General features: G+C 40.4%; 2 protein-coding genes and 1 pseudogene across 2 annotated transcripts; 2 read left to right on the forward strand and 1 right to left on the reverse strand.

Annotated features, from left to right (window-relative positions):
- Nucleotides 1–294: 294 nt before the first annotated feature.
- Nucleotides 295–138,273, forward strand: SPTBN5 (spectrin beta, non-erythrocytic 5). Its single transcript, XM_078387395.1, has 68 exons — nt 295–525; nt 1,031–1,198; nt 1,496–1,612; nt 3,225–3,382; nt 8,043–8,271; nt 12,732–13,366; nt 14,902–15,040; nt 15,993–16,225; nt 18,312–18,465; nt 19,651–19,851; nt 20,020–20,226; nt 20,914–21,108; nt 25,411–25,541; nt 26,623–26,874; nt 28,604–28,891; nt 30,919–31,162; nt 32,884–33,023; nt 37,266–37,365; nt 39,791–39,961; nt 41,419–41,583; nt 43,495–43,721; nt 45,669–45,855; nt 48,451–48,651; nt 49,110–49,226; nt 50,647–50,810; nt 51,350–51,482; nt 51,783–51,928; nt 54,472–54,586; nt 55,186–55,296; nt 56,842–57,021; nt 58,432–58,635; nt 59,178–59,327; nt 69,862–69,966; nt 71,789–71,974; nt 75,853–76,008; nt 76,820–77,011; nt 79,564–79,656; nt 86,345–86,463; nt 87,284–87,398; nt 88,304–88,417; nt 91,184–91,308; nt 93,110–93,276; nt 94,940–95,124; nt 96,626–96,703; nt 97,525–97,697; nt 98,934–99,024; nt 100,047–100,193; nt 101,416–101,553; nt 102,861–103,117; nt 103,294–103,480; nt 104,881–105,093; nt 107,258–107,454; nt 108,949–109,153; nt 109,606–109,800; nt 111,621–111,776; nt 112,516–112,733; nt 113,158–113,347; nt 116,739–116,915; nt 119,535–119,639; nt 120,340–120,915; nt 123,288–123,359; nt 124,098–124,184; nt 126,777–126,868; nt 127,910–127,995; nt 128,287–128,371; nt 130,649–130,764; nt 133,429–133,566; nt 137,512–138,273. Exons 1-68 carry the CDS (start codon nt 412–414, stop codon nt 137,649–137,651), a joined length of 11,652 nt encoding a protein of 3,883 aa, XP_078243521.1. The 5' UTR covers nt 295–411; the 3' UTR covers nt 137,652–138,273.
- Nucleotides 138,274–142,059: 3,786 nt separating this feature from the next.
- On the reverse strand, nt 142,060–178,840 carry LOC110079013 (cytosolic phospholipase A2 beta). The gene is made up of 18 exons (XM_078387407.1): nt 178,832–178,840; nt 178,600–178,731; nt 176,421–176,479; nt 174,519–174,561; nt 174,230–174,293; nt 171,945–172,072; nt 170,641–170,721; nt 167,961–168,131; nt 166,582–166,718; nt 163,129–163,351; nt 159,997–160,114; nt 158,998–159,135; nt 152,045–152,149; nt 150,169–150,270; nt 148,944–149,135; nt 147,096–147,262; nt 145,143–145,329; nt 142,060–142,797 (listed from the first exon to the last, which is right to left on the reverse strand). Exons 1-18 carry the CDS (start codon nt 178,838–178,840, stop codon nt 142,565–142,567), a joined length of 2,289 nt encoding a protein of 762 aa, XP_078243533.1. The 3' UTR covers nt 142,060–142,564.
- Nucleotides 164,999–165,421, forward strand: LOC110079001 (protein cornichon homolog 1 pseudogene; annotated as a pseudogene).
- Nucleotides 178,841–239,075: the final 60,235 nt, after the last annotated feature.

The raw sequence follows: 239,075 nt of genomic DNA on the forward strand, positions 1-239,075 counted from the left end.
TGAGTGTGCAACAAAGCGTGTGACCTGGGTGGGTCTAAGCATGCAACAGACAACTGGAACAATCATGTACACCAGTTATGTAATGTGAGGCCCAATGCTGCACAAATCTTGTAGGGGTCTGGTTAGTACATGTAAAATATCTTGAACTGAAATTTGGTATCAGCTTAACATTTGGTAGACAGCAGCAGGATTTTTGTTTTGGCAAAGGAAAACATGGCCAAATATGTGAAATTTATTTTGCTTAGAAAGTGACAGGAAACAGTCTGGACTATTAGATTTCCCCATATTTAACTACTAGCTGGACCTTCCATGATTTCAATAATTCGGGAGAACTGAAAGCAAGTTGAGATGGATGATATATAGTTACTTCTGAAGGAGTCATGCTGACATGACCTTTTTTTTTTTAAGATCATGATGGACGAAGAATATATAGAAGGTCAATTCAAGAAGCTGCAAGAGCAACATATGGCCATGCAGGAGAAAACATTCACCAATTGGATTAACAACATTTTCTACAAATACAATGTGAGTTGTGACCTACTTTAGTAGGGGATAGGTGTATCTGTCCAATTTCTTGTCATGGACTTCCTCCTTTTCTCACTTTTAAGTCTATATCACTCCAGTTTGTGCAGATTTTATTTTTAAAACAGGAAAATGTCATATTTTTGTGCACATTTTCCAAATGAACATATGAATAGATTTCTATCCCCATAGACTGTGAAGTTGTTTGTACACATTTTAGAAATTCCCCCAGTGTTTTCTGCACGTTTTCTAACTGTGCACCTGTTGCCATAAAGAGTTATTTGTTTCATAAAACATAGCATGAGGCAAATGTACATTTTCTGACTGCAAACGGCATCTATGTCCTTTATTCTTTAATTCATTTTGTTTTAATCTTCCCTATCATGCTGTTAGCAATTTAATGGCAATTGCAGATTTATTTGCCGCTGATTATCAACATGTGGCAATCTTGTTAATTTCAAGAATAACTATACTATATCAGATTTATTAGGAGCACTTAATTTTACAGGTGAACATTAGGATTCAAGATCTCTACACAGACCTGAAAGATGGCATATACCTCCTACATCTGCTAGAGCTGCTGTCTGGTGAACAGTTGCCCAGACCAAATAAGAGCAAGATGAGGGTTCATTTTCTGGAGAACAACAGCAAAGCCATCCAGTATCTCAGATCCAAGGTGGGAAAATGAAGGACTTGATAAACTTTAAACAAATACAAAAAAAATCTTGTAGGTATATAGGACTTCAGATATGGCAGGAGGAAAGGAGGGAAGATGATGGGAGTGTCTAGAGATTTTGAGAAACAGTTCATTCAGTCACTCACTCATTCATTCAAAGTCCAGGATGGCATTTTTAATTCTATAATTCCAAAATGTTTCTCCTCATGCATCTTTCTCAATAGTTATTCTTATATTATATAGATGGGTTATTATATAAATGAGCCAGTAATGAAAAGATTCTTGTGACTTCAGCAGGTACATGTGGAGCTGATTGGCCCTGAGAACATTGTTGATGGAGACCGAAATCTAATTTTGGGATTAATATGGATTATTATCCTGAGATTCCAAATTGCTTCCATCAGTCTTGATAAGGTAAAACTGTCCTTTAAAAGCTTTTGCCTCTTTTGTTTCCGAATTCATCTTCTGTGAAATCAAATTTCTGCATACATAGCAGATGCTCAGTAGTACAGCATCTGCTATGTATGCAGAAGGTCCTAGGTTGAATCCCTGGCACCTCCAGGAAGGCCTTGGGAAGAATCCCACTTGATAGTCAGTCACTGCCAGCAGCACCAGGCTTGGATGATGCCATAATTTGATCAGACTACAAGGTTCATGCTTCACACAATGTGACAATCTTGTGAGAAATTCCAAATTGAAATATACATCCAGTTAGATGTGACTAGTTTGATTTTAAGGACAAGACTCTTCCACCCAAAAGACTAGACACCAAAACACAACAGGTGCAATATAGTATATGCAGTCCAGTGCAAAGAGGACTATTTGGAGCTCTCAGATGGAGAAACCAAGCAGTCACTAAACAGGAGAATGGCCCAGCACAGGAGGGGCAACGGCTCAGGACCACAATCAGCAGTGTCCTTTCATTTGAAGGACAAAGAACACTCATTTGATGATCAAGATCTACTCATTTTGGATTGAGAAGATGGGTGGTTTGAGAGAGGGGTCAAGGAAGCCATACATGTGCAAATCCTTCACTCAACAGGTGTGGAGGCCTTAGATCAGACCTGGGCAAAGTGCGGCCCTCCAGATGTTCCTGAACTGCAAATCCCAACATTCCTCACTGTGTGGGCTAGGCCCAACTCTCCTCACACTATTGGCTGTGTGGGCTAGAAATTATGGGAGTTGCAGTTCAGCAACATCTGGATGGCTGTGTTTTGCCCACCCCTGCCTTAGATACAATCTGTCTCCTATTTATCATGATGCCCTTTCATCAGTCCCAAGAAAGATTAGGACCATACATACCCGAAAGACCACTGTTAACTACTCTTAATGACCCATGGCAGTGGGTGGAGAAGGACTGCAGAAGTAGGATTTTCACTCATCCCCAGTCCTTTGTCCACTTAACAAGCCTATTCAGACTACGGGGGAGTGAAACCAACCTGGAGGAGGGTATATTAGGGATCTCCTACCAACTCTCCTCAGACTGAAAAAGCTACTTGGATGAGTAATTAAATGTTTCAACCTAACAAGAAGGAAGTCCAATTGCCAATACTCAGCTTTCAGACTAGTTTTGATACTGAGCAATTAAAATATCATAGATGTGAGTTATCCAGTTAAAAGAAGAATGCAGGGGGGAAATAATCTGAGAAGGGAAGGAAGACCAGGGGAGGGAATGAGTGTTGCTGACAGTCATTGCCAGCTTGAGAATGTAGGAGTCATCCCACGCCAGATCAAAAGTCCATCTAGCCTAGAGTCTTGTTTCCAATACTGCCTCCAGAATGTCTCCCAGCACAGCATGAATGCAATCTCTTTCTCTCTCTCACTGACAAGAGACTAACAGTCAATCTTCCACAATACTGTTTTGCAATTAATACTGTTATTTCCGTTATTTCTATCAGTACAATACTGTTTTTAGCATTCATCTTTTATTGGCTTTTTAATAGATGAAAATTAATGTTATAATACATTTTCTGTTGCACATACTACTATCCTTTGAGAATTTCTTCCTGTTCTGTTTTAATTCTAGGAGGGGTTTGGATCTAGAGCTGATATTCTCTCTGCCAATGATGCCCTACTACTCTGGTGTCAGAATAAGACGGCCAGTTACTCCAATGTCCATGTGAAAGATTTCTCTAAAAGCTGGACTGATGGGCTAGCCTTCAATGCACTCATTCACGCTCACAGGTAAAGAGGCCTTAGGACATCTGCAGGAATAACTCAGATATTTCAAAGTGGTTTGGCATGAGGATGTTGCAGGGCTAAGAAAGGTATAGGAAAGGCAATGTAGCATCTCACCTGTCACAATAAGTTGCAACATGTGAGGTTTTAAAGTTTGGGGCGGATGAATAACAAAAACGGAGGGATACTACTGAGGTTTCAAAAAACGTGCATGGTGTGCAGAAAATGGACAGACGGATGTCTTCCTTCTTGTCTCATAATACTAGAACCTAGGGTATTAATTATGCAATATAGTAGGAGATTAAGGAGAAACCAAAGGCATACTTCTTCTGACACTGCAGTCTAAATTATGATATTTACTTCAATAAGACATAGCAATGGGCAGCAATTCCTTATGAATACAAGCTTCTGAGGAACAATAACTGCAGATGGTATTGCCCTCACAACCTTCTGGTGAGCTTCCTGGGGTATCTGTTTGGCCCCTGTGGGTAAAAAGAGAAGGTGCACCATGCCTGCCAAAGCTGCTACCAGTTCATTATATACCACATCACTTCAAAGTTAGATCCAGTTAAAGAAAATCATGTTGTTCCGAGGCAAACCACTAGAGGGCATCTGTGTCAGTTATTATAAGTGAAAGCAAAACAAAATAAAAAATAAAAATAAAAGAACAGATAAAAAAGACAACAATGTAGTGGCACCTTAAGACTGTTATATTTTAATGTGAGCTTTTGTGAACAAGTCCACTTCCTCAGACATAATAAGAGCGAGAGATAATATGGCAAATATTTATACATGTGATCAAAATACAGAGATTCTGTTTGGCTGGCTAGCTGGCTGGCTGGTTGGTTGGTTGGTAAGAAAATCAATGGACATTTAACAGTGGGGTAATATCCTCTTTGATATACATGTATATTCCTTTGAAGCTTAGGCTGTAAAGGATGTAAGAACCTCTGTCACGAATAGCAATGGTAGAATAACTTGAATGTTAATTATGATGATGAGACTGGCCTTTTACAGTTGCTAATAACCTTTTTGTTAGCGGAGATTGTCTGGGATAATTTGCACATCACAATGCCAGTTATGTATCCTTTTGAGGGCTTCTTTGTTACATGCAGTTACTAGATTCAGTAAGGGAAGCATATTAAGTGGAAATGTGCACTAGCAACAAAATTCAGATTCGGATGCAGAATTTGCAATTTTAAAGATTCAACATTTATTTTATTTTATTTTATTTATTTTATTTATACCCCGCCTATCTGGACCGATGGACCACTCTAGGCAGCTTCCAATATAAAATTAAACAATAAAACACAACAAATACATGGCTAATACAAAACAACTACAATAAACTAAAAAATAGGAAAAATAATAATAAGAAGAATATCAAGAATTGGCTGGAGGGAAGGCTTGAATGAACAACCATGTTTTTAATTGGGTTTTGAAGATGCCCAGCGTAGGGGCTGCGCGAATCCCCGGAGGGAGATTGTTCCAAAGGCGAGGAGCCACCGCCGAGAAGGCCTGGTTTCGTGTCTTCTCCTTCCGGGCCTCTCTCGGCGTCAGGCTCCTCAGCCTCACCTCCTGACTCACGCGGGTGATCTGGGTAGACTTTGGGGGAAGTAGGCGTTCCGCCAAGTAGCGAGGTCCTAAACCGTTTAGGGCCTTATAAGTAAGCATTAAAACTTTGAAGTTGACGCGGAAACAGATGGGCAGCCAATGCAATGTGGCCAGCGTTGGAGAAATATGATGGTGTTTTCTCACTCCAGTAAGGAGTCTGGCCGCAGCATTCTGCACCACCTGAAGTTTCCGCATCAGCCTCAAAGGAAGCCCCAGGTAGAGTGGGTTACAGTGGTCTAATCTTGAGATTACGAGCGCATGTACCAAGGTGGTGAGCGCCCCCAAGTCAAGGTAGGGTTGCAGCTGGGCAATCCGCCAAAGATGGAAAAAGGCAGTGCGGACTACCGACGCCACTTAGGATTCCATGGTGAGCATCGGGTCCAAGTGTATGCCCAAGCTACGAACCCCACTCTTCGTGGCTAAGGTGACCCCCCCAAACGTGAGAGAGTCACCCAAGCCACCTACCGTGGGGGCACCCACCCTCAGAACCTCTGTCTTATCTGGGTTCAGCCTCAGCCCATTCTCCTGCATCCATTTCAGTACAGCCTCCAGGCAGCACTGAAGGGACAGGACAGCATCACCTGCAGTTGGTGAAAAGGAGATGTAGAGCTGGTGTCATCAGCATATTGATGACATGAAGCCCCACACCCCCTAATGACCCCACCCAGCGGCCTCATATAGATGTTAAACAGCATTGGGGAGATGATCAACCCCTGTGGGACCCCGCAATTGAGGCTCCATGGGGCCGACACATTCTCCCCAAGCTGCACTCTCTGGGGGCGGTCCTCTGAGAAGAAACGGAGCCAGGCCAGTGCCAGGCCACCAATTCCCAGCTCGGAGAGCCTCCCCAGGAGGATACTGTGGTCAACGGTATCAAAGGCCGCTGTGATGTCGAGGAGATTTTTGAAAGCAAATAAAAGACTAAATGAAAAAATTCTTTAAAATTAATATGATACCAGAAACACCTATAACCACAGTATGAGAGGCTGAAAAATGTTTCTTCAGAGGATTAGCAATAAGATTTGCCACAAGATTAAAGAGAAAAGAAACAAAAATATAGAGAATTGGAGGGAAAAAAATGAAACTAAGTGAAAATCAATTAAAACAACATTGATAACACATCTGAAAATGAAAATTAAGTTAATACAACATCAATTAAACACTTTTTTGATTGAAGAAATGGCAAACAAGATTAAATATGCAAACAAAACTTTTTTGAAAATGTAAAGAAATCTGGCATATAAATTAAGAAAAGAAAGAAATAAAACACAAATTCAAGCTTTGAAAAATGGAAAAGGTGAGCTAACTATAAAACAGGAGGAACTAAAAATAACAACAGAATAATTCTATCAAAATCTGTATTCTGAAAAAGAAACATTAAAGGAAAAACAAAAACATTATTTGGGAAAACATTAAGATAAAATTTTCTGAACAACAGAGAAAGATATTGAATGCACCTATATCAACAAGAGAAATGGTAGATGCCATAAAGAAACAAAAGAATAGAAAATCATCAAGATCAGATGGAATAGCAGCAGAATATTATACAACTTTTGAAGATGTTTTAGTGAATCCATATAAAAAACTAATGGAGTATATTGAATGGAAAAGAGAAATTCCACTTACATGGAGAGAAGCTATAATACCAGTCATTCATAAAGAAGGAACTGAACTGGAAGAAATTAAAAACTACAGACCAATCTCACTATTGAATGTGGACTATAAGATATACACCTCAATATTAGCAGACAGACTGAAAAAAAGTTCTTGTACATATAATTCATGAAGATCAGTCAGGCTTCCTACCAAAGAGAAAGATGAGAAACAATATTAGGACAATATTAAATGTATTGAAATATTATGAGACACAACCAGGAAGAGTGATGGTTATGATTTCTCTTGATGCAGAGAAGGCCTTTGACAACGTCAATTGGAATTTCATATTAAAACAATTAAAAATTAAGGAAGCAGGAAAAGACTTCGTTGAGGCAATAAGGACTATCTATAGACAACAGAAAGTGAAGATCAGAATAAATGGACAACTTACACAGGATATAAAAACACAAACTTCCATGTGAACTTGACTTGTTTTTGTTGAATATAATACTAGACTCAATAGAAAAAGAACAAAGATCTTGATCATACATGTAAGTACAGCAGCAAGAATTTTATATGCCAAACACTGGAAAAAAGAGGAGACTCCAACAACCCAGGAGTTAATAGGAAAAAAAAATCTTGAAGGAGCAGAGATGGATACTTTAACTGAAGTATTAAAAGACATGAGGCTAGAAAAAAGTGGGAACCTTTGTATAATTGGATGAGAGATGGCAAGATGGTTTAAAATTATGAGAAATAAAATATAAGATATAATTTTAGAATTTAAAGCATTAGAAAAAAGATAAGTGTGAAGTAAGCTTAGTAAGAAACATATCGACAAATGTAATAATGATATATATTGTTCTCTGTCACATTCTGTATTTTTTATTTACCACAATACCTGATCCAAATCCCCTTCTCTATGATGTTTCCTTACCCAATGGAAAATGATTTTTTTTTAAAAAAGGAAGGCTTTTGGGGGCAAAAACACCCAAAATGAATGGTAGTGAAGCAAATACTGTATTAAATGCCCCTTAAGGCAGAGGTCCCCAACCCCCGATCCATGGCCCACTGCCAGGCCGCGAAGACAGGCCTCCCGTCCCACCCACCCCCACGCAGTCAGCCCTGCAAAGTCTGTTTTCGCCTACGTGCACATTCATGCGGAATGGTGGCGCAGCGCTTGTTCAGGCACATGGGGCGCATGCACCAATGGCAGTGGCACCATTTGCGCATGAGCACCCACACACCCACACAAGCACCATGCTGTCGTTTGCGTATGTACGTGAGCATGGGGGGGGTGTCCCACCTTCCCCAGCCGGTCTGCAGACCGAAAAAGGTTGGGGACCATTGCCTTAAGGAAAGCTTACTGGGAAGGCTAGACTGTAACATCTGTGAAGCTTGTTGTCCACTTCACAAGGTTTTCTAAAATGGTTTCTCTTCTCTTTTGTCTCTCCAGACCTGAACTCATCCAGTACAGCTCCTTGAGGCGTGACCAGCCCATCAGGAACCTAAATAATGCCTTCACTGTGGCAGAGAAGCAGCTGGGAATCATAAAGCTGTTGGACCCCGAGGATGTGGCGGGGCCATTTCCAGATGAGAAATCTATCATGACTTACGTTTCCTTCTACTACCATTACTTTTCCAAGCTGAAGCAAGGCCAGACTGTCCAGAAAAGGCTTGCTAAAGTCAGTGCATTCCTATTTCAAAAATTAATATGAAATATGAAAACTTGAATGTACCTCATTATATTCTGCCTAAGGAACGGCACTATGTGGGCCATTTAAGGATGTATGTTGAGCGAGAGATTAGCCGAAAACATTCACACAATTTTGTGAAGCTAACATTAAGCCATGTTTGCTAATTTTGGTGCCACATTGGAATGCTTTTTAAAAATGTAAGGAGTTTTGGCCTAGTCAAGCAATCCTAACAAGAATAATCTTTGGTGTCAAAAATAATACCTTCTCAGTGTTTTCTCCCAGATCCTTGTACTTGAGAAATGATACTTAAGACACTGTTGTTAAATATCTTCATCTGCAGTATTCATATGCTCTTTGCAGGAATACTATTTATTATTTTATTTACTGAATTATTATTTATTGCATTTCCTTTTCAATACATTTACATTCTGCCTTTCTCCCAGTTCAGGGATCCAAAGTAGCAAAAACTTTTTACATACTAAATATATTTACTTTGGTGTGGATGAATCTATCAATTTGTGTTTCTCATTTTTTTTCTTTCTTAAGGTTGCTTCATCCTGGTTCCATATCAATTCATGGGCATTCACATGTTTTCCCCACACAGTTTAGCGTATGGACCATCCAAGCTATTTCTCCTACTACAATACATTTAATACATGGTTTCATAAGTGCAACTGCGTGTACAAACTTCCTTTACATTTACCTTTATGAGTACACCTTTTAAAGCTGGAGAACTGCACTGCAAAATTCAGAGAAGGAACAGTGTCATGGTTCAGAAGCAAGATTTAAAAATGTGAAACCAGGACATTTCCCCCCATGGAGAAGGGTGCAAGGTCTAAAATGTTCTATTCCTTTCATTTTCTTCTAATGACAGGGTTTCTGTCTTTTCCACTTTCCTTTCAAATTCTGTTTCTTCCCACCTTGGTTCTCTTCCAGCGGTGTTTCCTTTTCCTCATGTCTTCCTTCCTACCTTCTTTGAAAGACATAAACAAACCTCAAGGAGACATGATAATCTCCTCCTGACCTCAGCCACCCTCCATAGGCAGCTCTGAGTTCCCTAATAGGATTGCCCCAGGGAAGCCTCCCTTTTGTCAAAGCAGCCCGGGTGTCAAGACTAGTAGGCGAGCAGGAATGCAGAGGGAACCCAAGCAGAGAGGCGAATCTCCCTTCCCCCACCCACACCAATGACTGTGCATTTAATAGGATCCTTCAGCGAGAACTGGGTGCGATGGCAGAATGCACAGAAAGGGGTCTTAATGCCCCGTGCTGCTTTTCCTGCACTAAAGGTTGGTGCTGTTCTTTCACTCCTCTTCCTCCACTGTGTCCTGCTTCCTTCATTCTGTGTGCACTCTGAAACAAATGCAAGTAGATTAGCACGTGTTGTTCACTGTCCTTTACTCAGCATCAGCACCATTTTCATTAACCTAACCATCTGCCTGCTCAGAGAAACAGTGGAGAACTGGGATGGGGGAGAGACTGTGATTATGTACTCTTTGCTTCTACTGTACAGGACGGTTTGTAGCCTCGGACGTTTCAGTGTTAGCACTTTGAAAGCTTGGATTATGAAGAAGTGGGTTGGAAACTAAAAATAGCAAACAAGTAGTATAAGTGAAAGGTCACCAAAGATATTTTTAAATGCCTTTGTTTTGAGGGTGGTCCCACAGGATTCCACTTGGATCCTGACTTGGGTCTGACACCTGCTATCTGCATAGGGGCTCTGCAGATCTTCACACTTCCTGCTGACAACTCACCTGGCCTTGCTATTGTAGCAGCAAATGCTTTGCTGGATTGTGTCTCCTCACAGAGTCACTGGCTCCAGTTTCTGGTTAGGCTTGCTGTTATTAGTTAGGGGAGACAGCTACTTGAAAAGTACAGATGATAGGCACAAATTTTGTTTCAGGTTGCTTTGGATCAGAATTTATCAAAATGCATACAATTGGAATGTAGGAGAAAGTGAAACAGACAGATCTACCCATCCCAAAAAAGCACACTAAAATTCATCCTAAGATATAGAGTTCAAAGTTGTGGCACTAAACACCCAAATGAAATGAATTAGCTTGGGTCCTTTAGGGAAGTTGAGGATTGTTGACCTCCAGGTCTTGCTGATCAAGGAAAAAAGGTGTCGAAGAGTTGGATTGCAAAGGACAATTATCAGGGCTTGGTCACTTGAGGGCAAAACAGAACAGAGAGCCTTGTGCTTGACAAAACCTAAGGTTAGCAATATTTCTGTTCTGACACCAAACTTGGAAGCAGCTAGTTACAAATGATGGCAGAAATCCTAGTCATGCGACTGTGCCTGCAGAAGACTGATGATGTCATCAGCAGGGGCATTTTTTGAAAAAAAAATTAAATACTTCCTACTTCTATCCCATGATGTGCATGGATCCCATGTAATCTCTTTCATCATTTAGAAGTTGTGGGAGCTGCAAAATGGGAGGAAGAAGTTTTTAATTGCTGAAAACTGCTGCTGGCAGAAATGTCATTGTGGTGGCAGCAATTTTACATAAAGGCAGTTATTGTGGCTTCCAAATGATGACAGAGATTACAAGGTAGCCATGGGACAGAATTAGGAACTGTTTGATTTTTAAAAAATTACTCCTGATGATATCAGTCTTCTTGCAGACAAAGTTGAACTTATTTATTTATTTTATTTTATTTTATTTTATTTATATCCCGCCTATCTGGTTGGTTATTATTATTATTTCCTAAGGAGAAATAACATCACTGTTTTTGAGTGTAATTTTTTGTTTAATTTATAGAGGATGCAACCTTACTACTTGGGTGCATTTTATAACCATGGACCAGCTGTTTGTACTATGATGCTTTAAAAAAAAAAAAGAGTAATTTGGGCATTTTAGTTAGTTTTGAAAAATTAAAAAGTTCATTAAAACATAACTATAGTGGAAACAAATCCTAATTATTTTTCTAAGCTATGTGAATCTCTTGCTGTTCTGTATTTTAAAATATCTATCTTTAAAATGACATCAATTAAAAATCTATGTTTTAAATTAGTTAAATTAGATACCAGCTGCAGATGGCAGGGCTGGGTGTTCTGTTTTATTTATCCTTCTCTTTTCCCCCAGCTTCCTGGAGAAGGTTCCAATCAACTTCTGAAGTCCCTTATTCAATCCAGTAGGGAAGGGGTGTACTTTAAAACGTATTTGTTTGGGGTTTTTTAAAATTTACTTTATTTAAAAAATGTAATGAGCACTTTGATACATTCTTAAAAGAGCAGTGCAGGGAACCTACTGTTCTATACTTTCTGCCCATTCTCTCTGCTCCCATCCTTTCTTTTTTCTGGATATGAAATTTGTGGTGTTGCGACCACAAGGCTTTATTGATTTAATGAAGGACTCTGCGGGCAAGGAAGATTCATTTCTAAGGCTTTTTAAAAATCTTACTGTCCTTTATTTTCCTTAGTTTTTCTTTCTGTGCTGACCAGCACTCCTTGCTCTGCCCTGAAGTTGCCCTAGAAATACATGAATGACCCTGATTCAGTCTCTTTACACATTTGTTCTGAAAGCAGTGCATGTGCCTAATTTAAATCATGCTACGAAATTCAAGGCTGATGTACGCAAACTTTTTTTTGGAAGATTTAAGGTTAAAATATTTAAACAAATTTGCAGATGGTTTGCCAAATGCTTACATTCCCAGCAAGCTTTTAGTCTCGTGAGTGGATGAAAAACTGAATGTAAAATATTGTCCATTGAGATAACTGGTTTATCATGTACTTAAATCCAGTTTTAAGTACATCTTAAAACCATCAGAAAGAGTGGATGAGGCAACTGTTTAGTAGGTCCATCTGGCCACTTCACAGACAGTGTTATTCTGACAAGCAGTGACCAAAGGGGAATTTTATCATGCATCCACTGCAAATATATGATAAAAAGTAGACAAAAATGACCCACTGTGTTCAGCCAAAGTGATTAAAGCACTTGATCCTTAGTCCTCTTGCTGAATTGGCATGAATATGATCACTCGCCTGCTTTCTTGAATAAAGAGTATTTTAGTTCTAAGCACAATGGCATCACACTGAAACCATGTTCACCTGGAACTACATTAGCCCGTGTGCCAAAAAAATATTTTTTCTGATACTGTTAGTGCCAAAGGTAAAACATATTGTCACTGGTGTAGTGCCTGTACATTTTCTTCTCCATGGCTAGTAACAATTCTGGAAAGGTTGGTGTCACAGAGATAAGAGTTCTCCTCTTTCTCTGCCAAAAGTAGCACCAGAGCTACTTTTAGAATAAAATTATGTTGTGAGATCTAGTTATGAATCTCTCATATAATATATTGCTTTATCTTAAAATATTTTAGATGAATCCCTGGTTTAACTGAAGTTTGTAATTAGAATTTTGCTATGTTGTGTACAAAAATAATTTATTCATTCATTCATTCATTCATTCATTCATTCATTCATTCATTCATTGTGCTTTACATTTCTGCAGATTGTTTTCTTCCTGAAGGAGACAGATGACTTGAAGTCCCAATATGAACAAATGGTCTCTGAGCTTTTGGAATGGATAAAAGTCAAAGTGGCAGAACTGGATAATCGCTCCTTTCCCAATTCGCTGGAGGAGATGCGCCTTCTCATCAACAACTTCAAGATCTTCCGCACAGTGGAGAAACCTCCCAAGTATCGGGAGAAAGGAATAATCGAAGCCCACTTCTTCCACATCAGAACCAAGCAACGAGCCCAGAATCAGCGGGCTTATCTACCCCCTGAAGGAAGGACGCTGAGAGGTTTGGAAAAGGAATGGCTTATACTGGAGAAGGCAGAGAGCAACCGAGGGAAAGCACTACAGCAGGCGCTGTTGAGATTGGAAAGAGTGGAGCAACTGGTCCAGAGGTTCATGAAGAAAGCTGCTGTTCGTGTGGCCTACCTAAAGGACACGAGGGAGATCCTGAAGCAGCATGACGGCTGGCAACCTGATAGTGTGGAACAACTTGAGGCAGCCAAGAGGAAGCTGGAGGCCATTGAGGCACATATGCTGCCCCAGGAACAACGCTTCAAAGCCCTCTCTGAGATGGCGTCAGAAATCAAAAGGGAGAACCACCAGGACAATATCCAGATCACAAAGAAGTGAGTTGAAAAGTGATGCAGATGGTTCTTCTTTTCTCTCAAACAGGAATGTCATGGATAATATCAGATGGCAGTACCTGGAAAGAAGTCTTTTGGAATATACAAATTAACTACCCTTATAGGTTTTTTTAATTCCATGAAATGATTGATTAGGTGAGGTCAGGTAAAAAGCCAAGGACACCAACCCCAAAGAGAAGCCTTTTAAAACCTTGTTATTTAGGCAGGTGTTTCAAAATATCACACCTGTGGGACCTGCTGAACCTTTTTAGCCTAACTCAGTCTAATTCCACCATTTTAATTGTCTGTCCATGTAAATTGTATTTTAATTGTATTGTTTATTTTCACTTTACTATTATTATTTTTAGTTGGCTGTATTCTCCATTTTAGCCATGTTTAATGTGTGTTTTCTGTGGAAAACCGCCCAGAGTACCCTTTGGACAGATGGCCAGTATAAAAATGAAACAAGGAAATAAAATAAAAATTTTAGAACAAAAAGGAAACAGAAGCCCAAACATGTTTTAAGGAAACATTGTATCAAGAAAAATGCCTAGTGCTTCTCAATAAAATCCATCTAGGAATGACTTATGCAGCAACTCCAGTAGTTTTTAATTAGGTATTTTCCTTGACAGATGAATTGAACAATGCCCAGGGTCAATGATTTACATTCAGACGTGTTCTGTAATATTGCAGCATTATCAGGCTCCTCACATTCAGTCAGAAGGCAGAAATACAGGAAATGTTGGAATGCATTCAGCAATCCAGCAAAATGGAGACTGCAGCCACAAAACCAGAAGAAAAATAAGATTTGGAAGGTCAGCTAGGGTGGAACCAGAAAATATCCTTATGTATAGGAATGTGTTATTGGAAAGGAAGGACAAGATCATCCATACTATGGTATTCCTGTTTGAGGTGTAGAGATCTGAAGTCTGATAAGAAAATAAAAACCAATGCATTCAAAATGTGGGGTAGAGGAAAAGTTTATGGGAAACATTTGGACTGACAGAATGACAAGTGGAGTTTAGATCAAATTAAGCCTCAACTCTCACTAGAAGCTGAAACGACTAAACTTGAAGCTAACTTTAGCTAAATCAAAAGAAGATTAATTGTTCTTTAAAAAGGCAATAGTACTTGGAAAAGTGGAAAGCAGGAGGAAAAGTAGAACCCCTAACATGAGATGGATTGGCTCAATAAAGGAAGCCATGGTTTTTAGTTTTCAGGATCTGAGCAGGGCTAAAAAATTCGCAGAATCCTGGATTCTGGTTTCCCAATCCATGACATCTTGTTCAATGTACACATTGAACTACAGTGATGTAAATTTCTGCATCTTTGTCAATGGCAGCCAATGATGTGGAAAAGGACTTATGAAAATATGGGTAATAAGAACATCAGAACATGGGGTAAATTGAATCCCATGGGAGGATGCAGAAACAAAGAAGAAACTACCTTTTTATGGCTGTTCTATGTGTCTCTTTAAGTAAATAATGTTTAGAGTCTTATGATGTGCAACATCTCTTTTTTGTTCCCTCCATGCACAGGCAAAAGGAGATTGCACAACAATGGCAAGATCTTTCGAATCAGCTCAAAAGACAAAAATGTTTTTTGGGAGAGATAGAGGAATCCCTGGTCCTCTTGAGAGACATCAATTCCATTACAGAGGAACTTAAGGGATTGCAGGTATTTTGTATTATAAATTCTATTAATGAACCTTAGCGGGCAGATCAGTTTGGAAACAACTAAAGATGGCACCCTGTGGTAAAAGCACTGATAATATTATCTTTGGATTCCAAAAAGTAAACTTGCATATGTGTACCTGCTCATATGTCCATCTGAATATACATACACTCAGGAGTGGCAGCTATGTGAAAAATATTCAGGTTCTCAAAAGGTATGGTCATAGGTGTCTATAGATCTCAGAGTCCTTAAAAATATGCCAATGTGTGTGTCTATATTAGGTTAGAAGGCTGATTTCCTGGTATGAAAACCACCCATGTTTAGAAAGAAAAGTAACACAATTTTACATGCAGGTAGTATATTCCACTGTGCATGTGTCTCATTTTCATAAGAACTGCTGTGAGCCAAAGTTTAGTATGAGTTCTGATCCCACTAACAGGAGTAGCTATGGCTCTATTATTGCTTTCCCTTATTATAATCCTTTCGGTCTCACAGTTCTAGGATTAGGCAGGAGAATTCAGGTCAAAGGACATGACTTCCCAGCAGTCTGGAGCCTGGGAAAATAATACCTGAGAAATTACTCACTCCACTCAGAACTGTATCTCTGCAAATTAATAGGAGTCTCACGTTTCCATTGATACTATTGGGCTTTGGAGACATACTATGGACATCTGACTCTGACTGATAATCTATCATTATAGGCATGATACTAAACCACTGCTTGATAAACTGGATATCTGCTATATTCTGCTAGGTAGTCTAGAACACATGATCCTTCTTTCCTTAGATTTCTGATGAAGTATGGATTTATTATTTTAAAGAGGGACTGGTTTAACCAGTGGCAGTATGCAACCTGCAGAAAGCTGCAACTTGATAAATGGTCATCTCTAAACCATTGTCTGCAAACAAACAGCTGGAGAAGAAAACCATTATTTCTCTTGCCTTCAATTTTCAGATTCAAATGAGTTCACAGGACTGTGGGAAACAACTACTGGAAGTGGTGGATTTGTTGCAAAAGCACAAGTTGATTGCCTCTCAGATCTCTTCCCTTGGGGAGAGGATTAGGCATATTGATGAAAGAGTGGGAAATGTCACAAAAGGAAAAAGGATAAGATCGGATGTGCTTCAAGCAAAACTTTGGATGCTCCATCATCTGTATCAAAATCTTGTAGACCTCTGCAAAACACGGTAAATTTCTCCCCCTCATTAGTCAGCCAAAAATTCTTATTAACTGTATCTTTACATGATATGTTCATATAAATTGATCAGAAAGGGTGATAAAATACACCTTTGTCTAACATCTTTGCCAACTGGCCTGCAGAGCAGGGCAATGAAATGCCAGAAGGTTGCTTCTGATCAAGTGAGATATTGTACGATTACTTCTGGTTTGAAGCACCTGGTATTTCTTTTGTTACAATCCCAGTGGATTATTTGAAGCATACCCTTTATGATGGGATGCCTCCTTCCCTCCAAAAACATACGGACTTGTATTTGTCAGGCGAGACAATGATGCCTACACTCATAATGCATATGCTCTTGATGCTCTTTGATGCCCCCAAGGCATCAAATTTAGAAGTTGTATCCAAAATGAGGATGACAGCCTCATCTACTACCATAGGCAAAAGGCTCAAAAAGATATGCCTTCCTTTACTGCATAGTCCCATTCTGGCACTGGGTCCTCCTCCTCTATAGACGTTACCTATTTCTTCTTGGGTGTCACCCCAGGCTCCTTCGTCCTTCCCCTTCGAGGTTGCTTCCTCTGTCCTATGCTTCTCCTCCAGTCTCCCCTCCTCCCCTCTAAAGGGCCTCCTTTATACCTCCCCTGTCCGGATTAACCCCTTTTCTTCCTTCTCCACGGGGCTCCCATCTCCTACAACCATCAACAGTTCCTCTACCTGTGTTTCACTGTTCCAGGCCTTTCTACCCTCAAGCTCAGTATCCTCTACATTCTCTGTGCCATTCTGCTCCTTAAGGCCTGGGCTGGGGTTAGACCCCCTGCGGAGGATGCTACCCCCTCACACTTGGCTTAAAGGGGAAAAAGAAAATATGAAAGAGAGAATGAAAGGAAGAGAAAATGGCTTGGGCTTCTTTTAAATTCTGACCCATTGACCTGTGACTTCAGCTCTTGCCACCACAGGATCATGGCCCTTAAGAGAAACTCACAAACATCTGCTCAAAAGTTTACTCAAAAGCCTACTTTGATTGGAACTGCCCTTTAAAATCATGAATTTATTCTCTGGTTCTCCCATGATATCCTATGAATCAAAGTGAACCACAAAAGAACTGGAAAATATTTTTGCTTTGCTGAAAAACTGATTGCTTTAAAATATTTTTGTCCTATGTACATTATACATTGACATTATACAGTGATGCCTCGCTTAACGATGTTAATTGGTTCCCAAAAAAGCATTGCTATGGGAAAACATCGCTAAGCAAAACACCATTTCCCATAAGAATGCATTAAAAACCGGTTAATCCGTTCCAATGGGAACGGATTACCGTCCTTAAGCGAAAATCCCCATAAGAAACATCGCTAAGCGATACAATGTTTCCCCTATTGGAATGCATTGAAGCCTATTCAATGCATTCCAATGGTTTTGCAATGTCCGTTTTTGCAATTTTAAGTGTGTCTTAAAAGGTTCAAAATGGTTTTAAATGCTTGGGATCGTTAATGCACCTTCTAAAACCTTTGCAAACTTAATTTGGCTTTGTTCTGAGTCTTCGTTAATGTTTGGTGAATTCCCCCCCCCTTGGAAAGCATTGAACTGCAGGTTTGACAGCTGAACATTTTAAGTCACTTTAAAAATAGCGAAAACGGAACATTGCTAAGCGAAACTGGGGACCTAAAACTGTCATCGCTAAGCGAGGCAAGGTCCCGAACATCGCTATGCGAAATTTCCCCATAGGGAACATCGCTAAACGGAGCGCAAAATTGTTCCAAAAACCTCATCGCTAAGCGAATACATCGTTAAACGAGGCAATCGCTAAGCGAGGCACCACTATACACTAAATTAACAGAAAAGCACAAGATTCTACAGGAATTAAGAAAAAAGGTAGATAAGTGATCACAGCAAAGATCTTAGCAACTTCAATATGAACAAATATTTAGAAGGCAATTCCCAAATCTTTCATGGCCACTAAAGTCACACAGATGCCCTTGAGTCCAACTTGGATTGGAATTTTCCCAGATTCTGAAATATTTTAACTGTTAGAAAAAAATGGTGTGGAGATCTTATAAGCATTATAAACATTGTCATTTATTTCTTTGCATTAGTCAGCATCAGCTGGAAGAAACGCTAAAGCTTTTTGAGTTTTTCCATGAATGCAATGAAGAGGAGCTCTGGTTGTTTAACAAATGGAAGCTGGTGAAGACAGCAAGCTTAGGGCGTGATCTTAACCACATTGCAGCCGCTCTCCAGGGCCACAAGGTTAGAGATCTATGTAATCTTAATCACTTGTGCAGCTTTTAAAAATACTAGATGATTAATGTTAATGAAATGAGTACAAAATGAAATGGTAAGAACCAAAGATGTCCTAGTGTCAAAGTAAAGAGTTGTACTGGCACTTGAGAGAGCCATATTCTAGTTCCCACTCAGCTGGGAAAATGTTATTTATTTATTACATTTATACCCCGCCCATCTAGTGTCCCAGCAGTACTCTTGGCTAACATTAACTATCCAGCCCAGCCCACAAAGACACAAATAATGAGATTCAAACCAAAACAGTAATAACCCAAAATACAAAATGAACCAAGAGTGAAAAACTAATGAGGATCAATATCCAATTCATGGATCCACGAGGATGTCAAAGTGGTGAGATGTTTCTGAAGTCCTCTTCAAACAATGTAGCTTTTATCTGTTTCTTAAAGGTCAGAAGGAAGGAAGCCTGGCTTATATCTTCAGGGAATGCATTCCGTAGCATTACGGCCACCACTCAGAAGGCCCAGTTCCTGGGGGTAATTTCCCAGGCTCCTCTAGGGAGGGACACCCGCAAAATTACTGTGTGACATCGGACACGTCTCTCTTTCTCCCTCAGTCTCACCTACCTAAACGGTTGGGATGAGAATAAAGAGGAGAGCCACACATGTTGCCTTGAAGAGGCATTATATTTCCTTATAGCAGGAAATATGCAACTAATCAATAGATTTTGGTTGTTATAGGCCTTCAAATTGGAACTGACAAATAGTGACCCTAATGGGAAGTTCAGGGTAAGTGGGACATTTAAGGAGTTGTTTTAGCCACACAGACACCAGCATGTGTCACAACACCTGTGGTGTCATCAGACCTGGCTTACCTCCTTAGGGATGGGCCACAACATGCTCCCATGGCCTCATCGCAAAGACAAAGGCATCATAGTGTTAAGATGGCAAAAAGGCCAGCAGCTTTTAGTATGGAGAGATTTTTTTTCCTTAAGGAAACTCCTAAAATAACTGTTTTTGTTACTTTAGGGAGATGGCAAAATACTTTTCTTTTTTGAAGAACAACTGTAACTAAGTACTTGGAATTATAACCATAACAAATTACTTTTTAAAAGAAATCTCCCAAGCCATGAATGCTGTTAGATCCAGCTTCAGGATAGCATCTAGTAATAATCTACTCACTTCTTCTTGATAGGCCTTACAAACTGATTGCAATTCCCACCAACTAATCTGTTCCAAGATTATCTGCAAGAGTCAGGAACTAAGTCAAAAGAACCCTTCAAACCGGAAGGATATCCAGATGAAGATTGACAAGATCCAGCAGTTGTGGCAACAACTCCAAGATGAGGTGGCCACTCACAAAATCCGTTTGGAGGCAGCTGCTCTCATCAAACAGGTAAACTGGTTTGTAGCTTGGGCCAAATGAGACAAGAAGGTATATTTAAGCAGGAATAGATTGAGTTCTTATGAGGTCTGTCAAGTTCTTGAAAGGTTTGTCATGTTAAGAGGTCCTCAACAGTGTAAAGATGTTAACATTTCAATTGTTTTGTTTTTATTTCATCAGTACTTTGCTGATGTTGATGAGGTGGAATCCTGGATGCAGGAACAGGAAACCCTCTTAACTACCATGAATTATGGGAAAGACGAATTTAGCGCCGAAGCCTTGTTACATCGCCACATTTGTTTGGAGAAGGAACTTGCTGCTTATTCTTCAGAAATCAGCCATTTGGAAGAGCAAGCTCATTCTGTGACCCAGCAGGCCGCTTCTATGGTAAGTACTGAAAAGTTGCTGATCAGTTAGCAAACTCTGCGATGCAAGTCTCAAGAACTCAGAATTCAACGTGGTGGCTCTTTCTCTTGTCAGATGATATCAGTGCCAGCAACAAACGTGGCGAACTCCAATAACAGAAACTTGGGAGTAACCAGAAGACTAGCAGCAAGTCATTCTGCATCACACATTTCTCCCCAAACTACATTCTCTGGCCCATTTGGCTCTGATCCCCACTTTGTTACTTTCCCAAAAAATATCTGGAAAACCCAGAATAAGATCAACTTGTTGTATGAAAAACTGCAAACCATGGTTGAGGTATGTTTAGAATGTAATTATTGCTACTGAAATTAATTTCCTATTGACTTCACTGTTTACAGCTCTACTGTGTTTACATCTGTCCTGTACATATTCTTTAAATTCTGGATAACACTGTGCATCTTGTGAAATAGGCTGTGCTCCTCAAAGGACCATGTCATAATAAATCCATGAGTCTTTCACATGTATCAGGGGTTGTAGCTTCTTCCTCAAACCATCTTTGTTGACTTTATAAAGTCTATAGATAGACAGGCAGACAGATACATAGACAGCAGGACAGATAAAGATGTATACATCCCCTGTAGATTTTGCTTGATTTGCTCAATATGTTTCACTATTTTTAACAGTTGCATATCTATGTTACCTTCAAAGTTTTGGTGCTTATTCCAGCTGTGCCTAATTTTCTCCAAACAGCACAGGAAAAGAGAATTAGAAGAAATGATCAGACTTTACCAGTTTTACAGCTCCTGTGGAGAATTTCAGTCCTGGATAGATGACAAAGAGAAAATTTTCCAGACTATTCGGCCAACAGCAGACAATGTGGAGACTATGCAGCAAAAATACCAGGTGCTAAATTTTCTCCAGCATTCTTCCTGAGAGTCATCATTTATTTCTGCTTGCTTTGTTTACCTTTGTCAAAGATGAATTCAGGTTTCAGTAAATGGTGATGGGGCTGGGTGGGAAGAGACTTCACTGTGGAAAATACTCATAGCAAGGGTAAAAATTGTCCTCTCAGATATATAAGATGGAGACAATGAAGTAATGCATTTTAGTATAAGTTGCAATTCTTATTAATACCACTCAGAAAATAGAGAATGAAAGTTTTAAGAAGCTAAAAATATTATGAATCTATGATGGAAAGGGACTTGCGTCTTTCTGCAGGTCAGCCTTTACAGGCCCACTTTATTACTGATAATGAAAGTCATTCACTGTGTAGTTAGCATAAATAGGGGTTATTCAAATTAAAAATGATGTGAGCTGAAACCCCACCTAGTGTAGGTTATGCCTCTTAGGGTCATAAGTTGAGTGGGCTAACTGGGCTTTGACTAAGCATTTAGAAGAAGTTCATAAACAACAAATGTTTGGAAGGGCATGCACCTGCAGCTAAATAAACTCCATGAAGGAATTGCACGTTCAGCTGAGTTAAATGAAAATCAGCCACAACAGCTCTTGAATCAACACACTTTCCAACTAGGCTCATGTTAATATAGAGAGGATTTCTGAAGTGTAGGGCTATTAGCAACATAGAAATTTCAGAGAACAGGCCCAGATACCCAATAGCAACTGTAGGGCTCTGCCAGTTTAAAGTTCCTTGTTGTTGTGAAAACAGGGGTTGTCGAAGGCTGACTTGATCTCGTTTTTTTATCAGGTAACCTCCCTGATAGAGGGAATGATGTAGACATAGTACATCTTGACTTCAGCAAAACATTTGACAAAGTGCCCCATGATATTCTGATTAGCAGACTAACTAGATGTGGGGTGGAGAGAACAACTTTCAGGTGGATACACAGTTGACTACAGAATTGTAGTCAGAGGATAATGATTAATGGCTCCTTCTCAACCTGGAGAAGGTCACAAGTGGGGTACCCCACGGCTCAGTCCTGGGCCCTGTGCTCTTCAACATTTTTATTAATGACCTGGATCAGGTGGGTGCAGGAAATGCTAATCAAATTTGTGAATGACAAAAAATTGGTTAGAACAGCTAATACCCTGGATGACAGAAACAAAATTCAAAATTATCTGGATAGGCTTGAGTACTGGGTTGAAAACAACAGAATGAAATTTAATAGGGACAAGTGCAGAGTACTGCACCTCAGAAAAATAAACCAAACACATGGTTACAAGATGGGGAATACCTGGCTCAGCAATACTATAAGCAAGAAAGATATTGGAGTTGTTGTAGATCACAATCTGAATATGAGCCAACAGTGTGATGTGACTCCAAAAAAGGCAAATGCTATTTTAGGCTGCATTGACAGAATTATAGTTCCCAAATCCCATGAGGTACTACAGTGGGGTCTTGACTTAAGAACGGCTCGAGTTAAGAACATTTTGACTTAAGAACCACTCTCATAGGAAAATATTGACTTGACTTAAGTACTTAGATTTGAGTTAAGAACTGAAAGAAACCACGTGGGAGGCAGGGAAAGTGCAAAATTTGAACTTTCAGTTAACTGTTGGCCAGTGAAAAGGGTGCCTGTCTGCTTCTTCACTCCTCCCAGCGTTTAAAGAGTGGATTGGGAGTCTTCAGACTGCCTGGTACTGCCTGGACTGTATTTTCCCTGCCTTCCCTGAACCTTTCTTGACCTAAGAAAAAAAGAAACAAAATATCCCCCCTCTAGTGGTCGAAGGCGGAATAGCAGCTTCCCATTAGTTTCTATGGACGGAAAAGAGCAGATACGGATCAAATGGTTTTCAATGCATTCCTATGGGAAATGCAGATTTGACCTGAGAACTTTTTGACTTGAGAACCGCCTTCCAATACGGATTAAGTTCTCAAGTCAAGACCCCACTGTATTCTATTCAGCACTAGTAAGGCCTCATCTTGAGTATTGTGTCCAGTTCTGGACACCACACTTCAAGAAGGATGCTGACAAATTGAAACAAGTTCAGAGGAGGGCGACAAGGATGATCAGGGGGCTGGAAACCAAGCCCCATGACAAAAGGCTGAAGGAATTTGGCATGTTTAGCTTTGAGAAAAGAAGACTGAGGGGAGTTATGATAACACTTTTCAAACACTTAAAAGGCTGTCATTCAAAGGAAGGGCAGGATCTGTTCTCAATCATCCCAGAGTGCAGGACACACAACAATAGGCTCAAATTACAGGAAGCCAGATTTCAGTTGAATATTAGGAAAAACGTCCTAACTGTTAGAACAGTACTGCAGTAGAATGAATTACCTCAAGAGGTGGTGAGTGCTCCAACACTGGAGGCATTCAAGAGAAATTTAGACAACCACGTAGCAGATATTCTTTGATCTGTATTCCTGCATCGAGCAGGGGGTTGGACTCGATGGTCTTATAGGCCCCTTCCAACTCCATGATTCTATGACTTTACAGTGGAAACATTCTTTCATATTCTCCTAATCCAGTGGTTCCCAATCTTGGATAATCCATGTGTTGTGGGTTTTTTGGGCTCTTTGGTCGTGTTCTGAAGATTGTTCTTCCTAACGTTTCACCAGTCTCTGTGGCCGGCATCTTCAGCTGATCCCAATGCATTAAAACAACATAATTACACAATTGAAAGCACAATAGGATATATTGAAACACAAATAACAATATTAAAAACCATTACTTTAAAAACACTATAAAAATGCCCACTCAATTTAACATATGTACTATCCCATAATGGCCTCTACTTATCCAAGTCAATTAAAAGTGTTCCTTAAAAGAAGGATATTTGTGGGGGAGGACAAGTGACAACAGCAGTAATTTGTGATCTAATGCAGTCATCCTAGTCTTAGTAAATTAGTGAACAGCTATAAAAGGAGAAAAAAACATGATCTCAGTTCCAATATATATGGATATAATAATACATCTTGCTAAGAGCTAGGGCCAGACAAAGATGTTAGAGATAGCCTGTGACTAGAAAATCCTTAACTAATCAAAACATTTGAGTGCCACAGTACAGACTTCTGTCACCTACTAGATTCTGAAAAAACATGCTTTGTTTAGCAATTGGTCTTCAAAACTAAGTCACAGGATTGCTATGAACTTCTTTCCCATAAGCATGGAAAGAAAGTCACCCTTACCTCTGATACATTAAAGTGCTTGCAGCTGTTTTTCTGGCTTTACCATATTTTTCTGTGTATTAGACACTACTTTTTCCTAAAATCATTACACTAAAAGTTAAGGGTTGTCTTATAGACAGAAGTAAGCTGAGGAGAGAACAAAACAGTCCATAACTTGCCTCTGCAAACAGGCTTCCTTAAATCAGCCCATACCTTGCCTTCCTTAAACAGGCTTAGCTTCCTCCAATCACGAGCCTGATGGAACTGATGTCAGCTGATGCTGAAAAACCAATTGGGACACACCTTGTAGGAGGTGGAGCCTGTAGGCTCAGATGCAACAGGGACTGGTAATGTCCAAGCATTCTGAGCTCAGAGGCTGACTACTAAAGCTAAGATTTCTTAATGGGGGGGGGGGTTTAGAAAAGTAGGGGGATGGTCTTATAAAAGGGGATGTCTTATAAATGGAAAAATACGGTGTATAGCAATTTCAGGCTGAAGTTTCCCTGAGTGAAATACTACTATGTGAAAGCTTTCAAAGTAAAACTGCTAATGTTTATTTTTTGTGAGAAGGGGGAAAGTAAGTCACTGTACCTACCACTGAATTTAGCAGAAGTAAATTCATCCTGCTGTAGAAGATAATTGAAAGGTAATAATCCTGACAAAAACTTACAGAGAGGTAGCCATAATAGTGACCCAGGGGCCAAGCAGGGAAAGGTATGTAAGGGCATTATCTCAATCTGTAATAACAGAAACAGCAAAGTGATTTAAGACAGATTTGATGTTTCTTTTTGTTAAATTTTGCAGCAGGGGTGGTGAACATGTGACAGTCCAGATGGTTTGAACCACAACTCCCAAAATCCCCAGCCTGTATTGTCCTTGATAAAGCACTATGGGAGCCAGGAGTGCTGAAAGTTCATCATCCTGTTCTAGATCCTCAAAGGCTAAAATAAAAAGTGAAAGGGAAAGCCAGCTTAGTGTAATAGGAATATTGGATACAATAAAGAAATAAACACATGGCTTGAGAAGAAAAATGCTGCATAAGGCAGGATCTGCATAACTGTTTAATATGTGGTAGAGTTTGGAATTAAACTTTTATTCTTCAATTAACCACCATCCACCTTATATTTTTATTTTTTAAAGCATTTCCTAATAGAACTGGCTGCTGGGAAGAGCCAACTGGATGAGATTGTTTGCTTGGCAGAGGTCTTTTCTAAGAGCAATCCTGGAAAAGGGAATGAGATTCAAACTCGTATGAAAGAGATAAATATGAGGTAAAAGATGGTGTGGCCAGAATAAGGAACCAGCTCCATACTACCTAAGAGCTGGTGTTGGCTTTATCCAGCCCTCCTCACTTCTTAATGTATTCAGCCTTAAGTCTGCTCCCTCTAGATTCCTGCCTTGTTCTGTAATTAACTGCATTAGCATTACATTTATTTTCATATTCAGTTTCCCTCATATGTGCATATGCATCTTTTCCTAGCACACAAATGTTAGTATACTACTTTTCTTTTGAGTCAAGAATGGCATCACAAAATGTTTGGAAGAGCACAACCCAAAGGATAACTGTGTTGTGATGTTCTCATGCCAAAAATTGGGCCAGGAAGTAGGAATTATGGCAGCTAACTTACAAACAGACCCAATGAAACTCTCCTTTATTCCTGTATACAGCAGCAGGCTGGTAATGGTAATGATGTGCCATCAAGACAATTTTGGATCATGGCAACTTATGAAGTGTTTTCTAGGTATAAGGTACTCAGAAGTGAACTCCCTATTTCCACTGGTACTCTGAGACTGTGCAGCTTGCCCAAGATTGTGCAAGTGGCAGGACATGTCACCGCATCAGCCATCCATGGTCTGAATGATCTCAGCTGTCCTCTGTCCCAGGAGGTGTACTGGGGATTCAGACTTTGAGCCCATGGCTCCCAATCTGGTGCTCCATTTCTCCTAGCTGTAACAGCTCACTGATAATATTGACTCATCTATTAGTTGAGATCTCCTATACCTACCGGATAATGGTTGTTGTGGCTTTTTTGGGCTCTTTGGCCATGTTCTGAAGGTTGTTCTTCCCGATGTTTCACCAGTCTCTGTGGCTGGCATCTTTGTACTCCAGTCCTCTGAAGATGCCGGCCACAGAGACTGGTGAAACGTTAGGAAGAACAACCTTCAGAACACGGCCAAAGAGCCCGAAAAAACCCACAACAACCATTAGATCACAGCCGTGAAAGCCTTCGCGAATACAGTACCTACCAGATAATGTCAGAGTAAATAACTCAGAACGTAGAGTTCCTTTTCCCTCTTAGGGAACCAACCACAGCCAGCCCACTGCAGCTATCTTTACTTGTCTACGTTTAGGTGGCAGTGCCTGGAAGCATTAAAAGAAGAAAAGGGTTCAGAACTGATCGGTGTGGCTGATGTGAAGACATTCCTTCAGGACTGCCAGGATACTTATGGGTTGCTCCAGGACAAGATGATCCATCTTGAAGATTTAGGACATAGGAACAAGCCTACTGTTCTGGAAGCTGAAGCACGCAGGCTCACAGCCTTTGAAAGAGAGATCTTAGCACTGGAGAGAAGAAATGAATACCTTAAGAGTGTTGCCAAATCGTAAGAAATTAGCCCTTTGCTACATCATAATGAATGTCATGGTTTAAATCATAGTGCCTTTTATCTTCATGGGTCAACCACATTGTGGAAATGTCTCCATTTCCAGACAGAAAAATATATATATTTTTGTTTTCACTGAAAAAAACTAAGGGCGTGACCACTCAGTGAGGCAAATGAGAAATAACTCTCATTCCATCACTGAGAAGTTGCACTGGGGCATTCAGTTCTCTCCAATGTATGTAGCCACACAAACAGAGGAGAAAAAAAGCATTTTATTTGCAGTTCCACCTGGAGCATCCGTAGGCGGCGCACTTCAAAGGAGCCGCCATAAAAAGACTTCACTTCCATATCTTATCTTGCTGGCTAAGCTGTTAATGAACAAATAAACAGGGCTGCCCAGTGAGGAAAACTTTAAAAAGAAGTGGCTTAGGAGAGGAGAGGCTTCGTAGAGAGAGCTGAGTGCTGGTGCTGTATGTGCATGCATGCATGCATCCATGCTCAAGCTCATCCTCCCTTGAGAGGCAAGGGGCCAGGTCCTTTGCCAAAGCACTGCATTGCATATGTGCATGCATGCTTGGTTGGCCTTTCTATAGAATTTATATTGTTTCCAGAAATGTCGTCGTCTTCCAGCAAACCAGAATCATGGTGGTTTGCTTTTGCATGTCTGTCCCCAGGCCTGAACATCACCCTCTCCCAACTGCCCACATCGCCTGAAATACCACCTACAGAAATGCCTTCACTCTTTACAAGAACATATCAGCAAGCCCCATAGGGAAAAAATTCATTGGAATCATTCCAGATAGAAAAACTTAGTAGTCCTCCAGCAGCAGGGAAAAACAGCTGCTTTGGAAGGAGAAAGGGCTGGACCATTTTGATTCAGCCTTTGTGTCATGTGGTCAGTAAAAAGTACTTTAAATTCACCTATTTTATCAGCGGAGCAAATCCTGCAGTATTTGATCATGTGGTTGCACTCTAACTTGGCTTTCTGTCTAAACACAGCTTGAAACACATTGAATTAATTGACAGACCACTGAGTTAACAATACCGTTTACCTGAAAATAAGACTTAACCTGAAAATAAGCACTAGTATGATTTTTCAGGTTGCTCATAATATAAGGCCTAACCCCCACAATAAGCCCCAGTTAAGTGAAACCCCACCCTCTACCAATGTGCCGCATTGTGCAGCAACCAGAAGAAGTTGACATGACTGTGAAATAAAACATCTCCTGAAAATAAGCCCTAACATGTTTTTGGAGCAAAATTTAATATGAGACCCTGTCTTATTTTCAGGGAAACACTGTATCAATGTGAGACACTGTGTACATTCAGCTAGTTAGTTATGTACTGTCCAGCCATAACTGGCATAGCATCTCTAATATAGCTTTCAAGGGAAGTGGAATATTTAAGGAGTGTTTTTACCAGTTCCTCTTGCTCAGTGAGTTTGCATGGATTTGAACCCTTGTCAAGCCCTAGTCCATCACTCTATCCACTATTGCAGTGGTTCTTAACCTTCGGTTACTCAGGTGTTTTTGAACTGCAACTCCCAGAAACCCTAGCCAGCACAGCTGGTGGTGAAGGTTTCTGGAAGTTGCAGTCCAAAAACACCTGAATAACCCAAGGTTAAGAACCACTGCACTACACCACACTATGTACCTGTTCACCTTGCCTTGTAATGATTTTGATTCCGGTCTAATACTAATTCCAGAATGCATCTGGATTCCTAATGTAGGATCAAGGATACCAATCCTGCTGAAAGCAGGGCCATAAAGGATCAGGTAGAAGACATGGAAGAGCTGCTGTCGGCTCTCAAGTCAAAGGCGGAAGAGAAGGGAAAGACTTTGCAAATGGCGTTGGACCAAGAGGCCTTTCTGCAGGATAGCCGTAGACTTTTGCTGTGGGCAGATGGCATGAAGGAGAAACTGCACAACGAGGAGATGGGTGTAGATGTGGTCTCAGCAGAGCAGTTGCTGAAGGAGCATCAAGACTTGCTGAAGGAGATACGCAGAGAGAACCACAGGTAAAGTCTACTTAGAAACAGATGCTCTGCCAGTAACAAGAACCATAGTGATAGCCACCCAGCTGGAAAGCTTTGAAAAGGAATCTAAAAATATTTATTGAGAATGGCTACTAGTCATATGACTGTGTATTACCTCCAGATAAAGTACACCTCTGATTGCTAGCTTCTGGTGGAAAGGAACATACTGGTGTGCTGTTGTTTGTTACCTTGCTGGCTTTCTCAAGACATTTAGTTAACCAAACTGTGAACAGAATAGTGGACTAGATAGATGTTTGATCTAGTAGGGTTTATCTTATGATCTCATGCCATGTCTATGTCTGGAAATCCTAAGAAGGTATGAAAGTGCGAACATCTTCCTTCTTTCCTTCCTTTGGCCAACTAGGGGTCTTTTAAAAAAGAAATATAGTAAGGGCAGTTTGGTTTCTAATACTCTTAGTGGTAAATTAGATCACTGCAACGCACTCTACGTGGGGCTGCCTTTCAGGTTGATACGGAAACTTCAGATGGTGCAGAATGCAGCAGCCAGACTCCTCACTGGAGGGAGAAAATACCATCACATTTCTCCTATCCTGGCTAGACTGCATTGGCTGCCCATTCGTTTCCGTATCGACTTCAAAGTTTTAATGCTCACATATAAGGCCCTAAACGGTTTGGGACCTCGATATTTGGCGGAACGCCTTCACCCACCAAGTTCTACCCGGACCACCTGCGCGAGCCAGGAGGTGAGGCTGAGGAGCCTGACGCCGAGGGAGGCCCGGAGGGAGAAGACGCGAAACCGGGCCTTCTTGGCGGTGGCTCCTCGCCTTTGGAACAATCTCCCTCCTGAGATTCGTGCAGCCCCTACCCTGGGTACATTTAAAACTCAACTAAAGACATGGCTCTATGTTAAGGCCTTCCCTCCTGCCAGCATTTAATCTAATTTAATTTATCTGACTTTCCTTATCTGTCTATTATTTATGATTTATGTTATGCTTTGTTAATTGATATTTTGGATTTATGTTATTATAATTGTATATATGTTGCTGTTAGCCGCTCAGAGTGGTATAGACTTATCAGATGGGCAGGATATAAGTCAAATAAATAAATAAATAAATAAATCCATATATGTTCTCAAGTGCTATTCTAACAGAGAAGAATTAGCATAAGATAACACATTACAGTATCTATTTTGATTAACCGGCTAGGTATACACATGTGTATAATTAGATAGCAGTGTTCACTACACAACTGAGGGCAAACTCATTTGTCCTGAGTGTCATAGCCAAGGCAGCAGTTCACTTCCTCAGTGCATAAACTGTATTTTAATTCAAACTCTAGATGCTTTATAAGAATATCTTTTTTGCTTGTACCGTATTATGAAACTCCTCCATATAGCTATATTTTTATTTATTTAGACTTATACTCTGTGTGTTTAGAGGACAAGCCACTACTCTGGGTAGCTTCAAAAAAGTAGCATGGATATGCAAACAGAAATGCAACAGACATTGTATTTGTCATAATACAACTATAGAAAATGGAGAACTAAGAGAGTGACAGGTCTGCAAGAACAAAATAAGCTATTAGTTTTTAAAATAGCTCTTAGGTAAAGGTAAAGGTTCCCCTTGACAATTTTTGTCCAGTCGTGTTCGACTCTAGGGGGTGGTACTCATCCCCGTTTCCAAGCCATAGAGTCAGCGTTTTGTCCGAAGACAATCTTCCGTGGTCACATGGCCAGTGCGACTTAGACACGGAACGCTGTTACCTTCCCACCGAGGTGGTCCCTATTGATCTGCTCGCATTTGCATGCTTTCGAACTGCTAGGTTGGCAGAAGCTGGGACAAGCAACGGGAGCTCACTCCGTCGCGTGGATTCGATCTTACGACTGCTTGGTCTTCTGACCCTGCAGCACAGGCTTCTGCAGTTTAGCCCACAGCGTCACCACGTCCCCTTAAAATAGCTCTTATGCATGTGTAATTTTCTTAATGGAAGTGTGCCATTACTCTCTGGTGAGAATAATACATACCTTCTCTTCCCTGGCCTGCTGGAAGATTTAAGGAGCTGCAAGAAATGGGGAAGAAGATCATGGATAACCCATCCCATAGCAGAGCTTTGGATGTCTGTGAGTCTGTGCACACACTTGCTCAGGAGAGAAATGAGCTGGATGAGTTGTGGGCCAAACGACGGAAGAAGCTCCAGGAGAATGTAGCAATGCTCAAATTCAGCAAAGAAGTGGATGGCATCCAGGCTGCCCTCTCCAGCCATGAAGCCTTTCTCCGGACTGACTATCTTGGGGTAAATATGGCAATGATGATTATAATGATGGTGATGATGATGTGTCATCGGATTTATTCTGATTTAAGGCAATGCTTCCCAAGGTTTTCTAAGTATGAAGTACTCAAAAGTGAAAAGCAACCAAATTAATAATTTGGAAATTCAGAGTGGAAATTTTAAAATCTGAGATACTAAATTCTGGACATTGAAACACAAAGCCTCCTTCAGGTTAATCTTGTCCTCCAGAGATCAACTACTGGAAATAATTCAAGATGGTTTCTCTGGATTATCCGTTGTCTTTGACCACCAGCCAAAATTCTGCCTGCACAACAGTAATGACATCATTCTCCACAACAGATAGCCAATCACTGAAGACTCTCTTTCTCAACTCCAGGGTGCATGTGATACTGTCTCATTGTGTGTGAGCTGTGTGCACCCCAAAATTAAAAACAAAAATCTTCAATCAGCAACAATCTGCTGCTAACACTGATGTCATTCTCATTGTGGAGGCAGAGCTGCACAAATGAACTGGAGCCAAAAAACCAATTAAGTGAACTAGCAAAAGCACATACTTTTTTCCTTAGGAAAATAATTGACCACAGTCATCATATTCTACAGTTATTATACAGTGTGAAAAGGAAGCACAATAGATACTAAACACACTCTTTGCTAGTTGTTTCCACGTGTTATCTTCAAAATCTGCTAATCTGTATTAATCTTTAAACTACATCTGGTTTAACCTTGTAAAGATGGCTCTTTAAACTACATGAAGCGCTTCCTTCTACCAAGGAAGGCTCCTTGATGTCCTCTCTGAAAATCTGGAACAACATTCCTGACAAATGTGACGTAGAGGCTACTTGGTTTCAGAGAGAAGAAGGCAGATGTCAGAAAAGATGTCAGAGAGAATGTGGTTTCCCAAAGTGCTGCACAGCGGTAATGCATTTATGTCACAATTCAAAGACATAAAAATATTTACAATTTTTCTCAACCTTGACAAGAAAGGGTGTCTTGACTCAAATATACGTATCTATGAGATTTTTCACAAGAGCAAAAAGTCTTGCACTTTTCCAGTTGGAAGCAGTGTTACCAACACACACACACACACACACACACACACACACACACACACACACACACACACACACACACACACACACACACACACAGAGAGAGAGAGAGAGAGAGAGAGAGAGAGAGAGAACTAGCTTTTTGTCCAGAAATCTGTACCTGTACGGACGTGCACACACATGCATGTGCAAACACATTTTTTCAAAAAAATGCAGAAAATGTGTACAAAACCTATGCAGGCTTTTCCACAAAATGCAAAGGTCTCCCACAAAACATAAGGTTTAATGCAGAAAATAAAGTCTTCAAAAGCCAATGTGGTGTAGTAAGTAAGAGTTTCAGACTAGGAATCTGAAGACCTGAGTTCAAATTCCTGTGGCATGGAAACTCACTGGGAGGTCACAATAGTAAACCACTCCTTGACCATCTCACATACTTTGGAAACCCTATTAGGATCACTGTAAGTTAGAGCAATTTGATGGCAAATGGCAACAACCACCACACTTTGTTGCAGAAAATATACAAGTCTGCCAAAAAAAGCACAAAATTATTGTAATACCACCCACTGGAGAATTTTTTTGAAGTGTTTCATTTTCACCTGCTAGAACAAAATGAGTGAGAAGTTACATCCCAATCATAGTATGGTTTGTTTTCATACTTGATTTCTGTCTCTTTAGGACCACGTGGATTCTGTCCGAAGTGTCCTGAAGCGACATGAGGATTTTGAAAGTGTTATGATGGTGTTGAAACATCGGGCAGATGCAGTCAATGAACATGGAGAACAGTTGGTAGAAAATGGGCATTTTGCTTCTGATGCGTATGTGTCCAAGTGTTTTCTAAATACAGAAAATACTAAGACTTTTGAGTTATGAATGATATTATGGAATGCATTAAAATCCTGCTTTTTTGTGTCACATCTGAAAGCTGTTAATTACAAGACTAAATTTTTTGTTAGGAAAAAAAATCAGATTTTCACATTAAAGTTTAAATTTTGCTTTTGAAAATTACTTAAATATAGACTAGACAAACTATTTTTAAGAAATTGTTCAACTGTGATAACCACAAGATTTTTTTAAAAAAAGGAATGTGTTCATACCAGTGTTCCCAAGCCGTACACTATGTGGGATAAGGAGAGATGATTATGTAAGAACCTACTTATTTTACCACCTCTAATCTGAGTGATTGGCAGAAATATTTCAAAATGGATTTGCAGTTCAGAAAGTGCACAGTAAGGGTGTCCCTACCATTATACCAGCATCTGCCTGAGGCAGTAGATGTTGGAGGGTGGCTGGGGTGGCAGCCTCTGCGGGTGTTCCCTTTTATTGGAAGATGAATTTATACGTCTGTAACGATCAGCTCCCCTAGGGGATGCTTGACCATTCGGACAGAGAGTAATTAGAAGCTTGTGCTCCCTCATTAGGCTGAGTCGAGTCCTGGTAACTTCAACCAAGGGCCGCCCCAACACTTCTGCTTACCAGTCTGCCCTAAAAAGATACTTCAGCAACCTTAGAAAATTCCAAAAAAGTAAAACACATGAGCTATGGAGTCAGTAGACTCACTTTGCTCAATCTGGATAGGACTCAGTAGCAAAATGTGGCCCTAAAATTTCCATTCAGGGTAATACTAAGACAGCTCCAGTGTTCAAGAGATCAATTGATTTTTATAATTATTATTTTATTAAGAAAAATATAGAAATTCACAAAATAAAGTCAGTTTAATGCATAAGCAAGCATGTTATCATTTTCAAGGAGTGATACAAAATATAAATGAAGCAACAATTCTCTTTAAATACAAAAGCACTAAAAATCCTAGAAAAATCTATAAAAAGCTCTATTAGGGTGGGCAAAAGGCTTAAAACCCCCCTTTCCACCCAATCACCTACATCTCTATCAGTCTGTTACCTGCACTGCACAGCAGGCAATAAGACCTAGCAAACTGTAGTCCAAAAAGATCAAAAAATGAGTAATCAGGAAAAGGCTAAAGAAAAGGAAGAATATTGTCCATGGTAAGAGTTCCTTTTTCAAGCTTAGCTGAAAACCCCCCTTCTTCTCTGTTTCTCACGCTGTAATCCAATCATGGCATGAATTCAGGTAAACAGTCCCTCTTTATCTTCTCTCTTCTCTTCTCATGGGAAACAGGTGTTGTCTTCCTCAGTATGTCTACAATTCCGCCAAAACAAATGACCAGTCTTCTTATCTAGGAATGTCCTCCTCAGGCCTACAGAAAAACATTCCCACATCCTTCTAGAAACACACTGTCAGCATGCAGAAATCATTTACACAGAGAACCAATATGGAATCCATTTTATATTGTTCACTACTACATATCCCATCTTTAGTACAAGATTTAAACCACACAAATCATTCCATGACAACGTCTGCCACATTGAGTTCAGAGCAGCCTAATCTAACTATCTATGACTCAAAGCAGCTCACAGCATTAAGAAAATAGCTGTGAAGATTCTCAGTCATCCAGATGAAGTTATCTGGAAGCTGAAAGGGTAGCATGATAAATAGTAAACAGATTGTATCTAAGGCCTCCACCCCTGTTGAGTAAGGGATTTTCTATGTGCACATGTATGGACGCCCTGACCCCTCTCTCAAACCACCTATCTTCTAGGTTCAAAATGAGTAGATCTTGGTCATCAAATGAGTGTCCTTTGTCCTTCAAGTGAAGGAACACTGCTGATTGTGGTCCTGAGCTGTTGCCCCTCCTGTGCTGGGCCATTTTCCTGTTTAGTGGTTGCTTGGTTTCTCCAGGTTAGAGCTCCAAACAGTTCTCTTTGCATTGGACTGCATATGCTATATTGCACCTGTTGTGTTTTGGTGTCTAGTTTTTTGGGTGGACGAGTCTCTGCCTTAGTGTGTTTGTGGGTTTGAAGTGCACAGGTATGTGGTGTTTACCAAAAATCCTTTTGAGCTTTTCGACATACCTGGCATTTAAGGAATGACCAGGTTCTTCTTCTATTGACTCAGGGCCTCAGACTGTTCCATTGTCCTACTGGGTCAGGACATTGTCTTGTTGAAGGTCCAGAAATAGGTGGTTTGAGAGAGGGGTCTGGGAGGCCATACATGAGCATATAGAAAATCCCTCACTCAAAAGGGATGGTAGCCTTAGATACAATCTGTTTCCTATTTATCATGCTGCCCTTCCATCAGTCCCCAGAAAGATAATGACTGTTACTGACCCACAACAATGGGTGAAGAAGGACCGCAGAAGTGGGATTTTCACTCACCCCCACCCTTTGTCTGTCTAACAATCCTATTCAGATGGGGGTGTGTGAAACCAGCCTGGAGGATATATCAGGGATCTCCTATGAACTCTCCTCAGACTGAAGAAGCTACTTGGATGAGTAGTGAAACATTTCAACTAAATAAAAAAGGAGTCCAGTCATCATGACTCAACTTCCAGATAATATTAGGAAAGAGGAAACCTACTCCATCACTAGTGTTAAAATAACTATCAAGTGCTAATCCAGTTAACTGATGTATATAGAATAGGGAGTAAAATATAGTCCTTCGCCTTTAGTAACAAAATGTATTAGGGCAGCCTCAATATACACTGTATGTTCCCTGTAAAGAGAGTTACTAGACCAGAAGGGAACAGCCCAAGAAATCTTGTCTAGATTGTAGACCTATTATGCATTTAAACTATCATACTGACTGTTTGCTGTTTTTCATTTTGAATAAAAAGAAAGAGAAGCAGAGAGTCTCCAGAAACAGAAACAAAGGAGGCAGTAGAAATAGCTATTAAACAGAAGGACAAATGGCAGCAGATCAGGAACCATGGTTTGACCTGTGTTTGCAAACCATAGTTATTGCAGCTCTGCCGATCCCCACTATCATCATAGAAGTGGGTCCAGGGTCTTCGCTACCTGTTTCTTGCTGTTCCCATGTGGGAATGGCAGTTCCAACCTGCATCCAGTGAATTTAAACCAAAACAATTCACACATTGGTTATGATTGCTGCCATGACCTGCTCCTCTTCTGCCCATGGCTCGTTGTTGCTCAGGTAAATGAGATCAACAAAAATGATTAAAAGCAGGGTTGAGAAGTGGGTAAATGGTGAAATAATTAGGACTAAATAAATGGGTATGGCTTACTTAGATACACTGTCCAACTGAGATGGTTGGACAGTGTCATCGAAGCAACCAACATGAATTTGACCCAACTCCGGGAGGCAGTGGAAGACAGGAGGGCCTGGCCTGCTCTGGTTCATGGGGTCACGAAGAGTCGGACACGACTAAATGACTAAACAGAAACAAATGGGTATTTAGCTAGCTCATGCATTGGAGAACCTGGCTGTGAAGCCGACATCAGGAATTCAATTCCCTACTGTGCTTTCCAGGAGCAAAGCCAGCCTGTGTGTCATTGGGCAAACTGCACCGTCCCAGGGCACCCCCAGAAAAAAGTGGACTGGGAAACCACTGGAGTGGACAATGAATTTGCTCCAGGTTCTGCCTAAATCCATTCCTATGTTAGTATCAACCCTTAGTGTGACAGTTTTCTTCCCCTCCCCCACCAAGTCTCCAGACCACCCAAATGTTCCACATTTTGCAGCAGATCATGAGGGGGCTGCAGTTGAAGGAGCATCATCCCTCCCCTGCTGCTGCAGAACAATACTGTCCCCCCCCCCTCCAAGGACACAGTTTAGTCAACAGAACATCTTTATGGAAACTTGGCACCACTTTGTATAGCTTGTATAGCTTACTAGTTAGATAAATGGAATTAATGTAACTAAATAATTTAATTTAAGTATAATGAAAAACCGTGATAATCAGTGCTGATGCCAGAGACAACGCTGGATTTGCAATCTGAAAATTATATAATATTAACCTTTCTTCCTTTGAGTAGGGCAGAAAAAATCTTTCATTTTGTGTTAAATGGTACAGTAAACTGAGTACTGAAATCAGAAATGCAGTTAGTTTCAGCTTCCATAGTTACATTTATGTTTCTGAAGCCATGCAAATATGTTCTACACAAGATTTAGATTAATGTTCCTGCTTGCTTGCCTCTCCCATCTTAGAATACTCTTTATAAATGTTAACATTTATATTACAGGATCAAGGAAAGAATGACTGCCTTACAAGAGAGGTGGAAATTGCTAGCAAAGAATAATGAACAGAAAAAGAAGAGGCTATTAGAATCACTTCTGTTACAGGTTAGAGGCTTTACCTTCTTCTAAAAAGTGGGCCTTTTTACTGGATTGTGCATTCTCTTATTAAAGATTCCCACTTCATTTCAGGTAATGTTTTATTTAAGAAAATGCCTCTTAACTCTATTTTCTTGCACATTTTGGTTAAACACTTTGTTATAAAGAAATGAAGCTCTTAGTCTCTCTTGCCTAGTCCTCCTTTTCCAACCCATGGGATGACCTTCTTTTTGTAATTCCAATTCATTTTAATAACGTTATGAGCAGCCTGGAGTCCTTTCAATGGGAGGGGAAAAAAGACATAAAATGCAATCAATCAATCAATAAACTATTCAGCATATGTGATTCTCTTCTAATGTGATCCAGCGTTTCAGAAGTTGCAGATTCACTAGTATTTATTGGCTCATCATGAGAAATGAGGAAAGGAATGACAAGTTCTCTTTGCTCATTGATTTTTGTAAACACAGCAGCTTTGAAGTTACATCTCTGCAGGAATTAATGTGTTCTGTCCCCAAGTTACAACGCTAGCTAGTTGTCTGTTTTGGCTCAGTATCATCCTATTATTACTAGCTAACCCTCCTCTGCTGTGCCCTCCTCAACTTCAACACTACCTTTCAACCTTCCAAAGTTTTTGTATCCCTTTTGCAACAACAACAACATAACTGCTGAGCTGGAAGTGACCTTAGGAGTCATCAAGTCCAGCTCCTGTCAAGGAAACACAGTGGAGGATCAAACTCCAAATCTCTGGCTCTGTGGCCAGAGACATAGGCCACTGAGCCATTCAACAGTTATTTGTGTGAGTGGCAAATTGATATACTACAGTGGTGCCTCACTTAACGATGATAGTCCATTCCAGGAAAATCGATGTTAAGTGAAAACGTTGTAAAGCGAAATTTAAAAACCCATTGAAACGCATTGAAAACTATTCAGTGCTTTCCAATGGGCTAAAAACTCATCGTCCAGTGAAGATCCTCCATACGGCAGCCATTTTAGGTGCCTGTATAGTGAGGAATCTGTCCCTAAGCACAGCGGGGAGCCATTTTAAGCACCTGGCAGCCATTTTGAAACCCCGATGATGAGCTGTTTTTGATCGTCGTAAAGTGAAAATCGGTTCCCAAAGCGAAATTTCCCCATTTAGACCATCATTTTGCGATCGTCGTAAAGCAGATTCGGCATAATGCGGGGCAATCGTTAAACGGGGCACAACTGTAATGGGTTATGGGGTGTGGTAACGTGGTACAATTCTTGCAAGACTGCATTGTATTAGAAACTAAGTAGAATAACTCATGGGCCAATGTTGCCCCTCATCAAGAACTACTACTATGTAGAAACAGATGTATCTGTGAAAAGACAGGCACAATGTTAGACACTGGAGAATATGAGGTTCTGTCTGCATGCTTCTTTAAGGATGAGGTGTATTGTAGTGAAGAATTCTGGTCAGTTCATATGCCAGTTCCTGGCAGTCTTTCAAGTATTTGAAGAGTGCTATAACATCTCCCCTTGGTCTTGTTTATTCAAGGCTACCATGCCTTTCCTCAAAGGGCTTGGCTTCCAGTCCCTTGACCACCTTTGTGCCCCTCCTCTGAACTTGTAAACATCCTTCTTAAAGCACAGTGTCCAAAACCGGACACAGTACTTAAGGTGAGGCCTAACCAGTGCTGAATAGAAAGGAACTAGTACTTCGTGGAATTTAGAGACTATAATTCTGTTAATACAGCTTAAAATAGCATTTGCCTTTTTTGCATCCATATCAGACTTTTGATTTATATTCAGCTTGTGGTCTACAGTAATTACAAGATCTTTCTCACATGTAGTATTACTGAACTAAGTATTCCCTATCATATAACTGCATTTCGTTTCTTTTTCCTATATGTAGAACTTCGCACTTATTCCTGTTAGATTTGATTCTGCTGTTTTCAGTCTAGGACTCAAGCCTATCAAGATTTTTTCAATTTTATTTCTGTCTTTCAAGGTATTAGCTATTCCACCCAATTCTGTGTCATCTGTAAATCTGATAGGCATTCCCTGCACCTCTTCATCCTAATCATTAATAAAAATGTTGAAGAGCATTGGGCCCAAGGCTAAGCCTTATGGGACCCTACTTCTTACCTCCGCCCAGTTTGACAAGGAGCCATTGGTAATCACCCTTTGAGTACAATTCTGTAGCCAACTGTGTATCCACCTGATAGCTGTTCTATCCAGACCACACTTAGTTAGCCTGCTAATCAGAAAATCATGGGGCTTTTCGTGAAAAGCTTACCATGTTGAATTATGTAATCCAAGTGGAAAGCTGATCTGAAAAAAAATATTTGAGTCAATGTCCATTTAAACATTCAGATTTTTTTTATTTATTTATTTATTTATTTATTTATTTATTTATTTATTTGTTTGTTTGTTTGTTTGTTTGTTTGTTTGTTTGTTTGTTTGTTTGCAGGAGTTCAATCATGACACTGCGGAGCTCCTGATGTGGATGGAGGAGAAATACAAGGTAGCATCAGATGAGTCCTACCGTGAGCCAACCAATATCCTGTGGAAGTTGAAAAAACATGAGGTTGCAGAACAGGAAATGATGGCCAATAAGAAGCACTTTGTGGAGCTGATGGTGGTAAGGCAGATGAGTTTTGGTGGAGCAGTCAAAACTTTACTGGTGTCATTTCATTCATTCATTCCTTTCTCAATTATAGGATTTCAAATGTAAAAGCAAGGGTTCCATACAAACTGCCGTATCATGACTGGAAATAAGTAGACATATTCACAGTGCAAATTCATAGTGTGAATTCTGCATCCCTGAAAAGTCTTGGATTTCTAAAAATCAGATGGTAAAACTAGGAAGAGGTGGTCACTTTTGGAAGAATCTTCGCAGTAGGCTTCTAGGAATGAAAGAATGGTGTACATTGAGTACACTTTGTAACAGTCTGTCCTATTGTGATGACAGAAAACCAAATGGGCAGGCAGTTAAGGATCAAGGATTGAAGTACAGCGGCAGGCAAATCTATTTATTTGGAAGAATGAAATCAGCCATTTTCAAGGGGGACAGTATGGCCCCCCGGGGCCCTGACAGATTTGAATGGGGGCAGAGACTGGAAACAATTCTTCACAGACCACCTTATAAGCTTTTGTTATGTGACACATACAATCCTGATTCAGTTTATATTTCTTTCATATTGTGCTTATGGCAAAAAAAAAAGGCTGAAAATGGCTGATCTAGAGGAATATATGTATTCCCTATCATATGTATACTCCAAGACTGAACTGTTTTCGTATTAGATATGTCCATGGATGTGAACCAGAATCTACTTTTAAACACGGGTCGGTAAATTCCAGACTTGCAGAAGTTCTTTGTTATTTACAAGAGTCATAATATCTACCCTCTGATATTAAGGAAAAGACATACACTTTGAGTTAAAGGATTCTCAGTTCACAAATATGTTGTGAGTACCCGAACTGAATGGAGCTGATAGTTGTTCCAAACAGACATCCCAATGATTTCTTAATTTCAGCAGTCCTGAGTGTTTGTGTGTGTTGGTAGGGTTATTTCATTTTCATTCTGAAAAAATAGGATGCCAGATTTCCTTACAGTGAAAGATAGGAAAATAATACTGGCCTTTGAAATCAGTTCAGATTCAATGAATTCATGGGGGAATTAAAGCTATCAATAGCTACTTTGGAATTGTCATGTTGATGTCTATATCTCCACCCTCAGAAGTAGCTTTCCTTTGAATGCCATTTGCTGGGGAATGCAACCCGGAGAATACTCATATCCTCCTAGCAGGCTTCCGATAGTCATTTAGTTATCCACTGTCTAACTTGATAGAGACCTTTGCTCTGATCTAGCCAGGCTTATATATTAACTACAACCAAAAAAGAGATCAGGACGGCTCTCCTATTGCTGTTAGTCTATGGTCAGTTTGTTTAGTGATTGGTTGGTGATGGAGGTGATTGATGTATTTTATGAGGCTGGTGTGTGTAGTACACTATTACTTTGGAATAAACATAGGCAAATAAAAATAAGCCCAATGCATCTAGATATTTATTTTAACCAAAGATACTGTGCATGTCCAGGCAGGAAATCAGCTGGTTCAAGGCAACCATTATGCTGCAGATTCCATTCAGGATAAAATGTCAGAAATGAAGAAGAAGTGGGAGAGGCTGTACAGCAAAATGATGGAGCGAGGAGACAAACTGAGGCAAGCTGGACAGCAAGAACAACTGATGGAACTTCTTGAGGTCAGAGCTTAACATGCTGGTGCTGTGAATGCTAGCAGTGCAGTGAGCCAAGTTGTGACTTCTATAAAGCAATTAAAAATATATGCGGCAGATAAACATTTTGCATTTAAAAGTACCACAAATGAAAGATTCCGGCTCTAAGCATCAAAAAACAAGGAAAAGACAGGGCATCTTATCTCTTCTAGAATGCTGGTGGTGAAGAAATAATGGCTTTTAGTAAAAGGGGGGAAAGGATGTGGGAAAATTGCTTCCTAAAGAGACTCTCGAAGACATTGTGCATTGATTGGGGTATGAGTGTGAAAATGAAGTTCCTGTTACACCAGTGAGTAGAAGGGCATAACCAGAAATGACTTTAGGCCACTTGCAGCTATAATTAATGGAAATATTTGTTAGAGTTTAACACAGAGAACAGAGACAATATAATGTCTTTGTTAAATCAGAAAGGTTGAAACATTTTCAGGTAGTAACATTTCATGAAGAAAATAACAGATACAGAATCAAGCCCATTATTCCATACAAGAATTTTCCCACAGAAAGCAGACTATGATTATATTTTCACTAAACCATTTGTATCTCAGGCAAATTCAATTAACTCTCTAAATGACAAAATCAAGGCCTATGAAATGGGCAACTGCTTGAAGTACTATCTAGCACCCCCTAAAACCCCCTCCAGCCCTGACTCTTAGAAGCAGGCCTAAAAGTCCCAATAGCCTAGCAACAAAGCTGTCAAATCAAGATACGATTTTAAAAGAAAGTGAAATATTATATCTACCTAATCCAATGTAAGGGGTATGAAGTCCTTGATCCCACAGGTCCAGATAGGTGAGGTCAGCATAGCCTCCTCCTAGATCCCAGATGGGGGACCCCAGAGAGCCCAACAGGGGGCGTTAGTTAGGAGAAGGAAAAGTTAGCGAGAGGGAAAGTCTTCCTTTCTTTCTCAGGAGAGGAGATCCGGAACCAAGATTGAGAACCAAGATTGAGGAAAAGAGCTCTCTCTCTCTCTGGGTTCAGTGGCTTTTTTTCCCCCATAGACTCCCCTAAAGTTTACTACAGTCTGATTGGTTTCTTTGCCTTCTTCCCCAGTTGCTAACCTCAAGATGGTTTCTCACTGGTGAATGACAAGGTCTGGTCAAAAGCTCTAGAAACAGTTCTCTATTGTTTTCAGGGGGTGACAATAATCCTAGGCACCATATCTCCGTATAAGGAACCTCCCAGGCTCATGGGATAACAACTTTTCCAGGGGTCTATGCATCATCCGTCCATCTCCACATCTCCATACTAGCCCATTGTTTCAGGCTTAAAGAAGCTGTGTCAATATTAAGTTGTTCCCAGCATCTCATTTTCCAGGCAGCTAGAATTTCCTACCCTTTATGGGAGCCAGGCCTGCATTTGAGCCATCTTCTTGCCCCTTCATCTGGTATGTTCCCCTTTTTTGAGCTCGTATTCCTGACATACAGGTATCTTCAGAATAGGACCTGAGTAACAGAGTGAACATTATTATGTCAGGGGAACTTAAGAGTCAGGTGCTAAGACTTGATGCTAACTGGTGTTACTGTCCCATTCTACCACTACTGCAGTCAATTTGGGTCAAACTACACACTGCTTCATGTTAAAATCTGTTTCAATGACCTATTTCACTTTCAGCTTCTTGCCCGAGCAATTAGACTTGCAAAAGAAACTTATGTTTACCTCTTGATGTCCAGTCAAAATAAAATAAGCCAATTTGCAAGCTACAGGAGGTGATTAAAAACTAACTGCATGACAATCAGATATTTTATGGCATTTAAGGACTTCCTGCTTCTAACCATACACTATTTGTGTAGTCCAGTGTGATCCTGTGTTCCAGTGGAAAGGGAAGGGGAAGAAAATAATGCAGCGGTTAACAAGCCTCTGAACATTTTTCTTCTTTAGGATGCTGAAGAGAAGATAGAAAAAATAGAAAAGACTCTGTGCTATTCAGGGCTGGGTCATGACTTGCGTTCCAGTCGCAACTTGCTCAAGGAGCATAGACAGCTGGAAAATGAGATGCAGGGATTGGCTGAAAAAATGAGCTCCATTGTGTTCCATGCTGAGAAAATGGCTGCAAATCATTTTGACAGTGAAGGGATTCTGGATGAGACACAGACATATTTGAAAAGGTGAGCTGTTCTTGACGGAGGGAACAGACAATCCTCCAGATAACTATTCTTAGAAAATTTGTACATATTTGTTCCAAGGTAAAAGGATATATATAATTCTCTCCTAAGTTGTTGATACACAGCTGTAAATTACAGAATAATAGCACTCTTAATATATATACCAGAGCTCCTCTCTGCAAGGTTTCTGTTTCTGGTTTTAGTGGGCTAACACACAAGACAGTGGCATAATAGTGTGAGAGGAAGACAGGCTTTATTTTATGACACAGCCAGCCCCACAAAGTTTTTTTTTCTTCCCTAGACAAGCTACTACCTTCTTTCAGCTTTGTCTGCTCTAGGTCGGTCAAGAGTGTTCTAGAACTAGCAAAGGAAAATGTATTGAACCAGAGTCTCTCAAGCCACATAGCTTTCAGTAATGCTGCCTTTTGACAGTCTGTTAGTAGTCATCTTTCCAATTACTAGCTAGTCAGGATACCCAATGTAGTGAGTAACAGACTGGGACTCAGGAGGCCTGGCTTACAATCCCTGCTCAGCCATGGAAACTCACAGAGGGAGTGGAAGTAGTAAAACTACTCCTTAAATATTTCACCTTGAAAGCCCTTTTAGAGTTGCTGTAAGTTGGTTTTTACTTGAAGGCACATAAGAACAACAAGGGGCTAGTCAAAGAATTTGTAATTGATGTTTTTTCTTGCCTCTCCCTTGTTTCCTTAGCATGCTTACATTCTTATATAAAGAGCATAAGAAAATGATATCTCTTCTCATGGGAAAAATATATATACATATAGTATATGGATAGGGCAGATATAACTTTGGTGGCAAGAATCCATGAGATTCTCAGTATGTGACTTGGCAATCTAGACATTGAGTCATGGCAACTGGACTTCTTTTTTTATTAGGTTGAAACATTTTGCTACTCATCCAAGTAGTTTCTTCAGTCAGAGGAGAATTGGTAGGAGATCCCTGATATATTCTCCAGGTTGGTTTTACTTCCCCCTGGCCTGAATAGGCTTGTTAGATAGACAAAGAATTGGGGGTGAGGGAAAATCCCATTTATGCAGTTTTCTCCATCTATTGCCATGGGTCGTTAACAGTAGTTAACAGTGGTCTTTCTGATATATGTGGTCCTGACCTTCCTGGGGACAGATGAAAGGGCAGCATGATAAATAGGAGACAGATTGCATCTAAGGCCTCCACCCCTATCGAGTGAGGGATTTTCAATATGCACAAGTATGGCTTCCTTGACCCTTCTCTCAAACCACCTAACTTCTCAGTCCAAAATGAGTAGATCTTGGTCATCAAATGAGTGTCCTTTGTCCTTCAAATGAAAGAACACTGCTGATTGTAGTCCTGAGCTGTTGCCCCTCCTGTGCTGGGCCATTCTCCTGTTTAGTGGCTGTTTGGTTTCTCCAATGTAGAGCTCCAAACACTTCTCTTTGTATTGGAGTATATATACTATATAGCTCCTGTTGTGTTTTTGTCCCTTTAACAAGCCTTTTCAGACTAGGGGGGAAGTGAATCCAATGGGGAGGATATATCAGGGGTCTCCTACCAACTCTCCTCAGAATGAAGAAGCTGTTTGGATGAGGAGCAAGATGTTTCAACCTAATAATAAGTCCAGTTGCCATGACTCATCCTCCAGATAACCCACCTGGATGACTGAGAATCTTCACAGATATGTGACTTGGCAATGCTTTTTCAAATAATTCTCAGCACTAGGGAAACAGTAGAAAAGAAGTTGGGTGCACAAGGTTAGTCAGCACAAGCAATGGCAGAACTTAAACTAGTGTTGAATGGAAGATGCTTCAATGACTGTTGAATCACTGGCCTTTTATTTTGAGTTTTCTCATAAATGTGCACTAGAGTCCCTATAAATACACTATTTTATGATGGATGGTCTCCTGCAGTTGCTCAGGGTATTGGAACAGCACTGTTTTAATATCCAATTTGCAGATTTGACTCTCTCCAGGAGCCTCTTTCTGAGAGAAGCCAGCTGCTACAGGAAAGAGTGGAATTATTTCAGTTCTGTCATTACCATGACATGGAAATGAAGTGGATTAATGAGCGAAAAATGGTTGCCAACACCACAAATCGAGGCAAATCCTTCAGTGCGGCTCAGAGCTTGCTACAGAAGCACAAGGTAATTTCTTGGTGCTGCTGCCCCTGCTCAATTGGTCATATTGAGGACTACTGACTGATTCTTCCAGTACACTGAAATCCTGTTGCACAGCTCTGTATGGTCAGCAGGGATGAAGTCATCACCAGCAATAAATCACAGCTGAGTAAAGGTGATTTCAGGGTGTTCAAGTTCACATACAATGTGAAGAAGCCATGTGTACCCCAAAATTATCGAAGGAAACTTTGGATTCGCAGTGACTTGCCACTGCTTCCAACATTCTCCCAACACACAGAGCAACAGGATTTCACTTAAAATGTTTCCATAGGAGAATAGAGGATTAACCCCACTTAACCACTCCTCCTTGCTACAGACACATTCCTAAAGCTAGTCCTCACACAGATGATCTTTAATATTCTTTATCCTATTTGCAGAGTGCCATTGGAAAATTATAGTTAGTTTCAGCATGTAATTATATCCTTTCTTTTCAATAATAACTTTTTAAGCATAAGGTTGGGATATAGGCTTAGTTTAGATAAGTGGAGAATGTTATATAGAATTTTTAGAACTTAGCATTTGTACAGTACTGGAAATGGAAAATAAAAAAACCAAGATGTCAGGAACCAAACTTGCTCAGTTTTCCATTAATACGTCTGTACAAATGCAATTCTAAAGACTAAAACAGTTAATCTTTCCGTGTCAGCTGGGTGCTTTTGCCTTGCCAACATATTTTAGACATTATATGAGCAATCTGTTGTTACAGTCTGTTCTCCAAATTTAAGGTCAGAATAAAACACCTTAGCTTGACCTTATTCAGAGCATGACACACATGTCTAAATTTAGCCCTGGAATAGTGAGTGATAGAAAAAATTAAAATTTATACTTCAACATAACAGCAATTAATACTGCACACTCTTGTGATAGAGTGTGCAGAATTACAGTTTGTGTAAATTCAGCAACCATGACCCAGGATCCAGTTAAATATTTCCTGAATTTTGTGATGGATAAAGGGTTCTTGTAGTGCCTTGTGATGAAGCCATTGTAGCAATTAATAAAATTACTCATTGGGAACTCAGGAAATAGGGTAGTATTATAGGTTCATATCTTGGGAATAATATTCTATAGCCAGTGTATTCCTGATGGAAGGCTGTTCTACTGTCATTTGAAAGGACATCGCATAAATGCATTCATGTGCTCAGAAAATATATTCCTGAGAAAATTTGCAAGAACTTCCTTTTGCTCTCTGTTCTTGAAAATGGGCATATTGGGAAGTATAGCCTCTATTTTTCCTCACAATGTCACAGGACAGTGGTAGGTATGAGACAATGTGAGGGATACAAAATGGCAGCCATGCCACAAACAAATTGGTACTGCAGTGATGGTCAAATATTGTTTAGGAAGAAGAAAGAGCCTCATGGTGCAATGGCTAAACCACTGTACTGCAGCCAAAACTGTGCTCACGATCTGGGGTTCAATCCCAGGTAGCAAAGCTCGAGGCTGACTCAGCCTTCTATCCTTCCAAGGTTGATAAAATGAGTATCCAGCTCACTGGGGGGGGGGGCAATGTGCACCCTGCCTAATTAACTTGTAAACTGCCCAGAGAGTGCTTGAAGCACTATGGGGGCGGTATATAAGCAGAACGCTTTGCTTTTTTGCTTTTGCTTTGGTGCAGCTTCAGCTTCACAGTGCTGCTCCCAAGGAATTTCTGGATAATTTCTCCCCTGACCACTGAAATTTTAAGAAAGTAGCCCCCAGCTGTCAGCAAACAGGGTGGAGAAATACGGGGGACAGTGTTTATCTGGATCTGGTTCAGGGTGAGGGTGGCTCACGACCAGGACCAGGCAGGTATCTCCCCCCTCCAAATTTAGGGGCAAGGCAAAAACCACCACCCCAAACCCCAGTCCATGAGCTGCCCCAGTTTCAGAGGCAATATCTCTTTCTAAATAAATGAAGTGTATCACCACCCAAATGTATCTTGCTGGCTAGTGTGGAAAACAACCAGAATGTTCAATGATTCATGCCTACATCTGACTCAGCAGGGATTGTCTTATGCTCTTAGGCAAAAAATAAATACCATTCCTCTTTCCAACATGTACCAAAAAGGTTTCTCCTTTTTACACGTCCATTTCCCTACTAGATTTCCCTAAATTTCATCCAACAATCCTTTTTCTCCCAACTACCCCTAAAGTGTCCCCCCAATCAAGGTAATGTTTTAAAAATTATCCTGCTATTCTAAAGTTCGATAAAACAGCATCAAAATGATTTTTAAAACTACATACTGGCCAGAATCCTATAGAGAATCCTATCGAGTAGTTAAACGTGGTACAAATGCAATGAGTAAACCACAGTGGCAAATTAACAAGGTAGCAGTAGTATTCTTGTTGCATACATATGTGGTTAGAAATATAAGCAACAACTAATCACTTACTGACAATTTGCTGTTCTGATTTATCCCAAGAACCTTATGCCACCACAACTAACAAACAGGATTCTGGCCTCTGACGTTTAAAAACCGTGTTTAAAAAATCACAAGTGTTCTTGTTCCTTGTTCTGTTTCTTTTCTCTTTGCCATTCCCCCCCCCCCCCCCCCGTTATATATCATTTCTGAATGTCAATCAGGAATTACAGATAGAAGTCAATGCCCATAAGCAGCAAGTAACCAAGATTCTAGCGCAGGGAAGAGCCATGCTGGAAGGCAGACACATGTCCTCTCAGAGAATCAAGGAGAAATGTCAAGAACTGAATGACAGCTGGCTGGAGCTGGAGAAAGCATGTGAAGAAAGAATTGAGCAGCTACAACAGTCTGTTGCCTTCCATCAGGTAGATCTCACTGTGTGTCATCACCTTTTAGGAGCCAGTCCAAACCATGTTGCCATTTGAGCTGTAAGACAAAATTATTCCTCCTTCCACCCAATTCCATGCCCAGAAGCCAGCTAGATGGGAAGCTGAATCCTACTTTAATGTTGGCAATATCACAGTGGCTTCCATTCCATCTAAAAAGTAACAGGTTAGTTTAGGGAAGAGAGGGCTGGCATGAACGCCTGCAAAAAACAGGCTTTGCCGCCAGTGAGGCACTGGTTCATTTTGATGGTAATGACTTGGGTGCCTTAAAAGGAATGGAGTGAAGGGTTCTATTCTGTAACTGGTTTTTCATTTAATATAGACTTTATGAGTTTAACTTATAATGATAATAGTCTTTAGCATGTCACCCTTGTGAAATTTAGTGCATGCAATTTCTACAGAGGGAAACAATCATTTGTATTTTTTTATTTGTAAAGTACTTAATGAATATCACAGATCTGGAGAGTTGGGCACTAGAGAAGTTTCCCCTGGTCACCAACAAAGACTTTGGCAAGGATGGTGTTGCAACGAGCAAACTCTTAAAGAAACATAAGGTAATAACCCACCATTAATTTGCCAGTGATTGTCCAGAGACTGAATAGTTTTTTTTTCTGAATTTGAGTCAAACGCAAAAGAATACTGTACTGTTGGATGCATACACATATTATGGAGTAACAATATAACAAATACTTCCACAGTTTTTTCTCATCCTCAGTGAAAAGTGTGTCTCAACACATGAAGACACAATTGAAATAAACCACTGTAAGATTTTTCATTCTTTCATAAGAGCAAAAAAGAGCAGAACATTTTTCATTAGAAACAATTTTTGTAAGAGAGGGAGAGAGTTACTGACATGTAAAATATCCATTTTGCATTAAAAATCTTCAAAGCAGAGAAGTCCATCACCAGCCTTATCATGCGACAGAGCATTTGCAACCGGATCACTCTACATAACTGCAGCTATTACTGTGTGTTCCATTACACATGCCATAAATTCAACAGAATACTGGCCCTTGTATTTTCTTTGGAAAAAATGGGGGGGGGGTTGCGGGTAGCAAAAAACATATATAGAAAAAAGTGTAAAACTGCAAAAAAATACACAAAAACACAAATAATTTCGCTTCACTCAGCAAAAAGAAAACATTTGAAATTCTATGTGCAAGAATGAAAAGTAAAGATTTATCCTCTTTTTAAGTAATGTAAACCATTCCCCAGACTCCTCTATTTCTAACTTCACCAGGTTCAGGGTGGAGACCTTGTTGTAGGTCTGTATTAGAGAGCCCTGCCTATCACTGGGGTCAGTGTGGAGTTGCTGCTATATTTTTATTGTGCTTATGAGATCCCTGTTATAAATGTTTGGCCTCTGTATGTATACCATGCTGGCCTAATTATGCCTTTGGTCTGTTGCTGGATAGGTCTTATATCACAGAGCTGTATAAAGAATCCCTTATATCAGCAGTCCCCAACAGTTTTGGGACCGCGGAGTGGCTGAGCCTCTTAGGAAGGCAGGATAGCCCCCCCCCCCGTGCTTGTGCATGTATGTTCCCGGGCGCCAGTGTGCACACTCTCGAGTGCATGCACAAAGTGGTGGGGAAGTACATGCCGGTGTGAGCGCTCCCCCCTTTGCGCATATGCAGGAGCGCCTGCATGCCCACGCACATGCCCACATGCATGAAGGGGTTGAGGAGTGCTCATGCCAGCACTGACACTCGTGTGCGTGCTCAAAGCAGCTGTGGGGAGGGGAGTGTGTGCGGGGAGGTGGGAGATCTGTCTTTGCGGCCCAGTCCAGCTCAGGCCATGGACCATCACCGGGCTGTGGACCGGGGGTTGACGACTTCTGCCTTATATTACTAAGACCGATGCAGAGCCTGATCACCCAGAAAGACTGACTGCTGCCTATGGGCTGCTGCTTTTTGCCTTTATGTTTTTCTTATTGTAAGTTCTTTATTCAGCCAGTGCTTTGCTTTCTACCAGGCACTGGAACATGAAATTGAGATATATCAGAATTTAATAACGGAACTGGGTGAAACTGCCCAAACTCTGTCCCAGTCAGGCTTCATCCAGTACGACGAAGTTGATGCACCTCAAGAACAGATCCACTCCCAACTTCAGGAGATGCAAGATCTGGCTGTAGCAAGGTAGGAAAGCCAATTGTTTCAGCTAGCATTTTCTTCCGAGTCTTTACTGGATTGTGGGTTTCAAACAAACCATGTGCAAATCTTTGGTAGACTCGGTATTCAAATGGCTTTGGATTTTGCATCAATCAGGGATGGTCAAGCTTTCTTTCTGACAAAAAGTAAAATGAAATAATATATATATATTTCAGAGGGGGCCTGAAGGTGTGACCAAGGGCCTGCAGAGCCACAACAGTGGTGATGGGGGCTGCATGCATTCCAAGGGCTGTCTGATTCCCACCCTGAGCGTAAACAGTTGTGTGTTCCCTGCTTCTCAAAACAATAGGAAATTTCTGGGGTAAGGCTATTTTGGAAGAGGGAGCACTAGAGATTTACTTTATTTCCTTTCATGAAAGAACTTCAAAGAACATAATTTGCCATCACTATTTTATTTACAAACAGGGCATTATATAAGGGGACAAAAAGAAGCAGGCTCTCCAAGCAGACCCTCTGCTGTTATGTGCCATAGAGGTTGCTTTTTGTCAACTCCTCTCTTTCAACAGGAGGAAAAAACTGGAGGAGACTCTTGCCTTGCATGAATTCCTGAGAGACTGTGAGGATCTAGAGGACTGGATCAACCACCAGAAGCAAGTGGTTTGTTCCGATGGCTCTGGGACTGATTACGAGCATGTCTTGGTAGGTTACACTGAAATGAAGGAAATAAAGTTTATGATAGGAATGTATCCGTATTGCCTGGGAGAGCAAAATACAGCCCAGAGGGCAACAAATGCCAGCACTACCACCCCTGGGCTCAAAGATGCTCTCCAGATCACTGCCTCCATTGAATAAAAAGAGCAAGGCTGGACCTGATGATCCATGGGGTCTTTTCCAGCCTCCAGTTCTAAGATTATAATGAATCTCTGGAACATACCCTTAATGCCAAAGTTCCCACATGTTTCCTTCCTTCACCTTGTCTCCTGTTATTTTCTTTAAAAGCATCTTTGTGCCAAATATGAGACATTCCAGCACCAGATAAAAGTTGCTGCCCAGCGAGTTGCCGTGTGCCATCAGCTTGCAGAGGACATGTTGGATCGAGGGCACTATGAATCCAGGGAGATTCGGAAGAAGCAGAAACAGTTGCGGTAAGTAAAGGAAGCCCAAGCCTTCTGTCCTCTAGGTCTTTTTCTCCATAGTGAGGAGCCCAGGTAGAATTTGAATAAGTGTGAAATAGCCACAGTCAAATAACTGATCATTACAAAACGTACAGGCATGATCACAAAGACCAAACTCTTTCTGAAATGATCTTATTTATGGGTTCTTCACACAGGGCAGCCAGCGGAAGCCATTCCAGTGACATCTTCTGGCTGATTTTTCAGTAATAGCAATCTTTCATTTAATAGCTGACCATCGCATGTCCACCTCTAAACAATCCCAGCATCTACCCTTTGTACATATATGTACAAAAAGTCATATATCTATGTCTTGCCAATAAGCACATGTCACGATACCCACATGGCCCCTTCTTGTTTCACCGAACTAAGAGCTCACGCTATGTGTCTTTCAGATGCCACCAGTTGATTACATCAACATTACCTATTACAGTATTAATAATCAAGGTCCAGGCCTGATGTCATTTCAAAAGAACCAAATAGAAATTGTTCATTGTTATAGATGTTGACAGGACAAGCAATGTTGTTAACTCTTAAACAAACATCATACTTTATCCACTCCCAACCACCACTCTCCTGCCCAAACTCCCAAAAGTCTTCAACTCTCCCTTTCAATCTCAAAACTCCCTATCTATCTTCCCCTCCTCCTGCTGTGTCTCTCATATCTCGTGACTCCGCTCCTCCAGCACTCCCATTGGTCTATGCAGATAACATATGAATATTCATGACCTGGGCAGATGCCACAGCACTTCTTAGTGGACAGCACCTTGACTCCAGGAGTAGCTTTCTAAACCTGCTTTGGTGTGTGTGGTCCTATTATATACAAAGGCAATATGTAACTCCTCAGACATTGCCAGACTAAAAACTCACATCATCCTCCAGCTTTGTTTGTCCAGCTAGGCTGAGAAGTTGCACTTCCCCCAATATTTGGGGGACACAGATCTTCAGTCTTGATTGTATGGCTTAAACCGGCCTTTGCCCAACCCAATAGGTGTGGTTCACTTAACTCTGTGCTTCAGCTGAAATGGGATGATGGGAGCTGTAGTCTAGTACATTTGGAACATGCTAGGTTGGGTAGTGTGACCTAGAAACAAAACATGGCTAGTTAGGGATATGGTTACAATTGTTTTGGCTAATGGTCACCTTGAACGGGTTGAGACCATCTATCTCATAGCTTACTAATAAGCTATGAGATATGCCTCCCTGTTAAGAATTAAAGTAATTATATTTATCTTATTTATTTTGTGTATTTATTTTTGTGTTCTTCATATAAATATATGAATATTAATTAAGCAAATACTGAAAATAAATAAGATAAATATAATTGCATTACTTTAATATAAATAGGTAAAGGTAAAGGTTCCCCTTGACGTTTCAGTCAGTCGTGTTCGACTCTAGGGGGCAGTGCTCATCCCCGTAGAGCCAGTGTTTGTCTAAAGACAGTTTCCGTTGTCACGTGGTCAGCGCAACTTAGACCTGGAACGCTGTTTACCTTCCCACCGAGTTGGTACCTATTTATCTACTTGCATTTCTACATGCTTTTGAACCGCTAGGTTGGCAGGAGCTGGAACAAAGCGACAGGAGCTCACTCCGTCGCATGGATTCGATCTTACGACTGCTGGTCTTCTGACCCTGCAGCACACAAAGGCTTTTGCGGTTTAGCCCGCAGCACCACCACGTCCCAAGGCTTTAATATAAATATATGAAGATTAGTTAAGCAGCTCTCATAATAGAACAGAAAGGTATAATAAACATTTACAATATGCTTCGCCATGACCATTTTGCTTTGCTACAGCTTATGGGGAAGCATCAAGATGTGAACACACCTATAACACACCCTTTCCTCTTCCACCTTGCTGCACTTATTAAAACCAAAATGGGGAAGTTACTTCCTCAGCTGGCCCAATCCATTGCTAGAATGGATGTGGGGCATGGGAATACCTTTTATTTTCCTTCCTTCATTCATTCAGATGTAAACAATTTAAGATGCTGGGGTGGGGGAAAGAGAAAAATGAGCCAGGGGGACTTTTTAATTTTTATTCCCCTTTCCGAATATGTGGGTTGGATTGAAGGCCAGTTGGTGTACAGGAAACTAGAATTTGTTGGCGATATTTGCGCTGAAGAGGAGATTGAAAAATACGGAAAGAATCTGCTTGTGTAGTAGAACAAAATAGCAGGAGTACTGACATTTTCTGGGAATGCCTTTTTGAAAAACAGCACCTTTCCAATGTGCAGCCTGCCGCTGCTTGATTCAGTCTGGTTTTAGCCTCCTGTCAGAGGTGGACATGTCTGGCAACTACAAGGGCTCACAGACCAAAAAGTGGCCCATCGCTGGTCCTTGTTCTGTTCCAGCTTGATGTCTACTGAGCAAGAAAGAGAAGCACCAGTAATAGTCCCCACTAGCCCAAGCCCTCTCTCTGCATACACACACCAACAAGCAGTTGCTCTTCAAGTGGTCTAAAACTTGGAACCGGTTTTGTTACCATGTGATCTCTTTTACCTGTCTCTCTCATCAGGAACCATTGGGAGGAGTTGCTAGAGATAACCAAGTCTCAAAGCAAAAAACTACAAGATGCAGAAGCTGTATACAAGTGCCTGCAAGATCTGACAGAAGCCCTTGTCCACATTGAGGTTACAAACAGATTGATTATTTTGCTTCTGCTTGTCTTACCGTGTCATTGTAAGAACTGAATTAGATGTGACAGAACCACTGGGTGTCTATTTCTTCTCAGTTTTCTACACTAAACATTGTAGGTGGCAAAACATCAATAAAACTTTACCTTATGGTATCATGAATACATATGTAGTGACAGCAAAGTTGAAACATACAGTATATCATAAAATATAAAATAGTGGGTAAAAACAATTATCAATTTTAAAAAACATACTCTTCATCCATATATCTCCCCATTCATAGCAAGGCGGTTGGTTTGCCCAACCCTCACCCCTCAGCATTGAAGTTGGCTTGGATGGAAAGGTGTTATATACAATGGAGTGAAACAGTGAAATGGAAAGTCAAAGTGACATTTTGCTTCCATAGCTTCTGTGCTCCTTTTGATAAAATATATACTCTCCCACAATCCTCCCTACCCCATTTTCCTCTTCATATGTGAATGAGACAAATCTATGATAGGTATGTGCCAGTTTGGCTCTGATTTTTTTTCCTGTATGCCTTCTTTGCACTTTGCCAGATTCTCTGACAGCAAACTTATCCATGTTTTTCTCCTCAGGAGAAATCAAAAACCATCCCCGATGACATTGCTAGAGACCTGAGCGGTGTGCACTCACAGCTACGTAAACATGCAACACTTGAGTATGAATTGTTTGGGAATGAGCAGCAGGTGGGACATGTTACAATTTGGAAACACATTGTGGTCTTTTTTTAGAAGTCTACTAGATTGTTTCACTCTAAACCTTATTGTACATCTTGACTTATATTCTTGTCAGGTGCTTTTTAAAGCTCGAAAAAGGAGGCTCACACAATATAAATGTACCTAAATGCCTATATAAGCTTTTGGAGAACCTTGGAGAAGGATGTTTTGAGCTGGTCCCTCTAAATTGTAAAAGATGCAGTTGTAGATCTTTTACCTGTAATGATGGTGCCTGCTGAATCTTGTCCTCTTCCGTGCTACCCAGAGGAAGAGAGAAAGTGCATTGTTGTGAGGCCATGTGAAGGAGATGTATCAACTGTAGCAGCCACCACTCCCTATTACCTCTGTAGCCACTTCCCTGTGATTATGATGGCAATCTTAGAACTGCAGAGCTGAAAGAGACACTACGGGTTATCGAGTCCAGACCCTGTCAAGAAGACACAGTGGGGAATCCAATTGTCAACTTCTGACTCTGCAGCCAGATGCCTAAGCCACTGAGTTATACAGGAGTTCTAACAGTGATAATGCTTGCTGCTAGAGATAGGGAAGTTTTTTCTTTGATCTGCCTTTTCAAAGGAACATTATTTAATTTGCACTGCAGAGACTAGTATGCTGGTCAGAATACAGGCATCCTTTGGCACCTGCATGTGTCTGGTTTTCAAAATTTGGTTCCAGCCAGCTCAAAATATCCATACATCATGGGCAATTGTGCAGACAAATGTGTATATTAGAGAAAGATACAAAAGTACATATTTTAGAGAAGGTTGCATTAAAATGTGTACATGAAACTTCATAAATATAAATTCACAGTTATGTTGTGTTTTAATTTGCAAAATGATGTAGAAGAGATTTAAGACTGAATACATTTGAAATGAAGAATTGGGGAAAGGCAGTAAGGTTCAGAATCACACAAATGCAAGAGTAGGGTGATAGCTTGTGATCTGTGTGATTTTTAAAATTGGTTCAATAAAGGTATCACCCTACTCTTGCATTTGAAATGAAAATAGTCCAAATTTGGGTTGATTCATCGTTTTCTACTTGCTGCTGTTACTTTTCCTCTCCTCAAAGAATAGAGAGGAGGTTGAGCAGGCAGAGAAGAAACAAGATAACTGTATGTGGCCTGGGAAAAGTGTGAGTGGCTATAAGTCAGGCAGATAGTGGTGGCAGTAAGGATGATTTGGGCTGCTGCTGTGTGTCTGTCATTGATGTGGCAAGGATAAGCCTGGCATCAGTAGTGAATTTCGGGCACAAGGGTCAGAAGCTGGCCACTGATGAGGCGTACCGGGAGTGGCAATTCATCCCTGCCCTGTGGCCTCCTTGATAAAGAATTCGGATGCCTCTTTGTCAATATACGCAAAGAAGCACATCTGCTAGTAGACACTGGGTGTCACTGCTGCCCTATAGAGTCATGCAGTTCTTGAGAATGTGATTTGATGGAAGCACTTCCAGGATGTATTTCAAAGGCTATGGAGCTCACCTCATGCTCTTCCTTGCTTTTCTTTTTTCTTTTTGTAGCTACAGGAACTGATCGATGCTGCCGATGGCGTGCTCTGCCGCTGCACTACAAGTCAAGCAGAGCAGATCCAAGCCAAGCAGCAGGCGGTGGTGGAGAACTGGGAGGTCTTGAGGGCTAAAGTGCAGCAATGCCGGGAACGGCTGGAACAAGCTTGTAGACTGCTCCACTTTCAGACACAAGTGAGCTTTCTGGTGTTCTCCTTTTTTTGAAATGATGATGATAGTGATGAGAATTACATATTTCATGTATATGTTCCACATGCCTCAGAAGTTGAGATGGGCAAGAAGTTTGGTCTGGAAGTTTTGTGCCAGTTTGTACGTGTGGCACCCCGGCTGCCACATGTTCCCACCCCCCGCCTCCCCCCGCCTGACCAGACAGTGCGTGCTCCTCTCCTCCTCCTCCTCAGCTGTTTGACCAGTCCCCGGCAGGAGTATGGGCTTCCCTGCCCTTCCTCCTTAGCTGATCACCTGTTCAGACAAAGAGGCAGGACAGGCAAAACCATGCTTCGTGCTCTTGCTAGGGAATGGTCAAACAGCCAAAATGGAGGAGGAGAGGAGCACACTCGGACTGGTGAGTGGGTCATTGGCCGGGGGTGGGGCGTGGGGGGATGGAATACGTGGCACTCCAGGTACCACTTATATGAATTGGCACAAATCTTCAGACTGAGCTTTGTGTCCATCTCTATTCAGAAGCATCAGGAGAGATGAAAGGTCGAGCCGAAGACAGATGGCACAACCAGCTCAATGCATGTTTATGTTAAAGGTGCTCTGAATAGTCAACCTCTTGTTTAGGTATTTCCCCAACTAATGTTGCATAAACTGTTGTGCTGCTTGGTGAAGTTTCAGTTGCACAACTGGTTGTGTAACTGGTTGCACAATGGACAGCTTGCCAAATAGTGCTACTACTTCTGCAACATCTGATGCGAGGAAATCCTGGATGAGATGCTACCTAATATGTGAGTTTTAGGGGTCATGCATTAAAAGAATCCAAATCATTTTGTTTTTTAATCATTCTAATGCTTATGGTATTGCTGCTATTTGTTTTCCTTTCTGTCTTGAGATGCCTTGTAGAACTGATACCATGTAACATTTCATTTTTAAAATGATGTTCTGTCATAATATCTTTGTGTTCTGAATTCTAAATATTATTACAGTATAAACAATTTTGCCTGGATTCAATTGCTGCTTTTTCCCTCTAACTGAAGCAGCACAATCACACTTTGACTTTAATTAAGTTTTTATACTACCATTTAACACGATAGTATAAAGTTTTTATACTACCATTTAACATAATATAAACCAAGGTGGTTTACAAAATGAAAAATAAAATCATTTTTTAAAGTTCAGATCTATCAAAACAACATAAAATGCTTATTATTGCAACCACCTAGAGTAGTGGCCTGGCTGCTAGATGGGCAGTGTAAAAATGTAATTAATTAAAATTTAATTTAATTAATTAAAATAGCAACAGTAGTACAGATCATAGTATAAAAGAGTTCATGATTCTGCCTGCAGAATTCATGTTCCTGGGCTTTAAATCTTCCATGTTTTTATGTTGTTTTGTGTTGTTTTCTTCTCTTGATTTTTAAGGTACGGGACTATTCTTCATGGGCTTCTGAGATAATGAGAGAGATGGAGATTGAAGAGAAAATCCGAGATATATCGACCAGTGGTCTGAAGATTAATCAGCATCATCAATTGTTGGCAGAGATTGAGGCCCATAATGAGATTTACGGACGGGTTGTACAGCTCGGTCAAGAGCTACTGTTAGAACAGAAAATGGCCAAAACAGAAGTATGTATGCCCAGTTTTAATAAGATTGCCTCATTTGCATATGGAACTAATCAGTACTTCTCCAAGCACAATGTCTATACCAAATTATTTGTGTGCCACCATTAGAGAAAATGAAAAGAAAAAGAAAATGCATGAAAATGGAGCATGGCGCTCCTGAGAGAAAGAATTAATTTCTGAATTAAACCTCTTTTCATTAAGAGGTTGAGTGCAAACAGCATCTCAAAGAGGGGATTCCTTAAGTGTTGGTTTTGTATGATTGTCCCCTCTCATAATTTGTCATAGCCTGTAATTTGTGTGTTAGTTTGCTTTGTTGTGTGGTTGTTCTTCAGCATATTCTTCCTACATTAAATCTGATTTTTCAGACAGGAACAACTGTGTCTGTCATATTCCTTGAACACTTAACATTATTTGAGCTCTAATGGTGCATCATCTTTAATGGTGAATTTGGACCCGTGTTCACAATCAAGACGGTTACTCTCTCCTTCATTTCCATCAGCTATCATCAACATCTTTGTTGCCTTTTGTTTGTTTTCTCATGCCAGATCCAAGATGCACTGCATGCCTTGGTGGAAGAAAAGGGCAAAATATGCCAGAAGTGGGCCCAGAAGAAGGAATGGCTGGAGAAGGTCCATCTTCTGCAGATGTTTTACAAGGACTGTGAGCACTTGAATAATATCTCAAATTCCCAGGAGGTATGAAAATTGTGATAATATGATAAGCTGGTGAGAAAAGTTGGAAAAGGCTCTTGTCCCCCTCACTCATTCTCCCGGTGCCACACACATCATATGCAGTGACCATACTAAAATTGTTAGGTAGCTCCTGACTCTTTTTCCTCCAAAATCTAAGCCCCATGTCTCAGCTTGCAACAGTGCAAAGCCCTGTGGAAGTGAGATTAACTGCTTGATGCTGGACAACAAAACTATCACAGCCATCAATGGACTCCGCATCAGCTGTATCAGTTAGGAAATCTTCCTACTCCTTCTCCACTTCTATTTCAGCCCTTGATCATGCCTCATTCACAGAATTTTCAGATAATTGTGTCTTCCATATGTGCCTATTCTGCCTATTTCTCCATCTTGTTGTTTACCAGGGCAAAACTGTTGAAGAGGAAAGGTTGACTAGGTACCTTCCATTTAGAACCAGCATAAATATGCCATGGCAATGGTTTAGCTCATGCCAGCGGGGGTCTATCAGGCTCCTAATGCAGAGAGGTAGGAGAAATGCCCTGTGGTACATGTTCATAAGCCTTATTCCTTCTCTTTGTTCAGCCAAGAACAGTACGAACTGTTGTTGCCCAGTGGTGACTTGGTAATAGCATGGCAGACTGCTTCCATCACAAACCAGAAGAAAAGTTTGGAGAGGGAATACCCATCCATTGCCTTCACCTTCAAGTTATCCTTTACATTTCTCCACTACAAACTATTGCTCAGGGCAGCTTACAAACCTCAAAAAGCAAAATAGAACTGTTGGATAGCTCAGAGGTTTTGGTATCTGACTGCGGAGCCAGAGGTTGAAAATCAATTCCCAGCTGTATTTTCTTGACATGGGTTGGACTCAATGATTCACATAGTCCCTTCCAGATCTGCAGTTCTAATATGATGATGATGATGATGATGATGATGAAGAAGAAGAAGAAAAAGAAGAAGAAGATGATGATGATTAATAGGGGTCTAAACAAAAAAATTAAAAAATGGTTGTTGTGGGTTTTTCGGGCTCTTTGGCCATGTTCTGAAGGTTGTTCTTCCTGACGTTTCGCCAGTCTCTGTGGCCAGCATCTTCAGAGGACAGCAACCTGTGCTCTGGTTAAAAATAATAATTAAAAACTGTGTTAAGCATAGCACCACTAATGCCAGCCTAATCTATAAACAAGATAGTCCCCATCATAGTTGTAAATATGTTTGGAAAAGCCAATTTAGAAATATATATCTCCATACAAAAGGCTAAAAGCCCTCTTCCCTCCCAACCTCAGCACCTATGTTCTCAACGAAGAAGATGGCTTTGCTGTTTTTTTAGCTCAGAGGAGCCTACCAGTGTCACACCCAACTATGGGAAACAATTCCCAAGTATTTATAAGTCTTTATGAAAACATTACCTTGTAATGTACTGTGTTTATTATCGGTACTGTCTATTATCTAGTTTCAGTCTGACCAAGTGGTGTTTGTGGCTTACAAACTGCTATATTTGTACCCTGACATTTTCATTGGACTTAAAGTTAAGTTTTCTCCCCAGGCAAAACATCTGAGGAATTTGAAGGTAAGCCAAATGGTTGATAAAGTCAGCAAAAATTCTTGGAGGAGTCAATATACATACCAGGCTTTTAAATCTGAGGGCATTTTGTGGAAAGTTCCAGAGCTGTTATGTACTAAGTGTGTAAGAATGCAAATGTGTTCATTCACTATTGCCATATTTTCTCCTCATCCCCACCCATTTATGCTTATTTCTAATGAGTTTAACATACAATGTAATATATCTACCATTTTTGGAATATTGGTGCTGAAAACACATTGTTTCTACAACATGAATCAAGTTAGCATATATTCACCTGAGACTCATTTTTTCTCTTAGCTCAGTCCACACCATCAGGGAGAAAAATGTATTGCAGCTTTTTTTTAATGTACATACTACTATGTGAACAGAACATAAATGCTGTGGATTATGCTTGTGTGATTGTCCTTAGAGCCCTAGATGATGGCTTATGCAGAATCTTAAGTGATTTTTTTTCAAACATACTGTATATTTTTATTTATATATTTTTTACTAAATTTTGGATAGTCCTTCCATTCATGAGCATGGAAGAAGCAACAATACAAAAAGAAATCACAAACAGATACAGCAAGGAAGATAAAAGGATGGAATAATTAGCTGAACAAACAAACAAAAAATTAAATACATGCCACCAAGTCAAGTCTGACTTTTAGTGACCCTTTCCAGGGTTTTCTAGGTAGAAAGTACTTGGAAGTGGTTTGCCCGTCCCTTCTTCTGGGGGCATTCTGGGACTGTGCAGCTTGCCCAAGGCTACACATGTTCGCTGTTCCCCTACAAGGTACAGTGGAGAATCAGACTCCAGATACTCTGATCCTGAACTATCCAGCCAGCTAAATAGCAAAGGATAAAGATTTAAACAAACCGGAGCATTAATTTCTCAATTCTCAGTAAAATACTATTGCTATTTTCACCATCTGAAGGCCAATAGTGAAGAAGCTAACTGGTCTTTCCAAGCAAAGGAGTTTTATAACCAGGGTTCTGTTACTAACAGCAGAAATCTTGAACTGGGTCCCCTCCATGCATGAAATGAAAAACCACATACAAGAATATTTCTCCTCCCTACAAGATGATGAGGACTCCTCCTCCCTGACCTTGGAGAGATTATAAAGATATTATGACTGCCACCTTGTTGCATGGGCTATTAAACAGAAGGATTAAATAATCTCTTTGCATCTTTGTGAATATCGAGCCTATCGTTTTTTGTTTGTTTGTTTACGGTGTGTGTACTCAGCATTCCAAAGGCAAAAGGCACTGCTGCCAGTTTACACAAAGCACAATCACAACAAAATGGCTTGGTTGTGTAACTAGCAGTAGGATCTCTCAGTGACACCTGAAAATTCTCAACAGGATTTCTTGATCCTAAATGAGACGTTTGCGAAATTTCTTCATATTCTATCTGCTACATAAAAGTTCCTGTCCCAAGGTGGAGCTCTTGACAGGGAAGTCAAACCTCCTAAAAAGACTGTGAAACACATAAGGAAGAATTGTGAGGTATAGCATGAATGTGAGTCTCAGTGTGGTATAGTGAATAGAGTAAGGGATTAGGACTCTGGAGAACAGGGTTCAAATCCCCACTCCGCCGTGGAAACTCACTGAGGGAGTGGAACTGGTAAAATCACTCTTTAAATATCTCAATTATCTTGAAACCCCTCTTAGGATCACTATGTCAGTTATGACTTGATGGCCCAGAACAACAACAACAGATTGATTGTTTTATTTGTTCGTTTGTTCGTTAAATAGCTCTCTTGCACTCAAAAGTTAGAGGTGACTTACTCATACAATATAGTTAAAAATACCAATAGGACTAAAATACACCAGGTTACAAATATTAAAAGAGAATAAAATTCACTGTATTATTAAATGCAGCTAAAATTGAAGCACTTTAAAGTCGCAGATTTGCCAAAAAAAAAGGGAGCGAACATACCAGTGAAAATGCAGGGATTTGAGCCTATCAATTGATAACAGCCTGCCTAAATAAACAAGCCTCTACTGTAAGTGGAAGGTCAGCAGGGAGTGAAGAAATCTATCCTCCCTTGAGAAGGAGCCTACAGCTTCAACAATGGAGCTTCGCCCCTCATGTTGCTGTCTTCTAAGAGTTTACACAATGTTTGTCCATAATTTAAAAGCCACTGTTCAATTCACGGGGAAAATGCACAATATTCTCTGGAATCAAAACCCTTTGCACAGTAACAAGTTCTCCCACCACCACCACACCCATGACTATAGAACTATGGGAAACATATGTCGCTGGATATGACATTTCGCCCAATCCAGGAACGAGAGAGCATGGTTTATATAAACCTTTGATCTCCCGCTTATTAATCCACCTAGGCTTCTTCCAACAGAACTTCCAAATTTCCTTCAGTAGGAAGCCTGAAATTTTTCATTGACTCAGTGCTGGCAGAAATTAGTGTCTTCTAAAAGCAGCCGTCATGCTGTGTCTCTGTGTGTGCACGCGCACACACATGCATATTAACTGACTTTTAATGGTATCAGCATAGAGTCAGTTATGTGTGAATAGCTTTCTTTTACTTCAGCAAGTCCAGGCAAAGCCCGGCTCTTCATTATTTTGCCTATGGGCCATGCTGTGTTTACCTTTATACGAAAGCTACTCCCACAGTGGTGAATGGTGAAAAGCATCTAGCATGCAGCGGTATTCTTTCCCATTCGTTCTCGGTGCCAGTGTGATGGGGTTGACTTAGTGCCAACAGCTTAGGTTACATCCAAGTTACTCAAGCCTTCGAAAGATTTCAGCAAGGTTTAGTCTAGGATTGCTCTGTTCTAAAGTAAATAAGAGCACATATGGAGGAAATTAGACAAACATACATCTATCTTTTTTTTATTACTGAGGTCTGGTGTGCCATTACTTGGAACAGTTGTAGGAAATTCTTCTAAGACCTGTTAAACAGAGATCTTTTCTATTCCGAGTGCAGATAGGCAGTGGCTGAGAGAGGCAGAGAACTGAGTGCAGCTATTTTGCTTTCAGCAACAGCAGTACAGGGTATGATCTGCTGTTTTCAAGGCAATGGAAGCACTGGCACGTTCAAGCACTGTATCCTTTTAGCTGGAGAAATCATAATAAGGTCAGTGTTTGTCTTTGGATAGCATATCTGGCTTGCTTCAGACTTGTGGCTCAACATCGTTCCTGGTTCACAGATTCATCTTTTTTTTTTCTGCACGCAACGATCATTTTGCAGACTGGATAAGGATCGCTACTTTTAGTTCTTCATCGTTTATGGATTTGATTTTTACATCAGTTCCTTTTGGAAGAAATCTCTCTTTCCTTTTCCCTTCTTCTCACCAGAGGAGTAACGGAAATTTCCAGTGTCAACAGAAAAGAATGAAAAACCTGCTTTAATGAAAGCTGGAAAGTCCGTCACTTTGACTTATCAGAAGATCGAACTAAAAGTGCAAGATGTCATGTGCAGACCTTCACAGCAAGACTTCAGGTGTACCCATCTACATATCCACTGTGAAAGTTACATTGTCTTCCTCTAGAACCGCCCCACCACCAGCCTCCAAATCAGCTGTCTGGGTGAACTCTTTCCAAACAAAGCAACCAGAAGAAATTGTATCAGAATCAACCTGGTATTTTCCAGCTCATCTGCTGTCCATGGAGACCCAGCCAAGAAATGACAGCTTGCCATCCCGCTCTCCGTCTTCGGAGGTTTACAGCTCAAGGCTGGATATAATCCTGGCCCATTCCAATAGGGGAAAGGATTTGGGAGAAGATGACAGTTGTGTTAATCCTCCTAGGATCAAGACTGCATGTCCCACACTTCACAGAGGGCTCCAGTGCAATGGCTACAGCAACACTGGTACTCAGTCATCGCTCATCTCCTGCAAGCAGTATTCAGGAACTGAGTGGAGTGATTGTCATTCTTCTGCTGATCCTGTTGGCCCTGGGGAATTTGCAGTACCTCTCCCACCTGCTACTGTTTCAAGAGCTCTACCATGCTGGACATCACGTCTGGATGTTTCCTTGTGTGCTGTTCCAGATGCTTCATCACCACAGAGAAAAAATTCAAACACAGCTCCGGCACCTTGTATTTCAAAACCGACCCAGCATGGCTGCAGTCAGTGCAGTGCTGAGCTCTCCGATCTCCATGCTTCAGTAAAGCTCTACATTTCAACTTGCAATATAATGATAAAGCCATTTAGAACTGCTTCTCAAGCCAGCAGCCATGCTTATTCCAGCCTTTTGTCATCTCATCTGAAAAAGATTTCATCTCCATCTTCTGGTCTTGGAGAAGAATCTCCGGTGACCCATCAAGACATCCCCTCAAGAAGCTCAGCAGATCTCCAGATTACACAGTTTCGTGTAACCTCAAGGGATAAGTCTCCTGATCTTCCCCTGCAAACTGTCTCCAGAGACATAAGGTTGTCTCCGACTGCCGTGAATAAAGAAGGTGCCCCTGTTGGGAAGCAGATAGTCAGAGATCCGGGTTTAGATCCAGATTTGGTTGTCTTTCAGGACCATCATTCAACTGACAAAGCATTTCGGAGGACCTCAAACACTGGGATGATTCCAAGCCACCACAAGATATCGCAGATAACTCTGATACTTGCCACTCCTTGGACATCCTTCCCTATAAAAGTGATTAGAGAATTCAGGAAAAGTCCAGCTCCTTCTGTTTTTATCAAAACATTAGGTTCAGGCACAGGCAGTCCAAATTTTCAACCAGGTTATAAAGGCTCTGGGTTCTCACTGTCCATTAATCCTGTCTGTTGTCCTGAATTCCAGTCCTATCAACAACAGGGTGCAAATTCAGAGCCTCATAGTACAGATCACTCTACACTTGTGACAAGCATGCGGGCTTGTACTACAAATGCAGCATCACATAAAACTGGTGAGAGTGCATGGTGTCCATCTTTCTCTGTAAAAATTGCCTCATTTGGAGCTGGGAGGAGAGTGGTGAAGATTTCCATTCCTTTTTAGAAACATAAAGAAACATGATTTGTGAGGGGACATGAATTTTCATAGAGTGTTTCATCTTTTTGTCTATTTTTTTCTCACTATATTGTGTTACAATCCTTTCTGTTGATGGGGAGGACTTCCAAAAGTACTTAAGCTGCATTTCCTAAAGTGGAGTTATTTATTTGCTTACCAGGAACTGTGGGAGTGTTAAGAAAAACATCAATCTTTTCTCCAAATGGGTTTGTCTTTGGCTCTTCATTTTGTATGTGGTTGTTGCATCAATGTTGCTTTCATAGCAAACACCTTTAAGACTAACCTGAAAGATACCTGAAATGTGAGGGCTCAGGGTTGAATGTCCATCCATCAGTGGAGTTGATATTACTGCCAGGATGGGTTCCCTTATCCCACACCCTTGTTCCCCTCATCTGCTTTTTGGATTGGGAGCACAGCTTGGTTTATAAACATTTAAAAGTTACTCATACTGCATTATTTTCCCTAGTAACCATATTGTGTTATGATTATAACTTAACAAGGCATGCCCCATTTGCAATTAACTTTTTACTTGTATAGTTACAAAATGTTGATTTATGCTGGGTCTCATGTTCTATATTGAGACTACAAAGTATGCATTTTGTAACACAGGCCAACAACTTGTAGTGTTTGAATTTTTTTTCCTTAAAGTAACTAAAAAGCAGGTATTCTGGTTGCTTTAAAGGAATGAGAAGACTTGGGATTTTTCTTTTTAAGTGCCTGTAAAGGAAGTAATCAACTTGTAGGTATTGAACTATAACTAACTAACTTTTAGAATTAACTTTCTAAGTTATTGTTAGAAGACCACCCATAGTAAATTTTGGATGTTGTGGGCTTCAGGAGGAAAGTAGGAAAAAGAAAATCCTGTTCTACTTGTGAAAGCCAGTTTCTATAAGGTTAAATGTGGCTCTCAGCAAACCACAGAATTTCAGTGAAAGGTACTGGGCTGAAGGCAACATTAGTTTTAATTAAAGCAAACTTATTGAATGAATTGGGCTTTTTAGTCACAACTAGCTTATTGGAAGTCCCAGAGATTTCAGGTAGGACTAATGTTGGATTTCATCTTCAGAATGGGTACATCGAAACAATACTCAGATTGCTGAATTGCTCAGAGTTTTAACAAAAAATATTCCTGTTTGAAAACTGAAGGATGCTGGCAACATTGTTCTGATATGCCTCCCCATCCATTTGTTCCTGAAAATGCCAGTCACCCATTAAATAGTACTTTTAGGAAAATACTGTATGCATATTGATGGTTTCAAATGTAATATACTCAAGGACATTCACTAAGTAACATATTCATCTGACAACAAAGCTAGGAATGTTGTTGTGTGCTGTCAAGTCAAAACAAACTTATAGCAACCTTAATAGGGCTTTAATGGTCAGATATTTAAGGAGTGCTTTTATCAGTTCCACTCCCCCAGTGAGTTTCTCGGGGGGGGGGGGTTACTCTGAAAGAAAAAAGTAAGTGTGTGTGTGTGTGTGTGTGTGTGTGTGTGTGTGTGTGTGAGAGAGAGAGATTAAGCAAGATTTGCTGAAAGGAACTGAGAATTCCACTGAAATATTTTTAAAAACTATTGAAAAATCCCAGACCAAAATGTGTTTCCCTCATCTGTAGTGAAGAGTGAAGTGTAATATCAGTACTGTACTTTATTTATGTATGGAAAAGCCACTGGCTTCTTCCTAACTGTTTCTTTTCCATGATGTCTTATTAATAAGGCCTAGCTAAAAGAGGTGAAGGATGAAATGTAAATTTAGGTCATGATCAAACAATGATTCTGCATTCCACTCTGATATATAAATATATATCTCATCAAATGCAAGATAAGGTCTAACATTGTTGTAATACCATCTTTTGTGTAATGTTTAATTTTAACAAAAATGTTTTTTAATAAATATTTTCATGGTGATAGAAAAACTTGCCTTTAAAAAATATACTACTTTTAAAAAATGAATTCCTTCACTGGTATTTCTGGAATGTACATCCCAGTCTTTTGGTCAAGCTAGGTGCCAATATAGTTGGTAGCTAGTGGCTTTTCAAGCTCATTGAAAGCAATGGCCTCGATCTGATTGCTGGTGCCAATGAGAATATACCTAGTGAATCAATAGACATTTAGTAAATCAACATAAGTCCAATTGACTCAATAGGTTTCTCTACTTGCAATTCCCAACTGGATTCAGGTCACAGAGATTTAACTTTTTACACTGATGTAAACGAGGCCAAAATGCAACTAACATAGCCTGCAGACTTGTGCATGCTGACCTGGAAATAAGCCACAGTGAGTCTTGGTTCTGAATAAGGATGGATAAAATCAGTTTTTCAGTCTAGATCCAGCCCAAGCATATGATGGCATTAAATGGAGTTATTCCTCTTTTTGATTCTTCTCAGAGGTGGATGCAGTACTGAACTGTGCCTCATTTAGCAGCTTTTAGCTATATTGTTTAAGCGGAAAACCTATACGTATGGAACTTTTCAATTCTGGTTTCTGTTTCCATTTTGGTGTTGTGACTTTTTTAAAAAAGAGAGGGAAGTGTTCTAAGTATCCTGCGAGAAAAGTAACAACACAGTCTGTGGCACCTTTTAAACTAACAGGTTTTAACTGTCACATCTCACTTCGTCAGATGCAGGGGAAAAGCTATAGGTCAGAATTCTGCTGCTGGCTTACACTGATGGTATGCCTCACGCTACAATTGTGTGCCTGCTGAGGAACACAATCAGGCCTCAGTAATAAGTGGCAATTTGCCACCAAAATATATGCAGTTTCCCTTATGTCAGTGTAAATTGGCAGTAGGATTCTGACTGTACAGTCAAAAAGGCATCTTTGTACCCAATTATGACATTCACATACTTTTTCAACAGCTAGAGATAGTAGCTTTCCCAGAACTTTACATTATGCATTTTACCAGTTTGATCAATCTGATGTTACATTATAGGAGGGCCCCTCTTTTCTGCAAACAATTGTATTGTTATACAGTATAGTATACATATTTTCATGTCCATTTAAATTCAGGCAAATGGTTTTCCAATCCTTTCCCAATCGCTGTCTTGGTTTATTTTAAATTGAAACCACATAAAAATAAAGCACATGTGAGCACCTTTTGCTGTTGATGGACTAGATAAACATCTACATACTGGCCCTATTCCTGAACAGGAAATTTCAACATCCCACTGCCTCCACGGTGGCCTTTCACATAGCAAACTTGCCCGCACCACCCTAATCCTACTGTTCTGAGTGTTAAATTCGAAAGGGAATTTTGTGTTAATTCTCTCCCTTTGGATCCTACCGCTCAGTATGATAAATTCAAAAGAAAGGCAAGTGGGATGGCCCCACAACTCCTGCCTTGGTTATAATTCAGAATAGAGATAGAATTGGAAATTCACCATGGGCCAAAGTACACTTTACAGCTAGCCCATCCTTAGAAGCTGAAATCTCTCAGAATGGTTCTACTTACAAAGAAAGCCTGTGTTTACCTGCACATGTTCAACTGCAAAACAAAGCAAATCAATTTGCAAATTATGGAGTTGTGAAAAGTTCTGCTGTGACAGCCAGACATTTTCAACACTCAAGAAACTCCTTCTAATTATATACTATTTGTAATAGGTGGTTTGGTCCTGTTTCACAGCTAGACGTGCAACTAATTTATATTCTCTCGGTTCCATTGTATACATTTTTGGCACTTTATCTATTTATCCCTTATTCTTTTCCATCAATACCAGTTTTCCAATTTGTAAATGGAATATATGTCCTGCCTTTTATTTTGACAAGTCTGGAAATTTTTCTTCCAAAGAGGAGTACCGAGATGGCCCTCTTCTCTTGATGTATCAGTGCAAATATTTTGCATTACTCCCAACACATTTTGAATTTTTAAAAAAATAATGCATCCTTTGAGTGTATTGAAATTGCTTGTTCTTCTGATCTTTGGTGGTTCATATTAGAAAAACACAAATATGGCCAGTAATCCCATTATGTTTCATAACAAACCTGACCAGAAGTTATTCCAATTTTTCATAGATGTATGTGAAAAGCAGTGACTTTGGGAACACAGTGGATGAGGTGGAGCAGCAGATAAAGAAACATGAAGCTTTTGAGAAGCTTCTGGCCTCCCAAAATGAAAAGGTAACAGTCTAATATCAAGTGTAAAGGAAATGCTTGATTTCATGAGCAGATAGACCATCTCATGCCTAAGAACCAATACATGTGTGTGCTAAGTGAAATCACAGGGTATCGTATATTGCTGTAATAAGTAAGACATATTAGTCAAAAGCAAAGCTATAGTATGCTCCTCTAAGAAGGCTGGATCAAACAACTATTTTAAGAAGGTAATTTTTCAGTGAATTGGGGGGGGGGTTCCTCCTGGATATGGGGAATCAAACAAGCCTAGTTTTTCTCAGCTTCACATTTTCCCACCAAATTATTTCTGTCCATATCTGTGTAAATATGTATTTTTTGGGGGAGGTGGTGGTAAACAGGCATGTTTTCAATGGATTTTTTTCATTTAAGCAAATGCAAATTTCTTCTGCTTACATCTTTCTATCATTTTTCTTTTGCAAAAATGTGTCATAAATTATAAAAAAGAATGGGTTTTGAAGGGTAAACATGTTCTGATTTGTGTTTATATTCAGGGCAAAGATAAAGCTGCATCAAAATGTGAACTAAACCAATTTTCCACCCACCCCTAGTTCTTCCTCAGGCCAAATAGCTGAGAAAATTTGAGAGGAAAGGAATTTTCAGTAAATAAGATAAATTTCTCATCTTGAGGCTGCAGCATTATTCATAGTCTGACACCAGATTTTACTTAAAGTGAATTTGGAGGCTCACCCTTTAAAAGGGCTGACCTTGGGATTAGAAAGAAGGAAGAAGGCCCCTCAGATAGCAGTGGCCAGGATCCCGCAGTATCAGCCTGTTCAGGTGTTTTACCTAAGTCCCAGCAACATCCTACTGTTTGGAAATAGAGCTGTGTGCATGATGCAGGGTCTTCTCTACCCCTAAATTAGACTCCTGCCTTCAATAACAGTGGAGGATCCTTTCCCATTGCTTATGCTGAAATAAAATTCTCCTGCCACTGCAGTCTTTCTCTGTACATGGAACGGATTTGTCCTGCACCGGAGGCAGCAAAGTTGCCCTGCACTTAAGCAAAACATTAAAAAAAATGAGAGAAGATATAAGAATATTGATGGATCTCATACTCTCCATCTGACAAAATATACATTTACTACCTGGTTTTCACTGGCACAATAGCAAAGATGGCTAAATGGAATGGGAATGGGAAATTGTTCAAGAATTACTGTTTCAGATTTCATTGGTTTGAACTCCAAAGTCTAAATCCAATTGCGAACCCCAGCTAGTAGACCCATGGACTCAAGGACTGAATGGTAGGTCAGTACTTTGTAGATACCATCAATTCAGTGGTTCTGTTCTAGTCATGACTAGGTAGTGGATGTAAGCCCAGTATCTTTTCAACAACAGTTAAAGGCCTGCCTATTTAGGTAGGCTTTTAATAACTGAGATTGCATCCATCCTAGGTATGTGTTCTTAAGAATTTCTTTAAATGGTTAGGTAATTTTTTATTATTATTATTATTATTATTATTATTATTATTATTATTATTATTATTATTATTATTATTATTATTATTATTATTATTATTATTATTATTATTATTATTATTATTATTATTATTGTTTGATTTTTTTTTAACTTTGTAATTTATGGTGGTGATAGCTTAACTAGTTTAAACACTGTCATCCATCTTGGGTCCCCTCACTGGGAGAAAGGTGACCTAGAAATGAAACAGATAGGCAGACAAACAAATAAAACCCTGCAGTTTTAAATATGTGCTTCATATTTTATTCAAGTAAAAGTTTTTTTAATAGATCCTTTGACTGACTATGTATATCAGAGAGACACAGATGTGATCCCTCATTTGTTTGCTTCTCAGGCATTATCTCTTCAGGAACAGGCGGAAAAGCTTCAACTGGACAGTGATCTGGAGAGAAAGCAGATCCAATATAAACTCAGTGCCATGTTAGAAAAAAGAAGACGCATCAATGATCTCTCTCAAAGCAGGCAAGAAAAACTGCACACAGCTTTCCTATTGGCTCTCTTCCACCAGAATCTAGCAGAGGTAAGAAGAGGTACATTTGGGGAGTGAAAATTTTAACTCTTTCTGGAGCTATCCACAGGTTACTGTGACCACCTTTCCTATTGGGTAATCTATGAACTGGTTCAATGTGTATGTTGTAGCATTTGTCAGCATACAGGCCATCACACCATATAGAACCCACACTTATAAATTATTAATAGGGCATGGCATACCTGGATAGTTTTCAGAAGTCAGATAGTCCAATGGTTATGAAGATTCTATATATATTTAAAGGAATGTAGTGTACTTCAGGTGTTAAAAGAAAACCATGAGAGCTCCCACAGTTCATCCTATGAAATTTCTAAAAACATGGGTGAGCAGAGTTTGGTGGGATGTGAGAGAAGGCTTGCTCCGTGGCTGTGAAACTCTTTTCCAAAGGAGGCTAGACTGAACTCCTTTCTGTCATTCTTCTGATACCCTGTTTCCCCGAAAATAAGACCTAACCTGAAAATAAGCCCTAGTATGATTTTTCAGGATGCTCATAATATAAGCCCTACCCCCCAAAGTAAGCCCCAGTTAAGTGAAACCCCGCCCTCCACCATTTTGCAGCAACCAGAAGAAGGTGACATGACTCCATTTGAACAAATGTAGATTGTTGTACATGAAAAAAAGACATCCCTTGAAAATAAGCCCTAATGCATTTTTGGAGCAAAAATTAATATAAGACCTTGTCTTATTTTTGGGGAAACATGGGTAATAGGCAAATACCTTTTAATTCCAGCAGGATTTCAACAATTGATTGGCTAGTTAAAGAATGTGATGTTTCCAACTTGACGCGGCGTCGAGACAGCAGCAGGAGGATGGAGCTCCATTCCCTGGACTGAATTCCGACCTGTCTGGGAGCCCCCAGTTGGTTGAAACCACCCCGAAGAGGGGGTGGAATGGGGGAGAAGCCTGTTGATCACAGGGAGAATGGCAGTTACCCACGTTTGATCCAAGAAACTCCCCAATCAACCAGTGGGCAGAAACAAGCAGCTGAACTAGCTAGCTTACAAGCCATTGTCAGCCAGCAATAGAGAAGTGATAAATCAGCCTAATTAACATTGTGTTGCCACTCGGTGAGAAATGTTTTTAAAACTGTATTGCTTTACTATTTCTGGACGAGACAATTCCTACAACAGAAATAGCATTTTCTATTCCCCAACACTGATTGAGCAGCGGTGAATCTGGAGAGAGAAGGAGATGCAGGGAGACAGAAGGAAAATACAGTAAATTGGATTTTAATTAGACATTTAATTATACTTCAAGAAAGGAAGTTTGATATTACTTTGTCATTAAAAATTTAAGAATCTTTATCCTGAAAACATCATTGGCAACAACACTGGGAAACTAAAATTTGTTTATGCTACTTGTAACAGCTATCTAAGGTGTTGGCAAAAAGCGTAGAATCAATGACCTTGAACACTTTATGGCTGTTTGGAATTCTCTTTCTTTTTGAGGATGGAACTGAACTACAGATAAATTAATCCTAGAAAGCCCAATCCAGGCAAAGTGGAACTTCTAAACTGTATCCTGGGTTCTGAATTTGATTGTACTTTGAGCCTCTAGGCGGGGAAAATTGTCTACGTCTGAAACCGGATTCAAGCTTAATCCTAAAGAATATCAAGCTATTAAAGTGGACATATGGAAGCAAGTATTGATGGAATTGGATTACTTTAAGCATCTGGACAACCTTCTCTTGGAATACAATTATTTGACATCTGGGACATAAGGCCACAACAAGGAAAATTTTGGGATGAAACAAAATCTACTCTTCAAGCAATTTTAGAAATAGTGAGATCCCATAACAAAGAGGTGAAATTATTCAAGGAGCAGTTGAAGAAGAACTATCATCAACAGGAGACAGGGAATAATGAACAAGGAAATGAGAGTGTGGTAGATGATGTATGCCAATCAAAAGAGGGGCTGGAGGAAATTATAGGAGAAAACCTAGAAAACCCTGGAGCTGAAGAGAGTTTTAGGTGTGCTAATGGAAGATAAAGGGAGAGAATCAACAGACCTAATAAAAAAGAGCCTGGATGAGCTATTGGAGATTGATCAAATCTATAAAATGTTCTCAGGTGGCACAAGGCACTGCAGAATTTTTAGAGAGACAGAAACAAGAATAGGGAAAATACAAATAAAAGGAGTTACTTAGAAAGATGAAAAAGGAAAAAAATATTAAGGTGGCCTTCAACATGGAAAGCATGTATATACATAACTTCTGGAATTATAAGGAGGCATATCCTATATACAGTGATGCCTCGCATAATAATAATTGCTTTGCAATTTTTCCCCATAGGCCCCATTTTCCCCCAGCTGACCGGTGGGGGCTTCGGAAGGACCGCGGGGGAGGGCTCCCCCTGCGGTCCTTCTCAAGCTCCCGCCAGTCAGCTGGCCAAAAAAGCCAGCGGGCGGCCAGCTCACTCCTCCCATGGCGGTGGCGGCAGCGGGGGAAGGGAAAGGGCCCTGGCGCGGCCGTGCGCCTGGCTCCCCTTCTCCTGCTCCACCTCCTCCTCTTCCTCCGAGGAGGAGGCGGTGGGCATTCAGCCCAGGGCTGGCAGTGAGCGGTGCTTCGGCCAGCTCGCTCCTCCCGGGGCGGCAGCGGCGGCAGGGGAAGGGAAAGGGCCGTGCACCTGGCTCCCCTTCTCCCACTCCACCTCCTCCTTAGAGGAAGAGGAGGAGGAGGCGGGCGTCAGCCCTGGGCCAGCGGCGAGAGGCGCTTCGGCCGGCTCGCTCCTCCCGGGGTGGCGGAGGCAGCAGGGGAAGGGAAAGGGCCCTGGCGTGGCCGTGCGCCTGGCTCCCTGTCTCCCGCTTCACCTCCTCCTCTTCCTCCGGAGGCTTCTTCCGAAGTGCCCGCCAGCCAGCTGGGAGAAAATGCAGGCTGGCGCTTCGGAAGGAGCGGGGGAGGGCTCCCCCGTGCTCCTGCCGAAGCGCCCGCTGCGAAAATGCCGGCCAGTGCTTCTGAAGGAGCACGGTGTTTCCGGATAGCAACGTTAATCCTGGAACGGATTAATCTCGTTATGCGGGGCACCACTGTATTAGAAAAAGGAATTAAGTTGAAATAAGGGATCACTAATCAAGGTAAAGGGATAACATGGTGGTTCTTAAGGTAAATTGAAGCTAGATATAAGGATGAGAAAAAACAAATAGTAATTAATGAATATACATTAGATATGATATGATATTGATATAGACATGACAGAAAATGTGGATAGAAATGGGTAAGCAAGTACAGTATATTAACAATCTGTATAAAATGCTTTAGATAACATCTATTATGTGTTAGAAACCTATTCAGTTATTACTGATATAAAATACAAAGTTCATCGGTTAAATCACCTCAAAATTATATAAATTTGGAACTGGAATTACTTTTATTAGGTATGTTATTAGAGGACATTGAGAAATATACACATGAATAGTTTAAATGTTTAAAAAATGTATAGATTTTGAAGGGACAACTAAGAAGACACCAAGACGCAAAAAACAAATAATTGTAAGCAACCCATGTAACATAATGTTTAACAAGCACAAATTGAATGTAGATTGAAAAACTAATAAAATATTTTTTTAAAAAAAGAGAGAGAGAGAGAGAGAGAGAGTTTCAAATTTTATCTGCATGGCCAAAATCCTGTTACCTAATTTGCATCTGCATAAGGTGAAGATTTTCAATAATTGAAGTATTTTACTTTTCTCCAGCTGTCTGTCTGGCTTACATGTAATCAGTCTTATTGTGTGTGAGCTGTGGAAACTCTGGAATGGAAGAATGAACTCTTTAATTACCAAAAATTAATTACTGAAAATCTCTCCCACCAAAAAACATTTACCAACATTGGGAGCTTGAAAAAGTTGCAACGTTGTTGGTTTTTTTGTAACAGGCAGAGACTTGGATTGATGACCGCATGCAAAAGCTGGATGATACTTCTTTTCAAAATCCAAGCAGCCTGAATGACAAAATGAAGCTTCTGCAAAAGCATCAAGTCTTTGAGGCTGAGATTCTGGCTCACAAAGATCTAATTGCAGCGGTTAACACAGTAAGTATTAAATATATGTGTTGTAATGTGCAATTTTAGCAACATCCTCAAATATGAAAGGGCCTTAAAATGAAAAATGCTTTTATTCTCTACAGAGTGGCAGCTTCAAATCACTTTGCCTGGGAGACAAAGTGATTATTTCCATTTTCTGTGAATGTTGATTATAACCTAACTGAATGAATAGCAGTAATTAATGTTGCAGAAGTTAACTTATTGATGTGGACACTATTTGCAGAGGCTTCTCTGAGCCTCTTCTTGTCAGGATCCAGGAGACAATGGACCTGGAGAAAATGACTTTTTGCAAATAGAGAGAGGAAAGGGAAAAAAAATAACAAGAGACATGGGGTGGTGGTGGAACGTTTTCGTCTTAAAGCAATATATTCAGATACTCACCAGCATATCCCATTTAATCACAGCAGGGGTGCAGAAGCTTTGCCCCTACAAAACTGGTGACAGCTCTCAGAAACTCCAGCCAAAATTGGACTGTGACAGGGGACTACTTGATTAGTATTCAAAAATATCTGGATGGTGAGAAATTTCCTGTGTAACTTTCATCCAGACTGATTGTGCAAAACTGTCACCTATATGCCAGCATAGTCTTCCCATGGTATAGGAAGAAAGGAGTAATCCCCCCTCCCTCTGTACCACATTTTTGGTCTCAGGGACCATGCATCTTGTGTTAAATGGGGTCACACACTTAAGCCATCATCTAGATCGGTTCTGTGTCTCCTAAGATGGGTTTTCCTAGAAACCGCCTGGAAATATTACATGAATCTTTTCCTGTTCACCATCCCTTCCTTATTGCATGAAGACAGGAGAAACGCTGGTCCGCCAGAATCATCCCAAAGTGGGAGAGGTTTGTCGTAAGACTCATTTGCTTCAAGAACGATGGGCAGCACTAAGAGGAGCTGTTGCTGCACGTGGAAAGATGCTTGAGGACAGCAGGGCCTTCTTGGAGTTTCTGCAAAAAGTGGACCATGCAGAAGCCTGGATCAGAGACAAGGTCAGTGAGCTTTGTTGGTCAGCTGCAAATTCCCACGGTCATCTTTGAGGGCCAATGCAGATAGACTGATGGACTAGGACTCAGGAGACCTAGATTCCAATCCTCACTCAGAGGGTAGGAGAGCAATAGTAAATCATTCTTTGATAATCACATATACCTTGAAATCTTTATTAGAATTGCTTTAAGTCAGATGCAACTTGATGGATGACACATAACACCACCATCAACAACATGGTCATTTTAGGACATTTTTCTATCTCAAGTAAAGTAGAAGATGGCAGCCCTTCCCATTCCATGTTTAGAAGCTGAGATACTGAATCTTGTCTTCCATCTTCAATTTTGCAACTGAATCTTAATTCCACCATGCTATAACCAGGCAAAAGGTACATATGTATCCTGTGTTACATTACAGCTGCTCCCAGACATGCAACATCTGTTGTGTAGGAGAGAATCCCTCTTTTAGCTACTTTCAGAACAATGTTACTATTTAGAAAAAAATATACATTTTAACTAAGAGTGCTTAAATATTTATTCCTTTATTTTTGAATTGTTCAAAGTCTCCAGTCTATGCTACACCAAACTAAGGATATATTCTGGTTGTTTAAACATTGTTGGCAGTCTTAGAAATCTTATGCCATTTGTTAGTACGAGAAAAACAGAATTCCCACAGCGAGAACCCCAGCACACAGAATATGCTGCTTGTAGAATCCTGTTACTTACCTAACCCAGTGTAAGTCATATGGTATAAGTGGTTGTGGTGAATAGTGGCTAGAGACTAACTCAACATACATAAATACATAACAGGATTCTGGCCACTAAAAATTTTAAATCTTTTGAAAATAAATAGCTGGGGATGAAGCAAGACTGTTGAAGATCAAGATCCAGCTACAGATATGTATCTTAAAACATAGGAGTGGCCCAAGAATCTTTTTACAACATGGAATGCCAAAAATTGCCTCCTCTACAAGTTAAAGAAAAATAGGAGGTTCAGTGACAAATGAATTTTTTTCAAGAACAGTGGTTTTCATATTAAACAACCTCTCCCATCACCCAAAATCAAAACCAGAAATGAATGTCCAGACATTTCCCAATTTTCTTAGTCTTAGTTGCCAGCTGGCACAGAACGTCAGCAATGCTTTAATTGAGCTTTTAAAAAAAACTTTAAAAGGTTTGTTTATACATTAGCAACTATTAAAAAGAAATGCAAAACCTCCTTAATCTTGCCCTCAAAGATGAGTTGAAAGGAAGTTTTCTATCTTAAGATCATTAAGCAGCTTCACCAACCAGCCACATGCTTTAGTCAAATACTAGCAATCAGGCGCACTGGAACCAAACCAAAATGGAGTGATCCTACCAGCACCAAAAACAAACAAACAAAACCAGTAGCCTATAACAGGGACCCAAAACATTTTAGATAGGCATCAATCAGAGGCAGGCTGATTCACAATAGCATGTACGTTGTGTGGTCACTGGAAAAGAGAGTGAACCAGCCCATCTCTAACCTGGACCAAACTGCATGACAAATGCCCATCTGATCACACACTCAGACAGCTGATGTCTGAAGTGATTGGGATTGATGCAGGTCAAGAATTACTGCTACAATTCCAATCCAGATCAGTCCTTAGTGTGCTTATTTTTTAAAAAAAAAAAAAACATTCATAAAATTCTGCTCATGCAAATGTCCTGTCATCTACTTTGGTCTTTAGTTTGTAGTTGTTAAAAATAAATATAAATAAATGCAGAATTTATGGTGAGCAGATTGGGAGCTATTTTACAAATTTATTTTTATTAATTATGACTTACAAGGTATGTTGTCCTCATGGCCCTCCAAATCAGATAACAGAGCTCAGTCTAAACTCCCTGCAGTGAATGTCCAATGAAAATTATCAGAGAGTGTGGGGGAAAAAATGCTGGGGTGATGACAATAGAGTGCTTTATTTCCATTTAACTTTTTGGTTTTGTTGTTTTGGCATTTATTTTATTTATTTAAAATATTTTCATCCTGCCTTTCTCCTTAAAAAGAACCCAAGGTGGCTTGCATCATTAAAAGACAATATGTAGAAACTAAAAACAGTAGGTATACAAATATTTAAAAAAGAATTAAACAAGTATTACATTTAAAACAGTAATAAAATCAAAACTAAAACACATTTAAAACAACAGAGCACAACCACCCATTAAAAAACACCACTCCTGAAGCCAGTCACTGAGGGAAAGCCTGCCTGAAGAGAAAGTTCTTTACCTGCTTGCAGAAGGACAGCAAAGATGAGGCCAGCCTACCTTCCCATGGAACTCAATAGTTACTCTTTCCATCAACTTCTGTAGGAAACTCGAAATATTTGTGAGCAGGACCTTTCATAATGACGTGCAATGAGATAAAATTCATTGTAGCATTTTAAAAAGCAGATTGCTATTCCCAAAATGGTATTGCTAGCTAGGGCAGTGTGAAAAGGTCTATCTAAGTTGTGGAGAATGGGATTTGTCAATATTCTGAATGTACAATGTACAAAATAATTAATAGAATACTAATTTTACTGTTTGACTTTTCCTAGGAAGTTATGATTAATGTTGGCGATGTTGGAAATGACTATGAACACTGTCTGCAGCTCATGAAAAAACTGAATGAGTTTCGAGGAGTGTCAGGAGTAAGAAACACTTTTCTAAACTCAGTTTTGCTTAGCTTTGATGTCTGGATAGAGTCTACTTTTTCAGCATATAAATATTGCCCAAGTGTAAATTAGTTTAGATTAGGCATCCCTCAGTCTCGAGAGACTATGGTAATGTGCTCTGAATGGAACAGCGACTGGTGTGGCTGAGAAGGCCAATTTGAGAGTGACAATCCCTTCCACAGGGATTAGTATAACATTAGAATATGGTACTAAGGGTGAACTGAATGCAGATCAGTAGAAGACTGTTTGCCTTTCATGCTTGTTAAAGCATTTGTTACATATATTTTATGTTTCTTTTCCCACAGCAAATACATAAAGTATGGGTAGCGTACCAGCATGATCTTCTATCTTTCAAACAACCTTGTCAATATATCTGGGCCCTCAGACCCCCTAAGAGATTTTCCTAATGAGTGTTTTTTATTCCATCTATGTTTCATGGCCTAAATCCATTGGCTAGCCTAGTCCCAACAAGACAGAATCAATGGAATTTAGAGAAGCATTGACTTACTGTCCAGCAGTTGAATCAATGGCTCTGCTTTAGTTGCAACTAGCCATTGGGTTTAGTTCTTTGTGCTTGCTGTAAGGACAATTGTTATTAACGTCAAAGTACAAAGTATAGAGATTAAGGATGAGCCGTAATTCAAGCTCTGGTGAACTAAAACTTGATTATATGTTTTTCATATCTAATTTACAGAAGATTGAATTCACAGTGGCCAAACCCTTTCATCTTTTAATATCTGATACCTTTTCTTAATGAGCATAATATACTGAATTTAATATAATTAAGGTAATATGATACGTTCCTGGCAAGATTAGCTTTCAAAACAACATTAACATTTAGAAAAATATAGTAACAATTTGGGCAAGGTCAGCATGACATGACAGCTGCTTGTTTCATCTCTCTGTTCCAATCTCTCCAGTTCGCATATATGATGGTGAGTCATCACGTCTGACTTGTCCAGTAGGCCCCTGTGGCTTTGCTAAGTTGGATGCTGAACTATATTGAGCACTTGCAGCCAGTCACTGCCTGGTGAGGGGGGCCTTCTTAGCTGCCTTAATCCACTTGGTTTGTACTGCAGACTTTCAGAGGCAAAATAGAGTGGGAAAAGGGTATCTGTTTTCTGGCAGGCTGCACATGGAAACATATTGGCAGTTTGAAGATAGACTAGTCTGCTATAATTTTCCTTCTTTACAGGTCCCCTCAAGTTGTCTTCCATTTCTCCATGTACTGTTGTTCATTTTCGCCTGGTCCTCTTAACCCCTAGTGGGAGATGGAAAGTTTGTAGTGTACATTAATAATCCTTAAAAACCAGAGACCCCGGGAAAAAAAACTTTTTTCATAGTGCTTTTCACTTCTCAAAATATGAGTGAAAAGTCATATGTCAGTTCTGGGCAGGATGCCCAAATAGTCCTGTTTCAACTACAGGAAATCAGCAAAGCCAGACCCGACAAGACTAAAATTTTCTTGGTCCCTTATGAGCTCTACAGGAAACTTAATGACTACAGCAGACTGGTAAAGGCCATGGCACCCAGTTATAGTGTAATGAAAGGATGATGGTAGAGACTGAATCTTCACTGATGTAATGGAAATCAGGCTTCTGTTGCTGAAGATGACTTCTTATATGAAAATCTTTTGATATGTGGGGGATAGATGTAGGAGTACTGTATAATGGAAACCTTGCTCACCATCATATTTTACCACTATGTTTGTCTATACTAGATCAGGGGTCCCCAACCCCCAGTCCATGGCCCGGTGATGGTCCGTGGCCATGGCAGGACAGGGCCGTGGCCACAGATTTCCCACCCTCCTTGTGAGCACTCCCCCCACCTGCCCCACCTGCATGCATGGCCCGCCATCCACCCTCAAGCATGCCCCGCCCATCTGCAAGCATGCCCCCTCCCCTCCATGAGTGCACCCTGCTCCTTCACGCATGCCAGCAAGCGCACTCTGCCCCTCCATGAGCATGGGTGGGTGCCCCCCAGCGAACAGACCTTAGTTGGTCCGCAACTCAGAAAAGGTTGGGGACCACTGTACTAGATCACTACAGCTTAGAACTTGCAAAGGTACTCTTAAACTATGTTTCTGTTACTTGTTACAGGCTTTGGAAAATAATATGTTGTCATTTCTGAAAAAGTAGCTTCTTGCATTACTTTTTGTTCCTTTTAGTCATTTTCTGTTACATGTTGGGGGGGCCCTTCAGATTGATGAATGGCATAACACATTGAAGAAAAGAGTCCAAATATCTTTAAAAAAAACTTTTTAGAAGTAACATCTGGAAATAGTAAGAACATATTATTTTTAATACATATGGAATAGCTTCGTATTAACTGGTTACATTATTTTGAAAGGTATCTTCATCTAACCCTTGTTACCCCAGAAGTAGTTCTATATAACTTGATACATTATTTCCAAGCTTGGCAGTTCTGCTACAGCTAAGGCACATGCATGCTGCAAGGTGGTCTTCTGTGTGCTTGTCATATATGATGATGTAGACCCGGGGGTTCCCAACTTTGGCTCCCCAAATGTTCTAGGACTAAACTCCCAAAAGCCTTCTCCACTAGTTGTGCTGCTCACGATTTCTGGGAGTTGTAGTCCAAGAACATCTGGGGACCCAAGGTTAGGAACCACTGCTATAGACCATGGATAGGCAATCTCACCAGGAGTAATGCTCATTTTGCAGATTTGCTGACAACAGAGGCTACACTCCCAGTTTGGAGGAACTGAAGGAGATGGGTGCAACAACACAAACTGATATGCATAGTTAGGGGTGGTTTTTTTTAACATTTTTTGTAAAGTTTGTTACAATGAGTTTTCATGAACTGAAAAACAACTTTAACCAAGAGCCTACATACATACATTTCCCAAAAAGCCCACAATATGTAGCATTTTAATTTTAGCCGACTGAAGTTACATTTACTGCAAAAGTCCAGTTGTGTCCTCTAGTATCACGTTGGAGGCCCAGGAAACCAGTAGCCCTGACAAAATGGCGACATCGCCTCCAAACCCGGTAGAAGGCACAAAGGGACAAGGGATTTCCTGAGCAAAGAATGAAGTTAAATCAAAGGCTCTGGAGCTGCTAGCATTTTGGGGGCACAAAGATACTCTGGGGGGCTGCATAGAACCCACCCTGTAAAAACACACTGTATTTTACTGCTCATGTGTATTGCATATTTGACCTCAGAGCAACTTAAGAAATCCATGTACAGGAACAGCATTATTTATTGTCTTACCAAATCATCCTTATTTTTTTCCCTTCAAAAAAGCCTTCACTCTCTCAAACCGATGTATTCATTTTGTATTTCAAGTGTGACTGTGTCTGGGGATAGGGAGAGGCTTGGGAGGTTTTGCTAAAGGAAGATCAGAGACAACCTATACGCTCTTGGTGGAGAATCGCTGGAATGTGTCTGTATGTGTCATTTTAAATGTGATCTTTTACTGTGGAAACAGAATAATTATCCTTGCAAAGTTAACAACCAATAGAAGCAGTACGTTTCTGTGTGTCTCCATAAACATCGTTCACATTGAGCACATAAAACAAAGCCGTATTGAGTGTCCACCTTCCTCAGCTATCTATCCCTTTGAATACAATGCAACTTATACCCAATGGATTTATGACCATGCTGGGCACCTTCCTAAACTACAGCGTAAGTCAAGTCCTCGGGGGCAATTGTGGCTCCACTCCTGAGCATCGTGTTCCTCTTCCCAGGCCCCTCCTGTACCCCACCCTACCACTGCCATCCTTTCTGATCCCTGTCTGCTTCTTGTTAAGCCTGTTGCATGCTACAGGATTAATGATTCTGGCATAATAAATCAGCAATTTGATTAGCAGCTAAATATGAAATCTAAGCCTTTGTGTAGCATGTGCATCCCCTTTCCACTCTGTCCTAGGCTAGAGCTACAAAGAGAGGACGGGGTACACAAAGTCTTCTTATTTTTGGTATAAACTCAAGGAGGACAATCTGGGCATCACCGGAATGTAAGTTGATCCTGAAATGATTCCTCCACATGTATTCTCTGAGTATGACAACTCCTTTGCCTGAGGAGACAGATCCTTATATAATGGAATATTCAGAAGCTTTCAGTTAGTGCTTCCAGGAAAGAAAAAAAAGTTAATTAAGCTTTGTGTAAAATCCCTTAAGGACTTTCTTTCAGTTCTGAACTGAAAAACAGACCAGATGGGTGGGATATAAATCGAATAAATAAATAAATAAATAAATAAATAAAAATGAGCAATGTCACAACTGTTTCATAAAGTGCACAGGGAATCAATGCAATTTTAACAGACTGCTTGTCTCCTATTATGGGAACTCTGCTAAACCCATGATGAATATTTCCCTGCATTTATGTGAGTTATTATACTTATTGCAAAGGAAAATATTTGAATAGTAAAATGGAATTATTTTGTCTTTATGGCTGTTTTGTAGGAAAAGGTGTTCATCGTAATGTAATCTGTGTGTTACAAGTTATAAATTAATATTTCCATTCACAGTTTGTACAGTATGTGGCACAGTGTGTACTGCTGCATGGTGAAACAGACAAACTTTGTGGTTTCTAGAGAATGTCAAATATTGATGTGCCCTTGAACCTTTTTCATTATTTAGGCATACATTTCTTGTGGTTTCAGTCCCCTACAACAGAGGTCCCCAACCCCCAGTCCGTGGCCTGGTGCCAGTCCATGGGCTTCACAGGACTGGGCCGTGGAGAAGTATCTCCGCCCCCCCACGCATGCACGGTGGGTGGGCGGAGATTCACGGCATGTGCACAAATGTGACACGCCCCCCTGTGAGCATGACATGTCTCCCCGCAAGTGCGACATGCCTCCCATGAGCACAACACACCCACCTGTGAGTGTGGGGGTGCCCTTGTCCCCGCCCGTGCACAGAGCCTTCCCCCCCAGCCAGTCCGCAGTTCCAAAAAGGTTGGGGACCACTGCCCTAAAACATTTAAAATCTAATCCTTTGGTACATAATTGGTTGCTGTGTTGTAAGATGTGTTTTGTTTGCTTGTGTGTACCTTGGACTGGATTCAGACAATCATTGGAACCATGGTTTATGTAGCTAAGAACAACTACAGTAGTGCCTCACACAACGATGTTAATTGGTTCCAAAAAAATCAACGTTGTGTGAAACATCGTTCTGTGAAACACCATTTCACATAGGAATGCATTGAAAACCGGTTAATCCGTTCCAATTGGAACGGATTGCCATCGTTCAGTGAAAATCCCCATAGGAAACATCGTTGAGTGAAACAATGTTTCCTATATTGGAATGTATTGAAGCCGACTCAATACATTTCAATGCCTTTGCGAAGTCCTTTTTCGCTCCTGTAAAAGTGTCTTACAATGTTTGGACGCTGTTTTAAATGATTGCAATGGTTAGTCCACCTCCTGAAACCTACGCAAACTGATTTTGGTGTTGTTCTGACACTTCGGTAATTTATGATGATTTTTTGTTTTTTCTCCATAGGAAACCATTGGATGGTCTGTCTAATGGTTTCCTATGGAGAAAAAACAAAAAATCATCATAAATTAACGAAGTGTCAGAACAACACCAAAATCAGTTTGCGTAGGTTTCAAGAGGTGGACTAACCATTGCAATCATTTAAAACAGCTTCCAAACATTGTAAGACACTTTTACAGGAGCGAAAAGGGAGATCGTTGTGTGAAAATCCCCCATAGGAAACATCGCTGTGTGAGGCGGCAAATTTAACAGAAAAAGGCATCGTTGTGTGAATTCATCGTTGTGTGAGGCACTCGTTGTGCGAGGCACCACTGTATTTGGACTAAACAATCTCCCTTTGCCCGTCTTATTGAACTCCAGCTGTTCAATATATACGGTCCAAAGACGACAATTTTGGAACGTATTTGGCTTGTAATTCCTCATCACATTTGCAATGTGCTTAGCACTGCTTAATGTTGCCTAATAAACCAGTGGTCCTGGCTTTCTTTCCTGGTTAGGTTATTTCATATTTGACATAACAGGGAACTCTGGCTTAGTAAATCAGAATTATCAAGCACCTAGTCCCCATGCTGTTTCACAGTTTCATGAACCATGATTCATGGTTCCTCCAGTAGGGGATGTAACAGTTTATTCATTTTTATAAGAATTTCCTTCATTTTGCACATTTCTTCACAAACTTGATGGATTTTTTTTTTTGCTGTTTTTGGTTTTTTATTTAGAAAACTGAATGTGGGAGAAAGTGAAACTGACCAATTGGACTATTTAGCCAGAGGGCTTGCCAACCTAGCAGTTTGAAAGCATGTGAAAAGAGAGTAGATAAATAGGTATCACCTCGGTGGGAAGGTAACAGCGTTCCATGTCTAGTCGCGCTGGCCACATGACCACAGAAACTGTCTATGGACAAATGCTGGCTCTATGGTTTGGAAATGGGGATAAGCACCACACCCTAGAGTTGGACACAATTGGACTAAATGTCAAGGGGAACCTTTACCTTTACCTTTACCTACCTTTTCTGGGCTCTTTAACCAGCACATTTCTGAAGCCTTTTGGAGACATATATCTATATAGCAATGAGCAAATGTTTCTCTTTGCAAATAGGCAGATACACCTAGCCTCTATGTAGAGATCTTTAAAGGGACAAAGAGTTGGGGGTTAGCATTTGCTACCTAAAACAATCTGTATCTCTTTGACATTGATGTTATAGGGGATGACGGTGGATGATGCTCACATCAAAGCTATCAGTGCCCTTGCTGCACAATTGGAGAGAGAGAATAAGGAAGAGATGAAAATGGTGTACCAGCGCCGAAAGGAGCTCAATGAGAGGTGTGTGTATGTGGAAATCCATACTGGTACCCAAGTGGAGGAAGAAAAGTTCAGTGAAAACTGATCACGGTCAACATCAGAGAGATCAAGAGCCATCGTGTGAACAGGAGGAAAGTCTGATTATATATTTGTGTTCTTCACACAAAAACCCCTGTTTGCAACAGATATAGTGGATGCATCCCCTCTCCAGATGTTGTTGCACTACAGTTCCATCAGCACTCACTATTGGTTTTTCCACGGTGTTGATGGAGGTTGCAGTCCAGCAACACCTGGAGATCCACATGATGTTCCCTACCTGGCTCCACTATAAACTTCTGCTTAAGAAATTATGGGCACGTAAGGCTAGAATGGGTATGATGTTCAGCTATGCGTATGTTCCTCTCTTTGTCACCATCCTCTGTTCCAAAGTTTTCTTTTTAGATATTTGAAACATTTTATTAGACATTCAGATTTTAGGAGAGTATTAAACTGACTTTGCCACAGCTTGGGAGAACACATACAAACACAACAGAAAAAGGGAGCAGAGGAAGTAAACTAATAGAACCCTGAATTATTCATAAGCATTTGCAGTATTTAATATAATAATAGTATTTAATAAAGTGTTTAATGTCATAGTACTATCTTACTAATACAGTTGTGTTTTGCCATTGTGGGAACAAGAGAAAGCCTGATTATACGTATATGTTCTTCGCACAAATAGTAAAACAGAAATTTGCAGATGCAATGAAAATAGGTCTTTGTCCAGCATTGGATGTCAGTGGGCTAATTAAGAAGAAGAAGAAAAGTAATACTGCTTTCAAATGTATTGTTTCAATAATAGGTGGAACAGTTTCCATGGTGATCTAAAAACCTACAGGAGAAAATTGGAAGGGGCTCTGGAGACCCATGCCTTGATCAGAGAAATTGATGATATCACAGAGCGAATCAGTGAAAAGGTGATTTGCTTTGTTAGAATCCTCAGACCTTTTACATCCCCTTAATTGAATTCCCTGCAGTGCCTGAGAATTTAAGAATCCAAATACTGTACATTGATAAGTAAATTTGAATGGATAGATTTTTTTGCAGTCTGTGTGAAGGAGAGAAGGTGTGGGGAATCCTCATTGACTTCATCAAACAGATTAACTGACTGCAGTCCTTGTGTGATCAGGGTTTCCTCTAAGTGGAAAAATAGTCTAGAGATGTTAATGCTAGTGGCCATAGTCTAATTCTTCAGGCTTGTGTGTACTTGGCAGGCATCAAAGGTGATGGTTTGTCACCTAAAATTATTCATCATTTGCTAGCTCTGGGGAAAAGAAATTAGTTCATATGAATTTCAAGTGTTTGTTAATAAATGTTAAAATCCAATTTATTTGGCAACGTTCTAGGTAATTAAAAAAATCTATAACATAGGAAGGTGGTATAATAAGGTAGTGGCTTGGATATGAAGAGGTTGAAGACAATCTCAGTTTAAATGTGATGAGCTTCTTTTGTAGCTTAGCTAAACTTGTTTCATTCCTTTCACAGTGTTTGTGAAGCTAATGAGAATTACACCTAAAGTAAAAATACCAAAATGGCCAGAATCATGTTGGATATTTATTAAAGTGCAAGAGGACTTCAGACAGCTGCCACAGCTAATTCACAAGGCACCAGTCCCGTGTCAGTGGGTTCCTGATTGTGCCCCACTCACTCCTTGTCAATTAGTCACATTTAGCCATGGCAATTTCTGCAATACCTCTTGCATGTATGCAAACATCTACTAGGATTTTAGCCAATGTTTAAAAGAAAAGCAGGTGGAAATAGCTTAATTCCATTCAAAAGAATTTAGCTCTGATCTTTTCCATTCTCTTCCTGTTCTTTTAAGAGTATGTTGATACAAACACTGGATTATGGAAAAGATGTGGAAAGTGTTGAAAACTTAATCCGGAGACATAAAGAAATGGAGAGAGAAATTGGCATCATTCAGTCCAAGATGGAGGTAAAAGCAGATAATACCTAAATTGGGAATGGTAAATACTACAGACACATCCACTGGAAATATGTTCTGTGGAGACACTATTTAAACCTAACACAATAGTTGTATTTACGTATATCCTTTCCCAGGATTGTTGCTCCTTAAAATTCAATAAATGGTCTAAAAATCAAAATATACGTTTTAGATATGATTTGCATAAATTTGCATAGAGGTGCATATTAATGTCAAAGTGCCATTCTGAGAAGACTTTCCTTTGGTTTTTTACATTATTTTTATTAATTTCCAAACAATAAAAACAACGAATGAAATAAACACTGTCAAATAAACTTAAAACTAAACAAAACCACAATTATTACCCCTGTGCAACCCCACCACAACCCTTGGGACTAGTTAATATATATATATTTCTAATTATATAAATGAAAATGAAAACTTTCCTTTATTTTTAAGTGACAAATACATTTTATGGGTGGAGTCCTCTTAAAAGACATTTCCTACTTCAGTGAGAAAGGAGGAAGGTTTCATCTAAGAAGACTCCTGCCACCTGAAGGTTTAAGGGAATCATGGCCACAGTCCTTACCAATGCACATGAGCATAAAGAAACCTGTGTATGTCTTGGCTTCAAATTGCCGCCCATTAAGGAGGCACTGCTTATATTTCTACGTGCAGACATTAGGAACGCAGCCAGCACTTCATTAATTAGTGTCAGTAAGATCTGTGTGATTTCCCTCATGCAGGTATACATAAGCAATAGGAGTCTGTACTTTTTAAAATTAAAAAAAATATTTTTAAATACTACTGCTTGATTAGGGGGAACAGGAATTTAATTGCTCAAACATTTAAATAATTGTGGTGTTAAGAATGATCCTGAAGGGTTAAAAAACAAAACAAAACAAAACAAACCCTGATGGTTGTTGTGGGTTTTTCGGGCTCTTTGGCCATGTTCTGAAGGTTGTTCTTCCTGACGTTTCGCCAGTCTCTGTGGCCGGCATCTTCAGAGGACAGGAGTTGGAACTCTGTCCATGCTCAAACAAAACCTCCTTATTCTTCCTCCCCCCCACAACAACAACAAAACAATAATTACAATTAGAAAATTCCTCTTATCTGTCTGACCAGTTCAGGACATCTGAGTCTAAATTACATGACCTCTTTTTAATTTATGATGGAAAGATGGCTTATTTCAGTGGTAAATGTTGATAGGGAATAAAGCAAAAAGCAAAGCATGCTGCTTATATATTGCCCCCAAGTGCTTAGTCTCTCTGAGTGGTTTATAGTTTAATTATGCAGGGTACACATTGCCCCTCCTCCAGAGAACTGGGTACTCAATTTACCAACCTCAGAAGAATGAAAGGCAATCTCAAGCCAGCTCCCTGGGCCCAGGATTGAATTTAGGTAGTGGGCAGAGTCTTCACTTCAGTACTGCAGTTTAACCATTGTGCCATGAGGAGGTGAAATGAGATATTTGAGTTAGCCCTGCCACACTGCCCTCAGATAGGCCAAGGACAGTGTTCCATTGCCTGTAGTGAAGTACAACTACTACCAAGGCGATCACTGAGGCAGCATCTTGTCTACAGCAGGCAGCAAAATATTTTGGGCCAGCAATGGTCTTCAAACGGCAACATTTGGTAGTCTGCCACGATTCTGCCACCTGAATCCTGTTTGTGCCTAAAGCTGTCTTATAGATGTTTTTGTTTCCTAGTATGTTTGGAATATATGGTGCATGCTGTAAACTGTAATTATCTGCCCACATTTTGTATGTTTTGGCCTTTTGCTCCCTTTGAACTGCTCTGCTCATCAAGGCACTTGTAACCATTCCAACCAAGAGCCTCATCATAGAAAACTGGCTTGTAATTTAGTTGCTACATTCATAGGCATGGAATATATGAGTTCTGGAAATATCCTCACTGGGCCAAGAGAGGGAAACTGGCTTATTATGCCTAGGCAACCATCCTAAACACATTTGCTGAGAAATAAGGTCCACTGAACACAGCGCACCTTGATTTTGAGTAAACATTGTCAAAAGATGAAAAACTGTTTCCTTGTATTCAGCCGTTTGACTTTCTGTAGCGTATACATTAATATGGCCCAGGCATTGTGCTGCTAGTTATTTTATAAAAATGCATCTGTTCACATATACGTGTTTATTATGAGCAACTAGATGCTGTTACTGTACAGCCCATTCAAAAGGCAGCCAAGCAATAACATTTACTTCCAAGTTCATCTTAGCCAAAGGAATTTTCCTGCTCCCCTCCCTCCTGGTGTCTGCCATGTCGTAAGCAAACTTTTCTGTTCCAGAAGTTTTTTGAGGAGAAAGAGAAAAGAAGCCTAGCTTTGCTTCATTATATTTCTTCTAGGGTGTTGTGGTGGTGGTGGTGGTGGTTATGCTGCTGTAAGTAATCTGATTGCTTCATTTATTCTTTTTCTAAGTGTTCTTTGTTTGTACTTAGTTTTTTTCCAGCTATTTTGGAGGTTCATTGTGAGCAAAGAAAGTGGGGGGATACATGTGTTAAATTAAAAGTCTATTACTAGAAGGAACAATGTAAATATAAAGACAGAAGGCATATTTATTTTTATTATATGTTTATTTTATTTATAAGTTCCCATTCTCCCCACAGGGGACTCAAGGGGGTTCACAATCAGTGAAATAAACACAATAGTCACAATTAAATACACCATAAGATATATTGTTAAAAAAACCAATTAGACACATGACATTATTAAAACACTTTAAAAACATTTTGAAAATGTTTTGCATGTGCTTCTTTTTAGTCACTGGAGCTGGATGCCTTGCCCCACTGCAGGAGGAATCTATCCTCCATAAGTGACAAACTGACTACAAAACATAAAGAAATGAAAAACCATTGGCTACGACTCCAAGGTCAGGCAAAGCAAAGGTAAAAATGTTTGCAAGACTGCCATCTTGACTCTGCAAACCCAGACCATGAGTGACTTTATCTCCACTGCTGCTGAGTGTGACTTCTTATACACAGAGACAAGCACTGCACTAAAATCAACAGGTGAAGGAAGGGAGTGAGCTATTTCTACTCCCTTCTTTATTCTCTGTAAGTCTAAAGGGAACCCTGCTCACTATGCATGCAGATTTTGTGTGGTGTATGTTAATGGAATTTGGGGGAAAACTAATAGCCATGGTGCAGTTAGAAAATGCTGGCTGATGACTGTGAATTGGGAAGACTTTCTGGGGCTATCCACTGAACTATAACTGGCATATAGGTATGGTATATGGATCGCTGATGGCATGATTTGGATCAGATGTTGACTTCAAGTGTTTCCTGTTTAAGAGCTTTCTGGCCCAGTGGTAGGTCATGCATTCTTTTTGGCATGCTCATTGCTTAGCCAGAAGATAACAGCAGAAGGTGCTGTGGGGTGGGGTGGGGAGAATGAGAAAAGAGAAGCAGGGAGGGAGGAGGGAGAAAATGAACAGACGGAGAGAGAAGTGATGTAAAATTAAATTTCACTTTCCCTGACCCTCCACAGACAATCAGAGAAATGCTTAACTGGCGGATGATCAGGCAACAAGGGATTTGTTTGCTGTTCAGACAGGAGGAGCACGCCAAGTGGCACATCACTCCTCCCCTTGACCTCAATAGACCCTTTGTAGCCCGATTCACCCCACACCCGAAACAGACGGTTGCAAGTAGGAAACGTGCCATTCCATTTTTTAAATTCCAATTCCCAGAGCTCTCCAATGATTTCTCTGGCAAAATTCTGGGAGTCCCAGTCCACAGATACACACCTGCAGCCACCTGTATTTCCTTTCACTTGAGGAAGGCCCAGCCTGGCGCTTGCATTCCAGTCTTTATTTCCTGCTGCAAAGCTTCCTCAGCATTACAGTCTCTCACTGCCCTTTAAAGGGTGCCTTCCTGCTAAGGAATGATGATGTCTAGGAAGCCCAGGGCTGCCCATTGTGGCTCCTCACTCTGTTAGGACTTGTGACACCCATGTTTCAGATTCAGAAGAATGTTGAATAGTCCAGCTTGTATCAGGCCCCAAATAAATCTGCACAAAAGGTTTGAAGTAAAACCAGGAAAGAATGTGGCAAAACAGAGTTACTTCTGCTGTGTGTGTACATGGCTTTATATTTTCCTACTTTTTTGTGTGAAAATTTCTGGAGGAGAAAGGTAGAAAGGTATATCCAACGCCGGATATTCATTTGCTATAAAGAATAAATTGTTAGTATTTAATTATTTTCTACAAAAATTGAAGTTTTACGTTTTATGTCCTAAGTGTAAGATAACGAAGCCTCACTCCTTTGAGGTGTAGCTTTAATTATATTCATTATTTTCATACCATGGTATGGGTGGGTTCATTGCCAGCTTGTATATTTATGGTTTTTAAAGGGGGCTACAAAGTAGCTAATTGTATTTAAAAATGAAAAAGTAGTAAGTACAGTACTACAGTACTTTAAAATTGGTCATTGTGATGACAAGTTCAGGGGGCTTATAAAAAAACCTCGTTATTTTTAATGGGTAACATTCTGAGTTTTGATTTATAGGTAAAAGACATGTTCCTTGAGATAAGGAAAAGGACACTTTGCGAGTGTTCTGTTTCCATTAAACCTGATTTTTATTTCAGCAAGAATATGTGTAGTAATAGTTTCCGTAGAAGACATCCTGCACAAAAATGCTATAGATGATTCTGGCCAGAAATAGTGCTAGGTTGTTCTTTGTGTGACAGGGGTGAGAAATTGGCAGCCTCTTATCAGTTGCAGAAGTTTAACTCTGAAATAAGGGAGCTCCTGGACTGGATTCAAGAAGTCAAAGGTCGAATGGAAGTTGGAAGTCTTCCTAAAAGTCTGGCTGAAGCAGAAAGTGCAATTGAGGAGCATCAAGAAAGAAAGGCAAGTAGGAAAAAGATCAGTAACCTGTGGATGCATACTTGGAGAAGACTATCTGAGGGCTGTCTATAGCAGGTTTTTGTAACTGAACTTTGGGTGTGATCAGATGGCCTTTTAGATCACCTTTTGGATCACATAAAACATGGTCTGGTTTCATTTGTTTTCTGGGGGCCAGATGATATACATGAAATTGTGAACCAGCCTGCCCCTCTTCCGTGCCATCTGGACATTTTTGGTTCAGCAGCAGTGCTACTTTGGGTGTGATCTTTGGGTAGACTGGATAACCAGTAAGGACTGTTGCATTCCTGCCAGAAAGTGGCTAAAGAAGATGCCTCAGCTATTCCCTGTAATGAGGGTGAAACACAAATGCAACTTTGACAGTGTTTTTTTTTTTTAAGAAAAGGATTGGACTCCAATCAGTTTCCCCAAAATGAGTACTGTACAGTAAAAGAGCTGGATCTATGTGAAAATAGAGAAGAAAGCAGAAATCTTTGTGATATTGATTATTCTTCAGTTACCACCATCACCCATCCTTGTTTTTAAAAGGATATTTAACATTGTTTCTCTGTGTCAGACTGAGTAGTTCCAGGTCTTGATGCTTACTTATAGAGCCCTTCACTGTTTGGGACCCCATTATTTGTCGGAGTGTCTGGTCCCAAAAACATTGACCTACACCACCAAAAATACCCAGCCCCCTTGCTGGGTATCTTTAAAAATCAACTAAAAACGTAGATGTTTCGGCAGGCCTTCCCTCCAGTTAACTCTTCTCCTACTGTCTGTTTTCGATCTCGTTGAATTTCTTCATTGTTCATTACATAATAATTTTATATCTATCTGTGTATTTTATGTGTATTTTACTTCTGTTGTAAGCCGCCTAGAGTGGTCATAACTGACCAGATAGGTGGGATATTAATTAATTAATTAATTAACAACAACAACAACAACAACAAAATTATTTCAGGCAATGCTCCTCTAGGTTGCCACACCAAGGAAGGCCAGGAGGCCGGCCTGCTTGATTGTGGCACCAGCTCTTTGAAAATGCCCTCCAGTTGAGCTGAACCTGCCCCCCCGCCCACATTTAGAAGGTTGCTCCTGACTCTGCTTTTTGATCTTTGAGAGCAACCTTACATGAATTTGCCTTTGTCTTGTCTGCCCTAGTGTGGCTTAATGTAGTGGTGTCTTTGTCTAGTCTTGCTTTAGTTATTATCTGATTTTTGACAGTTAATCTCCCAGAATAGTGTTTTGCGCTATTGAGATGGTATAAAAATCTAATAAATAAATAAATAAATAAATAAATAAATAAATAAATAAATAAATAAATAAATAAATAAATAAATAAATTTGCTGTTCAATTCCACAAAAATCACAGATTTAGCTTGCCTTTAATAGGCAACTGAAAGTCATAGGAGGGATGGCTTATCCTCTGCATGCATGCATGCATGCATGCATGCATGCATGCATGTATGTATGTATGTATGTATGTATGTGTGTATGTGTGTGTGTGTGTGTGCGCGCGCGTGCGCACGTTTGTTTGTTTGTTTGTTTGTTTGTTTGTTTGTTTGTTTAGCTCTCTGAGTTTCCTTTGCTTTTCCAAAGACAAACATTTGTACCCTAGATAGGTTGTTCTGCACGAGCATTTGACATCAATCTAACAAACGTCTTTTAGGCAGAGATAGAAGCACGAGGTGAAAGGTTTAACGCACTCAACAACTATAGTCAGAAACTTGCCAATGCTGGTTATCGTGCAACCCCTGAGATCCATCATTCCCTCGTCAGACTGCAACAGGCACTGACCGAAATGATTGAGACCTGGCAAGAAAAAAATCTGAAACTGCTTCAAGCCAAGGACTTGCAGGTAGGTGGATAGTTCTGCAAATGTGAGGAATGAGGGGAGAAGTGATAACATGTGTTGGGATGTACAATATGTCCTCTTAATGTCCCTGGTCAGACTTGCCCAAGTGTGCCTAGTCACAGCCTTGTCCAAATCACAATGTCTCATATCTGATACCTATCAACTCTGGGACATGCACAGCAAGTGGGGGAAAGTGGTTTTGCAAATATAGACTAGCAGCAGACATTAAAAAAAATAAAAGAAAGTGTAAAACAACAGGGAAGCAGGGGAATATACAGTATTTCCTACTTTGGCCTACTCAATCAAAGCCCAGACAAGAGAGTCAGTGATCCACATTCCACATTCACAACAGAAAGTATTTTGTTGTAATGAAGATTCAGAATAGCTACCTCAAAGAAAAAGCAAGAAAATTCAAGAACCTGGCCAATCTATTAAATGATGATGTCTCTGCTATGCTTGGACATTATTGTTTGATGCAGAGAGTAAAGTTGATGAGGTCAGGGCACAGAAACTGGAGCTGCTGGGAGATGTTTTGGCATTCATAGGGGTTTAAGCTTCCAACCTCCTTCTGATCACACTTCTTTTCCTTTAGCAAGTGGTGCTGTGAATTTTTGTTCAAATGTGGACATAAGCCCCCAAATGCTGGAACAGCAGTGATTGGTAGGCACCCTGATAGGCCTGCCTACAGCTATGGCTATACAGTTAGAGAAAACAGGTGAAAAATCTCTGCCTGAAACCTAAAGAGCCACTGCCACTCATTCAGCATAGAAAATAGTGGGTTCAATAAACAAATAATCTCACCTGTTGCTGCTTTTTAATATCTTGTAGAGGAAAGAGAGCGGAAGCTGAAAACTGCAAACTTGCAGACTAATCTGAATCTTAGAACAATCTGCTGTTCTACTTTTTCATAATGGTTCCACTGGGCTGCTTCTGAGTAAGAATGGAGTGAATATTCAAAATGTTCTCAATAAGGTGTGGAAGGGCATGTATTCTGATACTCTGTATGAAAAAAAATAGGCAACTACTATGAGATTCTTGCTTCCTAAAGCAGAGAGAAAAGACCAAAATTTTTTTAGTATTCTCTGTTTAAAGCTCCCTGTACAAAAGACAAGGTTTTCTGTGCAAAGTCCAAGTTTTTCTTTGGGAAAAAATGCTTCTTTTAGTTTTGTACAAAAAAGATGCAAAATAGGGAATAAAAGAACAGAGAATTCCATGCAGTCTCATCCAGGGAAGAAAAAGACTGATAATTTTTATTTTCACCTGGAAAACCAAAATAAAAAGATTTACATCCCTACTACCAAGTATTGCCGCACCTTCTAGTAGTAACATAGCTGCAGTCTTGAGTGCTCCTACTTACACTGAACTTTGCATTGTTATAAATATGTTAGAAATATGTGTCTATTTCCCCTGAGTTTCTGTCTAATGCGAATAAAGGTTTATCGTATTCTATCGTATTGAAATATGTTAGAATGGGGACTGAGTATTCTCTCTCTTTGTTACACAGAAATTCTTTGCTTATGTAGAAGAGAATGAAAGTTGGCTTGGCAGCAAAGAGGGCTTCCTAGCAAACAAAGACTTGGGGGTAAGTAAAATAGAGGAAAACCTACTTTAAACTTTCCTCTTCAAAAATTGGATGACCTTATCTGGTACCTCCTGCTGCCATCTCATTTCTCTGTACATTTCCTGTCCATTGCTTCCTACTTCATAGTATCCTTAGCATCATCTAAAAATATGTCTGCCCCTGAAAAACTACTGAATGATGCAGCCACCTATTCATAGCCAAGGAAGGAGATTTCCCCTAAACATTAGGTAGACCGTCTTGGCAATGAGAGCTGTTCAACAGAGGAATGGACTGCCTCAGAGGGTGGGTGGGTGGCCTCTCCTTCACTGATGGTTTTTGAGCAGAACTTAGGTGATTGTTTGTGAGGAATGCTTTAGCTGTGGATGTTGTACTCCAGCAGGTGGTTGGACTCATTGGCCCTTGGGGTCCCTAATATCTCTACAGTTCTGTGATTCTATTCAAAAACTCAGCAAAAGTCTTGGGAAACCTATGTTCCTACATGCATGAAGTGACACTTTCATTATGCTCTTGAAAACTGTAATTAAAAAATGAGTATTTGAATTCCAAATGTGTTGGGTGAAATAATGAACTAACCTCAATCCCAAACTAGAGCAGAAACCATAGGTCAAGGGTTGGAACACACGCTTCGCTTGGGAGGAGGTTGCCAGCCTCAATCTCTGGTATCTCCTGACTCCAAAAATTGTCTGACAGATGATGGGGAAGGCAATGTGTCTAAGACACTGGAAAATGGCTGCCACTGCTAACATAGACATTGTAGGACTAGAAGGACAAATAGTCTAGAGCTGGCCAAGTTGGTAGTTTTTTTTAATCATCCTATTCAGGATTCAGTGTCCAGTGTGGAGAGTCTTCAACAAAAACACATGCAGTTTGAAAAAGACCTGGAAAACCAACTGGAGAAGATCGATATGATGGCCTCTTTTGCCCACCAACTGAGGGACAATCAGCATTATGATTCTGAGAACATAATGGACAAATGCCAAGCTGTTCTGAGGAGGTAACACTGATACTTTTTCTTTAATTTGTGGAACTGGGCAAATATTCCTGCTTCAGTTTTGTTGAAACCTGTCAAATGGAAGAGATTCAAATGAATCTTTTGATTGTGAATGTTTTACTAAAAAGGCCACATGAACATGCTTGCACATTTAATGTATATTTGTTCTTCTACTGTATGCATTTTCTGATGTATTTTTTCAAATACATACATTAGGAGAAATAGGTACAAAAATACATACATTGTGAGCTTTCAAAGAGGTAGCTGTATAAATAATGTATATGAGAAATAGGTAGAAATGCCTTCTTTTGCAGCAATTTCTGAAGAAATAATCATGTTTGTCTCAACACATTGGAAAAATTAGAAGTGAGGAGATGAAAAGAGAAAGAAAGAGAGAGAGAAAGGCAAAATATATGGCACTCTAACATATTTCTTTCAGTGTGAACTTTTAAGAATCAATATATCCTCACTACCATGGGGATATATTTAAATATAGAGGGCATGTATTTGCAGTCCTTCTGTCTTAAGAAGTGGAGTTTTATTCACAAAAGCTCTCACTGAAATAAATGTTAGTCTTTAAAGGACCACAATATTTCACCTTTTATCTATTTCTTTTTTTGTCATCTGCCCCTTTAATTTTGCCAACATGTTAAAAAAATGAATATTTTTAAAATAGTCTTCTAATTTATGCTCTACTGAGTGCACTTTTAGTGGTCAATTACATCACAAAATTCAGATAAGAGTAAAATAGAATGATAAATGTATGCTGTGCAAATTAGGTTGGTTCTTGCTAAGAACCAACCTACATTAGTAGAAAAAGATTCTATTTCTACTAATGTTAACAGTAATTTCCTATATCCTACCTTTAAATGAATTTTTGTAAAACTACTTATCATACACCTTATGGTGTTCCATTCATTTAATGCACCTTCTCTTATTCTTCAGACAAAAACACAGTTTGAGAAATCTAGATAATATTTACAGAAGTGCATAACGATAGGAAAATATCTGGCAGGCAATAAGTGCTTCTAATGTGCTTACTTTTGGATCCTGCTCTACTAAGGGCTTTTTTTTTTTACTTTCCATGCTTTAACCAACATGCCTTCATCAAATATACTGAGGTCTGTGATTCTTTAATTATGAACAAAATGTTAATTGTATATCGTGAACTATTTTCAACAGTAGGTACTGAGAGAATTGTAGGTTAAGTATCCTTGACATATTATTTTTTCTTGTTAGAAAAGAGAGACTTTTGGAAATTGCTTTAGCTCGCAGGCGTCGGCTCGAGGAGTCATGGCTATTACAAAAGTTCCTCCACAATTCCTTTGAGGTATAATATATTTTACTTAATTTCCTGAGATATATTAAAAGATAACATCTCACTGTGTTTTTTGCCATCAAGTTGCATCTGACTTACAGGGACTCTGATAAGCTTTTCGAAGTGAGATATTGAGGGAGTGCCACCCATCCCAGTGAGTTTCCATGGCCAAGTGAAGATTCAGACCCTGGTCTCCTCAGTCCTAGTCCATCTCTCTATCAAACTAACCATACTGGGTACCTTACTAGCTGGATTTAAGTATGAAATAACATGTATAGCTATCAGGAGAAGAAAATGCAGCTGGCTTTGGAAAGCTGCAGAATGAGATGGGAACCTTCCGCTTTATATTCTTCAGAAATAAAGCAGTTTTAAGTGTTTCTGCAGTTGTGACACAGGTTGGAAATGTTACTTTTTAAGCTACCCCTCACAGAATCCTGCAGCTAGCATGGCCAACAGGATCCTGGGAGTTCTCTGTTCTTCCTGTTTACAGGTACTTAATCTAATTACTTAATATGACTGAGCTTTTACACTTTGGAATAATGCAATTAGTGTAATTCTTTGTGGTCGATCCTTGTGATGAATTGCTGCTTTTTTATGCTAAGAGAGGTTTATGCTAATTAATTTATGCCTCTAGGCAGTAATGTCAGAATTTTGGCCAAAATGTCATTTACATAATTATTCTCCTGACAGAAGCGTAAAAAAAAAATCAGATTATTTATGCTCTTCCAGCATTTTGTACAGGGATCTTTTTTCAAGATGCCCATGTCCTTTTGCATGCAAAATGTTTTTCTACAACAGCTTTGCTTCCTTAAAAAAATTAAAATTTCTTAATTCACCCTACAAATTAATTCTACCTTAGGTATTCTAGGTGTCCCAGAAGCCTGTAGCACCAGCTGTGCTGGCCAGGGTTTTGGAAATTACAGTCCAAGAACACCTGGGTCACTCAAGGTTGGGAGCCACTGTCCTAAGAGAAGAATCTGATAACTGGCTTGAAAAGGGTTCTGTTTACTCACTGCTCGCTTTGCTCCCTGAAGGTGGCTGTCTGGATGGCTGAAAAAAACCGCATTGCCCTGGATGAGAGCTGGAGAGACCCAAGCAACCCTCAATCCAAACTGCAAAAGCACCAGACTTTCCAGGCAGAGATTATGGCCAACAGAAGCCACCTTGATAATATCAAAGCTGTAAGTTAATAACATTTAAGCCAAAACTGCATACTCAAGCAAAAAAACAACAGATCAAATCTGCAGTGACTCCTCTTGTATCACACAATGTCAAGCCCTAGGTAAAGGTAAAGGCTGCCCTTGACATTTAGTCCAGTCGTGTCCGACTCTAGGGCGCGGTGCTCATCTCCGTTTCCAAGCCATAGAGTGAGCATTTTGTCCGAAGACAGTTTCTGTGGTCACGTGGCCAGCACGACTAGACACGGAACACCGTTACCTTCCCACTGAAATGGTACCTATTTATCTACTCGCATTTGTACATGCTTTCAAACTGCTAGGTTGGCAGGAGCTGGGACAAGCGACAGGAGCTCACTACGTTGCATGGATTCGATTTTACGACTGCTGGTCTTCTGACCTTGTAGCACAGAGGCTTCTGTGGTTTAACCCACAGCGCCGCCACGTCCCATTAATAACATTTCAGCCAAAACTGCATACTCAAGAGGGAAAAAAAACAGATCAAATCTGTAGTGATTCCTCTTGCATCACGCAATGTCAAGCCCTGCTGCTGTTCAAAATGGCAACATTTTTTAACAGATACACCTCAGTATTGGGCAGTATAGGACTGACCATTTTTGCCTGTCAGTAGTTTGCCCACTCCTTCCTCACCTCATTCATTTGCAACCCCCTTGCTTCTCCCTCGAGTGCCATTATTTCTTCATTGCTGTATCCTTTGCACCTTTCTTCTCACATGCAGAGGTGTGATTCCCTTTTTTAAAAAACCTGTAATTAAAACCACCCCCTTGAAAATGTGCTTAAACACCTTTTTATAAAAAATTAAAAAGAAGAGTGGAAATGGGGTATAGCATTCTCAACATATGACATCACACCCAGCCCCCTACATGCCCCCAGCAACAATGTGCACACAAATAAAACAAATTTAAAAAGTGACACAGTTTTGAAGTGTATTGCATGCAGGGTCGCACTTGTTTGCAACTAATTCATACCTAGTACAATTTCTCCAGTTTATTGCAAACTTGTACTTCTAGCCCTGAAAAGAAGGAGGTGGCTGAAGGGCTGCTGCCAGGAACCTTAGCCAAACATATGAGTTGTATCCTGAGCCTAGCTAGAAGCATGAATAGCTAGGATTTAATCGGGAGTTGCAAAGAAAGTACTCTTGCTTGAAGATGATGATATTTAAAGACATAGTTGAGAAAGGAAAGGACGTTGATATTCTTTTTCGTAGGAAGGAGAGAAAATGCTCCAGGCAGGACACTTTGCCCCTGAGGCGATCCAGTCCAGATTGCAAGAAATAGATGAACTTTGGGATGAGCTGCTGGAAAACTGCCAAGAAAAGAAAAGGAAGATGCTGGACACCTACAAGGTAAAGCAAGACTTTAGCGGAAGGGAATCTTTAGTTCTATAGGGACCCCTGTGATAGAGGAGAAATGTGTATGGATTGCATTTTGATGCAGTCTTTGCCAACTGCAGTTCCTGAATCAACACATGAAACAAAGTGCAGTTACATTTTTCTATTTGCACTTTCTGAATTTTGCAATTCAGCTCCCCAATCCAAATTTGTGTATGTTATGATAAGACAGACATTTGTTTGGCAATATCATCCTGGTTGTGGATGGGTTGGCTTCCTCCTTCTCCTGGTGACGTATGTGCCATTGTGAACCATCCCTCCCATGATCAATGGCTACCCTACGCACCTTTTTGGATCCCTATCAGGGGGTCCTAGTTTTGTTCTTGTTTTTTGTATGGCTGGGATCATTCTGTTTTGGTTTGGTTCCAGTATGTATGATTGCTGCGATCAAACCAAGCTGCTGCTGGCAGTCCCTTTTCTGAAGCTGTTTTACAACCTTAAGAAATGGGAAGCTTCCACTCCTCTTGTCTGTGGATGACTTTTTAATTGTTGCTAACAGAGCAGTGACACTTTGAAAGTGGGTTTTTTAGAACACTTCCAAAGCATCACAGATGTACTGTGCCAGTTAGCAAAAATTAAAATAAATGCAAAACTTCCTGTCCCTTCCTCTCCACAGGCAAGCAGCAATTAAGCGTCCCATCTCTTATAATTCTTATGTGGCTTAGGCAAAGCATGGATGACATGGTGTTTTTTGTCTCTTTCCCTCTAAAGGGAGAGAAGATATGTCTAGATTGTTCTAAACAGGGTCACTAGAGATGTGGTTTGGTTGATCCTTGCACGTGGATGCAAGGATTGCCCCAGTGACATACTGTATGTGAAAACAACCCTGATTAGCAATAATCTCAACCAATTAAGGCCAGGATAATTGGATCTTCTGGTTACACCCTTAGATCAATTAAAACAAAATACAAAATAATAATGTATGCTAAGCATCTGGGGAAAGGCCTACTAATCTTCATTCTAACTTTTTTTTAAGAAAATGCACCCTGATGTAGAAACAGACGGAAACAAATGTAAGGCTAGAAAGATAAGAAGCTGAGAGGAACCAATGTTTTCACAGGTGTCCCTGCCTAACATCCAAGCATTGGGCTTGATTATTTATTAAGGAAATGGCAGGAGAAAAACTTAGTAAATGCATCGTGTTTATGCTTGCTCTTATAAACAGCTGCTGTACAGAATGAATGGCAGATCATGAATGCGGCTTGTGGGTTTTTCTTTCCAACTGTCAGATTACATGTGAACTGTTTTACCTCTGGCACCAGGCCTCATGTTTCCTACAAAATGTGGATGATGTGGAGAAATGGCTGGAAGAAGTGGAAAGTGAGATAAAAGCACCGGAAGTTAGCCATAATCTTCTTCTCCTGAGCAATCTTCTAAAAAGACAAGAGGAACTGGAAGAAAGTATTATTGCCCACAGGGACCAGTTGCAAGGTCTTATCAACACTGTGCAAGAGTTCCAACAAGAAAAACATTTTCTGGCAGATGAGATAGAAGAGAGAGTAGACGAAGTGGTGCACAGGTAGTTGAACAGTTCTTCCAACCCCCTTTCATTTTCGCTATCCTCTCCCTCTCTGTTTAGAGCGTTTGTTGTTTTTAAATCACCCCTTCTCTCCCCATCTCTGCGTTATGGCTCTGGCTTTGTACTGTATTTGTCTTTCTTCATAATGAACGGGAGGCTTCAATTTGGACCACCAGGTACAAGAGCCTGAGGGAACCGTTGCAGGAGAGGCGTGGGTGTTTGGAGGCCAGCAGACTGCAGCACCAGTTCTTTCAGGAAGTCAATGAAGAGCTAACCTGGATTCGAGAGAAACAGCCCCTGGCATCTTCCACAGATTATGGCCAGTCTCTCACCACTGTTCAAAGTTTACAAGAGAAGCACCAGGTACTGTGCAGCATTACAGTTCTGCAGGCCAAGCAGGAAATGTTGCAATCTCATTCAGGCATTCAGCTTGTGCATGAAGTGAAACATGAGAAAGGGAAACAGCGACAAGTCTCTCCCTTCCCTGTCCCTGTTCTCTTTGCCCTCTAGAGCAACGTATGGAAGAGGAAGGCCCTCTTCTAATCAATGCTTGAGAAATTAGCTTTTTAGAGTTCCTCTGCCATTTTGTCTACATTTTTAACACATTTTAACACTGTTGGCAACACATCAGTGCTAAGTGCATTTGCCTTTTTTCCTGTGCTTCAGAGAATTTTTGTGAGAACCTTAGTATCATCAGAAGATGGATTCTGCCCTTGTAATGGAGGGAGCATGTTGTGCAAACTGGCACATGGTTGTCTTAACATGGATTCTTGACACGCATCTTGGAGCCATCAGGAAATATATAGAAGACTTTCGTCTGAATTTTTTAAAAAATGAAATCTAAAAGCCAACGAATGGAAAATTATTTCCAGCTTATTATGCTTATAGTATTTAACTTAATTTTTGCGGTTATTATAATTTTAAATTGCAGATTTTTGGGTCTTTTTTATTGTTAAAAGGGGGTGGGAGATACTATGGAAGAGTTGAGAAGCTTGAGGGCTTCTTAGAAAGTTTGGGAACTGTTGGTCTGACACCCGGGGCTGTGAATCACACTTGGAGGGTGTCTTTCTGTTCCAAGAAGGTGTCGTGCAGAAGAGGCTGTATTTTTATCCTTGGACTCCAGCATTGACCATGATGTGAGTGTTGCAGTATTGTCACTAGAGCTGTGGAAAAGTTACTTTTTTGGAAGTCAGCTCCCTGAATCCCCCAACCACCATGGCAGGGAGAGACATGGAGCTGTCATCCCAAAAACATTACTGCCTAAATGTGCCCAAAGAGATTTGGCTCTTTTAAGAGTTAAGACCTCAACCAGTATGGGAAATTTGATGCAAACCCCGTTATGTCTTTCTACAGTCTAATTCCTGCAAGATCTAGTGACTTTATTTAGGTCTCGCCAATCTTAATTCTTTAAAGCTGAATTTGCATAATGATTGAGATATACCAGCATTTTTATAGTAGTTATGGTCCTCTGTATAAGAAACACACAAGATCGCTTTCCAGGCAGAAAGTTAATAGAATCAAACACTACAAAACAATCAGAAACATAAAAGCAAAGCATTTGAATACTTTAATGGGTTAAAGAAAAACATTAGAAGCAGAATTGGCAAACTAAAATAACAGACTCCAAGTATATTGAAACAGAAATGTTTTCAATGGGCCCTGGCCCTAGACACTATCCATAAAAAGAGAGAAAAGGATGGAGGAAATGCTTCCCCCCCACACACACCTCATGATGTGTTTTTGCTTTATTTTGTATTTACCAGAATTTAGAGAATGAGATAAGTAGCCATGATGCTTTAACCCAAGCCGTGATCAGCACTGGACAGAAGCTGGTGAAGGGAGGGCACGCTGCCTCAAGGGATATAATGCAGCAGGTGAAGGAGCTGGAAGCTTCTTTTGAAACCCTGAAGGGTGACGCTCAGCAAAGAAGGAAGAGGCTCATGCAATCTTATGAAGCTCAACACTTTCTCACCGAGGTAAGAGAAGAAGGGAAGCCCATCTTTCATTTTTGTGGCTTGGATCCAAGTAAAAAGGGATTGCATTTGGCATCAAAGCAGATGGCATACACTCCTGATGTCTCTTGCCCACCTACCCTGTGCCATTACAGAGAGTGTTTGATCATCAGGAGAGGCTTCTGGTGGTGCAGAGGGCTGCAGTGGCATTTAGGAGAGGCTGAAAGAAGACAGGAAATCCCTCTTGCATGAATATAGTTCTGCTCATGTGACCCTAAATTGCTCCTCCTCTGTTCAAAGAAACAAATGTTTTCTAAATGGCCAGATGACTAATCTGGAACATAAACTGCAAAACAGTTTCAAGGAAAATTATTATTTAACTATATGTCAGTTTCAGTTCTATGGTTTGGGCTATTAGTATTAAATTCTACCTTCCCCCCCCCCAAGATGGTTCAACTACGTTAACAACTTAGGACCGATTCTTGTTTGTTTGGTCCATTCACACAACAGTCTATGGCAGTGGTCCCCAACCTTAGGCCTCCAGATGTTCTTGGACATCAACTCCCAGAAATCCTGGCCAGCAGAGGTGGTGGTGAAGGCTTCTGGGAGTTGTAGTCCAAGAACATCTGGAGGCCCAAGGTTGGGGACCACTGGTCTATGGTGTGATCAGAGCTTGTGCAAAGAGATGTCCATAACCAGCATTTCTGGCACAAGGAAAAAAAACTACAATAATATGACCATCACTAGCATGATGGCACTAAGGGGGTGGAACATAACAGTTGGTCAACAGAGCAACTGGATGCTGACCTCAGGCCTTGATTGTATGTACAGGGAACAATCAACATGTGCCCTTTCAGATAATGTTGGAATGCAGCTCCTCTCATCCCATACCATTGGCTGTGCTGGGCAGGGCTGAAGGAAGTAGCAGTCAAACAACATCTAGAGGGCTGCATGTTATCCAGCCTTGCTATTCAGCAGTTACCAGTGATTTCTGAAAAAATAATTCTCAACCCCCAAGCCAGCGTACAATTGCCAGAGTTCTTTGAGAGAACGTATTATCGTTAACCTGGAAGGAAAGATGGAAGGATTAATATTTCTATGCAAACATGCCAAATTTGCACTTACCATATTTTTCCGTGTATAAAACAACACTTTTTCCTAAAATCATTATAGGAAAAATTGAGGGTTGTTTTGTACATGGAACTTTGACTACTCCTCCACCTCCAACAAGGGACAAAATTGGAGGGATTATATACACGGAAAAATATGGTATACACTAGAGCTGAAATGTAAGGCACCTGTACATTAGCATCTTTTCTTTTAGGCAGCTTGCCTACTTATGCAACCAAAATCTGTGCATTAAAAATGCATGTAGAAATGCTTTATCTGGAAAGAAAATCACATGAAGAATACACACTATAGATCTTAAAAATATATACTAACTGTGTATATTGTGGAAAATGTGTATGAATATAGACATGAAACATTTTTTCATTCAAATTCACCCATCCCTAAAAACCAGTTTGAATTAATAATGTAGTTTAAGGATTAAAATGTTTATTTGAACGAAATAGAAATTTCAGGTGAATGTTATTTTATTTTGTTTTGTTCCTAGTAATGAATAAAACTGAATTAAAAGTCATCTGCGTTCTTTCTGAGAGCTCCTCCCACAAAATTCTGTCTCTGGCTTTGTCACAATGGCCCAAATCCTATTAATTATGCTACCAGCATAATGCAATTGATGTAGATTTCACTGGGAAATTGCCACATATTAAGGCATCAGCACAGGTTCAGCATGCAAAAATAAACACATGCTCTAACTTAATAACTTGTGGAGTTCACCAAGATTTCCACCAATTGCATTCTTCCAGCATAAAACCTCAATAGGATTTTAGCTTTTAAATCAAATATTTGTGCTTGTATGTGAAAGAAAAAACACTAAACACTGCAGAGTAAATAGATTATTGCACCCAAATTCCAAAGAAAATCAATCTGAATGTGTGAAATAAATGGCTAATTGATCTCTCAAATAAAAGTGAACAGCGAATGAAATGTTTTTTTAAAATTGTAGAAAGGAAAAATGTATGTAAAGACCACTTGCTTACACCTGGTCCCACCAGACTTCCTTGGGAGTCCTTATGTCGTGTCATCTGGTCTGTAGAGGCTAAAGTGAATTCTTTGATTCCAGCTTTTGGAAGTAGAATCTTGGATGGCGGAGAGAGGTCTTGTCCTGCAAATTCCAGATTATGGGAGGAATGAAGAATCAACCCAATCATTGCTTCGAAAAGTGGAGGCTGCCAGGCTGGACCTAGAGGGATTCAAGACTCGAATTGAGAAGATGCAGGAGACAGGAACCCACCTGCTGACCAACAACAACCCAGAGAGGTGAGGTGGCAGGAAAGAGGTGGAGGATTCTTGTCAAACAGGAAGGTCTGAAGGCATCTCACTCTTGCAAAACTACAGAAGAAGGACTGCAACTTACTATGAGCATGAATCACTGTTTTTCAGCCTGGTGGATCTCAAATGAGCCAAGGGGTTCTCTCTCCAACAGGACTGCCGTATATTTGTTTACATGTTTATGGAAGCCTCATGAAGCCAGAACCCTGTGTGTGTTTAGCATAGTGCGTACATGAGCAGCTCTGGATCACAGGACATGAATCTCTTCATTCCAGTTTTGTCTGTCATTTTGGTGACTGTATTCATTGTCATCTTTAGAATGAGAAATCAGCCCCATCCAAATAGTATCCTGGTTTAGACTTCTTAAACAATCCAAGCACTGAACTTTTTATTTATCTTGTTTATTTATTTAAAATATTTCTCTCTCCCTCCACCAAAAGGATGGCTCTTGGTATGTGATCGCACTTTTAGTACAATACTGTGATCATATACCAACATAATTTCATATAGTTTACTCAATGCATTTGTTCTTAATGTCACTTAAATGTATTTCTCAGACACAGAATGATACTATCACATAGAATAGTACAGTTCCTACAGATTCTTGAGAAATACCTTTTGATTTTATCTTTACCTTTGCTTGATGAAGTTCTTTTAAGATTTCTTGTTTTTCAGTAATTTATTTCCATTCCCCATATCAGTTAAGGCACTAGAACAGCTTATACAGCCTTGCAAGGGATCCTGATGAGAGAGCACTGTGTGTGCGCACAAATGACCTCTGTTTCTGCACATTGCTCCCTCCGCAGCTCCCACTGCAAAGTATCTGGGAAAGCATCTTTCCCCCTTTAGTAACTAGAGGGCAGGACCACCAGTTTGGTCCAGCTGCTCCCGTTTCTAGGTTTCCTTAGGCCCCACATCAGTTCAGGAATCTAAATAGTCAATAAGGTTGTGACCCGAGTTTGAACCCATCTCTTGTGTCCCACCTCTTTATTTACTAGGGTGGGGTGGGGGCACGGTGTACATGCTTGAGTCTTACTGAAAATGTTGAGATCAAAGGCCAAGTTGGCTGCTCTTGATATTCAGAAAGCTTGAACCCACATAGAATTGGCTTCCTGTAGCTTGAGGTGGCTCAGTGTTTCATAAAGTTATGGTGAATGAATTAGTGAGCCCATTTTACACAAGTGAAGTACCATTGCAGCTGTGGAAAAGGGACTACCATAACCAAAATGATGGAATGCGCTGGTTTTTAAGTGTGCATAAAAGAACACATGTGCACAACCTGAAATAAATTAAGAACATGGCATGCAGCCTAGGACTCAGGCATGTATACTACTGATGCAGACATGACGTGTGTCACACATGTATCCAAGAGTAATAATGTTTACTGAAACAGAAGGGCTGTATCAAGATACTAAGTGCAGTAATACTGACAGTGATCAGTTGGCATCCTTTCTAAAGCCATTTACCTTTTTTTTTTAATAGCTCTGCTCTCCTTCCAAAGCTTCAGGCTGTCCTAGAAGAATACTCCTCTCTCCAACACAGAGTGGAGTCCCACAGAAAAACTCTGCAAGAGCAAATGCAGCTGCATCAGTTTGAAAGGGAAGTCCAGCTGGTGGATTCCTGGCTTTTAAGCAAACAGGCCTTGGCTGAATCTGATAACTATGGGCAGGATTTGGAAGATGTTGAGGTAATGCACATTTTATTCATGGTGGAGAAGGAAGACATTAACAGCTTGACCGCTTTATTGCTTCTGGTGTTATTTGGTCTCTGAAAACACTCTGGAGAGTTGTCCAGAAACAACTTGGCATGACAAAGACTTGTCATGCTCATAAATTGCATGAAATATCATTTAAACCTTAAGAACAATAATGGGCACTTTTGTTTCGTGTCACTAAACTTGGAGTAGGTGTAAAAGCATTTGCCCTTTTTATCTTACTGAGTTTGGTGAGAGCTCCTGGAAGCAACCAGAAATAACTAGGACACAGCATTATTTTTAATTTGTGCAACTTCTCATATTTCTGCTCACCACTGTTATATCTCATGTACTGATATTATGTCACATAAGCTGGTAAGAAGCTGGTGGCTTTTGTACTGTAGGTTGGAGAGCTTCTGAATAATCTGTACTATTGTTTCTTACAGATTCTGGAGAAAAAGTTTGAAGACTTTATAAAAGAGGTGAGATCTCTTGGTCATGCCAAGGTTTTCCTGGTAAATGACCTGGCATTCCATCTCGAGAACGTGTGCCACAGCCAAATCAGTGCTATCCAGGAAAAGGCCCACCAGGTCAACGAAACATGGGAAAGACTGAATCAAGCCATTCAGATAAGAGCAGAGGTAATACAATACAATACAAATAATTTATTGTTCATTGTAAGTACTATATATACATGGTATACCCATACAACGAAATTCACACAGGCACCCAGAGACGAGACCCACATGCACACACATAAGGTTCTAGTGTTGTGATAGAACCATTAAGGTGATGCTGCTGGTGATACTGAAATACAGAAGTGTACTCTATGAGCTATTTCACAGCCAAAAACTGTAGTGAAAAGCTGACCCACATATTCCTATGATCATACACAAGTTCACATAGAGAAATGTAGTATCCACATTTTTCTGTACTGTGGCAATTCTTCCAGTTACCTCAGTTCAAATGATGCTTTTACATTTGTAACTGGTAATGCACCTTATAGCTGATGCACATGGTACCTTTCTCCAGATAAAACTGAATTATTTATTTATTTAAAACATTGTTACCTTGTCTTGAACTATACCACAGAACTCTCCTCCAGCACCACATTCCAAGTGAATCTGTTTTTTCCCCTGTCAGCTTTTTTCAGTGTTCAGCTTTCATGTCATATATGGTGACTGAAAATACAGGAGTGTGGATGATCTTGGTCTTGGTCTCTAGTGACACATATTTATACTTGATCTTTTCTAATTCCTTTATTGATGCAAAAAAAATTCCAAAGTCTGGTAGCAGTGACAGAGAAAGCCCTCTCCCCATGTCCCCACCAAATGCATCTCTGAGGGTGATAAGACTGAGAGAAAGGCCTCCCCTTTCTACTGTATGAACCAGCTTCATGACCTCTATTTGTTAAAAATAAATATTTATTAAAATATCTATTAAAGATATAGGTGAAATTTTCATATGGTCAGGATTCACCTTGGGCTGCCACAGTTTGTTTCATTTATTTATTTATTTATTTATTTATTTATTTATTTATTTATTTATTTATTTATTTATTTATTTATTTATTTATTTATTTATTTATTTACTGGCCCATTAATTCCAAGCACTATTCTGGGCAGTTCATGGAAGTTAAAACAAACAATAATAATGAGCAGGTAAAAAATCAGTAAAAACTTCAAGAGGCATAAAATATATAGTGGTGCCCCACATAACGAGCGATTTGTTTAATGACAAATCCACATAGCGATGTGTTTTTTGCGATCGCAAAAGCGATCGCATTGCGATGTTTTAGATCAGTGGTTCTTAACCTTGGGTTACTCAGAAGTTTTGGACTGCAACTCCCAGAAGCCTTCACTACCAACTTTGCTGACTGGGGCTTCTGGGAGTTGCAGTTCAAAAGCATCCGAGTAACAAAGGTTAAGAACCACTGTTTTAGATGGTAAAACATCGCTTTTCGATGATTGGTAAGCGTTTCGCTTACCGATTATCGCATAACGATGTTTTAAGAACAGCTGATTGGCGGTTCCAAAATGGCCGCCGGGTAAAGAAGATGGCCACCTGCTGTGTTTTCGCGCCCTTTCCTCACTTACCGGGCAGCGAAAATGGCGGCCACATGGAGGATTTCCACAGAACGGTGAGTTTTTTGCCCATAGGAATGCATTAAACGTGTTTTAATGCATTCCTATGGGCTTTTTTTTCCCTGCATAGCAACGAATCCACATAGCAACGATTTTTTCGGAACGGATTATTGTCGCTATGTGGGGGCACCACTGTACAAGTAAAACATGGAATGTACGACAAATAAACAACTATTAAACAAGAGAAACAAAAAGGAAAAAAAGCATGGTACTTTAGGGGTATCCATCAGTTCTCCAGTCTTTGTATCTCCTGGACTTCAGTAGTCTGCTATACTTGTGATAGTATGTATGGCCTTACTGAAATGTCTTCTCTTCAGAATCTCAAAGCGGCTCATAAGGTTCACCAGTATGATCGTGATGTGGATGACCTAAAGGGATGGATGCAGGAGAAAGGGGCTGTTGTGGACAGAGACGATTATGGCTATGACCTGCCAGGCGTTCAGACCCTCCTCAACCAGCATGAAGGAGCTGAGGTACATAATGCTGTGACTGCCTTGAAACAACTATGTGATAAATAAAAGCCAAATAAATACTGTCTCATTTTGCAGAGATTCCACTGTGGTGTTTCTTCACTGCCTTACAGAGGTGTATATTCATTGCTGTCACACATTTATAAATTAATGTTCAGAATCATTTTTTAGCTTGTAAACCAACTAAACTGAGAGCAAAGCTACCCATTACAGATAACCTCTCAATAGAGTTGAAATCACATATGTATTCCAGAGACATGCGTTTAGCAGATTTTGTCTGTGAGAAATCAGACTTGCAGATATGTTTAGCTCCTAAAGACCAACCACAAAACAATGTTAGTTTGTAAACTATGCGATATAAGAAAGGTCTTTCCATGACAAATCACGTGCTGTTAGAAGTTAAAAAATGTCCTCTTTTAATGATAGCTTACCTATGGTTTGCCCCTCAAAGTTTCTCCCGGCTTGCATCTGTCTAGAAATCACACCCCCTGTTCTGAATGCATTTCCCCTTAAGTCCAAGCACATGTGGGAGAGATGGCCTGGATGTGTTGTGGGAAAGTGGGACATCTACTCATGCTTAGATGCACCACTGTGGCTGAGAATAAAAAGGTAAACAAAATTAAGAAAATACTTCAGTCTATCTAGTCAATGGCTGATATGAGATGGTATCAAAAAGAAACAATAATTATCTCCTGTAGTTCAGTGCTGAGTCCTTCAGTTGCTTTTCCTTTCTGTATTCCAGAGAGAACTATCAGCCATCGCAGAAGAGCTAGAAAGGATCAGAGGAGAGGCATGGCATCTTGGCCGTCTGTATCCCCAGACCCGAGACAACATGATGAACAGACTTGCAGAAATAGATGAGTGTTGGGAAAAACTGGAACATAAGTCAGCAGAGAGAAAGCAAAAACTGCAGCAGGCAAAGCAAATCCAGATCTATTTCAATGACTGCAGAGAACTAATGTACGTATGAATGAGTATGATAGAAATGAGAGTTTCCGCTCTCCCTTTTGCACTATGAAGATCTTTAGGTGCAACTTCCAGAAGCCCATGTGCCACATCAGCACCCCAAGGACCTCCTAAGGCCCCTGTGATATTCTGATTCCTATGGAGCCACAGGTGGTGTGGAAACTGCAGTATGTCCATTCCAATTTTAAAGTAATACAGCTGGCACAATGAAATCAGTTTACTTCAGAGGGATTTGGCAAACTACCCAGTTACGCGGATACCTGCATGCACCATAGTACAACACATTCCAAATGGTTGTGTTTTGATGTGAATAAATAAACAGCCATGTGCACCCCATCTCCATTAATAGCATTACTTTCGGTGTTATTTCTGGGGAAACATTAGCGTTCAACACCTGCCTGTTCATTTGCTTCTTCAGGGCTTGGGCCAAGGAGATGCATGCTGTGATGATATCAGAGGAGGTGGCAAGCGATCTTCTTGGTGCCGAGCTCCTTATTAAATGCCATGAGGAGCACAAGCGTGACATAGAAAAGCAACAGCTGAAGTATGAACATCTGGAACAAACTGGAAACAGCTTCACAAAGGCCGGGCACTTCATGTCCACCGAGGTAAGCTGCTGGTCCATTAGATGTACTTTACTGAATGTATTTGATGAAATACATCCTGGAGCCCAAGCTATTTCTTAAAAACACAGCGAAAGGTCACGGATAGCCTCCTCTGTGGCCTGGAAGTCGCGAGAGGATTTCATGCACTGTAAAACCAAACCCTTTCCTCTCTCTTTTTGGCTCATGGAGGAAAAGGCCTGAGGTAGCACAGGGAAGGTCAAAATGTGGTTCAAGACACTATAAATACTGGCATATTTATAGCTGCATATGTTCTCATTAACTTTAGCATGCCAGGTTATTCTGAAAGTTTAAAGGAATGTAACTTCTTCTCCCCTCCCCAACACACTCTCTCTCACACACACACACAATTTGCAATTGAATGTCCAGCATGCTTTCAGCAAATATGAATACATTTCTCTCTGTGTGCTTTAATTACAAGGCGGTTGTCACACTTTAGTTTCAGCAGCTTCAGCCCCATGACATAGGAGAACCAAGTTCAAGTTTCTTCCCAACTGTAAGCAAACCGGAGTGCATGTCACTCCCTGCCAGTCTTCCCTTCTTTTGGGGGTTATTGTGAGGACAGAATATGGCTCTAGCATGTAAAGCACCCTTGTGCTGAGAGAAGGCTTCAAAAGAAAATCCATAAACCTTAAGTCTTGTGACCTAAAACTTCAAATACTGTGCAGATCAGAGTAAGAAAAGCACCATAATACACAACAAACGGAGCAATTGGAAGGTTCTTGAAGTTTCACCAAATACCTGCTCCTTCACTGGTTGCTATGGAGAGAAGAACAGCATAAAGATTCATTTGAAAAGCTCACCACAGTCTTGATATCTATGTAACTTCATCCACTGACCTTTGCAGTGATACTCGGATTGCCTTCTGTTTGATTTGTAAGGAGAGCTGAAGATCAACAGAGGATAAAACCTCTTCAGAATTTCTTAAAAGATCTGATTGCCGTTGTGTACGTCACACATACAATGAGAAATCACAGAGCTTCTATTTCTTTTTTCTTTTAAATGCAGATATTAGAACTTGGAAAGATACTTTTTTTAAAAAATTGTATTTGTATAAGGGAAAGTGTGTAAATTGTGGCAACAAACTGCTGTTATTGAACAATGTTACACATGCCTAGGAGCACAACTAATATCTTGTCTAATAAGCAGTATTTCCCATTGTGATTTGTGTGGGTTCCCTTACATAAGCATAAATCACCAATAGGATTTTAGACAATAAAAAATAACTAAACACAACAGTTACATTATTTATTTTTTTATTTATTTACTTTTTTATTTATACTGTATCTTTCTTCTTAAAAAGAACCCAACCCACTGCAGAAACAGTGACTTAATCCATTGTATTTTACAATAATAACATAGTTTACTTATGCCTTAGTTATTTCGTAAAAAAGTTAATTACAAGTAACCCATTACTTCCTAAAGGAAGCCACAGCCTTGAGTTTGCAAGAGTTGAACAGGGTTGTTGAGTTCAAGACATTCTGGAGATCTCTCATTCATAGTCTTGTTATAAGTTGGAGGTGAGTTGACGACACATAACAACAACCATTAGTTGTAAATAGTTGCTTGGAAGCTTTGAATGATACTTGCAGGCCACAAAAAAAGGTGGATGTGTCTTTTCTGATAAATATTGAACCTGCAGATGCATGACTGTTTCCAGTTGATACTTTTACTGTGCTGCATTGTTCATAAAATTTAGTCGAACAGCCCATTGGCTTCTTCTTGTAACCCTCACTTGTTTTCCCACCCTGTCTTCTGTCTTTTTTCCTGACATGGAAGATCTGTTCAGAAAGGAATGATTGAATATCTGCACAATATCTTTTGATCCATAGTGCTTGCTAACAGGCATGCACATAATGCTAACATAGGAAATAATTAACAGGATAGTTTTGATGGCTTTATTATTATTATTATTATTATTATTATTATTATTATTATTATTATTATTATTATTATTATTATTATTATTATTATTATTATTATTATTATTATTATCATCATCATCATCATCATCATCATCATCATCATCATCATCATCATCATCATCATCATCATCATATTTATTTATTTATTTATTTATTTATTTATTTATTTATTTATTTATTTATTTATTTTTGGCCACCTCTCCCCATAATGCCTAGTCCCCCAGGGACCTGAGGCATTATTCTCAATGCTGGCAGCTGAGGGGGATGTGCAAGCAGGCACAGATGGGGAGAGAGCCACCAACACTGCCCCTTCCTGTTTCTCCTCCTCCTCTCTGGTAGGTGCTGCAGTGCCATGGGGAGCTCCTTAGCAGAGGTTTGTATGTGGGGGCAGCAGTGGTCAACTCAGGAAGCAAAGAGCAGGAGCAGGAATCACTACTCCCAGCACCTCACCACCTGCCAGCACTGCAGTTTAACTAATGGTCTGGCCTTGAATCCTACACATTCTTTTATTGAAGTATATATCTTCCTTCTTATTAGGCATCGATAAGGTGACAATGCAAGGCTGTTTATTTCTGATGAAAATGCCTTTAGAAAACCACTCTTCTTGAATTGTTCTAGAGAGGTGTGACAAATTCTGCCTGTTAGTTAGGCATCCATCAGTCTCGAAAGACTATGGTAACGTGCTCTGTATGGAGGACTTAGAACACATCTAGTGTGGCTGAGGAGGCCAATTCAAGAGTGACAATTCCTTCCACACTGAAGACAAATCCAATCTGTCCCCTGTCCAGCTCCCTGATTTTGCTGCTTCCGTGACTGCCTCTTTGCCTCGGCCTGCTGGACAAGGGTCTCTTCAAATTGGGAGAGGCCATGGTGCACCGCCTGCCTCCAGGCTGAACACTCAGATGTCAGGGTTTCCCATCTGTTGAGGTCCATTCCTAAGGCCTTCAGATCCCGCTTGCAGATGTCCTTGTATCGCAGCTGTGGTCTCCCTCTGGGGCGATTTCCCTGCACTAATTCTCCATATAGGAGATCTTTTGGAATACAACCATCAGCCATTCTCACGACATGCCCAAGCCAATGTGGACGTCGCTGTTTCAGTAATGTATATATACTAAAAGTTCCAAGTTGTTCTAGGACTACTCTATTGGGAACTTTGTCCTGCCAGGTGATACCAAAAATGTGTCGGAGGCAACGCATATGGAAGATATTCAGCTTCCTCTCCTGCCGTGCACAAAGGGTCCAGGACTCACTGCAGTACAAGAGTGTGCTCAGGACGCAGGGTCTATAGACCTATAGGCTCAATAGGCATTGATAGAGTGACAATGCAAGGCTGTTTATTCCTGCTGAAAATGCCTTTAGAAAACCACTCTTCTTGAATTGTTCTAGAGAGGTGTGACAAATTCTACCTCTATAGGCAAATGAAATGGCAATCTTGGAATTTGTTTTTACAGATTGAAGAGAAACTCTCTGAACTATTGGAGCTGATGAGAAAGGTGAGGGAATGCTGGGACCTGAAGAAAGAACTGTATGAAGAAAATTGGGAGAACCAGTTACTGCGAAGGGAGCTGGACTTAGCTGAGGCATGGCTGACCGCCAAAGAGGGTTTTCTCTCAGATCCTAGCTATGGGGTGAGTAACGAGACCACGAAGCTTAAGTGTTGACAACCTTTTTCTGCACAAGCTTATGTCTACTTAGGTTTGTACAGCTTTCTTTCTTCTTTCTTTCTTTTTTCTTTCTTTCTTTCTGCTGCCTTTTCCTTCATACAGTAGGGGACTCAAGACAGCTAACTAAAACTATGCAACAATTAACAGTTTTAAAATACCATATATATATCATTTTTTAAAAAACCAATTAAACATATGTTAAGGTTGAAACAAAGATTTTAAACAATTGTAAAAACATTTTGAAAACATTGAAAAATCTCTAAATTTAATAAGCAAACATTCCTGAGACACTTACAGTGGGGTCTCTACTTAAGAACGTCTCTACTTAAGAACAATCCAACTTAAGAACAACTCCATTTGCTAAATTTTGCTTCTACTTGAGAACAGAAATCCAAGATAAGAACAGGAAAAAAAACCTTTCCTGCTCTTTTTTTAACCTTAGGTCATCTTAGGTTAAAAAAAAATTCTCCCCCTAGTGGTAGAGTACGTATTAACCAGCTTTGCATTAGTTCCTATGGGAACTAATGCTTCAATGTACGAACACACCTCTGCATAACAAAAAAAACAGCCAGAACGGATTAATTGGTTTTCAGTCCATTCCTATGGGAAATTTTGCTTCAACTTAAGAACGTTTCAACTTAAGAACACCATTCCAAAACCGATTAAGTTCTTAAGTAGAGTTTCCACTGTAGTTTCTATGGACGGAAAAGAGCAGATACGGATTAAATGGTTTTCAATGCATTCCTATGGGAAATGCAGATTCAACATAAGAACTTTTCAACTTGAGAACCACCTTCCAATACGGATTAAGTTCTTAAGTAGAGACCTCACTGTATTGCTTACAAGCCTGCCTGAAAAGGAAAGTCTTTGCCTGAAAATGGAAGGAGAAGAGGGAGGGGCCAACCTTGCTTCTTGGGACATCACATTGCAAAGCCTGGGAGCCACCACTGAGAAGGTGCTGTCTCATGGCCTTGACAAACAACCTTGGCTTGGGAAAATGGTGGAGCTGAGAGAAGGGCTTCCCCAGAAGATCTTAAAAACCAAGAGCAGTACAGAGTTGTTTTTGTTGTTGTTGTTGTTGTTGTTGTTGTTGTTTAGTAGTAGTAGTAGTAGTAGTAGTAGTTTTAGTTTTAGTTTTAGCTTTAGCTTTAGCTTTAGCTTTATTTATATGCCACATTTCTCCCAACAAGGGACCCAAAGCGGCTCACAACATTAAAATTCACACAGTTAAAAACATAATAAGTTAAATATTAAAAGACAAAATAACAATATATAATTTTAAATTAAATTAAAAGGTTAAAACATTAAAATATAAAAAGATTACAATTATCTGCTAAAATGGGGTTCAGGGATTCAGTTATAACTGTCAAAAAGCCTGCCTGAAGAGATGGGTCTTTAGCTTTTTTCAGAAGGATAAAAGGGAAGGGGCCATCCTGATCTCCCAAGGGAGAGCGTTCCATAGCCTGGGAGCTGCCACAGAGAAGGGCCTCTCCTGTGTCCCCATCAGCTGTGCTTGTGCTGGCAATGGGACTGAGAGGAGGGTCTCCTCTGCTGATCTTATTTGCCAAGAAGGCGCATATAGGGAGATATGGTCCTTCAGGTAGCCTGGACCCAAGCTGTATAGGGCTTTGTAGATAATGACCAGCACTTTGCATTGGGCCCGGAAATGGACTGGTGGCCAGTGCAGTTCTTGTAACAGATGTGTTATACACTCCCTGTAGCTGGCCCCAGTCAGTAGTCTGGCTACAGAGTTTTGCACCAGGTGAAGTTTCCAAACCATCTTCAACTCAGCCCCACATAGAGCACATTACAGTAATCCAAATGGGATGTAACTAAGGCATGTGTCCCTGTAGCCAGATCAGACATCTCAAGGAATGGGTACAGCTGGCGCAGCAGCTTTAGCTGTGCAAATGCATTCCTGGCCACCACTGAGACCTGGGCATCTAAGATTAGGGATGAATCCAGGACTACACCCAAGCTGCTGGTTATAGCCAATACTTTGAATTGAGCTTGGACACAGAGGGGCAATCACTGAGGAAAAATCATCTTTCATATAGCAAGTAGCATGAGAAAAAACTTCCAATTGATGCCAATAGGGTGTTTTCCCCACCCTTATTTATTATTATTATTTGCATGTGTGGGTGGAGCAGATGACACTTGAGTGAGTTGCCATTGGGAGGGACAACCTTTCACTTCCCCTGATGAACCCGATGACCTCCTATGGCTCTTGCTGTTGTCTTCCCCTCCCTTGGGCTCTTGCTGTTCAGTTCCTACTTGTTTAAAGACACACTGACTAATCACCATTATTACTGTCATGGGTGATTATTTTGGTCAAATCTTTTTAGAACCGAACCTTCCTGTCATATACATGAACAAGAATGCATGTATTATTGCCTTCTTAATATTTAAGACTGGGATTATTTCCCCCTTAAGAAAGCCATGTGATGTGTATCTCCCACTTCAATAATTTCAGAGAAGCTTAACAACTAATTTCATCAACTGGGTGAAAAAATCTGAATCTCTTCCATTTATGTTTCTTCTTTCATGGCTTTTTTTTCCTGTTTTATTGTATTGCTTCCTCAGCATTCTGTCTCTGATGTTGAGCACCTCATGAAGAAACATCAAGACTTTGAGAAAATGCTGGAGGCCCAAGAAGAGAAGTTTGCACAACTGAATAGGAAGACGAAGGTGACGTGACAAAAGCTGGTGAAGACTTGTTGGGACATTCTGTCTCGGCACAAAAATGAGTCATGTCAATACTTCTTACCGCCTTTTCCAGCAAACTTTGAGCCCACATGATTTTGTAGTTGAGCTTTTTGGTAGAAAAGATACTTAAATGTGGAATTTTAACAGCAAGACTAAGAGTTCTCCTTAGCTCCACTCAGGGTTTCTGTAATCTATGTAAAATACCTCCTGTATTTTGAAAAGCAAATCACAGAGAAAGAGAGTAAGTACAGACCGATCAGCTGATTGTTAAGAAATATGCCAAGGACCCACTTAGCACTTCAAATTCTCAAATAAAACAGCAGTCATCCTCATTTGGGCATTTCACAGAATTCTTAAAATTGTGCGATTTGTGCTATTTTGTATAAGCATCAACAAATTTTTGCACAAAGCATCATTCTTGCTAATGCAAGAACTTCATCAATAGTATTGTGTTGTTACTCACCATCTGTGGTGGCTAGAAAAAGAAAGTTTGAGTTTCTCATCCTTGTCTGCAATACAGTTTGACAAAGCTACAGGAAGCTCTGTGGTTCCCATAATAGGCAGTGGTGCACCTGTAATATAGTCTAAAAGTTATTTTTCTGAATCTCAGCTTTCAGTGTTACACAACTCTTCCTTAATTGTATAACAGTTTTCACTCATGTAAATGTTTTGTTCCTTTCAGAAGGAACTGAAGCTACTGAAACAAATTGGTATTGAGGAGAACGAAGAAAGAGAAAAGGCGAAGTTGATCAAGGTCCCCTCTTTAAGAAGGAGTTACTCAGATAGGAGAACAGCACACACAAGACTGCTGGATCCAAAGAAAACTCAACAATTACCGTCTGTATCATCAGCTCCCACCTTGAGGGCTCCCCCAGAATGCACTAGCTACCCCACCTCAAAGCCCAAAGAGGGTTTGCATGAGTTCAGCCTTGGAGAAGACCCAGTTTTAGCAGGTTCCAGTAGCATTAATGCTACTCCTCCAGGAGAAGGGCTTGGTCTACAGGACTCAGTTGTGGACAACCGGAACACTTTCTCCCCCTCATCCTCTAACCTAAAAGCCCAGCAAAATGACAGTGATTTGTTGCAACTACAAGCCAAGAACTTAGAAGCACCAAACATCAAAAACATTAATGAGACTTACCTCTCCAGAACAGAAGCCAGAAGAAGTAAGACTGTACCTGGCAGAGAATCATTTGACTTTCCCCCAACTTTAGAACAATCGGATTTATCTTCAGAGAGACTGGAACTTGCTTCTCAGGTAAATAATCATCTGTTTCCCTGAATATCCCACACCTTAGCTGGGTAGCTGTGACATTCAAGGTGGCCCTCCAGTTTCCACCAACCCCTAGCAAGTGGATCCCAAGGTAACGAATCCTAAGAATGCCATCCAACAGTATCCTGAAAGGCCACGGGTGCCCACACCAAAGGAAAACTACAGAAACCCACAAGTTCTTATATATCACAAATATGTGTACTTGTATGTGTAAAAACTTAAAATTGAACTAAGCATATAGAATATCATACAGTCTGGACAGTAAAATGTGCTGGTAAACCTGTCATTTGAGTATATTATATAGGAGAAGAAACATTCAGTAAAATATTATCATTTCCTTTACTTAGTAAAAGCATATTGGCCAGTATGTTGTTGGATTTGCTACACAAGGAATAGTAGTCATGCAACTGTATTTCACTATTTTGCAGTCTGTCCATTAGTCAGTCAGTTGTGCAAGCAATGAGTCACTAGGTACACAACAGCCAGCCAGGAAAATGGTAAAAACACTTGCTAATTTGCCATCCCATGCGTGGTCAATCCAAAAATATACTGGCTAATGACCAAAATCCAATTGCACAGCTACACAGATGGAAGAAAATTGCCTTAAGTTAAGAACTCACTCTAGATGTTATCAGTTACACACTGAATCATAGAACTCAGTATGCAACTCAACGCCTACAGTGATTTTCTTAACTTGTCATTTGTGCTGTGCTTTTGTAACTACATGATTTAAGCCTCTGTCCTTGAATAATAGGCCTTTTCTCCTTAATGCTTGAAGTGGCTGCCTACCATTTTTCACTATCTAGACCTCAAGTTAGTGAATTCCAAAAAGAACTGAACTGCATTTCCTGGACTAATTTAAGATCTGAAAAGTACTGTAATTATCTACCAACTCTTACAGTTCCCAGATGTTCTGATACAGTTTTTGCCTCAGACATGCTCCTTGCATGGAAATGGTTTTGGAGGGCATTTATTTAGAAATGTGCAGTTGGAACCAATGGCTTGAATTATCCATATAAATGCAATGGCATGAACTGCAGCAGCAAATTGTTGCTAGTTAACTAGAAATGGGCATAAAGTGCTGATTCGGTGGTTTGTGCCAGTTCATTCCTCAGCTGAACCAGTGTTCAGCCATTCCCAGCCCAGAAGAGGCAGAGTAGGGACGCTGGGATGCTTGTATCCCTGATCACATTCCAGTTGTATAATTCCCTGCATGGCAAGGATGCAAGTGATAATTTTTCCAGAATCCTATTGGTGCAACTTTGCACACGTGTCTGATGATGGCATCAGCCATGGCCTTTTATCTTGAATTAAAATTTTCCTATCCACTCCCCAAGGGTTTGAGTTCTTGTAGGGATTCATTTCAACCTGGGAAACTTCAGGGTGGTGGTGAAGTTTTTATTGTCTGAAAATTGTGCTGCCAAAACCTGAGGGTGGGGACCCAAAAATTAAAGATAAATATTTTATTTATTTATTAGATTTGTATCCCGCCCAACAATGTCTACTCATGGTGGCTTACAATAAAACATATCATAAAGCAATTAAGCAATTTGAGTTAATGGTATTAGTATTGTTCAAGATGGGCAATGTGAGGAAAAAGCTAAGGTAAGAAGTAAAAATTAAGTTGGTTGTTGTGGGTTTTTCGGGCTCTTTGGCCATGATCTGAAGGTTGTTCTTCCTAATGTTTCGCCAGTCTCTGTGGCCGGCTTCTTCAGAGGACAGCACTCTCTGAAGATGCCGGCCACAGAGACTGGTGAAACGTCAGGAAGAACAACCTTCAGAACACGGCCAAAGAGCCCGAAAAACCCACAACAACCATTAGATCCCACCGTGAAAGCCTTTGCGAATACATTAAAAATTAAGTATTGACAAAAATATATTCAACAAATATGTATTCACTAAGGCTTTCATGGCCGGGATCTAATGGTTGTTGTGGTTTTTTTGGGCTCTTTGGTCGTGTTCTGAAGGTTGTTCTTCCTAACGTTTCGCCAGTCTCTGTGGCCGGCCAAAGAGCCTGAAAAACCCACAACGACCAAGATTCAACAAATAGTTGAATCCTGCCAGCAGGACTCCAAACATTGCTAACAGCGATTCAGTGCTTTAATCTGAATCATTACACTTAATAGTTAATCAAAAGCTAACCAATAAAAGACATGCAGATTTTTTAAAATCATGTCTATTACTGTGGAAACAGGACTGAGTGAACTTATGAGTAAACACATGCAAAAGTGAAACAAACCAGAATAGGTTGATTCATCTATTTCTACTGGCAGGTGGGATAAATGTACTGATTTTAAGGTAAACTGTATACCTTATATTTGTCCAAGCTTTCATCATAAGAGTTTTATGCATTTTAGGTTTCTGCGATGCACGGCAGCATGGAAGGTTTTCTAGAAAAGAGGGACCAGATCCTTCCAGGAAGAAAACCGGTAAGAGTCAGTTAAACCACTTTTGTGATATGGAAGGAAAGGACATGCGGCATATCTGCTCCCTCATCTGTTAATCCCTGGGTGAACAAACAGTATAGGGCATTTCCTACTCCTGAGGAAGACCCTTCTTCAAAGCAAATTCACCCTGCAGCTCAGCATGTTGGTTCATAACTTTTCTCTATACTTGTGTATTTAATCTGCGCTGTGTGCATAGGCTGGGAATGGGTATAGCCTCTTCTGGCATAATCTCAGAGCTGCTACATTTTGGGGTTCAGAATCCAACACCATCTGGGGATTTGGTCTCCTGAATCCCTGAGAGTTTCTGGATCTCTTGCTTTACCCACATCCGGTTTGAGAGGCTCTGACTCAACATCATCGGGCAATGCATCTGTTGAAGGTTGTGAAAACAAAACCAAGGGCAAAAATAATGGTCAAGTACTGTAATTTGTTTTCCCTTTTTATGGTGATGATAACAACTGAGGTCTTGCAAGGGATTCTGCCTAAGTTCTTCAGCTTAGCTCTTACAAAGTTTATTCTGTCTATCCTACTTTTTAGCAGCACTTCAGGAAAGAGAAATTGCAAATCAGTGAAAGATTCTTTAGATGAATATAATAATTAAAAAAATCAGGAAGACAAGCTCAAGTAATAGGGTATTTTAGTAATACTGTAATCAGTAAGCTAATCACCCAAAGAATTAAGAGTTTCTAGGCTCCTAACTTAGTTTTATTTATTTTGTAGCCAAATACAAGAAGTTGGAACACTTACTATGTTAAACTTGGGAGACAAAAGCTAGACTTCTACAGTGATGAAAAAGAAGCATCCCAGGTAGTTTGTTTTACAATCATTAAGCTCTTCTTGAACCTGCCTTGTAATCTGCCCCTATCTCATTCTTTGAACATTCTTGAAGAAGTAGCTGTGTTAATCCCTGCAAGCACTTCAGAGAAAACAAAACAAAAACAAAAAAGAGACAAAAACATTGTGGCACCTTAAAGACCAACTACAGTGGTGCCCCGTAAGACGGGCGCTCCGTTTAACGACAAAACCGCTTGCCATCGATGTTTTTGCGATCGCAAAAGCGATTGCAAAACGATGTTCCCTATGGGGGAATTTCGCTTTGCGATGATCGGTTCCCCGCTTCGGGAACCGATTCTCGCAAAGCGATGATTTTTTAACAGCTGATTGGTGGTTTCAAAATGGCCGCCCACTGTTTTCTGGGATGGATTCCTTGCTGCATAGGCAGCGAAAATGGCCGTGCTATGGAGGATCTTTGCTGGATGGTGAGTTTCCAGCCCATAGGAACGCATTATCCAGGTTTTAATGCATTTCTGTGGGCTTTTTAAAATCGTTTTACGACGTTTTCCTTCTACAGCGATTTCGCTGGAACGAATTAACGTCGTAATGCGAGGCACCACTGTATTGTATTTTAATGTGAGCCTTTGTGCAGCAAGTCTGAAGAAGTGGAGTTGATCCACAAAAACCCACATTAAAATACAGCAGCTAAGTGTTAAGGTGCCACACAGGTTTTACCTCTCTCTCTCTCTCTCTCTCTCTCTCTCTTTAGTTTTTATTTCATCTTCAGCTATTCAAATGATCCTTGCTGGTAAATCTCTTTCCCTATAAGTTGCCTCATGTCACTTCTGGTTATGCCCTCCCACCTCCTTAGGTAAAATGAACCTAATTTTCACAAGGGAGCATGGCTGGGCCCTCCAGTTAGTCAGAGGGAAGTGTCTGCCTTATGAAGCAAATATGGAGGAGGGAAGCAAAAGGAGTTGTTTCACCAGCTTCCCCCTCACCAGCTGTTCCCTTGTGCTGGACGACAAAATAGTATATGCTTTACTGGTCTTGTGCCCTTGGGTAACCAGCATTGAGGAATAGGCACTCAACTTCCAGTCATATTAGTTTCTTTACACAAAATGGAGAGGGAACATACCCTGTCCTTTCCCTCAGATTGCAGAATATGTTTTTGGAAAACACTTAGGTCTTTGTGATATATTATCCATCTGTCCTTTTTGTGCTTATTATATGTGTTTATTTAGCATCAGAAAGGTAAAAAGGTAAAAGCATGAGTTCTTCATAGACATTTTGAGCAAAATGCAGAAAATATGTAGGGGAAATCTTTGGTATCTTGATGCCATGCTGGGGCTGAGGTGGGGGTGGAGAATTCTCGACAGGATGTCTTACTATGGTGAGATAACCTGTCTCATCCAAAATCAAGCCAGTACTTAGTTTTCCTTACATCCCTACACTTCCATAATAGATTGCTTGCTGAAATCATTCTATGAAGGGGATTTCATGGTACAAGGGATTTCAGAGAGCATCCTGAGTACACCTGGAGCACTAGCCACACTTATTGTGTGAAGTGAGAATAGACCATAGAATGAACCTGGTTCATTCATTCGTTCGTTCGTTTAGTCGTACTTGAACCTGGTATAGTCCTACAACTGCACATCATAAGGAAGGTTTGATCATGGTCATTCATCTCTTTTTAAAGGAAGCTTGCTCACCATTGACAATCTTTTCACTGAGGAGATCCTAATAAACCTCCAAGCAACCCTAGTAATCTCTAGAACACTCTGTAGCCATTGCTCTAGACTCTAGAGCAAGGGTGAACAGTGTCAGCAAGTGCTGGGGCCAATTTTGACCTGATGCTGAACCTCAGGATGGGAGATTGCAGTCACTCATTTCTCTGTCCATCTACCTGCTATGACAAACATGGGAAATTGTGCCCCTGGAAGCATCTAAGGGTCGTATCTACCCTGTTTAAAAGTTATTTCAGCATCCCCAAGCATCTTTTAGGCCTAAAATAGCCTTGATTTTAAACTGGAAGTGGCTTTTAAAAGAGAATATTTTGAGTCCAAAGCAGGTCCTTCACCCCAAAATTATCTTTGCATGGCAATCATACCAGGCATGAGGCTGCAGGAGTGCAAATGATAATTTTTACATCGAAACACACATTGTGTGGGGTGTTTGGGGCACACTGAGGCCCTGGACAAGGGTGTCAGATGCAAACTGTGAGCTGTTCTTTGACCATTTCTGCTCCAAAGCAAGGTTAGTTAATGTTTTCATTCTCCAAATTCCATTTCAGAGAAGATCTGCAGAGCAATATTTGAATCATAGGTAGAATGCAAAGCGAAGGAGTGTGACAAAAAGATCAGCATATTTTAGTTCAAAACTGTTGCTTCCACTAGGTAAGGCTTAGGAGAGGCATGATGGTGCAACATGGAATTGGTGTGACCATCTGGGGAACCTCTGAGAGCCATACTGTGGCCCTAGGAGGTCCGCAGTATGGAAGCAACAGTTTTGAACTAAAATTTGACACAGGACCTGGGGTTTCCCACACAAGTGAGAAAGAAATTGAATCTGGAAGACTTGGTCAAAAGTCTTTGATTATAATTTTTTCTGTTGGTGGTTTTTCAGAATGGAACTCCAGTCTTATCAGCCAGCATAGCTGGAGCCAGGTGTGACAGGTTGACGGAGTATTCTAGGAAAGAACATGCCTTCAGCTTAAGGTAAATCATATTGGTGACCACACGAGTGATACAAGTGAGAGAAATATTTTTTTGTTTCTTTCATTTTCTTATACTCGTCAGGATGTTCCCAGAAGTATATGGATCCAAGATGTTTTTGTGGAATTAAATGACACCATCTTTATCATCATTAAAATTGTGTATTTTAGTCAGTGTGGTTATATTGAAATGATAGTGTTCAAGGATTGTGAAAGAGGCAGGTGTCACTTCACAATCCTATTCTAGGCCAAAGCAGGAAGCTTTCTCACAAATGGAAAGGTGAAACCATTATCAACCCTGTTACTTGCTCGCTCCCAAACATTTGTTTCAATATTCTGTCTAACTGGCAGTTCTCTGGGAAGCAAGCAACACTTTTAGGTTACAACTAGGCCATTGCTTTTATTTAGCACCTATAGTCCCTAAGTAGCTGACCTGACAGCTCAGCCACATTCTGTATTAATGTCTAGTTTAAGATCATTTTATTTTCTTACACTGAAATAAACATATGCTTCCCCCATCCAGAAACAGAAACTGGCTGGCCAGAGTTTTTACACTTGCCTTATGCATGAATGAAGGTCCCAGTCTAGGGCAAGGCTAAGTGCACTTCAGAAAAAGGAAGCGATTTAAATGTTATGCTGTATATCAATGAAGTATTTAGCTGAACCCTGAAATCAGTGTATGGTTAGGCCCCTGTCCTTTCCCCCAGAGAAAAAAATTAATTATCATCATCATCCGTTGCCTTCTACTGTGTGTCTTGTCCGTTCCCTTTGTTGCTTATATTTTAATTTTATTTATTTATTTATTTATTTATTTAATTTATATCCCGCCTATCTGAATCACATAGGACCAGGGGGAAGGTTATTCCAGAGGCGAGGAGCCACCGCTGAGACTTTATGCCAAAATATTAAAATGTGTTGACAATAGAAGAAGAAAAAGGAAGGGTTTGTTTTTGTTTTGTGTTTTTTTTCTTTTTTTCCCTTCTTTATACATGTTCTACTAAAGTGCTATAATAAATCCTTCCTTCCTCATTCTATGACTTGAAAGACTCTGGGATGGATCACAGTATTACCTTGCAGCACCCTCTCAAAAGCTAATGGAGGACTGGATGCAAGCATTATATAGTCACTTGGGTAAGTCTGCATGACTCAGATTTTGGAACATTTCCCCTCATTTCTACCCTATGTGTCCTTGCAAGATGCCAACAAAGTGCTTATGGATTAGTTCAATAACTCAGCAAACTCAAACAAAAGGAAAAATCAGTGCACAAAATTGTCTCTGATAGTGCCATTGTCTGGAGTTCAGAAACAAATCCTTCGTAATCCTATTTTTCTCTTCTCCTTACAAAGTTTTAAATATGGCTTCTTGAAAACCTCAGTAGCAGACAGTGTTCTTTACTGGAGGAACTGTTATTTTTACCACAGATCCAGCAAGGCCTCAGATAAAACCATGGGTTTCCACAGGCAGAGGTGCTGCTGAAAAGCAGGTTACGAAAGTTCTCCTTCCCAGGTATGCTTTGATTTCTTTATGTCTGACAAAGATTTCCTTTAATATTCCTGTTCGGCCTGTTGTATCATTCATGAAGATGTCAGATAAATTATCTTTTATTATCTGGATGTGCTGCAACATCATGCAAATACACTGGGTGTGCCAAAACACACTACACCACTATACAGTCCAAAGTGATGAGAGTACATGTTTCTAAGAAGTATAACTGTAGAATTTATTAGAATACTAGTATTTTAATAAATACTTAATAAAACAAAATGAAGACATGAACCACTTTTCTGTATCATAGCACACCAACAGTGGATTGTTTACCAACAATTTTCAAAGAAGTTGCCTTTTTAACCTGTTTCACCATGTATGACATGTAATTGTGATGCCTGTAAGGTTAACTTTGTTTCAGCATGAGCTGAAGGATTACCTCACACTTTTAGCATTACCTTTTCTCCACTTCCTGAGATGTAGAGACAATATTTCTGCTACAGGTTTATAAGCCTCAGGGTAGGTGATCTTGGGGGGTTGGGACCAATGACCAATTTGGCAGGCAGCTTGGGGCCTCCCCCACTAAAGCTACCCCAAATTGGTGTTGCAATCTATCCTCAAAAACTGGCAGTGCAGCTTCCCAGCTACTTTCCCAACTTCTCTGGGTCTGACTTCTTTTAAATCATTCAGTGTTTAAAAATAGCTTACAGCTTTTATCTTTGTTTAACATCGTCATTCTATACCAGACTTGCCTTAACTGTGTGAAGAAATCTTCAGGTATGTTAAGTACTTCCTAGCTTCCTGATTAATTAGTCATTGGAAACGAAAAAGTTGTTACTCTCTAAATGAAGATGTCCTTAATCATTTGAGGGAATTCAAGATACAGAAATATAGTTTGACATAAAAATAAAACTGAAATGTTGAACTACTAAATACATTAAAACCATCTACTGTAATATAAACATAGTATAGCCACGGAAAAGCAGGGACAGTGGCTGGGGTCCTGCTGCTGATTTTGGAGTAGGGGGAGCTAAGGAATATTTGAGGAAGTCTTGGAGGTTGCAAAACATTAGTCTAGCAGCTGCACGTGGTACATGAAGATCATAATGGCCACCCCTGATATGTATTCTTGTGTTTATAAGCATGTGGTTAAACATTGTACTTCACATGTCTGATGAAGTGGGTTGTAAATCATGAAAGTTCACTTTGAGATACATACATTCATCTTAAAAGTGTCACAATACTTTTATTTCTTTATTTTATTTCTTTTATTACTTATTTCTCTAATTGCTGATAGCTGCCCACAGTAGTGCTCTGTTACTAGATAAGTGGAATAAGAAAGAAAGAAAGAAAGAAAGAAAGAAAGAAAGAAAGAAAGAAAGAAAGAAAGAAAGAAAGAAAGAAAGAAAGAAAAGAGCATTTAGCAAGTGAATCTGATGTTGACTGAAAAAACTAGATTTCTCAGTAACATAGCATATGGATCTGGAAGTTGAGTCATGGCAACTGGACCTCTTTCTTATTAGGCTGAAATGTTTTGCTATTCATCCAAGTAGCTTCTTCATTCTGAGGACAGTTGGTAGGAGACCCCTGATATTGGTTTCACTTACCCCTGGTATGAATAGGCTTGTTAAATGGACAAAGGACTGGGGGGTGAGGGAAAATCTTACATCTGCAGTCCTTCTCCCCCCATTGTCATGGGTTGCTAACAGTTGATAAGAGTGGTCTTTCTGGTGTGTGTGATCCTGATCTTTCTGGGGACGGATGAAAGCGCAGCATGATAAATAGGAGACAGATTGTGTCTAAGGCCTCCACCCCTGTTGAGTGAGGGATTTTCAATATGTACATCTATGGCCTCCTTGACCCCTCTGAAGTGGGATTTTCACTCACCCCCCAGTCCTTTGTTCCCCTATTCAGTCTAGGGGGGAGTGAAACCAACGTGGAGGAGGATATATCTGGGGTCTCCTACCAACTCTCCTCAGACTGAAGAAGCTACTTGGATGAGCAGTGAAATGTTTCAACCTAATAAGAAAGAAGTCAAGTTGCCATGACTCAACTTCCAGATAACCTCACCTGGATAACTGAGAATCTTCACAGATATAACATATGAATGTTTTAAGGAAAAATATTTTGGTGTTATAACACAACAGATTTTCAATTTGTCAATTTTTGAATTGTTTTTGTTGTAGCTGTCTTGAAAGTAAAGGATGTAATTGCCTTTCTTCCCTCCCCTTTCCTTTCATTTCTGTAAATCTGTATTTTCAATGACAGCTAATGCCTGTTAACACCTTTTGTTGATAGGAGAACTCCTTCCTTCAAAATTATACAAGAAAAAAGACCTATGGGCAGTTCTGGTGAATCAGAAGGATTACCTCATGCTTTTAGCATTAACTTTTCTCAGAATTCTGAAGACTCTGGTAATACTGAGACTTTTTTAAACTTTAGTTAAGAATATATTTATGAAAAACAAAATTATAGAGGCTAAAAATGAAGAGATGCTGTGTGATATACTTTATTCTTTCTGCCACATATTGGCTGAAATTCTGTTGCACAATTATGCAAACAGTATAACTTTTAGAGGAATATTGCCATAACATAAGAAACCTTTGTAGACCTTATTTGTTGCACGTGAGTTGTAGAAGATCAGTCTATGCTTTATAGACTACAGCAAAGCCTTTGGCTGTGTAGATAATGAGAAACTATGAATTGTTATGGAAAAAAAATTGGTGTGCCTCAGCACTTGATTGTCATCATGTGTAACTTGTATTGTGGACAAGAAGCTACCATTAGGAAAGGGTATGGAGAGACAGAATAGTTTCCTATAGGCAAAGGTGTCAGACAAGGGTGCATCTTATCTCCTTAACTGTTCAATTGGTATGCAGAACATGTCATACGGAAAGCTAGACTGGATTCATATGAAGGAGGAGTGAAAATCAGTGGAAGAAACATCAATAATTTATGATACGCAGATGACCCCCATCTTACTAGTAGAAAGCAGCAATGACTTGAAACAACTATTAGGGAAAGTAAAAGAAGAAAGTGTCAAAGCAGGACTGCAGCTGAATGTTAAGAAGACAAACATCATGACTACAGTATACAATTTTAATGCTGACAATAAAGAAATTGAAATACAGTGGTGCCCTGCATAGCGAGGTTAATCCGTTCCGGATTACCCTTGCTATGTAAAACTTCGCTAAACGGAACGGGGAAGCCCATTGGAACGCATTAAAACTCACCGTTTAGCCAGGGTACGGCAGCCATTTTCACACCCTCGGTAAGCGAGGGGAGGGTGCAAAAATGCTGCGCACGGCCATTTTGGGCGTCCAGCGGCCATTTTGAAACCGCTGAACAGCTGCTCTGTGGGCGTCGCAAAACAAAGATTGGTACGCGAGTTTTGCCCTGAAAATGGGATCGCTATGCGGATTCGTCATTATACGATGCGCTCGTTAAGCGAGGCACCACTGTACTTAGAGGTTTTTTTATATGCCTTGGTTTCAATCATCAATCCAAATGGAAACTGCAGCCAAGAAATCAGTAGTAGACTGAGACTCAGTAAGGGCAGCAATGAAAGAATTGGAAAAGATCATCAAGTGTAAGGATGCGTCACTGGAGACCAAGACCAAGATCATCCACACTCTTGTATCTCTGATCCCCATATATGAGTGTAAAAGCTGGCCAGTTAAGAAAGCTGACAGGGGAAAAAAAGGTTTGCTCAAAATGTGGTGCGGAAGATGTTTTGCAGATTCCCTAGAGTGCCAGAAAGACAAACAAGTGGGTCCTAGATCAAGTTAAGCGTGAACTAACTCTGGAGGCAAAAATATTGAAACTGAGGCTGTCCTTTGGGCACATCATGAGAAGGCAGGATTATAGACAACGATGCTGGGAAAGGCGGAAGGCACAGGAAAGGAGGAAGACCAAATATGAGATGGATTGACTCCACCAAGGATGCCACAGCCCTGAGTTTAGAAGAGCTGAGCAGGGTGGCAGATGACAGGACATTTTGGAGATTACTCAGTCATAGGGTTCCCATGAGCCAGATGCGACTTGGTGTACGTAACAACAACAAAAGGAGTCATGGATCTCTTGCACTTTTCTATTTCTGTATATTATTTGGAGCACCATTTTTCTTTGCCTGTCCTAATTTTATTTAGGCCTTATTGTGTAGCTTTCTTTATTTAATGCCATCTTTTCTGACCATTTTTCTCTCTTCCGGTAGGTCTAATATTACTTCTCTGATCCAGTTCTTTTTCATTTACATTTACATTTCTACTGCTGAGGCTGCTATTGGCTACATCTCCTAATAACCCCTGAGAGTAATTAGCATTCATGTCTGAATTATTTGAATGTATGATTTTATTGATGATGTCAGGAATCTCCTGTGTGACAACAGTATATATAATTGAAACATTTAATATTTTAACTTTTATGCCTTTTCTGCCTTTACTGTTTTGTATTATCTTTAATTTGAAACAAACTGCAGTGATGGAGGTTTAAGATCCAAATTTATGTTAAATCTCAGATAAGTTTTTATCACGTTAACACTGTCTTGGTGCACCTAATATACCAGGGTAACCTATTTAGTTCTTGACAATATTTTTCTTTGTGTAGTCTTCTGGGGCCTTGTATAGTCTCTTTAATGGTAATCAGAACGTTGTGTTGGCCATTATAAGATCATTTTCACAAAACTGTTTATTCTGCACATTCAGTCCTTGTTTCTAGTCCATATTTTCTAAGAAGATCTCTGCAGGTTTCTTGGTTTATCTTACCATTAAAAACCTGCATCGTGAAATTTAAATTTTATTTATTTATTTATTTATTTTATTGTATTTATACCCCGCCTATCTAGTCATTTCGACCACTCTAGGCGGCTTGGTTGTTGTTGTTGGTTTGGTGGTGGATGTTTGTATATTTTTTAACAGCTTTGAGTTTTTCATAAAAAAATTATATCCTTTCTTCATCAGCAATTGGGGTACATACTTGTGCAGTGGGGCCTGTGAAAATTCCCTTTGGTTGGATAAACGTTAGCTAGTCTGAGTAGAGATCTGTTAACTCACTAGAGATCTATTGATGTCTCATTTCAGATGCTTCATCTGTGACATCCATGGTATCAGATCCAGCAATTCAGGGGATATCCACTCCATCAGATCCCCCACCAAGCTATGATGGGTCAGAAGTGTATAACGGAGGAGACAAGGGGATTCTGGAACTGGAAGCTCAAGGTAATAACTTAGGCCAAAAAAAAAGAGGAAATACATAATAATAAATGTAATATTCAACTCATAACATCAGAAGAGACAGCTAGAAAAGTATTGGTTCATATTTAAACTCAGTTTAATAGAGCTTATTATCCTTGCTGGATTGAAGATGAATGAAAAGCACTTCAGGTTAAACTGCTATAAAATATATGATTTTAATTTATCTCGGGGACACCGCCATCATAGCTGACACGTTGGTAAGCGTTCTCCATGCCTTGGCACATTGGCCACTTTGCTCTATTGTCTCAGTTTGAAAAAACAGCCATTTTGTTGAACTGTAGAAACAGAGCAGAAAGGATTCAAAAGTGAAATTAGCCCAATTGTTTTCTGACAGAGGTAGCTTAGACATATGCCCATGGCAGCATGTAAAGCAGAAGTTTGATGAGCTGCTAGCTTTGTTATTAGAGATCAGGAAAGAGATATTGTTGGGTTGGTGGACAACTCAATGAAAGTGTCAACCCAGTGTGAGGCGGCAGTGAAGAAGGCCAATTCCATCCTAGGTATCATTAAAAAGGAGATGGAAAACAGAATAGCCAACATTATAATAGCATTGTACAAAATGCTGGTAAGGCCACACCTGGAGTATTGCTTACAGTTCTGGTCGCTTCACCTCAAAAAAGACACGGTGGAACTGGAAAAGGTACAGAAGAGAGTGACTAAAATGATGACTGGGCTGGGGCACCTCCCTTATAAGGAAAAGCTGCAGTGTTTGAGACTCTTTAGTCCAGACAAAAGGTGCCTGAGGGAGGACATGATTGAGACATATAAAATTATGCAGGGGGTGGATAAAGTGGATAGAGGGAAGCTCTTTTCCCTCTCACGCAATACCGAAACCAGGGGACATCCACTCCAATTGGGAGTTGGGAGAGTGAGAACAGACAAAAGAAAAGACTTCTTTACCCATCATGTTGTTACTCTGTGGAACTCCTTGCCACAGGATGTGGTTATGGCATCTGGCTTAGATGCCTTTAAAGGGGGATTGGACAGATTTCTGAAGGAAAGGTCTATCGCAGGTTACAAGCCATGAAGGGGGTGTATAATCTCCAGGCTTAGAAGGAAGGTACTTTATCATCTTTGTCTCAATTCACTCAGATGAAAAATGCTTTAATTAAATGCTATTTATACATATGGAAACAGTGAGTAGCCAGTAAATGTATAGGTCTAGTTGGAAATTAATAATCTATTTGGAAAATAAGGGTCAAACTAAGCAATGTGTTTAGCATGTTTTTAGAAGAGATTTCTCTCAAGTGGTAAAATATGTTTGTTTGTCATGGCATGTTATTTTCCTTGCCTAGGCATCTAACATTTAATGGGGTTTTTTTCGGCAATTAGCCATTAGATGGGGAAATAGCAAATGTGTTTGCTGAGGAACGTAAGTCTGAGGTAATCTGGTTATAGCAGGGATCGAAGCAAATGCACATTCTCCTTAACATACAATTCAACTCTAAGACTTCCACTCTTCCTAGCAGAAATAAAATAGCTTTATTTTGATTTCTTAATCTACGCTCCACACCTTGGAAGTTCGAGCACCCTTCATTTAGATCTTAAATAGAACCTATCCTTTAGGAAAGATGTAAAGATAATTTAGAAAAGTAGTAAAGATCCTTTAAAAGTCAGGGGAGGCAGCTTCTCCCTTCCTCCCTCCCTCCCCCTGACCCTTCTGGACCTTCTGTGGACTGGACGAAGACACATCTACTCTCTCATTTATAGGGTCCAGAGCAATGTAACAGGTCACTTTGTGGTCATGTCTAGTTTGTTTCTGAAGGAAGAGTGGGGTGTATAAGTTAAGAATTTGGGAAATGAGTATGTTGCATAGGAATTTAATCCAAATTAAACCAAATCAAGTGAGAAGCTAAGGTTGGTAGGAATTATGCAGAACTCCTAGTGGGGATATAATGAACTAAAATATTTGCTCCCAGTTGCCCAGTGTCTGCATGAAGTTCCTTCTTTGTCTTATTACTAGCTTGGCCTTCTTCCACGGCTTGAATTTCTGCATTTGGAAAGTACATCAAACACAGATCACCAGCCAATCTGCCATAGGATCTGTAATATATGCAGTAAATCAGCTCTGCATAATTCTCTGACAGTTCCATAACAACACCTACACAACCACTAGACAAGTTCATCTAGCCATAGCTATCAAGCAAAGCCGAGGAGCCTCTTGTCCTTTCTAATAAATGCTACAGCTTGGGGGGGGAAGTACTGTTTTAAACCAGTAGTTCCCAAACTGGGGTCCCCAGATGCTCTTGGACTGCAATTCCCAGAAGCTTTCACCACTTGCTGTGCAGACCAGGATTTCTGGGAGTTGCAGTCGAAGAATGTCTGGGGACCGAAGTATGAGAACCACTATTTCAGACTACAACTTCCAGAGTCCACCAGCAAGGATTATAGCTAATATATTCTATCCCCAAGTAGTAATAATTGAACAAGGTTAGGCATAGATCCTATCCTTTTTTAAAAAGGTATACCATATGCCTGCAATGGTACTTGTGTAAGCAGTTCTCCTCCATTGTTAGTGTGTCTGCTACATGACAGGATGTGCACCACTTGCACAATGGACCAGTTGTGCGATAGACACCCTGGCAAAGAGGAGAAATTGCCTGAGCAATAATCATGGTGCACACATGGGTATTCTGCTGTAGCATTTGGAAAATGGTATCTCATCACTGTCCAGTCTGGTGTAGTGGATAGAGTGACAGACAAGAATTCACAAGACCTGGATTCAAATCCCCACTCAGTCAAAGACACCCATGCACGGGGGGGGGGGGGGTAGAACTCCTAAAATCTCTCCTTAAATATGTCACTTACTTTGAAAGCCTTTGAAAGGACTGTTATAAGTTAGTTCTTCTGACTTGACAACACATACCTAACTATCTCATAACTGACTGCAATAATTGCTTTTCCATTATAAGAGCTCAGTGATAGCAGCACTTTATATGATGTTATAAGCATAGTGGAAAAGTGTATGCTTTGCATGCAGAATGTCCCAGGTTTAATCTTTGGCATCTCTAGAGAGGGCATGAGAAGATTTCTGTGCAAATCCTTAGAGAGATAAGACTAATGTTGACTAAGTTTGGGGTTTTATAGCCTCCTAGCTGTTTTTCCTAACAGCCAACATCACTGATCATCCAAGCTACTGGTGGATATGTTGGAAACCGGAGTCCAACAACAGTTTTTCCACTGCAATATAGAAAATGCTTAGCTACCTGGAGCAGATGGATCTTGACCAGCACCAGATTTGCAGGATCTGAAATGGAGGTCTTTCCAGCTTCAGTTGTTCAGGATTATTTAACTATACATGCCAGGGACTGAACCGTAAACTCCACTAATGAGGGGACCGTGTTCTGCTGCTAAACTACAGCTATCGGATTTGGCAGAGACAGAGAAAACATCCTTGAAGAATTAAATGTTCTATTATTTTGGCCAAAATCCTATTGGTGCCACATAAGGTTTGCGTAACTTGCTGTGGCAGATTGCAGCTAACTGGCAAGGAGTTGGGATGTTTCTTTGTTGTGTGTCTGGTCATATGTCTGATTGCACAACTGAAGTATGCTCTTGACAATTAGCCATGGAAACTAATGCAAACCTTACATGAGCACCAATTGGTATTCATGTAAATACTGATTCCAGCCAGTATTTATTGGTTTCATGTATACCCCACCTTTCTCCAATGAGCTTACAGGATTGCACCTCTCTCCCCTTCCCACTGTATCCCCCCAACAGCCCTGTGAGATAGATCAAGTTGAAGCACTACCTTATCCAGGCTACCCAGGGACTAGAGTCAATATTTTAAAGTCCTAGTCCAGCACTGTGCCTACCACATCTGCAACACAGTGTTCGTGTTATACTTATCTCACCAAATAATTTTTCATTTCAGCTCTGACAAAAACTAGTATCATTTATTTTCAGAAATCAGAGCTGAACTCACCCCTGAAGTAACCAAATGTTCAGACGATCCTCAAACTCAAGGCCTAAAGGAATCGGATGTCAAGAAGCAGAAAAAACGGAAAGAGAAGAATGTATTCAAGAAACTTTTTTCCAAAAAATAATATCAGCAAAGGGGAGACAATGTACCAGTTTCCTTCGATATGCCAGCCGGTTCACTCCATTGTACCCTGCTGCCTTCAGGCTTTGGTAAAACATGGACAGAGGCAGAGGGTAATAGTAACACTGAATTGATATTCCAAACAATATAAAAAGAACAAAACAGCGCCACTGCCAGTAATTACTATGCATTGCATATTAGACCATGTTCTGCAGGCTATTTTAAGCTCCATGCATTTTGAGGCCATAAAAGTAGGGCTATAGAACTGGCCATTCTGTACATGTTCACTGTAGTGGAATGTTTGCTAAAGGACAAAGAAGGGAAGACTTTAATGTATGAGGATGTGGTTTGTTTGTATTTTTAGCCACAGAGAGAGAGAGAGAATAATCACATGAAATGGTCTCCATGAAAATCTAGGATGCTTGGGAGATGGCAGTTGTCTCTGCCCCTGGCATGACGTCGTGTCTCCAGTCTTACTCCTGACATCACTAGGGTGAGCATGAGCATCTGTGTAGATGAAGGCAACCTGTGGACCCCATACAGCCTTCCCAAAGCTAGGAAGTCACCCCCCCACTCCTCCCAAGCCAGCTGACCCAGGGAATGGAAAAGGACATGGGTTAAGCAAACCCAGAGTCAGCAATCTAAGTTGGGAATGGAAGTGTTAAACTGTTGTTTTACTGATGCTGATAACAATGGGAAAATTGCAGTCTTGGACAGCATCCTTAGCTACTGACAGAGCCTCTCGACCTATGCCCTAAGCTATCTGAACATTGCTAAGATAGCAGCAGGAACACAGCCATCTTGGAGAAGATTTTTAAACAGAAGCCAGAGCTGAACTCCCACTAGGATCATCCTTCAGTGATCCAAGTGGGAGAGGCTTTAACCACCAAACTCTCTCTCTCTCTCCTCTCTCTCTCTCTCTCCCCCCCTCCCCTTCCCTGACATATAGGAAGCCTACATATGGGAATCTACATGATCAGGATTCCCAAGTGACAAGAATGCTGTGCTTGTAGATCTCTCCATGTGTAGCATTCCCCTGCGAAGATATTACCACTCAGTCCACGGCCATTTGGGATAGGTACAGAGAGGCCATGATGGTGAGGAATGGGGCCGGCTGTGCAGTTCCTTGTACACTAGAACAAGAAATCCCTTCTTGTGGTTAACCTGTAGGTGGCTTTTTGAAACAATTATCATTTTAAGGCCAGTCAGACCAAACCAGGAGTGCCTCTGATTTCTGGGTGCTTTTGAAAACAAAAATCAAGTTTAAAGTCTAGAAGCAAAAACATACCTGCATTTTTTGTTGTTGTTCAAATGCTCCAAAATTGTTTCTAAAGAAAACTAGATTTCAGAGACTGTGTAGAGTGAAAAACAGATTTTATTCTGACCTTTCCCTAGTGTAAACTAATGGCTTTTTTCATGTTTCTCTTAAAATAAAACCAAATAAACGCAAGATATTTATAGTATGTTTTATTATGAAATTCTGATTGACATGTTGCTACATAATAGTTGTAGTTTTACCTGAGATTTTTGTCACAGTAAAAAAAAAGGCTCAATTTCCTCGATCAACTTGCATTTGTAAGGAATAAGGGCATTTATTCTGTTTCTTCTTACCAGACTCTGTTTCTGCCTATCTCGCCAGATTGCATGTATTGTTTGAAAGTACAGGTTATTTATTTAATAATAAGAAAAGTAACTATCAAATTCTTCATGTGAGTACAGTATATTTCAAGGGACTAGTTATGTTGGTATCCTTGTAGGAAAAACAATAGTCTTGTGGGAGTGAGAAGCCTAGAAAATGTTGGCACGAGCTATCAGGAACTGCAACCCAGTGATTCAGATGCTTAGGGTGTTGGCAGATTATTATGTACCTGTCTGGATAAGAGTGAGGTAGACAGAAATCTGGGTGGTTAAATGAAATGCCTGGTTCAAACCTGTGAGTCATGTGTCTCTCGCTGATAGAATTTAAGATAACAAGAATTCCTCAAGAGGATCACATGTCAGCTCCAGCGGCTTAAATAGAAATAAACATTTTTTAAAAAATTACATTACACATGTTTATAAACACTTGGTGTTATGTAGCGGACAGAGTGACTGATTAGGACTCAGAAGACCTGGGTCTGAATCCCTGCTCAGTCATGGAAACTCACAGGATGAGATGGGTAGCACTTGTAAAACTACTCCTTAAGTATCACATTTACGTTGCTTGTGAACTTCTGCAAAGTATCTTGTGCGCTACCTTTAGAAACAGAATGGTGGATTATTCCCCATTCGAGAATCCATATTCCCCTTTAGTTTGATGTAATACAGTTGTTCTTATGTTTTTAACTATTCTGTATTTGAAATAATGTGCCACCTTCCTTATACTGCCGTTATGTGTGATTAAGTCAGAACCGTCTCATAGCAACCCTACTGGGTTTTCAAGGCAAGGTATTTAAGTTCCTCCCCTAATGAGTGTCCATGGAAGAGCTGGATAATTGAACGCAGATCTCCTGAGTCCTAGTCCATTACTCTATTCACTACACCACACTGGGTACATCTATACTGTCAATAGAAAACCTTAATGCACTTTTATTGAAGGCATGAGCTGATGAAGCTAAATTATGTGATCACAGTTTTGAAAGCATTTGACATAGGTAGCTCTGCTATTGAATTCAGCAAGGAATTGTCCTAGATTTGTAATTAAATTTACCAAGCACTTATTTTTAACCTGCGAGTGCCTAGCAGTGAAATTGATACACTTCCATTTAATAGAGTTTAATAGGACTGCTTCCCAGTTAAGCAGGCATAAGACTGAATAAAACTTGCCATACTTTTTCCCAGTTACCTCCTTTTGCCTGTCACATTTCTATATACTATACAGTATAGTACATATACTACATTCTGTACTATTTCTATATACTAAGGAAAATATAAATATACCTTTTCTAGATGAACTTTGCAGAGTTTGAGATATGTGAAAATTTTTGGTATACCTCCAGCATGTAGCCTGAAATACAAATCAAATTAACCCACATATACAGTATATCCATCATTTTGACATACAATATATATACTGTATTGTATATATAATTATAGGGCTTTTCAAGGCCTACCCTCAGGTTCATAGTAACATCTTCCAGACCATTTAGAAGTAAATCAAAACCAGATTTTACAGCATATGGTCCTTTTCCAAAAAGAAACTTGAAAAACTCTTTTTTTAAATCCGTAGATCAGAATTACTTTCCACTAGCACAAACATTCCAAATTAAACTCGCCAAGTTTCTGCAGCAGCTTTTGAGTGAGGCCTAACATTGCTTGTCAAAGCATCCAGTTTTACTGTTGTCTGTGGACTATAACTCCCAGAATCTCATAGCCAGCAGAAAGAATCAGACTTTTGCAAACAACAGGCCTACTGAATCAAAGCATCTAATAGCACAATTCTGTGCGCTGGTGGAAGGAGTTTAGTAAAACAACCATGTTGTGCTAACAGTACTGATTCCATCCCAGGCAAAAAAAAGAGAGACAAGGTTGAAGGAAATTTTAGATAAAACCATTGCAGAAAAGAGTTGGAAATACCTAAATAACTGCCTTATAAAGAGAGTCAGATCAAACATGCACCTAACCAAACCAGGTGCCTTCCACAGCTCCCATAGTCCATAATTTCATAATAGCTAGCTGTGGAGTTATGGGATTTGTCCTTCAACTCATCTGGGGGAAACTGACCTGGGTTAATACTACCAGTTCTGACTGGCAGCTAGTCTCAAAGTCAATCCATGCAGATCTCACACAGTGGCCTTTCCCTGGCATGCAATTAGATCTGAGTCCCATATAGTCACTTTGTCACACTTAACTATAGCCTCTTTGCAGCATCACTAGTTTAACAATTATTGCACCCTGACTGCATCAGGGCTATGTGCCAAGCACTTCAATGTGTACATTCCTTCAATAAAACACAGCAAGATAAATGAGAATGGAAAATAGCAAAGGGAAGGCAATATGGTATTTGTTGACATCTTGGACACATTTCTGTAATATCACATTTCATTAAATTTGAGTTCAGTCCACAACATATTTGAAACAAGAGGAACTGAGTTGAATTTGATCTGTAAATTAGCTATTAAAAAGAGGCAATGCAAGCAAATAAGACAATATTGAAAATAATGCATTAAAAATATAAGGTTAATTCATGAAGCAACAATGGTACTTCTGTGATTCACAGCTGAAATGTATCAGTTCTTTTAAGGTTAGAAAATTACCAAATACGGAATGGAAATAGTTATTTCAGCATGGAAATAGAGAGAATGTGTATTTATATGATGTAATTACATGTTATTGGAATCAGATCATTCTCTCAATGTGTCATTTTCGTAGGTACTGGAATCCCATTAATTTACCAATGAAGCAGATCGGCTGTGCAAAATATTATTCATGAGTCCCCAAGACTTTCCCAGTTATTAATATATCAAAAAGGATATTCACTGTCCTAAAATTACTGCAAGAGGTTGTAACACTGATTCAGTAGCCTCAGCCAAACTTCAAGCCATTGATTCCCAACAACACCAGATTCTGACTGAAGGACTAGCATTCTTCATGGCTATGAACTTCGTCTGCTTCCAGAGAGGGGCTAATTTAGCTATAACAATCAAAAGGCATTACACATGCCTTTTCTGTCTTTCACTCCTTAACAGATGAGTTGGAGTTAAAGAGAAAAGACAGAAGGTGGTAGGGAACCACAAAATGGAATGGCTGTGCATTTACAATTTAGTAAATATGTAAACATGTCAAAATTCATCAGCTCCACCTAGGTCGGATGGGAACTGCACAAGTATCCGTTACAAGCTTAACAGAAAACTGATGATTAGGACTGCTTCCAATAATGTATGTGCTGGAGCCACCCACCCACGCATCCACCCATCTTCCAGCAGTCAAAATTATTTTCTAGGATGAACTGGTGTTTAAACGTCTGGGCCAGATGTTTCGCTTCTTTTCCATTGCATATTGGATGGCCTGAAAGATGAAGTCTTTGCTACAGAGGATATTGTAGCTGCTGAGGTTCAGTAGTTTGTCAAAATCATCCTCAGAATAGGTTATATGGATGGTTGCATAGGGCGAGCTCATTTTGTCCATGTTCATTTCACCTCCTTTCATTTCTGAAGGCGTGCGTTTTATCCCTGTATGTATGTAAAGAACCACTTGTGAGCGCACATTATTGACAATTTCGCAGGGCATTTTTAGCTGGAAGCTTTAAAGATTGCTGCTTTGGAGGCAAGACAGAAAATGTCAAACATCATCCTATTTACTATAGCCTTTTTTTTGTTACTATGAGTGAGGATACAGAATAACTACTTATTACGCACTGCTCAGTTTGCCAAAGCATGACAAATTTGAAGGTAGATGCCAATCAGGTTTCTTTTTCAGTAAGAAAGAAACTGTAGACTGTTGAGCATGCAGAGGCAGACGGATAGTGCTAGCCTGGAAAACAGCATCCACTTCTTGTCAATAAAGCTGATTTGAAAAAAGAAACAAACCTTCCATCCAGCCAGCTGAAAAACCAAAATGGGTTTTTTCCCTTGCTAACTGCTGTGCTATGCATCTCTGAACACTGGTTTCATCTTTCCTTACTTGGAATGCAAGCATCTTATTTCTGATGCTATAAACCTTCACAGGCTATTGAAGAAAGACTCTGTGATGTCCTTGAGAAAGTACCAGCTCATCCTTAGTAACCATTAGCAAGCATGACAGCATCTAAAAGTTCTCAAGTTATAAACTCTAATGATACAAACTAGAATAAATATTTTAATCATCTTAAAACTGCAGAGCTGAAAGGGACCCTATGGATCATCGGGTCTAGCCCCCGTCAAGGAGGCACAGTGGGGAATCAAACTCCCAACCTCTAGCAATGCAGCCGGATTCCTTAAACCACTGAGCTATCCAGCAGTCCTGGAGCCTTGTTCCTCCTATTTATAGTATCAGGATTTGATTTGGAAGTACTGTTTTTCAAAGCATTATCTTAAAAAAATAGTTCAGAGCTATAGTTGACAGGGTAATTACATGACATCAATACCAGTTGTTTCTTGCCCAACCTACATGTAACTCGAACTGCCTGTGGTAGCATTAAGTATTTTATTCTCTGTATTGTTTCTTGCAAAGAAGCAGCCCAATTTACCCTGTGGTTTCCAAGCCATCCCAGAGAACTATAAATGCAACAGTGGCAGCAAGCTGTGCAAAAATCTCTATTTGAGACTATTTAAAAATAGTTCTCTCTGGTTTTGAATGTAACCTACAGGCTTCTGCGGTACGAAAGCCTACTATGCTGTCCTGCTTCCTGACTTCTTACTTGTACAGTTTTACAGCTGCAGGCTCCAGCTCAGAACTCGGAATGCTTTTCTGTCTGGAATTTATGTTTGCTTGTCTCCAATTAACAGCTGGAGCCCCAGGTGGAGCACTGAGAGTCTTGGCTCTTGCATTCTTTCCATATACTCTCATCAGCCTTTTATTGGGAGGAAAGTGGAATCTTATGTTGCATCCATTATATACAGATGTGTTTTATTTCTGCTCACGTTCATATGGGAGATGTAGATTCATTATGCTCAGCACATATAAGTCAATGTTATAAATATTTTCAAACAGCATACATTTTTTTCTAATTATAGCACTTGGCCTTTTAGAAAAAATGGGGGGGGGGGACACAACCAAGTCCCACTGTATATAGACACATGGCCCAACACTGCTGTACAGTACTGAACTTCCTTTGATTTCAAAACCCTGGAAACAGCAAGCAGCCCCTTGTCATGGAGGAAGCACTAAGACTAGTGGCAGCATTATGCTCAGTGTCTACACATCTGAAACTCTAACTACAGACGCTGCCCCATCAATCCAGCAAAGTGCTTGTCATGTGCCCATCACACATAGCCCACATCTTGTCAGCTCACTAAAGCAGCTTCTGCAGCTGGAGCTCTCTGCGCACATAAACACTGAACTGGCTAACATATTACTTGTAAAACATTTACTTTTTGGCAAACCAAGGGTAAAACAGCAGTATCTTATTCTCACAGAAAGTAACAACTGCTAATATCATCATTTTCATCTGTGCAATAAAAACATTTACCTGTTACTTGGGGTGAGAGGTGAAATGGTTTCTTGAGAGTTTTTGGAAATACTTTCCCCCGACATTTTAAATTACAGTATTCTTTGATTTGGGGGATTATTTTCAAAAAAAGAACTCAAAAGCAATGAAAAACTAATGTCTAACATAGTGAGTTAATAAAAACATAACATTTTTTCACCATGTTAACTATTTACTTTGGGAGTGTTTGTGTTGAGTTATATTACAAGTTACTTTTTAAAAGTAATTTTCCAAACTCTGAGAAATTCAAGCATAACAAGGGTATTTCCCCACATCGATGCCAACTGAGTAGAAAGTAAAGGTCTGCGGGTGAAAATGTTTAAACATACACACGTGATTTGTACAATGAATTATGCATTTGGGGAGTAAGTTGGCTAACACTGAACATACCTGGCGCCTTGTACTCCTTGAAGGTGTGGCATATCAGTGGAAAGCAAAGTACTATTGGAGCTTTGGGATTATCTTCATCTGAGAACACATAGCACTCCTTAGGATTCCGCCTATCTTCTTCACTTGGCTCAATCTTGGGAAAAGGGATACCTTGCACTTCACAGTACTTAGCCAACATCTCTGCTTGCTGGAGAAGAGAAGATTAAATCAACTGTGCTACGCATGCCATATGCTTAGTATTATTTTCTGAGCTGCCTTGCAAGTAACTTTATCATTGTGAACACAAAAATTTGGATGAAAAATTTCTGGCTCCAAAGCAAAATTAAAGTCAAAATAGATGTGCAAGTTCACTCCCTTCCCCCAGTGTTTAAAACACTCTAAACCAGCTGCAGGCAGCAGGGAAGGGTGAACTGAGGGCCTAGTCACACAGCCAAAAAACCCCCTGGAATTTGACCTGTGTTAAAAACTGTGCTGAGTTTCACATTCACACAATGAATTCCAAGGTGTGGATTTATCCTTTTCTTAGGAACCGATTTAATATAAATGGCCACCAGAAGGCTTGTTTATTTTAGCATGCTGTTTTTGTAATCAGCTTAAGCCTAATTGTGAACCTTACAGCCAGTTTAAAAGGGGAGCATTTTAATTACTCAGCAGGAACACAGGAAACGACTCAAAAACCATGTGACTTGATTTGGCTAAAGTTAAAACACTACATACTGTGGGAGGTTTTGAGGCTCTCAAGTCAGCAGTGCTGGAGGAAGCCTTTTTAACTCTTCCTCACCACAGCATTTTTCCAAGGGAAAAATCAGTCTCCCCTCCTTCTTAGTGCTCTAGACATTGCTATTATCATTTCAGGTGAGTGGGAGAGAGGTGGGAAAGACAAACACTGCAGAACGCTAATGTTTTATGAAACAGCCTGTTCAGGAACAAAACATGACGCGTGTGAAGGTTAGAGAAAATCACTTTCAGAACATTTTAATTGATTCAGAGATTCAGCTGAATGTAGAAATATGAAGAACTTTGACAGAGACACCCAATGGCTTCTACATAAATTGGATGTCATTCATGTTGTTTCTTTCTGTTAGTCCACTGAATAATTTCAGACTTTCAAATCCCAGCTTCATGACTTTTTACGGGAATCATGTAATTGCTTCCAGTGCTAAAGTAAAAACGTAAAAAGTTTATTGTGCAACTACTCCCACTGTGCCCTGAGAACTGGAAGAGTACGGTTGGGTTCAAATATGGACATTAATCTACCACATTAATCTATGCACATTAACTCCAGATCACATCCATTACCTTTATGCACTAGTCAAGAAAGTGTTCACCTTATCCTGAACTTTTCTCCTTCAGAGGTCATATAATCCTGCTCCTTGTTCCTAAAGTTCTCTTGATACCCCTTGTTGAATTGGCTTTCAGCTCCAGTGGTTGTTGCTAAGGTGGCCCACGATGTGAGCTAAAGGGGCATTACAGACCAAAACAACACAGTTGCCTTCTCCTTCAGACCTTGCATTGCTTGTGGGTATTACTCTGTATTCATTTCAGTCAAGTTTCCATTCTTCCATGATATCCTCAAGGAATTAGAACCAACTCTTCTAACTGACCCAGCCTGGCCTGGTATAAGGCACTTTCCTGTTTGCCCATCCAGCCTAGCATTGACCATTAATAGCATTCCAGGCTCTCAGGCAGAGCCTGCTGGTTCGTGTGCAATAGAAGCTCTGGTCCTCCAAATGGTCTAGACTCCCATGCCTCAGCTAGTATGATCAAAGGAATGATGGGAGTTTCAACCCAGCAACATCTCTAGTAGGCACCACACTAGATGACCCTTGGCCACAGATTCAACTAAAGACCCTTCTTTATGTGAACCATATGCTTTACAACTGAACTCTTGGTCCTCCTCAGCCTTCTGCAACTGTCAAATAAAAAGTATGAGAGAAAGCATTTCTGTTTCACCTTGAAAGGTACACCCATGTCATAATCCAATGCAATGATGACATCCACACTTCTTTCTGGCTTCAGAAGTGGTGGGCCACTGTTGTTAATAAAATAGCCAATGTCTATTAAGCAAAGAGTTTTCTCCACAGGTGTCAATTTGCTAGGAGACATATCTAACACAGTATCTGAAAAACAATTTTTAATCTTATTAGAGGGTCAGTCTAAGAGGAAGGTGTGCCAAAATGACTAGAGGTCATTGTTTTTACAGGTAATTAAGGTCTGTGACCAGTATTTGCTCTGCCTCATATGGCTATTTTTCACAATAGTCTGGTTAATTCCCTTTGTGCAAAACCCAGCAAGCTGAGTATAAGCTAGACAAGAGCATCTCCCATTACCTAAGTTTAAAACATAAACTATCTCACAAAGGGAGGGGGTTCAGAGCTTGCAGTCACATACCCATTAATTAGCAGAGCCTGATCCACCAACTATTGCAAATGTGTGACTGTGGTAGCTGAAGAACACTTCTGCAAAGCTGGGAAGACTAGACTGTACCTGACCAAAATATGAGGTGGGTCAGTCACAAAGTGTATTGTTGTGGCTATCTGCATAGTTGCAGAAAACACCTTCCTACCTTGATTCCAAATATGGGGAAGTCCAGTAATGGAAATCCCCTACTAGAAATAAGGTCATCATTTGCTACAAAACCCTTAAACATTGCCTTCCGAGAGTTCCCTTTTTATTTTATTTTATTTAAAATATTTATACGTCTCCTTCTCCCCTTCACATTTCTTTCTGCAAGATCCCTTTGGAGAGGAATCACACAGAACATCTGGTAAATGAGGATGGTCTCAGACAGCATCTTAAAATGAGGTATCCAGATTTATTCCATTATATGTGCCTGTGTAATCAACTTCTCAAAAATTGTGGGGGTTTTGTCTACTATCTCTTGAAACAGAAAAAGAAAGAGCAGTTCTGGAACTCAAAGAGTGAGACAAGCCTCAAGCTGGTACAAGATAATTTGTTCCAAGAGACTGAAATATTGCAAATTATTCAGAAGCAAACACTGAAAACCACTGATTCAATAGACCTACTCTAGTTGTAACTTACTACACTAATCAAAGGATTTCAGCCACAAAATCATGATGCCCTTTTTCTGTGCTGAAAGATTTTTGTTTCAGTCTTTGCTCCACAAGGGATTATTATGACACCTCTTATGGAATCGGGAATATGCAATACCAGTAGACATGGGATAGTCGTATCCCTGGCTATATGAATATGAATATCAGTATCACTTTTCAGGTACCTGAAATTCCAGTCCTTTCCCCCACCAGAACCAGCAGGCCCAATTCCTGGTGACTGCCTGGCACACGCCACTGGTGTCATTCCCATTGCGCCAATTGTGGAGGTAGCCCAGAAAGTGCTTCTCCACCTCCCTGAGCAGCTGACCACTCTGGCAAGAAGGTGGGATGACAAGTCTCCCCACTCAGTTGTTGAATGGTCAGCTGCACAGGTAGACGGGGAAGCACCGGCCATGTGTGCCATGGAACGACCAGTAATTGGACCTGCTGGTTTGGGGGGGGGTGTGAGGGACTGGATTTTCCAGGAACCTGTAGTGCTGATATTCGTATTTGTATCCCTAGGATATAAATACGAATATCCCATATCTAAATACCAGCTTGAAGCTCAGTTCTCTCTTTGCCTTTCTCCATTTTTTCCCCTGTTACATCTCTGTAACATTGATGCTCTGACCATATAATTTGCTTCTTTGTATTCCCTATAGGCAGTGCAATAATGACTGGAAATTTCTCATCAACTGATTCCATTTAAAGGTTGATATTTCTCAGGTAGTAGGTATTAGTTAATTACCTTTCCATTGCCTAAATTCATTATGTTGTAAATAGTCATTGTCTAAGTCAAGGCTCCTCAGAAAGTTGTGAGTTGCCCCTTTTAGAGGGCGATCAGTTAAAATATCGTTAAAGATTTCACAGAGTTTTCCAGCTGCAGAACTTGGAGGCTTGTAGACCGTGGTATAGCCATCACTTGAATAAACCTCTGCACCTAAAAAGAAAGTAAGGAGGAATTCAATTTATGGATTGGACTGATAGATAACAAAAATGTCATGATTTCTTTTGGAATATCCTTATCTATTCTTCCTGTACTCTTCTTTTCTATTCCCCATATACCCCAAACAGAAAAGCAGCACTATCTGTTCATTTAAAAGGCTCAGTCCTCATCAGGCTGTTTTAAGTTTTTAACCCCTGTTCTCTTTTCCCAGGATTTTTTACCTGGATATTTCTTTCCTCTACTACAAAAGCCCTGGGCCTCCCACAAGTATGCTGCTAACTCCCAGCACTTGAGTTTGTTATCATACATTGCATACGTTGATGTTACTAACACAGCACAGAACATCACAGTTCTCTGTGCTGCCAAATTAGGTCAGCCAAATGCCTGAGTCCTGTGCTTGTGATCCATACAGATCAAAATATGTCACAAACAGGGGTAAATGAAAAAAAGGGCTTTGTAGTAATTTGTTTGCCAAGCACATCAGTTCAGACGACACAATCAAATGAGCCGAGCCATTTGGTGCATGGGAAGGCACAAAGCCATAAATAACTGCTTTGCTAGTAGTGGCCAAGTTCCATCTGTTACAGCATTTTGCTTCGAAAAAGGAGCAGAAGGTAGACTTTGTCTAGAGGGGCAGGGTATAAGTCTAAATAAAGTAAAGTAAATAAAGTAAAGATACTCCAGAACCATCTCAAGAAGGCACATAAGAAGTCCTTACATTCCCATTCAGAAAGAGTCTTCATGGCCAGAATCCTACTGGGTATTTATGCACATACAAGAAGAACTGTTGATGTTGCCACAGCTAATTTACAGAGCGAGGACCACAAGTTGATCATGAGCCTGAAATCATGGCCAATCATGCAACTGATATGCACCTCACACCTTATCAATTCACCACAAGTAGCTGTGGTGATTGGTACCATTCTTCTTATTTACATACTTCCTTCCCACAGCATGGAGTTTATGGCATGTAACCTGGAGAGGCCATAAATAGGTAAATCAGGCTTGCAAATTTTTGCACACTTACGTGAAATCGAAGCAAGTAACTTTTCCAAGCTGTGCCCAAATGGTTGCAGTGAAGCCAGGTGCCTATTTCCAGCTCCTGCTGACTTGCCATCTATGGCCATTCCTAGAACAGGATACGGAGGCCATAATAATCCATGCTCTAGTCTTTTCCTACTTAGACTACTGTAAGTTGCTTTACATGGGAACACCGTTGAATACAGCACAGAGATCGTAGGTACAGTGGTGCCTCGCATTACGACATTAATTCGTTCCAGCGAAATCGCGAAAATAAAAAAGCCATTAAAACGCATTAAAGCCTGGTTAATGCATTCCAATTGGCTAAGAACTCACTGTCCAGAGAAGATCCTCCATAGGGGTGGCCATTTTCGGGTGCCTGTGCAGCGAAAAATGGCTCCTAAACACAGCGGGGAGCCATTTTGAGCACCCAGTGGCCATTTTGAAAACCCGATGATCAGCTGTTTGATCATCGGGAAGTAAAAATCAGTTCCCGAAACAGGGAACCGATCATCGCACAGCGAAATTCCCCCATTCAAAAAGTCGTTTTGCAATCACTTTTTGTGATCGCAAAAACCTCGTCGTAATGCGGATTTGTCGTTAAACGGAGCGCCCATCTTGCGAGGCACCACTGTACATGCAAAAGCAACTGCAAAGAGGCTGAATGGTTCCACAATGTGAGGCCATCAGCTTTGAAAGAGTCACACTGGCTTGCTATCAGCAAGCCCAATTCAAAGTGCTTGTTTTCACATAAAGGTCTAAATTGCTTAGAATCTGGCTACCGAAAAGAGCACCACCATCATGCTATCCATGATTTTATATCTGCTGGTGAGGCCCTATCAGTTATATCACAATAAAATGAAGTCCAAACTTTGCTGATTTTGGTTGATTCTCATAAAAAATAAATGAAAACAGAATTTCTCGCCCATCTTTACAGCAAACTTATTAAAGGCCATTTGCATGAAAGGAAGATTGGACAAATGAAATTCCTAACAGTTTTTATGTCTCAACTTTGACTTTTTAGGCAGGGGACAAAAAAGGAAAGCCACCTTCTTGCCACATCAGTCACATTTTAGTCATAATTCTGCATTTAAGAACAAACTAGCAAATGGACAAATTCAATAAGAGGAATTCCACAGCATCAAATGACTTCACTTCTTTCAATTTTCAAAGAAAGGGCTTATCCTGCCATTCCTACTTCCATGTATATGGGTCTGCCAATGGATGTATCCATTTTCCATTATCTTAGCAAGGTAAGTGAAAGCTGATGTCAAGAAGACTGGAAATCTGACATCATTTAGAGCAGTGGTTCCCAGCCTTGCGTTCCCAGATGTTCATTGACTGTAACTCTCAGAAGCTTTCACCATTAGCTGGGAGTTATAGCCCTAGATCACTGCTAATTTACATCCTTTAAGTGTAGTCTGAGAAGGTAGATGGGGAAAGGCTACAACTGAGTGTCAAAACATAAATCAAGGCCTTGACATCATCTTGTAGAGACCTGTCAAAAATGCTGGAGAGATGTTGCTGGTTAGTAAAGAGTCAAGGCCAGTACAGTACAGATGGACCAATGAGCTGACTCAGTATAAGAGAGCCCCCTATGTTCCCAATAGACAACCTGGCTTGTTTTGTTTTGTTTTTAAATAAGTTTAACATTTTTAAATTTTAATACTCCACTTATCATCTATCCAAATGTACTTGTTATTGATTCCAAAGAATGACCTGTCAAACCAACCAATCTGTAGCGCAATCTCAATGTTGGAACAAACCATTTTAAATTATCATTGAAAATACCAGTAGTAGCCACTACATATATGAGATCTCCCATGTATACAATATTATTGTACCCTCAAGCAAAATACAGTGGTTAGCATTGGTATCCTTACTTTTATCTGTCATGTCCTTGACCCATCGTTCCCAAAATTCTGCTGGTGTTGAGGACCAATATAAACCATCCAGTAGATTTCGAGAAAAAATATTAGTCCAGATACCTGCAAGATGAACGATAGAGGGAAGTTACTCCATCTATTGAACTAAAAAGATAAAAAGCATGTGGCCCTTGTACAAAGACAAGGGTAAGTGATAACTTTATTAGACTGATAAAGACATCAGTTAGCTTTCAACTCTGTGCTGGCCTTCATCAGGCCTAAGCATGGTACAGGTCTGTGGTACCTAGCCTGATGAAGACCTGTATGGACTCAAAAAGTAGCTTATGACTGTAGATCTTTAGTGGTTTAATAAAGGTATCACTCACCCTTGCTTTTGAGTTGCATTTGCTCAAAAATAACAACAGAATCAACATATATAAATTAATATTTTAATTTAACATCAAGTTACTGTGAATCGTAGAAGACAAATTGAATGAGATTGTGTTGGTGAAGGACAGAGAACACAATCAGATTTTTGCTTTATCTCAAGGGTGAGGAAACATTTTCCTGCGGGCCTCATTTCTTCTGGGAAAAATCCTTTGAGAGTTAACTGCTAGTGGCTTGATCAATCCACTGACCTTATCACTCTTATATTCCCACCCATGTATACACACACACATTCACACCATCACTCATCACAAGTCTCTCATTCACTCCTTAGTCACTGTCTTTCTTTCTTTCCCCAGCTGCCTCCCCAGCTTGGTTCTGCAAGTAGGCTTTTAACAAAAGTTGAATGAATAAAAGGTCTTTCCGAAGACAAACCGCTGTGTTACGGAGACTTCTGTATCTTTTCACATGGTCTTTGAACAAGGTAGAATCCACATGAAAGTCAGCTGTCTCAAAGAGATCTAGTGTGTGATCCCATCCATATTCTTCATTTCTGAAAGCAGGTGCCATAAAACAAGTCCCACAAGGAAGCCAGCACATGTTGACCTTAATTAATCACAGAAGGCACTAGGGCAGTTGCATGAATCAATGTGGAGTGTGCTCTAAAGTTTAGACACTAGCAGTGGGAAAATGGGCCAACAGGCATTTCCTTTCAGGGAATGGGACACCGGTGTACCTTCTATGAAGGTTTGTTTTGGTCTAAAGTGAAGGGATGGGTTAGCCCATCACCACCACACAAAGCCTGGGTACTGTACACTGAAGAACGTTGTCACGCTTATCCCCTTTAGCTTCGCCCAGTTTGGTTTCGTAACACAACACAGAAAGGGTAAAGGACACAAGCCAATGTCTTATTCTTAGTCTGCAGAAAGGTGCCATCAAGGAATGGGCCTTACCTAAGCATGTCCAAACTAATCAATCGTAGGGAAAAATCAAGAATCAGAAATGCCTGCTGCAGCACCTTCCTGTCAAAAGAGACCACAGCTGTGGCATTCTTGTCTATCTTACAATGCCTCGTAAATGTGGAAGGGTGGACCTTATCAGATTTCTTCCAGAGGAGCATCTGTAGAAAAGGCTATTGATGTGGCAGCTGCTCCAGTGGAATGAGCTGTGACACGTGAAGGAAGAAGTAAAGGGTGAAATGGACATGAATGAAATTGTGCCTAGGGAACCACTGATAGGTAAGAGATTGTCAAGGCCAACAAAGTGTGCTTTCCCCAACATGGCAGGTAAAAGACACTATTGACCCGGTCTTTGTCTGTCTTCTTTTTTGTTTGTTATTTTCGCTCTCCATTTTTTGTTCTGTCTCTATTTAATTAGTCTTTTAATTCCCGTTTTACTGATTTTGCTTCTATGTAATCTGGATGTTCTGTTCCTGCTCAATGATGGATTATTACTAGCAGCATGCAGCAAACTCCCTCTATCAAACTCCCTCTATCTCCCTCTGGTTTTCCTTATTGTCGCTAAGGAAAACCAAAAGGGAACCAGACCCCGGCAATACAGCGAGTGACTAGAGGGGCTGTCAGTGAGAGGAAACTTAAGGAGGTGAGAGAAAACCTCGGGCTAGGTGCTCTCCTTAGATATCACGGGAGGCTTGGAGTTGTTTTTCCTCCCCTTGTTCGACACCATGGAAGCCACAAGCACTCATAAAGCTGTTAAAACTGCATGATACATCTCTAGCAGAGCAAGCAGACTTCGGGACCCAGCTGATCATACTCATCAGTTGGTAAGCATGACTGGCAGCTTGCTGGTAATGCCGGTTAGTCCCTTTATTCAGACTCCTAGCTATAGAACTGGGACCTCATGATGTTAGCGCCAATCAGACAATTTTCACAACAAATGGCACTGGCTCAGAGGACAACGACGGGTTCACTGCCATCTTATTATCCTGACTGCCCATCATAATCTGGGCATTTTTACAATTTATGGGATTTATAGGACTGGATGGGATGCCGCTGTTCTTTACAGGGATCGACTATTCATTACTCATTATTGAGATGACGAATGTGAAAATGATTGTCGCTGCACCAAACTGGAGTGCTGTATGAAGGGGGGAGAGTGATGTCTATTATAAGATGGTGAACTGAGGCTTGATATTCTTTGACACCCTGCCCCCTGGACAGGGGGTCCTCCATTTCAGATCACCCACGCAACTAAAGATCAGTGAGTCAGTGGCAATTCATCACTGCAGAAAGGCATGGACAGACTGATAATAGTCTGTGAAATTGACCATCAGCTACTATTTCCCCACATGAAAGAACTATAAATGAATGAAAACAATTACAGTGGTGCCTCACTTAGCGATTGCTTTGTTTAATGATGAAATGGCTTAGCGATGACTTTTTTGGAGCGATCTTACGCTCCGTTTAATTATGGTTCCTATGGGCAATTTTAGCATAGCGATGTTTGGGACCATGCTTCGCATAGCGATGACAGTTTGGGTCCCCCTGTTTCGCTTAACAATGGTTTTGACAGCCTCATGTTGGCTATTTTTTAAATGTTTAAAAATGTTTAAAAATGTTTAGAATGCTTGAAATCATAAGTGCACTTACTAAACCCTTTCTTAAACTAATTTGACTTTGTTCCGACTCTTTTTAAATTTGTTGTAATTTTTCCCCCCATTGAGATGCATTGAATAGGTTTCAATGCATTTCAATTGGGGAACCGTGTTTCGCTTAGTGATGTTTCCTATGGCGATTTTCGCTTAAGGACGGCAATCTGTTCCCATTGGAACGGATTATCCGGTTTTCAATGCATTTCTATCGGAAACTGTGTTTCACTTAGCGATGAAATTGCTTAACTGATTTTTAAGGAACCAATTATCATCATTAAGCTAGGCACCACTGTGTTGGTCATGCAGGGCTGTGAGATGGGGCTTTTAAGAAGGCGATAGTAAGTGTAGGAAGGCGAGCGCAAGTCACGACTAGGCTGGGAAGAACTACCCATAAGATGGTTTTAACAAGCAACTAATGCGATAGACAGAGCTTTTAAAGGTTAGTCTCTCATTAATGAAATTAGACATCTACTCTAATTAATAATATTTAAATCTGATTTATCCCCCACAGACGTTCTATTACAATTCCATCAGTTCTGTGTTCTAACATTACTATCAGGGGGCGGGGCGGGGTTGGAATCTGGCTTTAAATCTAATTTAATAGATTAAGTCAAAATCTCTTGAAATTACTATTGATCAGTTATTCTACTATATGATAATTAAGTACAGCTAAATTAATCCATCAATAAATTATTTTAATACATACTACTACTGCACTTTTTCTGCACCACCCTTTATCCTTCTTTGCACTTTATTACAAAACATCTACACCGGAGTCAATAGGCCTGTCACCCAGGAGAAATGAAAAATATACCAGTTATTACGGGTAGAGGAAGGTATGGTGCTGGCACAGCAGCAATTAAACTGAAAAGAACGGGGGCCAGATGGTTGAAGGCTGCCTCTTATTCTAGCTCTGTTGCCAGAGACCAGAATCAAGATAACTGGGTCAGCCAACCCTCCACTCTATCCTTGATGCTGTTAAATGCCAGATCTGCTTTGAATAAGGCCCAGCTAATCCAAGACTTGATATTGGATGAAACAGCGGATCTGGCCTGTATTACTGAGACCTGGGTGGGCACAGAGGGCGGTGAAGCCCTTCCATTAATTTGCCCACCCAGATATTCCATCCAGCACCAAGGTAAACTGGAGGGTCAGGGAGGGGGTAAAGGTAAAGGTAAAGGTTCCCCTTGACAATTTTTGTCCAGTCGTGTTCAACTCTAGGGGGCGGTGCTCATCCCCGTTTCCAAGCCATAGAGCCAGCGTTTTGTCCAAAGACAATCTTCCGTGGTCACATGGCCAGTGCGAATTAGACACAGAACACTGTTACCTTCCCACCGAAGTGGTCCCTATTTATCTACTTGCATTTGCATGCTTTCGCACCGCTAGGTTGGTGGGAGCTGGGACAAGCGACGGGAGTTCACTCCGTCGCGTGGATTCGATCTTACGACTGCTTGGTCTTCTGACCCTGCAGCATAGGCTTCTGCGGTTTAGCCTGCAGCGCCACCACGTCCAAGGGAGGGGGAGTTGCCATTATTTATAAAAACACCTTAGATGTTGTTAGGTTCTCTGCCTTGAGCATCCTGGGCATTGAGACCCTCCACGTGTTGTAGGGACCAGGGATGGTTTTGGGATGGTGCTGGTTTACCCAGCACTTTCCAGAGCTGGCGGACTTCGTCTCGCCGGCAGCAGTGAGGTCCCCCAGACTAATTGTCCTGGGTGACTTCAATGTTCATGCTGAAGTTGGAGCCACAGGTCCAACTCTTGCGTTCTTGGAAACTATGGCTTCCTTGGACATGTCCCAGTTTGTCAACGGCCCCACCCACGTGGCGGGTCACACATTAGACCTGGTATTCTCCACATGCCAGAGAGAGAGTGGACCGATGGTGACCAATTTTATATCAGTCTTCTTGTCATGGTCAGACCACCACCTAATAAAATGTAATCTCTCAGTGGTACACACACACCCCAATGGGAAGCAAGGACCCGTTAAGATCGTCCACCTTCACAGGCTATTGGATCCTGTTGGTTTCCAAGATGCAATGTGGGGGATACTGGCTGACCTTGTTGGAGCTCCTGTGATGCTCTGCTGGATGAATGGTAAGTGGCAGCCTCCAGGGCAGCTGACAGGATCACTCATAAACACCCTCTCCACTCTCGACCCTGGCCAGCTGCCTGGTGTAACCAACAGCTGAGGGGGTTGAAGCGTGATAGGAGGCTACAGAGCATTTGGAGACAGGCCCTGACAGTAAATAACCTAAAATTGCATCAAATATCTACTTCGCCAAGGTGAAGGCTGTAAGAAAATCCTACTTTGCTCACCGGATAAGCAAAGCCCAGGACCATCAAGTGGATCTGTTCCACACTGTACGTGATTTATCCGGCATTGGTCACAGGGACAGGCCTCCCAGTAGCATCCCGTGACCAATTTGCGGCCTTCTTTAAACAAAAAGTGGAGGCCATCCTCCGGGACCTAGATATCTCCTCTTTATCAGTGGATTGAGCTGAGACATCCAGCACATCACCTTGCCTGGAAATGTTAACACAATTTCAGCCTGTGACGTCAGCTGAGGTTGACAGGGTCCTTGATCACTGCAGGGCCACCACTTCCTCACTAGATCCTTGCCCAGCCTGGCTCTTGAAAGTGGGTGGAGGCTATTATTAATGGGTCTCCTTGAAGGCAGGGTTTCCCTCTCCCTCAAGGAGACACTTATTAGACCTATCTGGTGGCTAATGATATTAACACTTATTGTCCAGTCACCAATGTCCCTTTTTATTGGCAAGCTGGTGGACAGACTGGTGGCCAACCAGCTTCAGGCTCTCCTGGAGGAGACCTATGCCCTTGATCTGTTCAAATCCGGGTTCAGGCAGCGTCATGGCACAGAGGCGGCATTGGCTGGCCTGCAAGATGACCTCCTGAGAGAAGCTGATGAGAGCAAAACATCCTTGTTGGTCCTTCTTGATCTCTCAGTGGCCTTTGATACTGTCAACCACGGTATCCTCCTGGGGAGGGTCTCAGGATTGGGGATCGGTGGTCAGGCCTTGGCCTGGCTCCAATCCTTTCTGGAGGACCTATCCCCAGAGAGTTCAGCTTGGGGAGATGTTGTCCGCTCTGTGGACTCTCAATTGTGGGGTCCCACAGGGGTCAATCATCTCCTAATGTTATTTAATATCTATATGAGGCCGTGGGGGGAGAGATAATCAGGAGTTTTGGAGCTCTGTGTCCAATATGTGGAGAGTTGAAAGTTCTGACCCCAAGAGAAGTCCGGAAAACAACCACTAGAAATTGGGCCTTCTCGGTGGTAGCTCCACAACTATGGAACTCTCTCTCACCCGAAGTCTGCCTGGCCCCTTCACTGGGTATATTTAGGAAGCTGTTAAAAACCTGGCTATTTCAGCAGGCCTTCTCTGAATAAACAGCTATATGATACAACAGTGTTTGCTAAAATAACATCCATCACATTGTCATGCTTCTTGTCTTTGATATTTTATCCTTTTAATTGTAATTTATTATATTGTACTTGTTTTACTGCACTTTATGATATTTGATTTATGCCCCAATTGTAATATTATTATTTTGTATATGTATTATTTTGTTACTCTGTTGTTTTATCTGCTGTAAACTGCCCAGAGTGGCCCTGATTGCCAGATGGGCAGTATATAAATTGAATAAATAATGATAATAATAATAATAAATAAATAGGGACATTAGGGAAGCTGTCTGCTTGTACATGAAAAACCTGGCTTCCTGAGTAATCTTCAAGATTGTCTCTGTGAAGGGTGTGACACTGTTCTGACTGGTTTTTGTTAATGCACCCAAATGGACAAGCTTTCTAAATGGAGACAAATGGCTCTTTTTTATGTTGAGGATCAATGTATGAGCTGACAAGTCCTCTAATGAAGAATTACAAAAGTAGCCTATGTGTTTCTCCATCTTAGACTGATATCCACTGCTGTGTTTTCCACTTTAGCTCACCTTCCAGATAACAAACCCGAGATTCTGGAATCTTCTTCACCACCTTTCCCATGAAAAATTCACTATCAAAATTTTCTGTACGAATGTATGCTCCATATTTTGGGAACCCAACTTCATAAGGATTGAAATCCACCCATTCTGCAAATAAAAAGATTATTAGAAGATTGGATGACCCTCAACTCAATAGCTACATTGCTGGCATAAAAATGAACCGGATAATGATTAAGCTAACATCCCCAACAGACACTTCGTTGGAAGGATGAATATTGCTAGACAAGAAACCAGTATATCCCATTTTTATTATGAAATCGTGGTAAGAACTTGCAAAAATCTACTTGTAAAGCAATAGAAAGAAATAGTAGGCAATAGTCCACATTAGAAAAGAGCTTGCATCACTCAGTATTTATAGAATAAAAGCATAGTAAATCCCAGCAAAGTAACAGTGAAAGAGAGCAACCAAAGTACAATGAGGACTTTACTACATATACAGTACTTACTAATGAGTGGTCATATAGACCAGATGGGCAGGATATAAATCAAATAAAAAAATAAAAAAATAAAATAAATGAGATTTTTTTTTGTGGTAGGAGGAGAAGTATTGTAAATTTCATGGCATGTCCGGGCATTTGCATCACCTACACAAAGGCACTGTGAACTGCTTTTCTTAACCTTCTACTCTCCCACAGACATAGAACTGATTTTCGTCCTGTTATAAACATTTTCTATATGAAAAAAGTAGGTTCGTGGCCCTTGTAACCTCTTCCATGGACCAACACAGGTTAATAACCATGAACCATGTAATTTCTTCTTATCTTTTCTTTAGATTATACATCATAATTTGAAGTCTTGAAATATAAGCTTTCACTGCAAATTTGTCTTCTCAAGGAAAGAAATTTTAAATGAGGGCTAACACAGAGAAGGAGAAAAGGGGGAAAGTTAGCATTATGTTGGATGCTTCAGTCTGAAAGATTCCTTTATAGTAGACAAGTTGATACCTACCTCTGAAGTTAAAGGTGCTGATATGTCTGTCTTTCACATTGATGGCTGTATAGATAGGAAAAGGGTTCTGGCCCCTATTCAAAGCTGGGCGTTGTTCTGAGAGTTTGCAGTCATTTGGCTAAAATCAAAGTGAAAGTGGAAAACACAAGACCATTAAAGCTATTTATTAGTAACACATTTTTTGAAAAACAGAGTTCAACTTAGACATTATTTTCACAAGTGGAGTTTTTGCAGGCATTTCTGTTTAGTATACACCCCACACCCTCACACACAGCCAGTATTAAAGAGTGATTATGATTATTGTACTGAATTTGTTCCATCTGCACAGTGCTACAGCAGTTGGCTATATTATCTGCATATATAAAAGAGTGGGTCAAGTGCATCTTAGTCTGCTACTACCCCAGTGCAGTCACCCCTGTCATGTCTTACACAAACAAAAGTAAAATTTGCCCTTCCAATGGCATGCACCTCAGAGGGGGCATGATTTGCCATTTGTATGGAATTTCACTTCTCAGGACTCCTTAGCTTTTTGGAAAAGCCTTTTAATGAAACTAAATGTGATCCGCTGGTCACCCCTGTTGCTGGGGGGGGGGGAGACTTTTTTCTGAGTTTTGAAACAGGCTTGGGGGGCATTGTGTGAAATGGTAAATGGGGGCAGAAGCTTCTAAGTTGTGTTGTTTGCCATTTCTGGGAATCAAAAGATTTTGGGGTATTAGGGAGCAAGTAGATCAGATGTAGATAGTCTGTCAAGGTCCAAAGAAGATGACCAAGAAGTCCCGAATTATCACAATCTGTCCACTACAAAGGGCTAGATTTTTTTTATACTCTAGGAAATAATACTAACCCCGACCCCTCATGCTATAGCATTAACTGTTACACCATCAACCACCAAAACAGAAGGAGGGGGGGAGGGAAAAAGCCAGCAAGCTGCAAAGTGACAGGAGAAGTCACTTCACCCTGAATTAGGTTACATGTAAAAATGAAATAAACCGTCAAATTGTTTAGCAGCAACATTTTGTGATTGCACTGCACAATCTCTTATTTCTCCATTTACTTCACACTTCAACTAACGATGGGCTTGCCTAGATGGCCAAACTGAAGCAGGAAGGATTGAACTGAATAGGATCACTCAAGACTGGGCAGGAGTGTATGGTGCGATTCTTGCATTTACATCCAAGGATCAGGTGGTTTCAGGTCAGGAAACGATACTGCACCTCAAGCAACCCTGTTTAGCATAATCAAGATCTTCCTTCACTTTAAAAGAAAAGGTTCATTACAAAAGGTTTCCTTTTAAAGTGAAGGATTGCTTAAGATCATTAATACTTTCTTTTGGGGGAATCCATTTAATTGAAAACTTCCTCATAGCTCTCCTTTAGGGGGCAGGGGAGCAGTGACAGTCAGCATTTCTTTTTAATTGTTGCTAAGAGATTGACACTGGATTATGGAGAATGCCAGAGAGTTCCAGAAAAAAATCTACTTCTGCTTCATTTACTATACAAAAGCCTTTGACTGTGTGGACCACAACAAACTATGGCAAGTTCTTAAAGAAATGGCAGTGCCTGACCATCTTATATATCTCCTGAGAAATGTATATGTGGGACAAGAAGCAACAGTTAGAACTGGCTATGGAACAACTGATTGCTTCAAAATTGGGAAAGGAGTACGACAAGGCTGTATATTGTCCCCTGGCTTATTTAACTTATATGCAGAATACATCATGAGAAAGGCAGGACTGGAGGAATCCCAAACCAGAATTAAGATTGCCAGAAGAAATATCAACAACCTCAGATATGCAGATGATACCAGTCTGATGGCAGAAAGTGAGAAGGAATTAAAGAACCTTGTAATGAGGGTGAAAGAGGAGAGCACAAAAAATGGTCTGAAGCTCAACATCAAAAAAACTAAGATCATGGCCACTGATCCCATCATCTCCCGACAAATAGAAGGGGAAGATATGGAAGCAGTGAGAGATTTTTCTTTCCTGGACTCCATGATCTGCAGATGGTGACAGCAGCCACAAAATTAAAAGACGCCTACTTCTTTGGAGGAAAGCGATGACAAACCTAGACAGCATCTTAAAAAGCAGAGACATCACCTTGCCAACAAAGGTCCGCATAGTCAAAGCTATGGTTTTTCTAGTAGCGATGGATGGAAGTGGACCAATAAGCAGGCTAAATGCCTATATAATCATCCATTCAGCTTGAAGGGTTTGAATTACCTGCGCAGAGATAAGTGCACTGTGATTACGCTGGACCATATAACATTAATGGCATTTGTAACCTCAAAGGATTGCCAGACGGTAGAAGACTGCTTTGTCAGACACACTGTATAAGTTGTGGGCAGGCAACTGACAATGATTTGGAAGACAGCTGTCCCTTAGGACCTCACAAGATTTCCCTATACGACATGGCCCTGAACCCTTCAGACACATCAGTTGCCCTCAAGTCATGCCTTCTAGGGGACACACACAGCTGGCCCCTTTGCTACATTTGCATCCCCATAGCCTCTTAGGCTCAATGAAACCATTTTTTTCCAAGACCAGAAGTGGCAGATTTTGAAGGGGAAAAAAACTTACACATGAGCATACAAAATGGGCAACTACATCCTTTAGAAAGCATGACTGGCCTTGAATAAATCAAAACTATTATGACAGTGACAGGAGGCATGGAGTGGTCAGAGAGAGTTGGGAGGTACCAGGATCCTCACCTTGCCTATCTCTGCTGTAATCCAAACCCTGCAAATGGCTTGCATCCTTTCCTCTGACTGGAATCATAGAATCTCAGAATAATGGAGGTGGAAGGGACCTATAAGGCCATTGACTCCAACCCCCTGCTCAATGCAGGAATCCAAATCAAAGCAGATCTGACAGACGGTTGTCCAATTTTCTCTTCAATGCCTCCAGTGTTGGAGTGCTCATCACCTTCCGAGGTAATTGGTTCCATTGTCATACTGCTCTAACAGTTAAGATGTTTTTTCCTGATATTCAGCCTAAGTCAGCCTAAATACTGCACACATAAAGAGGAATCCCTGAACAGAAGAAGGATGACCCCAATAGGAGAGTGATTTATCCTGTGAAGGCTTCAGCCCTTGATTGGGAGGGAGGGGGGATTGCCTCATAAATCAAATGCATACTTTATCATGTAGGACAGCTTCCTGAACAAGGGCCCAGAGAGCAGTAAAAGATGGAAGATGTCCCATTTCAACTCTCTCAACCAACTCCTTGTGATAATATTTCAGTTTTTCAATAGAAACTATAGCCTCTTTGGTCTTCATTATCTGACTTTTAATTTGCTTGATGGGTTCTTCCAAACTTGTTTGTGACCAGTCAGCATTCTTGTACAAGTCGGTCAAAGTCCTAAAGTAGGGGAAAAAAGATCAGCTTTGAACAAAACATGGATTTGTCTGTTAATATTGTTCACATAAAGGAGTTCATGCAATGCACATTGGAGGTTTCATGCTACAGATCCGTTTACATTTTGATTTTTTTAAAGGACTTGAGATATCATTCTCACATTTTTCAGCATAACTGGGTCCTTTTGAGGAAAAAGGCAGGGTAATTTTTTTTTGAATGAATGAATGAATGAATGAATGAATGAATGAATGAATGAATGAATGAATGAATGAATGAATGAATGTTGAGATAGTGGTCTTTTCTGAGAGGGTCACGCCTGCAAAATTTTCAAATAATAAACTCAGCAAATTTTGTACAAGAGGGGCATTTGCAATTTGGAGGAATTAGGCTCTTTAACCCTTAACGCCACAGGTTTTGTGATATACAACACAGCAGTAGCTCTGAAACCTGAACAGCTTTTTGAATCCAAAATGCTTTCAATATTCTTGCACTTGAGAAGAAGAACAAACACTACCTCAGTCCTGTGATATATTAAATCAGATATATTCTAACTCAGTCCTGTGATTCCACAGAAGCATTGCAATCAGAGAGCCCTGGTAAAAAAAATCATTCAGTGTGAATAGAAACCAGTGCATCAATTTAGAAATCTCCTTCTCCTTTCCTTTCTCCCTTATCAACCTAATATTTGCCTTACAGGGAGAGCAAACCTCCAGTTTTTCTAGACACAGTTTCAATCTCTGTGTCTGTGAGCTGTATCCACTGATGTCACTCTGCCAGCACAAAGCACATTGCACTAGAAGTTGCACATTTGGAGTTAAAGGCCACCAACGCAGGCATTTGTCCCACTGTTTTGGTGCACTGGTGGGTTGGGTTGGTCTGCTCTTTTTTCTAGCATCCACACATGGATGTGGCTGGAATGGACCAATTTGTCCCAGTCTGCATCTTTTTAAACTCCTGTCAGGGGGTTCTACTCTTTTAGTACAGGTTGGAGTGCTGCAGTTTAGTCCTTTATCGGCAAGTGTGGTAACTTGGAAGGGGCTAAACCAGAGCCTTACAGCTCCTTCCGGTGTCGATTTCTGGTATTCCAAAGTGGCTTACAAGCCGCTTCAGGATGCTGGAAACTGAATGTTTCCTCTGATCATTTGTGGAGGGTCAGGGGAGGTGAAATAATTAACAACAACAACAACACCTATTTACACCTATTAAATAATCACTGATGTGATGAATCACTTTTTTTAAAACAGTATTTTCCTGTCTGTGCATGGCTGATCAAAACTGCAGCTATAGGCAGTCTCTTGATCAACAATAGACAAACAGCCCCCCCAAATATTTTTAATTGAAATGATTCATTGTATCAGCAATGATCTAGCAGATATTTTAAAAAAGAATTTCGCTTCCCCTGACCCTACACAGACAACCAGGGGAATTGAAGTGGCCGCTGTGGCGCACCCAAGGCAAGGCGGGGTGTTAGCCTCATTTCGCTGCCACCACCGCCCTCTGCTGCGCCTGCACACTGGCCTTCCCGCACCACCACCGCCACTCTTTCACACTCTGGGCCCACCACGGCCACCCTGAATGATCCATCCCAGCATCAGTTGTGCGTCGCCGCCGCCAGGCTGGGCTTGATCCGTGCCTCCCACCCCCGCCAGCATGGCATTCACATTCACCACCTTCTGCTACATGCTGGCGCTGCTCCTCACTGCCACTTTCATCTTCTTCGCCATTTGGCATATTATAGCATTTGATGAGCTGAAGACTGAATACAAGAATCCCATAGAGCAGTATAATACGCTTAACCCTCTTGTACTTCCGGAGTAACTCATCCATGCATTCTTCTGTGTGCAACGGAATGGCTTACACTGGGACTCAATACGCCTTTGTTGGCTTACCACATTTGGAGGTATATGAGTAGACCTGTGAGGAGTGGACCTGGTCTCTATGATCCAACAACCATCATGAATGCAGATATTTTAGCATATTGCCAGAAAGAAGGATGGTTCAAACTAGCATTTTACCTTCTATCCTTTTTTTAACTATCTATATGGCATGATTTATATTTTGATGAGCTCTTAAAAGATGACACCTAGCAGACTTGGTTCCAGCAAAGTGCATGCAGAAAAGCCACACTACAATGGATTATTTTTTTGAAGAATCTGGTATCAAGACTCAAATCTGTGGACTCTGATAATGACAAATTGCAATAGACGGGTGGAAATGCCTTCTTTTCTCATTCCCCCATCCCACCCCCAGATGTATCCATTCTTTAATATCCATAGAAAGACTTAAAAATATACTGGGAAGTTTAAAGTGATGAGTATTACATATAATTAATGTAAAGCAATTACGTATCTCTGGCTTTGGACAGTTTTGACCCCGCACTCCATAAGGAACAGCCATACCCTCAAGTATAATTGTATTAATTGCTGTCCTTATTATGATAGAGGATTTTTGTTTACTGAATTTTATAGTGGCTCAGCTGGGTAGGTAACCTGTGTGTGTCATAGATGAATATATGAGAATCAGGGGAATTGCTTAATTGACAGGGGATAGAGCTAGTTGGCAACTCCCTCCCCAACTGAAACAAGCACCCTTTATTTACCAACAATTTCCTCCTTCCACATGACGTTTGCAACAATGACAGATTGTTGATAATTGCAAGTGCATTTTCATAGGAGATATTGGAATTGCTGTCATGATGATAATACTTGCTGAAAGGGTTTAGGAAATTCTTCGAATAAATTGGTATTCTACAATTGTGCAAAAGGACAGGTGTGGTGAAGTGAAAAGAGTGACAGACTAGGACTCAGGAGACCTGGGTCTAAGTTCCTGCTTGACCCTTGGAAATTCACTGGGGGAATGGAAGCAGTAAAACTATTCCTTAAATATATCAATTACCTTGAAAGCCCTATTTGGGTTGCTGTGATTTGGTTTCAACTTCATAACACATGACACATAGACCTACAGGCCACTCCTCTCGTTTTTGGCTGAAAGATGGGGGCAAAAACTTTGTAATGACTGAAGGAGGATTTAAACTCTGTCTAATAGACTGCACCACAAAACACCAGTGATTGCAGTCCCATTGTCCACAGAACACTAGTCATGAAAAATCAGACAGACATATGTGTGTTGTTCTACTGACTTCACTTGACCTTCAACTTGCATAATTTTTACTGCATTATGCCCAATACAGCTTGAATTTTAATCAAATACAGCACACTTTTCTGCATCCTTACCATGTTGATCCAGAAGCAGTGGTAATATATGAAATACAGTCCAAAAGGTTCAGTTTCTGGAGTGCTAAGAGATGACCATAAAGTGCAGTCATAGCTCTGATTCCACCCCCTGTTGCCATAACAGCTACCACCGGAACCTGTTAAAAATATGAGGAACAACATCACCAAAACGGTAACCAATGATTTTAGCAACTCACCTAATCTTGGATATATATTTTTTAAAAAATTAGCTCACACTAATCACTCAATAGGTGCCTACATTCAGTCTATCCTATTCTTATCTATGCTTTGGTTCACAAAACTAGCCTTGATTTAGGCTAATTCAAAATTAATATAGAAGCCTCCAAAATTTGGAAAGGAATTGACAACAAAAGTATTAAAAATCACTCTGTAAATATGGAAGACAGGATTTGGAGGAAGGGGGTTCCCCAGACGCTGCTGTTCTTTCTACTCAAAATGCATAGAAATGGAAATAAACACATTCCTTCTTTGCCACAAAGCAATCAGAAATATTAGGAAGCATGAGAATTTTTCATAGTGATGTGCATCCCCTAAAATAAAGTTCTCTCTTGATGAAATACTCACATTCAGTTCATAGGGGATTTGATGCCAAGTTTAGAATAAACACCCAGCACTGGGCTCGCAGTAAGCTCTCTGATCAAACCATGAGATGCTAGTTGCTGTTAGTCTTACACTAAGGGTGGGCAACACTATGGCCTTTGGGCTGAATGCAGCTCTCTGTATTTGTACAACAAAGTAGGACAACTCCTACTTTGAAAGTAAGAGGAAGATATCTAACATACTGAAAGACTCCTCTCATCCGGGACATCAGCTCTTTAAACTATTACCATCGAGAAGGAGATTCAGGGTATTGAAAGCAAGGACAAGTAGATTCAAGAACAGCTTCTACCCAAGTGCAGTATTGAGTTTAAATGTGGGGTCATAAGTTTTGGTGGAATTTTAATTGCTGGGAGAAATGGGGTATATTTGTATGGTGAGTGCTGTGTATATTTTAATTTTTTTTGTAGTGGTGTTGTCCAGTTTTACCTTGGGGAAGAGCACCTCATTTCGTTGCACCCACTTGTGAGTGCAATGACAAATAAATTTTTTATGTCTTATCTTATGTCTTATATACATTCCTCCAGCTGCCGTATTTACAAATAACACTAACGGTGTCCCTGAAGTTGTCTACCTCACTCTAGAAGTTACTGTGCTTGAAGGTAAAAGCCAAAATTATGGTAGTTTTTAAAGTGCGACCTCAGTGCCATGCAGAGATGAACAAAGAATGTGTTCCCATTACCATGGGTTTAGGCAACAGGACAGTGGCCCAAATGTTTTGGATGCTCTACAGGTTATCATCACAGGACTCTGACACACACCTCATGCTCAAGTAAATCCTCTCCCAAATGAAAAAGCTTCTTCAAGGCATCAGCAACCACCTTCTTCCTTTTATGTAGAAAATCCTGCTCATCAGCACAAAGATCAAATCCCAAACGGACATCAAGGTTCTGTGACCTCAAATATAAAGAGTAGTCATAGCTTAAGCATAGAATCAGGAGAGATGGTTTTCATAACAGCTGCAATTACACAGGTTTCATTTAACAATTAAGACCTTTTAGTCAAACACACAACCATAAAAAAACTTGACTTTCATTCAAGGGATATTGCGCTATAGTACACAGAATGAGCCTTCACAAAGAGTATAAACCATTGTGAATACAGTACACTCGGGCATCTTGTGGGCAATCATGTGCAGCCTGCCAATCCTTCACTTCCAGAAGCACTCACTGTAAAGTTGCTTAAATTGTGCAATGTTCTGACACAATAAAGTCCTACAGTTAACATGAACTGCTTTGCCTTACTCCAGTGCCATGATAATCTTTTATCATAAATAACACACACACAACATTTGAATGATAATTGCAAATATTTGCCACCTCTTGTTTGCAAGACTGTAATTTTTAATAATCAGTCAGTTGGGGAAGTACATTACAAATTTGGCAAAGGTTGTGAATTTTGCAAGCCAGCTGTGTTTTAGTTTGCTTATCAGTTCAAGAATTAGGTAAGTTTGTATTAAAACAGGAACTGAACACATTTATCTCTGAACTACTATGATTATTTATATGTGAGTTTATGTCCAATATTTAAACCAAATACAAAGACCAGAAGTAGCAAGGGCCACCTTGTAAGGTGTGATCTTCCTTCTGTGAGGTGTCTCTTGTAATACAGTTTTTTCTGTGTTTTGCATGTGTCATCTAGAAATAAACTTGTTGCCTTACATGATTGCATAAGGGCAATTGTGCAAGTAATGTAGGCCATTTTCCTGGCTGTTCATCGTGGTTGCACAACTGAGCAAGTATCTAGTCATGCAATGGGCAGCCCAGAAAGCACAAAAAGCATTTCCACAAATAGCCTCATGCATATAGAAGACATCTATTGGATGTTGGTCAAGGAGCGTACACTCCAGAATTATTTTTTCACAAATGTATGTTGATTAATTTTCGAAAACATATGATGGATGGAGAGATTTCTTTAAATGGTAGTGACACTGCTTTTGACACAGAATTACAAGAAATAACTTTAATACAAGGAGCACTGGGGGAAAATGGTTAGATGCAACTGTACTTAGAACTCCAAAGGAGCAAACCTAGCACAATGAAAAAACAGATGCTTTCTAGGCAAGTTAATCTGCACAACAAGCACAACCCCATTTGACTGACTGACAATAATTCTGTAATTTCTTCTAAAGACATTTGTTTATCATTTATGCAGGAAACAGACTCCTGTCATTTCTGAATGCCCTGGAGGGGTCGTGCAAAGAAGAGCACTTTAAATAGATGACCCAGAATAACTTACCACCCAGTTAAGTGGAGATGTAATGCCAAAACTTCTCCCTAAAACCAAACAACATTATGAAACAAGTTCATTAGACACATAAAAGGATAGGTTACGTACAAAGGTAAATCACTGGAGGGGCAAAGTGTTGTTTGCACAATTATGTTGTAAACTGCCTAGAGAGTGCTCTAGTATTGTAGTGCAACATACAAGTCAAAACAGCAACAATAACAAATGCCAAATAAATAAATAAATAAAAATTAAAAATTAAAAACTTTAATGTATTTTATTCCTTTTATTTTAAATTAGATAAGTAAGTTAATAGACAGATACAGTAATTAGTGGTTTTCAGATATAGTTATAAGATTAATAATAATATTAAATCATGTCACGATAATATAGACATATTATTATAAAAAATAATATTATCAATATTCCATTTCAAACACTGGGCAACAGGACCAGTGCTTCCTAACTTCTTGCATTGCTTTGCGCTGGCAAGTTACTATTTATTTTACCATACTTTAATATAGTTAGCTAGGAATTAAGCATTGCTTGCTGCTCTTTTTGTTTTAAGTTGCAATTCTGTCTCTTAGGAGCCTTAAGTGCATGAGGAAGTCTTCAGAAATATGACTTCCTTCCATGTTCATTAGAGACTATTTGTTATTTCCTGTTATTTCTCTTGATGGATAGGGACTGTTTAAGCCTCAAAGAATCACAATAGCCTCTAATAAACATGGAAAGAAGTCATATTCCTGAAGGCAATACTGTATTCCAATTAAAGACCTTCTTATGCAATTAAGACAATTAAGGCCGAGAACTGCTACTTTACAGAAAAGGAAAACTGAGAAACAATGCTTGCCTACCAAATGAGTTTAAAGAAGTTAGAAATGAACATTAAATAGTCACAGTGAATCCAGAAAAGCAGCATGGAATCTACTAGGAGGAACTAAAGGAGACATGTATAATAAAACTCCCCTCGGAGCATGGTTACATCTAGGGTGGAAAACCATACTTGAATCAGGTTTAACATATTTTAAATCATTTTTTAAAAGGTGACTACATGACACACATGGAAGCTTGGATTTTTTTTTCCCCTGAGAAGAGTGTTTGGGGATGTAATTTTAAAATATATAGTGATATAACTGTGTCAAGCTTTACTGGTGTAAAAATGAAAGAGTAATTGGAAGCAGCAGCACTTGCCTCGTCTCCTCTTAGCCATACTTGGACTTTCTGTTCGGCTGGAACTAATCTCAAAGGCACTACTAAAGTGTAGTCAGAATCATTCTCTTCAGCTGAAACACTCTTGGGGAAGAAAGAAGAACATAAGACTTTTGTCACAGAATATAGAAGATACACAGAAAGATAAAAATCACTGGAAACAATGTATCAGTTTCACTTTATTTTGAACCTGCCCATCAAACAAGAAGAGGGTCATCAAATGAATGAAGAGAGCATCATCCATAAAGGCTGCAGAGGCAACGGTAAGGTTGGTTTTCACTGCAATCCTAAACCAGATAAGCATCTTCATCTCAAAAACCATGTTTGATCTGTCCTCTGGACTCCCCCCTGTTCAGGTCTACCAAACCAACAATCCAAATTATTTTCCATAGTGTATTCCTCCTTACTTAACTTAGTGCCATTTGTTAATGAAGGTTGCCAGGTTTTCATAAATTTATCATATTTTATTTCCCCTCTATATATTCTGACCTGATTGGTCAATTTTTCCATCAAAACCATTTGCCAGATTCTCTTCATAATTTTTTTGTAATGAGAGGTCTTGGGCATTTCTTCAACTTTGTGCAATTTTACATCTTGCTGCTTGAATTGTTTTACAGAATCATAGAATCATGAAGTTGGAGGGGGCCTATAAGGCCATCAGGCCCAACCCCTTGCTCAGTGCAGGAATACAAACCAAACGATATCTGCCAGGTAGTTGTCTGAATTTCTCTTGAATGCCTCCAGTATTGGCACAATCACCACCTCTCAAGGTAGTTGATTCCATTACTGTACTACTCTAACAGTTAGGGAGTTTTTCCTGATACTGTATATGATGGTTAAACAGGTAGCAAAGTGCAAGTGGAAATGTACACAAGGTTTTAATACAACCAATCAAAAAGTCTTAGGCCTTGTAATATTGCACCCTGTAAATAGGAATCCAAACTAGTTCAGTGGGACAATCAGTTCAGTGGAACGGATTGGGGGAGAGATTACAGAGGCTGTGATATAAACACCTGAGATACAAACTCAAGTGATTGGGGTATCTGTGGGATAGTTAATACTATCCAAGGACAATTGGGAAGCTATTAAGTAATCTTTGACTTTAAAGTGGTCAGTTAGAGTTGGGGACGCACTTTATTGTGGCTGCAAAGCCTAAAGAGATAGGGGGCTGCCCATTGATCATTTTTTGCATCACTTGAATTTGACAGGAGACTGAAGGAAACAGAGGTTGTGGAAGCGAGAGGATCCAGTACAAATCTGATTTTTAAAACTTCCTTGTCCCCATGATAAATGATGGTGGTCATTACCTGAAGCTTTGCTTTTAGTACTGGTTCCCAGCTTTTTATGCAATGAAAACGGAATGAATCTAAATCTTTAGCTGTCTTCTGTGTTCCTTCATAAGACTCTTGCACCGTAAGCACAACATTTTTCTTGGCTAAAAAACAAGAACAATAATCAGGTACATATTTTGTGAGTGGAATACTTTTGTAATTCATAGATTAACTTTAGAATTCTACACTATATATACTAAGTATGAATAATATCAACAGATATAATAAAATCTATTAACTGTGTTCTTTTGTCTTCTAAATGTACTATTTTCTCCCCTTTAGGCAGTGGTTCTTAACTTTTTGTCCTTCAGATATTTTGGATTTCAAGATCTAGATATCCTGATCAATGACCTTGCTGGCTGGGGCTTCTGGGGGTTGAAGAGGGCAAAGATGGAGAATCACTGTATTAATTAAATGTGGTTGGCCTGGATATTCGAAAGCAAACAAAATTCAGTGTTGACATTTATAATTTGAATATGAAAAGCAGAATCTTTTTTTCAACAGCTTGACTGTTTAAGATCTATCAGCATAGATCTTTAAGATCTATCAGCATAGATACAGTATCAGTTGCAGTCAAACACTAAATGGCCAAAATCTTATTGAGGTTTTATGTTAAAGCCATAAGACTTAGTATGGAAGAGAAAATCTTTACACTAATTTAACTATAGGCAATTTGCCAATGAGAATTATGCCAATTACAATACACTATCATACATAATTAACAGGATTTTGGTCAATATGTTTGCATATTAGTTACCAAATACATCTTAACATTAAATATTTATTTCCTTTTATTTTAATGTCATCTTTCTGCCCTAGGAGACCCAAGATGGCTTACAGTCAACTAAAATCATGCCATATTTGCTGTTAGAAACTCTACAGAGAACACACTAAAAACAATTAAACATATAGCAATATTTTAAAACACCAATAAAAATCTTTTTTTTTTAAGTTTTAAAAAATAGATGGACCATTCCTTTTAAAAAACCCACTATTGAGTAAAGGCCTCCTTGAAAAGGAAGGTCTTTGCCTGAGGACAGAAGGACAAGAGACTGGGGACCACTCGGGGCAGTGCATTCCAAAGCCTTGAAACCACTATTGAGAAGGTCCTCTCTCTCATCATCACCGAACAAGGCTGTGAGGGAGGTTGGACAGTGATACAGCCCTACAGATGGATTTAGTTCTGACTGGGTAAATAATACTACTTCTGTTTACCATCTCTCAGAGTACTGTTTGTTTGTTCCTTTTTTGTGAGGGAATTTGGACAGCGATACAGCCCTACAAATGGATTTAGCTCTGACTGGGTCAATAATACTACAGTACTTGTGTTTACCATCTCTCAGAGTATAGTGGACCCTTGACTTACAGATGGCTTGACTTACAGACTTTTTGAGTTACAGACTTCTCTGGCCACAAAATTTAGGTTTGACTTGCAGACTGAGATTTGACTTACAGACTAGAAAAAAACCAAAATGGAACAAAAACGGCCTGTTACGGGATTAATCGGTTTTCAATGCACTGTAGGTCAATGGAGACTTGACTTACGGACTTTTTGACTTGAGAACCACCTTCCAATACGGATTAAGTTCTCAAGTCAAGACCCCACTGTACTGTTTGTTTCTTTTTAGTACTCAAATACTTATTGTTTTAGATTTAATAGTGTCTTTTAATGATGTAAGCTACCACTTTATACTCATTGCTTTCAGCTTTAAATATTGTCTTTCAATGATGTAAGCCGCCTTGGGTCCTTTTTAAAGAGAAAAACGGGGTAAAAATATTTTAAGCAACAACAATAATAAATAATTATAAATATCTGATAATAAATTCAAATTACAATTGGCAGATGCTTTTTAGAACAGGCATTCCTTCCTTTATTATTTAGAAACTTGAATAATAATTACATATCATTAAGTCAATTAACTAAAATATATGAATTAATTAAATTAATTAAATTGAACATCTTTTAAGTGACTAAAACATTTTTAAATAAGTTGATCCATTTAAATATAAGGATTTATGCAAGCTTGTACATTTGTTTTCCCTTCTGCATTGGCCCCTCCTATCTACTCTGTCTATAAAGTCATAAAGAAAAATAATTAACTTTTTTAATGTGCTGCCAAATCAGTTAGGGATGCCTTTCCACTTAATTAAGACACTTCAATATAGTAATCTGATTGACTAATCAATGTTGCAATTCTAATGAAATGTACAGAATTAAAAACAAGTTTGTAGGACGCCTTATGCTTTAGGGAGGGACAAACCATTCAGAAGCTTCTCATTGTCTTCCCTATTCACCTTTACATCCAAGATGGACAGCTGACGGGCCTATGAAAGCAAAACATATAATAAAGCTGACATTTGCATATCTGGCAGTGAGGAGGAAAAGAAAAATCAAAAGTAATCATGGCACACTTTAATTATTTCTCCTGTTTTTTCCCACCACCCTTCCTATTATAAATCCCAGAGTGCTGCCTGCAGACAAGACATCCATAACAAGATGGAATATAGAATAAGAGTCAAGAAAAATATGTGTGTCGAGAAAAATCTTACCACTAAGACACCATTAGAAATCAGCTGTTCTGGAGGTCCTAGACTAAAAGTCAGACAAAACAGAAAAGTAAAAGAAAAACCCAAGTAAGATAGGGCATGTCTTCCAAGAATCCTACTCAGAACAAACTAAACTAAATTAAACCCTGATCAGCCAAGTTACTAAAGTGTTCACAAGGAGTATCCAGAAGAAGTGCATTTCAATTTATTTACTAACTTTTCCTTTCAGTAACTTATAGCTCACTTGTTTTCCATACATATAATACACAAAAACAAGGCCAAAAATAGAAAAAAGATACCAGATACCAGATTTCTTAAATGGGCGTTGAGATGTGATACAATTTATTTATTTTAAAATTTATTTAAAATGTTTTTACCCCACCTTTCTCATTGAAAAGAACCTGAAGTGTCTTACATTATTTAAAAGATAATATTTAAAAGCCAAAAACAGTAAATATACAAACATTTGAAAAGAATTAAACATATATTGTATTAAGAACAGTAAATAAAATCAATACCGAAAACACATTTAAAAGCAACAAGGCACAGCAATCCATTTAAATAACCTGTCTCAGACAACTAAAGGAAAACCTGCCTAAGAAAAAGGTCTACATCCGCCTGTAGAGGCACAGATGGAACCAGCCTGGCCTCCTGTAAGAGGGAGTTCCAGAGTCTCAGAGCAGTGACAGAGAAGGCCCTCTCCCCATGTTCCTATCAAGCACGTTTGTGAGAGTTGTGGGACCAAGAGAAAGGGCTCCCCTGATGTTCTTAACACCTAAGTAGGCTCATAAAAGGGAGACAGAGTCCTTGTGACAGCTTGGACCAAGCCATTTAGGACTTTAAACCAGCATTTTGAATTGTGTCCAGAAATGGATCGGTACAGTAACCAGCCCCAATTACCAATCTGGCTGCAGCGTTTCGGACCTAATGAAGTGTCCCAACACTTTCCAAAGACAGTCCCGCATAAAGCACATTATTGTCATCCAGCTGGGATGTACTCTAATAATAAACTAATAATAATCTGTCACCATGGCCGGATCAGACCTCTCCAGGAATGGTCACAGCTGGCACACTAGTTTCAGCTATACAGTGGGGCCTTGACTTGCGAACTTAATCCGTATTGGAAGGCGGTTTTCAAGTCAAAAAGTCTGCAGGTCAAATCTGCATTTCCCATAGGAATGCATTGAAAACCATTTGATCCGTATCTGCTCTTTTCCGTCCATAAAAAATAATGGGAAGCTGCTATTCTGCCTTCGACCACTAGAGGGGGATATTGTTTCTTTTTTTTCTTAGGTCAAGAAAGGTTCAGGGAAGGCAGGGAAAATACAGTCCAGGCAGTACCAAGCAGTCTGAAGATTGTCTCCCAATCCACTCTCTAAATGCTGGGAGGAGTGAGGAAGCAGACAGGCACCCTTTTCACTGGCCAACAGTTAACTGACAGTTCAAATTTTGCACTTTCCCTGCCTCCCACGTGTTTTTTTTTTCAGTTCTTAACTCAAATCTAAGTATGTAAGTCAAGTCAATATTTTTCTATGAGAGTGGTTCGTAAGTCAAAATGTTCGTAACTCGGGCCGTTCGTAAGCCAAGACCCCACTGTACCTGGCCACCACCAAAACCTGGGCACCTAGGCTCAGAGATGAATCAAGGAGCATCCCCAAGCTATGCACCTGTGTTATCAGAGGGAGTGCACCCCATCCAGCATAGGCTGGATTCCCTATTCCTCGATCTGCTTTTCAATTAACCAGGAGCACCTCTATCTTGTCTGGATTCAGTTTCAGTTTATTAACCCTGATCCAGTCCATTACTGACACCAGACACTGATCTACAGTGGAATTCCTATGAGTATGCTAAGATGTACACATATGATATGTTTTCTTACCAGCTTGTACATAATAAATCACTTACATTTCTGTCAACTTGAATTCCACTTCTAGGGATTCATAATTACCAAAACAGTCTTCTTTCTGGTAACATAAAAACAACAATGAAATATTCATCTGTGCAACCAATGCAAAAAGGCATGTGCACTGTATGTACAAAGGCATAATTGACAAATCCATTCCACGGAGTTGCTGACCTGTGCCACAATCAGAGTATACTTGGGACTCAGAAATTGCAGAGCCCACAGCCCTTTCAAGAGCCATATATGCTGCCATGGCTGGTCAATATAGCTACAAACAGAAGTAATCCACTGGCATTTAATTCTCATAGGAATGGTTGCATCTGCTGTGGCCAATCACAACAACCAGCACTTGCTTTCATACCCCCCCCTTTCTGGTTTATGTGGCATAATGTAACTGAAACATATTTAGATTTGTTGGAGTTTAGCTCCCTGCACTTCCCGTTACATGAGCTACATCAGTACAGATCATGGATTGTAGCCTAACGTTAGTATAAGCCATCTCTACATGTCATCTGTAAATAAATCAGAATCGTTTACATTGTGTCAAAGTATTACATATGGTTTAGGTATATGGCCATGGAGCCAGAGGTTGGGAGTTTGATTTCCCACTGTGTCTCCTGTGACTTGAGCCTTGAGCAAGCGCCACAGTCCCAGGGTGCCCCCAGAAGAAGGGAATGGTCAACCACGTCTGAGTATTCTGTACCTTGAAAACCCTGAAAAGGGTCCCCGTAAGTCAGATTTCACTTGGCGGTGTGCAATTATTATATGTACTGTACACTGTTGCTAATGTGATTATGGAAGCAGTACTAGCAGGGATAAAGTTAATACTTTGTCCCATGCTACTTTCTTAATCTAAATTCTCCTGCCAAGCTACCATCTCTTATGTTGAAGAAGAAATACATACAGTACTGTATTGTACTTGCAGTCCCCAGGCTTGCAGGGTTAATATCAAAGGCAGAGGAAGAATTTTGATTGGGATGAGGAAAGGAGTTAAACACCATTTCACTTCAAAACAAATCCTCTGTCAATAGCAAATTCACACAGCTAGTTTTAAGTACAGAAAGGAAAATCCCACCACTCCTGTATCACAAATAACTTGATTGTCAACACAGAAATATTGGGAAGGGGGAAAGTCACCCTATTTTGTTATCAACATTTGGAGGGCTTCCCACAAGATGTTAACACCCAGGTAGGTTGCGAATTTGCCTGGGCAGGCCTTAAAATAACTTCACATTGCAATTTATAAAATGGCAAGTACAAAACTTTCCAAGAGAAATTTCGCTTGTCTTATCTACCAGAGGTGGGAACATTTTGACCCTCCAGAGCTTATAGGCTATAGCTTTCACAGGATATATTGGGCACTGGATATATTGTCTGGAGTTTCTGACAGTTAAAACCCAAAACTAATGAAGGTCAGAAGTTCAGCACCCTTTTCATAGCTGGCAGATCTCTCTCATACACTATAAGTCAATAAATAAATTAATTAATTAAACAGGGCCGACCTGGTCATTAGACTGGTTGAGCTGAAGAATTCCTTCCAACGGCCAGCCCTGCTGCAGCACAGGTCGTCTCCAATATCACCCTGTCCTCCATTCCCCAGGAAGGCTCTACGGTCTAGCTTGCCCTCCATCCCTCATGAGCAAAAATGCCAGAAGGGCAGAAATGGGAGTGCAAGAGCAGCTACAAAGAGGGCAGGTGCCCTCCTACCATTATGCAGTGGCTCCCACTCAAATTAGCTTCATACATAGCATTTTAGTTGAATCTGTAGAGCCACTTATAAAGATAATTTTTAAAAAAGAAATATTTGCCAGCTGTCCCCTTTTTGGGTGCCAGTTGTTTGTGGTTATTATTCTCCCACATTCTCCAGAAATAGAATTGCTGGGCTTAACATCAATTGTATTTCAGGGACATGTTTATTTATTTATTTTATTATTTATTTATTCAATTTGTATACCACTCATCGGGCTACATAGGAAAAAAAATCAATCCAAAGGAATCCCGATTGTGATGGAGTAAGTAAAAGTTTATTTCTAGTTTTTCTTTACCAGGAAGAGTTATGGGTTCAATCAAATATAAAGTTATTAAAAACTTGAGAAATCTGACATTTACTAAACCCGGAGAATGACAGCAACCTGAGCATCTGCTTTTTATGTGCAGCCAAGTGAATGTTCCATCCCTCACCTCAGGTTTTAAGGAGAATATCTCAAGGACTCTTCCTCCAGGCTGGACTTTTGCCAAGTCAAACAGAACGGTAAATTGTGTTTCATCCTTGGTGGCAGGATTAGCATCACAGAACTCTAACTCTAAAGTATTCTAAGAAAAGAAGAAAAGGAATGCAAAAAATGCATATTCTTTTTTTTTACAGAGATAGCAGTCTTTAATCCACATTCTACCAAATCAACTGAGTTTTTACCATTGGCATTGATTGACACTTCCACATGTAAGCATCCTCCAGATTGCAAGGCTCATAAATGGGATGACGTCTGTACAAGGGAACTTGCAGCCTTTCAACTGCAGTAATCTTATTTCTTTTGCAACCTCTACTGATGAGTGTGAGGAGAATCCCAAATGCCTCTTTTCCTCTACAATTCCTTTCTTGTCCATTTATATTTTATTCAAGTGATTTTCATCTGTGTATCACTGTAACTTCTTTGTGTGTCTCATTTTCTATCTCTGTGAAGATAGCTCAGTGGTTTAGGTTGGAAGTTCAATTTCCTATTGTGCCTCCAGCTAATGTGGCCTTAGATAAGCTGTACAGTCCCAGGGAGTCCCCAGAAGACAGGAATGGAACACCACTTCTAAGTATTCTGTACCTGGAAAACTCTGAAAAGAGTCACCATGAGTCATTATAAGTGGTTTGATGATGATGATGATAATGGTGGTGGTGGTGGTGGTGGTGGTGATGATGTTTGTTTGTTTGTTTACTACCCGCCTTGGCAGTTTACAGCAAAACATCATCATCATCATCACCATCACCATCACCATCACCATCACCATCACCATCACCATCACCATCATCATCATCATCATCATCATCATCATCATCATCATCATTATTATTATTATTATTATTATTATTATTATTATTATTATTATTATTATTATTATTATTATTATTATTATTATTATTATTATTATTATTATTATTATTATTATTCAAAAATACCAAGCACAGTCAATCAAAAATATAAAAGATTGAGGCATATTATAAAACAGATACCAGTTTTAACCAAAAACCTAATTATCTGTTAAATATTCGCACTATATATGCTGTTCCTAATTTTGCCAGTATTTATAGCTCTGATTGTGTCATTTCTGAGATCTGCAAGTGCTTATAGTACTGTGTGAAATTTCTTGATATTGTTCCCAAAGCCCCAATGTCGACAGGGACCACTGAAGTTTGTTTCTTCCAGAGGCAAAATGTTTCAATTGCCAGGTCTTTTCCCCTGGAAGAAACAGCAATCTGTACAGAATTATTACAAGTCCTGTGCACAATTTCATCTTTCCTATCAAAATTCCCTGGAAAGGCCATGAACTTTGTAGAATTTGGCAATTTCTTGAACAAAAGAAGAGTTGAAAAATAAATAATAACAATAAGCAGGGAAATTGATACCAGGAAAGCCAAGAAATGTTGCTCCTGCAAGGGGAAATCTCAACTAATAGTCTTGACATGGATAAATTTAGAAACTGTGAACAATAAATTTTGCAAGCGTTTCTCACATCCCTACTAAACATAATGAGTGCGTCTTACACTCAGTTTGCATTCAACCTCCAAATGCAAATACCCTCAGCTGTGGAGGGAGGGTAATCATTTTGGGATCCCAACAGGCATGGAAGTGGGAAATTAGCCTTTTTCTTCCCAATTAGAAAAGTCCCTTCTCTGAAGGTGTTATTTGCTTTGGCTGAAAATTGCATGTGCAAGGAAAGAACTGCATCCACCTTCTACAGTTGTTGGGATATGATAATTATGCAGCTGGTGCCATTTGCATTTTTAAAACCATTATGTCAACTGCCTCTCATCTTGTTCAGTCCTCAGGTGAACTACTTGCCTGTGATCTTAGGAATGTATCAACATTTGTTTCTGCATGTAAACACAGCTGGCCATCTCCTTCTGATAAGTGTACCTAAATATAATTCTTTAAAACAAGCATTTTCAGTTCAGAAACATCCCACCAAGAGAGTCAAAGAGAATGATTAGATAAGCATTCAACTCACCATTTGGTTTGTGGGGATCAGCTGGCTTGCTCCTTTTGCTGGCAATCAGATAGCATCATTGCTAAAGCAAATCAGCCACCCCACCCCACCCCCAAAGTGTTTGTACCCACATCTTACTGCATTCCTGTCAGGGGCTACTACTTTTTAGGCATACATAGGATTGTTCCATTTTGGTTCGATTCCACCATGTGTGATTCCTGGGATTGAACCAAAATGACTCACTGGCTGTCTTTTTTTGGAGGATCCACTTAATACCTTTTGTAGGATCCCCTGTTGTGGGGAAAATGTATGCTTTTACAATGTATATATCTGTGGCAGGTCACGTATACGGTGTGCTAGCTTCCAGTAAAGGATGATTCATTAACCTGCTTTGGTATCTAGGATATTAAAAGCAAAAGCAAAGTGTGCTGCTTATATACCGCCCCATAGCACTTCAAGCACTCTCTGGGCGGTTTACAATTTAATTATGCAGGCTACACATTGGCTCCCCCAGCAAGCTGGGTACTCATTTTACCGACCTCGGAAGGATAGAAGGCTGAGTCAACCTTGAGCCAGCTACCTGGGATTTGAACCCCAGGTGGTGAGCACAGTTTTAGCTGCAGTACAGCAGTTTAACCACTGTGCCACGAGGCTCTGGGTAAATTGTATTAACTTACTTGTGTATTTAAGGTGTTATCTGTCTCTGTTTACCCTGCTCGTGTATTCAGAAATGTTTACTCTGCTTGTGTATTTAGGGTTTACCTGCCTCTGTTTACCGGCCCCTCTGTTTACCCTACTTCTGTATTCAGGATATTACCTGCCTCTGTTTAGAATGGTACTTGATTAACTTGTGCAAAGGTAGCAGAAAACAATAAAAGGGGGCGTGGCGAAGGATCGGGAGGAATTCCCGCTGAACAGCTGCTGCACAGCATGCTGTTTTGATCATACGGATCCCGTCCTGAAACCACACTCGAGTGCTTCGCCTCTTCCTTTCTCCTTGCTGGTCAAGAGGGGGGATAGGCTTCATCTGCAGATCCCTACAACAAGGCTTCATCTGCAGATCCCGACAATAGGCTTCATCTGCAGATCCCTACAACAAGGCTTCATCTGCAGATCCCGACAAAGGCTTCATCTGCAGATCCCAACACCCTGTGCTCTCCTTTGCTCCGCAGGTGAAGGGCAACAGCTTTGTATTTCTGCTTAACTGTTGCAAATTTATCAGTGATGCTTTATCAGTTTTAAGTGCCATCAAAGCATCACTGGTTCACTGTGTTTTTTTTAAAGCAACCATTAAAAACAAAAATCTCCTTTCCCCTCCAAAGACAAGGAATATTTGAAGGGAAACCTTTCCATTTCTCAGTTGAAGTTTTCTCAAATCAGAAATGGGAAACGTTCCCTTTAAACCTTCCGTGTCTTTGGAGGAGAAGGGAGACCCAAAAGAGTTTCATTTGCTCTTAATGGTTGCTGAACAATGCAGTGAATCAGTAATGCTTTGCCAGCACTTTTTAAAAACAACTTTCAAAGCATCCCTGATACCTTAGCAACAGTTTAAAAGAAATACAAAAACTCACCCCCCACACCTCTTTTTAAAAGAGAGCCTTTTAAAAGGGAGATCTTGATCATGCCAAACAGCGTTGCTTGAGGTGTGGTTTCCTGATTCAAACCCATCCAATCCTTGTCTGTAGATGAAAGGATCACACTGCACCCCTATAAGCATCCTTATGTAGCCTGATCCAACCCATTCCAGTTTGGCCATCAAGCCAAGCCTGAACATTATCATTGGTGATCTTTCTTTTCATTGAAAATCCCAAAACTGAGCAGCTGAGTGTTTATTCTGAAGAGTTCATTGTTTTCAAACAAGTTTTGCAGTTATGTCTGCCAATGCCCTGCAGGCTTTCCAGAGAAATGGATAGTGTCTTACCTTACCTTGATTCGAGTTTGGATTCTAAAGAAGAATGTCTCATTCCAGACTGGGTTATCAGAGCTCTTTACGGTTTGTGTTCTGAATTGCTTATATGATGCTGTTGGTAGGTACAAGGTAACATAGCAATCAGATGCAGAAGCTGCAAAAGAGAACAAAATAATTCTATTAACTATATATTCATGCTTTTAATCAAACAGGTGTTAAGTCTTCATAGAGGCAAACAGGGAATTCTCCTCACTGTCTAAAGGAAGGGATAGCATCTATGTCTGAAAAGGTCTTTGCAGTAGAGAGTACGTAAGGCACAGAAAGATAATATCGTGCTAATGCCAGTTTTCTTTGGTAGAAGTGATATTCATTTTAACTATATGGCTATTAAAAGAACTTGAGTAACTGAAAGAACTGTGTAGACAAAGATACACCAGTGCACAAAGAGGAAAGATGCTCCAGGAGATGGCAGGAAACCAAGTCCCCAAAACAAACTAAGTAGATAAAGAGAACAGCCCAGAAGGTAAATTGAAGAATAGAAACCTGTGGAGAGAACAGGTCGAAAAAGAAGTAGGGCCAAAGGAATACAAAGAAAGCCAGATCTTCAGCTATGGGAAGGCTTCAAGGGAAACTAAGGACACTGCTGCAAGAATTGCGGTATGTTACATTCTGTATGCAGCATACTAATCAGTAGCCCAACTTATAATTTATAGAAGGGTAATTTGAATGACTATAACTTCAGAACAACTGGATCATATACAAGACACAATTCCTCATCTCTTCTTGGATTCTGTTTGTATGGGATCAGCCCAACTATATGAGACGTTAGGCTTCAACACTTCATCTTGTACAGAGGCCACTGATCCTGTGCTTTTGTTGCAAACAGCATTCTTTTTCAAACATGAGAAGCTGAAACAAGTATTTATGTATCTATTTTCCTTGTGGAACAAACTGTTGAACTGATATCATTGTGGGTGCAATGGGACCTCGCTAGTTACATGGGAGCAAAAATTAGGAAGCTCCAGACAAATCGTCACTCAAAGCTTCTTTCCATGTTATGCCGAAGAAGTGTAACTGGAAAGAGATCAGCTGAGTTTTTATAGAACAACGGTGCCCATCCTGATGGTCTTGGGCTATAAATCCCCAAATGTTCAGAAATACCTTAAACTCTGACCTATGCCATTCTAGGTGTTAAAGGGTCACAGTTGGTCTGCCTACTACAAATATAGTTTTCAAAGTGAAAGATTGGCCCATCACTCTTTGAGTAGCCCTTTGTGAGCTGACATATACCCTCTGAACAGGGAATGGCAAAAACTAATGTTTCAACAATTAAAATGTTACTTTGGAAACATTATTTATACATGATTAGATTTTAAGACCCTATTTCCTGCATTAGTAATCTAGCCAATAGCCATATTAGTCTGTTGTAGCACAAGAGACACAGGCCGTATTGTATAGCGCCTTTAAGACTAACTAGCTTTACTGGTGTTGGCCCAGAAGTGTAATAAATTTAACATTAACATACTAATTCTGCACTAACATAATAATTGCATTATTTCCAAGCTCTGGATTAGTTAGTCTTTCCATTCCTTTGAACTGTATGAACTAGTGTTACACAGACCTACTCTTGAAGATGATCACTGAGTGTATGTAGCCATTTGTAATAGGTAAAGCATGATAATTTTTGCATAAACAACATTACCTAAATACCTGATAGGAATTCCTGTCTATGACTAACAGAACAGAGCAGCATACTCATATGCTCATACTGATTTTGGAAGTAGAATGAAGCTCCTACTGTGTAAGTTTCCATGATTTTACAGCTCATCCACTGATGAACTAGGACAATAGTTCACAACCTTGGGTAACCCAGATGTGTTTGAACTGTAATTCCCAGAAACCCCAGCCAGCACAGCTAGTGGTGAAAGCTTATTTAGTCCAAGAACCCCTGGGTTACACAAGGTTAGTAACCAGAGAAGTAGGTTATTTCACTCTTAACCTATGCCAAATTATTGTTTGGCAAGTGGGTAGAATGGGCCAGCTTTGCCATAGAGATCAGGATCAATATGTGGGAATAATTTAATATTGCCAGAAAATAAAATTTATTTAGACATACTGGCTGTGGGAATCTGGGAGTTTTCCCCCCCAAAAAACAGGTAATTTTTCTAAGTCCTGCAACATCATTTAGGCATTCATTTTGCCATGTTTACAGAATTTCACTGGGAGTCTAGTTGCAATCTTATTCTCTCACTTCTTTCATCCTTTTCTTGCCTCAAAAGGAAGGAAGGATGGAATAGCTGCATAACATTGCATGATTGGTAATGATCGAAGCCATCCTCCAGATACTAATCATATAGAAACACTTTCCAGATGTTACAGGTACATGGACTGTAAACAAGAGAGGAAAACAATGACAGCAAGCCATGACCGATCTGTTCCAATATATGAGACTACCTGCTTCGATCCATGTGTGCCTACAACTCTGCATGTTGCTTTTGTAGATGTCAAACAGGGCTTTCTAAGGATCTGCATTAGAGATGGGAATATTCATATTCATATACGAATACACATGCGGCATTAATGAGGGTTCAGCCCCATGAGGCCGGATGGGCCATTCACCGATCCACTGCAGACACAGTTCTTCCTTCCCTCTCTTCCCTTTGTCATCCTGCTCTTCCTCATATTGTGCTACGAGCCCACACAAGATTCCTTACACTAATTCTTCTTTACTATTTTATTTAGTGCAATGGTAAAAGGAAGAGGATACGCAACTTACATGTATCTCTGGAGATGATGTTGGCTTTTATGATTCTGACAGACAGGAGGGAAACTGGAAAAAGTTGGTTCTGCAACGAAAGCAAAGCCAATGAAGTTCATACGAGCCAGCCCAGAAGTTACCGTGGGCTCTTCGGTATGTGACACAGATTTAAACACATTGTTTTTTAAGAAGAAATGTTGATGCAAAAGTCATCACAGACTTCCAATGTGGCCTATAGGCTGTATCATATCTAACAGTCCTCTGCCATCCCATCTCCCTAGTCAGTCCTAAGACTCCTTGGAAGCTTATCCATGAGGGTCAGGTCTTGTGAACAAGCTTTTATGAATGATGTGCATGACATTCAGCCCATAGTGTGCGTGTTTTCCTGCCATAATAACCAGAAGAGAGTTTTGGATGCTGATGGTTTCTCTGGCCAAAGGCAGTGAATGGAAATGCCAGAACAGTAATATGAACACATGAAAGCAGGGTCAGCCGGTCAGTAGGCGATAGTTTATGTAGACAGAAGTGGAGGGAAGAAAGAAGGTCTAACAGCTTTGTAACAGATGGTGGGACTGAATGTCTCTTGATTAGAGTTGGGATATTCATATTTGTCTCTCAGGGAAGATGAATACGCGTATTGCCACCACAGGTGGCTGGACCAATTGGATTCACACACACCCCAGAACCAGGATGTCCACTTACGGCTTCTGATGCAGAACTCGCAGCCGTTATCATTCATGCTACTACAATTGTGGAAGTAGCCTTGCTGGGGCTTCCCCGCCTCCCTGCACTGCTGACCAATCTGGTGAGGAGGCAGGATGATGAGTCTCCCCACTCGGTTGCTGACTGGTCAGCAGTGCAGAGAGGTGGGGAAGCCCCAGCCGGGCTACGCCTGCAATTGGTGCAGTGTGAAGAATGATGGCTGCAGCTTTGCATCACAAGCAGTAAGTGGACAGCCTGGTTCTGGGGGGTGAGTCCAACTGGCATGGCCATGTGTGGTGGCGATATTCGTATTCATCTCCCATCTCTACTCTTGATTTAAAGGGTTCCACGTTTCTAGAGTGTACCAGTCAGCTCTGACTGATCAGCAAACCAATGTTTTCTGCAAGGTTCTTGAACATTTGTGCCAGATTAACATAGATCAAAACACTGAAAATCCTTATGACTGAACTTAAACAAACTTATTTCTCTGAATCATGGTTAGAGTCCTAAGGTCATGCATGTAACACGGTCTAGCATTACATCCAAATTAGAACTGTGTTGACATCTCTCACACATATTTATTTATACATAGCTTCCAAATGTGTGTGCCTGTTACTATTACAGTACTACAGTAGTTTCCAACTGAAAGCATTACAAAAATATGTATATATAGTCCAAAACAACAAGAATAGCAATGAGAAATAATTAAAGACTATTTTGATTTGTTTGCTGCCCAGAGTAGTGGCCTTGCCACTTAGTCGGGTGGGATAAAAATACAAAGAGGAAGGTATCAGCAAGCAGCAACTCTGCAATGGGACTAGGCATTCCTTCAGGGACATGGTTCTCAAGATGTGTAAGGCTGAGTATCTTTATGTTCTCTCTGCCTTTGATCTAGAGATTCTATCTCATGTACTTGTTAGAAAATCCAGCAGTAGGCACAGACACGCTGCCAAGATTTGCAATAACCTTTCCTCATCCAGGATCATAAAGCCTTGAAGAGGTGGAGGCCTTGTCAGAATGTGCAGCTTTTTGCCTGTATGCTCATGACCCAGAAGGCTATGCAACACAGCTACAAATAGTTTAACAGGCTGAAATGTGCTACCCTGTATCAGACGTTTTACTATCATTTAAGCCAGTGGTCTCCAACCTTGGGCCTCCAGATGTTCTTGGACTACAACTCCCAGAAGCCTTCACCACCACCTCTGCTGGCCAAGGTTGGGGACCACTGATTTAAGCAGTCTTGGATGCAGAACATGACTCCTCAGATATATCAAGTATATTCCTGTAAAAGCATGTGCAGATTCCAGACTAGTTTGCTCCAGGAATTAATCATGTGATCACCAAAAAAAAGGAGTGAACCAGCCTGTCCCCTTAGCAGACCTAAAAATGGGGGAAATGCTCATCTGATCATAACCTTAGTCATAAAGCTTGCTTGACGTCCTTGGGGCAATCAATACCTCTCAGTCCAAGCTACTTTACAGGCTGAAACAGGGAAAGGAACGCCATTTCAAAAAGCCGTCTATATTGCTGGCACACATAAACAAATATGATATTTGCCATGCACAAGGGCTTCTGGTGGTTTTTTTTTTTTTTTTCATTTTTCACCAGCAGGTCTTACTGATGATAAAACAAACAAACAAACAAAACCCCTAAAGGTCTAAGAGAATGTCATAGGAATCCTTCATGAGTGACATACTCTTTTATGATCGCAGGGGAAAAAAAGCACAGAAAAGTGAAGATAAAACTGCAGAGATCAGGCACAAAAGCAAAGTGCGATATGTTTCAAAAACCAAATTGAATATTTTATTACAGCTAGAAAATGCCCTAGTTTAACTTTCTTTGCCAGAGCAAGTGCCAGCCCAGAAACTCATATTTTGTTTCCACTTCTCAACATACATCCTTCCAAACCCTCATCCCCATAAGCTACTGCTTTCTTTTACTGCTATGGGCTCATATGAGGTTCATTGCAGAGATTGGTCAATCTATTTTTTCAGGCTATATCACCCAGAATCCTTCAGCCACCACAGTCAGTGGATTCTGGGAGTTGTAATCCAAGAAAGAAATGTTGCCAAACTTTGGCTTTTAATAACTTCCTCTTTCCAGAAATTTAAGATCCACAACAACCATGAGATCAATAAAGATGATCATAACAATACTACTAATAGTAATAATAGGCAAAAGCGTTGAATAATTTATTCTTCTTCTCCTATTTGTTTCCAAAAACTGTGGAAAATAAAAATGGAACTCTACAGCTCAAGTCCTATCTGGTTGTGCCAATTTATGTCCCAGCAGATTATCTTTATAACATAGTCCAGTATTTATTGTAGAGCTTTCACCTTTGACCACGTTAATGTATTCTCATATAAGCTACTAGAAGGAAAATGCTTTTGCATCCCTTATTCACAATGCCTTTCTCCTTTCCAGTTAGGTATGGTGGAGACCATCAATCATGTTTTGTTTATTTTATCAAGCCTTTCAAAATATTTAATTTCTCCTTTTTTTTTAATTCTCAGGCAGATCTGACCAGTGTCATGTCTACCTTCTTCTTTTTGATTTTTCATAGCACATCTTAAGGCAGGGCTAGTCAAAGTTCAGCCTATAGGCATCATGTAGCCCTCCCTCCATTGGGAAGGGAAATTTCCTGGCCTCCTAGATGCCTCCATGAGTGACATACTCAAATGAGCCAAATATGCTTTCAGAATCCTTAGTCCAGTGAATGCATTTTGCCATTCTGGCCATCTGGGAGGCAGGCCTAAAACAGATCCAGGGACCAGAAAATAATCCCGAATTGACAGCCATGCCCCCAGGAGGCTTGAAAGAGGCAGATCTGGCCATTTTTGGAATTTAAAAAAACATTGGAATTTTTAAGCAAAGAAAAAAACATTTTTCTTTCAGGATGGAGACTCTGGATCTCTGGCAAACGTGTCTCTACAAGGTCCAAAGGTCAAATGCTGTCTCCAATCTCTGATTGTTGTCTGAACCTATCTTTAAAGAAAAGTACATCAGAACTCCATGTGTAATCTGAGGACTGCCACTCTCTCACAAACCTGCTCCAATCTAAGGAACTAGGGGAACTGGTTTGTGGCTTTGATAACTCACTAGTAAACAATTTAGTGGAATCATGCTATGAGTTACCCATTCCCTCCAGTAGTTTTCATTACTAGTTTATTTATTTATTTATTTATTTATTTATTTATTTATTTATTTATTTATTTGTTTATTTGTTTGTTTGTTTGTTTGTTTGTTTGTTTGTTTGTTTGTTTATTTGATTTGATTTGATTTGATTTGATTTGATTTGATTTGTACCCCGCCTATCTGGACTACCAGACCACTCTAGGCGGCTTCCAATATAAAATAAAAATAAAATGCAATAGAAATACAAAAATGTGCATAGACATGGAATAACAATTACAATCACAGTAAAATAAGGAAAAATAGTATAAGGAAAAATTAGAAAAAGAATTCAGGAATTGGCTGGAGGGAAGGCCTGGATGTATAGCCATGTTTTTAATTGGGTTAAAAACCAGCGTAGAGGTTGCGTGAATCTCCGGAGGAAGGTTGTTTCAAAGGTGATTAGATAGATAGATAGATAGATAGATAGATAGATAGATAGATAGACAGACAGACAGACAGACAGACAGACAGACAGACAGACAGACAGATAGATAGATAGATAGATAGATAGATAGATAGATAGATAGATAGATAGATAGATAGATAGATAGATAGATAGATAGATAGATAGATAGATAGATAGATATGCATGCCAGATACACAGAAAGTATTCCACTTATGCTGCACAAATGTTATGAGGATTGCCACCTTCTATTTCAGAAAAACTCTGGAACACAAGTGAGAGCTGCAAATGCTCAGGTGAAGTACTGTAGCTCACAGTTCCAATTTCTCATGCCTGTTCCAAGATACTCCATTACAACATCCATCTGATACTCCACTCCCTCCAGTTTTAGACATGTTTTGTTTTTAAAAGTAGAACAACATGGTTCTAAAAACAGAGCAACATAAAAACAGAGCAGCAGAAGTTCAAAAAAAGGGAAGGAAGAATCACCTCAGAACAACCCAGCACGACCTGACCATGCTCACCAACCATAGTATGGTAGATTGTTTGTGGGAGTGGGAAAAATGCAGGAAAAGGCTGGTTGGCTCAAATCCTGAACAAAAATACTCAACAAGACAGTATTTTGCTGTAGGCACCACTTAGCCTTAACAGCGTGGGACACAAAATGGAGCAAAGGCCTTTAAAATGAACAAACTTCTAATATGTATACCAAGAAAGAGAGATCTCTACTGTACAGCCACCACCTTTCTGAGTCTTTCTTAGATTTACAGATAAGAGCCTTAGTGTTCAATTTCATGTTACATTCTGCTCATTCCATGACATTCTAGCATTATCACTCCCAACATATACTTTTACCACGAGAACTGCCTACCTTAAATCACACAAAAAAATTTATTCCCTCTTCAGTTTTCTTTTCATGTGCTTCATTGCTGTCAGATGCAGCTCATGCACGCTGCAGCTAGTGAGGGGAGGAGGCAGGCTCTGCCACAGGGACAGCCAAGATGGCGGCCAGCTCCTGCATTCTAGGACTCACCAGGCTGCAAACCTGGCCTCCAAAGTTATTGGACTGGGGCAACCTAGGCTTATTTAAAGTTTTAGTTACTAATTACTTGAGTCACATTCTAGGAAAATATATTAAGACACGCTGACTTTTCACACAGCATGCTGCTGAACAAACAGGCTCTGGTTTGAATACACACTGTGCTCCTTTTGCTTGCTGTAGGTCTAGGACACCTTCACTATCATTCAGTGTATCCAAATATACATTATACTGTACTGACAATCTGACCTGTTATGGGAAATATAAGCTTAAGTTAGCATATGAATCACTGAGAATTACACTTGTATAACATGGTGTTAAAGAGAAGGAAATCCAGCCTCACCTGGGGGGGTGGGGGGTGGGAGGATCTTTAGAAGTAGATTGTGTACACTTCTAAGAGTTCACAATGTCTCTTCTTAGCAACTACTTATTAATGTAATTTTAAATGACTGCACGCCCTTGCTGTCTGTGCCATTAGTCCAGACACTGTGATTCAAACAAGGCAAGAGTGATTAACTGATTAAAGGGGATATATGCAGACATCCAAATGGCTGACGTTGCTATTTAGATTACCTTAAGCATCCTTCAGTCTTGAGAGACTATGGTAACATGTTCTGAATGGAGGACTTGGAACAGCGTCTAGTGTGGCTGAGAAGGCCAACTGGAGAGTAACAATCCCTTCCACACTGAAGACAAATACAGTCTGTCCCCTGTCCAGCTCCCTGATTTTTCTTCTTTTGGGTCTGCCTCTTTGCCTCGGCCTGCTGGACACATGTCTCTTCAAAATGGCAGAGGCCATGATGAACCGCTTGCCTCCAGGCTGAATGCTCAGATGTCAAGGTTTTCCATCTGTTGTATCGCAGCTGTGATCTCCCTCTGGGGCAATTTCCCTACACTAATTTTCCATACAGGAGATCTTTTTTAATCCGGCCATCAGCCGTTGTCACAACATGCCCGAGCCAACATAGACATTGCTGTTTCAGTACTCAGTTCCATGTCGATGACAGCTGTCTTGCGCACGTCGTCTATTTCGTGCAGGTTGTCAGAAAAGCCAGGGGTCTTTGTCCAAACATTCCAGGTGCCCAACTTTAGGACATAAGTTTTCTTATGGTTGTTGCATGGTGCAGGGTTAAGCCCCCCACACCCCATGAGATTAACAGACTGTGGTAAGGTAACACCTTACTGTCTAGGGAGTGCCCAGCTTAAGGCAGGCGGTAGCTACCTAGTGAAGTGCAATGACCTCTCCCACCATTGGAAGTAGCCCCTGGCATCATGCTCTATGCCAATCGAGCAAAGACTTACAACCGGTAACTGCTACTTTCCGTGTTATTTCAACGCTGTATGTGAAGCTGGAGTGTCCTCTCTAGAGCCTGAAGCCTGGGTAAAATAATATGGAGGATGGGCTGTTACCTAAGCAAAAAATCCCCCCTCTCCACATCACTGAAATAGTCCAATGGAAAGGCAAGAGCCAATACAACTGGTTCTAGCGATGTTGCAGGAGTTGCCAGAATGACATGAACTGCCTCTGGGACTCCGGCTCCAGATTTTGCCTCGAGGTTAACTCCTGAAGCCTTTTCCATCAGTGGATGTAGCCACAAGGTAGTGGAGGTTTGAAATCGGAGTTTTCCTTCTCCTAGATGGGCTGCCCTCCAAGGCTGACGAGTTGCACCTACTCAGCCTGTTCCCTAAGAGACCTTGTCTTCCAAGAGGACCACCAACTTACACTTAGAGCATTTTTACCCAGGAACCTCATTTGGCAAGAGAACAAACATACCACGGGTGTTACATTGCTATTACTGTGGATGTTATTAATGCTCTAATTGATGCCCCATTCTCTAGTGGTGCTTGTCAATGAAACCCTGGCAAGCACATATCTTTAAGCCACACTTGTCTTGTCCAGCAAAATGATTAGAAGGGATCAGCTTTTTAACTTGCATGCAGCCTGTACAGACAAAAGACTCTTAATAAGGAAAAAAAATTACACATCTGACATCCAGAGCTAGCAGTATATTGATCCTTGCCGATATATTTGTTATCTACTGTACTTCTTGCCATTTCATGCCAAACCAAATTTTAACATTGCAAGCAAAAGTCACTAAAACAGCTATTATTTTAAACTTTAAAATCTACAGTGTGGTACACTCTGATGCATTATAGATTTTTTTATTACTCTGTGATTGAAAGAAGGTAGAATCTTTAAAGAGAGCTCTTGTCCTTCCCTCTTTTGTTCTTCTCTTCCTTTTCTATTAATTTCAATAGTCGATAATATGAGTCACTGAAAAGTTGCATGTAGGATTCTGATCCTATTCCTGTCATGCTTTATTTTGACTTCTCATTTGCTGTTAACAAACTAGAATTTCACCAGTCATCTATTTATGCTCCCCCCCTCTTTTTTCTCTAGAGCAGCAGTTCTTAACCTTTTCTTTAACAAGGACCATCTTTAAATATTATTTATTGCCACGGACCACCAAGAGTACTGTAAATTCAAGATTTTTAAGATGCATCAAAAATGTATTTAAAGATTCTTGTGAAGAGTCTCATGAACAGATATTCCTTGCTGTAATGGCGACACTTTTAAGATGACTGGAAGAAGCTTCATTTGTTGATGAATGCACCTTCATCAACAGCATCAGTTCTTTTATAATTCAGCCAGCAATCCATTCTGAGGCTCAGCCAAAATGTGTTGTTATGAAATTCACTGTGATAATATCAAAAAGTCACTTTACCTGCCAATAACGGTTTTATCAGCAGAAACTGAAGAAGAAAGATGATCACGAAGTGCATCTGAACACTCACTCACACTGACACTGACTGACTCTGCCTCTCTCTTCCCACAGCTTCTGACTGTCTATGCAGTGGCGAGAAATGTTACATGCTGTCTGTCAGCCACTAAGTGTCATTCACTTGCATATTCTCACAGTGTCCATAAATATCAAACAGTTATTTGCTATCAAACAGTTATTTTCATAACCGATTTTTAAATTTTGTTTATTTTTAATGAATGAGGTAGGTTAGAAAAACCAAGTTTTACACAAACAAGCAAGGGAAAGATTTCAATTGACAGTTCTTCTGGTTCAGAGTCAATTCAGTTTAATTATAAAAAAATCTGGTCTTAACATGGCCTTAAAATCTTATTTAATACTATGATTTTTAGCACTCTCCTTCAGGGTTAGTCTACTTTTTTGATATTAACAGTTGATATTTGCCCACAGATCTTGGTTTGACAGAGAGAATATGGCTTTTCCATCTTCTTCTGTTTATGACTCATTCTCCTGCTTCTTTTCTACTTTGTAGGCCAAATTCTTTTATGGTTCTGCTTTATTTTCTGTCTTTTTTGTACTTTCTCTTTTGATGTGTGATCTATTTCCGTCTAGATACTTGCAGAAACATTTCTATTTCTTCTTCTTCTGCATCTGTAGTTGGAGCATAACAGATGCAAACGTTTCCCAAGAAATCTGATTGATATTATTCCATCAGACTTTACACTATAGTCCCTAAATATTTCTGCAATGTATCACCTCACTATTAGAGCCACACAGCCTATTTTCTATTTGACACTTGCAGAGAAAAACATTGTAGTTATCTGACTGAAAAAGTCCTATGTCCGTTCTTTAATTTATTCACACCAAATATTGCAATGTTTAAATGTTCAATTTCTTGGTTTCCAGTTGTGTGTTTACGTTAACACTTCTCACATTCCATGTTCCAATTCTATATGTTGTATAGCATTAGACTTTCCTTTTGCCTCTGTGCACATTGACAGCTAGATGCCCTTTTGGCTTTAATCCACTTGTTTCATTGGTGAAAAAGCTAGTTATACTTATCCTTTGCTCTTCTCCAGTAGCCGATAGAGTGCATGCTGATTAAGGCTCTTGTCTTCCAGTGCTTTCTTTTATTTCATGTTGGATTCTAGATTGTCTCATTATATATTTCAAAGCAAAAAATATTCAGACATGGCTTACCGTTACTTCCTTATCATACTATTAACTAAAGTTAGTTTGAATGTCACTGCCATTGTCTGTGAGAGATACTGTGCCAATTCCTGCTGTCTACTAGCTGCCCTTCCATAATTTTTCTTTCCTCACCATCACTGAAACTATCATTTTATTCTGCTGATGCAACTCTTAATTCATAAATAAGATACTGTCTCATCTCTGACCTTTTCGCCTTGGATGACCCTGCTAGGAATCTAGACTTGTAACAGAGTGTGATTCCCCTGGCAAAAACTCTATGGGTTCAAAGCCTGGTTTGTTAACTCATGTCAACTTTTATTAAAAGCACAGAGTCAGCTACTATTGCCTCTTTCCCCACTTTCAAAGGGGATTAAATTTCCACCATTAATCCCTTGGGCACAGTCCTTCTGACTTCACTGGAGTCCCCAAATGTCCAGGCCGAAAGAAGCAGGCAGGAAGTCTGAGTCTTGCGTTTAAAAGGTTCTTATCTTCAGTGTGATATGTTTTATCTCCCACCTTGTTTATTCTCTCCTGAGAAGGGTCCACACAGTCTTTGGATCCCCAGTTTCCTCATGAGCAAGAGTTACACAGTATACACATGAGTAAGGAGGCAGCAGCAAAAGCAGCTGAGAATAGCGGTGGTATGAGGGGAAAACACTAGGGTGAAGGTTGGGGAGATGTAAAGGTAAAGGTAAAGGTTCCCCTTGACAATTTTTGTCCAGTCGTGTCCGACCCTAGGGGGCGGCGCTCATCCCGCTCTTCAAGCCATAGAGCCAACGTTTGTCCGAAGACAATCTTTCCGTGGTCACATGGCCAGTGTGATTTAGACACGGAACGCTGTTTACCTTCCCACCGAGATGGTACCTATTTATCTACTCGCATTTGCATGCTTTCGAACCGCTAGGTTGGCGGGAGCTGGGACAAGCAACGGGCACTCACTCCGTTGCGTGGATTCGATCTTACGACTGCTTGGTCTTCTGACCCTGCAGCACAGGCTTCTGTGGTTTAGCCCACAGCGCCACCACGCTCCTCTTTTTCCCCACCTTTTTCCTCAGCCAGGTCTGTGCTGCCCATTGAGTCAACATAAGCCCATTCCCTGCCTTCTCTCATGGCCATCATTCAATGGGCACACTTTCTTCTCTTTTTTTCTTGTTAAATACTTTAAGAGGGATAGCGAAATATCAATGCATCGACATAGCATGGTATTAGAAATACACTATATCAGTTAGGGAAACATTTTTTAAAAAGGTGGTGAAAATACATGAGGGTTTTTCCATCCTCCCTTTTAATGTCACAGCACAGCTAATACATCACAAGGTGGTCTCCTCAGATAACACCACCCACATCTCCGTTTGTGAGCGAACTAGCCATCCACACAGGCTACACAATGAAATAAATAGAAGTCCACTGAATAATAACCAACATACACACACACACACACACACACACACACACACAGAAGCCCTAGCCATATCCCAGAAAGGAGTGGGACTGCTCTTAAAAGGGCAGGATGGATTTATCTCAGTAGAAACATGTGTAGATGCTGTAATTTGGTTCAAATCAAACTATACCAACAGCAATGCAAATACTGATCTATATAACTTTCTGGACAGGCTCTAAAGTTTGCAAATGCCACTATGAAGGAATTACAAAACATGCTTAAGAGTAAGGACATATCACTAAAGACCAAAAACTAAACAGAAGGATTTGAAATCTGGACCATAAAGAAACCTGATGAAGATTCGTGTGATATGCAGTGGTAGAGGAAAACATAGGAACTTTGGACTGCCATAAAGACAACTAAATGGACCCCAGATCAAATCAAGTCAATGTTTTGGACATAACATGAGAATACAAGGTTTAACAGAAAAACTAAAATGCTGAGAATAGTCAAAAGCAGCAGTGAAATGGGTTGAGCTATTAAGGACAAGACTTTTGAAGGTGACTTCATTCATATAGTCACCATACATTGGAAGTCACTTGATAGCACACAACCCCTATATAGCTTCATGTCTACAAAATTCAAGTTTTTAACAACATATTAATTCAAAGCAGGGAAGTATAACAAATGAAGGAATTGATTTCTAAGTGAAGAATTCTGAAATACAAACTGGCGACCAGATTTTTGGTGGAAATCTGCTGCTGAAGACCAAGAAATTATAAGGCAACGTAATTCCCATGCCTAATACAGCAACTAGCTTTTGCAACCAGATACCTTCTGTATCTTCAAAATGTCCTAAATCCTCTAATTAAAAAAATGTTTTAAATTACATTTGTTAACCCATTGATGTCACTGTTTGTAAATCTGCTTCTCTTTCATAAATATTGAATAGCTTTAAGCCATTCCTTTTCTTAGGAAACCAAATCCATGTTCACGCTTTTCAAATACAGCTCCTCTCTCACACAGAGGAAGAAAGAGCTGTTTCATTCAAACCCTGAAGTAAAACCATGTTTTCCACTGAAGCAGACATGAGCCCAACGATTTATTTCAGCACTTCAAAGTTGTCAAATGTGATCAAGGTTTGGCAAACACACAACATAGTTTCCCAGCAGTGCCTCCTTAAAAAGATAGAAAATGCTGAGATTATTTTGCTTACCGTATGTGCTGTGCTTCCCATTCTTGGCAAATAATTATCACAGTTACAAGCACTACCTGAGCAACAGGATGACAGACAAACAGGTTGCATTGAAACTTGTTGCTGCTTGGTAGTTCATAGGTAGATCCCAATCGTCATATATACTACATAGGCTCTCAGCTCCACCCACTATGTCCTCTGGATGAAAAGAAGAGAACAAGGAGGGGAAGAACTATAAATCCTAGCACCTTGAGAAATACAGGAAATGTACAGACTTCAGCAGCATAAAGGCAGATGATGGAACCAGAAATTTCCCTATCCTGAGCTTCTTCCAGTCCAGACTGTTGCTGACACTCCCTCTCGCTCTCCTTGACAGGCTAAGTAACTATTTCCTCACAGCACTTACACATTTGACATGACTTTCACACTGGCAGTATGATACAGAGTCAGAGGTAGGCAAATTGATTTGGGCAATAAGGAGTTATGTGACTCTGCCCACTAAAGAAACTGGCACAAACAGCCGAACATGCTCCTCTCCAATTAACAGCCAGAAGAACTCTTAGTAGTAATATAAGATATAAAAGTAATAAGTAAATACATAATCAGCACACAAACCCATTCCATGTATTCATTTTGAAATATATTCTATGTCCTTTGGTCTTTCAACCACTACTAGCACTATCGTTAAACATTAAACATAAATACAAATAGACGTATGTACACCTGAGGAGTGTTAGCTTGACAAATATAATGTTAGCAAATTTGAAAGTACAAATATACATATACACATACACATACACCTACACACGCACGCACGCACGCACGCACGCACGCACGCACGCACACACACATACATACATACATACATACATACATACATACATACATACATACATACATACATACATACATACATACATACATACATACATACATACATACATACATACATACAGCTGGGAATAATGGGATCTCTATTCCCAAACAAATTTCACTGGATTGAAAGGATGATCCATTAACATTTCACCAACTAAGAATTATTTTCTATTAATGCATGACAGTTTATTGTAACAGCACTTTTCTCTTGTCTGTAATACTTTGCAAAGCAAAACTGGCACACCTATATATCCATTGTCAAACATCAGAGGTGTTCTTGACTCATTAACACATAATCACTTAACGGATGCTCAGCTAAACAGAGAGTGACCTTTGTCACACTCCCATTTTGGTGTCTGCTGTTTAATTGTTGTTGTTTTTTCTTGTTTGTTCTCCTCACTAACATTACAAACCCATAACCCTAAAGAGCGAACTCAAGACCTGGCTCTTTAGGCAGGCCTTCCCTCCTGTTAATATCAAATTTATTTGCTCTTTTCAATTGTATTAATGTTGTTGTTTTCTTTTTTATTATTCTTGAGTGTTGCTAGCCTCCTAGAGAGAGTAGACTTCAGTCTAGATGGACAGGATATAATTAAATAAATAAATAAAATAAATATATAATCCACAGATTACTCTATCATAATACATGTAATTTTTAAAATAAGATTGCTGTGTTCTGCTCTGTTTATAATGTACATATGTTTCTTCTTTAGATCATCATTATCACCTTTGAACTGCAGAGCTGGAAGGGACCATCTGGATCATCAGGTCCAGCCCCTCTCAAGGAAGCACAGTGGGGAAATGAACTCCCAACCAGAGCCTAAGCCATTGAGCTATCCAGCAGATGTCATTTCTTCATTGCATTTGGTACTCTCCAATTATTTAATGTAGTTATGTTGTGTGTATCTTAGCTGCCAGTTCTGTCAAGCCTTTTTCTCACTATTGTGATCTTAGGCATCATCATTTTTATAATGCCTGTACAGTGAACATGTGTGTGGAAGGGGGAAGGCATGAAAGGTGGTTGTGGTGGTTTTAACTTTTGCCCCAAATCTATGTCCACTAAATCCCTATATGCATATGAACTGTATGCATGCATAGAGCATGATGTTTTGGCTAATATTATCAAAAATCCCAGCCTGGCTTTCTAATTTAGTTATTTATTTATTTATTTATATGCCACCTTTTTCTTAACAGTGGGACTCATGGTGGCTTGGAACTTAATCAGACGACAGTTTTCCAATTCTGCTCAGATTTTCACTCTCATCCCTGACAGAACTACTGGACAGCTTAGTGGTTTAGATATCTGGCTGCAAAGCCAGAGACTGGGAGTTCGATTCCCCACCATGCCGTCTTTACAGGGGCTGGACTTGATGATCCATAGTGTCTCTTCCAGTTCCGCACTTCTAAGATGGTTTTTGTTATTATTATATAATTGAGGTCGAGCAGCAGAATGCTTATTTGGAATATATACCACTTGAACAATGTATCTCGTGATTAAAACTGATAATATAAAATATTGTTTCTGCTGTGGAAACTGGGAAAGAACAGAACTTACAACCCTACTCTTTTTGCTCTCTCTTCCTTCTCTCCAACCTAAGGAAATATGTCCTCATATCCAACTGCTACTCAGAAAGAACACTAACATTGTAAAGTGAATAGTTTGTTTGTTCTATTCAACAGTAACAAGGAAAGCATGGGAGGACAAGAATCAAAAACACAATACAGTGGTGCCTCGCTAGATGACGATAATCCATTCCACTGAAATCGCTGTTTAGCGAAATCATCGTCTAGCAAAAAGCATTTTCCCATTGGAATGCATTGAAACCTGTTTAATGTGTTCCAATGGGGAAGAATCGTCGTTGTCTAGCGAAGATAGGCCATAGGAAAGCCGCTTTGCGAACTGCTGATCAGCTGTTTAAATAGCTGTCTTGCGAAGTTTAGGTCCCGAAAACACCCGTTTTGCGAGCACGGATTGAGCTGTCAAAATTGTTGTCTAGCGAAAATTGGTCTGCGAAGCAGGGACCAAATATTGTCCAGCGAAATTTCCCCATGAGAATCACTGTTTTGTGAATCGCTATAGCGATTGCAAAAAGTTCATGTCTAGCGAAAAAACTGTCATGCAGGATAAATGTCTAGCGAGGCACCACTGTACAGGGAAAAACAAAGATTGAGCTATAAGAGAAAGGCTGTGAGGAAGGAAGCAAATGACAACCGAGGAAGGGAGTTTGGGGATAAAAAACAGATTCAGGGCATTCAAGTATTCTACACCAGAACATTAACGGAGGGCTCTCTAGTGTAGAAAAGATAAATCGCCTAATTTTGAGTAATGATACTCTGTGTTAAACTTTAATGACTGATGCTTCCAAGTAAACATTGGAATAGCATTTGTTTCTGCATTCAGAAGCAACTAGCCATGTAAGTATCCAAACTAACTAGTCAAAAACCACAAAGGACATTTAAGGACAACAGATTCCACAGAAGCTGCATCTGCTCTGTAACAGATGAGGCAACATATTATATATATATGCGTGTGTGTCAGACAGAATGTGTTGCTCAAATTAAATGCTGGGGAGGATACCACAATGATATAGGCCATTGTGAGATTTGTACTTTCTTTACAGAGATAACTGTGGATTACAAGTAATAAAACATTTACATTTTCAGTCAACCTGCAAAGTTCTTGATGCTATCCAGGCAAGAACTGTAGTAAAATGTATTCAATTATAATTATATTTGTCAGCAAATGTAAATGAGAGCATATTCCAAATAGCCACCTTCTCATTTCTAATTATAAACATTTTAAAAACATTTTCAATGGGCATGTTCTTTAAAAAGTATCAAGCATAATCATTATCCTTGCATTGCTAGTGTGATGCAAATAATGAAGAGAAAACTATGATCAGAACTCTATAGTTAGTCACTCTGGTGCAAATGTAATGACATATAATGCAGTAGCGAACTATCACTAGTTAATTGCTTACACACCTTGTCACATACAAGTTACCTAAGCAGGTGCACAATCAGGGATAAAAGCAGCAACTTGTTAAGTAACACCAATTCACCACTATAATTTATGCCATCCTACTTATACTGGAGGGCTAAACCGCAGAAGCCTGTGCTACAGGGTCAGAAGACCAACAGTCGTAAGATCAAATCTACGCAACGGAGTGAGCTCCCGTCACTTTGTCCCACCTCCTCGCCAACCTAGCAATTCGAAAGCATGTAAATGCGAGTAGATAAATAGGTACCATCTCGGTGGGAAGGTAAAACGGCGTTCCCTAGTCACGTTGGCCACGTGACAACGGAAACTGTCTTTGGACAAGCACTGGCTCTTCGGCTTGAAAAATGGGATGAGCATCGCCCCCTAGAGTCGGACACAACTGTACTAAAAAAAATGTCAAGGAGACCCTTTACCTTTACCTTTCTTTACTGGGGTTACTAGCCAAAGGGATCCTGGCCAGTATCTATAGTTCTATATTTACCAGCCCAATGAGGCATTCATTATAAAAGAAGCATAAATGAGCTTCAGCAAGCCTCGAGACACTGCAATTCTGAGAACTGTATTGCCTAGAATCCATACCCTACCACAGATCTCAGCTGTTTTGTTATGGTGGGCCTGAGCATGCCTAGGTTGTGGACCTGTGGATAACAACACACTGATTCACCTCTGGAAAGAAAAAGAACACAGCGTTATTGGTTATAGCAGCAGATTTTCTCGTCCGGCATTGGTGTGAATCCAGTGCATCAAGAGACCTGACTGCCTCTCAATGCTGCCACTACCCATCACTGAGAGTCCACATGACGGATGTGTATTTTCAAGTTTTGAAACCAGGATTATGTCAAGTGTTTTGCTGTAATGCAACAATTATCTCATTATAACACCTACACACTAATGTTAATTGTTACCAGGAAAAAGCTAGCATTGGGATAGATGTTGACAAAGTTCCTAGTTCTAAGCCCAGTGCAAGAAAATGAGGATTGTGAGTTCATTTCTTCTTAGCATGTCATGTCATCGAACTATTGAACACATTCAGTGGGTTTTACTTCCAGGAAAGTCAGTGGAAGATTGCAGTTTGTAACATCTTATTATCATTTAAGGGAGGGGGGGAAATGCCATACGTGTTCAGTCCTAGAATAATTAGTTTGCATTGAGGGAGGCAAATTACTTGACTTGCCAAGTTTTCGTTTCCAGAATTCAAGACAAGTGAGAGAAGTGGGCAAAGTTGTGTTCATTGTGTCATACCACAACATCCAGTTGCAAGAAATATATTGATGGAATGTGCGGGTTTATTTTTCTGGGTTTGTTTGTTGACATGTTACACATTCAGTTCTTGGAAACAAGATTTCTAATCCACCCTAATATGCTTGAGGCAAACATGTAAAAAATAATTGTGCAGAAAGCTACAGAAAATAGTCATGTACCTTTGCTGTCATAGGGTCAAACAGAACCCTTAACTGACACAGGTGTCCCTCTGCACCCTTTTACCTGTTCCTTAATCTTGTTTAGCAATGCCTGCTTCTCCTCCCCACTTCCTGAAACTGCTCCAGTAATAACAGCTGAATATGAACACCAATAGCTGTACTGCTTCAGAGGTGGTCAGGAGGCTTTAAAAAAAAAAAAAAAAAAATCTCCATCTAAGCAGTGAGTTCCCATTCCCCCCCCCCAAAAAAAATAGAAAATTGCTGAGACCCAAAAAAGAAGCAACAATACCCCAAAGCTACCATACAGGAAATAACAATTCCCCTCAAAGGCAAATCTTCCTAGCAAGTGGTCGTGCCAAAAGTACTGGATAATTGGAAAACTGATAAATCCATCCCTGCAGAAATGGGGATGGATTAAAAATTGTATCCAAAATCATGAAATACAGCCAGGAAAACATGATGAAGTATAGGTTATGCAGCTGGGAGAGAAAACTCCAGTGGGAGAAAATGTTAGTATAGAAGACAGCCGAGCTTATTTCTTGAAGACAGTTTTCAAATTACTATATATTGTAAAAAGACAGAAGTGAAGACTTTTCCAGACAAAGCTTTGGTCTTCTATATATACTGTACTTAGTTCTGCACTCGTCTTATTGGTAATGTTCATGCTATCCATAGAATGTTCTTCTTGTTGCACTTAGTATAGTGACATTTTCTTTGAATTTCCCCATCTTTTTGCCCTTCCTGGAAACATGGCTTATTTTCACTATTGCTTTGTTACGGTGCATTTAAGGGTATGACCCTTCCCAAATGAAATGGATGGCCAAGTGAGAGATTTCCTATCAGAAACACTCAGAAGGCAGTTACATTGCTTTAAAATAAAAAATAAAAACTCTCTTTAAATCAGGTGTAGCCTGTTTTGTATTGCTGTAAAAACGGATGAATGTTTGAAGCACATGTAAGAGCGGATTAATTTGAGGGGGAATCATGTTTTCTGGATTGGCAGCGGTCCACCAGACGTCCGTTTTAACACAGATGTGGAACTGATTCGTTTACATTAAGGGTCTCAAACCCCCGGTCCGTGGCCTGGGCCGGACTGGGCCGTGGAGACAGATGTCCCACTCCCCACATGTACTCCACCACCGCACAACCTGGTATTGTGCACAGTTCGGGTTGCTGCACCTCAAAAAAGACACAGTGGAACTGTAAAAGGTGCAGAAGAGAGAGACTAAAATGATGACTGGACTGGGACACCTCCCTTACGAGGAAAGTCTACAGAATTTGGGGCTCTTTAGAGAAAAAGCGCCTGTGGGGAGACATGATTCAGACATAAAATTATGCAGGGGATGGATAAAGTGGATAGAGGGAAGCTCTTTTCCCTCTCACGCAATACCGGAACCAGGGGACAACCACTCCAATTGAGAGTTGGGAGAGTGAGAACAGACAAAAAAAAATATTTATTTACCCAGCACGTTGTTAGTCTGTGGAACTCCTTGCCACAGGATGTGGTGATAGCATCTGGCCTACATGCCTTTAAAAGGGGATTGGACAGATTTCTGGAGGAAAAGTCCACTGCAGGTTGCAAGCTGTAGCGTTCACCCTTATTATGTTAAGCAGTCATGCATATTCATGTCGCAGGCTAATGTTGCTAAGAGGCGGAGTCGAGAGATATGTAATAAAGAGGCGGAGTCAGAGAGGGTCAGTCAGTGAGAATGGAGAAGGAAATAAAGTGTGGTATTTGGGAGATCTGAGGTGCGATTAGAGTGAAGAGTGAATAAGAACTGGAATAACAAATAGAAGGTTGAGATTGATGATCAATAAACCTGTAGAAATTACCTATGATTAATAATCAAATATCTGTAATCAATAAACAAGTTTTATTGAAAAGTTTGGACCTGCATCTTCATCCTTCCATAAGTAATGTTGATTTAGAGATCAACTGGTGGCAGCAGGTAAAAAGGAATATTAGTTTTCCTTCGTGTGCTCTGTGTTTGGAGAGTCAGGCAGGAGCCACGAGGGGCAAACGTCACACAAGTCATGATGGGGATGTATAATCTCCAGGCTTAAAAGGAAGGTACCTCAAAATGCTAGATGCACAGGAGGGGCATCAGGAGACAGGTATCTATTTGTCTTGTGCGCTCCCAGAGACATCAGGTGGGGCCATTGTGAGCTACAAGAAGCTGGACTAGATGAGGCCTTGGCCTGATCCAGCAGGGCTCTTCTTATGTTCTCTTCACTGAGCTAACCCCAGAACCAGTGACTGAAGAAAAAGCAGGGAGGCAAAATGCTGCTGCCACCACCTCTCTCTTCCCCACTCCAGCCAGCCAGTTTCAGCCCATGGCTCCTTCTCCCCATCTCTCTCTCTCTCTCTCTCTCTCTCTCTCTCTCTGTTTTTTGTTTGCATATCTGTGGTGTGTCAGCCACCCATTGCTGCCAGGCTCTCCTTTGTGTGTCAACACTCACAAGATACTGCGGTGCATGTGAAGGCTGTTCTAGAACTGGCTTGCTAAGCTGTTTCTTATTGGACTTCCCTCCTCTGGGGATGCACACTCAAGGTACACACACCCCCCAAAAGAAAGACAAACTACAATTTAAACACTGTTTTACTGCCCTGTGACTTGGAGTCAATATAACTTGCTTTCATTTACACATATTCTGAATAAACAAGCCTTCAATTAGGCCTCAGACAAATGACTCCCAAAGAGCAGAGCTTCCCACACATCCCCTGCAGACAACATGGCAGAAGGTGCAGAAAAGCCCAACAAAGTTTTATCCTTAATAAAGAATTTTATGTTTAAAACATTATCTGTGGTCTCCCTCATCCTTACAAGCAGATTTTGTGTTTGCAGGCAGACTCGCACTTTGAGAAGCCTCCTGGAAGTAATGTGGAAAACATGCACTTTATTTTAACTGAGGAATGGTTCCTTTCAGGTAAAATGCTGTTTCCCCCCATCTTTCTGCTATACCAAGGTGGGTGCTAGGGAGCACCACCCAACTAAGATGCCCTCACCCTCATTCTCTGCTAAACAAAATTCAAACTCTTCTTCATCAATGGGCCAGCCCTACTCCTAGGCAGAGTCCAGTCAATCTGAGGAGTCACAGACGTAAATGCTTAGTTATTTTATTTACTATTAATATATTTTTGTTGGCTTCTCTGCCTTATGTGCCTTGAGTACTATGTTCCTTAATTTGGTTTGGCAAGGTGACATTTGGTCACCAAAATGGCCTCAGCTGGTCCTTGCACCAAGGTAGTTCACAATGAGAAATGCCAAAGCTGGGGTTTCAGTGAGTAAATTAAACTAGCGAGCATACACTCACACCTTTTCTATGAATCTGTCCACTCAATAGCAGCTGCTGGATCCTTCTTGCATAGGCCAGAGCCTTTCAAAGTGCAGCTGATGTAATACATATGAGGGCTTTTTCTGTGGCAGCAGCCTCTGCTTGCTAATCACTGCCCTTGGAGCTCACAGAAACTGATTTTGTTCCAGATTTGGATGAGAGAGACTGTAGCAGAAGAAGCCACCTCTCCTAGGGCAGTGATTCCCACCTTTGGGTAACCCAAGTGTTCATTGCTGATGCACAGGGACAGTTATAAAACAAAAACAAAAACAATTCTTTGCCTTGTCTTAAAGGGCCAGTTGAAAAACGGCCCTTTAATAGCCAAATCTAGTTTCTGTCTGCTGAGCTGTCTGTCTTCCATATTTTTCTCTAGGTTGGAAAGGTGGATTAGAAACAACTGGACCTGTAAGAGAAATGTTTGTGAATTGTGTCTTTTCAATTGTGTGGTGTGGAGCCACACAATTTTCTCCAGAAAAGTAAAACAAGGGTCTAAGTGTAGAAGCTGACTACGTACATTGTCATTCGAACTTGATTTTAGCACCAGCAGTGGGTTAGAATGTTCTCCGTTCCCTGGGCATCGTGCTAATTTAACAAATGTAATACATGCCAAGTGGCTAACACAATCCTTTTTTCCAAAAAGAAAAGAGTAACTAGGGGCTCAGGGGATGCTTCCCTCACCATCTGGCACCTGAGGTAAATACCTCACTTCACTAATGATAGGACCAGACCTGCCTAGTAATATATGGTTAGGATGCTGACACTGTATTTAACATTCTTCCATATTTTCAGACTAATGTTTAGGACAGCAGCCGAAGCCCATCTCCCAGCATTAACTGGAACCTCTTGTTCTCTGTGTGGCTCCAGACATGCCCTCAGCAAATGTTACCATTACTGGCTATTCATCTTAACTCTGGATCGGGAAAATGACAAGTGGAGTCACAGAGAGATAATCAGTGTTGTGGATTATTTGGAATGGGGCTAGCCAGCTGACGCAGAAGAGGCAACTAGGATGCAATTTTAGCCACAAGGCATCCATGCCCTGTGCCAGGAAACTGAACCATGAAACCAAAAAGAAGCCACTTGCTTCTGGCCTCAAAAGCAATGGAGTCACTGTGAAACAAGAATAAGACTCTTGGGCCGGAAGGAAAGGCAGAAAAGTCAAACTCTGAGTGCAATAGGCATATATTTTAGAGGACATGAGGCCGTCTAGTCTCAAGGTCCTCCAAATCTGGAGCCAGTACTCAGCTTCATCTCCATTTTGAACATCCTACCATTATAGACCATAGTCCACATATATTTTTTTTTCATCTTTAGAGGTTATGTAACTCTACAGGAAGATCAGCACCAATACTTCCTGTAAGTAGTGTCAGTTCCATTCAGCTTGTTTCCTGTTCAGTCTCCAGAGGATTAAACTCAGGCATCCATAATTCTACTCACCATCCTTGCCGCAGCAAGAATTTCACAGCTGTAAACAAATATAATGAACCTTCACATTGCTCTTGACTTTGGAACTCAAAGGGAGAGAGAGTGGTGGGATGTCATTCCCATGTTTCTGTAGTGCTTCTGGGATAATCCTTCAAATGTGGAGTTCTGAAGAAATATTCCAGAACAAAGCCTCCTCTCAAGCCTAGAGCAGGAAAGCAGATGAAGGAGGTGCCCAGCAGGATTTTATTTGTTTGTTTGTTTTTGTATGCTCTGAAAGTCATCAAAAGTGCAGTGCCAACTGCAGAAATAATCCCAAGTATTCAGGTCCATCTTCAGGAGGATCTGAGTGCTTGGGCCAGGCCTAATCCTTCCAGGGTTCACCAAAAGAAAATGCTACACGAATGGGGGAATAATCCCTCGTTCCCCAAACTTGGGATGAGAGCAGGAGCAGACATTGACTTTTGGAGATTAGAATCATGGTATGGAACACACACACACACACACACACACACACACACACACACACACACACACACACACACACACACACACAAGCTTGCAAAGAAATTTGGACTAATCTGTATGCAAAATGAATTATGTCCAACATTAATGACAGCAAATTAGACCTTGACCTGTACTTACGACACCCATGTATTTAAATACCAGCTATGACAAAGCAGGGAGACGCTAACCAAAATCATGTACTCCAGTAAAACCTGAAGATCAGGGTGTCAGGCATCCCTGCAGGCTTTTCTCATATTTCAGACCATATTTATGACTCTCTACTAGTTCACCAAGCCACACTAGGAGGTTATTTGTTTATATGGAACATGATGCTCATAAAGAAACATGAGTAAATACCATTTGAAACACTAATTTTTCTTTACTGATGCATCTTCTCACTCAAAACACATTCTGGAAATAGTATCCAGTTCCTCTTTCACATCCATTCTTGTTATTGCTCCACATTGTACATCGATCAAATACACAGCAAAAATAAAACCTTAAGTTGTCCTCAAATTTAAATAGTTTGGATAGCCCCGATGCCAGCCCCGCCGGTTGAAAACACTCCTGCTAAATGCCAGATTGGTAAATGGGAAAACAACAGCCATCCAGGACCTGATCCTGCATGAGCATGCTGACCTGACTTGTATTAAAGAGACTTGCCTGGATGAAGGGGGTGGGGGTGTCACTCTTACTCAGCTTTGTCCACCAGGGTTTTCTGTGCAGGAACAGGCAAGATCTGGAGGGCGGGGAAGTGGGGTTGCAGTGGTCTATCCTGATTCTATCCCCCTCACCAGATGTCACATTGTCCCATTTTCTGGGTTTGAATGTGTGTTTCTGAAAGTGGGTGCCCTGGACAGAATAGGGATTCTGTTTGTGTACCACCTACCGCACCATGAGGTGCCACCGTGAAACATTCCCACCTAAGAAGCACTTGCCACCTGAACGTGGCTGTTTAATATGAATTAACGATTCTTGTTAGGGAAATAAAAAAGGAAATGGTTTAAAAATTGATGGTTTAAAAATTGGTTCTCCTAACTCAAGTTTTTCACACTTGTTTGAGGGACAAGAGGAGATACAGGGGATGTGACGGAAGGATGGAGAAAGGGGGCAGAGAATAAGGGAGAGGAAAAGGTGGGAGATGCAGCTGGGCATGGGAACATGGGAGTGTTACAAGGCAATGCTGCTGTCGGCTCCCCTTCATGTGAACAGGAGTGTTGGAACATCCTGATGTGAAAGGGTTCTGAAGTTTGGATTTTCCACAAATTACCTTTAACAGCAAGTAGAAGAATTGCTAAACACTGTACTTCTTTTCTCACATCAGCCCAGGCCCCCAATTAAAGTACTGTATAATATAGGACTTTTACTTAAGTCCTATAAATTATGCTATTAATGTTAACAATCAATGGTACAGCACTTCATATGGTTTTTAAATTTTTTATTCAATATTAACATAAATATATTAGATTTTTGAGGTTGCTAATGGTTTACAAAAAATTGTTCTGCTAATGGCTCTATCATTATTCCGATCACTGCAAATTCAGCTCTGTAAATGCAAGGTTTCTTCATTGAACAACTCTCTCTCAATGTTACCTTAGATACAGGGTGTGTGTAGCTACTGGGCATAAATTAACCTTGTTACAGTCATGCAGCAAAAATGTTTAGGGCTGAAACATTGATGACAACTGTCATCACTTTTTACTACTTTTCTCATCTCCTCCAAGAGCTGGAAGGAGATTTTGGGGGTTTTTTTAACCACTCTTTCCTATGGTTTCTGCAAAGCCAGCACCTAGCTAAACAGTCAAATACCTAGAGATTTGCTCTGCTTACAAATGAGTGAATTTTTTAAAAAAATTGCTGCTCACATGATGAAAGTGCTGGGTCAAATTTATCCATTACTTTTTGCTGGCGAAACAATTTTTTTCCCTCTATCGCCTGGGGGCTTCGACTTTTTTCTTCCTGGAAAGATTCAAAAAGACTTATTATCTATGCAGATATGTGTAAAGACAGTGGGTGGAAGGCTGGGGAGGGGGAAGAGCAGAAGGAAAAGGTGCCAGCTGCCGGGTGTGTGTGTGCAAAAGAGATCAGCCATGGAAGAGAATGGGGAGTGTGGTGTGTGCACATGAGGGGGGAAATGTGGCCAAAAGGGGAAGAGAGAGAAAAGAAGGTACTGCAGCAGTTGGTGCTTTGCCACCTTTATCACCTGGGGAGTAGCTCCAGGAAGGCCCCTGGCTGACCTCTTGCTTGCCTGCGTACACATGTGTATGGGTGAACAGTGTTTCTCTCTTGGGAGTGTATGTGAAAGGGAATAGAGCAGAGTTCATTAAACACAGGAATGGATTGGCAGGAAGAAAAGGAATAAGGAGAGGAGTGTGAAATACTGATATAAAAGGGGAGGGGTGCCAGGTATGGAAGCCAACTGGGGTTGGAGAGGCAGAAAGAGAGACGTTGGGGGCAGTTTGCCCCAAGCAAAGAAGAACTGACTGGTTTCTGAAAGTTGAGGTGTGAAAAGTGTTTGGAATTAGCAATTTGTTGAATTCTTGGTGAGGAAGATGAACTTCTGATTCCATTTGCAAACCTGGTAAGAGCACTGATTATAATCTCAGATGTAAAAAAGCCTGTTAATCAAATCCAATCTAGCCACTCCCATGGTCTCTCAGTGTTTCATCACAGTTTGATTTACTTTTCATCTTGTTTTTTGTCCCCACAGATTTCTCCTCCTGGCACTGCGTGACCCTTCTACCTAGACCAGTGACGGCAAGCCTTTTCGAGCCCAAGTGCCCAAACTGCATAGAGCGAGTCCAGCTCCTGTCCATGCCTCAAGCCCTGAGCCACCCAATCAGCAGGCACCCTCCAGGCTGGTGCGTCCTCCACAGGGTGTCCAGGGGGCACCTTTTCCCCCTCCCCAAATATAGGCAGGGCCCTTGCCCACGTTTCCTGTGCTGTGCTCCGACTCGCTCACTCGTTCTCCTGAAGCGCCAGAGCGGCAGTCAATGGGAAGCCATGATGCACACTGAGGGGTGGCCAGGCACAGCTCCTCCTCCACCTCCACCTCCTGCTGCCACCACCACCCAATCAAGTGCCACTTGCGGGCTCCCTTCAGGTGGTGGATGAGGTGGCGGCATGAGCATGAGCTGAGCCCCACACCATGTGGCATGGACATTATAATCACTCAAGTTTACCAAAAAATTTTCAAATTCATCCTCATCATAAGTCAAATCTGTCATTTCATATGGTGACCTTAAGCTGGCCAAAGCCACGTCTCCTTTAACCAGTTCTGTAGAGGGGCGTATAATTCCTGCAAAATAGAACATAAAAAGATATATTGATAGCTTAAAAGCTAGATTAACATGGCGAATAAGTTAATTATGTTCACATTCAATTATATTTGGACCCTTCTGATCTTCATACTAAATCATGGACTCCTGTGGTACAGTGGTTAAACTGCAGGGCTACAGTCAAGCCTCTGATCACAACCTGAGTTTGATCCTGACAGGCTCGGGTAGTCTGCTCAAGGTTGACTCAGCCTTCCAACATCAGTAAATTGAATACCCAGCACACAGGGAGGCAAGTTGTTGTTTGCATAATTATTCTGTAAACCACCCTAGCGCTACAGGGCGGTATATAAGTCAAAATCATAGTCTGCATTAGAAGTACAGTGGGATCTCGACTTACAAACTTAATCCATATTGGAAGGCAGTTTGTAAGTCAAAAAGTTTGTAGGTCGAATCTGCATTTCCCATTGGAATGCATTGAAAACCATTTAATCCGTATCTGCTCTTTTCCGTCCATAGAAACTAATGGGAAGCTGCTATTCCGCCTTCTGCCACTAGAGGGGGATATTTTTTCTTTTTTTCTTAGGTCAAGAAACGTTCAGGAAAGGAGGGGGGAGGCAGGGAACAGTTTTAAAAGCACTTTTGAAATTTTTTTTTCAACAAAGCCAATTTTAAAGCATGTTTTAAAGCATGTTGTGCTGATTGACCCAGGCTTTGCAAGCCAGAACGCCTCTCCCGCTTTTTTCCCCCCTTTTCGGTTCATCCATGTTTTCAGTTGGTTTTTTAAGATACCCAGCGAAGGGGCCGCATGAATCATCGGAGGGAGATTGTTCCAGAGACGAGGAACCACCGCTGAGAAGGCCCAGTTTCTAGTTCTTTCCTTCCGGGCCTCTTTTGGTGTCAGGTTCCTCAGCCTCACCTCCTGATTCACACGGGTGATACGGGTAGACCCTGGTTAACTGAAAGTTCAAATTTAACGCTTTCCCTACCTCCCACATGGTTTTTTTCAGTTCATAACTCGAATCTAAGTTTGCAAGTCGAGTCAATATTTTTCTATCAGAGCGGTTTGTACGTCGAAATGTTTGTAACTAGAGCCGTTTGTAAGTCAAGGGTTGACTGTAAAAACATTACTTGTAAAATATTAATTGGGGCAGGGAGTAATCTAGTTTTCAAACTAGTGGAATAACTGGTGGAAGTATCTTTTTTTCAATAAAGACTAACATTTACTTATTTTGATTGTTACTGTGGGGGGATAAAAATGGTCTGAAGGTATTTTGAGATGTTTTTTCCAAACCTTAGGCAAATTTCTTATTTTCAATGGATTTTTAAAGAAATGTTAAAAAGAAAGGAAAATCAATAAATAGAAGAAATTTAAAAGTTACTTTTTCTATGGACAAGCAATTTTTAAAAATCCACATTGATAACATAAATGATTCTTTTAAAAGATCACATTCCAAACTATGATTTTGCCATGCAAGCCAAATAAATCACCCAGTGCAATAAATTCAGCACCACCTAGCAATAAACAGAGTTTGGTATAGTTAATTCTGTGGACTGCAACTCTAAGAGTCAGTAGAATGTAAAACTTACAATATATGTGGCCACAGCACAAGAGGAGAGCTGGAAAAGACAAGAGGTTGAGCAAGAGACAGACTGTCCAAAAGTACTACTTATAAAACCGAGGTTCATGTCTGTCTTATGTCAAAATATACTGGCTATAGAAGGTGTTGAATACTTAGCTTTATCGATTTCAGTGGCCTTAGAAGCATATAACTGAACTGAGACAACTGAGTATACTAGTTTTAAAATAAGTGTATTTTCCCTGTATTTTCCCCTACCTCTAATTTTTTTCATGGAAGCAAGCAGTAGGGTTGCCTTACTGACCATTTAGCGGAGTTTCACTTGGAATACTACACATGCTGCTTAATGTTTTTTTGAATCATATGTTGGCCAAGATCACAAGCTTTCATTTTTAGCTCTTATAGAAGCTAAGATGTGGAGCTAAATAAGCTTCCATCATTTCATCCAATGATTCTGTGAGAAATGAACTTGTCTCTGCCTTGGGGGGTTCACCAATGAGCAAGGCCCCAGATATATGATTAACATTTTTCACAGATTTATAATTTTAGAATGACAGATCCTCCCAAAAAGCTCATAAAACCTGCAGTTGGGAGAGAAGCTTAGTCTGTTTTCTGCCTACAGAACAGGGCACAGAAAGAAGTAGAGCCATAGAAATAATGGGTGGAGTACAACAAAGTAAACTAAACCCAGTACTCATGCAAAACAGTAAAGCTGTTAGTACTATAACAAAACTTATAGTATCAAGAAAACCATGATTTCTGTTGGATTTGCTGCATTTTTATCATGGCACTATTGTGCATCCTTACTGGGCTTCTAGGCAATGTAAGTTCTACTTTATTATTTCCTTCTCATACCAGGAGCTGAGGGGGGAAAGTAGAGAAAGTACATAGATCTTATTGAGGTGTGTTCTTGCTCTGATTCCTAAGATATCCTAAAACTGATTTAAACAATGATAAAGTCCTTTAGGAAGAATTAACTCACACTTATTCTGAAATATGATGTAGCCATCAAAATGTTTATCGTCCCACTGTTAAATAGTCTTCAGTAAATATACATAGGTGATGTGTATATTTGTATTCCCTTTTGTTGGTGGGGGTGCAGAAAAGATTTTTATCTGTGAGAGTCTGAAATATAGAAAGCAGTGTTATGGGGAAAAACTGTTGTTGTTTAGTCATTAAGTCACGTCGGACTCTTCGTGAACATTTTAATATGCATTGCTGAATGAATTAACACTTTTCTTTCCTTTTTCAGTTCCTGCTGTTTAACCCTACTTTCCTGCCATCCCCCCCCCCCGAATCAGATGATGGTGGGAATTTCCTGTGGTAATCTCACAGGAATGTAGTCTTTAGTCGTTCATTTAAAAAAAACTGATGGCAAGAAACTACAGATATCCAATAAGAATAGCAATTATGCTTATACAAGCAGTTCACATGCTTGGTTTACAATGTACCTCTATTTCCATTAATTCCAAAGCAACCTGTAATACAGGTTTGGCCATGTAGTCATCCCATAACCTTGGTGTCAAAGCAGAAATGAAATTTTGGATCTCCCTGTCCTCTCTAAACAACACTGCACTGGCCCTCTCCAACTAATGCTAGGACTGTGTGCTAGAAAAATAATACAATGATTGACATGCTTACTTTACATAATAAGAAGTAAAATGTGAATAGTGCGCCTTATTTCCATGATATGCAAATGATATGCAGATTTAGCCAGCCAAATTTGGGAATATGGCAAATTTATCAAGTAGTTACTAGGGATCAAAAATTCCTAGAGAGAAATTAAGGCAGTAGCAGAGAGGCAGGGCTCTCTTTTGCCTAGTATTGGAGAGAGATGTGAGAGAATGCACTGAATACCCTATTCTGTAGGAATATTTTCCCATAATTATGAAATACAGCTTTGGCGAGTGAGTGGCATGAAACTATGTTTCTTTGTCCTTGAATAAATCGTACTGTATCTGATAATGTTTGATACAATGAAACTGAAATGTTAAACTACTAACCAGGTTTTTCGTACTCCCTGAAAGAGGCATTCACCAGTGGGAAGTGAAGTATAATTGGGGCATCTGAATCTTCCTTGTCTTCAAAAATATAGCATTCCTTTGGATTCTTCTTGTCTTCTTCAGACAACACAATCTTAGGAAAAGATATCTTCTGGTCTAAGCAATATTTGCTCAGCTCTTCTATAGACTGAAGTGAACAAAAGAATGCGGGTGAATGAAATCTAAATTTAAAGCAAGAAAAAGGCAGATTTTTTCACAGCAGTCCCCATCTAGTACCTCCAAGCCCAGTTGATGGTATAGTGCTTCAAAATAAGACACTTTACTTTTCAGGTAAATCTATCAGTGTTCTAATATGGAGAGATCACTATATCTTTTTTACTGGCCTTGTGAAACATTCAATGCCAGAATCCTATTAGGTATTTATACTGGCATAACTATAATTGTGTAAGCTATAGAGGAAACTGCCATTAATGAATGGGTTGCTACTTGAATTTCTGGTCACATGCCAATCACACAACTTAGCACATGACCAGAAATATCAATAGCAAGTCATTAATTAGAAGAAATTCACTACTGCAATTCATGCAGTTACAAATATATCAGCACAAATCTCTGACAGGATTGTAACCAGTGACTTCCTTACTTCAGACCAGACCATTACATGTTTAGAAGAGGAAGTGATTATCATGCTCCACAATCAGCAATATATGCAAGAAATATATCAGATCTTTGCTCCACAATGCAACTTTCTCATTGATGATTATGCACACACAAGCAAAAAATAAAAAATAAAAATAGAAATATATAGCAGAAAGTGCCTTCTCACTGTCTTCATAACTTATGTCACAGTACATGTCGTATGCAATTTTCATCAACATAATATTCTGAATACTAGTACTACAAGTATGCCAGTATTCTGAACATCACTTTTATTTTCTGGTAAGGGTACAGTCACATCACTTTGCTTTGTGCAGAATCCAGCCGATGAAGCAGGATAGGCCCAATTCACCAAAAGCCAGTTTCTCAAATTGTATCTGTACTATAACTATAGACTGAAATTCTTTCGGAGGTTTCCATTTGGGGCAAAACCATATTTTGATTTCAAAGCATTAGCCTGGGATGACATATATGGCCTCTCCTCTCATCATAGTTATACTTAGAGAAGTTTCCAAAGAGGTAGATTTTATTTTTATTTTTATTATATTACCTTTGTTGCAGCAAGAACAGAATTCTTATTAAAGCATAACTTAGAAGCATAAATTCAAAGTATTTCTTTTCTTTTCTTGTTCATATTATTAAGACTCTATTCTTGCTGCAAGAGGACTAATACAATACAAAATCTTTTGAACGATTTAGATGAGACAGCCATGTTCATCTGTGAAGCATATCTAGCAAAATCCAAAGAAACTAAACAAAACAGACTAGCTAGTCTTTAAGATGCTACGTGTTTTTGTCTTTTTTTTTATTTGTTTGTTTCTTTGGATTTTGCCTGACTCTTATGAAAGTTCTCTGGAGAGAATTATGTTTAGGTTTAAGGTTCAGGCAGATAATCCCATCTTAATCCTGGGATTAAGAAGCTGTTTTTGCTTCAATGCAAACTTTTAAAAGAGTTTCTCAAAATCAATCACTCATTTTTTAAAAAAAAACAGGCATTTTCAGCTGTGCAAGTGTTCTATAAAGGTGGTGTGTGTGGCTGGAAGTTGGTCACTGTAATCTGTATAGTCATTCAGGAAAATAAGTCTGGAGGACTTTCAAGAGATAATTTTTTCAGAGATAACACCCTTTGTGTCACTGTGCAAGAGGATTTTGGAATATTTATTTATTTATTTATTTATTTATTTATTTATTTATTTATTTATTTATTTATTTGTTTGTTTGTTTGTTTGTTTGTTTGTTTGTTTGTTTGTTTGTTTGTTTGTTTGTTTGTTTATTTAATTCTATTTATATCCCGCCTATCTGGTAACATGACCACTCTAGGTGGTTTACAACATCATAATGCAATAATAGGATAATAACAGAAGCATTAAAAAAAGAATTATTACAATCAATTTTTAAAAAAATCAAGATGGGAAAAATGAAAAATGAAGTACAAGGAGGAGAGAGGAGAAAAAGGAAATATTAACTGGAGGGGAAGGCCTGCCTGAACATCCAGGTTTTTAGGTGACTTTTAAAAATGCCCAGCGGGGGGGGGGGCAGCACGAATCTCTAGAGGGAGATTGTTCCAGAGCCGAAGAGCCACCGCCGAGAAGGCCCGATTTCTTGTTTTTTATTTCCGGACCTCCCTCGGTGTCAGGCTCCTCAACCTCACCTCCTGGCTTGCGCAGGTGACACGGGTAGAACTTGGTGAATACTTGGTTGATTCAGATCAAACTAGGAACTTTAGATAGTTTGTCAAATGTGTTAGTACAATATGTTAGGATCATGAACTATAGATAGGTGAATATTAGGTTAGGAATAAATAACAGATAAGAAGAGACAAATTGCAAAAAAAAAAAAGATTATTCATACAGACATAAGGAGGTTGCTTGATACACCTGTGACCCAATTGTACTGTTGTTAATTTAATCCCTAGTATTTTTTTCTATTACAGTAGTGCCTTGACTTACAGACGTCCCGACTAACGAAAATTTCGACTTACGAAAAGCTCCAGCCGCAGAATTTTGCTTTGACTTGCGGCCGGAGCTTCGACCTACAAAAGAAAAAAGGCAGGGGAAAAGGGTGGGAAAGTCAAATCGTTGGTGGTGGAGAGGCTGCTTCTTTGTAGCTCTTTTGCCCCAACGTTTAGGAAAAGGGAGGCTCAGCCTCTGGAGCTTCTACCGCTGCTGCCACCACCGCCAGGAGGAAAGCTGCCGGACCATCCCAGCTGGGCTCAGCCTCCCCAGCTTCCCCGCCACTGTGACCATGGAGGCAGCGGTGACCCCAGCACCACGAGGCTTGAACTGGCTGGGTTTCTTTGGCCACTCCCCCTGGCTCTTCTCCCGCTCGCTCCTCGCCGCCCTCCACCATTTGAATTTCCCGCAATCAGCCCACAGAGGGTGGCGCGGAGCAAGTGGAAGGTGACCTGGGAGGCAAGCGGCCGAAGCACCCCCACCAGGCTCAAGCGCCCCGGCAGTGGCAGTCGCAGCAGGCTTCGGACTGGTATGGTGCTGCTTTTTCCTTTTTAAAAAGTTGTTCTGGGTGGGATTTGGAGGGTAGGTTTGGGCTGGTGGTGTTATGTTTCTGTGTTTTGTTTTTGTTTTTTGTTTTTTTGCAGTCCCAGCTTCAATTTTTTTTTTTGCATTTGTTTGTTTTTTTGTTTTTTTGTTTTTCCAGTCCCAGCATGGTACTTGCTCTGTTTATTTTCTTTCTCTCTTTATTTAGTATTTTTTTTTCTTCAGCCGGAAGGGATTAATTGGTTTTCAATGCATTCCTATGGGAAATGGTGCTTGGACTTATGAAAATTCTGAATTGCAGCCACCATTCCAATACGGATTAATTCTGTAAGTCGAGTCACCACTGTATAAAATGAAACATTCTCTTTTTTCTTTTTCTTTTTTTTTTCTTTTTTTGGTCCAACAAACTTCTATTTCCTAGTAGCAGTTATCAAGCAATAAACACATTCTTGCTGCCTGGCCATAGGTCAACAAAGGGGGAGTAGAAGGAAAAGCGAGCGTAACTATTAGAAGTCTTCCAGTTTGGGAATCGGTTGTGGCAGGATTGCTAAATGGTTACAGTCAGAAGGCCAAAGTAAAATTCTGAGAGTAAAAAGGAAGGTGAAGAAGGCAGTCAAGATTCACAAGTGGTTGGACAACACTGTAAAGGTGTGTATTGGGTGTCTGTTTGAGTAGCAGCAAGGACAAATTTGTCAACAGGAGCCCTGCATACTACTATAAGGTGGCAACCCAGATGAGAAAGGCTTGGGGGTATCACAAATATGTTGCTTTCTTCTCTTTCTTGGCAAAGTCACATTTCCTGACTACTACAGGAAATGCCTGTGCTTTGTTGGGAGTCATCCTATTCCCTCTACACCCTTGTGACACTTCCATACAGTATCTACAGTATTTTGTTTTCCTTACACAATGTTTTCCTCGGACTTGTTGATGATTCCTTTTAATAAAGCAGACTCGTTGGAAAGTTATACTCAATTGTCTGAGATTGTCCAATTGTAAGTACCTGCAGCAACATGAGCAGTTTTACATAGACATTCAAAGAATTCCTCTCGCCTACTTTAGGTGATAATATAAAGCCTACAAACCTCATGTTTCTCCAGTTCCTGATCCAGCAGAAGAACATTTTCTAAAGCTTTGGCAACCACATCCTTCCTCTTATGGAGAAAGTCCCGTTCAACTCGACAGAGATTGTACCCCAAGCGTACATCTAATTCTCCTAAACTGGAATAGAATGAAAAGTATATAACTTTATCCACCAACACACGTAACTATGCTACATGGGCTGAGATAAGAAAGCATAACCTCATGGGAGTCGGCAGGAAATATGGAGCAGAATCAGTTATGGAGGACAATGAAGATGACCCATCCATATAGCAAGCTCTCTTATTTCGCTGCATTAATTTCCCTGTCAATCTCTATGAATGTTAATGCTGATATTCAGCTCTTTTACAGGCCATGCCACCTCAGCTATGTTGGCTGTATGAGCTACACCACCTCAGTTTAACACAGAAATTGATTTACATGCAACGGCCTCTTTTAGGAAGCAGGGTGAGGCCTTGAGCCAGCATCCTGCACCTTGAAAGAGGTCTAGCTTTGACTTTAAGTCTGATCATGAGATACATTTTCATGACTTACTGTGGCATGAATTTTTTTAAAGCAAAAAGTCTTCTTGCATGAAGGTGGGCTAGCAGAGTTCTTGCAAAGAGACACAACTGGGGGAAAAGTGCAGGCAAGAAAATACCAGACTCTCTATCTTACACTGGAATCAATGTTTATATATGTCTGAATGCATAAATTGCCAGGGGAAAAACAACATCAGCAAAAGCAGCAGGTGCTCTATTGTTTTATTTGGCACACATTTTCATGAATTGTAGCCCACTTCTTCAGATACATGACCACTTATGCCAAACATCCCTTATTAATTGTTAAGGCGCCATGAAAAATTTTGTTGTTTCTGACTAGATTATTTTGGAAGACTACTCAGGAATTACTTATCTTGCTTTTGTCCATTAAGGAAGCTGGGGGAAAAATCTTGCTCCTCTCCTTTCTTTTTTTACATTCTTCCAAGGGAAAAGCAACATGCTTGCAAAGGAAGGGTTCCTTCTCTTCTGAGCACCTCACTACTCATGTGAGCGATAAAAGCAGGGTAAGAAACACCCAACAAGCGTATGACTCATAGCCTTTCTTAAAGTGAAGCACCCAAAACGTGCTTTGCTAAATGTAATTAGAACTCATTCTCATCTTACAGGATTACTTATATTCATTTATTAATTTAGAACATTTTAATAATATTCCTTAGGAAGCAGTTCTATGAGTACAGTAATTTACAAGGGGCAAAAAATGAAAACAAATTAAAAGCAACATTACATTAAACCAAAAAAAAAAAAACCTTAGTTGAACCATTACTTTTAATATGTCTGCATTTCTTACCAGTTATTAACCTTGACCTGCACTTCCAGTTGTTCATTTTGAAAATAAAGCTGTCAAGACAAATTATGCTAATGCGAAAGATAAATGTGTTCTGTATAAAGTACAGTGTGAACATTCCCCATCCAGGGATTCATATTCCAAGCAGGACATTTATAGTTCTTTAAGAGAAGTGGAAGAAATGATCACTGTTGTCACTAAAATGGATAGGCAGGGTGGCCACTGTTTCTTGCATAGAAAAAGTACATCTCTCTCTCTCTCTCTCTCTCTCTCTCTCACACACACACACACACACACACACACACACACACACAAAATCCTGACCCTACCATTATCTAGGCAACTGGTCCTTTGTTTCACAAGGTGGATAAACATGTTTTTATCAGAAGTCGGTAAGGGGACACAAATCAAAACTGTGAATGGAAATGAACGATTCCATTTACTCATTCACACTTTTTCAGACACTAGCCATTGAATCCTACTAGAGATGGGGGTATTTGTATATGAATATTCCTGCACAGCTGGATGTAACAAGGGTCTGGCCTGAGGGGGGGCCAGACCGCCCACTCACACATCTGCTGCTGCCACCAGCTCCGCTCTCCCTTCCAATTGCTCCAGAGCTTGTGTTTGATTATCCAGTCGTCAACCTGGCAGGGACACTTGTTTTCCCTCCTTCCGCCAGGAGTGGATAGTCACCTGTGAGCTCCAGAGCAACTGGAAGGGAGAGTGGAGCCAGCAGCAGCAGCAGCAGACATGTGAGTGGATGTCCAGCTGTGCGGGGGGTATTCGTATATGAATACAAATACCTCGAGCTCTAAATCCTACCATGGGCACAATCATTTTGTTTCTTTAAAGGAAAAACAGAGTCATAAAATCCCCTTTAAAAGAAACTGCTTTACAGTTAACACCGAGCAAAGAACTGCATTCTTTTTTTTCTGAACAAATGAATTATTTCTGGTTGTGCAAATCAATGCAAATATCAGACCACTTACAGTACTTTTGTGAGTTGTCAAGATGAAAGGAACTAAAGTACAGATGACCATTGGGTTCAGAGATAGTGCAGAACCAGGAAGTGCTCATTGAGGTCTACTACACTACAGTATATGTTTCAAGAGGAGTATCACCCCTTGTAGAATAAGATGAAGAATAATCCCAAGCCAACTTTCTACTGACCAGCAGCACCCCTGTCTTATTCACCTTTATTTGCCCCATTATCGAGGCCAGTACAAAGGTACTGCCTGCTCTCTTGGAGTAACAAAGACCAATAGAGTTGGGTGACACTTCATTCCAAGGCTTTGCATGACTTGTTTCAGTAGTTTCATACAGATGCTGAACAACAGAGGAGACAAACAGAGGGACAACCAGGTGAATGGCCTCACTGCTGAACAGTGATCTACCTGGATAAGCTAAACAGTCTCCCCTTTAGCCAAAAGCTTGACCCAAATGGGCCGATATAATCAGTGCAATCCAGAAGCATCTGAAGTTGAAACACCACCACCTTCTCAGTCACTTTAGCCATGAACAGTAGAGTGACCAGCAGTTGGTAGGAACTCCTGGAGGACGGCAGTTTCTCTGATAAATTTTTATTACTGCCACCTTTAAATAGGAATGGGGATAATAACCCCTTTGCTGCAAAGAGGCATTAATTACCTGCCTTACTCAGACAACAGTTCCACCTTGGCAATTTTATTAGCTAGAAAAGGCCATGGTTCAAAAAAGAAGTGGTGGCCCTATTCTACATCCTCAGGATCCAGAAGCTGAAAAGAATCAGACAGAATGGAACAATCTACCCCATAGATTATTACAGTTTAGTGGTTTTATATACCTGGCTGTGGAGCCTGGGGTAGAGAGTTGGATTCCCATTGTATCTCTCTGATAGGGACTAGACTCAATGATCCATTGGGTCTCTTCCAGCTCTGCAATTCTAAGATGACGATTACGATTATGACTTATCTCAGAATGTGAGTGATTCTGAGGCAGCGTACAACTGACTCTTTTTAAATATCATGAAAGAAAAGCAACTCATTGTTTAATTTCTTATGTTTCTAATGTTTGCAGTATACTTTATGCTGTCAGAGTCAAAAATAACTTGACCAGCTATGGTACTACAAACTTTGCCATGGCAACAAAGGATGTTTGTGTGTGCAGATTTGCTCAGCTTCTTCAAGGAGCAACATCTTTTGGGCCATCTGAGTCTCATGAGGACATTTACACCATCATACTATTTTACTGCAGTCACAGGAGAGATAATAGGAAAGAACAGATTCCCATTTTCCAATGGGTTATGCATGTTGTATGGGTACAGTGCACATGCATGCATATGTACACACACACACACACACAAATGGAGTTCCTGAACTTGGATTGTGAACAGGTTTTTAAAGTGTCCAGAAATAAAGCTGTTTCAATAGTTTTTCAGGGTGCCTTTGTAAATATATGAAAAGAAAACCTGGCTCTGGGTATTTTGAAACCATGCTTTTAAAATCAGTGTTCCCCATCATTATGCTCTTTTACTGGAGATATCTCTGTAAAATGTCCCTGCCAATAGTTTCTTTGGATAAACTATTCATTTAGCTAATACAAAATCAGTGTCAAGCCAAAATAATGTCAGACAGACTATCTGAAGGAATTTTTCCATGATGTTTTGTCTTGGTATATGCCAAGAAACAGAGGTTGGAGTTTTGCATGATATAGCTGTCAGCTTTCACCACAATGGAAATTTGGAAGGAATCCTGCAATTTGATGTGCTGTTAGGCCTTTGAGATTTTAATTTAAATTTTAGAAGCTGAATGCAGTGGGCAGACTTGGCTGCCTGCTTAACAAAGTAAAGGCTCAGACTCCCTTTTCAAACACTCTGCATTCTTTTCTTTTTCTATCTGACCTTCCACACAAGAAATCTCAGGAGCCTGTGAAACAAAATAATCAAGATTAAAGAGGATGGCTTCTTTAAAGTAGGAGTGGGTAATTTACAGTTCTACAAAAATGGAAATAAAAGTATTGTTTCACCTCTAAGATTAACAAATCTTTTTCTGTTTGGCTTTCATAGATTTGAATCCACAATACTTTGCTACCTTGTAAAAACTGCCACAGTTATGCAAATATTGTTGGACTGCAACTCCCATAATTCCTGCCCACTGGTAATGCTGGTTAGGGTCGTAAACCCACAACATTGGGAAGGCCACTCCTGTTTAATAGGGTCTGGTGGTGGGACACAGTGGCTAAAATCCTGTTGGACTTTACATAATGTAAATTACACCTGCATATGTTCACAGGGAGTTACTTCCAGATGGTTCACATGTCTGATTATACAAATAGTTGAGCAATGAAGTACACAGCGAACTGTGCAATGAACTGCATAACAGACTGGCCAATAGACCACACACTGACTGCACAGCTTACCATACAACTGACTATGCGATCGAACTGCTTACTGGAGAAGAGTTCCAACAAATTTCACAATAGCTTGGGCAACTTCAAGTTATGCAGGCATAGCTACACAACAGAATTTTGGCCAATGTTTCTTTTCCCTTGGCCTGCAGTTTATATGATGTTTATCTTTCAAACCTGGATCTAGCCTGACATGCCAATCAGCTCAGCAGGGAGTTCCATGTTATTTTTGTTTGGCTAATGATGTGGTAGCCAGCCTTTTGCCAAGTGTATCACATACATGGGAGGATGCATTGGCACTCATGTTCCCAGGGCAGGCTTCTGGTTGGCTTCTGTGATGACCAGATGCTAAACTAGCAACTCCTTTTATTTAATCCAGCAAGACTCTTTGTGTTGTTTTATAGCGTAAGACAGTGGCAATCCCCTGTTTTTAAAAGACAAAGACTTCATATGAAAATAGACGTTGCAAATGTATTTTCTATCTTTTAGTTTAGAAAAGATCTGAAATATAAGGCGCTTCCATCTTTAGGAAGATGGAAGAGAAATTTTTAAAATGCCATTTGCCGAAGGCTAGTATAAGATATATTTTGAATAAAACGTATTTACTTTAATGATAGTCAATCACTGGCCATTTAATGAAGGCTCACAAATGTTTTGGTCTTAGCCTCTTTTGCAACTGTTTCAATTCAGATAAGGAAGCTGTTAAATAAATAGCTCTCACCGTTAGGATACCAGTGGTAATTATTCTTTCAAAATCCATGGCAGAATAGATAGTGTTGAGCTAGATGGTGTTCTGACTCATGCACAACATCTTCTTATGTACCTAAATAAGTTGCTGTAATAGGATGGGAGGAAAACATTTTGGTTCTTTCCTCTCTCACTCTCACTCTCTCTCTTGCCCCCCCCCACCCATTTTATCTGCTTTATCTTCCATTGAGGGCATCATGGCAAGGGAGCTCTGAAACTTTTTTTTGAAACCTCCACCTGACACTGATCCCATAGATATGCTGGCAGGTCGCATTCTATGTAGAACTCGGAAAAGTTACTTTTTGTCTAATAATAATTATATGCTGTCAAGTCAATTCTGAGTTACAGCGAACCTTTTCAGGATCTTCTAGGTAGAGAGTACTTGGAACTGGTTTGCCATCCCTATCTTCTAGAGGCATGCTGGGACTGTGCAGCTTGCCCAAGACCACCTAGGCTGGCTCTTCTGGGATGCACAGGAGGAAGCTGAACTCCCAACCTCTGGCTCCTAAGATATTTCTCTACAACTCTCACAATCTCTGGCTGGCAGGGGGAGGAATGCTGGGTAGGGGGGGTTCTGGAAACTGCAGTCCAAATTTTTTTTCCCAAGCCCTGATCTATGTGAGGTGAACTATGAACTATGAATTCATTACACCAGTTTATGTAATGTAAGATTGATCAGTAGTGATGTCTGGAAGTGAGAGCTGTACCATAAAGAAGGCTGACCGCCGAAGAATTGATGCTTCTGAATTGTGGTGCTGGAGGAGGCTCTTGAGAGTCCCCTGGACTGCAAGGAGACCAAACCTATACATTTTGAAGGAAATCAACCTTGAGTGCTCACCGGAAGGACAGATCCTGAAGCTGAGGCTCCAGTACTTTGGCCATCTCATGAGAAGAGAAGACTCCCTGGAAAAGACACTGATGTTGGGAAAGTGTGAAGGCAAGAGGAGAAGGAGATGTCAGAGGACAAGATGGTTGGACAGTGTCATCGAAGCAACCAACATAGGGTCACGAAGAGTCGGAGACAATTTAATGACTAAACAACAACAACAAAGATTGATCATGTCATTCCTTCCTCGACTCTAGTCAGTTTAGCATTCCATGGCTGTAGTGTGTATGACACCTAGTGGCTCCTAGTGGTCCAGCATTTGCATGATTCTGGGCAGAACAATACAGTATTGAGACTCTTGTGTTCCTTCACAGATTTGGACACTGTAGATTTATTAGGTCTACTCCTGTTTTGAGTGAGTGCTTACCAGGGAGTAAATCCTAGTGGACTAATCTCTTTAGTAAACACGCTAAGTGTGTGTTGTTTGCATCTGAACTTGAATTTATTGAGTATACCCTGATACATAAAGTTGAAAGACAATATAGTGTGAACATGGAGAATGCCCTCCCCCCCCCCAATTTTATTCCCACATTCAACTGCTCTCCAGCCCTGCCCTTGTGACATCATACAAAGAGATGCTTTGTGATACCACAGTGATCCAGGCACCTCCTCTCTGGATTTTTGGAGTGAAATCTCAGAAGATGGGATGCTGCTGCTCACTTGGCAACCCCAGACGAACCACTTATTATATACAGAGGAAAGTATTTTTTTAAAAAAACTACCTACCTTGACTTGAAGTTGGATAATAAAGTGGAACATTTCCTTCCAGACAGGATTGCTGGTATTTGGGATAGCTTTAGTCATGACATGTTTATTAGAAGCCGATGATAGCCACAGGCTCACATCACAATCAGAAGAAGAAATGAGAAAAAAGCAATAGCCATATTAATATAAGCTTGGCTTTCTTAAAGATACTAGTGTCATTTCAATTCACTTTTGACAAGAATTTGCCAGCATTTGCAGACGTGTTCCTTTCTGAACTAGCAGGAACTTCTAGTGTGGAAGAAACAGAAACTACGTAACGGACACTCTCTTCTTTCCTTATAACTATTGAGTGTGTTATGCATCATCAAGCTGGAACTGACTTATAGAGTGCCCTTAACAGGGCTTTCAAGGTGAGAGATTTAAGAATAGCTTTATCAGTTATACACACACACAAACCCTATGAGTTTACAGGGCTGACCACAGATTTGAACTGAGGCATCCTAGTCTATCACTCCATACTGGACATCCCTACAACTAGCCTTTCACAAGTTACATCAGCCCATTTTGTGGTTCATTGCTGTCAGTAAGATTAATATTCTGAATACTTATTTGAGAGAGAGAAATAGTTTAGCTTCCAACATTTCCTCAAACGTTCAAAAGAGGAGTATAAATCCATATGGTAGAATATTGCACTCTCCTGTTAAAAGAGGCTGTTAATTCTCTAGAAACCTCTAGGATAAACAGAAAACAAGGAATATAACACAACTCACATAGCTCTGTTGAGGGCATGTGCTGAGCCTGGATGACCTTCACAGAGAGGAGGCAGCACGGGAAAAATTCTGCCTGGAGATAGACAATCACTAATGGCTGAATTGTGTAAGAAGTTGTTAACCTGAGAGCTTAATAATGGTGATAATGCAGGGGAAAACCATTTAAAAACAATTTACTCATTTAAAAAACTATTGGCTTTCTTTGTTACTGTAGTTATTTTTCTTCATTCTGTATCTGCAGCAAAACCACAAAGCCCTTATATCAGCCCCTGAAACACTGATACTTTAAAACAATTTTGAGACTGCCTCCAATAGCCCTTATTCTTCTGGACAGGAAATCCCTGACAACACTGGTTCATGCACTGGTAATCTTGAGAATAAATTACTTTAATGTATACAAACATACACATGCACCCTGGAAATGTTGTAGAATGCTGGAGTTCATTGGAGTCATTTTGATTTTACTGTATATTAAGTATCTCTCTTTTGTTTTCTGTCTGTGCAAGGAGACTAGGGAGAAATATCATGGTGGTGCATGTCCCTGATGTCCGAAATCATCATGTCCCATCCTACTACATCATCAGAAAACTACCCAAAATCACACTATCTTCCCCCTCCCCTGTCCTTTTGAAGGACAAAACAAGTGCTCACACAGGCAAAATCACTGTGGTTAGAAAAAAAGTAGAAGCCACCAGCAGCAGGGGACAAAGGTCTGGTTGAAAGGGGGGGGGGGAATGATGGGCCAATTCACATTGACCTTTACATCGCAAATTTACCCATGCCAATTCCAGGGCAAACTGCAAAGTATTTTCCGATATGACCACGCAGAATGTTCTACCAAGGACTGATCACACACACGTTTCACAGTAGTCCAGAATACATAGAACTGGAATATACAGCAAAATAAAAAGACACTGAATATCCATTTATAACTACAGGAGCCACAGAACACTCACAGAATAGACCACAAGCCACTTGCATCTGTTAGATCTGATGCTGCATGTAGCTGCTGTTTTCTAAGGAAATGCTGATTGTTCGCTTCTGGATGAAGGATTAATTATTAGCTGACAACTTCCCTGGAGCACTTACATTTATTTCTTTACATTACATTAGGCGTCCTTTAGTCTTGAGAGACAATGGTAACGTGCTCTGTATGGAGGACTTGGAACAGCATCTAGTGTGGCTGAGGAGGCCAATTCGAGAGTGACAATCCCTTCCACACTGAAGACAAATCCAATCTGTCCCCTGTCCAGCTCCCTGGTTTTGCTGCTTTTGTGACTTCCTCTTTGCCTCGGCCTGCTGGGCAAGGGTCTCTTCAAATTGGGAGAGGCCGTGAAGCACTGCCTGCCTCCAGGCTGAATGCTCAGATGTCAGGGTTTCCCATCTGTTGAGGTCCATTCCTAAGGCCTTCAGGTCCTGCTTACAGATATCCTTGCATCACAGCTGTGGTCTCCCTCTGGGGTGCTTTCCCTGCACTAATTCTCCATACAGGAGATCTTTTGGAACCCAACCATCAGCGATTCTCATGATATGCCTGTGCCAACGTAGACATTGCTGTTTCAGTAATGTATACATGCTAAAAATTCCAGGTCATTCTCAGACTACTCATGCCCACACTCAGAGAATAAAAGTGGAATGTTTTGGTGTTCACCTCATTTTTCTCTAATAATCATGTGCCATCAAGTCAATCTTGACTTATTAGAGATCGTTTTCAGGATTTTCTGTGTAGAGAGTACTCAGAAGTGGTTTACTATTCCCTTCTTCTGTGGGCACCCTGTGACTGTGCAGGTTGCTTATGGCCACAAACACTGGCTGTACTTGCAGAAGGCACAGTGGGGAATCAAACTCCTAATCTCTGGCTTTACAGTCAAACACCAAAATCTCTGCTTCCCCCCCCCCCAAAAAAAACCCCACAAGCTGATGATCATTTTGAGCTTGAAGGAAAGGTTCACATCTAATTAAAATTGGTAGCAGGTGTTACATACAGCACTGATGTTACCTGTCTGTCATGGGTTTGGAGGGAAAGTTCCATCCTATGGGGAGTGGAAGGCGGGACATCAGGAGGAGGGGCTGTACTATATATATATGTGAAGCCTGTGTGGTGAAGTTAGGCGATGCTGGGATGTGATGAAGCAGCAGCTGGGAAGAAGAAGCTGGTGTGGGAGTCTGTGTGTCAGACAGGGTACTACTGTGTGTCAGAGTACCAACCTGATAGGTTCAGGTGTCTGTTGGTTAGCCAGAACTGATAGGTTCAGGGTCTGTGCTTCAAGTTAAGGGTTCTGTGTGAACCAAACTGTATGCATGTATGAATGAGACTAAGCCACGTTACTATATCTTATTCACCTGATCATTTTATTTTCCCTGTGTGTTGTTTTAAATAAACCTTATTCTTTTATTTGTTGAAAATCCATCCCTGGTCTGTGTGACTTCTTATAGGGAATGGTTGGTGGCAGCTTAGTTAACGTGTGGCAGATCCCAGTAGGTCTGGGTTTGTCACATTGATTGGTGTCCAGCGTGTGGGATACGACTGGTCCAGTTGTCCAGTGGTCCAGCAAAGCCTTGGCAAGTGTGCCCAGAGCAAGGGGGGTCTAGTCAGGGACAATCTGAGAGCACGTAGGTAATCTTCTAGGTGTACCTCACGGGGGGGTGCACTAGTAGAAGAACGTGTAACCTCAGATTGGGGGCTAGATTAGGGAGCTCTGAGGCAGCCTGTTTTGGCGGGAAAAAGCTGAGGCAAAACTGTGAAATAGCAGTGAGCTAGCTTGTCTGCTGAGAGGCCCAGCAGAGGGGGGTGGACTCCGGCTGGCTACAGTTGCAAGTAGTGCTGAAGGACGGCAGCAATCTATAGGGAAAGCTGGTTCTGAGGCAAAAGAAAAAAAAAAGTGGTCGCTTTATTTTGAGGCTTGACTTTTGAAAGCAGCCTGTTCTGGGGGGGAGTATGCCCTTGACTCGAAGCCAAATGGCAGAAATGGGTGAAGTGAAAGACCCCCAGGTTGACCAAGGTTCTGAGGATGAATTTGGCTCAGTGCAGGGTGACAGCACAGGAGAGCAGAACCCAGAACTCAGAAAATTGCTCATAGTCCAACAGCATGAACTGAGGATGAGGCAATTTGAAATGGAGGAAAGGGAGAGAGAAGAAAGATTAGAGAGAGAGAAAATTGTTCTGGAAAAAGAACGGATGGCGTTTGAGTTAAGAAGATTGGAACTGATGAATCAGAACAATAATAACAATAGGGATTCTGAGGGAGGCCAATTGTCTAAAGCTGACCTGAAGAAATTCCCTGTGTACCACAAGGGAGATTGTCCTGAGGTGTTCTTTTCCTTAGTGGAAAGAGCGTTTGTGGACTTCTCAGTGAGGGAAACTGAGAAGATGACCATCATGCGATCTTTAATCAGTGGTAGCCTGGCTGAAGTCTATGCCGAGATGCCTGAGGAACTGATGAAAGATTTTGCAGAGTTTAAAAAACTGGTGTTTGCAAGACATGGGATAAATGCGGAACAGCTGAGGCAAAGATTCAGATCCCTCACAAAGAAACCAGAGCAGACTTTTACCCAAGTGGGGGCTCAATTGGTGAGGCTGCTAGAGAAATGGCTATCTCAGGAGGGGACAGAGACCTTTCAGCAGCTCAAAGACTTGATAGCGCTGGAACAGTTCTATTCAGTCCTGCATGGGGAACTGAAATTCCAGGTGAGGGAAAGGAAACCAAAATCTGTGGCAGATGCAGCCGAGATCGCAGATTTTATTTCCCAAATAAGAAAGCCCTTGGGTGAGGGGAAATCTGTGGGAAAACCTAAAGAAACCTACAGCAAGTACTCTCAGGGACCAGGGAAAAGCCAGCAAGGGGGAGGGGCCCATGGTGAAGGGAAGCCCTCAGACATGAAACCAAGACCTCAGATTTTGGAGGGAAATCCAAAACAAGATGAGAGAGAATCAAAATACACCAGAAAATGTTATTTCTGTCAGGGAAAGGGCCATCTAATCTCAGAGTGTGAGAAATTAAAGCAGCTAAAAGGAATTGTGGCTCAGGATTCGAGTGGAACCAAGCCAAAAGCTGTGTTCTGTGTCCAGAAAGAGCAAGGCTCATTGTCACTGAGGGAGCCTGTTGCCATGGCTACTCAATCTGGAACAGCTACCTCTGCTGATCAGGCTGAGGAAAATGGTCCTCTTGTAGAGGTCAGGCGCTGCCTGTTGGTGAGAACAGATTCTCAGTTGTTTGAGACAGCAGGGGTGGACGTAGGAATACTTGACCGTCAGTATCGGGGGCTGCGGGACACTTGTTCTCAGGTGACCCTGTGCCATCCAGATATTATTCCTAGGGAATATGTGATCCCAAATGAGAGCATGAAGGTGGCAGGGATTGAGGGGCAGGTAATCTCACTGCCAGTAGCGGAGGTACCTGTGAACTTTCAAGGCTGGAGGGGAGTTTGGCGGCTAGCAATTTCATCGACTCTGCCAGCAGCCGTGCTCGTGGGAAATGACCTGGCTGAACATGTGAAACGGGTGCTGGTGATTACACGCTCACAAGCCACCACGGGGACAGTTCAGGGGGGTAATGATGAGCCCGAGACGGAAGCAGAGGGGAGTTCAGAAGCTGTGGTGGAAACCTTAACCACAGACAGCAGATTTGGACAAGAGCAAAAGGCAGACGCCACTCTCCAAAAGTGTTTTGAACAGGTGACTGACGCCCAGCTAACACCTGAAACCCCAGTGAGATTTCTGGAGAAGAAGGGGATTTTGTATAGAGAGACCCTGAGGAATATCTCAAAAGGGGGAGATGGGATCAGAAGTCAGCTAGTGGTACCTGAAAAGTATCGCCCCATGATCTTACAAAGGGGGCACTCTGACATGTTTGCTGCACACTTAGGGGTGAACAAAACACAGCAGAGAATCACACAGAATTTCTACTGGCCTGACATAGGGAAGCAGATCAGGGAGTTCTGTAAACAATGCGATGTGTGTCAAAGGCAGGGGAATAACCGCGACAGGACCAAAGCAAAGTTGTGCCCTTTGCCTGTGATTGACACTCCGTTCAAATGCATAGGGGTGGATATAGTGGGACCTTTGCCCAAGGCCACAAAGAGGGGGAACAGGTTCATTCTCACCATTGTGGACCATGCCACGAGGTACCCTGAAGCCATTCCCTTGACTAACATTGAAACTAACACAGTGGCAGATGCCTTGGTGGGGTATATGTCCAGGATGGGATTTGCCTCAGAAATAATCACAGATTTGGGCGCATCGTTCACATCAAAGCTCATGAAACGCTTATGGCAAATCTGTGGAATTAAGCACAAGGAAACCACTGCCTATCATCCTGAAAGTAATGGGTTAACTGAGAAGTTCAATGGGACTCTAATGCGCATGATTAGGGCTTACTTGGCAGAGAATCCAAACAATTGGGACCAGAAGCTGCAATCCCTTTTGTTTGCTTATCGATCAGTGCCACAAGCCAGTACCGGGTTCAGTCCATTTGAACTTTTATTTGGGAGAAGGGTGAAAGGTCCACTTGATTTGATCAAACAAAATTGGGAGCAGATCACCCAGGATGACCCACAAGACGTTGTGACATATATAGGCTCTTTAAGGAGTGACCTAAAGAGAAACCTAGAGCTAGCAACAGAGACCCTGCAAGCTCAAAAGGCCAGAAAGAAAGCTTGGGAAAACCAGGAAGGCAGGGAGAGGCACTTTAACCCAGGGGAGGGAGTGCTTTGGCCCAGGCCCTGCAAAGAGAGCAAACTGCAGCTGGGTAGCCCAGAAATAAAATACTTGGGTCACATGGTAGGGGGAGGAGTGATAAAACCCCTGGAGGCCAAAATAGAAGCTGTTCGTGATTGGCCCAGACCCAACACCAAGAAAAAAGTCAAATCATTTCTTGGGTTGGTGGGCTACTACAGAAAGTTCATCCCGAGGTTTAGCGAGATTGCGGCTCCGCTGACTGATCTGACGAGGAAGAAGGCTGATGATCGCATCCCGTGGACCAGCGACTGTGAGGAGGCGTTCCAGAGGTTGAAGCAGGCGCTAATCAACTATCCAGTGCTGCGTGCTCCAGACTTCGACCGGGAGTTCATCGTCTACACCGATGCGTCTAACAGCGGGGTAGGAGCAGTTCTTTGCCAGGAGGATGAGAATGGTGACCAGCATCCAGTGTCCTACCTGAGTAGGAAACTTCAAAAAGGTGAGAGACATTTGGCAACCGTGGAGAAGGAGTGTTTGGCCATAGTCTACGCGATCCAGAAGGCCAAGCCTTACATCTGGGGAAGACATTTTGTTCTGTGCACTGACCATTCACCACTGCAATGGTTAAAGACAATGAAAACCCACAATAGTAAACTTATGAGGTGGGCTTTAAATCTACAGGACTATGACTTTGAAGTGAAGGTGGTCAGAGGGTCAGTGAACTGTGTTGCTGACGCCTTATCAAGAAGACCTGAAGAATGAAGACGGCGAAAGAACATGGACTATGTATATATATTGATGACAAAAAGTTAAATGTACCTGTTTTGTGAACTTGGTTTGTATGAATAAAGGTAAATTGATGTAATGTATATGGTAAATGTTTAAATGCCTAATTGCTATGGTTAACTTAGAATGTAAGTATAAGTAAGTATGATATGGTATGTATAACTGTTGTTGTGTGTTTTATCCAGGTTGTTTTTTGGGAAAAAGCACCTTAGCTTTCCCCCTACAAAACAACTTATAAAGAGGGGAGGTGTTACATACAGCACTGATGTTACCTGTCTGTCATGGGTTTGGAGGGAAAGTTCCATCCTATGGGGAGTGGAAGGCGGGACATCAGGAGGAGGGGCTGTACTATATATATATGTGAAGCCTGTGTGGTGAAGTTAGGAGACGCTGGGATGTGATGAAGCAGCAGCTGGGAAGAAGAAGCTGGTGTGGGAGTCTGTGTGTCAGACAGGGTACTACTGTGTGTCAGAGTACCAACCTGATAGGTTCAGGTGTCTGTTGGTTAGCCAGAACTGATAGGTTCAGGGTCTGTGCTTCAAGTTAAGGGTTCTGTGTGAACCAAACTGTATGCATGTATGAATGAGACTAAGCCACGTTACTATATCTTATTCACCTGATCATTTTATTTTCCCTGTGTGTTGTTTTAAATAAACCTTATTCTTTTATTTGTTGAAAATCCATCCCTGGTCTGTGTGACTTCTTATAGGGAATGGTTGGTGGCAGCTTAGTTAACGTGTGGCAGATCCCAGTAGGTCTGGGTTTGTCACAGCAGGTAACCTAAAAATGTTGCAGGGCTTTTGTTTCACAAAACATGAAGTGAGAGGATTAAATGATTGATTGTATTTATACACTGACATGGCTTTTCTCAAAACAGGCTCAAGCCATAGGCTGAAATGCTGCTTATAGCATAAGCTAAATCATAGTTTTCTGTCCTTCTTTCCTGGTAAACAGAGTTGTTTACCAGGAACATGGCTTGTGTGTGTGTGTATGTGCCTGCGTGCATGCATGCAAGGGTACTCTGTTTAACAAAGAGGGACAAATGGAAAGCTACAATTTGGCTTAAACAGTGAGCAACATATCAATAATTAAATAAAATGAATAAAAAAGTACATTAGAAGCAGGAGAAAAGAAACAACTTTAAGAAGCAATTAAAAAGATGTCATTAACCGGGCTGTGGGGGGAGGAAGGGGGGAACATAGCTCCTGCCTGGGTTCAAAGACCATTTTTGCTCTTGGGGGGGGGGAATCAATAGTATGCTATTACACTGAAATCAGTCTTGGGATGCTGAGGGAACATTAAGCTGTATATGATTGCAAATAATACATTCTTACCTGTAATATTAATATATTAATGAATAATGATTAATAATATTATATAGGAATCACAGGTTGATGTTAAATTAACAACTGATCTCGAAGGTTTTGTTCCCAGCAAAGATCTCGGTCCTTTGCATATTTAAACAGGATAATGTTTAACCTACAATGCCCCACACAGTTCAAAGGAATCAAAAAGGAAAAGTTAAACATTTATATAATATTAAACACAAACATAGATGATATCTGCTAAAATGTATGCTCCTTGAATGCAGAATCAGATTCATCCTTTATTTATAATTACAATGTCTAGGTCTCCTCTTAGACATTCATTACACTAGGACTCAAAGTGATTTAGAAGAACATTTTGAACAATTACCAGGGCCACGGAGTGATGTGATAGTGGGGGGGGGGTTGCTATTGTCCTCCAAATCAAAAACTTGAGGGGGACCTTGAAATTAGGAGACAAATCAAGGAAGTGACCAAGAGGGACAGGATTGTAATCATGGGGGGCTTCAATTATCCTCACATTAAGTCAATGCATGTGTGGGTCAAGGAAGAGATATTGGGTTTCACGGAGCCCACCAGAGGACAGGTGACTCTGGATTCAATATTGCGTGGTACTCAGGACCTGGTTAGGGACACAAATGTCACTGAGCCACTAGGGAATCGTGACCATGCTGCAATCTCTTTCGCCATGCAATCTGACACAAAAACCCTTGATTTCTGAAGGGTGGACTTCCCTCAGATAAGGAAATTAGTTAGAAAAAAGTTGAAAGGGAAGGTAAAAATAATTCAATCTCTCCAGAGTGCACGGAGCCTGTTTAAAAGAGGGCCAGTGTAAGTGTATACCTCAAAGAAAGAAGGGCTCAACTAAGGGCTCAACCAGATAGGCAGGATACAAATCAAATCAAATCAAATCAAATCAAATCAAATCAAATCAAATCAATCAATCAATCAATCAATAAGTCCAAGAGGGTGCCGGCATGGTTAACAAGCAGTGTTAAAGAGGCTTTAAAGGTTAAGGAGGGGGTACTTCTGTAAACAGGAATCTTTCCCAAATGAGAAAAATAAAAAGGAACACAAAGTCTGACAAAAGAAATGTAAGATGATACAGAAGGCAAAGAAAGACTTTGGCGAAAGTATGACCAGCTATTATAAAGGGGAATAATAAAAGCTTCTTTAAATATGTTAGAAGCAGGAAACCTGCCAGAGAAGCAGCTGGCCTTCCAGGTGTTGAGGGAGCTAAAGTGATAAGGGGACTTGGAGGCTGAAGAGAAATTAAGTGAGTTCTTCACATCTGTCCTCACGACCGAAGACCTTGGGCAGACTCCACTGCCCAAACTGCCCCTCCTGACTAGTGAAGTAAATCAGATACAGGTTAAAAGAGAGGATGTTTTAGACCTAATTGATAAATTGAATATCAGTAAGTCACTGGGCCCAGATGGCATCTACCCAAGGATTATTAAGCAACTGAGGAATATTGCATCAGATCCAGTTTTTTGCATGCTGGCAGATCATTTTCTCCATACTGGATCATCATGGCATCAGGGTAGATGGGGGAAAAATTTCTCCATGTTACACTTGACTATGGGTCTGAGTGATTCCAATTGCATTCCTTAGGTCCCAAAACATCTGATTTGAAGCTGATCCCCTAAGCCAGTGATGGCGAACGTTTTTGAGCCTAAGTGCCCAAATTGCAAAAAAACAAAAAAACAAAATCCCAACCCAGTGGGCAGCGGAAGCGGGAATCCCAGGCACAGAGGTGCCTCCAGACCTCACTTTGGATCCGCCTCCAGTCGTGCCCAACCCCACCACTACCTATAGCTCGGCCAGCCTGCCACTGGCAGTGCCAGCTGCTCTGGATCCTGGCCCACCACTTGTTGGGGCACTAGCACTGTGGCTGCAGCTGCCTCCTCAGGTTTGGCTGCCGGGAATAGTGATCCAGCAACTTATGGCTTGCATGCCCACGGAGAAGGCTCTGCGTGCCAGCTGTGGCATGTGTGCCATAGGTTCGCCATCACTGCCCTAAGCCAAGATGCAGGCCCCACTGAGAGCTGGCAAAAAAACATCTCCACCCAGTACATGATAATGTGTCCAAATAGTCAGAACAATTTAAACCCTCCTATCACTAAATCATAACAATATCTGCTCGTATTAGTACTCTTCCACCAGGTGAGGCCTGACATACTTCTTATAAACTGATGAACACTATCTCCCCATCACCCGCACCGTATCAGGAGAAAAACCTCATTCAAAGCTTTGATCCAAGCACACTATTTATACTTCCCTGGCAGACCAGAGTGGAAACTTCTTCTTTCTGGTCCGCCAGAGAAGACTTTGCTTCACCAACCCCAACAACCTTTCTTCCGTTGGCTTCTTTCCTGTTCCAGGGACAATGGTGGCCAGCTTCGGTGCTCAAAGACTCGCTGAGGTGCACAACAGGTCCCCAAGGTAATGGGACTCAGGACTCAAGTAGCCCAAGCTTGTTGCTCTGCTTTAGGCAACAAAATGTCTTGGGCCATCCTTGGGTGCTGGGGACAATTTTAGAATTCAGAAAGTGGCCAGAGAAAGACAAGTGAACCAAAGTTCGTCTGATGGTGCATGTAAGGCTAAGAATAGACTCTGGCAAGGATGGTCACAGACAAGGGGAACAAAGCTTGCACTGCAAGTCAATCAAAGCAACAAGTGACTCAGGGCGAACTATATTCTGATTTATAGAGGATCATAAATGGACATACAGCTTTACGCAGCAAGAGGGATACAAAGGAGGGGGGAAGGCAACAAGGGAAAGGGTAGGTGAAGCAAAGGTAACAGAGAAATGCAGAGCTACATGTGGATTTACATAACTTTGATGCATCAAAGACAGAGTTCAGAAGTGACATGTCACAAGTTAACAGTGCTACTTGTAATACATTATGAGGGAGCAACAATGTTCTTTTTCATTACATAACATTAAAGCTAATTCACAGATTATTTCATGTAATGAGCAGCATTCATTCATTACTCCTAAAGTATTGCTTTTGTGGAGGGGTCATTTGCAAGGATTTTTAAAAAGCTTTTAGGTTAAAAAGCTTAAAAATTAAGAAGCAATGTGTTAACAATTGTGTTGCTCATAATCTTTAATGTACCCCTTTGTGGGATTCTTAAGAAGCAACACTAACATTTATGCATTAGCTTTTTTAAAAAATAGACTAAACAGTGATCAGAGTCTAGCAGCATCTTGAAGAATGGCAAGTTCTCTTTTATAGAGAGAGATTAGAGACCACTTCAGCAATATGGTATTGTCAATATGCTTTCCTGAAATCTCAGTTCAAACACAAAGAGATGCTAGTATTATTCATTTTAAATATACAGATTCATTTAATGATTTGGGTCTGATTCTGGTAATACAATACAAACTGATGGCCCTACAATTATCAGAAAGGCACTTATATTAACTTTAGAACAAAATAATTGCTCATTTCACATGCTAGCAAGGTTATGCTCAAAATCCTACAAGGCAGGCTTCAGTAGTATGTGGACCAAGAACTCCCAGAAGTACAAGCTGGATTTCAAAGGGGCAGAGGAACTAGAGACCAAATTGCTAACATGCACTAGATTATGGAGAAAGTCAGAGGGTTCCAGAAAAACATCTACTTCTGCTTCATTGACTATGCAAAAGCCTTTGACTGTGTGGACCACAGCAAACTAAGGCAAGTCCTTAAAGAAATGAGAGTGTCTGACCACCTTATCTGTCTCCTGAGAAATCTATATGTGGGACAGGAAGCAACAGTTAGAACTGGATATGGAACAACTGATTAGTTAAAAATTGGGAAAGGAGTATGACAAGGCTGTATATTGTCTGCTGTATATGCAGAATACATCATGCGGAAGGCTGGACTGGAGGAATCCCAAGCCGGAATTAAAGAGTGCCGGAAGACATACCAACAACCTCAGATATGCAAATGATACCACTCTGATGGCAGAAAGTGAGGAGGAATTAAAGAACCTCTTAATGAGGGTGAAAGAGGAAAACTTTATTTTCTTGCTTATTATGAACAAACAAAAATGTGGAGGGCAGATAACTATTCAGTTTTAATCTCAGAATTCAGGCTTGAAATAATGGTGTCCATCTTGTCTCAATGAAGGAATGGCAAATTTGGAGGGATAAGTTTCCTATTGACTCTCATTTACCTGGACGCTTTAGGAGAAGAGGGCCTGTCCTACCATTAGGCAAAATAAAACAATGATTCGGGGTGTCATGAAAGGGCAGTCAATTGTTAGTAACTTAATTTGTTGTTACTGTAATTCTGATGCCAAGGATGGGAAGAAACACTTATATTTTCTGCCTCAAGTACCAAAACAACTCACCCAGCTTTGGGTATATTTACCTTTTCTTGTATGACTGTGGGGTTGCAAGTGGGCACTCTGCCTCAAGAAGCAAAGTATCTTGAGCAGGCCATCTTCCTCAATGGAAATGTTATTGTCATAGTTGAGATTATGGGGGTTTAAAGCACGTATGAAGATGGTTTGTGTAGTTGTGAAGAAATGTAAAATGAATCCTTATTTGTCCTGTGTAAGAATGATTTTGTAGGATGGGAATGTTGTTCCAGAGGGCTGTGGGAATGTTTTTCCTTTAAACCAGTACAATGCAAGATAAGAAGACCAGACACTTGTTATGGTGGTGAAGAGAATA

The sequence above is a fragment of the Pogona vitticeps genome, chromosome 1 (assembly GCF_051106095.1).
Source record: "Pogona vitticeps strain Pit_001003342236 chromosome 1, PviZW2.1, whole genome shotgun sequence".
Classification (NCBI taxonomy): Eukaryota; Metazoa; Chordata; class Lepidosauria; order Squamata; family Agamidae; genus Pogona; species Pogona vitticeps.

What these genes read in the sequence shown, in the direction of transcription:
- SPTBN5 (XM_078387395.1), top strand. Translation starts at nt 412, where the DNA reads ATGATGGACGAAGAATATATAGAAGGTCAATTCAAGAAGCTGCAAGAG. An exon ending in GCTTGCTACAGAAGCACAAG is followed by an intron (nt 45,856 to 48,450) that starts GTAATTTCTTGG and finishes AATGTCAATCAG; the next exon opens with GAATTACAGATAGAAGTCAA. An exon ending in ACCAACAACAACCCAGAGAG is followed by an intron (nt 107,455 to 108,948) that starts GTGAGGTGGCAG and finishes TTTTTTTAATAG; the next exon opens with CTCTGCTCTCCTTCCAAAGC.
- LOC110079013 (XM_078387407.1), bottom strand. An exon ending in GAATTCAAGTTGACAGAAAT is followed by an intron (nt 174,562 to 176,420) that starts GTAAGTGATTTA and finishes TCTGACTTTTAG; the next exon opens with TCTAGGACCTCCAGAACAGC. An exon ending in ACATGGGTGTACCTTTCAAG is followed by an intron (nt 145,330 to 147,095) that starts GTGAAACAGAAA and finishes TCTCTTCTCCAG; the next exon opens with CAAGCAGAGATGTTGGCTAA.